The sequence below is a fragment of the Leucopleurus acutus genome (genome assembly GCF_964270905.1).
Source record: "Leucopleurus acutus genome assembly, chromosome: 12".
In the NCBI taxonomy this organism is placed as follows: domain Eukaryota; kingdom Metazoa; phylum Chordata; class Mammalia; order Artiodactyla; family Delphinidae; genus Leucopleurus; species Leucopleurus acutus.
In genome coordinates this window covers 51683593-51955368 of record NC_139154.1, presented here as the reverse complement: position 1 = coordinate 51955368, position 271776 = coordinate 51683593, and the positions used below count along the sequence as shown (strand labels likewise).

Here is a 271776-nt window from a genome sequence, read left to right as displayed (position 1 = left end):
AGGTTGTCAGTGAGGGCTTTTCTGGACCACAGACCAAGCAACTCTGGAGACCATACTGACCAGCAGTTGTTCCAGAAGCTCTGTTGGATAATTTAGATGTGACCTAGAGCTGACCTGACGCTAGGAGTGAGAAGGCCTGACCAGTGCACAGCCATGGCAAGGAAGCGGTTACTCTCTGTTAGACCCATGTCCTCACAGTGGTGCTCCATGCTGATTGGCTCAGCTGGTTTGCACGTGGTGCTGATGAGGCCCTGGCATGGTGAGGCCAGCTGGGCAGTGGGACTGCATCCCCTCCACCTGTCCAGCCAGCCAGCCGTTCAAACATTCACCCATCAATCAGAAGACATGTGTCAACCTCCTATAATGGGTTGGGCACCGTGCTAGGCACTGGGGACACAGAGTCATAGTTTACTGGAGTGACAGCTGACGGACAGATGGTCTGAGGCACGCTGTGTTGGGAATGCACAGAGTGCTGGGGAAACACAGAAGCAGGTGCCCAGGCCAACCTGAGAGAGTCGGCGGGAAGCTTCCTGGGGGGTGATGCGTGGCCGTCTTATAGGATAGAGGCACTAGATAAGACAGTAAAGGGAGAACGGTGAGGTTCCAGATAGACGGTCCTGCGCGTGGAGAAAAAGTACACAGAAGCAGGGAAGGGAACGGTGTGTTTGGGAAACAACCATGGTTCCGAGGGGCGGAGCTTAGCTCTGTCGTGAGGGAGCCGGTGAGCGAGTTCGCACAGGCAGGCAGGGGCCCAGCAAGTTCTGTCATGGCATCGGGACCCTCTCCTGAGGGGCTGAGGCAGCAGCCATGGCCTTCAAGCTTGGTCATGAGACGTTCAAGCCCTTCCTCTCCACCACTGTCAGCAGGGTGCAGGCAAGGACCTCAGAGTCCTAAGAACTGAGTTCAAATCACTGCTTAGCTCACGGGTTACTTCGGAACTTCGCCTTTTTGAATCTCTACAGCCACGTCGATAAGACGGCGAGAAACATGCTAACCTCACAGGGTGAGTTTCACGAGACAAGATCTGAGCGTGTCTGGCATTGGGCAACGCACTTCAGAAAGTGTGAGCTCAGCCTGATCTTTCAGGTTGGGGGCGGAGCACCTTCCTTCCCACATCTGTGGCATGTGCTGCGGATGAGCAGACACTAGATGGCGCCCTGTCCCCACTCAAGGGCTCCTTCCTGGGTGCTGGACTGCAGATGACAACTTCAGCCCCCGACCTGGGAAACCCCAGTTGATTTAGAGTCCTGACAGCCTGACTCAGAGCAAAAGGCCCCCTTCAGCCCCACATGGACTCACTCCCCTTTGCTTGCCTCCTTTTTCTGCTCAGGTTTTAATTGACGTACTGTACTTCATTTTACACAGCTCATTCGTTTCTGAAAAAGAGCAAACTATGCTTTTAAGCCCTTGTTTCAAATGCATCTCTTTGATGATGTACTCAGTCCACTCACCCTTAGAACCCAGCGCCTGGCTTAGTGCCGAACCCACGTTTGGTATTAATTGAATGAATGAATGCTTTTTGAAGTAATAGGTGAATCTTGTCATTTAAAAAGTCAGCATCTAATTGAGTTTCTAGGGGAAAATATTTAGTACATAATGTTTGCTTGGGGACAAACGACTTTCCTCTAAAAGGGTCCCCCTGATGTTGCATAAGGTATAGTTTCGCTCTGATGCCGAGCACTGTGGCTTTTCAAACCACCTTTGAGAAGCTCATCAGGCTCTCTCTGAAGACATTCTTCATATCTTGACATTCCGGGGACTTGGGCATCATTTCCTCTCACACATTCAGAATTCGTCCTTCCAGAGGGATTAACCAGTTGAGGAAAGTTCCAGAGACTTTTGCTTTCAGGGTGGCAGTGGCAGCTCTGTGAGTAGTGGGAGGCGGCCGGTCCTGGGCCTGAAGGCCGGTTGTTAAGTCCTCATCTCCGTCCTAAGCCTCGACAGCTTCTCCGGCTTGCAGAAGGAAATGAGGCCAGAACAGGCAGGGTGGGGTGGTGACAAGAGCAGGCCTCACCTGGGCAGGGAGTCTGGGTGGTTTTTGTTCTGAAGAGCAATCCATGGGGCCTTAGATGAGTTCTCTAACTTCTCAATTCAACTGTTTACAAAAGCTATGTGTGCACTTGGAGGAGGTTGGACTGTATAACTTCTAAATCTGCCTCTGGCTGGAGATAAATTTGCCGAGAGTACAGGCTGGGCTTGAAAAGAGACGCCTGCTGGAGTCCAGCTCCACCATTCACTAGTGTAAGTTACCTGTGGCCAGTTGCCAATGTGTCTGTGGTCCAGAGGATGGTGGGGATCACGTGTGATCACGTAGGTAAGCTGCTTAGCACTGAGCCAGGCCTCTGCTATGGTTTACTGTGGACCCACAGGAGGGGCTGACTCCACTCTACAGTGGCCCCCCCAGGATGCCCCCCAGGGGAGAAGCTAAGTGGTTTCTGAACCAGGGCAAACCAGAGGCCATAAGGCTCTGATGCCTGAAACCCAAGCTTCAGTTCTGCTTGGAAAACATCAATTTCGGGGCTTTCGTACAGAGGGTTTGCTTGCCAGATTCATTTTCCTTTTGGCCGAATGAAAGGATCAAAATGATCTTTGTCTTTGTTTTGACTTTCCATTGGCCTCACATCAAGTCTCCCCCAAGAGGGAATGTCACCAAGCTTGACATTCCACTCACCCAGCTGGTGGCCTGATTTGCTCATCGGCAGTAATGACAGACGCAGCCCAGCTAAGGCTGCACAGCGGCAGCAGTGGCCTTACTCAGGCAGAGCGGGTGGACAGGTTGCAGGGCCCCAGGCTGGCGCTTCTGCTCTCTCACCCTCAGTACTGCACACACTTAGAGAAGGAGGCCGGTTCAGGCCGCACAGCAAGGCTGGGCTGCGTGCTAACCCTCTCTCCCATTTTGCACGGTCTGGGGTTCCCTGGGTGCAGCTTGAATAGTTGACTCACACAGAACATTCTTTTCCTGGTCTTTGGCTTCCTTGAGAAGGGAGGAATCTGAGATTATTAGAGTGCCTTGGCCGTGGCTTTAATGATGGGAGGGCCGTGGAGTTCTCAGGAGGCAGGCACTCTTCCCCTAAAACTGCCCCTGCCTCTGGGTGGGGGAGGAGCTTCTGGAGGGGGGGAGCTGCAGGGAGGTCTCCTGGGGACTCTGGTGGCTGTGAAGGTGCAGTACGGTTTGCAGGCACTGCCTGGAAAGGGGCCTGGGAGATTGCTGCTCAGGGCTGCTCATTGCTGCCTGAGTGCATGTGCGTCCGACACCCAGGCTCCCAGAACTGATGGTATCTTCAGATCAGGCTATGCCAGGCTATGCCAGGAGGCTCAGGAGCTGAGAGGAGAGGTCTGAATTCTGCAAGTCATACTGTGAAAGTTGGGGTCCTTAACGGAGTGAGAATGATCCAGGGGTGGGCTGGTGAAATGGGCAACACATTCGACCAGGAGCCAGATGACATGAGCTTACGTCCCCTCTTCCACCAACTGGATGTGAGGTTGTGTGGCCTTAGGAATTTCATTTAACCTCTCTGAGTATCAGTGTAGTCATGTTCCGATTTGGGATGCTGACTCCTGCCTCCCAGGCTGGTGGCAAACATTAAATAAGATTGTGAGCACGAGAGAGCTTTGCAAATCGTAAAGGAGGGTTCATAGTTGGGGGTTACTATTCTGGTGGATAGACCTGGAGTCTTATGCATTTGCCGGATTATTTGAGAATATTTGATTCTGCTCTAGAAAATACGAGAAACCAACAAATAAGGAGGATAGATAAAACTTAAGTGTAGAAGCCCATGGCTTGAGAGGCAAGTCAGACATAGATAAAGAGAGCGGATCACCGCGTGCATTTAGGAAGGGATGGAGGAGCTGAGCAGGCTCTGAATATTCATGCTTTGCACTAAATATACATGAGGCACCTGAAGCATCAAATATTCAGGATACGTCAAACATGCACGAGACCCACGAGGCACTCGATCTTCAATCAGCCGCCCATTAGTGACGCCCACCTGCCCATTCTAACCCCTAGAAATGCAGACAAGCACCATGGCTTTCAGCTAACTGGCGAGCTGCAGCTGTACCCTGCCATCCCTGCCAGGGGCTCACTGATAGAGCACCTGTGTGGTTGGGCCCAGAGCCTTCAGTCTTTTGCTCAAAGCCTCAACTCTGGTGCTTGTGAGCACACCGTCAGCAGGAAGGGCTGATGTGGCAGAGGGACAGGACACCCGAGCATTCTGTAGCCCAGGATTCAGTGGTGTGGGCCTTCCATAATATCCTAAGTGTGTTCACGACCCCGTCTCTCCCTGCCTTGCTGTTCCCTGTTTTCAATCGATCCAATCAACCACGTGAGCTGAGGCTCCTGCTTTTTGGTCCGCAAGCCCTTCTGTTTGGTGACTTGCTGGTAGAGGAGTCGGAAGACACCCGTGCAGCAAGGTAATTTCCCCCATGACACCTGGGACCAGAATGGGGAGCTTGGGGCTGGGGGCAGGACGACTGCATGCTTCCAGCTCTGTAGCTTGGCTGCTGAGGTACGGGTGCTGTGTCTACACGCATGGTGGGTGGAGCGGACCCCTCGGTACACCCCTCCCCAGCAGCCCTCGTCAGGTGGGTCAGCTCCCATGCAGAGGGCTGAGCAATGCCTAAGACCACACATTGTGGAGAGGTTCCCAGCGACCCTGCCGCTCTCTCCCCTTGTCCTAAAAGGACAGAAAGTCAAGTGATTTCAGCAACCACCTGACAGAATCTCATGCTCTCCTCACTGGCCTGACCGGTGTTCCAACTTTCTCACCGTCACCTTCCCATAGCCTCTTCTGAAAGTCATCCACGAGACACCACGTGTCTGAGCGCAAAGAAACCTGGGTCAGAGTCCCGCCTCTGTTACGTACTAGCTGTGGCATGTAATCGAGTCACCTAAACTCTGGGCCTTGGTTTCTTCATTTGTAAAATGATGCCTGACCAGGCACTTGTAACAGCTGATGTCTGTTCAGTAACCCCAAGCACAGAGAAGGCAGGTAGTTCATTTTATTTTACTTTACTTACTCTATTTGGTTTTATTTTATTATTTAGATTTTTTTTTTTTTAAACAGACATATAGGTGCTGGCCTAGATCCTAACACATGGAGATGAAAATTCAGCTCCAGTTCTTCAGGAGGTTGCAGTCTGCTTGGAGGAAAATACAAGAAAGTAGCCCAGTGTAGGGGCAAAAGCACACCTGGGGAGCTCAGACTGACTTGGGGAGTCTTGGAAGAGTTCCTGGAGGACGTGCTACTTAGTTTGAATGCTCAGAGACGGATCCAGGGACAGAAGGGTGAGCTCGGTAGAAGGAAGGGCGTGGGAAAGGACAGAGTATTGAAACGTGGATTCATCAGGAGACGGATGAGTGCTATAATGACAAGTGGTTGCAGCAGGATAGAGGGTGATTTGGAGAGAGATTGTTCCAACAGCTTAGCAGTGGACAGATTGGCAGGAGTAGAAATGGGAAGGAGTTCAGAGATTGTAAATGACCTACCCGAGGTCCACAGGAAGTGGTAGGTCCTCATGACTCAACTCTTTCCGGACCTCCCGCTCAGGTTTCTTAGAATCCCGGAAGGGCCTGATAGGTGCCTTTTCCTCCAAGTTGCTGTCAACCCACACCCTGGTGGCTGCAGATCAAGCCACTCTGGAAGGGAGGGGAGGGGAGGAGGCTGCCCCGTGCAACCTCACGTCATCAGAGACCCAGACAAAGGCCAGGCTGAGCGTGTGACGGGGACAGGCAGGTGTGTAGAGGCAGCTTCCCCAGAGCCTCAGGCTGCCCCAGCCGTCCTTCCTTGGGAGGGTCCTGCAGGAGGTAAAGGAAGAGAGGGAAGGAAGAGGAGGCTTCACGGGTGACTTCAGAGCTGCTGCTCACTCCTCAGTGTTGCCTCAGCCCTCTCCACGAGAAGGCATTTTGTTTCAGAAGCAGACGGGGCATCACTGAACAAGGCAGGTCCCCTCCTAACTCCCACCCCTCTGACTCACACTATGCAAGACGAGCCCTCTGGGCAGCGGTTTTAAAAACCCCTTTTTATTACCGTGGAAACTTACTGAACATTCAGGGGGCTGTTGGACCGGGGGCTTCCTTTCTAGGGGATGTGGAGGAAACCATCTTATTGTATGGGTATCAATCTCGTTCATGTCAGGAGAGAGAAACCACACAGTAAGGTGAACAGGGGTCTTTTACATGAAGACTTTTTAACTATAACGGGGGATTGGAGTAACGAGAGACGGGGTCGTAGAAAGTAACGAGAGGGCTAAATAATGCCACAAAAGCAGATAGAAGGGCCCCTGCTACCCCTAGGCCTGAGATAAGAAATAACTCCCTTCCCCCACCCAGAGCTGATCCAGGCCTTGGTGGGGAGGGCACGCTGTGGTCCCTGCACGGCCGAGAAGCCACTGGGGTGCAGGCAAAGGGGCAGACTTGCTGCAGAGCTCAGCTCTGGAACGTGCTCAAGTTCTGCCCTCCAGAACCTGCTGGAAATCTGCCCTCCAGGGTGCTAAGGAAAGCTGTTCATGGGACGGTGTCTCACCAGGGGCACTTTTCATGTGTACTTCCCTCACGCAAAATACTGAAAAGGTATGAGATCAAGGGCCGAGATTTAATCAAATTAATCATTTTTACTGCTTTATCAGAGACATTCTTAAATGAAATTGGCTGTTACCCCCTGTTCTCCTGCAAATGTGCGGTGGTGTAGAACATGATGGCAGGTACGGTTGGGGAGGAGTGGGCTGAATATAAGGCGCCAGCTGTTTACCTGCCACTGCTTCTGCATCGCCGCTGTGAATGTCAGCACAAGAAAGGACGAGAACAGTTTCGTACTATTATTCAAATAGTTTTGGCCCTGCAGGGCCCCTGAAAGGATTCTGAAACCACGGGGGTCCACCGACTACCCTTGGAGAACTGCTGAGTTGCTGGCTTGGCCAAGCCCCTAGACTAGGACATAGGGGTAGAATTTAAAAATTGGGCTCCTGGCCTCAAACCCTGTACCATTTCCACCAAAACTGTCGGGGTTCCCAGTAAACAGCCCACCTCTTCTTTGTCCAGATTCTTAATAAGTTGAAAAATAAAATAAAACTAGGGTCCAAATGTCATCTTTTATTACAAATGGAGACCAGGTTGAAGGATGTAGCATCAGGTCCGTCAACCAAGTGGGCTTGATAATACCAAACCCAATCAGCCACATAGCACTGGCCTGGAAATAGACCGTGCGCGTGTGTGTGTGTGTGTATGTGTGTGTGTGTGTGTGTGTGTGTGTGTAGGGCTGGGGAAGGCGTGGGGAGCATTGCCCAGAGAGACAGAGCCGAGCACAGGTGGTCTGCAGCCCCTCGCCCCCGGGGAGGTAGAGGGCAGGGCTGAGCTGAACATGGTCAGTTACTCCTAAGACAGAGGAGTCTTCGGCCTTCATAAGACAGGGAAGAAACCCAGCCTTAGAACAGGAGTCTCAGATGCTTCCGACCCTCGCATTCTACATTCGAGAAGTTTTCCCTCCACCCCATGTCTGTATCCTACCAGCCAAAGGCAGTCTCTGAGTAGCCAATTCCCAAGGTTTCTTGTCATTTCTCAGAGATGTTCAGCACCCCTCCTTAATGCCTTTGTAACTTTCTGTATCCTAGATCAAACGTAATCAGATGCTCTTTCAGACAAATAAAGCATGTTGGAAGTCCCCTTATTAAGAGGCAGTGAGGTTGAGGAAGAGAAGAGACCAGCTTCTGGCTGGGCCTCTGAGGGTCTGTATGGTGGTGGGACTTTCGCAGTTCAAGACGCAGCTGGTCAGATAACCCGGGTCAGGGCACCCGGAGGTGATCTGGGCAACTGGGTCCCCATCACCATGCTCATGTGCTTGTAATGTATCCTGGGAACTCATCCATCTGAAGGAGGCCCCTTTAGGGTGACCAGATGCTTGTGTCCGTCCTCCAAGAGGCACTACATCTGGGAACCTGGAAAAGCAAACAAATCATTAGATGGCTAAATAGACAAAGCCCAGGAAGTGAGATGAGTCTGGGCCGCTGCAGCACAGGCCTTTCTAGTGATTAAATATTTGCGCTGCCAGATGCGCGCTCCTGTTTTCCCCCTGGTCAGCGCTCCGCAATGGCGGACAGCTCTGCCTTCCGGCTGCGCCCTGATCAGCTGTCAGTTACTTCCATCCATCTGCTTGAGCTTGTGTGACATCATCTTCATCTGAACACATTTAGCGTTTGTAGCAGGCCGAAATAAGTTTACAGATCATCTTCTGTTGATTGCGTTTTTGAGTGGCTGCTTCTCTGGGTGTCCGAAGAGGGCCAGTAATTCACCAGTGTGCACTCTCCCAGTTGCTCCCACAGCCCAATTTACTTCGGGGAAGATTTCCTTTTCGACCGACACTTGATCCGCCATCAGGAGTGTGGATTCCCATTAGGTCTGATCAAAGAGATCCTCTGTGATTTGCCCTGCCCTTGAAAAGCCACCTGTGTTGGTTTATTTCACTAATAGATGCTGCCTTTAATGTTGCTGGCAGCCTGTGGGAGCTTAGATGAATATCCTTTAAGCCAAAAACAATAGAAAGTGTGCAGGGGCCTTAAGCAAGACCAACCTTTGAGTTAAGAGTTTGGGATTTTGAAATGGAAAGCTTTTCCACCCCTCACAAAGAGTTTTTTTTTTTATTTAAAGGCAAGTAAACAATTAGATGTTGTTAATATGCATTTTGAAGTTAATTTTTTAGAAGAAACAACACCTTAAAGATAAACCCCATGTCTTTAACTTCAAGTGTGAATTTCTCCCTCAGAACCCCACATTTATGAAGTTTCATTTGGGGAGTATCTGTTCCCCGCAACTTGGTCTCCAAATGGTTTGTAAGAGCTCTCACTATTAAAGCCCATTCATAAGGGAAGTTGTCTTTAAAGGAGTTCAGTTTTGCTTCAAAACTGAGTTTCTTGATCGTTTACTTGGTTTAAAAGAGTGTACTCTGGGGTTTGGGTAATTGACATGCTTTAGAGGACCTGGTTAACCTCCTCAGTGTGTCTTACCAGTGGGACCTCAGGTCAGATCTCCTGGAGAGTTTTAATCACACAGCTTCCAGGGGCCCGTAGATCACCCTTTTCATCTGAACATACAGCACTTTCAGGGCATGACACGTTCTCCCAGCTCACAGATGATTTTCTGTTGGTTGAACTGTAGAGTGGCTGCTTCTCTGGGTGTGCAGGGCGGCTCCTTCATTCACCACTTAAATCTGAAACTCTGCGGCCAAGACATGAAAATCCAGGTTTTCACAAAACCCGCATTTTCAGAAAAAAATCACTGAAACGATTCTGACATATGCAAAGATCTGATGTGTTTCAGAACCTACTAACTTCACTTTGCCAGGTTTCATTTGTTCCATGCCACTCCAAGACGGGCTCTGGAGATAGGCTTCCAGTTCATACCCGACTCATGCCAGGTACCCACCAGCATTGGCAGCACCGACCTCTCGGCATAGAGGAAAATGCTGGGCTGTTTGTACATTTCTTCATCCTTCCTTCTGTGCCGCTCTCTCAGATCTGCACTTTCTCCAGAGCTCCCCACGTAAAGGGATCTGAAGATGCTGAATCTGACCTGTTGGCAGTGTGTACCTTGCTGAGAATAGGATGAAGCGAGCATTTGGCTTCCTGGTGCTGGCATCCACATTTTAATTTTAGGGTCTTCATCTGCTTTGGTAGATAAATCACAAACATTTCCATGAATAAGCACGTCTGTTATGCAAATTGTTTTCCGTCTGCTGGTCTGTTGAGAATAATGTTCCATAATTACAACAGCTATTTACTTATGGGCAAATCAGCTTTCTTAACCACCTTCTCCATTTGACAGAGGCCTCCAACTGCTGCAGGAGCCCTCGTGTCTGGAAGGGCTGGAGGACTCTGTCTTTATGGGCCTGTGGTCTGAGTTGGCAGGTCCTGGGACAGAAAAGGATCCAAATACCGTACGTTACTCATTTGTACATTTATTCCATGAGAGTTTATTGAGCACCTACATCATGCCAAAAACTGTGCAAGGCTGGGTATTCAGAGATGAATAGACCCAGTCTAGTTATCCATAATTCACAGTCTAGTTAAGGAGAATTAAATTCAGCATGGTGTTCTAATGAGGGGTAAGTGTAAGGGTTCACGTAAGTCCAAGGAGGGTCCATAGTCCAGGATCAGGAAAAGCTTCCAGGCAGAGGTGACATCTTCCCACTATGCTCCAGCCATGCTGGTCTTTCCTGCAGTTGCAGATTCCTCCCCACTCCAAGTAGTTTCACTCTCTGCTCCCTCAGGATTGAATGTTGTTCCCTCTCCTTTTGACTATCTCCCCCCATACATCTTCAGGTCTTGGCATAAATACCACTTTCTCAGGGAGGTTTCCCCGACCTCACTCCCCACAAATCTACATGATGATTCCTCTGTTATTTTTCTGATGATTCCTCTGTTATTTTTCTTTCCTACCGCCCCATTCCTTTACAACACAAACGTATTTGTATCTATGTGGATCTTTAAATAACTGTTTATTGTTCCATGTAAGCTCCTTTTCCTTCACTGTGGATACAGTAGTGTCTGCCACACAGAAGACACTCAATAAATACTGGTGGGACACACGAATGAAACTACCCAACAAAGGCAAGTCAAGCAGCCTCTGGATCTCAGTTTCTTCATCTGAAAAATGGGATTTATGTGCCTGCTTCACAGGATTTTTGGAGTGTGATTACCTGAGCAATGTCCCCCAGAGATTTTCACATCCTAATCCTTGGCACCTGTGACTATGTGACCTTATATGGCAAAAGGGACTTTGCAGATGTGATCAAATTAAGGATCTTGAGATGGGGAGATTATCTTGGATTATCCAGATGGGTCTGATGTAATTACAGGGGTCCTTATAAGAGGGAGGCAGGAGATCAGAGGGACAGAAGGTGATGTGGTAATAAAAGCAGAGAGAGACCTGAAGATGTTATGTGGTTGACCTTGAAGGTGCAGGAAGGGGCCACAGACCAAGGACTGCAAGTTGCAAGAGGGAAGAAACAGATTCTTCCCTGAGCCTTCACAAGGGACACCCCCCCTCCCCCCACTGACACCTTGATTTAGCCCGGCAAGACTCATTTTGAACTTCTGACTTCCAGAGCTGTAAGAGAAAAAAATGTCATTTTAAGCCTCTAAACGTGTAGTAATTTTGTTACAGCATCCATAGAAAACTAATACATGTAGGGATCCAATAAGATCTTGTGTGGGATGACTCTTGGAGAAACACAAAGCCGGGAGTCATTATTAGTTTATGACAAGTCACCCCTTGTTTATTGCATTTCTGTGCAGTGCTATGTAAGTTCCAGCTCTCATAATGAGGCGAGATGCTCAAATAATAGCCCTACACCCCAAGAAAGCGTACTTTTTCATCATTTATAATTGCCATAGAGCTTGAAAATCTTCCAGGTCTTATAGTTCTTAATTATGCTCTCATGCGTATGTATCAATTACCCACATGCTCCTACCTAGCTTGTTACTGCAAAGATATTTTAAACTATATATATTTGGAACAGTTTCCTCTGCATGCATCTCCCTCTGAAAATATCCTATGAAATATTTCACCTCCACTGCAATAATCCGCTCCAGTTGGGACATGCTTGCCAATCTTCTCCTGCATGATGAAATTAAACGTCCATTGTTGTCTGCTGCAGGCTCAGTCCTACTTATTCTACCTGGCAGTTCTCTCCTCTTAACTCCCAGTGGTGTCATTGTAGATTTGGTTCTCTGGGTTTGTGTCTACTTTGCTGAGTATGGTCTGCAATCTGGGAAGGATCAGGGAGTGCCTGACCCAGGAGGTTATATTGAAATGGCGGTGGAGGGGGAAGAAAGAGTGTTGATATTTTTGCTTGCTGTTTCTCCCTGTTCGAAGTGGCTCTGCACGGTCTATACTTCTGGACCACTGAGTTCCCACTGAATCTCAGTGCTAAGGGGAAGCAGTTTTATCTGCAAATCAATGACTTTGCCAAGTGATGGCATGGGAGTCCTCAAGTGGCCCTTCTGGTGATTTTCGGTCCCACCTGACTCAGTTTTTCAATTTGTAAGTCTATTTTCTTCTTTTCTGATTCCCCCCATTGCTTCTGTTCCTTCTCTCCCTGACTGCTCCCCCTGTCCTGGAGATGCCCATGGGAACGATACCTGCTTGTCTCTGTTGGGAGAAGCACAGTAGATCTTCATTGGACATTTTCATCAAATGGACTAATGTCATTCTGTTGGTGAGCTGAAAGGTGGTGGTCTGCCTCAATTTTTTGACTGTTATAGTGAACTTAAAAAAATTTCTATTGTGAAAGAGGAGATTTCACCCGTGGAACCTCTATTTTTTAAAACATATGAGTTGTATCATTAGGTAAAACCTTTAACCTCTCTGCATTTTGGTTTCTTTATCTGTAAAATGGAGATAATAATATAAACACGGTAGTGTTGTTGGGAGGATTAAATGAACTACTATGTAAAATGCTTGTCACATATGGGGCACGGTCACTTGGAAAATACTTATTCTGTCCTCTGCCCCCAACTCCATTCTCATGCTTGAAATGCCTACACACTCCCTGGTGAATCTGCTTTAAAGGAAGATTCTGGGGTCTTAGTTCAGAAAGTCAGATTCAGTCAGTCTTGGGAGAAGTCTGGGAATGTGCACTTGGCGCAAGCTGCCCAGGTGACATTGATACGGGTGATATTCAGACTCTACTTTTAGAGACTGTTCCATGGGCTGTGAATATGGTGAGCTTGGGCCAAAAGCATCTTCAGGGCAGCGCCTGTGTGACGTCAATTTGTGTATAATCACAGTGCCTGTCACAGAGGAGACACCCGATACACATTGGCCAATGTTAAATGAATACCTCTGTGCACTTTCCATATTACTTGATTTATTTTTTCCGGCTTTACTCCTCACTGGGTAATTAGAAGGCTATGTATAAAGTACACTAGTGTGACGACCCATCCTCTGAACCCTGAAATATATTCCTAGGGGACATCTGGAGTCCCCATTCTCCTCCATTCCTGCATGTCCAAATTTACCCATCTTTCAATAAGCCCCAGTTCAGAGCCACATTCCCTATGACGTCTTTCCTGGTTAGAGTTAACATTACCTTCCTCTTCAACCAGTTTCTCTCTGTCATGTAAAATAGATTAACTCATACAGGTTAAGTATGTGCATTAGCTCTCTCAGCAAATTACATGCTCTTGGTGGTTTTCCCCATAATGTCTCTCAAATCCATCTCCTACTGCCATTTGGGCCACAGTTGGCCCAGTCCCAGCTCCATCATCTTGCTTGTATTTATGACATTAGCTTCTTCTTTGACTGGGTCAGGTGACTGTGAGTTCTGTATCTTTTCGATAAACTCTCCTTCAAGTAGGCTAGCTTGAGTGAGCCTCAAGCTCTCCGTTCTTTATCTTCAAAAGAAATGTGAGAAGCAGTCAGTGACTGGGCATGTAATGGAGCAAACAGTTTAAACCTGAATTTGAGATGAACCTCGGCGGACTCACCTTTCCTAAAGACTGGAGCCATAAACATAGCTTCAGAAGAAACAAACTGGGGATATCAGGCTTGTCTATAACTAAGCTGAAAGCTGGTACTTGTGTTTATTTATACAGTTAGTGTTCTCTGTTACTCACACTTGGGTGAGGGAGACTTTCCTGATTGGACATCTGACCTAGCATGAGTTGGGCTCATGGCCTGCTCTGGGGGAACTGCCAAGACTGAGGTTCAATGTGGAAAGTCTTCTTTGCTGCCTCGAGAGACGGTAGTGAAAACGACAGGTACAGAAGAAATCAATCTAGCCCCCCCTGCTTCCGGTCCAGTGGCAGCCTAGCCTGGCAAAGGGCTGATAGCCTTTTCTCTGCTCTTCTAGATTATTTCTAAGGTGCTAGCACCACGCTGATGCTCTTGTACAATCACACTGGCTGTTATTCCCCTTAGATGGTGTCTCAGCCACCAGCTCTAAATGCCTTCAGATGTTCAAGGCAGCAGACCCAGCACTGTCTTCGTTGGCCGAGGTGCTGTCAGCTAGTCAGCAAGAGCTTACAGTGTGTCCCCTCGGTGCCCATCTCTGCACCAGGTGCTCTGTGCACTTGACTTACGTGTGTGAAGAAAATAGTTAATTTCCTGCTGGACATGCTGCTCCGGAAGGGTTCTGACGCTTTGGCGAGCATTGCCAGGGCAACCAGACCAGGAATCTGTTAATTAATTGATACTGCAGTGATCGTGCTCCACTCTAGATAAAGTGAAGAGGAAGCTGGTTGAGATGCTTTTCTTCCCTGTGAGGGGTGGGTGAGAAACAAGGAGTTTCACAGTACAGGTTTTGTCGCATTTTAAAGCTAACTGGGACAAGACGGGGAGAGAACTGGTATGGGGGGGAGTTATGGATGAAAAGAGCTCAGCCCATAACCATGTGGATGAGCAGCAGAAAAATGGTTGAAGGGTTTCTTAGGAGAGATGGAACCCACAGCATGAAAGATCTATCGAGGGAGAAGCTTAATTCCGAGTTGGGGTTCGGGTTTCATGTAAAGTTTAGCCTTCCGATCAGGCCACCTGAGAAGATTCACTTAGGAGGGCTTTTGTAGGAACAGTTGGGAATTCATGAAGAAGGACACATCCATGTGAGTTTTATTTAATTTTGCGTGCATATATGTAGTCACGAAAACCAATGACTGGTTGTCCAAGGCTGTGCCCATGATGGTTTTTGACATAGGGATGCAAATCCTTTCTGGCCACAGTCCTGGCTGCCTTTTGGTGCTTTGAACCCCATTCTGCAAGCAAAGGTCTTTGGAATTAGGGTGGACTCCAAAGGAACTCATTTGTAGGTTGGACAGAGCCAATTAGATTCTTTTTATCTTCAAGAATCTCACTAAGAAACTAAATTAGTTGATAACTAGGAGCTTAAGTGAGGAGGGGGTGGTCACAGAGATCTGTGCTAGGTAGCCATGTCTTCCATGAGCACTCAGATGCAGAGAACAACACTGGTGGGGGCAAGGAGGATTCTTTCTTTCTTTCTTTCTTTCTTTCTTTCTTTCTTTCTTTCTTTCTTTCTTTCTTTCTCTCGCTTTCTTGCTTTTCTTCCTTCCTTTCTTTCTCTCTTTTTCTCACTTTCCTTCTTTCTTTCTTGCTTTTTTCCATCCTTTCTTTCTTTCTCTATCTCTTTCTCTTTCTTCCTTCCTTCCTTCCTTCCTTCTTTCTTTCTTTCTTTCTCTTGCTTTCTTGCTTTTCTTTCTTCCTTCCTTCCTTCCTTTCTCTCTCTTTCTTTCTTTCTCTCTCTTTCTTTCCTTCTTTCTTTCTTTCTTTCTTGATTTCTTTCTTGCTTTTCTTTCTTTCTTCCATCCTTTCTTTCTTTCTCTCTTTCTCTTCCTTCCTTCCTTCTTTCTTTCTTTCTTTCTTTCTTTCTTTCTTTCCTTCTTTCCTTCTTTCCTTCTTTCCTTCCTTCCTTTCTTTCTTTCTTTCTTTCTTTCTTTCTTTCTTTCTTTCTTTCTTTCTTTCTTTCCTTCTTTCCTTCTTTCCTTCCTTCCTTCTTTCTTTCTTTCCTCATTCAAAGGTATTCACTGAGCACCTGCCATGCACCATACCCTCTTCTGGACACAAGTGATACAACAGTGCCTAAAACACAGCCCCTTTCCTCATAGAGTCTACTTTCTGGTGAGGCAAAGGAGAGACGTAGAATAATTAAACACACGCTATGCGCTCAGACAGTCATAAGTGCTGTGAAGGAAAAGAAAGCCACTGGGGCCATGGAGATTGATGGGGTTGAGAGGCTGCTGCTTTAGATAAGAGGCACAGGGAAGGTGAAACAAGGGAACAATCCCTGTAGCTATCTAGGAGGAAAGAATGAAGGGGGTGGCTGAGAGGATTAGGGACAAGGCTTCATGTGGTCATAGAGAAATGCAGAGAAGAATTCTTTAGAGATCTGGCTGTCCTTACTGTCCTTGGGTTCTGTGAGATACCCTGCTATACATCTAATGAATTACCCCTTTTTGCTTAAGCCAGTTTGAGTGCCTTTCGTTTTCTTGTAGTTAACAGATTTCAAAATCATCTACAAATCCACAAGGTGAGTCTAAAGCAGTTACAAGCTGCCTAGAATTTCTGTCAAGGCTCCCTAGTCAGAGCACATGGCTCTTTATCTCCACCTGGTGCCAATATTCTGAAGGTGCAGGAGCCTTAACAAAGGAGCGAAAACCAGTCTGTGAGCACAATGGATGACAAGAGATAATAAATGTAACTGTTTCTTATCCCCAGTTTTAGCAAATTTTAAAAATGGAAGAAATTATATTCTTGAAAACATTAAAAGCGTATTTATTCATGTCAAGATTATCCCGTTTCATCTGTAGGATTCCGGGAAACTTGGAGATATTAGTCGTGATTTCTTTGAACTGAGGGCAAGAGCTGGTCCCATCTTGGAGTCACAGGTCATACAGATCACTCTCGATGGCGCTGAATGATTCTGCGTGTGAACCTGGGGCACAGTTTATTCCTGGCCTTTTGCTTTCACTCTAGCTAGAGAACCAACCAGTAAGCTGGGATCTCTCTAGAACTGTGTGGATCCCCAAGATGCACATGTAATCAAATGTCAAAAAGGAATATAGGGGCTTCCCTGGTGGCGCAGTGGTTGAGAGTCTGCCTGCTGATGCATGGGACACGGGTTTGTGCCCCGGTCCGGGAAGATTCCACATGCCGCGGAGCGGCTGGGCCTGTGAGCCATGGCTGCTGAGCCTGCGCGTCCGGAGCCTGTGCTCCGCAGCGGGAGAGGCCACAACAGTGAGAGGCGCGTGTAACGCAAAAAAAAAAAAAAAAAAGGAATATAAGTAACACTGTAGCTTGAGGCTCTGGCTGCTCTTGGACTTGTGTTTAAGGAAATAGTATTTGCTGAGTACTCTGATGCCAGACACTGAACGTATAGTATCTTCTTCTATCCCTAAGGAATTAACCCTGTTGTAAAGATGGGGAAACAACTGCAGAGAGTAAGCACCTTGCTGGATCAGTCAAATTCTGGGTTGCAAGCTCCAGAGGATTGCTCTGGCTGGTAAAGCAGAAACAGGATACTAAAAGGATTTGGGGAAGCTCACAGAGAACCAGGGCCAAGCTTCCAGAGGTATGCCTACAGTTGCACTGCAGAACTGGTCTGATGAGCAGACCACGGCCACTCTTACAGAGGACTAGATGCCAGGACACGCACCACTGCCATTTTTGTGCAGGTACTCGGCTAGACTGCTTCTGCTATTTTTGCAAGCCCCATTCCTCTTTTGTGCCAGAAATTCAGCTTTTCAGCTGTCATGACTCCCACTGCCCTCTGTCCCTTCTTTCTTGTCTCGTCAGCTTCCATGTAAAAATTTGGCCAAGTGGTCTGATCAGGAGAGCATAAATGTGGGCTGCAGCTGCAAGGGAGGCTAGGAAAGGAAGTGCTGGTGTTTTTCAACTCCTCTGAAAGGCTGCTTCCACTCCTTATCAGGGAGGGAATTCCCCCCAAATGGAAAGGGGTTCAGATGGGGGCAGCCAAACACCGTCACATGCCCTCCAGAGTTGCCAATATGACATGACCAGTGAGGGCTGGGGTTGGCGTCTCTTTCCAGAGCCCACTACTTCACAGTCCTTCTTTCTGTCCATCATATGGAAGGAGGTGCTTGCTTTAAAAAAGTTCATCAAACAAATATAGTGTTGAGTATTTTCATCATGTCACAAAGTGGTGGAGGAGGGGTGCCAAGGTCAAAAGACACAGTCCTTGCCCTCAAGGTGATAGCTTATCGAGCCATCATCACATGATCATGGGTGGCAGTGATGGATGACTAGTATATTGATTACCTTCTGTACCAGGCGCTTTGTATCTGTTGTTTCTAAATCCTGACAACAACCCTGCAAGGAGATATTCATAATGTCACTTTTTTTCCAGATGGTAACACTGGTGCTCAGAAAGGCTATATAACATGCCCACATGACACAATTAAGAAGCAGCAGATCCCAGACTACAACCAGAGGTCTGTGTGACCAACTCCAACCTGGGGACAACTGGGGGACAGAGGGATTCAGTGGCTTGACAAAAGTCTGCAGCTGATGGCAAAGGTAGGCTTAGAACCGAGGCCTCTGACTCCGGTGTCTGCGTGCTTAGCTGCTAAACCAAGCTGGCTTGACAGCAGCTGTGCTCACATCACACCAGGTGTAGGCTGACCCGACCCTCTTTGCCTTCATTGTTCTGAATGCCTTTTATTCAGTCTTGAGGTTTTAAAACTTGTCCTTTCTAGTCCCATGGTTTTGAGGGATGCTGTCCACCTCAGGTGATTCCAGGAGGTAGGGTTGTGTCACTAAAACCAGATCACCCAGAGACCCTCTGAGGACCAGGGCATCGGCCAGCTGAGCGTGCAGGTCACTTCCCCGTCTGACTTTCAGGACCGGCTGCTTTTTTAAAAACAAAGAATTGCTGCAGTAAAGCAAACTGTTAACATGTACACACAAATGGTGAAGCTTAAATATTGAAGTCATAGCAAACAAATGGCAATTCAGTATCCAGGGCTGGTGGACAGAATGCTTAAGACGGGATAGCACCAGATCAGACTCCCATGGTGGACAGGGCGTCTTCAGAGGTGAGGGGCCCTGGGATGGGCTGCTGGTGGTGATTAACTCCCTAATGAGGAAAACGGACTTTTGAAGGAGGAGCATGCGCAGAGCCTTGGTGGGGGATGACGTGAGTGACATTATGAGGACACGCCTCCCAACTGGACAGGTCTGGCAGCACTGAGGGTAAAGAGCAGAGGATACTCCGAGAGAGGTCATGAGAGGCTGAGGGAAAGAGACAGAATTAGAGGAACTGGTTCTTTACATCTTTCTCTCCCACCTCCCACCACTGATCCAGCTTTCGCCACGGTTACGCAGCCTTAGCTTTCATCTTGTTCTTTAATGCGCCCATGCTCTGTATGTAAGTGCTTAGACATTATCACTGTTGTTGTCTGAGCACCACCAGACCATTTCTATTCAGTTCCTGTAAATATGAGCCCATACCATCTCCTCCCACTTCAACTCTCACACACACACACACACACACGCACACACACACACACACACACACACACACTCACACCCGTGAAAACCTCAGAGCCTTTTGCTGCACCCTGGGGATTCCTTTGTCTTTGAGAGACCAAAGAGAAAAACCCATCAGCTGTCAAAGATTTTAATTATTTATTTTTAATTACATAAGCAATGCATGAATATGTCTGGTTGTAAAAAATTCACACAATCCATATAAAATTAAAGTCTCCTCCAAGTGACGAATTTTAAATTGTTCTGGTCCTTACCTGTCAGACCATAGGTCTGCGTGGAACAGTTCTGGGGGATGTGGGTGAACCGGGCAGGGGTTTAAGGCAGCTGGAGCCTTCGTTATACAGGGAAGGGTAGGGAAGCCGGGGTCACTTGTTAATGAAACAGGAGTGGTCTCTAGTGGAACCTATCCTTTCTGTTTAGAAGCTGTGGACTTTGCCAGGAATGTGTTCTTAGAGTTTCACAGTTTTCTTTTCAAGGAGTGAGGAAGAGGGGACATGGGCTCCTGCACCTCTGTAGAGATTCACCCTTTTCTCTAACATGTGCTGCTTTAAGGCAACCAGCATCAGAGGCAAATGTTTGGCACCCTGGCCCACTGGCTTCTCTCCAGAGGGCCACCTTCCCGGTTCAGGCAGAAGAAAGAGAATCATCCTCACACATCCCCTGTCCCATGTGACTTAGTGAAGGAATTTCTCAATATTGGTTCACATCCTCCTTGAGTTTAAGGGACCTGGACATGCTTGGCCATAGCAAGCAGGAAGACTATTGTCAAATATATCTCTTCTCATCAACATTTTATCAGTGGGTATTTCCCTATGACTCAATAAAACCCTGTACACATTGGCTGCAGAACCAAATGGAGATGAGTGAAGGATTTAGGAGGAGGAATAAGAAATGCATTGAATCCAAGAGAGACTGAAGTGGAAAGGATCTTAGAGACAATCAACTGAGTCCCTCACTTTACAGGTGAAGACATCGAAGACCAGAGAAATTTGGTCTAATGCTTCAAGTCCCATAGGCAGGGTTAGAAGCAGAGGGAGAGCCAGGATTCCCAGTTCCAGACTCAAGGCAGTGCTTTGTCCCTTACCCCAGATTTGGAATTCAAGCTGCCACTGAGATTTACCTACAGGACCTGGGCAGTGACAATTCTTGGTCCCAGTTGCCTCATGCTCCTATCTACCTTAGAGTAGCACTGCTAAGAGCATCACATGAAATAATGACTGTTAAGTGCCATGCAAATCGCCAAGCAATTTTCAGGTACAAAGAGTGAACTGCATTTCAGTTATTGGCAAGACAAACATTCTTAATTAGTCAGTCAACGAACATCACCTAGCTGAATAAACATTTTTGGGAATCTGGCCAGCAAGGTTTGCTTTTTAGTTTTGTTCTGTGTTTTAAAGTTCCCTAGAAACTTGGTTATAGACTGCGTGTTGTATGATCTTAGGAAGTTATTTTTAATTCAGTTAGGTGTGATCACGGTGTCGTGGTTATGCCTAGGATGCCATTAATTTCGGGGACTTTGTGATGAAGTGTTTCTGGGTTATTGTTTAGGTGTTCGTATCATGTCTGTAATTTACTTTTTAATGGTTCAGCAATTATAGATGCATGCTTGTGTGTGTACACACATATATGGCAAAATGTTAATTTTTGAATCTTGGTGGGAGGTATCTTATACGCCTGGCTGTTGAGTAGACTATCATCCTAACTTCCTGTGTGTTTAAAAATGTTTATAGTAAAATGACTAGTAAAACAAGTTTTCCAGGTGATCCTGATTCTCTCTAATGGTTTGAGCCCACTGACGTGGAGCTGTGAGCCACTGACCAATGACAATGTGTGAGTGAAAAAATCTTTTAAATTCCCTGCTTGGTGTCTTGTCAGAATTGGAATCACTTTTCCTCAGCAGTACTGGTGAGGTTCTATTTCCCGCTGCTCTGTTTTGCTTGTCTGAGTCATCTATAAGACCAAAGTATTGAAATAATAAACCATCTTCAACATTTCCAGGAAGACCTAAGAGGTGATACTGACTCAATTTGAAGATACTGACTAGTCCAGTGGTTCCCAAACTTAGGTGCCTAGAAACATCACCCACAGAATTTCAGCAGGCTTAGGACAAGACACAGGCATCTGATTTAACAGATATAATTCTAATGTACATCAGAGGTAATTCTAATGCACATCTAGGTTTGAGACCCATATTTTAGACCACAATGACCACAAAGCCAAGGTCATAGGTTTGATTCTCAACTGAAGAGCTATTTAACTTTGCAGAAAGAAAAGTTCTGTTCCTTAAAGATATCCTGCACACCTTACTCTGTTCTGTCATTTTAAAATAGGGGTCCTGGTGGAAAAAAAATGAAAAAAGGGAACCAGGACAAAGAAAGTGAATGGATCAGAGCAATTTACTATTGCAAACCCATATACGATTTTTTTTCCCTTCTCATGAAAACCTGCTACATTCTATTGTAGAGGTGACTGCATTTTGTTGATGGGTGAAAAGAGGCCTTTGTTCGTCGTTCTCTGACTGCCAAGTGTATTTCTACCTCAGGAATTTTGGATGAAAAGGTAAAAATGTCTTGTTAGTATCAGTGAATTATGATCCAAATGAATCATGCTTTTAATGAAAAACACTTGCTGCACCCTTACCCGGAATGCCTGAAAGGAGAAACTGAACCTTGGGAAACAGAAAAGTGAACACTCCCCCCTCACCCAACTACCTTTATTACGAACATGTTCTGGGACTTCCTACACCCCCATAAAGGAAGCCAGGAGCTGCCCTTTGGTGCCGCCCTGGTTTCTTGCAGCAAGAACCAGCAGCGCCCTTCATCAACACGTCACAAAGCAGCTTCCCGTGTTCTTATGTAATACGTTTCTGCAGCTTAAACCTTGAATTAACCAGAGATGTCATCAAGAAAAGTTTGCCAAGGAAGAGGATGCCCGGTTTAATTAAAAAGATCTTTAATAGTTATTAAGGAAATCAATTTGGAATTCAGGCCTGAGAGCAGTGTTGAGGGAAGAAATCACTGAGAGGAACTTCGCCTTCTCTCTGGGTAATGGATTTCAACCCTTTGATCTGCATTGCTTCAAACCCCTGGGACAGTGGTGCAGGGGGATGGGAATGGGATGCTTATTTATCACTCATCCCTTTTGAATCTACCTTCCAGATCCCAGAGGCAGGTCTGCCTTACATACAAAAAGCCCAAACTTTCTGGAATGCAGTTATCCTGGCAATCAAAGGAAATGGAAAACCATTATAAATTGAAAATCTGCTACCTCATAAGTATGAGCTATTTCTTTTCCCCAAGAGATGCATTATTTCTCCCAGAGGATTTGTGCTTGGCCTGTGCATCAGGTGTCTTTTTCTATTACCGCGCAAACCCTCCTTCTTCGGATCAAGCCAGAAAAAAGGAATTTGGCTCTTTGGAGCACAAGAGAAATATTATTTTCAGTTGTCTCATGAAAATGATGACACCAAGGGTGAAACAGCCAGAGGATGGGCAAAATAAATTGTCTATGGTGTAGAGGGGACTGCAAAAAGGAAAGAATTTTTATTTGAAAAGAAGACCATTCTGCCAGCAGGGGGATGATTTTAATATCATCTTCTGATGCAGCCCAGCTGAGTTCAAACGCTAAAAGAACTTTTCAAATAATCTCTGTTTAATTAATATTTGTACAGCACTTAATGAGGGAAACTGAAGACAGGTGAGCAGTATGGCTACAAAAACGACTTTCCTGTTGCAATGTGGCTCGTTCTCAGGTGGACTGAAGCACCTCTACCTGGAACTCCTATCATTACTCAATGGAAACTCAACAGAAAGGATGAACCGGATCTTTGGGCGCTCAACCTGCATCCTAATCACCAGCTTACACTTTCTTGAAGAGTTGGGAACAGGCTTGTATTTATTTATATTACTCACAGCAAATTACCCAGAATCTGTGTCTACAATGTCTCTGTTGATTGCTGATTACCTGGAAACTTCTGGGCTTGTTAGCCCCCAAAATGGCTCCGTTCCCTGTTTCACTTGGTCTATTGAACCTAGTGAGGGGTGTCACTTGGGAGAATTGGGGGTTCGGGGTAGATGCGTTATAACGCAAGCTCTACTGATGAACTTGTTGTGTTGCTGGAAATAGATCAGGTAGCTTCTCTGAGCTCTACTTTCCTCAATTACAAAATAAGAAGCATTGAACTAGATGGTCTCCAAGGCCCCTTCTGACTCTAATAGAGTCTGCTCCACTATTTCCCCTTTGTCTTGGCTGGGTATATCTGTTCTAAGTTAGTAGACTGATGGTAAACAGGAAATAGTGCTTATTGAAGCATTTGTGGCTGAAGTACCGGTTGTAAACTGGCGAGCAGGAGGCTGGATCCACTCTGCAGTCTGGATCCAGTCTGTTTAGTTTAGCCCACCTAGTTTTTCGGAGAGGGGGTGGGAATTGAATTAGTTAACAACAGTTAAAATCCAGGCGATATCACGAAGTTGGACTTGTGTTTCTTTTGAGAAGTTGGAAAACTCTGGTACCACTTCATCTTCATTGGCAATGATCTGCTTCCTTGTGAGTCCGACATGGACCCAGCCCCTTCCCGCTGTGTCCTCAACAAGAAGGTTGAATGTCAGTTTCATTGATCTCATACCATTTCACTCATTCATGGCCCACGGAGTTACGGTGGGTAGAGGAAGAGAGGGTTGGAGGGATAATTAAGAGTCTGATGTCAGGAACCTCCTGACCTTTGAAGAGACATCTGTGCCAGGAGCCTGGCTGCTTCCTGAGATGTGTGAGCTGCTAGGTGGATAAAGTTCCTTCAGTTGGGTGGATAGAATCAGACAGCCTTTGACTGATACGGGCAACACAATGATTTCCCATTTAAAGCCAGTGCTACTTGTCTACATTGTCTCTCCTTTGAACAAATGTTTTGATTATCGTTCACTCAGAATTGTGCCCCACAGGAACATTTAGGCTATCCCACACTCAGCACACCCACAGAAGAACTTGAACAGCAAAGACTCTTTTGTCACCTAAGGACATCAATCTTTTTTTAACGACATCACTGGAGTCCTCCTGTCCATTACAGTGGCCATCTAATTTATTGCCTAAAATATGAATTTCTTGAAAGTGAAAGGGGGCACTATTAATAATTATGCCAGGAAAATAGGAATAAACCAGGACTGCCCTAAGCAAACTGGGGCATGTAGTCACCCTGCTCAATGTGCAACACCCACTAATGACTTGATCACAAAATCTGCTACTGGCCATAGCAGCTTGTCCTGGGAACCAGATTTGTCCCATTTCCACCCCTGGGCATGCGTGGCTCCTCTCCTGTTGAAATTCCTGCCAGGTTGGAGAGGACTCACCCTGTTTCCATTCCTTCCAGGATTTGAGCTCTCCAGCCCCCTTCTACCTTTCACTGATGCCTCTAAACTTAAGCCTGCCAAGAAGGACTGTCTTTGATTTGTCACAGATGATGCAGGTGGTGATGAGACGTGGCTGTGTGAACTCTGGGTCCTGGGGAATGAATGATATCTGTCTTCGGATCCCTCCATTTCTTCTTCTGCCCCTGCTCCCCTCTTTCCTGCCACGTAATTCAGGTTAAAGAATTTTCCTCTCCTTTTCTTTAAGTTAATTGGGTCATCCCTTCATGCTGCTAGAACTTTACATTTTCTATGTGGGAGAGGTGGTCCATGGCTCAGGTCACTGCAGGACACCATCACTGAAGATCAAACCATTTTCACAACCAGCAAAGGCATATCATTGCAGCAATGGTGAGTTTTATACTTGGCATTTGGGTGAGGAACAAAGAAAGTTTGGGGGCACGTCAAATAATGAAAGAAAGGAGCAGGCTTTTGAAATGCAAAGATATAAATCCTTTTCCAGGAAGCAAATTATACTGTGGTACATAAGAAAAAAAAAAGGGAGGCGGGGTTGAGGGTAGTAGGATGGTGAAAGGAGGTGTTTAATGGATGGAGAAAGATCCAGAAAGGTGAGTCTCAGATCCCTTAGATAAAGCCACCCATCTACGTGGCGAAGATAAGAGGAAAAGTCGGCGGCTGGCTTTATTCTTTTGACAAAGATGCACCAGTGTGGCAGAGAGAGGAAGTAAGAAGGTTGGTAACAGCTCATTCTCATTTACCACACAGCCTAAACTATTCTATCACTCACTTTATAAAAAGGCCTCGCAGGAGACTCGGGACATACAGTTTGACAGGGTCTACAGTGGCAAGGAAAAAGGGGAGGAACACAGAGAGAAAGGGAGCTGATGTATTATTTACAGAGAACTTGAATAAAGCAGGCTGCAGGATCAGGCCCAAAGACCTGTGTCTGTACGACTGTGGAATAAAGACAGACATCTCTGAATTCCTGCTGCTGCCCCTTTTGCTGCTGGAGACCCTTTCCAGTGCTGGGCCCGTATGCATGTGTCTCAGCTCATCGCCGTGCTCCAGTCTGCCCTGCTCTCAGTTACATTTCCCTGCGGCCCAGAAGGGGTAAAGCCCTCATCGGGAAGCTGCCGGGCCTCTGTGGGTACAGTCTCATTAGGCTGGGCACAGAGGGCATCTCACTGGTGGTGGCAGGTCTAATAAGCATGCAGATGGAAGACACACATGCACACACACACTCTCACTGAAGTCATGCAGTGGGCAGAGAGCAGGGATATGGGGGATCAGATCCGAAAGGAACAAAAGGCTGCAGCCTCTGCAGTGAGCTGAGTGAGCGTGACAGGGGGACAGCTAAAGGCAACCAGAAGCAAAGTGAAAACCCACAGCAAAAGGCACCGGAGAGCATATGCACCGGACTTCACAGCTTCCTCCCATTCCTGGCTTACATTGGCTCCATGTGCCGCTTTACACAGCTTTCCGGGCCCATAATGGGTTTTATGCCACAGTTTTTATACTAACACGAATGACTCACATCTGCTCCAATACCCAATTCGCTCTCTAATGACTTTGGCTGCTAGGAGAGAACTTGCCAACGACAGGAGTGGCCAAAAAGAGTCCCAATTCAGGGACGAGGAAGGCTACAACCCCATACGTGTGAGCTGGAAGGCCTTTGAGAGGGTATGACGTTAGGAATGGGGAAACAGACCCCGAGAAATCAGGAATTTGCTCCAGACTGTAGAGACCAGAGGTCGATCCATTTTAGGGCACCAGGATAGTACTAATTCAGAATGTTCTTATTTTGCTTATTTTCCTGCCGTGTTAAATCTTTTGCTAGGAGCTTTTCCTCCCCATATAGGCTGTGATGAGAAAAAAGTAACTTGGATTAATCACCAATGATAGCTAATCCCCCACTGGGATTAACTGTGCTCTGCATTACTTAAGGTGGATATTAAAGTTTTAAATAGCCGGGGGACCCCTGAATAGGCTGGGAGAGACTTACAGGGCTGGACCCTGCATAGACACTCACCTGGCTTCCAGATGTTTGAAGTCCCAACTGAAATCAGTTTCAACCCTAATGACAGTGACTGGCTTGACAACCCAGAATCATATGCCTTTTGGCTGGGTCAGGTAATGACACTTGGCGAAACTGGATTCCCTTCACAGCTCTCATAGGCCCAGGGAATCTTCTGCACTTGAATGGAGGACAAAATAGTAATCAAGAAGCAAGCATCTTGGAAGGCAATCCCTGCTGCCCCAGGCACCACAGGCCCTGCAGGGAGCTGCCATGGGAGACCCAAGGCCTCAGTTTCCCCAGGTGCCAAACAGCACAAAGCACCTTACACCTCAGCAGCAGGTGGTGTGGTGCTGCGCCATCTCTAAAGCTCGGCGGTGGTGTTGTGTAACTGTTTGCCATCTGGTACTCAGCAGCAGCATCACAAAGCACTGAGCAGTGGACTATGGGGCTGCAGCTCCTGCCTGGAGCCGCCAGCGCCTCAGCGGCTTGCCCGGGGCTCCCCTGCACAGCCTGCTGCAGAGCACTTTGCAGGCCCCAGCCTGCAGGTCCAGGGTGAGGCTCCTGGAAGGATCCAGGAAGCTCAAGATGCTGCAGAGAGGGGTTCTCTTGCTGCTGCCCCCACCCCTCCCATGACCATGATCTACCTGGACCTTTGCCCAGCCAAAGCAGTGGCTGGGAAGCCTACCTCAACCTTTCAGAGTTCTAATAAAGGCAGATCCTAGACCATCCCCAGGGTTCTGTGGGATGGTCTGAGAGCTCAGCTGAATCTTGAGATGGGCCGGCAAGAGTGCTCAGCTTTTCTGGGCTGTTTGATTTCCACCTTTGTTCCCAACCAAAAACTTCTCATCTATAGCCTGGCCGAGAACACTCTGGGGCTACGAGAAAGGACTGCCCTGTGACTGAAAGACAAGGTACCAAACACAGGGGTTTTCAGCAGATTCCTCCATTTCTGACTCCACTTTTTGCTGACTCCATCTTACTGGAGAGTGAATTCTGGAGCCGTGCTTTACACCTGCGCTACCTCCCCATGCTGAGCTCTGTAGGGAGAGGCAGGGAGGATGATGGCTACAGTAGTAGATGCAGCTTTCACCTCCCCAGGCAACTTGATGAGCTAAGCATCCCTCCAACTCAGGCGGCAGACATCATAGGGCACTGTTCCCCAGGGAGAGCAAGGTTTCTTTCTTTCCCTCTTTGAGGGATGAGATGATCAGGTAACACCAGCACCTTGCATTTAGCTTTCACAACTATTCATTCACTTGTCAGAGGAGGTAGTATCATCCCTACATTACAGATGAGGAATCTCTAAGGCTCCGGGAAGGTAAAGGACTTCCCCAAGATTCACACAGCTAGTGTGGCTGACCCGGGCCAGGAACCCCTAGTCCAGTGATATCACCATCATTCCAGCCTAGCTGAGACCCACACGGGAATCCAATTCACACTTTGCTCTGCCTCTGGACTCAAGTAGTTTTAATCTTCAGGAGGAAGGAGGATGCACTTCCAGAAGGCATTTGGGGAAAGGGGTTTTTGAAAGATAACCCTCTGTGCTCAGTACCCCCCTGCCCCAAAACCACTTTCCAAGAACCCCATGTGGTTGACCCAGCTTTGGACTCCATCCCCCACCCCCTTTCTGCAAGCACAGAGCCCTGGTCCTTATAGGGAGAGAAAGCCCTTACGGGAGATAATTACACCTTAATTTTTAAAAGGATTTCTTTAAAGTTAAATTTAGACCAACTCAGCGTTCCATTAAGCAGAAAAAGTTGTCAGGCAGCTGCAGGCAGGCAGAGAAGCACCCGGGGGAGCTGGCTGAACTCTGCCTTGGCCCTGAGCGGCCAGGAGCGTGGCTTGCGTGTGGGGCAGTAGCCCCGCCAGCGGCCCAAGGTCTCAGCGTCAGCTCCCATAGGGCGGGAGCCCAAAGGGCGGGACCGGGCTGTGAGCGCCACGTGCAGACCCCGGCGGCGAGCCGGAAAGTCCTCCCAAGCACAGCTCCTCCTGGCGCCGGCTGGCTCTTGGATCCCGGCTCGCAGCTGGGGGTGGCGGGTCTCGGGGACGCACCTTTGCCGCCCCGCCCCATCCCAGTATGGCCCGGGAGCTGCGCCCAGGGCTCGCCGTGGGCGACCCCAGAACAGCACCCGGCGCCTCGGTGGGCGGGCGGCGGTAGCGCCCCCTCTCAGAGCCCCGTTTGCTCCTGCCCGGGCTCCCTCGGAGTCGGTCTGTCTGTCGGCCCTCCCTCCCCCTTCGCTGTTCCTCCCCCGTCGTGTTCCTCCCGGGGTGCCGGGCACAGCCTCGGATTCCTCCCTCCCCACAGCTCGAGTCAGTTTCCCTCGCGGCGGCTGCCGAGGCGGCGGCAACGGCGGCGGCGCGGGAAGCATCTCTGCGGCCACCGCGCTTCTCCGGCTGGAGCGGGCGTCCAGCTTGGCTGCCCCTCGGCCCTTCCCTGCCGCGCCTCGGGGCACCGTGTGGCCACCACCCCTGCTCTCTTCTCTCCCAAGCGGGCGGGGCGCCTGGTAGGATCCCACCGGCCCTCCACCCGGATCCCGGGGCTAGTGCTCCCGGGAGCAGGGCGCTCTGAGGACTCCTGCCCCGCCGACCCTGACCGCCAGGGGGTGCCCCACGGGCGCAGCGCCGCCGAGAGGAGAAGGCAAGAGGGACCATGCGGCGTCTGACTCGCCGCCTGGTGCTGCCGATCTTCGGGGTTCTCTGGATCACCGTGCTGCTGTTCTTCTGGGTAACCAAGAAGAAGTTGGAGGTGCCGGCGGGACCTGAAGTGCAGACCCCCAAGGTACCGGTTTGGCGGCGCGCCGGGCGCGGGGCAGTGGTTGGCAGGAGGGCGCGCAGCTCGCGCGCCGGGTTTGCGGGCTCCCGGGAAGCCAGGGCTGGGGTCTGGGTGCTGCGAGCAGGTAACCGGGCGCCGGATGCGGCTACAGCGTGATGTTTCTGGATTTCAAAAAGCTCAGGGGCATCCCCGGCCCCGCGCCGTGTGTAAGTGGGAGTGGGAGTGGGTGTGGATGGTGGGCGCGCTGGCGGGCAGAGGGGGGCTCTCAACTTGGGCAGCGCGCCGGGGTCCCTGGGCGGCGGGGGCACTACGGTCGAGCAGCCCAGGGGGTGGCCGTCCGTGGACGCCGCGAGAGACTCGCCGGTGGTGGGGTCGAGTGGCAGGGCCGGCAGGTGCTGGCGCCCGCGAGAAATCGGGCGGCCGCGCTGATCTCCTTCCTTGCCTCAGCTGCCAGGCCCGACCGGGGGAGGCCGGAGACCGAGGGTGCGCCGCGCGCGCTTGTGCGGCGCGGGAGAGCGCCCTGCAGCCTCCCGGGCGGTTGCTTCCTTTCGCCACCCCTGCTTTGTAATTTTCCTCGATCCCTCCAGCTGCATTGGAAGTTGAATTGAATGTGCCCTGAACATCACTAAAGAGCCTGTAAAAACAGACGCCTTGGTATTGGTGGGGAGTTGGGGAAATGAGAATCCAAGTGGCTTTTCCAACTCCTGCCCAGTCGGCTCATATGAGCGGAGCCGCAAGGCTCCGTCTTACCTTTATTCAGAGCCCCTATTCCTCGGTCTCCTCTTCCACAGACCTGGCTGTAGGACACAGAAGAAGGAGGCCTCAGGGGGTTTCCTGACCAGCCAGGAAACGTGTATGAACTGGGTCCAGAGAGGTCCTCCAGCGACCGCGAAAAAGCCCTTGGAGAAGATTTACGGTCCCAAGCTGGAGACAGAAAATAATGGGGGAAGGGGGAGAGAGGGGAGGCTCCCAGTAAGTACAGTGCAGAGCACCTACTAGGTGCAAGGTACATAGTGGGTGCTTCTTTATAAGTAGTTGTATGAGTTGGGTAGGATTCTCCTAATTCCGTAGATTAGGAAACCGGTTCAGTCTTTAAGTACCTTGCCTTAGGACACTACTGGTTTGAACTCAGACCTCCGATATTCAGGATCTTTCCACTATATCAAGTTGCCTTTGAGATTGCCTTTTAACTAAGTCTCTGGTCACTTATGTTTTGGAATCTTGCCAGTGCTCTGTTGAATTCCACAATCATTTATTGATGATCTGCCATGTGCCAGGCAGTGTGCTAGGTACAGTGGGTACAGAGATGCAGAACTTGTTCTCTGCAGTAGGGGGATCTGCCCAGGAATAGACCAGGACCATACAGTGTGCTGAGGGCTACAATGCCTCAGTGCACTGGGCGTCATGGGAGCCTGGGGACTTCCTGGAGGAGGAAGAGGACATAAGGGAACTGAGTTGAGAAGGATGAACAGTAGGTTTGCCAGTAGGTAGGGAGGGCCTTCCAGGTAGAGGTTAATTGCACCAAACAGGCTGAGAGGAATTACACAGCACACTGGGTGAGTTTGGTGTCAAAGCATGTGGCCAATGGCAGGGATGAGGTTGGGAAGATGTGTAACGGTCCTGTTGGGTAGGACCTTGTGGGTACCAGGGAACCTTGGAGGTGTACTAAGCAGGGGAGTGATGAGGTCAGACTGATGATTTCAAACAGCCTTCATCCCACTGCATCAATTTTCTCACTCACCTCAGACCTAAAGAGGTCTGAGGTGGGTGAGATCTGGAGAGCTCGTAGATCTGGAGAGCTTTTCGTCTTTTTCCCTGGGTGATTCTTCTCCTTGTGAGGTTAATGATGCCCGTGGGGGCATGAACTCTCTCTGTTTTGCGTTGAACCTCATTACCTTAAGCTTGCTTATTCTAGTCTACACCACGGAGCTGGGACAAGAGATCTGTTTCCTTCTTTGTGCACTTTTTCCGTCTTCTTTTCCGGCCTCTTCTCATCCTGGCGAGCGCTGAGCACACATTGATCGAATGCAGCCACAGGCCAGGCTCTGTGCTAGGTTTGGGGGCGGCTGTGATGAGTACACTGTGCCCCTGCCGTTTGGTGGGGGCGGCTCTCACAAGTTCCTGGTTGAGGCAGGATTGCAAACAAAGGAGTAGCGGCATGGTGCGGGGGCAGTGGTCTGATGTCAGAAGTCCGGACACAGTGCTGCGCGGTCACTTGCTCTTTGTCTTAGTATCTTCCTTTTCCCTCATTTTCTGTATCCTTTATAACCATGAATTCTCTAGACTTTAAAAATTTTGATAATTCTTATTATTGGTCACCCTTTTTTGTTAGTAGATTTCTTCTTCCTGTTTTTCACCTGTATTATGCCTTTTTGTGTCTACATATATGTGTTGTGTGTATTCATATATGTGTGGGTGTATTTTGTGTCTGGTGGATGAGCAGCCCTCTGTATCTTAGTGTATATGTACCTGAGGGGCGGGATGGAGAGACAAAGAGAGGTCCTTCTTAGCACTAGAACAGTTGTATTCACATGACTGATCTACTCAGGAAATTTGCATGTCAGGTCCCAAGGAGTGCGGTGGGTTTCCAAACCTGATTCCATGTCAGAACCACCTGGAGAGCTCGTTTAATTTACATGTTTTTGTGTTTATTGCAGAGATTATTATTCTGTGGATTTGGTAGAAGGTCGTAGAATCAATATTTTTACAAGGGCTCCATGTGAGTCTGAGGCAGCCTATGGATGGGAGCTAGATGAAGAATACCAAGTCTCTTGGGTTTTTTTGTAGTTCGGTGGGCCCCATGTAAATATGGCCGAATGATTTCATTCCTCTTGAGTTCCTCGTGGACCAAGCCTGTGTGAGCACGTGCATTCATGTGAAATAACAATAGCTAGCATTTGTATCGTGCTTTACAAATTCACAAACTCCATTTCACATATATTAGCTCATTTAAGCTTCACAATGACCACAAACAATAAGGCAGATCGTACTTTTATGCAGATGAGATTGAGTAATGAGGTTAAACAATTGGCCCAAGACAACAAGACTATTATTAAGTGGCAGCATCAGGACAACAATGGAATGGGATTATTCCGGCAACTGCTCACGCAAGTGCTCCTTCCATGCCATCAAGTCACATGGATGCCTGGGTCTGCGCTAGTGGGTGATGGGGTGAGGTTAGGGATGTTAATAGCTGCACGATGCCCACCTACTTTCCAAGCACTTCCATGGCTCATCCCTAGGTGCTGGCCTTTGGAGAGCTCCAGGGAGGTTGGTGTAATTTGTGGGGAAACCGTTTCAGAGGGAATCCTGCTCTGCCCTTGGGGGAGGTCATATGGGGCAGAGGAGACTCCTCTGGCTGGATAGAGTGCACCCTGGTGGGGCGGGTCTGATGGAAGGTTGTGGCATCATTGCGGGGTTGCCTCAAATGGTTGCAGCACCGTTGGTTGAGGAATCATTTGCCAGGGCGGAGATTCTTTCCTCAACAGTAGGAATTATCCAGGGACATTTGTCTATTGTAGGGAAACAGTTTTGGTTTTTGAGTGAGTTCAGTATCCTAGGTTTTCCTAGACGATGCTGCTGCACAGTCATGGGGAGAGCTCTTGCCTTGGACATGTCTGAAACCAGGGGTCCTCTGCCTAAGGCTCTTCCCAGTGTGGTGGAGGGGGTCAGTGTATTTTCTAAAGCAAGAGCACTGGGCTCCCTTCCCCTAAAAATATTTAGAGAAGTTGAAATGGTGGAGGGATTGGTCTAGAGAGGGCTATGGCGAGGGCTTCGGGGCTGGGGACTTGCCAACTTGTAGATTCCATGCAGCCCATTGCCTTCACGGGGGGCTAGACCCTTATTCCCCTTTCCTCAGTGTTAGGGAACATCCTCCTTCACCCGGCATGGGATCTCCAAAGTGGGCCTGATAATAAAATAGAACCTATGCTCCGTCACAATCCAAGTGATATGGAGAAGCCAAGCTGCACTCCAGGTTTAAGAAAATCAGTTGGATTTTTTCCCTTAGTTTCAAGAAGGGCTGTTTCTATTAATAGCTCAAATAAAGATTTAAGTTTGACTTTTCAACATTGATTTGATTTTTTATGGGGTTTCCCACCCCCAAATTCAGCAAAGCTCTAATTCCTAATTGAAAATCCTGTAACAAGCTTGACGCCTTAATTTAAACAGTATTTTAGCAATAAATCCTGTACCACTAAAAAAAAGGACCTGAAAAATGCTTCCATTTTTTCTCTCCCCTATCATTTGTTTGCTTCTTGGAGAATTATACAATAACTGGCAGAATTAAAAAAAAAAAAACCCACCAAATTTGTCTCTCATTTCCAAGAAACTAAATTTAGTCCAGGGGCTTAGGGCTTAGGAAAAGCAGAAGAATTTGAAGGCCTGAGGGTGCTTTTGGAGGAAGGTATTGGAAATGTAAAGGCTTTGAATAAAGTGCCTCAGGCCCATGTAAATGTATTTGCGCTGTACTAGAAATATAGCAAAAACTATTAGAAGAGAGCCTGTTTTCTGTAATATTTGTATATTGCAAATGCCTTATGTATATGACACTGTTATTGTATTCCCCATTTATTAGGTAATTTCTCCCACTCAAAAAAATTCATCGATTTTAGAGAGAGGCCCTAATAATCTGCTGACGCTCAGTGGGTGTATGTTAGACCGTCCAGGGAATTTTAACTCTGGCATGACCAGAAATAGCTCATTATCTGATGAACATTCATCCTTCATGAACATTCATTTCTGTGTATGCTGGTGCCTGCGCTGGACGCTGTGCTGTTTTCCCATCTAAGGCAGTTCCTGGAGAAGGTGGCGGGGATGGTGTTGCCTTGTGGGCCAGATGTGGCTGCTGTGAGGAGCTGGGAAATACGAGGCTAGAAGGTTGGAGCCTCAGGTGTTCAAGAAATAGCATGCTTTTGCTTTCTAGATACCAACAAGCTTAGAAAAACAAACCAACCCCAAAACCCTGAGCTCCCCTGTGCTTCCTCTCTTGCCCTGTTCAGTCCCATCAGGCTGAGAGGAATTTCTCCTCCTTGGGTCATTTTTGGCCTGCCCTGGGTTGCACCCTTGTCCCTGCTTGCTTTCCCAGCTGGCATTCTCCCCCAGGCCCTGTCCCAGGGACCCACAGATCTATTCGAAGGGAACCTCTTTGAGTCAGTCTGGGGAGCGCTGTCTCTCTCTCTCTCTCTCTCTCTCTCTCTCTAAACCCTTGTTCCCCTAAGTGGCCTGGTACTTTTGGAAGCAAAGACCAGGCGTCCCTGTCTCAAAATTTTCTAGAGGCACAGAATGATATCTGCTCAAATCAGGGAAGACAAAGGGGCAAAACCAGAAAAGAAAGAGAAATTAATGTCCCTGTCACAAGCTTCCCCAGCCTGTCTAGAGACTACCCTTTTCCAAGGTTGCTCATCTGTTTGTATCATTTAAAAGTGTTAATTTCCAGTCATCAGAGGTCATTTATTAACTGAACAGGGACAGAATGAGGCTGCCGTTGGCTGATACCCAAGGCCTGGGAGTTTTACAGGGACTGGTTCACATGCCATCTCGCCTGCTGCCTTTGCCTGCATCCTTTCCCACACCTCTCCCATCCCAAATTTCCCGAACAGTCTTATGCATTATCAGGCACCCAGGAGCACATTTTGAAGTTGAAGAAATGTGTTTCTGTGCCCTTGTTTAATTTCTGACGTTTACAGTTTTGTCACTCTTCCAGAGCATTTCAAAGTCCCCGATGCATTATTTTGGAAAAGAATCTGAATTAGAAAGTAGGGAAAAATCCCCAGCTCCTCTCTCTGGGAGCGTCTGTGAACCCTGTCATGACTTTTGCACATTCTACCCGAGACCAGCATTTATGGACCCACCATCTGTTTGGGGAAGGGAGTCTGACATGCAGTGCCCTCTACAGCCGGCTGCTGCCTCTTCCACTTGCCCGCAGTGACCCTGAGCTGGGTGGTCAGCCTTCCTCCTTGTCTGGACCTCAGAGACTCAGACTGTTCACCAGGGTTGAAAGATGGAGAGCCCAGCCCTCTCCTGGCAGCTCCCATGATGTCATAATCAAGTGTGGTTTCACCTTCTGGTTTTTCTTAAATACGTGGCAACCCGGGTGTCTCTTTCTGCCATTGGCAGTGCTGGGGATAACTCAGATAGTCTCTTCCGGGCTCAGTCTCCTCAACTGTGAAATGGGAGCAGCACGCTACAGCACTGCCTGTCTCCCACTTGCCCTGCCTTGCCAGCAGTCTGAGTCATTTTGGGTTAATTGTGAATAATTCTGAAGTGAGACCTCGTGGCTTTAAATAATTATACCACAGATTCTCTGTGTCTATTACTTATCTTTTAATTATTTTACCAGAAATGTTAGATTAACCAAAAGATAAGTCAGTTTCCGAGTTCTCAGATGTTGAACTGATTAAGAAAGAACCCCTTTGGGATACTGAAGAATGCGCATGCACACACGTGTACACTGGCACCCTGGGGAATTCTGCAGAAGCTCCTGAAATTTGCTGGCTCGGGTGTTTTGGTATTTCAGAATAAATGGCCTGAGATGACCTTCTGGGGCAGCAGTCTTTGCATTTGGCATCACAGGACCTAATGAACACTAGGAAGCTAATGGGGAGAGCGAGGAAGAGATCTATCTCTGTGGCGGGAGGAATGTATGTGCCACTCAGGGAGTCCTCTTTCCTCCTGTTTTTCTTTCCATCGCTTCCCTCCTCCCTTCATCATTCTTCCTCCTCCTCTTACTCACATCTCCTGGAAAGCCAGGGGGCCCCAGAGCAGAGAGGCACAGGGCACTTGGTCAGGAGCCCCGGGAAGAAGTCTGGAGGTGCAGGAACCCAGTACTTCCCTGCAAGCACTGACCAAGGTCAGGAGCAGCCTGTCTCGCTGCTGCTCTGGACACAAAGGCCGTTCTTTCCGAAGGAGGGAAGTAGCCGCTCTGGGCCATCCTGAGCCATTCTGCTCAGATGCTCTTATATCAGCATGAGCCCTCATGGCAGAAATTAAGGAGCTGTCAGACCACTATCTCCCGGACAATGCCAATTTCAAGTACAAAGTCTCTTCTGTGTACCATTTCCTGGAGACAAGATTAGGCATTTGAAAAAAATAATTAAATTCTCCTCATGTCACTTGTCTTCTTAACTGTGAGAACTACAGAGATCTTTCAAGGAAATACAGGGCGAGCAGCACACGCACATGTTCCTGCCACTGGGTCTGAGTGCCCAGACGAAGAGAATCTCCACCAGCTGCCTCTTTTCTAATGATCCCGTTGTTTAAACCCAATTTGCATCTCATTCCCAGCCAGAGAAGCGTGGGTAACATCTACAGAGCAGGTAGGACTGCCCCGTCTTGACAAGCTGTCTCCCAAGAGGCCATCGGACCCTTTCCTCTGTCCTCACTATAGCTTGGAAATAAGGATTTTTTCCCCCTAATGGTCCAGGCTGGGGATTTATGTAGCCCCTGTTGTTCCTCTGAGAACACTCTAATCGTTAATTCCCCACCCACCCCCCAGCCACAGAGAGACTGAGCCAATCAATATTTATGTTCCCATCACTCACAGCTGCAACGCACAGGCATAATGGACGCCCAAATCCTTGATGGTCATGGAGAAATTAGCGGGCGCCCATGTTTCGGGCTCATCGTTTTCTAGGATCTTGGGGAGATCGGACCATGTCGTCCATGGATTATCTGTTTCAGGCTCGTTTTCCAGGATCTTGGGGAGATCAGACCACGTGGTCCATGGATTAATTAAGCCACCCAGCTAATGGGCTGTTAATAGATGGGCAGTTGATAGCTACCAGCTGAGTGCTGAATCGACCTATGTCCTTATTATGGTGGGCTGGTGGTCTTTACTTGCAGAGGCACTGGCTCAAAGACCTGACTAATTAAAGGTGAATCAGGAACTGGAAGATAAGAGGTAGCTTCCTCCCTCCACCTCTTTGTGCCATGTTTTACAGTTTACAAAGCGTTATTATTCGCAAGTGCCTCGTTTGATCCTTCCTGCAACCCCTTGAGGTGGGTGTTATTATTATCCTCGTTTTCTGAAGTATGATGAAGCTGAGATTATAAGAGGGAGGAGACGGGCAAGCTCGCCCAGCCGTAAGTGGCCTTGAACTCACTCCTCTGACTGTAAAGCATATACTTTTTGTATCATGGCCGCACTCAACGTCTGGCTAGCTTCCTTTTCCAGGGGAAATGAAATCTATTTTATATATGTATGTGTTATGTGTATATTTTCATATGGACGAAAAGCTTGTGCTCTTGCTGAGAAATGACTCCGTACCTCTGATAAAACACCAGTGTTGCTTTTCTGCATGTAAAAGGGAACGGAGGGTTTGATTAAGGGAATTGTAGAGCCGGTCTCCAGAGGGCCAACAGGACTTTGGGTTTTCTCCCGGGACAGGCCAAGTTTAACTCACTCGCAGGCCCAGCAGAAACATTCCACAGGACACTGTTTTCTACTGTGGGAAGGTGCCGGCCTGGAATGGCAGACTCATGGTCCCGGGAGAAGTGGAGGGAGAGAGGCTTTCCCACCCCTGAGTCCTCTAGTCGGCATTGTCTCTGTCCTTGATTCTCCCTGGCTGGAGGGTTTTTACAGCAGCAAATGAGACTCTGCTGTCATTCAAGAGGCTGCTTAACTCAGAAGTCAACAGGGTTGTGCAATTAAGACAGAAACCGTTGATATGAATCCCTTTCGTGATGAATGTGGTTCTTAAACAATCAGAAGCAATTCCCCTCTAAGAGGAAAAACGTCATTTGAAAGAACCTAAGACGTACATCCTGTTTGACGTGCGAGGCAGGTGTATGGGGGAATGACTCCAAAGAAGTGTCTTTGGAAGGTACCCAGCATCACCTGAGAGCCTCCTGGCTTGAAGACAGAGGTTGCCCTGCCTGTGTCGTGCCCTTGAAGGCCCAGGGTTCAGCCTCTCGGTGGCTGCTTCGGAGGTTGGGTGTGGGTAACGTAGTTGCTGCCCGTGTATATGCTTAAACTTACGACAGCATAAAAGCAGGAGGTTGCTAATGTCTTCCTGGTATTTTGTCTGCAATTCGGGTAAGCTACCCGGAGGGCTCATGGTGGTGCTTTTGTGATGTGGCCTGAGTGACACAGTCTCTATTGTGGGCTCCTGTGCAGAAGCATGACTTCACCACTCTTGTCCATTTCTGCAGAGCGTGGGAACGTCAAAGGGGACTATATTTTTAAAGAGTGTGCATGGAGTAAGAATGAAAAGAAATGTAAACCTAGAGAACGCTGATATTTTAGCTCTCCACTCAAAAGTCCCGATGGTTTCTAATCATTTGTTTAATTCTGGATCAGGTAAACACCCTGTAATTCTCCCTGCCTCTCTTAACACTGAGATTATGGCTTCTGCTCCAGGTTTTAGCTTTTCTCTTAAAACTGAGTGTATATTTTGGAAAACGTCTTGGCAGTGTCTACTAAAGCTGAACACATGTATATACCTATGACCCTGCCATTTCACTCCTAGTGATAAATCCCAAAGAAATGCATTTCGTATTTTGACGAATGCCTCGCACTCAAATTGAAGTCGGCAGACTTTTTCTGTAAAAGGTCACGTACTCAGAATTTTTGTTTTTTTAGGTCATATGGTTTCTGTTGTAACCAACTCTGCTGTTGGGGAGTGAAGGACAATATGTAAGTGAAATTGAGCATGGCCGTGTTCCAATAAAACTTTATTTATGGACCCTGAAATTTGAATTTTGTATAGTTTTCACATCTTGTGAAATATTATTCCTCTTTTAGCATGATTTTCAAAGATTTATAAATGCAAAATCCATTCTTACTTTGCCAGGGTATCCTTAGACAGGTGGCAGGCCAGATTTGGCCCTCAGGCTGTGGAATTCCACTTACGTAAGGTACAAGAACAGAGCAAATTAATCTATGGTGTTTGAAGTCAATTTCACGGTGACCCTTGGTTGGCATCAGTGACTAGAAGGAAGCAGGGGGGCATTTGGGGCATTGGTACTGTGTCAGTTTCTTGATCCTGGGTGCTTGTAACTGGGGTGTGTTCATTGTGGGAATTCATCGAATGCCTGCTTTTTTGTGTTTGTATATGCCTCCTCTATAAGACGTTCAAAAAGAAAAAGAATGAACTGAGTGGGTGGCTTCTGACTTCAGGTGTTAGCACCTCTTTGGGGTCAGCCCATAGAAGTTTTCATTCTTTTTACAGCCACTGGCTTCTGTTTCTGAATAAGAGTCTTTGGAGAAAGGTCTTGATAGGTCTTTCCAATTTCCCAACTCTTACTCCCTTTTACATACAGGGAGACGTTTAATAACTAGTGTAGTACAGGTACCAGCCACCCAAAGTACAATACCTGTGGAGAGTTAACCCTCTAGTTGCTGAATCATAGGAAGTTGGTTGGAGGAGGGGAATCCCAGAGGAGAGCCAGGCAGCCGGAAGGCCTTCAGGGCAGTGGGAACTGCCAATAGGAATTCGGCTCCCTAAGTGATTCCGGGCTGAAATCTACCTATGTTTATAGTTAAGAGGTGGAGGCTTAGTTACAGTGAGTGGAATTATATGGCTACAAGATAGTGGCTTGTAGCAAACCACCTTCTATTCTTTTTTTTTTTTTTTTTTTCTTTGCACCCAGGACAAAAAGCAGAGAACTAATGACCCGAGCCCTTATGAGTGCCAGGTGTTTCCTGTGTCAGACATCTGTCCTTCCTAACAGCCCTGTACAATAGTAGCTTTATTTTTCAGATGAGGAACATCAAGGCTTAGGGAAGTTAAGTGACTTTCCCAAGGTCATATCGCTCATCAGCAGAGGAACTGGATTCCAATCCAGATCTGTCTGGCTCCAGAGCCCACCTTCTTCCCACGTCACCACGCTCACGCCAGGTTTCTCCTCCCTTCACAGTCACACTGAATCTGGTCTCCTGAAAGCGATGATTGAATAGAGTTTCCCCTTAGTAACCTGCCTTTATAGCCCGCTTTGGTTCTGCTTCCTGGAATTACACACATCTTACTGAGACCAGAAGCGGTTGAATGAAACAGTTTTATATCAGAAGCTATCGCTTCCAGGACAAGTCATTTTAAAGCAATAGTCAAGGAGAAAACTTTACAAAACTTTCAAAGAGAAATAGATTGTGCTTTCAGCACTGTTTGATATCCCTTGTGAACATGACAGATGACTGGGGATGTTTCTGATCCCAGGGTTAAACTTTGAAAAAGGAAATCTCCAAGCTGTCACACTCTTGACCATGTCAAGGTGCTTTCGACATGCCTCAAGACTGATGAAAGGGGGCGTGGTAAGGAGTTAATCAACAGATGCTGAAAATGCAAAGGCCATAGTGAATGGTAACCCCCCTCCATATCACCCCTCAGACAGGAATAGTCCTGTATCCGACATAATAGCACCAATTATTTGGTTGTTTGTGCTGAGGAGTTGAAAGCTATCATGTGCCGGGAAAATACTCAGCATGGAGCAGTAATTATGGATCAGCTGATAATAAAAGATGCACTGGATTGACTGCTAATTAGATTATTAGCACCAAAAACAAATACCTGCTATTAACCATAAATAAGCCACATTTGGGGACTTCCCTGGTGGCTCAGTGGTTAAGAATCCGCCTGTGAATGCAGGCGACACGGGTTCGAGCCCTACTCCGGGAAGATCCCACATGGCGCGGAGCAGCTGAGCCCATGCACCACAACTACCGAGCCTGCACTCTAGAGCCCGTGTGCCACAACTACTGAAACCCTCGCGCCTAGAGCCCGTGCTCCACAGCAAGAGAAGCCACTGCAACGAGAAGCCCGCGCACCGCAAAGAAGAGTAGCCCCTGCTCACCACAGCTAGAGAAAGCCGGCACGACACAACACAGCCAAAAATAAATAAATAAATATTAAAAAGAATAAGCCACATTTATGATATTTTCTACTTTTAAATACACATTTCTTTTTATAATGTGCAATTTCCTTTCTTCCCTTTCTGTGCCAAGACTTCTAATTCTCTCCAGTCATATTAAGCATAGCTGTTTTCTGAGCTGTAACCAAGTTGTTTTCTTGTTTCCTTCTGGTCTCAAAAAGAGTTGAGAGCTCTGACATGTACTGAGTGTCACGTGTCAAGGCCCTACGTGAGATGTGCTAGTTCTTTTCAGGGAAGAAGTCGGGGTTATTCCAGAGCAGAGTCCCGGTCTTTCCCACGGGCACGGAGTCTTTATAAGGGGTAAGGGATTGTAGAATTTTCTCTGTGAACTATATGCTGGAGTTAATTGCCAAAGAAATGACCCAGTTGCTTTTTTTGTGGCACTTTGAGCTTTGGTCCTCGCTTTCCTGATTTGAGAAGGATGGGATGGGCGTTCGGGTGCTTTGGGTGTGTGCTCTCCACCCCACCCCAGCAAGCAGGCCATCTTCCTACAAGTGGGTCGACTGTGTATCCCCAGTAGAATGAGATTCCAGCTGTCTTCTGCCCAGGGTGGCTGTGAGTTCTGTGGGTAGGACCGTCTGAAAGAACCCTCGGGAGCTCCCTGGGTTGTCTGCGAGGAAAAGCAGCAGTAGGAGTCAGGAGGCGGCTCTGGCAATGTGCTCATAAGTGGTGCAAGTGACTGTCAGGTGTCCTGCAGGAAGTGCTAGCAATGGAGCTTTTCGTGGCCACCATCACAGGCTAGGGGGCTTCCATGGGGAGAGGGGTGTGTGGCTGCCTTTCAGGAGAAATGCTAGGTGTTCTCTCTGTGTTAAGTTATTCATTCTTTACAAGGCCTACCACAAGGTAGGCAGGCTGAGATTTACCTGGTACTTCCCAGTACAGTCATACTGGGTGTTTAAGGCTGTCACCTTTCTGATTAAACAGTGTCTGAGCCATACGGGTTGTTAAATGTTCTCTTATGAACATTATCTTTGGGTGATGTATTGATTACCCTTATTTTACCAGTGAAGAACTTGAGGTTCATAAACATCCAGTGAAACTTGCCCAAGTCAACAGAGCTAGTAAGCGGCGGAGCTAAGACAGGTCTGGGTGATGCCGAGGTGCCAGTGGGGCAGTCGGCAACTGAGAAAGACAGTGAGCTCCTTGAAGGAGTTTCTCCCTTTGAGCGCCCATCCAGCATGGGGAGACAGGCTTATCGAACAGGTGGAGACAGAGTGGGCCAGTTGCCCTGCACCAGGCCACTGGGTCAGGCTCATCCGTTCATTCAGCAAACCTACGTGGGCATTGCTGGGTGCGAAGCGCTGTGCAGGATGCAGGAGACGGCCGAGGCTGGTTCTGCCCTTCTTGCCCAGGGCGAATTCTTAGGGAGTAGTGGAGTGTGGCGCAGTGGCCCCCGGCTGGCGCCTGGCGACTTCTGTCTCTAGAACTCTGTCTCCCTCTTGGACTTTCAGGTGTGTTGTTTATTCCTGGAAAGATAGAACTGTGTCGCTGGGATGGCTGTTAAATGGTGAAATGGGCTGCAAAATGGCTAGAAGTCTTTTTTGTCCTTTAAGTCAAAAGGGGATGTGAGGCCAAGGGGATGGAGAGAAACTTCACATGCGTTCATGGGATAAATGTTTGAGACTATTGCTTTCAGATATTCTAGGTGCTGTTCTGCAAGGTTGATTTCTTCCCCTGATCATGTCACTCTTCTGTTAGCTCAAAAAACTGGGCTTGAAGTTTAATCTCCTCCTTAAAGCTCTTCCACTAAAACAGGAACCTGTTATTCCACAGGGCCTCTTATTAGAAGAAGAAGGATTTAGGACGGCCTTTTAAAGGCTGTTCAGTGAGTTTTGAGGAAGTACATTTGCCAGCATCCACTTGTCCCCAAAGTATCTGCTGTTTGAAAAGCACAGCACTAGCGGAAGGATCACGGGAAAGGAAAACCAACTTCAGGATAGAAAAGTAGGCTGAGCACCCCACTTTACTTAGTTGATGCCTATCGTGGCTTTTATACTGTGTTGGACACTCTAGACCAGGATCGGCCCATGGGCCAAATTCAGAACCCCAAATTCAGTCCTCCTCTGCTTATCCTGTGAGCTAAGAATGGTTTTTAAAAATATTTTTAATGGTTGGAAACAAAACGAGGAAGAAAAATATTTTGTGACATGTGAAAATTATCTGAAATTCAAATTTCAGTGTCCATAAATAAATAAATTTCAGTGTCCATAAATAAAGTTTTATGGGAACCATCACACTCGGTATGTATTGTCTGTGGCTGCTTTCACACTGCCGTGGGTGGCAGAGTTGAATAGCTGTGATGGAGACTAGGTGGCCCGCAAAGCTGACATTTTTACTGTCTTTATAGGAGAAGTTTGCTAACCCTGGCCTTAGACCTTTGCTCCTCAAAGTGTGGTTCTTGGGCCAGGGGTGGAAGTTCGCTAGTCATGTGGATTCTCAGGCCACTCCACAGCTACTGATTCAAAATCTGCATCTTAATAAGACCCCCAGGTGGTTCTTGTGCAATTAACATTTGAGAAGCGCTGCATCAGATAGCAACTAACTCTTGCTCACGAAAAGCCAGTATGAATCATACTTCATGAACTGGGGTCTAGAGTTGGTGCCACATTTCCCTATGTATTGAATTCAGTTTGGTTCAGAGCTCCCATTCCCCTGGGCTGGAGTGGGGAATTCCTCTCCTACTCACAGCTTCACAAGGATCCTCATTGCCTGGTGATGTGGGAAGAGCCTAGAACCTTGTGAGCATCATGGTCATGTCTGTAACATCATTGACTAAGCTCTCATCCTTCTGTTGCTCTCGGGCTAGTGGGTTCCTTGTGATGCTGGGAGCCCAGAGCCCAGGGCCCAGCCTCCCTAGGGGCACCACACAGCCATGCCTCTGGGACCCTGCTGCCCCCTGGGGCACCCACCACTTTCAGGACTGGTTACCTTCATTGTCTTTCCAAGCTGGAGGAATTCCTTTTTTCCATCACCTTCTGGGCTACTTATTCTTTCAACACAGCTTTTATGTACCACTTACCTGGGAGTGAGGGAGTTTCCTGTCCAGGTTGTATGCTGAGGTTAGGGGCTGGGACAAGGCTGGGGTGGGAGTGAGTGGGTGGAATGAAAACAAATACAAATGAACATCCCGGTACATTATCCTACCATGCCTGTAGTGTGTTAGGGTGCAGTCTGGGGACATGAGCAGTGCCATGTACTAGCAAATCTAGGATATCTTCCTGTAGAACAGGAAGTAAATTCTGTAGGAATTTAGAGAAAGGGCAATTTTGTGGTTGGCAGGGGTGGGGAAGGTCTTCCTGAGGCGGTGGTACTCGGCACGAATGACCAGAGGTCCATGCAGACCAGGAGCAGCCCAGACAGTGGAAGAGTTTGAAAATAAAGCCATTTGCTTATGTTTGTTTTCAGAATCGAATGTGTCTGAAAGTAAATGGATCTCTTCAGTTGGGAATATTATGGTCTACTCACTGTGGACTTTGTTCAGGAAATATTTTTGGTTTAAGGATTTTAACTGCTCACAGTTCGCTAATTGTTCTTAAAGGGGAAATTCAGGGAAACTTCAGTGTGGCATTCCCTTTCTCTTACTCCCTGGCCTAAATGAGAGTTGCTGTTTATGTTCTCTGTTTCTCACCAAGGCTGGTTCTGGCTTTTCTTGACCACCTATTTTCATCTTTAGTTCATGTAGCTGCTCTTAGAGAAATGCCCCGTGGTGAAGTCATCTTTTCTACCTACATCCTCTTCAATGAGGTCTTGGCAGGGCTGTGACCAGCAGTCATGTAGAATAGTCATGTCTTCTGAGTCCAGAAGACCTGAGTCTGTATGCATTCGTTCAAGGAATGAAGGAGTGAAGATATCCTGCCTGGTGTTACCAGGAGGGTGGATGGGGATCAGGGCCTGGGAGATTTCTTTCTTCTTATATATGCCAGGTAGACCAAAGGCTGATGGCTGGCTGGCGTTCCCTGAGATGTGCGACTGATCCACCATGCCTCTCTCCAAATTATCTTCTTGGGAAGCTAGACTAGGAAAGTACCTGACCCAGTGGGCATGGAAATATATTCATGATGTACGAAGTTAAAAATAACTTGTGGGGCTTCCCTGGTGGCGCAGTGGTTGAGAGTCCGCCTGCCGATGCAGGGGACGCGGGTTCGTGCCCCGGTCCGGGAAGATCCCACATGCCGCGGAGCGGCTAGGCCCGTGAGCCATGGCCCCTGAGCCTGCGTGTCCGGAGCCTGTGCTCCGCAATGGGAGAGGCCACAACAGTGAGAGGCCCGCGTACCGCAAAAAAAAAAAAAAAAATTAGTTAATGAATGTTCTGTCTTATTAAAAAGATCTTCCTAACTACTAGGTTGTATATAGAACATCCTAAATTTCCTCTTCTATATGAATTTCAAAAAACTTTTAAATCTTAAGTTCATCTGGATTTTATTTTTATTTCTAGTCTGAGGTAGAGATTTAACTCCATTTTCTTCCAAATGGATAGTTATTTGTGTCAATATCATTAATTAAACAAGCCATCATTCCCTCCACTAACTGAAATACCACCTTTGTCATATATTTATTTCCCCTAAACAATGGGTTTTAGTTCTGGGAACTCCACTCTGCTCTTTTGATCTGTTTATCTCTTACTATATCAATATCATACTTTTTACCAGAATTTTCTTATTAAACCTAGGGGTTACTTGTTAATTAGTCCATTAGATTTTCCAGGTATAAAATCATATCATTATCAAAATGAGTTAAATTTCTCTCTCCTTTCTGAAGATTATTGATTGATTATTTCATTATCTGGTTTTGTCACCTTCATGAGAACATTCAAAATGAAATAACATGGCAATACAAGACTCTTTTCTTGCTTTTGATGCAAATGGCTGTAGTATTTCACTATTTACTAGTTCACATTTATGAAATATTCTTTACCATATTGTAGTGGTTTCCTTTCCTGTTTTGCTTCAAGTTTTTATTAGAAATAATTTTGTATTTTTAATTAATTTTGATTGAGTCATATAATGTTTCTGTTTGACTGATGCAGTGAAATATTTTGACTTCCTTATTTTGAACCATCCTTGCTTTCCTGGGATAAACCCTCTAGAGTTATAGTTTATTTTTATTTTTACTACTGGATTTTGTTTGTTGGCATTTGTTTGGAATTTTAACAGCTATATTCATGAATTAGCTTAATTTATAGATTTTTTTTTTTTTGGTACTCTATCAAGGTTTAGATTTAAGAATATACTGCTTCCATAAAATGAATTAGGGAGATTTGTGTTTCTTTTTAATGTAAAATAGTTAAAATAATAGTTTAAATAACTTTGACATATCTGTCCTTTAATGGGCACATAAAAACTCAGCTCTGAAACTATACTGATTTCTTCGATGGTAGCCCTTGACTCCCTTGAACACCTATTTTTAATTTTCAGTCCAGCCTGAAAATGGTCATTTTTGAATAGGAATATTCAGCCTATCATAATTAGTGAAATAATTGATATATTGAATATTTACTATTTATTTTTCTTTCCCCTTTTTATTATTGTCACTAGTTTGGCCAGTCATTATTTCAACTTCTGTTTCCTTTTTAAATGCAGATATCTTACTATACCGTCAACACTGACAGTTACCTTTCTTTTCAGGACATTCAAATAGATATTTGTATAAAAACAAGATATGGATGAGTTTTCCCCACAAAGATGTTTTATTCACTTATTTTCAGTCTAATACACTGAGCCTTTTAGGAGTACTTTTACTTCCTTACTCTTTCTTACACTGAAATCTGCCAGACCTTTAGAAGGCTTTTACTCCCAACCTCCACCCCCACTAATTTCTAGGTTTTGCTAAGATAATTTAACACTTCTAGAGCTAAATGGCAAGTTTTGCTTTGCAGAGTGCCACTTCTTTTTCAAGTATTCTTCTTTGTCCCTTTTGTTACATGTTTCCAGCACTTTATACTATCTATTTAGATTCAGCTGTGCAAATTGCATGGTTCATCACTCACCACTGTTTTCATCTCATTCATCCTGAGATTTCTGTTTGAATTCATTCATTTTTTGACCTGAGTATTTTCCTTAGAGGGGGTATGTGGGTTATATTTTCTATGAACCCTTGCATATCCACAAATATTCTACAAATCAGACAGGTGGATAACCGCTGGCTTCGATGACTGGCGGTCTGTGGCTGGTTTCCTGCTGTCTTCTAGACTCCCGTTTTGCAGATGGCAGGGAAACTTGATAGCTAACTGCTTTTCATTTGTAAGTCACTTGTTCTTTCTGTCTGGCAGCCTGTGAGATTTCCTCCTTATCTCTGGAACTTAGGAACGTGCTTTGGGGTATGTCCTTTCCCATGACTCCTGCAAGAAGCTCAGTTCCATCTGCAGACTTCAAGGGAAGCCCTATACTTTCATTTGTTTAATTCTTGTCTGTTCTTTATTTGTTCATTTTTGTCCTCCTGGGATTACTCTTACGCACAAATTAGGTCTTCCGAATAGATCTGTTATCCAAATATCTTTTTTGCCCCGATTGCTATTTCTTTGTATTTTTGCTCTTCTTGTGATATCTTTTTTCCATTTGTTCTTCTGAGCCACTGATTCAGGTTGGTACAGTGACCGTCCATTTACTCAGCTCATCTGATGAGCTTTTTAGTTTGAAAATCATGATTTTTAGTTCCAGAAAGTCGTCTTTGTTTGGTGTTGTAGTTGAGCATCATTAAGTACTGTTATTGTGTTGCTTGTGTTGTCCTTTGCCTCCTCCAGCAGCTCCCACTTCTAAGTGATTTGCTCCTTCATCTCTCTGCCTCCTGGTCCCCTCTATGGGGAATGTTTGTCTACCGGATGAGCCTCAGGACCAGCTGCCTTCAGGTAAGAGCAGCGGAGAGTGGTGACGGTATTACAGTCTTTGCTCCTGTACTTTGGTGTGGTTCCACCTGGCAGGTAGTCAGTTCCCTGAGACACAAGAAGGAACCCCTGAGCTACCCTGGCTTCAGGCTAGAGGGGACTCGGCAGGCCTGTTCAGCTTCCAGTCCTTCCTGTGGGCTACAGAGCAGGAAGTCCTCTCTGAACACTCTCGCCAGCTGAGCTGCATTCCTCCCGGGGTCCATCCCACTCTGGGCCAGGCTGCCCACAGGATTTGGGAGCTCTGAGCTTGCCTCTCTGCTGCTCCTCTCCAGGCTCTCTTTCAGCCCTGCATCAGCTTTCTCCACCCAGCTCTGCAAGACCTGAGGTCTCTCTCATCACAGACTCCAGACCACACCCGTGTGCTGGCCTCAGCGGCTGCCAGGCTCACAACAGCAACCTGCAGTTAGTTAGATTGACATTGAGTGAAACAACACCAACTGTCAGCAGGGGCACGTTCAAGACCGTTGTCCAAAATTCCTTCATCAACTCCTGAATTTTCAGAAACTTCTCAGCAGATTCTGTTTGAAATTTAGTTTTCTTTGTAAAGCAATTCAGTTCTAGGAGGAAGATGAGAAGATAGAGTCTTTGCATCGACTTTTGTATCTTGTCACCTTCTAGGAGAGGGGGTTTTGCTTTAGTGTTGAAAGAATTTCTTTGCATTGAGAAGTGTTACTGTGATTTTATAGTAGCTGCATATAATAATACCGCTGTGTTAGCCTAATTTATCTAGACCAAAATTACTTCCTTATGGGATCATTTAGGGGCTGGTAGGTTTAGTCCATCACAAAGTAAGAGCTCCAGAAGCATATGGAGATGGGGTTCTCTAACCAGAGGAAAGAAGACTTGGTATAGCCTGAGGATCAAAGGGGAGAATTTGGGGGTGGCAGGAAGGAGAAGGTTTGAAGTAGAATTAGGGACAGACTCAGTGGTGTTGTGGACCATGAGAGTGACACGGGATCTTGTTCCACAGAGTGGACAGGTGGACAGGTGGTCCACAGGTGGACCCTGGGTTGCTGGGAAATTCATTGCCAAGATGTTATCAGATGTCCTTTCAAGTGCAGAGAACTGGAATATGACCTAGGTCGTGAATGTTGGCCATTTTGCGTTGAAGACTGTGGCCTGTCCCAAAAACTAGCTCATGAAGAATTCAAGAGATCCTCGTGTTTTTCAGAATTTATTAAATACCGGTTTCTTACAAAACATTGTGCCTGGTGCCGTCCCACACATCTCGTTTACTCTCCATCCAATGTTCTGTGTTAGGCAGCCTCTTCCCCAGTTTACATAAAGAGCAGGAATGAGAAGCTAAGTGACTTGTTCAAGGTCACAGGTCAATAAATGCCCACCGGGCTTCTCTGGTGGCGCAGTGGTTGAGAGTCCGCCTGCCGATGCAGGGGACACGGGTTCGTGCCCCGGTCCGGGAGGATCCCACATGCCGTGGAGCGGCTGGGCCCGTGAGCCATGGCTGCTGAGCCTGCGTGTCCGGAGCCTGTGCTCCGCAATGGGAGAGGCCACAACAGTGAGAGGCCCGCGTAACGCAAAAAAAAAAAAGAAAAAAAAAAAAGAAAAAAACGCCCACCGTGATTTATTAGCTGAGTCGGAGGCCTGACTCCCATGTGATAGTGTGGCTGAAATGCATAGGTTTTTGCCCAGAATTTGCTCAAACAGTGATCAGAGTAAGAAAGCAACCTCGGTACGTTTGCTCCCCTGCACCCTGGAGCCGGTTCGCCGGGAGGAATGTTTCAAGGACCTTCTGCTGAATGGGCAGAATGTGACCACTGGCCGTCTCCAAGGACAGCCTTTTACAGAATTGGACTGAAATAGGAGCTCAGGTCCTCTGAGGAATAAGGAGGGATACAAAGAAGAAAAGAGAAGAAGCAAATACACAGAGCTACAGAGAGAAGGCGCCCAGCCCTGTCGGTGGAGGCAACAGCCGTGTGAGAGGCTGTGCTCTTGGTACCGGTGCTTCTGGCGGCCTGTTTAAAAAATAAACGGTAAATAAGGCATGAGAGAGAAGCAAAATAGATACAAAGGAGGAGAGGGTCGAGCTGAAGCTCATCTTGCATAGACAAGTGAAGAAAGCCAGATAAGGCCCTTTGAAAAAAAGTCTTAAGCAAACATCTATTTACCTGCATCATCTCACCTCATTTTAAAAGGGAACAAAAACTCTTAGGGTGCAGCTCAGGAGTCTCCAGAGGGGTGGGATTTGCGTAGTCCTTGATAGTTTGTTATAGTTTATTGTTGGTTTGATGGGTTGTGGTTTGAAGTCCTGGGTGAAAGCCACACAGGGGGTGGACAGGAACGCTGTCCCAGTCAAACCAGCCTGGGAACCAGCAGAGAGGGGCTTTCCTGTCGTCGATTTAGTGAACAGATTAAATTCTACACGTGTTTAGGATGAATATCTGTTGTGCGTCCAGGGATGAACTCAGCCTTGTGGGAATAAAAGTGTAAGCCCAGGTCGTTTTGCCCCGGAGACATGTGAAGCCTTTCAGGGTAGCTGCCCTGGGAGGCCTCCATCCTGGTGTCCTTGGGGCTTGCGCCTGCAGAATCCCGGGCAGCTCAGCGATGGCATTTCCCCGTCTGCAGCCTGGATGGTTCCCTGGGGCTTCGGAGCGGAAGCAGGGGGACAGCATATACTTTCTGCCTCAGCCCAGCTTGCACCTTTGAGGCTCTGGGGTGCTCACTGGTTTCAGTTCTCTGGCTCTGCTGGGAGACTCTAGGGAGAGGGTCGGCTTGTCTAGCTCTGTCTTACAAATGGGCTACACACATGAGGGAGGACTAAAGTCCTTGACCCCAAGTCATCCAGGGCTTTGGAGTTACAGTCCAAGTTCCCTTAATCCACATGAGTCAGGCTGAGTCATATCTTTGAAAATCTGACTTGCAGATTTTTTTCCCTCATGAATCTAGTGCCTATGTGAGAGTTGATATAAGTCTTGCAGAGTCAGTTTTTCCCATTCAGAGAAAAAGACCAGTCAGCTTGACATCAATCCCTCCCAATTTTTGAACAGGTGGTTTTCTGAGCACTTAAGAAAAAAATGTGGTGGTCGCCAGGGCTAACATGGCTTCCCCTCAGGACAAAGCACGTCTTCTTTCCCATGGTCGTCTACTGGGAGGCCAGGGGAAGGACACAGCAAGCGGTGGCTAACATCTAGCGCATGTGCTGTCACTCCTTCCCCAGCACTCAGGCCAAGGGAGACAGCGCTAACTGTCCCCTCTGCCAGCATATGGCCACAGTTTTCATGGAAGCCGGAACCAGGCTTGGTAGCTCCTGTTCTGCCTTTATTTTGCTCATTAAAGATTGCCTTCTGGGTAAGAAACAGGGTTCTTTCTTTTTTGTGACTTTTTAAATCCTTGGCCTGTTCAATTTCCAAGATGCCTATTGTGTGGACGATGTGTCCTTTGGAGTCACTACAGGTAGGCCACCTTTGACTTGATTAGCCAACAAAGGGAGTGTCTAGAAATGGGGGCCAGGAGGAGGGATCTGTGTGCTTCTTGCATTTACAGAGACTAAAGAGATTGAGGAGGGAAGACAGGGAGAAAGAAGGATTGAGTTGGCTATTCAGACACCTGAGATATTGTTTCAAAGAAAGGCAGTGCAGAAATTAAACCATTTTTTTTCAAAAGAGATGGGGCTCAAAGACAAGGAAAGAATGGATTTGTTTTTAACGATTTCAAGTAGAACTGAGGCTGTTCCTGTGATTGTTGGAAATAAAATTGGTTAGAAAATGATGTCAGCAGAGAGTGGGTACTGTGAACCAGGAAAATAAATGAGCTCTGAAACCACCTTCTATTTTATAAATATTGTTTCTGGAGCTGAGAAAATTGAGACAGATTATTCCTTTTTCTCGCTCCCAAGCTATGGGTGGAAGAAGCCCCGAGTATCCCATTTGGACCTTGTGAGGAGCGTCCCATCTTGTCCTGGCGCGCTAAGTAGCTTTGTCTGCATTTAGACACACTCCATTTCGCTCTCAAGGACCGCTATCGGCAGTAGCCAATTACAAACACACCTCATAACACATTATTGAGACACACTGCAAGCAAATAAGCTGGAGAGATGTTTAATGATTGTATCGCATCGTGTCCATTCCAATCTGTCCGCACTGCCGGAGGACGGAGGGGCCGTGCCTGGGTGCAAGCGTCTCTGTGAATTTGTGCGTCTGTGTATTTCATTTTCACTGTGTCCTAATTGGACATAATTTGAGCCAAACCAGTTTACACTGTCAAGGAGGGAGAAAGGGCATCATTTCACATTCTGACAGGCTCTTTTTAAGCCTGAGATTCCTTGTCTTTGGTTTTCTAAAAGTATCAGCGCTGTTAGCAGCCTGGATTCATCTGAGAACAAGAGATGATGCATTTTCCGACTCCATGGGTGGTTTTCTTCTGTTATCCGTCTCTTGTGGAGAGGCAAAAGTTGGGCATTTTAGAGAAATGTTACTTAGACAGTCACTTCCTCCGCTCTTTCATTTGCGGGTTTGGTTTTGCGGTAAGAGTTTGGTGAGTTTTATTTTCTCTGCCGTTTGCCATTGCTGTTGGTTTTGAAGTAATGACTGCGTTTTGCCACAGTAACAGCAAGCATTCCAGGCCTGGGAGAAGTGGTGGCTGATTCACAAAGTGTGAGGCCTTCTCTTACGGTGTGGGGTTAGGGGTATCAGAGCTGAGAGTGAGGTAACAGCCAGGCTCCGGGGGATAAACCGGAATCCTGACGTGCTGACGCAGGGAGCCTTTGAGTTTATCACACCCACTTGCTCTCCTTACATCTGAGGATGCTGAGACTTGGGAGAAGGTACCCTCTCAAGAGTACTCAGCTGGTTGGTGGTGGAACTTATCTGGAACCTGGCCTCTTGGCGCCTAACCCAAGCTCTTTGCATTCTGCTTGTTCCAAGCTGACTGTGTCGGCCTCCATCAAATGCAGGGCTCCGGGGGGAGTTGGGGGCTGCTGGCAGGATGCTGGGGGCCTGCCGGAACCTCCAGCCATGAAAAGCACCCCAGAGCATGCAGACGATGAACACTTGTATGCTTCTCATTCCTCAAGGAGACTCTTCCCATTCCACAGAGGCTTCTGAAAGAGGGCATATGACTTTAAAGGATTATCTTATCAAAGGGTTGTTTTTATCCTCCTTCTTTTGGAAAAATGGGATGCCCAATGCTCCTACCCATCTTGTCTTGCTTGAGTTTCACTCTTGTAGTTCTGAGCCTTCCTTGAAGGGGTAGCAGCAGGAAGAGAGGACAAACCTTTGTGTATGCCCGGAAATCAGCCGGGAAGGTTCTCAGCCGGATGGAAAACTAGGTCGGGTCTTCTAGAGCCTGTTTGTACAGCTGAGTGGGTGTGTCTGGCCTCCCGACTTGGAAAAATTTACTGTTCACACTTCATTCATAATGTTCCCTAGTCCTTGGCAAGTGAATTGCTTTTGAAGAATTTATGTTCCCATCTGCCACTTCAATTACTAAGGGTGAACATTTGTGACTGATATGGTGACGGCAGAGTCCTGGGTGATTTGACATTGCCCATCTGCAGCCTGAAACCTTGGGGTTCACATGGGGTCATGGGTTTGGTATTTCCCAACTCACACCGCCTGTCTTTGGGAGCCTGTGTTTGCTCACAGCCAGGTGGATGGTGCCAAGTAGTGGCACATTCCTACTGCTACTTTTGCAGCCAGCAAGAGGAATGAGACAGGGCAGCCAGCAAGTTGGTATTTTGAAGAATCTGCTACGTCTGTGGGTGTGAGTGTGGGTGGTGTTGGGGAGGGGGTGAGAGTCTGCAGTCTAGTCTTAAAGAACCAGCTGTTTCCTGGCTGGTGGTCTACAGAAGAGCTGGTGCTAAAGGAGAAGTAGAATGGGAGGTAAAGTGATCAGCACCACGGAAAGCACCCTCCCGAATAGCAGGGAGACTTGCGTTCTGTCTGCGCTTCCCATACTCTGCTTTGATCATCTTCAGAAGGAGCTCGAGAAGGACAGCAGTTCCTTCTGCCCATTCTGCTCTTGGGGAGACTGAGGCTCACGGGGTGACTGGTTGGAGATGTTGTGGTAACCCAGTAGAACAGGCAAACAGAACTTCCAGCGTGCTATGGTTGTTTGTGCAAGACAACCTCTTGCTTTCTGTCCTTGGATATTATACAAAAGCAACAAGGGGAATAATAATAATTTAAAAATGCAAAATGTCATTTTCAGTGGAATTAGAGAATAGATACAATCTGTGGAATCTGAAGTATGTGCAAGGGCTACCTGAGCAGCTGGGCTTGGGAGAGGCCACTGGCAGATGTGAAGAGGTTTAGAAGAGCAGCAGGAGAGCCTCGGGGCAGCAGATGGCAGAGAGTGTGTCCTGGAGGTGCAAGGGCATCCTGAAGATGTATCGCTTCTTTTCAAACACTGGGCAGGGACTGGCATGAGCCAAACAGAAGGAAGGTGCCTCCCGGGCCTGTTTTGCTTTAGAGAAGCAGAGGAGGTGTGTTGATACAAAGTATCCCCCAGAGAGACCTATTTGCAGGAAGTAATTTCTGTTGCAGCAGAAAAACAGTCATCCCTCCCTTCATCCCTTCCTTCCTTCCTGCCTACATTTTTCTTGAGGTCTAACATACATGCAGTAAAGTATATAACTATTTTTTAGCTTGACAAGCTTTTATATATGTTCACACTTGTGTAACCACCACCCAGTTCAAGATCTAGGGCATTTTCAGCACCCAAGAAGTCTCCTTGTGCCTCCTTCCAGTCATTACCCCTCCCACAAAGAGCTTTTTTTTTTTTTTAATAGTGAAATGCTACCCTGGTCCTTCCTTCTATCCCACAGGGACTTCCTGCAAAAAGCTGGTCCAAGAAAATCCACTCGTACAATGATAAGTAATGAAAGAGAAATGAAAAATTGAGGATATTGGTAGAATGGAAGCAAAGATATTACAGTGAAAAAAGGTCAATAGTAGCCACAAAAAGTACCCCAAATAAGGAACATTTCCATGTAAATGTAGGGAGGAGATGAAAATTTCAATCAGGTATTTCACAGCGTATTTAAAGAACCCAATGAAGTAATCATTTCTATGAAGAAAAACTACAAAGCAGAAACAAGAATTCTGGAAAGGATGACAGGATGGCAAGAGGTGGTGAAACGCAAGCTGTCAGAACCCAAGGAGAAAATAAGGAGGGAAAAGGCAAATCTATCTCAGAAATGAAGATAAAGTTGGAAGGCTCTCAAGGGAAAATAGACACTGGAAAATGCAGTGTGGAACATAGACAGTAGAAATGAGTACAGTGAATAAATGCAATTGTAATAAGAGAAGTGTTCATGAAGATGGGAGAGAAAATGATAGATATAGAAGACATGCAGTGGAAATCCAAAGAAAGCATCCTTTTAGTCCCTGAAGGAAAACACAAAACCATTGAATGGAACAAACGTTTAAAATATAAATTAAGAAAGCTTTCATGATATAAAAGAGGAGTTAATATCTAAATGTTGAAAGAACACAAATTTGGGCTTTGGGGAAAATTACCCAGAACAGTTAACACCAGGATATAGCCTTGGAACGTTTTAGGCATTAAGGGAAGGGAATAACTCCCTTCTTTTCTACTTTCTCTCCTCCCTCCTTCCTTCCCTTTCCTCTCCTCCCCTCCCCAGCAGAGTATAGAGTAGGTGTGGAGGTGGCAGGCACAGAAGTTAATTTATTGAGCAAGTAAAGATATATAGAGAGGATAACAGGACCCATGGTTTTCACTGTTTGAGAAGAGATTTATAAACATGTAAAGAGGAAGGGCTTGAAAGAACGTGGCGTGCTGGATTGGAATTAGAAATATCCATGTGTATAGGTATATACATCCTAACTCATTCTGCTGAGATGGTCTGGAGGCAGTGGAACTGTAGCAGCCGTGGGTGTACACTGAATACTCAGAGGCTGTTTTCTAAATACTGTCCTTCCACTAGGAGTTACTGGGGCTCCTCAGAGAAATGGCTGACTTAAGGGATGGGGCAGAGAAAGTGTAAAATGAAACTGAAATATTTTATTTTGCAGAAAGTCAGGAAAAGATTGGAACCTGTCAGGACACAGAAACCAGCTTGGAGTATCCATGGGCCAAAGGACAGTATAAGCATCAAAGTAAATAAGTATCAGATTACAACCATTGTATAAAATAGGAATCCATGTTAGAGATGAATGAATGAATAAATCAATCAATAAATATATAGATAAACAGATAAGTGGGGGAAAAGGGGAAACGTTTCCTTATGGTAGAATGCCAACTGAGAAATGTAGAAGGAATAACGGAAATAGATATTCATCACTTGGCAACAATCATGATGGTAGTTGATACAGGCAGGAGTTGTCAATGGATGCTAAGTCTTGTGGGTGGAGGTTTCATAAGGATCTAATGTTATTGGCACAATACGGAATAGCTTCCCACAAAATTGTAATCAAATACAATGGAAACATGGTGAATTGCCAGTGGTGAAACCTGGCAGACACCGCCTTGGCCAGGTAATCAAAATTAACATGAATAGTGGTGGAGTGTGTTGACCTAGGGTACCCTAGATGTGATGCACTGAGAATACAGCATCATTTCTATTGTATTCCTACCAAGAGTGCATGGCCTTTGTCTGGTCATGGGGAAGCATCGGATGTACCCAGGCCCTACAGAATGAAAGGCCTGTAACTGAGACTTTTAAGGACTTGAGAAACAGAGAAAGGCTGAGGGACTTTTCCAGATTGGAGGAAACTGATGAGACATGACAACTAAATGGAACACGTGTTGGTGGATAGGATCCTATACCGGGAAGGGAAAGGAGACATCGTTAGGACAGTTGGAGATATTTGATTAGGCCTGTGGATCAGGCTGTGCTGTATCAGTGTTGATTTTTTGACCAGAAGGGTTTGCATGGTGGTTCTGCTTAGAAGGGTCCTTATCTTTGGGAGGCATACACTGGAGTATTTAGAGATGATAGACATCATGTCACAAGAAAAATCTCTCGCTTTCTCTCCACAAATGGGAAAAATACAGTAAAATGCTCTCATCTAGGGAATTTGTGTGGAGGGGAGTGTAAGAGTTTATACTGTTCTTGCAACCTTTTTTTTTAAGGTTTGAAATTACTTCAGAATTAACAAAGGGATCATGAAAAAGACAGTTTAAAGGAAGGAAGGAAGGAGGGAAGAAGGGAAGAAAGAAAAGAAAGGCAGACAGGCAGGAAAGAAAGACAAGAAAAAAGCAAAGAAAGACAGGAAAAGGAATTCATTGGGAATCTGGGCAAAGAAATCAAGTCACTTATGAGGAGAAAAATATCAGGTTGGCCCCAGTTTCCTCTGCAGAAACATTAAACGCCTGGAAGTCAGTGAAACGTCTACAAGATAAGCAAGGGAAAAAAATGTGAGCCAAAATTCCCATCCATCCTAGTCATCTTTTAAGTATAAAGACAGTTTTGAGCATGCGATAACTCAGGGAATATTGTTCCCATGAGCGCTTCCTGAGCAAACTAGTAGAGGATGAACTTCAGTCAACAAAGGGAAGAGTGAGGATGAGCGCCGAGTAGCTCCAACTGTCAATCTACACTAAAGCTAAAACAAATATAAGGATTAGAGCAACAGAGGAGAGTGTAAATGTTCTGTGCCCTGATGATGTAGAAATAACACAACCAACAAATATTGGAAGGGGAAGGGGGAAAAAGTAAGTTGTCTGAATGCCTCACTCGATAATAGCAGGGAGTCAAAAGATGTAATTTAGAGCTGACAAATGAAGTAATATAAGCGTAATTATATTTAACAATAAATGGTAAACATTATGAAAGATGATATTATTGATTAAAATCAGGTGATGGAAGAGAGATGCAGCCTAGCCAGAGTAAATGGTGCCAAGGGGCTCTGTAATGTGTTTGTCATCTCCCTCCCTGCATGCAGCTGCCACTGTGTTAAATTTCTATGCGTTTTTGTAACTGGTGTCCAGGGATGTAAGTCTCTTTCTCTCCCTACCCTGACCATGCCTTTGCTATGCCTCTGTGGGAAGGGACGTGAAGGGGAAGAGGAGGAGATATACCAATTTTATCTTTGCTTGTAGTATAAGACTCATAAATCACGTCTAAAGACATAGATTAAGATTAGTATATAATGTTTTAGTTATGAAATGTAACCACTAGAATGAAAGCATGAGCCTTCCCAGAAGAATCCCACAGCATAAACAATCACAGAAAGACTAAAAATAATGCCAAGAATTCAGGAAACATGATATAAAATGAGAACGAGGAGCAAGCCCATTTGTCATACTGCTAAATATAAATGAGTTTAACTCACCTTTTAAAAAGATTTTCGGATAGGATTATAAATCACAACCCAGTTCTATGTTGTTTAGAGAGACACCCTTAAGGAAAGTGAAATGGCAAGGTTGAAACTACAGGAAGAATGAGTAAAGGAACACCAGGAAAATGCTTTAAAAGGTTAATAAAAAAGTAAATATAGAAATAAAGTAATAATCACAGGCTTGCATCAGAAAAAGTAGAATTCAGGTTAAAATGCATTAAATGAGATAAAGGAACTTCATGATGCTAAAGTATGCATTTCACAATGAAAACAACAGCAATATTGAGAAAACAGAAATTTCAGGAGATTCAAGGAGAAATACAGCAAAGCACACTAGTAACAGATCACTTTAATTTGCATGTTTCGGTCTCCAGATAACTGGACAAGAATAAAAATCAATATTGAAGACCTAATTAGCATAAGTAATAAAGCAGATCTGATTGATAAATAGCAAACCCTACAGACTAAATAAATGAAGAGAATGCATCTTTCAAGGGCCCACAAAACATTCACAAGTATTGACCATCTATTAGGGGCTAAAGATAACCTCAGTAAATCCCCCAAATTAGAAAAAAAAGATACAAGCAGTATTCTCTAATTACAGTACAATTAAGCTAGAAAGTAATACTAAATCAGAAAATCAAAAGACCATTCCACTAAAAGTAAAATCAAATCAAAACAAAATAAAAAGACCCCTTTAATGCATAGCTCAAAGAGGAAACTAGAAACTGAAAATTCAGATTTTCTGGAAAACAGCAATTGATAAAAACACTAAAAATCAGGACAGATGTGATGAAGCTAAAGCAGTACTCAGAGGGAAAATGATGACCTTAAATATTTACACAGAAGAATGAAAACACATGAATTAGTCATCTAAGTCAAGGAGTTACAACAGAATGAAAAGATTATAGCAGAGGGAAAGCAGAAGGAAGAAGTAGATAAAAGTAAAAATTAATGAGTTAGCGAAACAGTTGAAATAAATTTCAAAGCTGGTTTTGGGGAAAAACAACAATGAAATAGATAAACTACTAGTTAACCTAATCAGCAGAATGTGGGAGCAATTGCAGATACATAAAATAAGAAATGATATGTGGGAAATAATGACAAAAACAGGAAGTTAAAGGAATCACAGGGGACTACTTCGCTCAGATTTATGCAGATATATTTGAAAGTCTGAATGAACTAGATTATTTTCCAAGAAAATAAAATTTACTAAACTGACCTCAGAAGAGAATCCAGAATTTCCAAGGCAGAACACAAAAAAACAAACAAAAAATCCTTTTCAAACAGGTATACTCCACCCCAGAATAAGAAAAAAACAGTCCAGATGGTTTTACAGAGAAAACTTTATCAACCTTCCAAGGAACAGGCAATTCCAATACATTCCAGAGCATAGACAAACAAGAGAAATAGTCACCAAAATCTGACAAAGAAGGCACAAATAGAAAGCCAAAGACTAATCTCACTTATTATATCAATTCAAAAATCCTAGGAAAAATGGCAAAACAATTTCAGTAATACATTTGAAAACTAATAAATCATAATCAAGAGGGTTTTAATCCTGGAATGCAGATACAGTTTGACACTAGTGAACATTAGCAGAAAAGTGATATGGTTATCTTCATAGATGTCGAAAAGGCCTTTGAGAAAGTTCAATCATCATGTTTTATTAAAAAAAAAATACATACAAAAGCAGGAGCAACTAGGTACTTTCTTTTCTTTTTCTAACATCTTTTTTTTTTTTTTTTTTTTTTTTTTTGCGGTACGCGGGTCTCACTGTTGTGGCCTCTCCCATTGCGGAGCACAGGCTCCGGACGCGCAGGCTCAGCGGCCATGGCTCACGGGCCCAGCCGCTCCGCGGCATGTGGGATCTTCCCGGACCGGGGCACGGACCCGCTTCCCCCTCATCGGCAGGCGGACTCTCAACCACTGCGCCACCAGGGAAGCCCTTACTAACATCTTTATTGGAATATAACTGCTTTACAATGGTGTGTTAGTTTCTGCTTTATAACAAAGTGAATCAGCTATACATATACATATATCCCCATATCTCTTCCCTCTTGCGTCTCCCTTCCAGCCTCCCTATCCCATCCCTCTAGGTGGTCACAAAGCGCTGAGCTGATCTCCCTGTGCTATACAGCTGCTTCCCACTAGCTATCTATTTTACATTTGGTAGTGTATATATGTCCATGCCACTCTCTCACTTTGTCCCAGCTTACCCTTCCTCCTCCCCATGGCCTCAAGTCCATTCTCTACGTCTGCGTCTTTATTCCTGTCAGCTAGGTACTTTCTTAACATGCTAAAAATACATCTATCTCGGACTAAAAGCCCACATCATTCTTAATGGGGAAACACTAAAGGAATTCTCACTAAAGTAAAGAATAAGGATCTATACTATTAGTACTATTATTCATCATTGTGCTGGTGATACTTTCCATTGCAGCTAGACAAGAGAAAACAATTAGAAGAGAGAAATGGGGAGAAGGCAATAGTCACTGTGTGAGATTATTATGGCTGCATGAATGGAGAACATATGAGAAATCACCGTAAAACTTTCAGACAATAAAAGAATCCCGTGAAGTAACAATGTACAAAAATTAGTAAACAGAAATCAATACCTTTTGTATATACAGACATCAAACAGAATGTACATTGGAAAAGCCCTCAGTTACAATAACAACAAAAAATGTAAAACAGTAATAAACTTAGCAAAAAGATATATAGGGTGTATAAGAGGATTTAAAAACACTACTAAAGGATACAAAAGGAGCCTTGAACAAAGGGAGAGATATATCATGTTCAATGGAAAGACAATAGATGTTATTCTCTTTATAAATTTAATACAATCTAAATACAATCTATAAATTTAATACAATCTAATTAGGTAAGCTTAAAGTTCATATAAAAAAATAAATAAGAATAGTCAGGAAAATTCTGAAAAAGAAAAACAATGTGGGAAGACTGGCCCTCCCAGTTATTAGAACTTACTATAGTGCCTCATTTATTGAAAGAATGTTGGAGGCACATGCACAAATAGTTAAAAGAAGCAGAATGGATAGTTTAGAAATAGACCCAAATACATGTGATCATTTAGTATTTGTTAGAGGTGGCATCTCAAGTCATGGGAGGAAAAGCTTATAAGTTTAAAAAATCCCTGTGGGAGAAAAATAAAATTGCATTTATACCTCATACCATATATATGCCAGGATAAAATTCAAAACAAAACTAAGATTTAAATGTAAAAATAAAACTATAAAGGTACCAAAAGAAAACAGAGAGAAGGCAATTCTAAGCAAGATTTAAATCCAGAAGCTGTAAAAGAAAAATCTGATATATTTGACCAGATAAAAATTGAAAGAAAAAAAAACCCAACAAAATCACCTGAATAGTAAAAAATATTCTGTATAAAGCAAACCTAGAAGACAAATGACAAAGGACTAATCACTTTAATAGATAAAGAGCTCCAAAGAGTCAATAAGAATTTCAGTCCTATAGAAAAAATAGGCAAAGATATAACCAGAGAAGTCATAGAAAAAGAAATATGAATGGCCCTAAATGTGTTGAAAGATATGCTCAAACTTACCTCGGAAAAAGCCAAATTAAAACTACATATAAATACCATATTTCACCTATCAGAGTGCCAAATGAAGAAAAAAATTCTGAACAGAGTGTATACAATACTCACTTTTGTATAAAAGGTGGTGGAGTGGGGGTGAGGCAGAATTAGAATGTATATTTCACATTTGCTTCTATAGGCATGGGAAATTCTGGAAGGAAACATAACAAGCTAACAATGGTTTGCCTTTAGGGGTGCTGATGTGAACTCGGGATGGGCAGGGGTGGAAGGGAAACTTTCCATTGTGTGCCTTTTTTTTTTTCAACCATGTAAATGCATCCGTTTTTAAAAGGGATTATTATACTAGCAGGATTCTGACATATTCACTGATATATTTATATCACAAAATGATGCACACCCCCTTATCCCTCACCTACAGAACAGGATACAAATGCTTCTACTCTAACTGAATGTAATTTACCCAAACCTTTCCCCCTTTAATAAGCTGTGAAGGGTAAAGGCAGAGCTCCTCAGAGTCCACTGTGAGTTTTTCAGGTAAAATCAGCATCATCTCGAATCACTGACTTTTATGAGGCAGTGGAATGTCTGTTTGCAGAATGCAGTGCATTTGCTGAGTGTGCGGTTTGCATCTCCCCTGACGCTTTGGTATGGATCTGGATCAAGTGTTAGATGCTTGTTTTGTAGCTTTTCAATAGAGATGTATGAGGGTAACTGATACCAGCTTGCGATTACTCAGTTCCCAGCTCTAATGTAAGTCTGAACAATTCTGACCATGTAGAGCCTAGGACATGAAACAGAGGGCATGGAATGGATCACTGAGATTCACTCGTGAAATTGCCCCATTTTATTGGTGAGCAAACACTCCAGTCCAGGTGGAAGGTGCTGAGCTAGAGCAAGAGCCTTGAGGTTCTGGGCTGGAACCTGCCAACTCTGGATTCTTTCCCATCTTCCCATTTCCCATGATCACAAAGGTCTTAGAGTGGTCAGTACAGTGTGACTCTATGGACAGTATGAAGGAGGCTTAGTATTAGGATGTGAATGTCCTATGTTAGGATGCTTGCATGTGGACAACAGGAAACAGAAGAATTAAGCTAACATAACCGAAAAGTCCAGATAATAGTAATCTCTCTGTAACAAACCCCTGTTTTATTTTCCCATAGCGCAAAGCACTCTCAAAAAGATCTTGTTGAATTTTTTTTTTCTCATTTGTTTATTTTTTAGCTCTGTGACCAAAGAGGTCTCATCTGGCTTGTCTACTCTTGTATCTCTGATGCCCAGAACACTTACTAGGTGCTCAATAAATACTTGTGGGAGGAGTTAGTTCTCTGCCCTTGGAGTGGAGGATGGAGGATAGAGCAAGCGCATGGTCTAAGAGTGGGGAGAGGAATTGTCCCCCAAAGACATTGAGAGGTGACAATGGATGCACAAGGCCAAAGGACAACTAATGTCCACTGCACCTCAAAGATTTTCAGATAATCTTCTTTAGCTCTCTTCTCCTTCCTTGTTTCTTAGAAAATGTCTTCAGGTTCATGTTTTCCCTTCTGCTGCATTTGACTCAGGAGGACGGGGAGAAGCTTCCGTAATTGTGGTTGGTTATTGTGTCTCACACAAGCAGGAGGCACCTCTCACACCACCTGGCACCACACAGAGTACCTGAGACTCCCCCGCAGTCCTTCCCCAGCTGGAGGATCCTGACTACTTCTCCTTGATTAGAACCAGGACTGACCTGATGGTGTGTAGTCGCGTAGCAAGAAAGGAAGAATATGGTTTTAGGAAGATACTTTCAATGGGAAACAGCCAGACAGAGGACGAAATGCAAAGTGAGAGACCCAGGGTTCTGAGTTATATTCAGAGGCCAGTGTCTGCTATTGCCACACCTCTCCACTGAGGTCAAGTTGTGCTTTGGCCGAATGGTGGTGCTGGTGATGCTGGTGGTGATGGTGGTAGTGGTGGTTACCATCTTCCCTGTGTGTACATTTCCATGGTATTCAGAACAGGTTTTCACGCAGGGCATGTGTTATTAGAAAACTCTAATTTGAGACCACAAGTGTTATCATTTGTTAGTTGTGTGATCTTAGGCAAATCATTTAACTTCTTACTCTCAGATTATACTTCTACAAAGCGTGGATGATGGCAATATATTCCCTATGTATCTTCCAATTGATGCGAGGATTAAATGAGACAAAGCATAGGCAAGTGCTTTGAAAACGAATGCACGCGACAGAAGCTAATCTTTTAATGACCTTATTTTATCCCCATAAAGTTACGTATCTTAAAGATCTGAGACTAAAGTCCTTGATTTTAGAGGAGAAAACCAAAGTGACAAGAGGTTTGGCCAGGGTCATGTGCCTTAGCTAGTAGAGGAAACCGTTTCCCACTGTGGTAGGAAAAATAATGCCCCCTACTCCCCCAAGATGTCCTAGCTCCTAGAAACTGTACATTAGCTTACATGGCAAAGGGGAGTTACATTGCTAATCAGTTGACTTTAAAATAAGGAGAGTAGCCTGGCTGACCCAGGTGAGTCTAATGTAAATATGAGTGTCCTTAAAAGGGAAGAAGGAGGCAAAAGAGGTCAGAGGGATGGATGTGAGAAGGACCCCACCCACCGTTGCTGGCCATGAAGATAGAGGACAGAGCCGAGAAATACAGGTGGTCTCTAGAAGCTGGAAAAGGGAAGGGAACCCATTCTCCCCTAGAGCCTCCGGAAGGACCATACCCTTGCAGACACCTTGATTTTTCGCTCACTGAGACTCGTGTTGGATTTCTAACCTGGAGAACTGAAGGAGAATAAATGTACATTGTTTGAGCCCCTAGTTTATGGTAATTTGTTACAGCAGCCACAGACGAGGAATACAGGTACCATGCCTCACATAAGTAGGCAGAGAAAGGTAGAGGGTCTTAGTTTCTAAGTCATAAGTGTCAGCTACTTTGGGAACTTCTTCTAGAGAAAGGAGTTGTGTTGAAAATATTCAATAACTACTATGGAGATAGCCTGGAAAAGATTAGGATATTAAATAGCTGGTCGTGGAAATAAATTTTCATCTCTTTCTAGCTAGCCTGCATTCCCTCCACGGAGGGTCAAGAGCTGTAAAATTTTTCAGTGACCTGCTGTAATCATGACTTGTCCTGCTGAGTAGGCAGGTTGACCTTCTCAGGACCAAAGAACATCTTAGTGGAAAGTAAAAAGTAGGACTGTTTCTTGTATAAATGGAAGTGGAGACTTTGGCGTAGGCACTTTTTTTTAGGAAGATTTCCCCTGTGTCCAGTCAGCTTAATGCAGGGCCCGTGCTATGTCAGATACTCAGCGTGCAATTCTCTTGTCGGGGTTCATGCACATTTGTCAGCACATCTGGAACAAGGGTGAAATTCATAGACGCTGAATGCTGGATGGGATCCCAGTGCTTAACCTACCTCGTTTTGTGTTGATGGCATTAAGCTATTGCAGTGACAAATCTCGACCAAGATGAAGTCATCTCTGGTTGTCTTCTCTGGGTTCTGCCATCTTTCTGTCTTTTTCCACTCCCACTGATGTTTCCATGAGTATTCTGCTGTCCATATCTCTTTAACTCAGCACGCTATTTGCACTCTCAGTGACTCAGCCTGAATACGCCCATTGATTCCACTCAAGACTTGATGTTTACCTAGTGGTTCTTTTGTATCACTGCCTGGCCTATTTCTCATTTTGATCTTCATACTCCTCCCCTGTGGCTCTGACCTGGCTTCTGGTCTCGTATGCTCATTGGTCAGATGAGCTATTAAGGCCATAGAGGAGAAATGACCCGCATGGGGCCCCCTATCATTGGGGCAACAATGGGGCCAGAGCCCGGTTTCCTTTACTGCATTCCATGCCCCTCACCCAGCACACTCCCTACAGTGAGTCTCGGTGGAGGACCAGACACAGCCTGTGCCTTCCAGTCTCAAGACCAGCCTCATGTTCTTTGGGAAAATTCCTTAATCGTAAACTTCCATTCTCCATGTGCAAAATGGAGAGAGCAGAGAAGCTGAGAGACACCTGGGGAGTGGCAAAGTCTGGGATGTACAATAAAAATGGATCAAGGGAGACCCAAGGACATACTATTGCCAGAGCAAAAAGAGTGATCAAGGGGATCTGGCCACATGTTGCCTGTGGCCAATTTCCGTGGCTCTCCCACAAATAGCTTTGGCCTCCAAATGGGCCAGGTCAAAGCCTGCAGCTGGGGTACATTTTATTGCACCATAAACTAATGTGAATGACCTGGATGCAATGGGTTTCCAGCCAATCAACATGCTTGGGAAGGGCTTCTCAAGTCCAGCTCAGCGTAGTTCAGTCTAGGTCTTGGAATAACCTGGCAGCCTTACTGTTCTGCTCTTGGGTGTTTTTCTTTATAGGAGGTTGCAAGTCTGTAAAAGTGTATTTCAGCCCATTTGCATTCAACACCTGCTGGATACTACAGAAATAAATTGATGTATACATGATAGATAATAAGAAATGTAGCACTTGTCATTTGTTAACAGTGCTATTCATTATTCTTTGCAGCAGCGTGGTGTGATAGATTCACGTTATCTTTTTCCTAAAGAGGAGAGAGGATGCCTGGTGTGTGGGAATCAATGTACCATGTCTGTGGTCCCTGCTCAGGATGTGCAGCCCCAGACTCCCCAGGCACTGCTTCTAGAAGTGGCACGGCCTCTCCTGTTGTACAGTCTTCTAAAAGATGAACAGATGCTGGTCATTGATCACTACATTTTATGCTCACAATACTGTATACTCACTACTCTGAGTACATGTAGTGGTGGGGAACTCATCGCTTGAGTTGGCACAGACAGCCAGGATGCTTCTTTATGTTGAGCTGAAGTGGGTCTTCAGTCCTAAGTTTACTCCTTGCAGCCACAGAGAAGGACCCTTATCTTCCTTCTTCCTAACAGCTCTTTGGATAATTGAAGGTACCCGCTTAATTATCTCTCTAACCATTCTTCCTGTGACACGTGTCTGGGTCCCAGAGCATTCCTGGTTGCCTAACTGAATGTGATCCATTTTGTCTATACCTCTATTAAAGTACGATTCCCAGAATCAAATCCTGACTCATTCTAGATCTTTTCCTGGGAGTAGCCTTGGAGCAAGTAGGAAGATGGTCTATATCAGGAGTTGGCAAACTTTTCCGCTGAAGAACCACTTAGTAAATAATTTGGCTTTACGGGCCATATGGTCTCTGTTGCAGCTACTCAGCTCTGCTGGTGTAGCATGAAGGCAGCCACAGACAATATGTAAACAAGAGAGCATGGCTGTGTTTCAATAAATCTTTATTTATGGACACTGTAATTTGAATTTCGTATAACTTCCATGTGTCACAAAATGCTCTTCTTCTGACTTGTTTTTCCAACTATTTAAAAATGTAAAAACTGTTCTTAGCTCACCTGTCATACAAAAATAGGTGGTGGGTCAGATTTGGGCAGTGGGCTATAGCTTGCTGACCTCTGGTCTATATTCTCTATTTAAGAGCCCTGAGCTCCTTCCTCCGACCAAAAAAAAAAAAAAAAAAAAAAATACAACTCCTTTCGTCCATGCCTGAAATACCCCCGCTGATGAAGGAGGGAAACATTGACCTCCATGCAAGAGGGAAGGGATGTCAGAGGGTCTGCTTAAAAGTGAAAATATTTTGGGGTGAGGGAATCCAGGCTTTACAACTTTAGTATGAATTAGTACTAATGACTTACCTTGTAAAACACTTGCCATTTTACAAACATGCACTATTTAACTCTGTCATCACAGAACCTGTGAGGTACATATTAAAATATCTACCTTCACAGAAGAAAAAGTGCCTTAAAGATGAAGTGACTGCCTCGGGCTTCATGGTTCAGGCAGAGCTGAGGCTTATCCCAGGCAAGTTGAATTCTCTGCTCCCTCTGTTGTTTGAATATAATAAAATACAACATTTATTCAGTGCCCACTTGTGTCTGGCGCATTGCTAGAGAAGGAAGGACAGGTAGATAAGACACAGCCTCAGACCCAGAGAGCTCAGAGCCTCGTAGGGGAGATACCTAATGTCATTGTCGTTGCTTGGCTAGAAGGTGAGAGTAGGGTACTCCCGGAAGCTCAGAAGAGGGGACCCTCACCCAGCCCAGCTGTGGACTGGAGGGCTTCTTGAGGGACACTTTGCTCCAACAGAGAAGGAGGGGTGGGCTGGCTTGATGATTCTGGTGTCTGAAAATGATGGGAACTTGGGAGGGTGGATTGGAGCCCTCAAGGGGATGGAAGGTGAGCACCCGCACCTGCTTCACGAGTTTGCCTGTGGCAGCCCTGTTGCCAAGCAAGTGTTCTTTGGACCAGTCCTGTTATTCCCACACATAACTGGTGGGTGTTGAAGATGGCAGTGCAGGACCTTCGGAAACTGTCAGGTACCTTGAACCTAGACTTCAAGTATACTCTGCTACCCTGGCTCAGGCTGGGAAGGCCCTTGAGAGCGAACTTCCTCTAATCTCTTTCAGGTATAAATAAGATCTGCGTAGTTGGGATGGAGGGAGCAGGCCTGCTGCTTATTATTTCTGGGACCCCTTGCATGAAATACACGCTCCTGAGCATCACCTGTCAGATCTACCTTTTGTTTCATTAAAAATAAAACAGAAAGCCCTCTAAGCAATGGCATTAAAGAACATCTGGAAAATAACCCTTCTGCTTTCCCAGGGAAGATGTCAGTACGTCCGAGGCAGGACTGATGAAGGCATTTTGGAAGCAGTCAAGAAAAAAAAAAGAAAAAACAGATCAGGCTTCAGGGAAGTCGGCATAAGAAGTGAGAAAAAAAATAACCCCAAACCAGAAAATGTGTCTGTCTCCAGAAAACAGTAGTTCTGGTGGCTAACTCTTAACAGCTGGTCTTGCCTGGTTTGTTTTGGTCCAAGTCAGCTATTCTAGAAGATGAAACAGTGACAGACAAATACTTTTTCTTCTTAAGCCAGTTAACAAGTAATTATTAAGCCTCCTCAGCATGACCATCATTATGTCATTGGTATTTTGGGGGACTCAAAAGAAGCAGACCGCCTGGCCCGCGTGTCTTATCAAGCTGAAGTCCAGCAGAGGGAAGAGGTGGCATTAGTCTTGAAGCAAACAATGAGAAGGCTAATCAGTATTGGACTGGGGTTGAGACTGCAGATATGGTAGGAGAAGTGAGGGGTCATGGTAAGCTAGAGTAGTTAGCAAAAGCTTTCAAGGAGAGAGTGGGGCTTATTAGAATTTAAATCAGTGGAGAAGATTAGACATTTAAGCAAAGGCAAAGAGCAGGCAGCAGAGCATCCCGTCACCACAACCAAGGACACTTCCTACAAATGACCTTGCAGCATTAGTGCTTGAGAAGTTTGAGTCCATCCAACCTGAGCTCCTCATCTTTCTTCGACCAGATTTTTAAACTTTCTGGCATCTGTACCCACCTTTTCCTCTCTTATTACAATGGATACACCACCCTCCTCTTACCGAAGACCAGCCCCTCCACTTGTCCTCAGGATCTCATTCCTTCTCACTCTTCTCATAGATGTTACCCTTCCAAAGCTATCTCACATTTCCCAGGCATCAAAATCGTTTTTCATGTCAGTAGATCATTTTCCTATTAGTATACAAATACACTCTAGTATCACCTATCTTAAAAATAAAGATATCTGACTACATGTTCTCCCTTGTATCAGTCAGCCATATCCATAAAAATGCTGCATAACAAATAACCACAGCATCTCAGGGGCATTCATACAACAAGCATTTGTTTTTTGCTCATAGGCCTTCAGGTTGGCTAGGAGTCCACAGATCTAAGCTGGGCTCCAAATTGTGGGTTGTGTCCTAATGTGTTCCACATGTCACTCATCCTCCTTCATCCAGAGGCTACCCAAGGTATGTTCTTCTCATGGAGAAAGGCAGGAGCTGCAGAGAGCAGGCCCAATCAGGCAAGTGCATTTCAAGCCCTTGTTCAGGGCATATCTGCCCATCTCATATGCCAGATCATGTCAGAGGTCCAAGCCCAATATCAGTGGGGTGGGAAACACACTCCTCTCCTGTGGATGGAGGGAGAGGGAGTGCATGCTTGCTGAGCAATATTCCACCATATTCTTTCATCTTCCACACCTTTGTTCTGTTTCTCTTGATGGCCAGACCCCTGGAAGAGGTTGCCTACACACCGTGTCCCCAGTTCCTCACCTCCTGTTCTGTTTCCGTCTCCTCCAATGGCTACTGCCACAACCACTCCACTTAGGCCCCTCTGATCAAGGTCACCAACATCATCCACATTGTCAAAGCCAGTGGATATGTTTCCATTCTCATCTTACGTTCTCCATGTCTCAGTAGCATTCCACCCAGGTGGGCACTCCCTCCTTCTGGAATTCCTTTCTCTTTGGGATTTCACACCCTCACCAGGTCCTGGTTTTCCTCTCTTTCCATGACTGTCCCTCCTCATCTCTTTCTTCTCCTCCTCTCCCCCAGCTCAGTGGTGGTATTTCTCAGGACTTGGTCTAGAGCCCCTCTTCTCTACTTTCTCTAAACTCCATCACTGTTCACAGAGTTTGAGGTGCCTTCTCTGCACTGATGACTCCTGAATGTATGTGTCTAGCTCAGGGATCTGAGTGTTCACCTCCTGTCTATTCAGCTGCCTTGACGGTGCCGTTTGGTTGCCATGCATAACCCTTGAAGTCAGTACATCCAAATGGAATTATTTGTCTCTTCAATGTCTCTTCAGTAATTTGCCCCTTCAATGTCCCCACCCGCAGCCATAAAGATCTTAAACAGACCACATTGGCACCTGCCTCAGAGCCTTTGGAAAGGCTGTTTCTTCTTCCTGGAATGCCTTCTGCCCCTCTTCTCCCCAACCCACCCCTTCCCATGGCTGGTGTCTTGCCATCGTCCAGGTCATATGGTCAAATGTTACTACCCTGGAGAAGCCTTCCTTAACCTTTCTCTCTAAAGGAGGCCACTGTCCTCAGACTACCTCATTTTTTATGTCTGTCCTATGTTTCCTACCAGTTACCACAATTAGTCATTCTTTCATTTGTTCTCTTGGATTTTTTTCTGTTTCCCTAACTAGAATGTAAACTTACTGGCAGGCACTCAGTAAATATTTGTTGAATTAATGACCTTGAAAGGCCCTTGGAGATTATCTAGTCCTCTCTTTGCCAACCTACAGGCTGTGGACCCGTGGGGGACTGTGGAATCATTACCCTGGGTCCAAGAAGCCATAGTGTACCAGTACTAACAGATCTCACTCATCTATGTACTACTAGTTTTCAAATGATGGTATTGTAATGAATAAGATACAGATTCATTTGAAAGTATTACTACATTCATAGGGTCTTTTTATCTCATCTTCTAACATAATTCATAGACCTCTGTCCTTATCGTTGTAAACACGGCTCCAGAGGGATGAAGTTACTGTCTCAAGGTCACATTCTGCAACAGTAGAAAGGCCTGGAGGGAGATGGAAAGTAAAGGTCAGGGGCCTAGGGAGCCATCACTTATAGCTTGGTGATTGAGAGCATGGCTGTGGGCACATGCTTTGGAGGCACCCAGTTCAGCAGGGTGGGCCTGTGGCTGTGGCCTGAGCTGACTGGTGGGGCTAAAAGGCAGTGACTCGGAGGGTAGTGGCAGGTGAAAGGGTTAAGAGATGGCAACTCTGTGTGCCTGAAAATCACGGATTAGCCTGGAATAGTGTGACCCCAATCCAGAGATCTTGGGACGTAGTGAAGGCCTGATGGCCGGGGTGGGAGGTGACAGAGCGAGTGTTACACATGGGCAGGAACTGAGCATTTCAATTAGAGAAGCATCAGAAAGGCACAGGAGAGATGAGGGGTCACAGCAATGCACGGAAAGGAAATGGAGTGCCTTCTAATGAGCCCATTAGAGGGGGGCAGGGGAGTGATGACAGGGAGCCGGAGGAAGTGTGATGGAGGTGGCGGAAGTCAGGCTGGGACTTGGGGACACCAGTTCCCGGGCCAGGGGCTGCAGAGGCTGACTCCCTTGCCTCGCCCAGCGCGCCTCGCACCCCATCTCCCCGCCACCTTCCTGTGATTAAGGCTCCCTTGTCCCTGGGCTCGGGGTTGAGCTCTGCGGCTGCGCTTGGGGGCATCTTTTTGAGGCTCTGAAGGTCATGCTTGAGCACTGGCTCCGCCCTCTCTCTGGAAGCCCTTCTCGTCGTCCTGATCCTGGCTTGCCTTTCTGGATGCCTGGAAGACCAGGAGTGAGGAACGAAGGCTTTGAATCGGGCTCCTAGTCAGACAGGTCAGTCTGGCGTGGTTAAATGCCGTTAATGGGGGAGTCCTATCGCTTCTGTTCGGCTGGTGGGCCTGGCACCCTGGCGGGTTGGCAAATGTTGCTCAAAATAACGTTCCCCATGTATGGAGGGCTACACTGCACCCCATGCGATGCTAAGCATGTCACACATGCTATTTTTAATAGTCACACCAGCTATGGGTGATCCAGGTTATAGATGAAGAGACTGAGGTTCAGGGAGGCTAAGTGACTTGCTTAAGGCTGCCTAGTTACCAAGGAGCAGAGCCATTATTCCAGCCCTACTGTGTGGGGTGTACGAACCCATGCTGCTTCTCCTTCACTGGCCCACTGCCACAGTGTCTCCAAGGAGGACGCCCCATGCCAATCCCATCCCCAGGACCCAGGCAGGCTGAGCATCAGGTCAGGGTGTCAAAGCCCTTAATAAACGTGGAGGAGCTGGATACATCAACCACGGGGCCTCAAACGCCACACCAGACGGCTGGTCCGAAGAAGTCTGTTCCTCTGGCACCAGGTTCCTGGTTCCTTGCATCAGCCACCATCGGTTCGGTGCACGTTCCTGATCTCCGTCCCAACCCACATCTTGAAGGTTCCAGAATCAACTGCTTCTGCTTTAGCCAACACACCAAACTCCTAAGTAGCTTCGTTGCATCAACAGCTCACTTCTCTTAGCCTGAGTCTACCTCCCTGAGATTGTTTCCTCATCAAAAAAACAAACAAAAGAAATGGGCATAATAATGCTTATTGTAGAGTCTTGTGCTGAGGAGTAGCTGAGGACAAAGTCTGAGCAAGTGCCTGCACGGTGGCTGCCCCCAGTGCCTGTCCAGCGTGTGTTGGCCGAGGCTGAATTTGGAGGGTGATAGGCAGGTTCGCTTTCTCCCCCACTTGCTGTATATCAGCCGTCTCTAGAAATCGTGTTCCTAAGTCCATCCCAACAACCTCAGGGAGCTGAGGTGTCCCTTGTAGCTTCCCCCACCAACAGCCTCTCACCAGGCATCCCCGGGGCCCTCCTTGCTTCCACTGTTCTGAGATTCGCCAGCAGCAGGAGAGGAAGTAGGGACTCGAAGTTGTGTAACTGCCCTCTTGTTGGGTTACACGTGGGGTCTGGTGACGGGTTATGGGGAAGGCCTTGGGCCTCAGCCCCTGACCCGGGAGACCAGGGCCTGCCCACTGAACCAGGGCTCCCTGATAGTAATTCCCAGCTGAGAGTCTAGGCCTTTCTGCAGAGACACAGCCAAGGAGGCAGCAGATGGGAACCCTGGCCCCATCACTTCACTTACTCAGATGCTTTGCACGTGGCTGAGTGCCCACCACCTGCCAGGCTCCTGCAGTGAGTGAGGCTCTGGGTAGGCACCTGATGAAGGGCGGGGAGACCAGCTGAAACTCAGTGAGCCCAGGCACAGCCAGACCCCGCTTCCTACCATCCCCTCCCAACCCCTTGTTCTGTTTTCTTTAACTGGAACCGACGGGAGGAAATGATTAGGCTGGGCAGCTCGTTAACGATCATCGATTCACTACGTTCACTTCACCAGGCACTGTGACGGGAAATGCCAGACCATGATCCTCAAACAAGAAAACTCAGCTTTTCCCCCAGGAAGGCATGGTTCCTGGCTCCCTGACTGTAATGGCCTCGGATGCCCGCAGCTAAAGGCACTTAAGCCCACCTGCAGCTTCCAACCCAGCCCAGGCTCTGTGATCATTTGGGGCACAGCACAGGGAGACAAGGCATCCCAGTTTGCTGGTTTAGCACTGGATGAACCACGTCTTGGGAACCCGGCCCTGGATAGTTGGTTATGCTAGCAGGGAACATTTCATCCTCCTCCTTGTCGGTAATAACTCATATCAAGTACTTCCCATGTACCAGTGCCACACATTGTACATCTTTAGGAAGTTGGTAATCCCCTTCAGGAAGCTGAGACAGAGGTTACAGTTAATTTACCTGATCAGCTTCTGCACGATTCTGTTTCCCCGAACCCCTAACTCATGTTCTTAGCAGCAGGTCAGCTTCCTGCAGGGGCTACTCTAATCCTCTGTTTCCCCCCAAGCTCCTGCCTTGTCCTGGTCTCTGGCTCTCAACCTCTCTTATGGCTGAGATCCGCTGAGCACTCCAGTACCCTGGGACCAAGGTCAGCCTTATTCCTGACCTCCATCCTGGAAGTCTACAAGAGCCTGGGGTGTGGCACTTGAACTTCTATTGCTGAGGCTTGGCCTTTACACCTGCACTTGGATCCTGTGTGGCTGCCTGCTCACTGCTTAGTAATTATAGCTGCTGCTTGGTCAGCCTTCCTGGAATTATCTGCAACTGGTCTGGGCTTGCAGAAGGCTGTGCTCTTGCCCTGTTGGCACGACGTGGGGAGCACAGCCCTTTTCATATCAGTCTGAACATCCTATAACTAGAGAGTCAAATAGACCACTGGAAATAATATCATGCACTCCAAAGGCACGTATAAATGACTTTTGGAAAGGGTGGGCTCGATTAAAATCAGATTGATTCAAATCATGATTTGAATCACTAGTCAGGAAGAGTCGATTAAATCAATATTTTCCCTTCAAAAATGCATTCACTTTTGATACAATTTTAATGCACAGCCTTCACATCTCTGACAGAGATAGATGTGGTTTTCATTTTTAGAAGTTACATACCATGCATTTTTAAGCTGTGATTTATTTTGACATTTCGTTGAATCAATTTTGCAGCCACGTCTGTCTTGAGTGATGACTTGGTTATTTTATTTACCAAAGCTAATCAAACAAATGTGTATAATTTTCCCAACAAAATAAGCATGTGTACTTTTGAACGTTTAACTGTTTTTCTCTGTAAATGTAAAAATGTGTCTTTGCTGAGATGAAATTAGACTGTTTCGGGCAGATCCAACCCAAAACGCTTATTATAGTTTGGAGTTAACTCAGTCTTTACCTTTCCTTTCTGCTTGCATACATATTAGGAAAGAAAGGGTAGGCTTTTCTCCTTTTGTAGTTCCCAAATGGTTTTAAAATTTAGACTGAATTAGTCTTCTTTGGGAGACACTCTTGTATGTGCAGAGAAGAAATAGCTGTGATCACACAAACTCGATATTCATCCTCATCGTTGCTGAGAATCCAGTGCTTGACTTCTGCCAGCCTTTGGTGTGACCTTCCTGAAGCTCTGTCAGCGTCTTTCATGATTAATTGAGCTTTACCCTATCTGAAACAAATTGTCTTCATGGGGATCAGTGGATTTTATTTTAAGAAAGTATTTTCACAACAACAAAACCTTTTAAGACACACCTTTGGAATCAGATATAGTCTTAATAGGGCTGTTGATGGAAGGGCTTCTCTTTCCTTCTATCAGCCTTAGAAGGTTTGGGACGGACCCCCATAGAGCAGTAGAGGCCCTGGAAACTTACTTGGGTTTATCTTTTCTGACCCTATTTCTGGCTTCAATTCGTGACACCATCTCTTAGAACACGGCTGTGTGAATTCTGTGCCTGCTGGGAAATCAAGTGCCTGCCAATGGATGAATGGATAAAGAAAATGTGGCTTATATATACAATGGAATGTTATTCAGCCATAGAAAAGATGGAAATCCTGTCATTTGTGACAACATGGATGAACCTGGAGGTCATTATGCTAAGTGAAATAAGCCAGACACAGAGAGAGCAATACTGCATGATCTCATCTATATGTGGAATCTAAAATAGTCACTCATAGGAGCAGAAAGTAGAATGGTGGTTACCAGGGGCTGGGGGGAAGGGGAAATGGGGAGATGTTGGTCAAAGAGTTCATGAAGGATGAAGAAATTCTAGAGATTCAATATACAGGATGATGACTCTAGTTGATAATACTGTATTATATACTTGGAATTTGCTAAGAGAATAAACTTAATTGTTCTCAATGCCCACCCCCCCAAAAAAGGTATCTATGTGAGGTAATGGGTATGTTAAAAAAGAAAGAAGAGACCTGCAAAGAAAGAAAGAACCTACATCTTTCTGCAAGAGATGCCCTCTAGTTTTGTTTTTCTAGGACTTGGAACATAAATACATTTGTTTCATCCTGTTCATATAGTTCTAATTGAATAGAATCATAACATTTCAGGATTAGAAAGAAAATAGCCATTTCCTAGTCCATCCTCAAAGTAACTAACATAAAAATTAGGTGACTTGCACAGGTCACAAGCCTGGGACAAGAAACCATGTCCTCTGGGTCTCCCAGAACATGGTGTTTCCTGTAATAAATCATGCCTGGATTTGAGTAATTTCTCCTCTAAGTCTTCCTCTTCTGGAAAGTAATGATTTTTTTTTAAAAACTATTTTCCATATACAAACATCTAACTTTTCTTCATTTATAGCTGTTCTTTGCTGGACTTTCATAGAACTGCACTTAGAGTCTAAGTATAGAATGGGTGGTTTTCTGGTAAGGATGCCAGATTTAGCAAATAAAGACAGAGGATGCCCAGTTAAATTTGAAGTTCAGATAAACAATACTTTTTTAGTGTAAGTATATCCCAGAAATTGCATGGTGTGTACTTATACTAAAAACTTAACTGGGCTTCCTGTATTTTAACTGGAAATCCTATTCTCCCTATTATTCAGGGTAATGTGTTTTATTTGGTTACCCATGCTCTTTCTAAGGTGTCAAGTAACATATCTAATCCATCTTACAGGTGGCCAGACATGCTTGAGTTATATTTTCACTGCGTACTCTGCTCTTCTGTTTTGTTTCATTAAAAAAAAAATCATTTTGTGTATAGAAAAGCAACAGATTTCTATCTATGAATCTTGTATTTTGCAACTTTATTGAATTCGTTTATTCTAATTTTCTTTTGGTGGAGACTTTAGGGTTTTCTATATATAGTATCATGTCCTCTGCAAATAGGGACCATTTTACTTCTCCAACTTGGATTCCCTTTATTTCTTTTTCTTGTCTGATTGCTGTGGCTAGGACTTCTAATACTGTGTTAAATAGAAATGGCAAGAGTAGGCATCTTTGTCTTGTTCCTGATTTTAGAGGAAAAGCTTTCAGCTTTTCACCATTGAGTATGATGTTAGCTGTGGGTTTGTTATAAATTGCCTTTATTATATTGAGATCTGTTCCCTCTATACCAACGTTTTGAGAGTTTTTATCATGAATGGGTGTTGAATTTCATCAAATGCTCTAATACTGAAGTAACAGAAAGAGAAAGCAAGAAAACAACCCCATTTACAATCACTTCAAAAAGAATAAAATACCTTAAAATAAATTTAGCCAAGGAGCTGAAAGACCTAAACTCTGAAAACTATAAGACATTGATGAAGGACACCGACAAAAAAAATTCATTTTAATCAGCTCTGATTTTGCCCCATGCACCATTTTCATTAACGTGCACCACTGCATCCTTTCAAGAAGGGATCCTGATGCTTGCAGAACTCACATCTGCTTAAGCCAACCTGTGTGGCACCAGGTCACAGGAGACTGGCCAAGTCCAGGTGCTGGAGGCTGGAGCGGTGCCCTGAGTTCCCAGCCTGGTATTTCTGGGAAGCACCAGGAGGGCCTGGCATCAGAGTGGCCACCAGATGGAGTAGCTGTGATGGGGGCTGAGTGACATGAACCTCACTGTGCCGAGGATGGGAGATCTAGACCCTGCCTGATTAAGGAAGCCTGTGGAAAGCTCGTGCTGACACAGCCAATTTGCTTGTTGATGGGAGCCTCACACAGAAGCCAGTTATCCCTAGATGCGTGGCTTTCTAATTGCAGTAGTAGCTCTTATTGGCCATCATCTTCCCTCTGGACATGGAGCCTAAGCTGTGGCTCTTGATTCAGACAAACTGGTTTCCCAAAGGTGTGGTCACCTGAGCCACCTTTCCATTTCTTATTTCTTTATGTTTTCGTGAATTGCAAGCGGTCTGCAGCTGAGGTCTGGGCCCACCCATCTCTGAACCCAGCCGCAGCCCCCCAGCATAGCTCCTCTACTCTCCCTCCAAGGCCCTGAGATGGGCTTGCACAGCAGCAGACCTGGGTACACAGCTTCCTGCTCCAGCAGACCTGAAGTGCCCGAGTTTGCAGCCCTGTACTCTGATCTATGAACCAACCCTGCTTTGCTCTGCTCTCTGGCACCCGAGTTCTCCCAGGTCTGTGTCTCGTCCCATGCCTTGATCTCAAGTGCCTGTGCCCATCCCTGTTGCTCATCTTGGTGGCCTCACCATGCTGTCCAGCTTCTGAACCTTTGCCATGTGTGAGCGCTGTCCTGAGTGGGCAACGTGGCCCCCAGGAGCCTGGGCGGGCCTGAGAGCTCCCTGGTTCTGGCACTGCTGCAGGGCTGGCCCCAAGACAGCTCACTTCAGCCAAGCTCAGTGCGGGGTAAGTGGGCTGATTTGTGGGACTTCCAGAGAGTGGGAGGAGAAAGCTTTAGTAGGCCAAATCCTCCCAGGATTGCTTTGATGAGAAATTCCGATGGAGACCCTTTCTTCTAAAGTCATTTAGTTGGCTTTAACTCTGGATGCAATTTTCTGGTAACCTTTAAAACAATAGGGTTTTCTTATCAATCTGTGTTCTGTTAATTAGGGAAGGGCTGATGAAGACAGGAATGGGGGGCAAACCTGGTGAACTTATGTATCTAATGATAGCAAACCTAATTACCATTTTCAAAGCCTGGCTGAAACTGTAAAGTTTTGGAGTAGGATCATTACCATTCAAGTTTTCTCCTCCTAACGAGCCTGAACTTTCTCCGCCATAGCTGAGCCTGATACTTTTTAATGGTTGCCCCTATTGACTAATGAACATAATTGGTCCTGGCCTTTTCTTCCAGCCTCCTCTTTTCAGACTCAGCACAGTCTCCGCTGGAGCCAGTCTTTTCTCAAGATTACCTGTATCCCTTCACTTTTGCTCATGTGTTGTCACCTCTGGCATGACGTAGCAATGTCCTCAACTCCCGACTTGAGCCTCGTGGCCTGCCCTGGTCTCTCCTGTACCCAGGGTGGTACCAGACAACTCCATCTGTGACCTGGTACAAATTTCTCTGTGGACACAACACGATGAATCTTGGTCAGGTTCCTCGGCCCATCCACCATAGCCTTTCAGCATAGACTGGCACTGAAATGCAACGCATATGCAATGGCAAATAGGCAGTGCTGTGGCTGCCCTGCTCATTAGGGGATGAAACCCAAAGGTGATGAAATAGAGTGAGAAATGTGTGTATTTTGCTGGTACTCAGGGAGAAGTCGATTTCATTAAAGACAGATGAAGAGGTAAATAGAGATTTCTGGGAATTGTGCAAGGCGACTTCTGGGCACTTTCAGTGTCACTATTGGATGATATAACTGTTTATTATTTTAAATTTTATTTTACAACTTAGGTTTTCATTTGCCTTCATGAAGGAACTCTTAGGCTTATCAAACAAGATTAGTGAGCATCTTCGGAGATTTGTAACAGGAATGGAAACAGGGAAAGCAATATTTAGAGAAAACGGGAAAGTATTTTCCGAGATAATTGAAGGGAAAGAAAGACAGATGTTAAGTAGGGAAACAAATTAAAATGGAGAGAAGAAAACTGCCTGAGATGGCAGGAGCTGAGTTGTGGTTGGTGAAAGATGGACGTGTGTACTGGACTTCATAGCCTCCTTGAGGAATACAGGTCAGACCTTAAGCTTGTAATTAAGACGAGGCCCTTTATATTCAGACAGTGCTGGAGTACTCACTTTCATGGCCATAGGGCATGCCGCTTAGCCGACATTCTATGTACCCTGTTTTACTTGCTGTAAAATGGGTCTAATAATGCCCATCTCTTATCATTGTAAGAATCAAACAAGCTGATATCTGTAATGGCTTAGCACAGTATCTGGCATCTTTGATCAACAATTAGAGAAGCTGCAATTATTATAAAGATTGTTACTATAATAGTACAAATAACGGAATTTAGTGCTGACGTCACAAGGGATAGGTGGCACTGTGCAGAATTCAGCACTTGTATAGGACACTTGAAAGCGGAGCCTGTGTAAGTTTGGCTGGGACTTATGACCATCTAGCTACCTTAGGTGACCTTCCATCCTGGTTCACCTTGGCCAGTTCCATTTATACCTTTTGTCCTAGTGCAATTATTAGCAGTGTCTCCTTTCGTTCTTAAGAGCATTCTGGTGTGGATGACAAATCATATAGTTTTCCTACATCTGGTTCTTACTGTCTAAATCAGTAAGACAGTATTAGTCATTGTTTCCTATTTTCTCAAAAAGATTATGAGTTTCTTGAGGCCACTCTCTATATGTGTAAATCTGAGTATGTATTCACACACGTGCTCACACACACAGACAATTTAGTACTTCTTTTGTATTTGCATCAGTGCTTCCACAGTGCTCATCACATAGAGATGCGGTGCTCATCTCTCCAGGACCCTCCCCTCCCACTGTTGCTGCTCCATGAGCCCCTCCCTCACTGCTCAGAGGGAGTCATTAGAGGACAGTGGGCTAAGAGAAGTGGAGCCATCGTGTTCATAGGAGCAGCGCTGGTTCTAAAGTGGAGCTGTGGGCCGGCAATGAGTTTGCATCCTAAACATCTCCTGGGCCAGTCATTGAATTTCTTTGCGTCTCCGTTTGCTCAGATAGAAGAGTAACAAAATAGACCTGGAAGTCTTGTTAGGAGGATTGTACTGCATGGTGCCTGACCGTAGTGGGTGCTCAATAAATGGGAGCCTTGCACAGGACGGCCCTCTAAATATACGTGGGCAGCATCGTGTCCCTGCCCGCCCCTACCCACTCTTTCCTTCAGTTCTCCCAGCTGTTTTTTTTTGTTTTTTGTTTTTGTTTTTTTGTGGGCCTCTCACCATTGCGGCCTCTCCCGCTGCAGCCTCTCCTGCTGTGGAGCTCAGGCTCCGGACGCGCAGGCTCAGCGGCCATGGCTCAGCGGGCCCGGCCGCTCCGCGGCATGTGGGATCCTCCCGGACCGGGGCACGAACCCGTGTCCCCTGCATTAGCAGGCGGACTCTCAACCACTGCGCCACAAGGGAAGCCCCTCCCAGCTGTTCTTTATGCACTGTGGTTTCAGGTCCGTTGGTGACCTGGGTATGCCTGAGTGAAGACAGCTTCTGGCCAGGGGGATGGATAGGTCTGTTCACGTGGCTGTCGGAGTTGTGTGCAGGGTGCTTTACAAAGGGTTCTTTCCCTGACTCACAAATACATGTGTAGAACCTGCAAGAGGCTCAGAGCCCAGTGTCAGGGGAGAGGTCTTCCTACCATGTGTACTTCCTGTCTGCCTTGAAGTTAAATCATGTTATTCAAATGGGATATTTGAGATTCAATAATCAATTCAGCAGTGAAAGGCAGAGGAGCAGCCTGCCAGTTCTGGCGGAGTAAATCATCCCGTAAGCACATGAGGAGCAGCAGCCCCTAATAGCTCTTGTAAACATGCTGTCACTCTCGGGGTTGGGCACCGTCCAGCCAGACCTCTCTCTGATGTTTGTCTCTATTTCTTGGAAGCGCTGCGAGAGCCAGCTGTGACACACATTGTGTATCAGTCAAGAAACAGTGTTCCAACCCGTGTCTCTATGACCCAGAGATTGTTTCTGATTGTTTGCAGATCAATTAGGAGGCCTTTTTGGAGCAGCTTCTGGGTGGCGGGGAGGGTGGAAGCTCAAGGATGTTTGAGCCAGATCTGCGTGTGAAAGATGTGTGGGGACAGTGGAACCCCATTCTGAGCCACACTCTGCAAATGTGCTTCCACTCATGTTCACGGCAACTGTCCCTTGTCAACTTCATTTTACATGTGAGGAAGCTAAGACTGGGGAGGTCAAATGACTGCTCCAAGGTCACCAGCTGAGAGTTGGATCCCGAGCTGACTCTGCAGGCTGTTCTCTGCTCAGTTATGATCAGCCGAAAATGTCCATTAGACCTGAGTTGTCTCCTGCAGTGACCTCTGGCCTCCTTTATCTACTTCCCCTGCACCTTGGTGTCATTCCTCACCCACATTTGCCTCTTTCAGGTCCCCAGCTCACAGGCAGCTATCTGCAGTGGAAACCCCAATTGATTATTAAGCAGGCCACGCCTGCTTCTCCTCCCCTCCCCCACGCCTCTGCCCAGCACAAGGTGGAGATCATGCCTTCCATCCTGTCCTCCCAGCCTGAAGTGCTCCTCTCTCCCCCGGTTCGCCTGTTCTTCCACGTGTCTCTGTCACCTCCCTTTCTGCCCCTCCTGATTCCCTCTTCTCCCACACAGAGTGAACCCCATGCGCAGACCCTAGGAGACATCTCCTCTGCTCGGGTTGCTCAGCCCCTCCGGTCGGGATGTCTGGTCAGGGTAGCCCCCGGAGCACTGCCGGCTTCCTGGGCCTGAGGCTCCTGCAGCTGCACACGGGCTCTGTGCTTGATTTCAAGTCTGCTCTTGAAATTCTTAATGATTTTTGAACAAGGAAGCTCTACTTTTCTTTGCACTGGGACCCACCAGTTATATAGCCAGTCCTCTCTCAGAGCCCAGAAGCCCACCTAGAGGTCTGAAGGAAGGGAGAGACACCAGAATTCAGAGGAGGGGAGAGGTGAGAGCCAGGGAGGCCCAGACACACCAGGTCAGGTGCGGAGAAGGAGGGCCCGGGAGCAACTTGGAAGCCGTGGGGCAAGTTCCCGGGACCAGGTGAGCCAGGTAATTCAGTGGGACAGGAGAGGCGGCTAGGGACATGCAGAGTCAGAAGCTACAGGGCCTTGACCCCTGCGCCTGTGGGCAGGGAAAGGAGCTGGAACAGCTGTGATGAGGGAGAAGATATCACTTGACACCAGTTTCTGAATGAAACTTCTCCATCCACCCTTGGTGTTAGATCCAAGTGGCTGTCCTTGAAGCCACTGGCTCTCCGTTACGCTCCGCTGTCCTCTGGACATTGTTCAAGAAACAGCTGCGAAAGCACCAGTCCGGACAGTACTCAGACGCATGATGGGCATCCTTGGTTGACCCTGGTTCTACTTTTCTCCAAGTCCGAGGAGGGCCCTGGTATCTCTCCGCCAATAAAGATGGCCCTTACTGCTCCTGCAAGCCTGTGCGCAGCCCCGAGTAGGGCCCGCCTCTCTCCATCCTGCAGACGTCCAACCCACACTTGCAAATCTGCATTTTTGCAATTGGGCAAATGATCTCAGAGTATTCCACCAACTCAGAGATTTGGGCATTTGTTACACACTGGAATTTGGATGCACCTGAAAAGAATTCAGACTCCAGCGTGTAGGATTTCAAATTAAAATTAGAAGTTGTTTCACAGCATTGCTTGGGCTGCACCCGCTCGTGGCTGTCAGCCACCTACCCTCGGGCGCACTGATAAATTGCTGCTGAGCGTTTTTCGGGCTGGTAGAAAATGGATGCATCAGTGGGCTTCCGGAGCCTAAATGCAGGCTTGTGTATTGTGTAAGTTCAGTGTGAAATGGCAGGTGGAAGAAGATGGCCTTTGAGTCAGGGCCCCGCCAGGAGCACAGAAGCACTTCTGTGCCTGAGGACAGGACCTGTTGGGCAAGGCCTGTGTGATGCCGCCATTTCCAAGTTCCTTCTGTCTTCAGAGGGACATTAGGACCTAAAGGGTCCCCGTTATTGCCCTCAAACTGATGTCCTAGGTTTGTTTCTGGGCTCCTTTTGGGATGGTGGACAAGCGCTGGCTGAATTTCTGACTGGTACTTGGTGAGTGGCTGGACATGTGGGACAGTCCCTGATTAACGTGGGAAGGACGCTTGAATGCACGATTGCGTTGATTTTCCTGGGTTAATCACTCAGGTGGTTCGTCTCTTTCCTCCCAGAGGCTCTTGGAGGATGCTTTACGGAACTCAGAGGAGAGGTGTAGGTGGATGGAGGAAAGAGTGCGGCTTTGCTCTTGGTTGGGTGATTAAGCCGTCGTCCTTTCCTTCACTTGGGTCTGGGTCAGTGTTGACGGATCTCTCTCCTCCCTGTCACAGAGCGGGCTTCTCACGGAGCAAGGCCGTTCATCACCCCATCGGGATGGGGAGACAAATGACAGCAGTAACGTAAACTGAGGAGGATTAAATAAAACCAAGGAGCTATCACACACAACAGTGGACGGTCATTTCAAAGGAAATGCATCTTGTTGTTGCCCGAGGCCTCTCGGGAAGAAAACGACACCTTCCTATGGCGAGTTTGGTTTTTATTGCCGGGGGGGGGGGGGGGGGGGGGGGGGGGGGGGGTCAGCTTCCAGGAAGCTCCGCCCCTCTCCTGCCGCGAGCTCTCCCAGGCTCAGGGGGAAGAAGGAAGGCTCTGGAGATACACCACCTGGGTTCACACTCAGGGTCTGCCTGTCCTCGGGCGAGATATCACATTTAACCTCTCGGAGAGTCCATTTCCTCATTTGTAGAGTGCGGGTAATAAAATCATTTCCTTTATAGGGCAATCGTGCAGGATAAATGAGAGGATACCAGCAGAGTGCTTAGGACGTAACTAGGATGCAATCAGTGATAAGTATGACAATTATAGGTCAGATGCCGGCTGTCTAACCTGTCCATAGACTCTAATAAATATAAATATACTCTAATAAAACACAGACCCTCTCGCCTTCCTGATGTGGCCAGGGGATAAATAACCATGAGAATGTTTAATGCTGTTTCTGAGATACTGACTTTCTCCCTGTCCCTCCCCAGAAAGGAAGATAAAGGGGATGACCCAGAATCTTATTTTCTTTTGATAAATGGAATGGAATATTTATAAATGGAATATTTCCTACCGTCTCAGTAAACAAAGGATGTCACAGCCATCACAATTGCAGCCCTCCAGCGTGAGCCGGTGAGCCCAGAGGAAACTCAGGGCTGAATAGAATACCTGCCATCTAGCAGCCAACAGACTGCAGCCACTCCCTGCGGTGGATACTGGCCCCAGATAGCGGAGGTGCCTATCAGAGGAATGATTTCCTTTGAGCTCCAGTGAGCCCCAGACTCTTGCATCTTCCCATACATAGAAAAGTGCTAAATTCCTTAACTTGAGATATCTGGTTTTCTTTCATTAACAATAATCTTTTGATGTTCAGATTACTTGCCCTTTGTTACAAAACCTCTATATAACTTGGGTCTCCTGCCTCGCCTCCCAGGAGCAGTTTCTCAGAGTTATCTGAAACACTGTCTCCCAGGCTGCAGTCCTCATTTAGCCCCAAGTAAAACTTAACTCGCATCTCTCAAATTGTGCATTTTTTTTTTAAGTCAACACTTTAATACCTTTACTGAGGTATAGTTTACATACCATAAAACCCACCCATAGAGAGTATACAGTTGAGTGTTACAGTGTACTCACAGGGCATACAACCAGCACCGCAATATAATTTTAGAGCATCTTCATTGCCCGCACCCAGCCCCTGACGACCACTAGTCTACTTTCTGTCTCTATGGATTTGCCTGTTCCGGACAGTTGATACAAATGAACTCATACAATACGTGGTTCTTTGTGACTGGCTTCGTTCACTTAGCATGTGTTCAGGTTTCATCCATGTTGTAGCATAAATATACTTCATTATTTTATTTTCTAACATCTTTATTGCAGTATAATTGCTTTACAATGGAGTGTTAGTTTCTGCTGTATGACAAAGTGAATGAGATATATATATATATATATATCCCCATATCCCCTCCCTATTGCGTCTCCCTCTCACCCTCCCTATCCCACCCCTCTAGGTGGTCACAAAGCACTGAGCTGACCTGTCCGTGCTATGCGGCTGCTTCCCACTAGCTATTTTACATTTGGTAGTGTATATATGTCAATGCCACTCTCTCACCTTGTCACAGCTTACCCTTTCCCCTCTGCGTGTCCTCAAGTCCATACTCTACATCTGCATCTTTATTCCTGTCCTGCCCCTAGGTTCATCAGAACCTTTTTTTTTTTTTTTTTTGGATTCCAAATATATGTGTTAGCATACGGCATTTGTTTTTCTCTTTCTGACTTACTTCACTCTGTATGACAGACTCTAGGTCCATCCACATCACTACAAATAACTCAATTTCGTTTCTTTTTATGGGTGAGTAATATTCCATTGTATATATGTGCCACATCTTCTATGTCCATTCATCTGTCGATGGACACTTCAGTTGCTTCCATGTCTATTGTATATAGAACTTCAATGAACATTGTGGTACATGACTCTTTTTGAATTATGTTTTTTTCAGAGTATATGCCCAGTAGTGGGATTGCTGGATTGTATGGTAGTTCTATTTTTAGTTTTTTAAGGAATCTCCATACTGTTCTCCATAGTGGCTGTATCAATTTACATTCCCACCAACAGTGAAAGAGGGTTTCCTTTTCTACACACCCTCTCCAGCATTTATTGTTTGTAGATTTTTTCATGATGGCCATTCTGACTGGTATGAGGTGATACCTCACTATTGTTTTGATTTGCATTTCTCTTGATTAGCAATGTTGAGCATCCTTTCATGTGTTTGTTGGCAATCTGTATATCTTTGGAGAAATGTCTTTTTAGGTCTTATGCCCATTTTTGGATTGGGTTGTTTGTTTTTTTGTTATTGAGCTGCATGAGCTGCTTGTAAATTTTGGAGATTAATCCTTTGTCAGTTGCTTCATTTGCAAATATTTTCTCCCATTCTGAGGGTTGTCTTTAAGTCTTGTTTATGGTTTCCTTTGTTATGCAAAAACTTTTAAGTTTTCCTAAGTTCCATTTGTTTATTTTTGTTTTTATTTCCATTTCTCTAGGAGGCGAATTAAAAAGGATCTTGCTGTGATTTATGTCATAGAGTGTTCTGCCTATGTTTTCCTCTAAGAGTTTTATAGTGTCTGGACTTACATTTAGGTCTTTAATCTATTTTGAATTTATTTTTGTGTATGGTGTTAGGAAGTGTTCTAATTTCATTCTTTTACATGTAGCTGTCCAGTTTTCCCAGCACCACTTATTGAAGAGACTGTCTTTTCTCCATTGTATATTCTTGCCTCCTTTATCAAAGATAAGGTGACCATATGTGAGTGGGTTTATCTCTGGGCTTTCTATCCTGTTCCATTGATCTATATTTCTGTTTTTGTGCCAGTACAGTACTGTCTTGATTACTGTAGCTTTGTAGTATAGTCTGAAGTCCGGGAGCCTGATTCCTCTAGCTCCGTTTTTCTTTCTCAAGATTGCTTTGGCTATTCGGGGTCTTTTGTGTTTCCATACAAATTGTGAGATTTTTTGTTCTAGTTCTGTGAAAAATGCCAGTGGTGGTTCGATAGGGATTGCATTGAATCTGTAGATTGCCTTGGGTAGTAGAGTCATTTTCACAATGTTGATTCTTCCAATCCAAGAACATGGTATATCTCTCCATCTATTTGTATTATCTTTAATTTCCTTCATCAGTGTCTTATAATTTTCTGCATACAGGTCTTTTGTCTCCTTAGGTAAGTTTATTCCTAGATATTTTATTCTTTTTGTTGCAGTGCTAAATGGGAGTGTTTCCTTAATTTCTCTTTCAGATTTTTCATCATTAGTGTATAGGAATGCAAGAGATTTCTGTGCATTAATTTTGTATCCTGCTACTTTACCAAATTCATTGATTAGCTCTAGTAGTTTTCTGGTAGCATCTTTAGGATTCTCTATGTATAGTATCATGTCGTCTGCAAACAGTGACAGCTTTACTTCTTCTTTTCCAATTTGGATTCCTTTTATTTCTTTTTCTTCTCTGATTGCTGTAGTAAAAAACTTCCAAAACTATGTTGAATAATAGTGGTGAGAGTGGGCAACCTTGTCTTGTTTCTGATCTTAGAGGAAATGGTTTCAGTTTTTCACCATTGAGAACAATGTTGGCTGTGGGTTTGTCATATACGGCCTTTATAATGTTGAGGTAAGTTCCCTCTATGCCTACTTTCTGGAGGGTTCTTATCATAAATGGGTGTTGAATTTTGTCAAAAGCTTTCTCTGCATCTATTGAGATGATCATATGGTTTTTCTCCTTCAGTTGGTGTGTCACATTGATTGATTTGCATATATTGAAAAATCCTTGCATTTCTGGGGTAAACCCCACTTGATCATGGTGATGATCTGTTTAATGTGCTGCTGGTTTCTGTTTACTAGTATTTTGTTGAGGATTTTTGCATCTGTGTTCATCAGTGATATTGGCCTGTAGTTTTCTTTTTTTGTGACATCTTTTTCTGTTATTGGTATCAGGGTGATGATGGCCTCGTAGAATGAGTTTGGGAGTGTTCCTCCCTCTGCTATATTTTGGAAGAGTTTGAGAAGAATAGGTGTTAGCTCTTCTCTAAATGTTTGATAGAATTCGCCTGTGAAGCCATCTGGTCCTGGGCTTTTATTTGTTGGAAAATTTCTAATCACAGTTTCAATTTCAGTGCTTGTGATCGGTCTACTTATATTTTCTATTTTTCTGTTTCAGTCTTGGAAGGTTGTGCTTATCTAAGAATTTGTCCATGTCTTCCAGGTTGTCCATTTTATTGGCATATAGTTGCTTGTAGTAATCTTTTATGATCCTTTGTATTTCTACAGTGTCAGTTGTTACTTCTCCTTTTTCATTTCCAACTCTGTTGGTTTGAGTCTTCTCCCTTTTTTTAGTGATGAGTCTGGCTAATGGTTTATCAATTTTGTTTATCGTCTCAAAGAACCAGCTTTTAGTTTTATTGATCTTTGCTATCGTTTCCTTCATTTCTTTTATATTTATTTCTGATCTGATTTTTATGATTTCTTTCCTTCTGCTAACTTTGGGGTTTTTTTTGTTCTTCTTTCTCTAATTGCTTTAAGTGTAAGGTTAGGTTGTTTACTTGAGATTTTTCTTGTTTCTTGAGGTAGGATTGAAACCTCAAGAAGGTAAGATCTTCTTACCTTACAATGAGGTAAGATCTTCCTTCTTAGAACTGCTTTTGCTGCATCCCATAGGTTTTGAGTTGTCATGTTTACATTGTTATTTGTTTCTAGGTATTTTTTGATTTCCTCTTTGATTTCTTCAGTGATTTCTTGGTTATTTACTAGTGTATTGTTTAGCCTCCATGTGTTTGTATTTTTTACAGTTTTTTGCCTGTAATTGATATCTGGTCTCATGGAGTCATCGTTGGAAAAGAACTTGTTACGATTTCAATTTTCTTAAATTTACCAAGGCCTTATTTGTGACCCCAGATATGATCTATCTTGGAGAATGTTCCATGAGCACTTGAGAAGAAAGTGTATTCTGTTGTTTTTGGATGGAATGTCCTATAAATATCAATTAAGTCCATCTTATTTAATGTGTCATTTAAAGTTTGTGTTTCCTCATTTATTTTTATTTTGGATGATCAGTCCATTGGTGAAAGTGGGGTGTTAAATTCCCCTACTATTATTGTGTTACTGTCGATTTCCCCTTTTATGGCTGTTAGCATTTGCCTTATGTATTGAGGTGCTCCTATGTTGGGTGCATATATATTTATAATTGTTATATCTTCTTCCTGGATTGATCCCTTGATCATTATGTAGTGTCCTTCTTTGTCTCTTGTAATAGTCTTTATTTTAAAGTCTATTTTGTTTGATATGAGAATTGCTACTCCAGCTTTCTTTTGATTTCCATTTGCATGAAATATCTTTTTCCATCCCCTGACTTTCAGTCTGTATGTGTCCCTAGGTCTGAAGTGGGTTTCTTGTAGACAGCATATATACAGGTCTTGTTTTTGTATCCATTCAGGCAGTCTGTGTCTTTTGGTTGGAGCATTTAATCCATTTACCTTTAAGGTAATTATCGATATGTATGTTCCTTTTACCATTTTCTTAATTGTTTTGGGTTTGTTATTGTATGTCTTTTCCTTCTCTTGTGTTTCCTGCCTAGAGAAGTTCCTTTAGCATTTGTTGTAAAGCTGCTTTGGTGGTGCTGAATTTTCTTAGCCTTTGCTTCTCTGTAAAGGTTTTAATTTCTCCATTGAATCTAAATGAGATCCTTGCTGGGTAGAGTAATCTTGGATGTAGGGTTTTCCCTTTCATCACTTCAAATATGTCCTGTCACTCCCTTCTGGCTTGCAGAGTTTCTGCTGAAAGATCCTCTGTTAACCCTATGGGGATTCCCTTGTGTGTTATTTGTTGCTTTTCCCTTGCTGCTTTTAATATTTTTTCTTTGTATTTAATTTTTGACAGTTTGATTAATATGTGTCTTGGCATGTTTCTCCTTGGATTTTTCCTGTATGGGACTCTCTGCACTTCCTGGACTTGACTATTTCCTTACCCATATTAGGGAAGTTTTCAACTACAATCTCTTCACATATTTTCTCAGTGCCTTGCTTTTTCTCTTCTTCTTCTGGGACCCCTATAATTCAAATGTTGGTGTATTTAGTGTTGTCCCAGAGGTCCCTGAGACCGTCCTCAATTCTTTTCATTCGTTTTTCTTTATTCTGCTCTATGGTAGTAATTTCCGCTATTTTATCTTCCAGGTCACTTATCCGTTCTTCTGCCTCAGTTATTCTGCTATTGATTCCTTCTAGAGAATTTTTAATTTCATGTATTGTGTTGTTCATCATTGTTTGTTTGCTCTTTATGTTCTTCTAGGTCCTTGTTAAATGTTTCTTTTGTTTTCTCCACTCTATTTCTACGATTTTGGATCATCTTTACTATCATTACTCTGAATTCTTTTTCAGGTACACTGCCTATTTCCTCTTCATTTGCTTGGTCTGGTGGGTGTTTACGTTGCTCCTTCATCTGCTGCGTATTTCTCTGTCTTGTCATTTTGCTTAACTTACTGTGTTTGGGGTCTCCTTTTTGCAGGCTGCAGGTTCGTAGTTCCCATTGTTTTTGGTGTCTGTCCCCAGTGGCTAAGGTTGGTTCAGTGGGTTGTGTAGGCTTCCTGGTGTAGGGGACTAGTGCCTGTGTTCCGGTGGATGAGGCTGGATCTTATCTTTCTGGTGGGCAGGACCGTGTCCAGAGGTGTCTTCTGGGGTGTCTGTGGACTTAGTATGATTTTAGGCAACCTCTCTGCTAATGGGTGGGGTTGTGTTCCTGTCTTGCTAGTTGTTTGGCATGGGACTTGCCAAACACTGGAGCTTGCTGGTCGTTGAGTGGAGCTGGGTCTTAGTGTTGAGACAGAGATCTCTGGGAGAGCTCTCACCAACTGATATTACATGGGGCCGGGTGGTCTCTGGTGGTCCAGTGTGCTGAACTCGGCTCTCCCACCTCAGGGGCTCAGGCCTGACACCTCGCTGGAGCACCAAGACCCTGTCAGTCACATGGCTCAGAAGAAAAGGGAGAAAAAAAAGAAAGAAAAAATAAAATTAAAAAGTTATTAAGATAAAAATTTTTTTAATTAATAAAATAAAATTTAATAAGTAATTAAAAAAAAGAAGAGAGCAACCAAACCAATAAACTAATCCACCAGTGTTAACAAGCACTAAGAACTATACTAAGATAAACATAAAACCAGAAACAAATTAGATGCAGAAAGCAAACGCCGAGTCTAAAGTTGCTCCCAAAGTCCTCCGCCTCAATTCTGGGATGATTCGTTGTCTATTCAGCTATTGCACAGATGCAGGGTACACCAAGTTGATTGTGGAGATTTAATCCACTGCTCCTGAGGCTGTTGGGAGAAATTTCCCTTTCTCTTCTTTGTTCGCACAGCTCCTGGGGTTCCGCCTTGGATTTGGCCCCGCCTCTGTGTGTAGGTCGCCCTCTGGCATCTGTTCTTCACCCAGACAGGAGGGGGTTAAAGTAGCAGCTGATTAGTGGGCTGTGGCTCAGACCGGGGGGAGGGAGGGTTGCAGAATGCGGAGCGAGCCTGCAGCGGCAGAGGCCGGCATGATGTTGCGCCAGCCTGAGGCGCGGCATTTGTTCTCCGGGGGAAGTTGTCCCTGGATCACGGGACCCTGGCAGTGGCGGGCTGCACAGGCTCCTGGGAGGGGAGGTGTGGATAGAGACCTGTGCTCGCACACAGGCTTCTTGGTGGCTGCAGCAGCAGCCTTAGTGTCTCATGCCCATCTCTGTTGTCCATGCTGATAGCCGTGGGTTGCGCCTGTCTAGCACTCATTTAGGTGGTGCTCTGAATCCCCTCTCTTCGCGCACTCCAAAACAATGGTCTCTTGCCTCTTATGCAGTTCCAGACTTTTTCCTGGACTCCTTCCCTGCTAGCTGTGGCACACTAGCCCCCTTCAGGCTATGTTCATGCCGCCAACCCCAGTCCTCTGCCTGGGATCTGAACTCCGAAGCCCGAGCCTCAGCTCCCAGCCCCCACCCACCCCAGTGGGTGAGCAGACAAGCCTCTCGGGCTGGTGAATGCTGGTCAGCACCTATCCTGTGTGCAGGAATCTGTCTGCTTTGCCCTCTGCACCCCTGTTGCTGCGCTCTCCTCCGTGGCTCTGAAGCTCCACCCGCCGCCCACCCCCCCCCCCCCCCGTCTCCACCAGCGAAGGGGCTTCCTAGTGTGTGGAAGCTTTTCCTCCTTCACAGCTCCCTCCCAGAGGGGCAGGTCCTGTCCCTATTCTTTTGTCTCTGTTTTTTCTTTTTTCTTTTGCCCTACCCAGGTACGTGGGGACTTTCTTGCCTTTTGGGAAGTCTGAGGTCTTCTGCCAGTGTTCAGTAGGTGTTCTGTAGGAGTTGTTCCACACGTAGATGTATTTTTGATGTATTTGTGTGAAGGAAGGTGATATCTACGTCTTACTCCTCCACCATCTTGAAGGTCCTCCCCTACCTCATTCCTTTTAATTGGGAAATAATATTCCCTTGTATTGATGTACCTCATTTTATTCACCCATTCCTCAGTTGGTGGGCATTTGGGTTGTTTCCACTGTATTGTGAATAACCCAGCATCATCTTAAACACCCAGGGGCTCCACTGCTGTCCTGGGATGCCAGGGGCCAGTAGTGAGTGACCATATACCACTTCCAAGGTGGCCCAGCCTCTAATTTGGATCCTCTGGGGTTGAGAGGGGAATGGGGTTAGCTGTGTACCTTTTGTTACTCTTTAAAGTGAGTGTCCAGGGACTTTCCTGGTGGCCCATTGGGTCAGACTCTCTGCTCCCAATGCAGGGGGCCTGGGTTCGATCCCTGATCGGGGAACTAGCTCCCACATGCATGCCACAACTAAGAGTTCGCATGCCGCAACTAAGATGTCCTCATGCCACAACTAAGAAGTCTGCATGCCACAACTAAGAGCCTGCAGGCCGCAACTAAAAGATCTCGCATGCTGCAACTAAAGATCTCACGTGCTGCAACTAAGACCTAGTGCAGCCAAAATAAATAAATAAATAAGTTTAAAAAAAATAAATAAAATAAAAATAGAGAAATAAAGTGAATGTCCTATTAGTTAGGGGCCTTTCTGGGCTTGCAGCCCTTTGTCCTCCTTTGGAATCAGCCAGAATCTGGGTACCTGCAGGGCTGAGCCCCACAGTCCTGACCAGAGGCTCCAGTTTGGGGAATGACTTGGAGCCCCTTTCTGGCAGAGCTGGCAGCAGGGTGGGGAGTGGAGGCTCCTGAACTTTGTTGCTGGCGCAGATGGGGAGAATCCACACCCACAGGAAGGCAGAGCAGACTCGAGCTCAAGGTGCTGCGTCCCCAGCCTTTCTGCCTGCATCTCCCCCAGATCATGGCTCATGGGAACAGTACCTCTGTGTGTGTTCAGACTGTCTGGATGTGGCTCAGGCACAGGGGCACATTGAGCGTGTCACTGTGCACCTCAGAGCTCCAGTCCTTGTCTGAAAAATGGGGTGAGTCATGCCCACTTCCTAAAATGTTAATGAAAATTCATCGAGCTGATGGGAATGGGAGCACAGCGCTGCATCTGTAGTGGAGGGTCATTTTTTTATTATTTTTTTTTATTTTTTAACATCTTTATTGGAATATGATTGCTTTACAATGGTGTGTTAGTTTCTGCCTTATAACAAAGTGAATCAGTTATCCATATACATATGTTCCCACATCTCTTCCCTCTTGTGTCTCCCTCCCACCCTCCCTATCCTATCCCTCTAGGTGGTCACAAAGCACTGAGCTGATCTCCCTGTGCTATGCAGCTGCTTCCCACTAGCTATCTATTTTACGTTTGGTAGTGTATATATGTCCATGCCACTCTCTCACTCTGTCACAGCTTACCCTTCCCCCTCCCCATATCCTCAAGTCCATGCTCTAGTAGGTCTGTGTCTTTAATGGAGGGTCATTTTTATTGCACAAGTAGGCTCTACTCCTATGTCCTCCCTTTGCGACAGGCAGGGGATCGGCTCCCCTGCCTTTGAAGCTGGGTAAATGGAGGCATGGAAGCCAACCTCAGTCTTAGCACCACTAGGCGCAGAGCCGGGAACCCTGCCCAGTTTCACAGTAGATCCAGTCACCTGTGGACGCCCCACTTTCCTGAGTAAATGTGTCTGCCTGTCACAAAACCGGCTGGAGGAGGGCCCTTGGGGAGAAGCTCGGTATTCTGTAAGTCCTCAGGATGCGGTGGAGACAGCCCAGCCTCCACAATTCTGCATGTCTGTGCTCGTCGGGATGCGGGCTCTGCCCCTTCTCCTCGGCCCCAGGGGGGATGCTGCTTCTGTCTCTGGACTCCCAGTGTGGCTGCAAGGCTGCGCCCCCAACACTCTTCCTCTCCTCAGGTCGGATCATCAGGGCTGGAGGGGGTCTTCCCGCTAGCTTCCCCTGCTCTCGGCCATGTGACCAATGCAGGGACCATGGCCAGGGAGGCCTGGTGACTGGGTGAGACGACAGGGCACGTCTGCTCGCCCTGGACCGGAAGAAGGAAGAGTCCGAGCGGCTGAAGTAGTCCCCGAGGAAAGGATGATGCCTCGACTGCTGGGGGCAGGAGGAGGATCCCTGGCTGAGCGGCCGGGGGGCCCCATCCGGCTGCATCACTGGTGTTGCTGGGGGGTGGGCACCCCCTGCTTGAGAGGTTCGGGCCGGTGTCGAGCATCGTCACACGTGGGTGAGGTAGGCCTGGGGCCAGTGCCTTCTCGGCCCGAGTGGGCATGGAATTGGGTTTTCCACCTCCGGAGCGGCTTCCCACTGACTTGATTTCTCTTTTCTGTGTGTGGAAAGGGGCCCGGCCTGGGGGGCCGGCATGGAGAGGCGCCATTGGTGCAGCGGCGGGGCGGCGCCCTGCCCACCTGCCGAGCAGCCCCGCAGGTCGCCCCGCACTCCGACTCTGCAGAAACCAATATTGCAGCTGATTTTATCTTTCCGCCGGGATGGTAGGGATGACAGCGTTTTGGCTGAGATGTAGTTCCTGTCCAGCCCGTGTCAGCATTTCTGAGGGGAAGAGCTCTAATTAAAGGCTTCCCTGCAGGGCCGCCTCCCTGCTCGCTCAGCCCGAGTGACGTAAATAAGACCCTTGTTTCTCTTGCACCAGCAAACCCTGGAGGGTGGCTGGACGCCACATCCCCCATCCCCATTCCCTGGCGGCCCCTAGGAGTCCTGGGCAGAGCCGGTGAATAACTGCCGCTGTCCAAGCCACAGCCCTGCTCTTCTAGCTTCTGACAGGCTCCTGGGTACTTTATAGCAGGGGAGGGTGTTATGCATTCTTCCATCTCCTTCTGACGGTGCTGCTGTGGCCCCTGGGGTGGCCTAAAAACGGCTCAGCTGAGGAGTCAGCTGATGAGAAGCATCTTACAGTGGGCACAGAGTGGAACCTCCGGATTGATGGGAAGCAGGGAATGGGGTCCTGGGAAGGGGGCATCTGCCACGTGATGTGCTGCTTTGGGCAAGGCACCTTGAAGCTATGATGTCATCTCTCTCATGTAGCAACCCTGCGAGCAAGCTAAGGAAAGGGAGCCTCAGAGAAGTTGAGCCACTTGCCCGAGGTCACACAGCTAGGGAAAGGCTGGGGCAGAGATTTGAATCCTGAGCTGAAGGCCTGTGCTCTGGTCATTGTGCTCTGCTGCCTTTTTGGGCAGTTTGTGGGGCTATATGGCATGAATGTGTCAGAGCTGCAACTCAAACCCAGGTCCACCTCATGCCCTCCACCCTGCTGTTCTACTTCCCCTGGGCACCGAGGCCAGATTTGCTGGACACCTAGGATTTGTTGGGCACCTGAGGAGGACATGTAGGATGGTTGATTGTGGTCTTTCTCAAAGCAGGAGGTCCCCAGCGCAATTTGAATGTGAGTCCTTTCACAGTGTTTCAATTCACACATCACTTTTTAAATCCAACATGGTGAGCAGGACCTGTAAATCTGAGACTCAGGAGGGGCCGCTGCCAAGTTGACAGGTCTGGAAAGTGCACAGCAGCATTGGTCCATCCCAGTCCTTCCTCCTGGCCCCTTATCGGTTCTGCCTAACCCCACCCAGCACCCTGCTGATTGGTGCTGCCTCGTGCACAGTAGGAGCATAAAAACAGATTTGTACCCACTTGAGTTCCAGTCTCTGTTCCCACTTAGAATCAAGGGTGTGCAGCAGGTTCTGTGGAGGAGAGAGCCACTCTCCACCAGTCTAGATGTGACATCTGTTCTGTGTTCTGGTGCACCTGGCCGCGAACCTTGCCATTTCTCCTCTCTTGCCATCTGTAAAAGAGGACTCTGCCCAGTAGGGATGAAATGAGAATGAAATCCTCATCTCGGAAGTCCCCTCCTGTAGAATTGTCTTTTCACATCTTTTCCATCCAGGAAGAGTATTCTCAAGTACTCCCCGGGAGGAATTCAGTTCATTTTCAAGATTTTATTGAAACAGTTTGGTTCAGGCACTGCATGAAATACGAGAGTAGGAATAAATTAAAACTCTGATCTTGTCTTTGAGGACTGTTCGGTGTGGGTGGGGCCAGTAGGCACCTGGGGACAGATGACAGGATTATAAGATGTAGTGATGAGTAGTCAGAAAAGAGGCAGGTTTAGAGTCAGTTGCAAGACTTTATTCTGAAAGGGCCAGGGAACTGGGCTGAAAGGATGAGGGATAAAGGGAAGAACATTCCAGGTGTAGCAGGAGTGAACCTTTCATGTATTGAGATGCTAGCGGTCTCAAGGTGGCACAGTAGTCTGGGTAAGTGGGGATAGTCATTGGAGGTGAGACTGTCCAGAGATTTTGGGTGCCTAGTGGGAAGGTTTGAAGAGTTTGTTTCTAGGAGGGGAAATTTATGGTCATTACTCAGTTCGGGGAAAACTACCCTGATGACATTTTAGAGGATGTGTATTGGAGTAAGGAGAAAGGGGGACTCAGTTGTCCTAGGGAGGGGGGATGGGAGCCCAGACTGAGATGGGAGGATTTCATTTCAAATGGAAGTAAGGAAGGAGGTGGATGCCGGACATATTTGGAAGTAGAATTAATAAACCCCTCCATGGATGTGAGGGTTGAGAAAGAGAAATTAAGGAAGAGGCCAAATGTTTGGTTTGAGAAACTGAATGGAGAAAGGAACTTGCAGCTGATTTTGGAGCTGGGTAGAGAAAGAGCACGCTGGGAGGTGGAGATAAGGCTGGAGTCACGTTGGGTTTGCAGGGTCTGCGGGATGTCCAAGCGGGATGCCTGGTAGGGAGTCTGCAGCTCAGGAGAGAGACGTGGTGGAGTTTGGGGCCCTTGGCATTTGGGTGATGGTGGACCGCCTGGGTGTGGATGGCCATCGGGGGTCACTTGAGGGCTGGGAAGAGAAACACCAACACTTAAGAAGGAAATGGAAAGGAAGATGAGAAGAAATGAAGGAGGAAGAGCCAGGGGAAGGCGTGCCTTCTCCTAAAAGCCTGCTGGGAAGAAAGCCTGGGATTCCTGCAGCCTGTTCCTCGGAGATCCATCCTGTGGCCGCAGAAGCCCATTGTCCCGCTGTGTCCTGTGGCTTCCCTATGAAAGTCCTGGCTCAGGGGAGTGCAGTCCAGACATGGGGCAGAGCCACATGGTTCTGCAGTACTGGCTGTCTTCTGGGCCGCACTGGCTTCCCTTGGAGAGAGGTGCCTTGCTGGGCCCAAACACCGAGACTCATTGGGGGAACTCTTTAGCTCAAACGTATTGCCGGCGTCGGGGTGCGCGCAGATGGGCCCCGGGGCCATGCTGACAGCCGCTGGCCCGCTAAAGATGCAGCGAGAATAGGGGAGGCACGGCTCTGAGGAGCTGCCGTGAACAGCGTTTAATAGCCGGACTGTAGTTCATGGTTAGCAAATGTTTTATGAACAGATTCCTCGTGCTCTGTGAATTTATTTATAAATGATTCAATTTATTCGGAATGGATTTGCTTTCCTATTAAGCTCAGGAGTGTATAATCAGCTCCTTTTCTCCACTGAAGGGCTTTCTCCCTGGCAGGAGTGGAGCCTGTTTAGCACTGGCCCTATTCAAGTTCAGTAGGAGGCCCTGGGTGGTAGGCGTGTGTGTCTGGGGGTGTCGTGTGGATTGTTGGCAAAGCAGAGGCTCGAGAGACTGGTCTACGGTGGGCGGAGAGAGGCCGTCTGGAACAGCTGTGTGATCATAATAGCATCTTCCCAGTCTGACAGAAAAAATCCCTGACCTGGGCTCTCCCTGCTTCCAGTCCCGGCTGCAACGCTGGTTTCCTTATCACTCTTGGTCGAGCCATTTAGCCTTTCTGCCTCTGCTCTCTTCATGTGTGAAGTACAGCTCGTAACACCTCTCGTCCTCTCGGGTACGTTGTAGGGATTAATGACCGGAAGCATCTCAAGGGTTGGGGAGGGGAGAGGGCTGGTGGTGGTGTCCATGCTGAGTGTTCAAGGAGTGTTGGGAATTCTTGCTGAAAGCGAGGGGAAATATAATTTGGCATCGCCAATACATCATTAAATTGAATTTCTGATAGGATTTATTTAGGCCAAGTCACATTTTAGGAGAGATACAGAAAGCACTGGATTGTGTCTGTTCAGACGAGAAGTGGGCTGTGATGTCTGCTTTTCATCCAAAGAAAACTACCCCTGTTGTTTCCTTAGTGCTGGACGGGCGAGGAAGAGGGCAGAGCTGCCAGGCAGGCTCACTTGCCCTTAAAATAAAGGTTAGTATAATTTTGTCCCTTGGGAAATAAAGAGAGAAGACTTTCAACTCTGGAACTTTTACTTAAACATAAGATGCTTCTTTTATCGCTCTGCTTTTTCCTGACATCATTTTCACTAAATTACACAATTAAACCGTAAACGCTCAATGACTTGTAGACGGACGACTGTATCTCTTCCATACCATTTCTGTTTCTCAGTGCAAGAGCCTGTCTTTCCGGTCCAAAGATTTACTGAAGGGTGAGAGTTTTGTTGAGTCATTTGTATTTGCTGTCTTAGCTCTTCCTGCTGGGAAAGAAATTGAGACATTGGTTAGAAGATTTAAGAACTAGGTCTGGTTTTGGTCCTCAGGAGATGTGTGACTTTGGACAAGTGTCCCCTATCTCTGAACTCTGTCTCACCGCAAAAATAAGTAGGGTAGTAAGGTCCACTTCATGATAGTGTGAAGATCAAACGAGCATCACCTGTGAAAGCTCTGTGCACCTGCCAGGTGTGGGGATTTATTGCCGAAGTGGGAAGAGGGAAAATGAAATCCACAGGGAATCACCCCCTAAGCCAGACGGCTCCCCTGGGCCCAGCCTGACCTCCTTCTCCTGCGGGGAATGGCCCCCTGGCTGCTGTGTGCTTCTGAGGGGCAAGAGGCGTCTGAGCCCCATGTGCCCCCAAAAGACCTCCCCTAGAGTGATTCTGGCCATTCCGGACAGGAGATATACTAGGTCTGTCTACCCAGAACAAGCTGCAGGGCAACCTGTCCTCGGAGCTCTTTGCCGGCTCTAAAATGAAGGGGACTCGTCAAGGGCTTCCCCGGCCAGGCGCCCGACTAGACCTGCTGCTCACACCGTTCCGCTTAATCCCCACAGCCCGCCTATGGAGGTGGGGGCTGCGGTTCCCCTTCCAGAGATTAAGAAGCTCAGATTGGTTGGGTGCTTTGTTCAAGGTCCCGTAGCAGGGCAGGGTTGTATCAGGAGGGCTCAGGCAAGAAACGGCTGGCACACACAGTGTGGCTCAGGGGACCTTAGTAAAGAGGCTGGTTAAAGATCTGCGGGCAGGTGAGAGTATCTTTCCCAGAAGCCCCCAGCAAATGTCCCCTCACATCTCATTGGCCAGAAAATGTCACATGGCCTATATCTAAACCAATCGTATACGTGTGTGTATATATATATTTTATATCCTCTTGATAACATGGGTTTGATTTTTCCTAATATTCATTTATAAATTCCAAAAGGAAAACATTTTGTTGGGAACAATATGGGAAATTTGAATATAAGCTGGGTACTCAGTAGTATTAGGAATTATTTTCAATTTTGTTAGGTGCACTTAATGACATTGTGGTTATTAGGGAAAATGTCCTTGTAGTTAAGCGACGCACATTAAAATATTTACAGGTAAAATATGAAGATCTGTAATTTACTTTATAATACTTCAGAATAAGAAAAGACAAAACATGCCAAAATGTTAAGATTTATTAAATCTGAGTAATGGGTATGTGGGTGTTCATTATCCTGTGATCTCTACTTTTCTGTATATTTGAAATTGTTCATAAAAGAAAGTTTTGTTGTTTTTTTTTTTGCGGTACGCGGGCCTCTCACTTTTGTGGCCTCTCCCGTTGCGGAGCACAAGGCTCCGGACGTGCAGGCTCAGTGGCCATGGCTCACGGGCCCAGCTGCTCCGCGGCATGTGGGATCTTCCCGGACCGGGGCACGAACTCGTGTCCCCTGCATCAGCAGGCAGACTCTCAACCACTGCGCCACCAGGGAAGCCCATAAAAGAAAGTTTTTAAAAAGTTAATTAAACCATGTAAAAATGGCAAAATAAAGCAAACAAAAAACCCCCCCGAAACAAACAAACAAAGATCTATGGGCAGGGGTAAGGGAGCCAGCAGGAGATAGAGAACCCCCCCAGGGACCAGCACCCACAGGGAGCAGTTACTCGCTAGGGCTGGAGGGGCAGGAGAGGGATGGTGTTACAGGAGCAGGGGGCCACCTTGGTGCCCAGGTAGAGGACGGCTCTGCAGTGGTCAGCTCCCGGGGTGCACAGCAGGGGCAAGTTCAGAGATAATATACCTGGGGGCAATTGGAGAATAACAGGATGCAAACCTGATTCTCTGGCATCAAAATCAGGACTCGTTACCATATCACTGAGCTGAGCTAGTGTTGCACACATGCTCTCAGGTGGCGTGTAGTTGTCATGTGATGACAAAAAAGTGAAGCTCCTGGTGATTGTTCTTCCTGGGGATTGTAAAGAGGGCCATTGCCTGTCCTTTGCTACTGGAGCCAGGCCCAGTGCCTCAGCGCCTACTGGGCTTCTTAGCTTGGCCCTAGCTTTATACTTACACAATGCAGCTGCTACAGGTGTTTTGAATTTTTTTTCCATCTTGTTACTACCTTGAAATTACAGCAGTTCTTAGACCACTGCTAGATCCCGTTGAATGCATTAATAAAGAAACACATATACGATACATCAAGTTAAAATTTTTTTTTGAAAAACCATACTTGGTTATAATTTGTAACACTATGCATTTAATTTTATGCGTTTATAAGCATTATTCTGAGAAGGGCTTCCCCACAGCATGTACGCTACAAAAGATTCAGAACCCCTGGACTGGGTGGTCTTGACCTTGCATATGTTGTTGCAACCATAGCTATTGCAGCTGGATTGTGGCAGGTGATGCCTTGAAGGTCTGGGTCGTAGGGCCCGGCCAGTGGCTCCCCAGGTCCCAAGGTTGAGACCCTTGGACCGAGCTTCAGGAGTGTCCCTGGGATGGTTCTGGCTCCTTCTGCCTCTGGATTCACTGACCTAAACACTGATCCTTTCTCAGGATCACACTTCTGAGATAAGTGTCCCGAGAAGGGAGACTGGCGACAGATAAGCCTGAACCTACCGAGTGGACAAGGGTAAACCAGCTGGTCACCTTCACCTCGGAGTTTCCTCAATGTGTGATCTGCTCATCCCCTTTCTACCTCAGGATCACTTGGGAAGCTTATTAAAATGTAGATTCCCACTCCAGACCCACTGAATCAGAATTTGGGGAGCAGGACCTGGGAATATGCATTTTGTGGGTTTCTTGGGTGACTTGGGGGCACGCTGATATTTGGATGCAGAACCACTGCTTTCGATTGCCTGTGCCCTGGAGCTGCTAATTGGACCTGAGGTTTAAGATTTGCAATGGGTGTTCAAGAACACATCTAATTTCTAAACCAAGTTCCACTCCAGTTGGAGAAAATTGTGCATGGAGGAGAATCATGGCTTCTTGCACTCTGCCGGTCTATCTGGCTCTTGTCCAGCGTAACTAGAGGTCTTCTCGTCAGGCTCTGTGCTGTCCTCTCTGGCTCGACCACTTTTCATGAGAGAAATAAGGCAGCCAGGGGCTGTACTAGCAGGGTCTCGTCCTCTCTGCTCTGGAAGCCTGGAGAAGTAACGTATCCACTGGATAAGTCCTTCAAGTCCTTCAAGTCCCCATAGCCAGGGGCTGGCCAGTGGGGAGCCTGTGCCTTTTGCAGTGAGCTGCTCAAAGCTTCTCATTACAACAGGGGGCCCAGCTCTCTATGGGTGGGTGGCACAGACAGTCGAGTGGCCGCGGCACGCCAGGGCTCAGAAAGCAGGTGATGGCCTAATGGCCCCTTTGGCCTCCAGCAGCTGGAGTCTCAGCTGACCTGGGCTGTTCTCTTTTGACCCTGAAGTTTTGCATTGCAATGGCCAGTCAGTTGATCAAGTGCAATGACAAGGCAGTGGTTTATCCAGCACCTTTAATCCCAGCATTTAAAGAGCTGTTCAAAGGTCAGCTTCCAAGGAGTAAGTGCCCATGTCAGTTATGCTTTTTAAAATAGTAGGGTAAATGAAAACAGTTGGCTGGCACCTTGCTAATGCACGCACACTTTCCAGATTTTCCTTAGCCCTTCAGAAGATGGCCAGTGTTATATGGATGATCCATGTGACAGCAGCAAGCCTGAAGATTCACAGTATCTGTGCTGCAGATAATTTCAACTTTCATTTAAATTACTTTTTTTTTCCAGAACATGATTTCTTTTATGTGCAGTATTTTCATGGCCAAGTCTCATCCTCCTTTGCTCTGACAGTTTAGTGGGCAGACCTCTGGCCCAGGTTTCTTGCATGTGGCTCTCAATATGGCTTGGGCCTCAGTCTTGCCATCCAGAAAATGGGCAGCTATTCCCAGTCTCTCCTCTACCGGGAAAACCCTTTAGTACTTTTAAATCTTGCTCCATGGTTTCCTGTCTTGAAAGTTGTTATCCACTAAATAAAGAGCTTGGATGTTATGATGCTTTTGTTTTCCTACTTTTAAGATATAAATATATTTACTAATTAGAATTTCTGATTAGCAAGGGAGCCAGGAATACTGAGTTGATATCCTTGTAGTCAAAGGCAAAGAAATGTGACATCCTGTTTCTCCTGTGGGGCTTTATCGAGGATAAGGAAACCGATAAAACCTGTTAGGCCTTGGAATATATGGAACTAGCTCACAGGAGCCCGGGAGGTTGGGAACCACTGGGTGGTGGTTCTTCCTGTTCTTTTTTTTTTTTTTTTTTTTAATATCTTTATTGGAGTATAATTGCTTTACAATGGTGTGATAGTTTCTGCTTTATAACAAAGTGAATCAGTTATACGTATACATATGTTCCCATATCTCTTCTCTCTTGCGTCTCCCTCCCTCCCACCCTCCCTATCCCACCCATCCAGGCGGTCACAAAGCACCGAGCTGATCTCCCTGTGCTATGCGGCTGCTTCCCACTAGCTATCTACCTTACGTTGGGTAGTGTATATCTGTCCACGCCTCTCTCTCGCTTTGTCACAGCTCACCCTTCCCCCTCCCCATATCCTCAAGTCCGTTCTCCAGTAGGTCTGTGTCTTTATTCCTGTCTTACCCCTAGGTTCTTCATGACATTTTTTTTTCTTAAATTCCATATATATGTGTTAGCCTACGGTATTTGTCTTTCTCTTTCTGACTTACTTCACTCGGTATGGTTCTTTTATTGGTTCCTTCATTTGTGCAGTAAACTTCAGTGGAGGGAGCACTTGCTGGGTGCTGGAGGTGTAGTGTCAAAGGACACAGGCAAGGATGCAGGAGGACAGATGAACAAAGAAGGAGAGGCCAGGCTGTGAGAAATGCCATAATAATGACAAAATAGGAGGCTAGGAGGGAGAGTGATGGGGGCCGCTTTAGATCAGGCAGTTGGGGTAAGTCTCTCAGGGGAGGGGACATTTAAGGTGAGACAAGAAGGAGCCAGCCACGCCAAGGTTATCTTTGGCCACATTGACAGAGTGGCCCAAGTCAGTCTACACATCAGTCTTATTGCCAACCATCTTTCAAAACAAATCAGGACAGCCATTAAGTAGACAGCTCACCCCAGGGGCTCAAAGCACTTGTCACATTTCTGTGAAATGGTCTGATTCCTTTTCTCCCTCCTTGAATAATGTGTCATCTCCTTGAAGGCAGGACCCTGACTTGCTCTTCCCTGTATCCACAGAGTCTGATGCTGTGCCTGACTCAGGGCAGGCCTGCAGTAAATTCAGTGGGTGGAGGAAGGAAGGAAGGAAAGGAGGGAGGACGGAGGTGGGGAGGAGGAAGGAAGGCACAGTGTTGATTTTCACTCTCCTCGGGCTTTGTGGTGCGGGGTTCTTGCCAGGCAGTGACAGAGGCTCAAAGGTGGGCGAGAACTGGTAAGTGAAGTCAGCAAGGGTCTTCCCAGTCTTGATCTGATTTGCTGGTCCCTTGAACAGTGTGGTCTGAAGACTGCACGCAAAGGAAAGGTTTAGTAAAATATTAATGCCCTGCTATGCCTCTTATTAAGAAGGCATGGGTGCCAGGAGAGCTAAGAAGCCAGTCTATTCAGAAGTCTAATTGTTTGGACTTTGAGCTGCCTGGAAGCAGCCATGTCTATAGGGAAGGCTAGAAATGGGAGCAGAGGACTGCTTCTTAGCAGCAGGGGACAGACCTGGACTTCAGGCTGCAAGTGGAATAGGGACCTCGGGGGAAGCCATGGGATGTCTGGGTGGCATGGTTCCTAGTGCATTTTTGTGGGTCTTATTATATTTTTTTTTACTTTTTGAATTTTATTTTATTTATTTTTTTATACAGCAGGTCCTTATTAGTCATCAACTTTATACATATCAGTGTATACATGTCAATCCCAATCACTCAATTCATCATACCACCCCCCCACCACTTCCCCCCCTTGGTGTTCATGCATTTGTTCTCTACATCTGTGTCTCAATTTCTGCCCTGCAAACAGGTTCATCTGTACCATTTTCTAGGTTCCACGTATATTCGTTAATATACGATATTTCTTTTTCTCTTTCTGACTTACTTCACTCTGTATGACAGTCTCTAGATTCATCCACGTCTCTACAAATGACCCAATTTCGTTCCTTTTTATGGCTGAGTAATATTCTATTGTATATACGTACTACATCTTCTTTACGCATTCATCTGTCGATGGGCATTTAGGTTGCCTCCATGACCTGGCTATTGTAAATAGTGCTGCAATGAACACTGGGGTGCATGTGTCTTTTTGAATTATGGTTTTCTCTGGGTATATGCCCAGTAGTGGGATTGCTGGATCATATGGTAATTCAATTTTTAGTTTTTTAAGGAACCTCCATACTGTTCTCCATAGTGGCTGTATCAATTTACATTCCCACCACCAGTGCAAGAGGGTTCCCTTTTCTCCACACCCTCTCCAGCATTTGTTGTTTGTAGATTTTCTGATGATGCCCATTCTAACTGGTGTGAGGTGATACCTCACTGTAGTTTTGATTTGCATTTCTCTAATAATTAGTGATGTTGAACAGCTTTTCATGTGCCTCTTGGCCATCTGTATGTCTTCTTAGGAGAAATGTCTATTTAGGTCTTCTGCCCAGTTTTGGATTGGGTTGTTTGGTTTTTTTAACATTGAGCTCCATGAGCTGTTTTTATATTTTGTAGATTAATCCTTTGTCTGTTGATTCGTTTGCAAATATTTTCTCCCATTCTGAGGGTTGTCTTTTCGTCTTGTTTATGGTTTCCTTTGCTGTGCAAAAGCTTTGAAGTTTCATTAGGTCCCATTTTTTAATTTTTGTTTTTATTTCCATTATTGTAGGAGGTGGATCAAAAAAGATCTTGCTGTGATTTATGTCAAAGTGTGTTCTTCCTACGTTTTCCTCTAAGAGGTTTATAGTGTCTGGCCTTACATTTAGGTCTCTAATCCATTTTGAGTTTATTTTTGTGTATGGTGTTAGGGAGTGTTCTAATTTCACTCTTTTACATGTAGCTGTCCAGTTTTCCCAGCACCACGTATTGAAGAGACTGTCTTTTCTCCATTGTATATCCTTGCCTCCTTTGTCATAGATTAGTTGACCATAGGTGTGTGGGTTTATCTCTGGACTTTCTAGCTTTTCCATTGATATATGTTTCTGTTTTTGTGCCAGTACCATATTGTCTTGCTTACTGTAGCTTTGTAGTATAGTCTGAAGTCAGGGAGTCTGATTTGTCCAGCTCTTTCCCTCAAGACTGCTTTGGCTATTCGGGGTCTTTTGTGTCTCCATACAGATTTTAAGATTTTTTGTTCTGCTTCTGTAAAAAATGCCACTGGTAGTTTGATAGGGATTGCACTGAATCTGTAGATTGCTTTGGTAGCATAGTCATTTTCACAATGTTGATTTTTCCAATCCAAGAGCATGGTGTATCTCTCCATCTGTTGGTGTCATCTTTAAGTGCTTTCATCAGTGTCCTATAGTTTTCTGCATGCAGGTCTTTTGTCTCTGTGGGTCTTACTACTGTCAAAGGAGGCACCACACTTGGTTAAGATCCGATCCATGGTCATCAGAGCTGGAGGTGGGTAGGAAGGTGTGGCAGGATAGGTGGGGAAAACAGGCTGAGAAGAGTCCCACTCACCTGCATGGGGAGCTCACCTAGCCGCAGGTGCCAGTGGGCAAGTGTACACCTGCGTCTAGGTGAGCTCCCCGAGTGTTCAGGGGCTACAGCTGTCTTCAGTCAGGGAGGATGGGGAGTACCCAAGAGGAAGTGGCCAACTGTCCTGACAGTCAGGGCTCTCTGCCCATTATACTAGGGTTTAGGCACTGGACCCAAGGTTGGGCAAAGGGCCTGTGTTATCAGGCGGGTCCCCAGGCCTCAAAGAGTTGCCAGGAGGAACCTCAGCACAGGCCCAAGAAGTGGATCGCAAGACTAGGGCCTGGGGCCAAGGAAGGGTCTTTTGGGAGCAGCGGGGCTCTGCTTTGCTGTGTCTGCAGCTGCTTAAACCCCTCCTGTCTCAGCTGAGGGTTGGGCCTGGGCTGAATGAAGGGGCCCAGCTGTGAGGAGATGGGACGAGAGGCCTGGAGGCTGGGGACCAGCAGGGCCTGATGCTGTAGCCCTCCCGGCTCTGCCCCGCTGGAAGTAGGGTGCCAGATAAGATACAAGATGCCCAGTTATATGGAATTTCAGAGAAACAACAAATAATTTTTCATTATAAGTATATCCCCAATATCACATGATGTGTATTTGTAGTTGATCAGAAATTCAACTTTAAACGGGCAGCTTGTATTTTTATTTGCTAAATCTAGCAACCCTGATTTGAAGGCAAAAGGCAGAAGCTCCCAAAGAAACCACTGATTTCTGCTGCGTCTGCTGCCTGGCGTGTCCTCTGCAGTCGAGGCTGGTGGAGCTGGTGTTCCTTTCCCACCTCCCTGAGCACGTGGGCCTCTGGGTCAGCAGCTGGGCTGAGGGAAGCAGCCAGAGTGGCCCGGGCTGACACAGAGGGAAGGGGTCTCTTGGCAGAGGGGAGGAGGATGTCCTGCCGTCTCCCAGCCTGCTGCTCTTTGCTCCCCTCCTTGAAAAAGTGTCTGAAGTGAAAATGCCCAACTTCCTGCTCTGACATTGGACCTTGAGTGTGTCCTCTAGTGCAGTGTGGGGTTCTGGGGCTGTCACCCAGATCTGCGGACTCGCAGAACCTCCGTGGATCCTACTGGTTTTCTTGACGCTGAGAACCCCGGGCAGGACAGCCTGGAAGGACAAGCAGCCTGTCTCAGTGGGTTGGTTCCGCTGGGTGCTGTGGGTATCTCCTTGGCAGGTGGCACGTTTGTTCTCCCCAGGGAAGTTCTGTCAGCCCAGGCACACATGACTGCGGAGAGTTCAGTGATGTGCTGTTATTTTCGAGTTGAAAATGAGACGTGGCGGGAGGGGGATGTCCACTAAGCTATTTCTGAAATGTTTGTCACTTCCTGTCACTTTTGAGTACAGGGAAAGGCATCCTCTTAAGACGATCAATACAAACTCTTTATTTCAGTGACTGAACGATGAAGCTGGGGAGCACCAGTGATGGGGCATCACTGTCTCTAAACCCACAGAGGGACGTCAACGGGATAGTGAAGAGAGCAGGTGCCTCTGACCCAGCCCAGGGTCTTCTGGATCCTCTGTTTCCCTCGAATTAGTGAGGGTTCTCCAGAGAAGCAGAGCCAGTCTGTGTGTCTGTTTCTACATATGCATATTTGTCTTGTACATCTACATCTATCCATCCATCCATCCATTTATCTATATATCTAGAGAGATTCATTTTAAGGCATTGGCTCACATGATGGGGGGCTGGCAAGTCTGAAATCTGTAGGTCTTGGATAATCAGATCAGAGCTTATGGTGCAGTCTTGAGCTCGAAATCCATAGGCAAGCCAGGCAGGATGGAAACTCCGGCTAGGTTTCCATGTTGCAGTCTTGAGAATTCCTTCTTTTCCAGGAAAATCTCACTCTTTGCTCTTAAGGCCTTCAACTGATTAAATGAGGCCCACCCACACTACACATGGTCATTTGCTTGACTTTGAGTCTACTGGATTAGATGGTAATCTGCACTCAAAGTCTACTGATTTAAATGTTAGTCATATCTGAAAAAAATACCTTCACAGCAACATCTAGGCTGGTGTTGACCAAACAACTGGGCCCCATAGCCTCACCCAGCTGGCACATGGCCCTAACCATCACAGTGGGGTTGTCCTCAGACTTGCTGAGTGTGCAGAGCTGGCTGGAGACCCAGGTGGAGTGTCAGCCACTTTAATGCGGCTATTTCTCTCCAGTAAGGGGATATTCCCTTGGCTTTTCTACACGAGGTTCACAAAGGCCAGAGTGTCCATCTTGATTCCCCTGCCCGTCTTACTACACCAGATCTCTTATTGCTTAGGGGAGATGAGTCTTTGTTCTCTTAAGGCCTTAACTGATTGGACGAGGCCCACCACTTATGGAGGGCCATCTACTTGACTCAGAGTCTGTTGATTGTAAATATTAAACACATCTAAAAAAAATACCTGCACAGCAATATCTAGACCAGTATTCGACCAACCGGGCACCATAGCCTAACCCACATAAAATTGTTATGCTTTTCCTCTGGCCTATCCTGAGAGTCGGAAGACTCTGCCCTTGCCTTGGATAAGAAGAGAGCCAAGGAAAGGTGTGGTCACCTGTGTGCAGAGCAGAAACTTGGCACAGCGGGAGGGAGCCAGGAGCTCAGGAGAGCAGGAAGAGGGAGGGTGCACATCACAGTGGGCATATCCACCTGATCCATGCCCCTGCCCTGGAGGAGGTTTGGTGGGCCTCTAGGCAGAGGCCAGGAGAGACTGGCATAAGACAGGAAATCGCTGCCAGCTGTCCCCTCCCTGGTCAGGGATGTTACACTCCCTCCGTGGGCCTGTGAGATTTCCAAACATGCCCAGCTGTCTAGAGGGTCTCACATACCCCACCGGAGGCAAGTTCCAGAGGATTCCCACAATGGCTGCCCCACGCGAGCCCAGAGTATTCTGCATGGCATGAAGCTTTCTGCCCAGTTCATTTCACTGCCTCTGTCCAGTAGACTTTTCTGACAATAAAGATGGTATTTTGGTAGCGTCTTCCTGCCTCATCCCTTTTCTTCCTTCTCTGTAGGAAGGCTTCCCCCTCTGCTTCCCCCTTTGCCCTTCTTCTCTTTAGTTATAACCTGCCTGTGACCTGCAGGCTCTCGCTGGGGTGAGGTCACACACAGGGAAGGTCCCTGTCAGTGTGGGGCTGCCCCCAAACTCCACCACCCATGATGGAGAACAGTCACCTCCAAGAAGGCAGCACATTCACTTTTTCAATAAATTAAACTTTTAGTTTAGAATAATTTTTAATTCATAGAAAAGTTGCAGAGATAGTAGAGCATTCGTGCAGTCCCTCACCCAGATCCCCCAAATGTTATCCTCTTACATCACATGGAACGTTTGTCACCATGAAGAAACCGACACAGGTGCATTACGATTAGCTCCGGACCTTGGGTTTCACTAGCTGTGCTGTTCCAGGAGCCAGTCCAGGACGTCACGTGGTGCTTAGTGCTACTCCTCCTTCCAGGATCTGTCGGCCCCTTGCGCTTTCTTACACAAGAAAGAGACCCTCTAGACACACCCTTCCTAGTTCTCCCCTCCCCCCCTCCCGAGAGGCGATGTCTGTTGATCATTGCCTCCCCCCCTCCGGAGAGGCGATGTCTGTTGATCATTGCGCAGAGGCCTAACCTGGAGCTTTCTTTCCTCTTTCACGCTGGGAGGAAGGAAGCCACCCTGGCCGCTTGGTAAATATTTTACAACGTCTAATGGAATCAAGTTGTTTACTCTGCAGGAAATAGAAAGGCATTCATTAAAGACAGTAACAAGCTGGCTGGTTGCTGACCCTTCCCGTTTAATAGCGAGAGACCTGGGAGCTTGAATGATTTCTACTTAAGAAGCTTTAGTGCTGGCCTGCAACTAGAACATCCCAGAAGTGATTGGCTTCTGCTGCTTCTTGGGGCAGGGCTCTCAGGGCCAGGATCCCTGCAGCCTCAGACCCACTAGGGACCTTGCTGGGCTCCTACTCAATTCTGTCCCCATAATGTCTCCCCTGCCCCCCAAACCTCACTTCCCCCAAATTCTCCCCTTGGCTTCTTCCTCCTCAGCTTGATTCTCCCAGCCCATACCCTTTGGGGGTGTCCTGTGGGGCTGTGGACCACATCCTGAGCCTGTCATGTCTGTGCCCTACTGGGACCCCGATGAGCTGTGCCCATCAACACAGCCCCTTGCCCGTGGGACCTGGCTTTCTTGTCTGGCATGAGAAGGACGGTGCTTAACATGCAGCCCAGAGACAGAGTGGAAAGGACTGCTCCTCCTATCTGGGTCTGGGAACTCCCACGTCACCCGATGCTACGTTATTTCCCGCTCCTGCCCCACCGCCCCCTCCTCATGTCCCACCTCTGCTTTTCTGGACTTTGCCCCCCAAGAGTTTCATTTCACAGAAGAGTGAAACAAAAATATTTATTATTTAAACCAGGGCATATAAAGGAAGGCTGTAGTAAATTGTTCTGATGCTGTTTACAAGCGTGAAGTCACTAGGGAACCAGTGAAGGAGGTCTGAGCAGAATCTTGAATGAAAGGGAAACAGATCTTACAGACCCTTAGGTTTGCAATTTTGTCCCCTTCCAGCTCGTCACTCTAGGGAGAGATCTGGCCTCCCCGCTTTGCCCTGTGGCTTCCTTGCCCTCTTCTTAGCCTGCTTCCCACCCCTACCCCTCACCCCCTCATCCCATCATTCGTCCCCCTGCCCCATGTACACCCAGTTCTCCGTGACCAGAGGAAGTGAGCTGCCGCCTAGCCTCGGCGCCACAGCGCGGCCCCGGCCTGCTTTCCCCGGGGGCCCTGGGAGCCGTGCAGCGGAGCCCTCCCGGCTCTGGCTAGGAGCACTGAGGAGCCTCTGATTGGACTTTGGAGATTTACCAGGAGCCTGGGTCATCTTTCTCAGTTGTCTTGAGTGATAATCGTTCCTGCTTTGAGTGTTTAACAAGTGCAAGTTTGCATGTGATACCTGAGAACAAGCGGAAGACACAGACCCGAACCCTGAGAAGCGAGCCAGTTGATGACTGTTACAGTGCAGAGAGCTAGTTGCATAAAGTACACATCGTGAGAAGCTGCGGGATCTCCAAGGATGGTACAGGATATTTGTCACGGCCTGGGGTCCTCCCTCCTCATTTGTAAGGGAAGGCTGGCTGGGCAGGGTCGGGGGAAGGGAGGGAAAGGAAGGAAGAGACGTCTGTGGGCTGGAGGGAGCATCTATCCAATGAAGAGGTCCTGGTGGGCATGAGGGGGTCAGGGGAAGGGCCCCAAATCCCGGTGAGTGGTAGGGAGGCAAGTTCAGTCCTCATCACAAGGGCAGAGGGGCTTCTCTGGGGTCTGGGGGAGAGAGCTGACCTGGCCCAAGGTCAAGAGAGTGATGACAGCGGCATGAAGTGAAGGAGTCAGCGCAGAGCTCTCGGTACATCGAGGGGCAGAGGATGAGACTGTGTCTCACGGTGAGGGCTCAGCATGGGGGAACGATGGCAGAGCTCCGTGGAAGGATGCAGCCCTGGGTACGGGGAGGCGGGGGAGGCAGGCTTCAGGGTGGGGAGGCTGTCCCAGGGCCTGGTCGTCTCTGGCACTCTGTCTCCCTCTCTTTCATATTTGTTCCTAAGAACCTGGCCATTCATTGCTTTAGCCTCCAGAGGCTGGCGGGTGGTGAGTTTTGGAAATGGGTGCAGGCAGGATGAGGTCCTCCCCAGCCTGGAGCTTCCAGGCCAGGCCTTGCAATCCAGCTACCATGAGGGCTATAAACTAACAAAGTAGAGCCCTCTCTTCTCTCTGCCGTTCTGCCTCATCAGGGTCCTCGTGGGGGAGAAGGACGTCGCTGGTTCGAGGCACATTTGGGCATTCCTGTATCCCTTAGCCAAAAGCCATAGAGCCAGCAGGGCCCCAAGCCTGAAGTTCTTAATAGAAAGCAGGAAAAAAAAAAAAGACCAGTTCATGTTTCCTACAACCCCCCTCCTGCCTGGGGTGGGCAGCACATACACCCAGGGGTCTCTTTTGGGGGTGATGAGGTTATCCCTGACTCTGAACATCCCCCGCTGGGCCCTTGCATGTGGATTCATGGCCCTCACATCTGGGCCGTTGCTCCCGGAGAGCTGGGAGCTGACTCTCCGGCGTTTGGAGGCATCTCACATGCTCGACAGCTTTGGATTAAAATGTTCTAAATCCCCCTATTATGGACCGTAAGCTGGGCCCCAAGGGACTGGTGCTTGGCCGTAAGCCAGGGCTCCCCCGAACAGGTTGGACACTGGCACTGAAAATGAGCCTGGAGGTGAAGGTGGGTGGGTCCTCTTTCTGGTCCTGGCTGCTAAGAAGACTCCATCCCAGCTTTGTCCGCTGCCAACAAGGGCAGGAGCCTCATCTGCCGAGACGGTTGACATGCAGATTCCAGGGCCTCATTGCCAAGTTCATGATTCAGTATGTCTGGGGTATGGTCCTGGGATCTGCATTTTGACAGAGATCTCTTGGGTAGTCCTGACGTGTAGCCAGATGTGGGAACCCTCGCTTGGGTCCACCCTCCTAGAAAGAAGCCCTTCAAGGTCACTAGCCTAGGCCGTCGTAGATCTGGATGTGGAAGGGAGACTGGGGAACAGCCTGGGGCCTCCCTCCCCTTTGACTTTAGTTACCCAAAAGGGATGAAATGTTACCTGTAGTGCCCATCAGACCTCAGAAGACAGAATCCTTGAGAAGACCTGATTCTGAAGCTATTCAGAGCCAAGGGAGTGGCTACAAACGGGAGCCCGGGCCACCAGGACACCCTGTCTTATAGTGAAGGCGTGAGGTAAAGAGCAGTGTAAGGAGGATGAGGGACTCTTCCCAGCAGCGGGGGAGGCAGGGGCAAGGTGGGGCCCTCCTCCCTGCTCCTCTCAGCCTCCTGCTGGGCAGGCCCTGCTCTGTTTTCTCCTGGAGGAATACTCTGCCCCCGGTGGTGGCTGGCACTGTGCTCCCTCTGTTCCTTGGGGTTCCGCTGGGGAGGGTGATCTCTGCTGTGAGATTTAGCACCACGTGAGGAGGCAGAAGGCCTGGATGGAGTCTGTTTCCAGCCACACCACTTCCTAGCATCTGTGCCCAGGCAAGGGGTCCAACCTCCCTGAATCTCAGTTTCTCCATTTGTGGAAGGGGATGTTGATTTCTGTCTGGCCTCCCATATGGAAACATTCCAAAGACCACATGAGTTGAGAGGTGGCAGAATACCTTGAAATTTCTGAAACAAAGTCCATGAACTTGATACGTGGGACTAAACGAGTGAGCTGGGCAGTGAGGAATGGCGGGAGCTGCGGGGAACCGGACAACAGAATTAGATTCAATCAGAAAAAGTCAATACCATGGGCTCTGAATAACTCATAGATAAGGCCCAAATTTGGCTTGCAGGCCAACAATTAACCTCTACTGTAAAGTGTCATTCAGAAGCCAGGTAGCCCTCATAGATTTCCGTACCACAGCCATCAACTATGATGTAGCAGCGTTGCAAACAATGCCCTACAAAGTATTTTATGCCTGGGCGTGTGTGTGTGTGTGTGTGTGTGTGTGTGTGTGTGTGTGTGTGTAGGGCCTCTAAGAGATGGGCTCTGGCGTCAGCCTGCTTAGATTCAAACCTGGTCTCTGGTGCTTGGACACGTTATTTCAATTTCCCATACTCTCGATTATTTTCTTCACGTGTAAAATGTGGGTAATGATAGCACGTACGTCACTGGAATCCTGTGCAGATTAAATGAGGTAATCCATGAAAAGCTTAGCCCGATGACTGCTCATAACTTGCTCAGTAAAAGTTCGACCTGATGTTTATTGTTGTGTTGTTATTATTTTTCTCTGCTTTGTTGCACAAAGGATTGGAGGGGCGTATGCTGCAGGAACACAGTGAAAATAAGGGATGGCGGTAAAAAAGAGTTGGAACTTAAGAGCAAAGATGACCACAAAGGTCTCATGTTGTCCTTTGGCAAGTTTGTATTTTACTTTGAGCTTCCTGTTAACTACAGGGACCAGGGAGAAATGGCCAGTTTCAAGCTTCTTATCAAAAGGGAGGAGGGATCTTGGAAGCTCCTCCTGGATCCATGCTTATCTTTTGTTCAAGAAAAGAAGTGGAGAAAGCTTTCATCCTCAGTTGAAATGACTGTGAATATGCCTGGATAACTGTTTCCTCACTGGCAGGTCTGAGCCCAGAGTGACACCTTGGTTGTTTTTAAACCTCGGTGGTCCCCGGATACTGGGACATGGAAATGGCCCCCTCATGGCTAGTGCCTCAAAGCTCAAGATTTGGGCCACTTTTCTCATCTTCCTGAATGCGCCAGAACATGGGCGCTGCTCAGCTATTTCAGTAGATCATCTCTGCCTGTACCTTGTGTCTAACCCTCTCCTTCAGCAAACTGGTCATTCTTCTCAGTGGCTCTGACATCTGCCTTCCCACCTCCCATCTTGAAGCCCTTTCTGAAGGTTTTCTGGGTGGTGATTTCCTATGAGCATATTGGCTTGAATTTCCAAATACCTTTGCTAGATCTGACACCCCATACTTCTGACTACCCAAATGCTCCTGGGATAGAGTGTAGCCAGTATGTGATTTCTAGAAGAATCCTTTCTGGTTTGTGCACTGTTCATATGGAGCACTGAAGTACAAGTTTCTAGAGTGCACAGACCACACATCTGTTTATCTGGCTCTGATTTACATTCTGTGCACAGACGGATACTTAAATCAATGTCCTGATGAAGATGGTGGTAGTGTCAGTAAATGATAATAACTGGGACAGCAAAAGGGGAAAACATTACCTGATTTGAACACAAACCTTGAGTTTTCGGAGGAAAGCAAGCTCGACGCAACGCATTTATTTTCAGAGGGAATGTGCTGACTTTGCAAGCCATCGCTGGACGGAATGAGCAGTGCGTTATTTTACTGCTGAGCCCTTCCAAATGTTTTTAGGAACTCTGATGTGTCAGGACAAAAGGCCTTCTTTTTACAACAATGGGTGGCTTTAGAAGACTTACTAGGGGACATGAAGAAACAATGGTGTGAAAAAATTGATCTTTGAATGACTGAAGGGTCTTGTGATAAGTTGCTGGTCCTCTGCTGTGCCGTTACAGGGTCCAGTATGTGAAGTGGGCAGTCAGGAGACTTGACAGCATTCCCAGAGGGCGGGTCCTTCTGGTACTGCTTTCTGGGGTACAGGGAGGCATCCAGTAGGCTGCCAGGCCCTCTCCCCGATCATCCTTTACCCTTGCCCGCCCCGCTACTGATTTCACCACTGTTGTACCTGCAATTCCAAGGGACTTCTTATAGATGTTGATGTTGTATTGCGTTATAATTCTTTGTTTACATGCTGATCTCTCTGGACTGTGGGGAGGGACCAGTGTGGTGTGATGTCTTATTAATCTTCATATGCACAAGACCTAGCATGTAGTAGGCCCTCAATATGTATTTGCTGAATAAATTAAATAGTTTTGGAAACACACACACACACGCACACACAAAACCTGGTCCATCCCTTTCTGGTAAGGTGGAGGACCCCAGAGAATTTTAATAGCTTGTCCAGAGCCCCAGAGCTAGAATGTGGCCTGTATGGGGACTGGATCTTCTGCTTTCTGTCTCCAAGTACAAGTGTTTTTGGCTGGAGTTATCAAGTTGTGGTTTTTTTTCCCCCCTCTTGTTTGATTACATTGTTTTTTTCTTCTTACACATTCGTTCATTGACTCATTCTTACTTTTTTTATTGAACAGCTACAGTGGGCTAGGTACAAACCAAACCAGATGAAGAATGCTTACGCTGCTCTGTTATGACCCAGATGGGCGGGATGGGGCGTGGATAGGAGGGAGGTCCAAGAAGGAGAGGATACGTGTGCACATACAGCTGATTCACTTCATTGTACAGCAGAAACTAACACACCATCGTAAAACAGTTATACTCCAATTAGAAAGAAAAGAAGGCTCATGGAGCTTCTGTTTTATCAGGGGAAGATAGCCAATAAATAATAGGCATAATTAATAAGGAAGGTATATCATATGTCAGAAGGAAATAAGTGCTGTGTAAAAAAGAAGCAAGTGAGCAAGGAGGGGAATTGGAAATATTGAGGTGGGGCTGGCCGTAGGTTACAGCATTTCATGGGATGAGAGTGAGAAAGTGAGGTTTGAGCGAGGACTTGTAGGAGGAGAGGGATTTTGTCTACCGGTATCTGGGGGAGTGTGTTTCTGGCAGAGAAAAGAACTAAAGCAAAGGCTCCGAGGTAAGAGTGCACTTGGAGTGTCTGAAGCCAGGGGCCAGCAGAGTGGAGTGGGCTGGGTGAGCGGAGGGGGAGACGTAGGAGGTGAGGCGAGGCAGGTAACCAGAGCCATATCGAGTAGTCTTGTAAGCCGTAAATAGGACTTTGGCTTAGATTTGGAAGGATATGAGAGACATTGGAGGGTTTTGAGGAAAGGAATGACACGATCTGACTTGTTTTTAAAAAGAACTAGCTGTCAGGTTGAAAATAGACATTAGGAGAGCAAGTGGTGAGACCTATTAGGAGGCTATTGACATAATCCAGGCCAAAGATGCTTGTGGCTTGGACCAAGATGGTAGCAGCAGTAGAGGTGGAGAGAAGAGGCAGATAGGGAGAGCCAAGAGGGTCTCCTGATGGATTGCATACAGGGTAACCCAGGGTTTTCACCTCAGCAGACGGAGGGATGGATTTGCCATCCACAGTCATGGAGAAAAGCTCTGGGCGGAGCTGGATGCCCCATCGCCCCACCCGCCCCACTGGTTCCATTCCTGGGAAAGAAGAGGAGTGGGGAGAATATGGAATGAGATGAGAGTCCCCACTTCTGTTTTGAACCCACAATCTTTTTCTTCGCTAATTCAAATGCTTACCCTTTCAGTATCCCCTTTAAGATTCATCTCCTCCTTCATGACATCTACCTTGATTAATTTTACCTGGCTGAAGTCTCCCAGTTCATTTCGTATTCATACAGAGATATACTTTACTTAACATAATCGATGAGTTTTTGAAAAGAGAGGTATAAGTCACCTTTTAAAAAAATATTAAAGCCTATTTTATATTCTCCAGGGGAGCAAACTATTCAAAGTACCTCATTATTAATGCTTTTGTAAGGCTAAGAGTCCTTTTGTTAGATGACTATGGAGCTCCAGTAATTTATCAGTTTTGAAAGATCAGATTATAGATGTGTAAAACTGCGTGCACACTTATATGTCTCCGTACGTGAGGCACCTGCTGGGCATCTCATCACAGGGCCACTGGGACCTCAGGCTTAGTGCGTTCTCACCTGAGCGCATCATTTTCCTCCTCATCCCTCGTCCTGCTGAACTCCCTGTTCCACCCAGGCCTGAAACCTCAGAATCATCTCTTGATGTTTGTCCTCATCCGTCTTTCTGTCCCTGCCACACCCAGCTCGTCACTTCACACCTGTGAACTTCCTTGCATCTCCCGCATTCTTTCCCTGACCCTCTGCCTCTATTATAGTTCAGGTGCATGGACTTCTTAACTCTTCTCCCTGTAATGATTCTAGCCCTGTTCTCTAATGCATCATTCTCCATTCAGCTATGCGAGCAAACTGTCAAAAGTATCGTTCTTATCGTGACACTTCTTTGCTCAAAGATCTGTAATCTCCCCATCACCTTGCCTCTAGCTTGCAACTAAACCCCTGAGCATGGTGTCCAAGCCCCTGTCTGTACCAGCCTCCATGCACCTCTCTGGCCTTCTCAGCACCTGTAATCCCTTCGTCCTCATGCGTCATGAGGGGCATCTGTGATGAGACATGCCTGCGGTCCTTAGCATGACCAGGTGTGGGCCCCACCTTCATCACCCCTGGCCTGCAGTGCCCCTTAAGCCGCCTTATTCTGCTCAAATCCTTTCCATTTTCAAAGACGTCCCAAGCACCCCTTCCTATTGGAAGATGTCTGTTCTTCAGACAGAAATGACCTCTCCTTCCACAGCACTTTATGCAAATTATTTTCATAGGCCGTATCCTTCTAGCGTGTTCTTATTCTGCTTCTCATATCTCCCTCACCAATCTGTATGACTGCTGGGTGCCGTCTTCATCCTCACCTTTCCTTTCATGTCTCATGTGAAGTGAGCGCTTAAGAAAAATGTGCTGTATGGCTGTACAGCTGTCCTTTTTCTTATTCATGTTTTATTGTTGACATGTGCTGCCCACATTTAATTGTAAAAAGCTTTGTGAAGTCGCGAACTGCCTTTAGTTTTTTACCTCCATCCTTACCGTACTGTCGCCACAGATGGTGTTTATTGTGCTAAGCGCTGAGTTCTTCATTAGCCCTCATGTTTCAAGGTTTTACGACCCTAATGGTAGAAACACAGCAAACTGGGAATTCATCCCAGGCACTCTGGCCTCTGGTTTGTTTATTCATTCATTCACTTATTTATATCCCATGTGGCGGGTATGAATTTCAGGCTACAACTGTAAGGTGCCAGAAATGTCACATTTCTTTGTTTCTCTAAATCAACTTTAATCAGTGCCAAGCTTCCACCTGCTGAGCTAGCTGGAAATTCAGTCTGTCTTTTGAGAGCCTCCCTCCCCCACTTACTCCTTGAGGATTGTACAGAAGCCTCAGCGTTCTCACTAGTTCTGAAGAGCTGAGGAAGGACCCTTTGTTGGGGCTGCATACTGGTCACATCATAACTCATGTGATCTGCAGGCCAGTGGCTCCTCTGCTTCTGTGTTAAGAGAGCTGGAGGGCCCAGGCTGGGAGCATCAGGTCCTTTCTGAGATTCTCCCATGGTCCCCGGGCACTGCAAGGAGAAGGGTGCTAGCCTCTACTACTCAAGATGCCTCCGGAAACCACGCGCCATCACTTCAGGGGACATTCTCAAAACCTCCAGGACCAGATGAGGGAGGGAAAATACCTCTTGTTCTTTTTAGCCTATTTCAATATTGCCCAAAGAAATCAATATCAGAATGACTTTTCTGTCATACATGCATATTAATAATCTGATTTATGCTCAGCACACGTTATAAATTTGTGACGGTATAGAAATAGAAATAAAGAAATTGGACCAGGGAAAGAACCCAAAGTCCCAGTAGCTATAATTGCTACAGTTAAGCTTTGTATTTGGTTGTCAAAACGAAAAGGGAGATGAGGTTTCATAACTCTATTATCAGAAAGGGAGAAACAATCAGTTTCTCAAGAGAGACAAATATTTTTCTATTACTTGGTTCTAAAATAAATTTCTCTTGTGAAGCTTTATAGAGGGCGTATCAAGTTAAGCCTTCTGAGATATTGCATGCAGGTCTCTGTTCCTGTAGCTTGTGCCTCTTGTTAACTATGTGTGAGGATAAGAGTGCCTGGGGCCCTGCACATGGGAGCATTGAGCACAGATACTGGTTCCTTCTTTTGCTACCTATATCTCCTGCTCAGACTTCTAAAGATGGCCAGATTATTTTTGATATCACCACTGCACCATAGTCTAAACGGAACAAAGACTGAAATAATCATCTACTAGAGATCATAACCTAAGTGGCAAAAAAGTATGGCCAGTCTGGGCAGGTAGGTTCTGCTCCTGTTATTGCCTTTGCCTGGTGATGGCCCTCGGCCATTTTTTTTTCCTGCTGAAGTCTTTTTGAGCTTTGGAGCTGGGACTCTGTCTTCATCATTGAATCACTAATGCTTCGCATGGTGCCAGGTGTTTAACAGGTGCTGACTAAATCATTCTTCAGTTAATATGCTTGTTTTTTCCCTCTATTTCATATCTGTAATATCATCTTTTAAGTTACCCTCCTGGGTTTCAGGAATAATGTGGAGGTAAATAAGAAAAGAGTTCCTCCAAGGTGGACTTTTCTCTGCCTCATACATGATAGGACTAAGGAAATATATCTGAGGATCTATCGGTGATTTAAGGGACATGTGAGAATTAAAGGAAAGGATGAGAATATTGCTTCATTAAATAGAGAATATTAGTAAAGAGATAGAAAAAATATATATATATGTATGAGAACCAAATAGACATTCTGGAGTTGAAAAGTATAATAACTGAAGTGAAAAGTTCACTAGAGAGACTCAACAGTATATTTGGGTTGGCAGAAGAAGGAATCAGTGAACTTAAAAATGGGTCAATTGAGAGCATACAGTCTGAGGAACAGGATGAAAAAAGAACGAAGAAGAATATAGACAAAGTCTGAGACCTGTGGCACGCCATGGAGCACACCAGCATACGGGTACTAGGACCCCTGAAGGAGAGAAGAGAAAGTGGCATAAAGAATATTTGAAGACATGATGTCCAAAAACTCCCCAAATTTATGAAATGCGTTAATCTACGCATCCAAGAAACTCAATGAATTCTAAGTAGAATAACTCAAAGAAATCCACACCTAGATACATCACACACTGTCAGAAGTCAAAGACAGAGAATCTTTAAAGCAGCAGGAGAGATTTGTCACGTACAAGGGATGTCAATAATATTAACAGCTGACTTCTCATCAGAGAGCTTGGAGGCCAGATGTCAGTGGTCTGGAATATTCAAAATGCTGATGGAGAAAGACTGTCAGCCAAACATTTTATATTCAGTAAAAACTATCCTTCAGAAGTGAAGGAGGAATTAAGACGTTCTCAGATAAACAAAACTAAGGGAATATGTCGTTAGAAGACCTGCTCTACAAGAAATACTAAAGAGAGTCTTTCAGGCTAAAAAACACTAGATGTAACTCAAATCCACACAAAGAAATAAAGAGCAGTAGTAAAAGTTGCTGCAGCATAAATGTATTTTTTTATTTATTACTCTTTTCTGTTCCTATCTGATTTAAAAGACAAATACACAAAGCAACAATTATAAAACTTTGTTGATAGGCTTATAATGCACAAAGATGTAATTTGTTTGGCAGTAATATCATGAAGTAGGGGGAAAGAATGGAGCTATATTGGAGCAAAGTTTTTATATACTGTTGAAAATAAGTTGATATTAATCTGAACTAGATTGCTGTAAATTAAGATGTTAATTGTAATTTCCAGGGAACTCACTAAGAAGAAAAAAAAAAGACGACAAAGAAGAAACAGTGGGGCATAAAAATGGTACACACCAGAAAACATCCACATAACGTGAAAGAAAGCAATAATGGAGAAATAAAGGAAAAAAGACACAAGGCATATAGAAAACAAATAGCAAAACGGCAGACATAAATCCTACCTTATCGCTAATTACATTATATTCAAATAGACTCAACACTTCAATCAAAAGGCAGAGTTTGGCAAGGTGGATTTTAAAAAAATGTAATCCAACTATACGCGTCTACAAGAGCTATGTTTTCGATTCAAAGACACAAATTGGTTGGAGGTAAAAGGGTAAAGATATAACGTGCAAACAGTAACCAAGAGGAGCTATACTAATATCAGACATAATGGACTTTAAAACCAAACTTTTGCCAGAGACCAAGAACATTTTATAATGATAAAAGGGCCAGTTGATCAGGGAGACATAACAAATATAAGCATAATCACCTAACAGCAGGACCCCAAAATACATGAAACAAAAATGAACAGAATTGAAGGAAAAAACAGACAATTTGACAGTAATAGCTAGAGATTTCAATACCCCACTTTCAACAAGGGAGAGAAAACTCAGCAGATGACCAACAAGGGAAAAATGGCTTGGGCACTAGAAACCAAGTAGACTTAACAGATATCCGTAGAATACTCCATCCAACAGCAACAGAATAGACATTCTTCTCAAGTGCACATGGGACATTCTCCAGGATAAACCATATATCAGGCCATGCAACAACTCAATGAATTTAAAAGGATTGAAATCATACAAAATATTTCTCCAACCACAGTGGAGTGAAATTGGAAGGCAATTACAGAGGAAATTTGGGAAATGAACAAATATGTGGAAATTAAACAACATACTTCTAAATAACCAATGGATTAAAGAAGAAATCATAGGGAAACTAGAAAATACTTTTAAGAAGCATGAAAACGAAAACACAACATTACCAAAACCTACGGGATGCTGATACATCAGTGCTTAGAGGGAAATTGATGGCTGTAAATGCCTATATTTATAAAGAAGAAAGATCTCAAATCAATAACCCACACTTCCACCTTGAGAAATTAGAAAAAGCAGATCAAAGAGATGGAAGGAAATTAATAAATATTAGAGCAGAAATAAGTCAAGTAGAGAATAGGAAAACAATCAGAGGACTAGAAAAAGATCAAAAGTCAGTGACTGGAGTAAGCCCCAAAGAGCTCAAGGGAACGTCCCAGGCAAGGCTAACATGGATGGGTGCCGTTTTGTGAGGGGTCCTGGTGCTGGATTAAGCACCCTGTTTTGAAGTGTGGGCTGAGAGGAGTCCTTGAAACTTTCTCCTGGAAGAGTAGCAAAATGAAATAAGTATTCTAAAGGATTGTCTGGAGGCAGCGTTCATTATCTGGGAGCAGTGTTCAGTGCATTATAAAGGCTAAGGAATGAAATCAGTAAGGTGAAGCTAGAGGCCGCTGCAGTAATCCAGGCATCTAGGGACAGAAGTCCAGAGCTGAGTCATGGCAGTGGAAGGACAGATTCAGTATAAAAGGGGTCAGGAAGGAAGGAGACTTCACAGGATTCGATGGCTGTCTGGATCTTTGATCTGAGAAGTAAGTAGGAAAGATCTAAGAAGTAAGAAAACTCAGAAAACTGAGTTTAGTCTTGGCTCCATCATTTACTTGCTATTTGATTTTAGGCAATTCTTCTGAGCCCCCAGGTCCCTCATCTATGAAATGAGGCTAGCAATGCTTGTCTGGCCTATATTCCTGAGTTTTCAGTATGATTGAAATGGAATAATGGGCGTAAAAGAGGTATAAAAGCCACTTGTGAACGTTCAAACTCTTGACAAGTAGGAGGGTTTGTTTGCTGTTACCATGAGTTTCGTTTTTGTCACGTGTGTTCAATAGTGAGACCATCCAAGTGGAAATGTTGAGTGGATGGTTGGAAACGTGGGAGGGAATTCTGGAGAGAAGTTAGTGCCAGAACCAACATTTGTCCTCACCTGCCTGTCCCAGAGGGAGGAGTAGAGAGAGGAGTGGGGTGGGACGGGCAGGGACTCAGCCAGCAGAGAAATGGAACCCATTAGGGGCAGAGGCAGGCCAGGGTGGAAATGAAGCGGGAACTCACTCAGGCACAGGGTTTCCCAGAGCTGTAGCTCTGAGATGTGAGAGGGAGAAGCTAACAGGTCTGGGAATGACGGGGTATCTGAACTACACACGGGAGTTTCCGTAGAAAGTGATAGGATCAAAGGCAGCATTATCTGAATTTAGCCTGAGAATCAAGAGTAAGGAGAGGTGGGTCACAGGATAGAGTGTTCATTTAAATGACTGGCTTTGGAAGAGAGAATCGGGACCGTCTCAGAGTCTTGCATTGAGACGTCGTCGTTCTTTATTTTGAAATAGAAACTCTGTTGTGGTTCTGCTGTGTGAAGTGTCAGGGTCATGAGGGAGGCCACCAGGGAGGACAGGTGCATGGGGTTTTGCAAGTGGGAGCCCTGCCACACGTCACAGAGAGGTGGGGACCCCAGTCCACAGGAGCAGGAGGGAAACGCTTGGTAAATCAGAGATACCCCAGAGCCTCGGGGGCTCAGTCGCCTGAGCATCTGGAGAAGCATCCCCCCACCAAGGCAGCAGGGCTCAGTTTGGATACCTAATTCTTTTACCTCCATCTGTCCCCTCCCCTGCAGCCAATCCGTTCCCTAACCCAAGGATGCTCACCATCACAGTATAGCCGTAAACTTGGGCTTGGTGTGACTCAGGGTCCCTCCCAGCTCAGGGCTGCTTTGGGAGCTGACCAATCCAGAGGTGCCCTTAGGGTGAGGGACGCAGCCTTTTCTGGCTCCTTCTCTCCCAGAGCCCAGCAGAGCCCAGCTGTTTTTCCAGCGTGGAGCAAAGTGCAGCCCGAGGCAGGGCTTCCGGGCTGCCGAGTGCAGGAGGCACCTTCTGCTCTTCACAGCAGATCAGTGGGAGGTTGCTATGACCTTAATGGCTCAGCAGTGCTGCTGGGCTGTGGTGAGCCGGGGCTCCCTGGGCCGGAAAGAGAGAATTGGAGGGTAGAGGTGGAGGATGCAGCGAGGAATATTCTCAGCAGCTCCCCCTGGCGGAAGATAGCAGAAGCAAGTCGTGCACTCGCTTGCACTGACCTCTGAGCTGCTTCTGTTCTTTCACAGCCCCAAGATGCTTCTTAATACGCTGGACCTCGGCAGGCACCAGAAAAGTAAAGGCAGCAAAAGTTGAGCCCAGCTACCCTGAACTGCCGACTTTATCTGTTTCTTGCAGCCTGGAAGTGAAAATTGCTTTGCCTTTGGTTGCTGTTCAAGGCATCCTGGAGCCCTGCACTGTGGTCTCCCTGCCCAATCCCCACACCCCGACTTTCTCTTCCCCAACCCAGGCTCAGGCAGGGATGAAAGTTCTGGGATGTCGGTGGCTGGAGGTATCTTGAGTGGGTGAGTCGTCAACCGGCCATTCCCCACCAGTTCCCCAGGGACCGTGGGCACAGAAGACTTTCTAAGAAAAATCACTCTTGTCATAAGTTAGGGCTTTGGGTCTGAGCCCCTGATTGGTCCCCCACCTTGGGGAGCTGGTCTCATCACCACGGGACCTGAAGGATTCCTTTGTATTCATGAGTCTGGCCCCTGGGTATTCCTCCCCGGATCCCACCATGGCTTCAGCATGGCTTTCCTGAAGGATGAAGACACGTCCTTCCGAAGGAAGGAAGGTCCCCCGGCAGATAGTATGGCAGCTCCAAGGAGTTCCTCCAAGGAGGCACAGGGAGCAGGGCACCGCTCGGCAATGCCAGAGCCAGCGGCTCCGAACAGGAGGACACTTACTGGAGAGAGAACATGTTACCCAGGGTGTGTCCACCGCCTGCGCTGCCCCTCCTCGGGGGCGGGGAGGGCAAGGGGAGCCACTGTCCCTCCTTGGAGGTCGGGATGTGTAGCCAAGATCCTGCACCCAAAGCCACATTTCCGCGTGGGGTTCAAAGCGTGGCAGGACATTTGAAGACTTCCTTTTCATCCTCACGATCTTATCTGGATGCATCCGGATACTGAGAGGTGTGCCAACAAGCTGGGGCTGTTCGGGACCGAAGAAGACACAGGTGTGCGCTCCAGCTGTTCCCTGCCTGGAAGGCACACGTGTCACAGCCACGTCCGTTTGTATGACGCGCTCTCGCAGGGTGCCGTCGGAGAGCGGGCGCACTGTGGCTGCCCCGGGCAGCCAAGGACTCGCTCTTCTCAGAAGGACGGTGGGGCGTGTATCCATCAGGATATGGGCTAAGCTGCTGTAACAAAGCCACCACATATTATCGTGCTTCCATAGACGCTGCTTCTTTCCTCTCTGAACAGACCAGAGGTGGTCCAGGGTGGGCCGTGCTCTGCAGCATGAACTCACGTAGAGAGCCCAGCTGTCTTCTTGCTTCTCCACGCCTTAACGTGCTGTCCTTGTCCCCATTCCTGAGACTGGCCGCCGCCATCACGTGCAAGTCCCAGCACAGGGGAAGGGGGAAGGAGAGGAGCGGGCACAGCCCATTTCCTTTATAAACGTTGTCACCTGGACGTTGTACCCATGATATCCCCTCACCTTCCATTCGTTATGTGGTTCCGTCTGCCGCAAGGCAGGCTGGGAAGTACAGATGCTAGCTGGGTGGGCGTGCCCAGCTGGAGCTCAGGGGTTCTGTTACCAAACGGATGGAGCGGAGAGAGATTCAAGGAGACAGAGATTAGTCTTTGCCCAGATGGCTTCACCGCGAGGGGACGCAGGCGCTGCTGCCGCCCCGTGTGAGACTGATCGGCTCTGTGGAGGGCCAGGTGGTTGGATGCTGGTGGCGATGATGAGGCATTTGGGGGTGATGGTGGTGGAGGCATCTGTGACCGTGAATGTGGGGCGCAAGGGGCAGAATATGCGTGCATAGACAGGCTGGCTCTTCCTGACTTTGGCTCTTTGTGTAAGAGTCACAGAGCTTGTCTGACCCTTCGTTTTGCAAATGACAAAACAGATCCAGAGAGCTGAAGTGACTTGCTCAAGGTCCCACCACTCGGGAGTTGCTGAAAAGAAACTCAGAGCCGAGTCTCTGCTCTACCCTCTATGCGCTCTAGAATTTTCTTGGGTGGGGCGGTTTGAGACATGGGAGCACACGGAGTGCCCAGGAGGCCTGAGGGCTGTAAGAGCGTATGAGACCTGCTACAGATGGCCTTGTTCCTGGCCCTCCACCTGCATGCTAGAAAGCAGTGCTTTCGTTTTGTGTTTTGTTAACATGGCCAGTCCCTCAACTGTAAGCTCCTCTCAGCCGTTGCTGCTTAGCGCGTGAGCCGGCCTCTCCCTCCCCTCACCTTCCCGTCCCCGCTAGATACCGTGGCGATGACATACCACCTTGGCAGAGTCGGAGAATTTGTCATTTTTACATCTCCACATCCTAGTGTCTTCTGCTCCCAGTGACAAATAAATCCCTGGGCTGATGGCTGGCCCCGGCCATTCATTAAGCAAATAAAGCCCCAGGGTTGGAGCCAGAGGCTCGTAAATAATTCCTGGTGTTTTTCCCCGTCGCCTGCTGCCTCCCAAGCTCTGCATATTTATAATACAGGAGCAGTGTTTCCGGCATAGCCTATTATGTGTGGGAGACGTGGGGGAGAAGGACAGACAGCGGAGGCTCTAACCTGGATGGAGAAGGCCCAGTCACTGCGCCTGGCTGCGGGCAGTGGCCCCTCACCCTGAGTGCTGACATCGTCACCCAGCTGGGCTGAATGAGGGGCTCTGTCGTGTTGGGCCCAGTCGAGGTGGTGGGGAGGAAGGAGACCTGGGCCGAGTGGCAGCTTCAGCCCGTTCTGTCCTGGGGGTAGCACCCTCACAGAGACCAAGCACCCTCACTTCTGTTTCCCCGGGCAGCCTCATGGGTGAGGGGCTCAGACTTCCGCAATGGGGAGCAAGGAGGAAGACGAGAGAGAGTTCATGCCGGTAACAGCGAGAACAAGGAGAATAATTAACACTGAAGAAGGGGATAGAGTTCACAGGCACCTTCATGTGAGTCACGTGCTCGCTATATACACTCTTGAGCAATGGACTCAGCAAACCTCTGTTACCTGAGGAGGATGTCACCATGCAGCACCCTGCCCCCGGCACGTGCACACACACACACACACGTGCACACATGCACACCATGGCCCCCTTAGCATGTCATAACCCCCAGGCAGCATTTGTTGCCTAAAGCCTTCCAGAGGTAAAAACGATTATTTATAGAGGTGTACGGTGTACACGGGTGCACGATGGTGGATGTAAATTTCATTTAGCTTCCACCACAAAGGTTGGGCACATGAAATCGTGGCGAGAAACAGAAGCAGAGATAATGGGCAATAGATACTCTATACCAGTCCCGAAAGGAAGGCTTGGGGTACACTATTGACCCACTGGTGTCCAGGTTTCTTCCTACAGTGGCCAAGGCCAGCTGGTCTCACCCAGGACCCCTTTTGTCTGGGGTCTGTGTGAACTGGCCTGGGACCCCTGAATTTGTAGGTTCGTCCTCTGACCGGGCCCTGTGACACCTCAGAGAGGAAAATGCTGAGAGCAGAGGCCATCTTTTACCCTCAGTGAGAGCATGTGGTTGGCCCATGTAGTGTGAGGTAGACAAGAGTGTTTGTTTAATGTGGAGCATGATGCATCAGAGAATTGTAGTTTTTTAAAGGCACGGGCTGGAATGAGAAAGCATTGCAAGCAGAAAGGGAGAGTTTCGTTCATAAAATGTTAGCTTTCATTGTGCTTGCAGGTGTGTGTGCTGTGTAGATGTACTGGCCACAGTGTGAAATGTATTTCTTACCCGGGGTTGAACTCAGAAAGGTGGGCAGCATGGGGAAGGCTGGAGAGGAAAGGGCTCTGGACTTGAAGTTGAAGGTCCTGGGTTCAGTTCCCAGCCATGCCCTTGAGTTCTTCTGCACGTATTCACACACCCTGACTCAGGCCAGTCCCCTTTCTTTGTACATGACAGCAATGAGCAGTCCCAGTGGCATGGTGGGATGGTCCAGCCGGAAGGCACCTTGGAGATAAGCCAGGTCTCCGTGGCAACTCAAGGCCAGGGATGGGGAAAGGCTGTGCGCGGTCACAGGGCACGTCAGTGGCCAAGGCAGGATGGAAGCCCTTGCGATTCTTGCTGCACCCTCCCTCCTGGGGAGCAGAAGGCATGAGGGCCTCAGGCATCTCCTTAGAAGCAAACGTCTCCACGGAGTGACCAGGATGACCTGGCGTCACCCCATTCTAGGCCTCGTTCCTCTCTGAGCCAGGGCAGGGTGGCCACTTACACCATCGCAGTCCAAAGTCCAGTCTCTGTCTGGGAAGAGAAGACAAAATATTCTGCATCCAATTAAAAGCAACAGGAGGGTGTAAGGGAGAGAGAAAGCAATTCTCCTTCTTCGAAGCCAGCCAGGGCATCCTCGTGCCAAGACTACGAACGATAATACCAACAGCCACAATTGTGGGAAGGAAGAAGCTTCTACAAGGCCTCAGGGACCTGACTAAGTGAGGAGAGAAGAAGGGGAATCAAGATGGACACTCTGACCTTTGCACACCTGCAGAAAAGCCAGTGACCCAGCCCCTCACTGGAGAGAACCGTCCTCCTGGAAGTGCCCTCGGGTCTCTGGCCGGCTTTGCACACCCGACACGTCTGAGGCCAAGCCCACTGTGATGGTTAATGCCAGGTGTCCGCTGGGCGAGGCTAGGGGGTCCAGTTGTTCGGTCAGCAGCAGTCTAGATGTTGCTGTGAAGGTGTTTTAAGCATGTGATAAACATTTAAATCAGTAGACTTGGAGTCAAGCCACTGACCCCTCATAATGTGGGTGGGCCTCATCCAGTCACTTGGAAACTTCAAGAGCAAGCAGTGAGGTTTCCTGGAGAAGAAGGGATTCTCCTCGAGACTCTAGCGTGGAAACCCTGCCGGGGTTTCCAGGCTTTGGACTGCAGACCGCAGCATCAAACTCTTGCTGAAGCCAATTCCTTAGAATCTCTCCCTCTCTCTCCTACTGGTTAAGTTCCTCTGGAGAACCCTGACGAATACACTCACCAGCTCATCTCCAGGCTTGCAGAGCTGACCTCATCTCTGGTCTCCTCTTCCCTCCACCCACATCCAGTGGGCCAACAAGGCTGTGAGTGTTTTCTCACTACCGTAGGACCGTCATTTTCTACTGCCCGTCTCACGTCCAGCCCTGTCTTATCATTCTCTGGTCGGTCCTGTCTAGCCTCACACCTGGACAATTGCAGTTGCCTCTTCAGCTGGCTCGCACTCTTCCTCTCTCTCTCTCCGTCCATATCTCCCTGTATCTATCGTCTATGTCCCCTCCCCCTCCATTTGTCCATATTAGAGAGAGTCAGTGGTGGGAGGGTGCCTTGCAGATCATGAAATCCAACCCCTGCTCATTGGTTCTGGAATCAGACCCCCTGCATTGGGATCTAGGCTTGTCAACTTCCTGGCACTACTATAAATCTTTCTGCCTCAGTTTTCCCATCTCTGAAGTAGGTATAATAATAGCATGTACATCTTAAGAGTTATGAGAAGAATTATGTGAGTGAGATGATCCACATAAAGTATTTAACCCAATATAAATGTGCAAATCAACGTTAGCTAGTTTCATTATTACCGCAGGAAACAAACGTTGGCCCAAATGGATGAAGTGACTGGCCTGATGAAGAGTGTCTGCGGGGTAGCTGAGCCACCCGTCAAGTATTTTGACTTCCAGTCTAGGGCTCTTTCTCTCCTGTCCCAACAGCCCACCATCACTGCCAGGAAGACTGTGTGGGATCTCTCTCCTCAGAAGTTTTCAGTGGCTCCCCATTGCTTCTCCAAATAAAATGCGTACTTTTGGACCTGGCATTCCTTCAGCGAATATTTCTTGAGTAGGACCATGTGCCAGGCTCTGGATTGGGTGTTAGGGATACCCAATGGAGTTCCTGCCTTCACGGGGCTTACATTCTGGTGAGAGGAGAGAGAAGGCAAATAGATGTGTAATCTCTATGGTGCTAATGAATGCTAAGAAGAAAAGTAAAACAGAGTAAGGGAAAGGGTGGTCCAGATACGTCCTCTGAAGAGCTGAGGTGAGATTTAAGCAGGAGGGAGGGAGTCATACAGATATTCTGGGGAAGGGCATTCCAGATTGAAGAAATAGCAGGTGCAAAGGCCCTGAGGTGGGAGCTTGGCAGGCGTGGTGGAGGAACAACCCGGAGCCCAGTATGACTAGGATGGGGTGCCTGGGGGGGAGCAGCAGGAGATGAGAACGTGTTGGGTCTTTGGGCCACGGTAAGGCCTTTGTTCCTGAAGAACTTGTGCAGCCAGCAGGTAGTTTGGGGAAGAGCTGTGCCATGATTTGACTTACATGTTTAAAGGATAACTATTGTCGGTTTCTGTGTGGAGAATAACCTCTAGGGAGAAAGGGGAGAAACTGGGAGGCCAGTTAAGAGTACAGATGAGAGGTGACATTGGCTCGGGTTCTGGTGATAGTGGGTGGGCATGCTGAGAGGTCACGTGGGATGTATTTCACCTTTGCTGACAGTGAGAGGAGTCAAGAGTGACACACACACTGAAGGTTGGAAGGAGGCATTTGCCTCGTACTGAGATGGGGAAGGCTTCGAAGAGCAGGTTCAAAGAGGAAATCAGGTTTGGGGTTGGGGACGTATGTTCAGGATATATTTTAGACCTCAAAGTGGAGATTTGGGGTAAGCAGTTGGAAACGAAGAGGGAAGAGGTTGGAGGTAAAGATATAGGTTTAGGAGTCATCTCTGTGTTGAAATCCTGGGGCTTGACGAGATCACGTAGGGAGTGTGTGTGGATGCAGAAGAGAGGATGACAGAGTACAGAATCTCGGGCCAGGGGAGGAAGAGGCTGAGAAGGGGTGTCCAGAGAGGTGGGAGGAACACCAGGAGAGAGTGGGGTCCCAGAGGGGAAGGAGGAAGGCACCCCAGTAGGAGGGCTGGGGTTACTGAGCAGTTATGCTGCAGGATGAAGCATGCTGAGAGTTAAGACTTGTCTATCGGATTTAGCCCTGTGGAAGGATGACCTTCCTATGGGCCGTTCGTAAATCATGGATGACCTCCATGAGGGCCATTTCAGAGGACAGTAGGGCTAAGAGCCTGATGGGGTGGGGTTCAAGAGAGAAGAGGAGGAGACGGTGAAGATGGGATTCTTTTTCCATAAAGGGAAGCCGAGAAAGGGGCTGATAGCTGGAGAGGGATCTGGGGGTCAAGGGAGGGTTTTTAAAGATGGGAAATATGGTACTAGATCTGTGTGCTAGTGAGACTGATCCAGCAGAGAGGGGAGCTGTGATGATGTAAGACTGAGAGAGTGCAATTGCGGGAAGGAATTCCTTGAGTAGGCAAGAGGGGAGGCAAGCAGCGTTCCCACCAGACCCGTCCTGGAAGTGGTCCCTCTAGGCCATCTGTGCTCTCTGCCTGGGCTGTCCGAGTGCTTTTATCATCAGTGCGGACTTCTTCATTAAGCAGACGGAGTGCGTGCTCAGGGAAGCAGCATAGCAGGGCCACCTGTGGGTGGGGAGTGAGAGAGGGAATTCAGCTCCCACCAACTTGCCCAGAATTTCGGTGTTGGAAGAGCTACAAAGAACCTCTGTCCATTTCAGTATACTTGTAAATATACCTGTAAGCTTTACTGTGGCATATTGTTTTTATTTAGAATTATATATTGGGAGGCATCATGATTTCTTCTGGTCTTAGGACCCCCTAAAGATCCTAATTGGGCTGCCCTCGCCCCACCCCCTTTCTCCCCCAGGAGGCTGTGAGTGCCTGGAGGATGCATTGCATCCCACCTGTCTTGGGGACTCTGCAGCATCTCCTAAGCTCCTAAATATACATTTCCTACGTGTGAAGACACGGTTTTGCAGAAGTGTTACATGGAAACTGGAGGCCCCGTGTGGGATGATTTTCTGACTTTGAGGAGGGTAGAGTCGTGGTGGTCTTATTACAGAACCGGGAGAGAGCAGGACCGTAGGGCTGAGGCTAGGGTCCAATCCATAGACTCAACCCAAGGGGGCGCTGACCCAAGCCAGGTGTTATGATGGGCCCCGCATCCCAGCATCCGCCACCCAGGGGCCCCCTGGGGGGCTTCGTGGCCATATTTTGAGTGTGCCAGTGTCCATACTAAAAGAGAAGGCAGGCATTGACTTGCCTGCTCATCCTCATTTCTCCTGAGAACATCAAGTGGTTGTCAAAGAACAGCTCTCCCTTCTCCCCTCCCTTCCTCTCCTTTCTCACCCACACCTCCCATCCATCCATACACGTATTTGCAAAACACAAGCAGGGTCTCTGAACGTATTCTAGCCCATGAAGACTAGGCTGGAAAGGTATATTTCAGAGCCAGAGAGGAAGAAAGACTCTCTCTTCCATCTAATTCCTTACCGATGCATCTGCCTTCCACGCCTCCACTGCACACACAGCTTGTCTCATTTTTACTGATTAAGACAACACCCCGTAGAGTAGATGTTACATCCCCATTTTATAGATGAGAGAAACCGATGCGTAGAGAAGCGAGGAAACCCTTGCGGGGCACGCAGCCAGGACAGGACAGAGCACACGTTCATCTCCAGTCTCCTGGCTCCCAGGATCCAGCAGAGTTCTCTTTCTACCACGCCAGGGGTTGGCACACTTTTTCTCTAAAGGGCCCGATAGCATATATTTTAAGCTCTGTGGGCCACATGGTCTCAGCTCTGCTGCTTAGTGAGAAGGTAGCACAGTGTGTAAAGGAGTGGGCGTGGCCGTGTTTCCCTAAAACATTTTTATCAGAGCAGGTGGTGGGCTGGATTCGGTGCACAGGTCTGAGAGAGAGTTCCCCAGACCTCCTCCAAAGCTGCCTCTTCCCTTCACGCCCTTTAGTGACCACAGCTTCACAAAGCCCTTGGAGGGTCCCTTCCTTGCCGGCAAACTGGCCCATCCGTAAAACGCCTGCTGGCTTTTCCAGCTCTCCCGTGCATCTCTCTTGGCTCCAGGATGGGCATTTCCACTCCTGCCTTCCCTCCAGGCCCATTGGCAGGTGATTAAGAGCCCAGCTCTACATTTCTGACAGCAGTGGCTGGCAGAAGGGACCGCGTGGCTGAGATAAGCGAGCGTGTGCTGGGGAAGGGGGCTGGCCACGTGGGATGAGGGTTTCATTCCTGCAGAGGAGTAATAAGCATGTAATTGGCTTTTCGGAATCATGCAGGCTGCTGGAAAGCCTGTCTCTCCTACACACCATGCTCTCTTCTGAGCCGCCAGGGCTGGTTCACCCAGAGCGGGGATGAGCTGGATGAATCCTGCATCAGCAGGTGGGGGCCACCTTGTCCTCAGTGATCACTGTGAGCTGTACGATGCTTGGGAGCTGAGAGTCAGGTTAGGACAAGACAGAAGGTAAGTTGTTCCCACTAGCAACCCCCCTCTCCAGGGGGTGCAGGAGAAGTGGGTCTGGGAGGACCATTCCTAGACCCAGCATGACTGTTGAGGAGAAGAGAATTAAATAGCTTCCCCAGGGTGCTGGGTCCCCATCCTTTCATGACCCCGAGGCCACCTTGAACTCCAGGCGCAGGTGGGAACTGCCCATCCCCCAGCTCCGTGCTGCCCGGAGAGGGTGCTCTGACAACGTTTGATGGTGGGTAGGGCAGGCGCTGCTGGAGGTCCCCCGCTTCTCTCTAAGCCTCTCTGTTCTCTGGGGTGTCACTGACCCACATGAAGGTATTAACAGCTGCAGCCATGTATTTGATGGACTCGTTTTACAAAAATCAGCTTTCACTGTAGGTTGACTTTAGTGCAATCCCCCTTTAACGAACACAATAAAAATGTACAGTCTATAGAGCGAGTCTGCGTTCACGTCCCGGATAATGGTCCAGCACTGCTTTGCGTGTTATAGCAACGAAACATGTCTAACGTGTTTGTTCCCCAATCCCTGATCAGTTAGCGCTGGTCCATCCAGCAGAGATGCTGTTCATAGGGTAGACTGTTTGAGAGCCTCTCACTCCTATTCTAGTACAATTCTATACTTAGATTCGGGCACGATAATCATCTCTTATATTTGTAGAGAGCTGTTATGTTGTCAAGGCGCGTTTACGTGCATCTTTTTACTTCATTCCCACAGTGACCCTGTGACCTAGGCAGCTCAGGTTGATTCAAATGATTCCCATTTGACAGAAGGGCTAATGGAGGCTCCAAGCTTGGACTTCTAAGGTCACACAGGGACTAAGTGCTGGCCCCTGGAAAGGAGGCAAAGCTGCTTAATGTCGAGGAGAAACCCTTGCCCCCCCAGGTCAGCCCTGTCATAACCTTCATGACCTTTTGTTGTGGCCTGCAGGCTCCCGACGCACGTTGTGTGGTCGCGTGGTGCACCCCTGTGGCCTGCTGCCTGGCCCAGGCCCTGCAGGACACAGACAGATTGTCAACGAGTGCTCATTAAATGGGTGAATGAATGAGGGACCCTGGGCCTCTCCCAAACGACAAGCCAGGTGTCAGACACTGGGCTCTGTAATTCCAGAAGGAAGAGTTCTTTACAAATGAAAATTAGAGCAACACCCACTCAAAGTAAGCTCTGATGTCAACAGGTTCTCAGCCCAAGTCTGATTCTAAATTAAGACTGCACTGATTCATGTTGACCTGGAGTTGGAGGGCCCAGTGGAGTCATAGAGCCTCCATCCTTTCCGAGAAGGTCCCGGCCCTCAGGGCTTCCATCCCTCCCACCCTGGAGGCACATGGGGTGGTGACTGAGGACAGCCTGCATTTGCGGCCTGACTGCCCTCTACCAGCCTGCGGCCTTGGGGACATGACAATCTTTCCTACCTCATGGCGTTGTTCTGAGGATTGTATGAGATGATGTCCGATAAAGCGTTAAGTGTAGTGCCCACAGACACCTAACTCGCCCATCACCGGCCCCTGTGCCACTGGCATTTGTGGGGCCCAGGGTCACTGTTTGTTCACCATTTAATGACCACTCGCTTAGAATCTGTCTGCCCTTCCTGGGCCTGGGCCAGGCAGATGGCCGCGGGGGTCCACCACGCAACCGCGAGCCTGCAGGCTGCAGTGACAGGCCAGGAGTCCTGAGGGCTACGTGCTGAGTAAAATTGTGCGTTTTATTGTCACCACCCCTGGCCTCATGCTCTCACATCCCTAAGAACCTGCACAAATTTTCTTACTCCTCACTCTGTCCATCCCTAGAAGCCCTCACTGTTCCAGATATCATTTGCTTCAAATACAAGGAAGGAAGGGAGCGAGGGAGGGAGGGAGGGAGGGAGGAAGGAAGGAAGGAAGGAAGGAAGGAAGGAAGGAAGGAAGAAGAAAACAGATCACCCCTCTAGACTCTTCAGCAAAAATGAACAATAAGTGGCCATTATTCCTCTCAAGTGCTTCGAAGCTGAGGCTGCCTGGCCCGGAGGCCTTGCTGCCCTGCTGGAGTGAAATCCCAGAGGGCTGGCCTCGCCCTCTTGTTCTCCAAGCCTTTGTCCCTTTCACACATCTCCAGACCCCTTTCTTCTCAGGAAAATTGCCTCTCCCTGAGCTGGGAGGCTGCTGAATTGTTGGCTCTGACCTGAGTCAGGAGGAGCAGAGAGCTGTCCCCAGGGCCCAGGGCCTGAGGGAGGGTAATTTCACCCTGGTCGCTATAACTACAGACTCCCTTGTTACTCACACAGACGTCTTACCCTTGTTTAACAACATATTAAACCATTAGTCTCTGTGCCAGTGGGTTCAGTGAGTTCACAGTGGCAGAAGCTGCTCGTTAAATCCCCTTTTCCCTGCTTAATCTCTTTTAAATTGGTTGCCTTTTAATTTCATCAAGTGCCCTCTTTCTTCACCGGGTGCAGCAGCCCCGGCATACTGCTGGGTGAGAGGGGCTGCTGCGGGGCTTTCTGGGTCTTCCGCGGGTGGTCTCTGTGGACTGCAAGGTCACGGGGCAGAGGCTCACCGGAACGCTCTCCCTGAAGAATGGGCCCCGCTCCGGGCGCTGTGAAAGAGTTACGGGTTTTACTCTCCTCTCACTCATCTCTGAGTCAGTACCTGGGGCGGAAGATTCCAGTCTTTAAATCTTTTGCTCCATCAGTCTGTCCAAGAACCTGGGTTCCCTGTAGGTTAAAATAAATAGTCTGTTTTCTTAGGAGAAAATTTAAGTATTCGTAAAAATGGACAGTGTGCTCTGTATACGTATTACTTGCAGTAAATTCAAACGTCATTAAAGTTGTAATTGAAGAGAACTCGTATCGCTAGGAGCCTGTCAGTCAGTGGTCGCACCGTGTACAGTTGTGGCTGAGCACCGGTGTGCCGAGAGGTGCTCCAGGAAGCCCGCTGAGCGCCGAGCCCCTCCTTTCCCTATCACGCAGCAACTCCACGCCCTCACCTCACCTCAGTCACTCTTCTTGTTAGGTTAGGTAGCTGTGTTCAGTGCCTGCTGTCTACTGATAAGAGGAACCAAATCTGAAGAGGTGGCAGCCATAGCTTTAAGTTTAAGGGGACTCTGTCCACTTAGGTGGGACTGGGGGGTGGAAGGGAGAGGTGACACTTCCCTTTCTGTTTCACAGAGACCTTTAACCGTGGAGAAAAGCACAAATTCCCTAAGTGTGGGAGTGGTGAATGGGCCCACTCCTACTTCTACTCCTTGGTTCCCAGATCCAGCTGTGAATTCCGCGTGTTGACTATAGAGCCATATCCTGGTCATGGGTGTACGGCAGCACCCTGAGGGCTGATGTCCTGTCCTCTCAGGGCGTCATCGCCAAGCTGGTGCCTCAGCTCCACTCTAATAGGCTTGTGTCTTGTAGATGGCATAGTATGTTTTAGGGTCAGTGGATCTGTAGTCTCGTACGTATTGCTTTTCCTCTTTGACATAAAGTAAGTCCCTTGGTACAGGGTGATGCCATTAGGGGGAATCCTCTGCTCATAGGTCAGGCTTTGTGTGAGCCCTCAGCAGTGGTACTAGTCAAGGCTCTGCAGACAGGAAATTCAAGCACACACCTGGAATGTTCATCTGGGAATGATGAATCTCTCGCTGCCTTTTCCATTATGGAAGGGTCCAGTGTTCACCCTTGAACAACACTGGGGGTGACCTGAGTATAACTTACAGTTGGCCCTTTGTATCCACAATTCCTCTGCATCCAAAGATTCAACGAACAGACCATGTAGTAGTGTTTTATTTACTATGGGAAAACATCTGTATATGAGTGGACCTGTGCAGTTCAAACGCACGTTTTTCAAGGGTCAACTGTAATTAACTTGCACCCAGTGGCTGGTTGGTCTCCAGCAACCAGTGGATGGTGCTGTATCGGACTCAGCACTGGCCTCTGTTGTCGGCGGGTTGGCCCCGTGGCTGTGGCAGTGGCTGGATCAGACGTAATGAGAGGGAGCCCAAGCCGCTAAGCCCACACATACCCTCTCCCTTTGCCTCCATGACTGCTACTTCATTCCTGAGCCCGTTGTGAAAGCGCTAGGGTGGCTAAGGACAGAGGCTGGCTGCCTGTTCTGCCGTGGATGTGTCGCCATGGATGTTCTTGGTGGGCACAAACACGTGACACGTACTTCCTCACACGTGCCAGCATCCATGAGGCCATCACGTGCATGAGCCCAGATCTCCTTGTCTCCAGCCTTAACCTTGCTCCTTCCAGGCCCTTGGCCAGCCAGCTCAGCCATTCACCACTGCTCACTAGACCATGGGTGTCCTTTCCTTGGGCCACTCCACACAAGGAGCATGACTGACAGCCTTGTCTGAAGCTTTACCCACTGCGAGGATTTTCCCTCAGCACCTTTCCAAGGCCACAATGGGGTGTAGCTAATGCAACCACAGTCTATTTGTGGTTTGCACCCATCTGTAGATCCAACTAACCCATGAACAAAACTCAGACTTTCCCCTTTATCTGTCAGGGGAAACCCCGACCCCTTCCCCATGAGGCCGAATTGGTGAGCTGAGTGAGCAGTGTGGGTGCAATCGTTCTAAGTGACGAGGAGGAGAAGGGGTCTGGGCCACCTGGTTTTTTTTCTTTTTTTTTTTTTTGTGGTACGTGGGCTTCTCACTGTTGTGGCCTCTCCTGTTGCGGAGCACAGGCTCCGGACGTGCAGGCTCAGCGGCCATGGCTCACGGGCCCAGCCGCTCCGCGGCATGTGGGATCCTCCCGGACCGGGGCACGAACCCGCGTCCCCTGCATCGGCAGGCGGACTCCCAACCGCTGCGCCACCAGGGAAGCCCTGGGCCACCTGTTTTTGAAGCCTTCTTTCTGGACGTGCTTAAGCCCAATTGTGGACGTTCCTTTCCATTTTATGATGGCTTCTCCAAGGCCTACTCAACCTTATGACTTGGTAGGTCCGACACTGTCCAGTTCATTGTGAGTAGTTTGGGCTCTGTTGCTTCATGTTCCATGGGTAGATTTTTTTTATGCTCTTCTTTTACTTGATAACCCAGGGTTAGGGGGGTGTGTGTGTGTGCATGTGTGTGTTTTAATATTCTGTTTCTACCAGGGCCCAGAAGCACGTCCTGGCATATACTTCCTTGCCTCAATGGCATCTATAACCTTGCCACATAGCCCTGTGGTTCTATGCTGCAGCTCCTCTTTTGGGTCTTTCCAGAAGCTACGTACAGCGTTTTTCTCTACCATAGATACCTCTGGTACCATGGGCTCTGCCGAGTTGTATGCCCTAAGTGTCAGAGCTGCTTGACCTGTAGCCTTGACCTTCCGTGGAGCCCATTTTTGTTCTGGGTCTCTTAAAACTAGCAGACTTTGAAGTTATCTGATAAATGGGTAGGAACAGTATTCCCAAGTGTGGAATATGCTGACTGCAAAACCTGAAGAGACCTAGCGCGTGCTATGCTTCTCTTTCAGTGGAGAAGGTGCAAGGTGCAATCCCATGCCTTTTGCTTTGGAGGGGATGTCCCAACAGTCCCCAGATCCTGGGATCCCTAAAACTTCAGCCATAGGTCAAGCCCTTGCATCTTCATAGGGTGCATCTCCCATCTTCTGCAGCACGTGTGTCTTACCTAGACTTCAAAGGTCCTTGCTAGTTCCACTCATCTAGCTTGATTAACATGATGCCATCCATATAATGGACGAATGTGATGTTCTAAGGTATGTCCAGATAGTCCGGGGCCCTTTGGATGACACTGTGACAGAGAATTAACATAGCCCTGGAGCTAGCCTATGAATGTATATTGTCTATTTCATATGAATTTCAGTGAATTTCTGATCTTCCTTCCTGATGGGTATTGAAAGAAAAGCATTCAGGAGGTCAGTAGCTATGACCCAAGGCTGTGTCATTCTGTTCTAGCAGATATACCGCAAATGACCCAGCAGCTTTACTCGTGCCCACCACCTGGTTAGGTTTGTAGTAGTTTATTATCATCTGCCATAATCCGTCCGGTCTTTGCCTTGGCCAGGATGGTGATTTAAATGAGCATTGATAGACATCGCTGCCTTGGCATTTTTAAAGCTTTGTGGGTGGCACTAATTCTCCAGGGAGAATGGGATTTCGGGGTCTTCCACGTGTCCTTTCCTATCACTGCGGCTCCTATACTACAGGTCAGAGAATCAACGTGGTATTTCTGCTAACTAAATTTGTCCTTTCCAGTTTTATATTGAAGAACCAGGGAAATGACCACCAGGTAGGTCTGTGGATCCAGTCAGCCCACTGTGAGACTAATTTGGGCCAGGCCCGCATTTCTTAGCTGACCTCTCTTTGCCCGCAGTCCAGCAGGGGGACTTTGATGGCATATTGGGTCACAAGGTGTCAGTAACAAATTAGACCCTGTGATTGATAGTCCTCAAGAGACCTGGCTATGGTTACCTTTTTGAAAGAGGACCGACTTTTTTCTTCACCAGATTCCACAGCGGCCACCTGATTCCACAGTTTTTATAGGTGCGATTTCCCTCAGACTCCTTCAACACCAGTAGCATTGCACCAGCCAGGGCACACGCTTTGACCTGTATCCTGGCTGGTCCATCACCAGGCTGTTAGAAATAGCCACTGCCACAGCTTCTTCCACCCACAGCCAGTGTTGGGGTCCTATGGCCATCCAGCCAGCATGTTATCCACCTCCATAGCGGCTGATCCTGGACGCAGAGCCTGAGGCAGGGATCCCTGTGGAAGTGGTTTACTTGGGACACGCCTCCAAGAGGAGGGACCTCAGGGAAGCAGGACCACTGGAGACTTGCTTTAGCCTGGTCCTGCTGGGAGCCCTGGATTAGGACCTGCTTCAGAGTTGGTCCGACTTTCATGCAGGAGGGCTGGCCTTGGGTCCCCTGTGCCAGTTAGTCACTGGCTTCTCGGGGACTCCCAAGAGGGGACCCTGCCAGACTCCTACTCACTGGGGTGAATTCTCTGGAAAAGGAGACAGCTCTGAGTCATTAGCTCATCAGCAGCGAGGAGTCAGTGGAGGGAAGAGTGTCCTGAGCCCAGGAAAAGGCTCAGGGTGGGACAGTAATAGCATCTCTGGCACCTTGGATCCTCTCTACGGACCTGCTGTTCTAATCTCGTTTTACCAATAAGGAGACTGAGGCACAAAGTGGTTAGGTAATATTTCAAGGGTCACCTAACAAGTAAGAATCCAAGCTGGGCTTTGAACCCACATTCTCTGACTTTGGGACCTCTATACATCATGGTCATGCTTCATTGCTTTCCAGGCTACCAGACCAAGGCCTGCATCGCGCGCGCGCGCACACACACACACACACACACACACACACACACACGCACACACACACACACACGCACACACACACACACTGCTGCCCTAGTCTGGGCACAGCAGGAGCAGGACTGGCTGGCATTGGTGGAATGGACTTAAGTAAGGGGTTAGGAGCACAATTAGTACCTCAGTGGTCCATGGATTTGGACAGATGCATCCTTTTTTTTTAAACAACTTTTTATTTTAAAATGATTTTAGACTTGTAGAAAAGTTGCAAAAATACTATGGAGAATCCTATATCCTTCACCCAGCTTCTCCTAATATTAACATCTTATATAACCATAGTATTATATAATTATCAAAACCAGGAAATTAACACTGGAATGATATCCTTAACTAAACTAAAGACCTACCATGAACTAAACTACAGTTTAAAGCTTCCCCAGTTTTTCCACTAACGTCCTTTGTCTCTTCCGGCATCCAATTCCAGATCCCACATTGCCTTTGATTGTTCTGTCTCCTTAGTCTCCTTTAATCTGTGACAGTTTCTCTCTTTCCGTGTCTCCAGTGCCCTTGACACTTTGAAGAGTACCAGTGAGTCTCTCGATTGGGTTTGTCTGATGTTTTCTCCCGACCAGATGGAGGTTCTGTGCTTTGGGTGAGGATGCTGCAGAGGCCACATTGAGCCCTTCTCGGCACATCACTTCAGGGGATACATGCTGTCGATGTGTCTTATGAATGTGGTGTTAACCTCGATCCCTTGGCTAAGGTGGTGTCTGTCCAGCTTCTCCATTGTAAAATGCCATTTTTTCCTCTTTGTAATTAATAAAACATCTTAGAGGGATATACTTCGAGGCTCTGCAAGTATCCCGATTTGACTCTGGTTTTAGGATCGATGGATGCAGTTTTTATTGCCGTTTTCTGGACTCCCTTAATGAGGTGGAGTTGGCTTCTTTCAGCAGTTCCCTTATCAGGAGTGTGGTCCTGGGGCTCCGAGCAGGTTGAAGGCAGCTACCTCCAGCTCTCTCTGCAGGCAGCGAGCTGACGCTCCTTTATGGCTATCGGATCGGTGCTTCAGTCTTTCCTGCTTCCTTTCCTCCTCCTGGTCCCCTCCCCTGCTCACTTCAGTCTCCTGTTCCTGGCCTTGCTCCCTCCTTCCTCTGGCTTGCTTGTTGAGTCAGTTGAGGCCACAGGGACATCATATGGGGCATGCAGCCTGCCCAGAACTCTGCACTCTGCACTTACAGTCAACCAGAGAACTTCCAGATCGACTCCCACCCTCTTCCTTCACAGATGAGGAAAGACACAGACAGGTTGAGAGGAATACGTGGGTGCCAGTGCCGGGTCTAGAACTCGGCTTCCTGACCTCCGTGCGCTCTGTTCCCCAGGGTGCCCCATCCCTCAGGGCTGGTCCTGCAGTGGTCGCCCGGGACGGCCAGGAGAAGGTGGCGGCTGGCTGGCAAGCTGGAACCACACTGCCCCTCAGCCTGCTGTCACCTGCCGGGAAGTCTGGCTTCCCGTTCTGGCTTCTCTTCCTCAGTCCTGAGAAAGGGGGCTGTTCTCTGCCTGGTTGGAAACTGGGGGCCCCATACCTCTCTGTGGAGACGCTTCTCCCTGTTTTGGAGCACTGGGACAGGGACCTTTGTGAAAGCCCAGCATCTCCCATGAGTATCCAGACCCAGAGCAGTGGTTCATCCTCTTGCCTCTTTGCGGGGAGCGTTGAGGTGGAGGTGCTCACTTTCATTCCCATTTTCACACTCATCTTCGGTCTCCTTCACCTCTTAGTGAACAGTTATTATGTGCAAGTCACTGCTTTATATATATATTTTCATTTACTCCTTAAACCCTATGAGATGGGCATGAGTCTCCCCATTTGACAGGTGAAGGAACTGAGGCTCAAACAGGTTAAGTAGCTTCCTCCAAATCACACAAATAGTGAGTGGTAGAGCTGGCATCAGGACCCAGGTCTTGAGAAAACTTAGGTCTGTTTTAGTTCCTTATCAGCAGCTTTTATGATAGCTTACAGAGATAAAAGCCTGAAGCCATTATCCACATTATTATTATTTTCAGATTGTCAGAGTCGGTAACATTTTCACAGCATTATATGACTATTGCCATAGCTGTTTCGTTTTAATTCCATAATTAAATAGATTCATTGTGCCCCTTGTTCTTATACTCCATTCCTGGGCTTTTCTCTTTTTTTTTTTGTGGTACGCGGGCCTCTCACTGCTGTGGCCTCTCCCGTTGCGGAGCACAGGCTCTGGACGCGCAGGCTCACCGGCCATGGCTCACGGGCCCAGCCGCTCCACGGCACGTGGAATCTTCCCGGACCGGGGCACGAACCCGTGTCCCTTACATCGGCAGGCGGACTCTCAACCACTGCGCCACCAGGGAAGCCCGGGCTTTTCATTTTGAACCATCTCTTCATTGGCTGGATGTTATCATTTAGTAGATTCTTCAAAATGGGCTCAGAGGTGCTGTGATCCCCAAGGTCTTTGACAGTGGGAACGTCAGTCTCTCGCCTTCCACGCTTGAACAGGTTAAGATGCTCTCGGGTCATACCTGGAGTTAGCCTTTGTGGCTATTCCTTCACTGGCATCTGTGGATGAATGTTGCTCTGGGGAAGTTTGAAGTCAGCAAACGTTCTTCCTTTTGTAGATGAGAAGCTGTCTTGTTTGTTCTGCCTGGATGCTTGATGATTTCTGTCTGTCGTCCAAGTTCGATACCTAAATCAGGAACCATCTCTGGGTCAGTTGTTTTGTATCAGTTTTTTGTGGAACGTGGCATGCTCTTTTGCTGTACAGATTCCATTTTTTATTCATTTCAGGGGCTTGTATTTTTAAAGGCTGAATACCTTTTTGTGCGTTTCACCTGTGTCTCGCCTTCAGGTTCGCTGGTTTTCTGATGTCGGGTCACCTTTGCTGTTTCTGCATGGTTTTTCCTCTCCTCTAGTTGCTTCAATAAATTGAGCTTTTCTCCTTTGCAGTCACAGTGACTCACCCAAGGACCCACTGCTACTGGGTGGCAGACGGGGATGGAACCCTTTAGTTTGTCAGAAATTAGATTTTCTGCTTCATCTGCTACTTGGAATTTCTACATTTATTTACTGGTTCTGCAAAAGCATTTAGTGGTTCTCGATTTTATAATCCTTCATTTTGTTTCTTTGTTTTATCATCTGATCTTCTAGCTCTTGTTTTATTAAATTCATGTTCTTAAGTTGTTCTATGGTACAAAGCGTGTTTGGGTAATTTCTTTCTGCTCCTTAGGTTATATTTTCTTTCGGACTGGGGTTTTTGGTTTATGTGTATGTGCAGTGGGATTTTTAATTTTTTTCATGCTATGCTCCATTTCTTTGTTCGTTTTTGTTCATCTCCTCCCACCCCCCGTATTCCCCAGTGACATTTGCATCATTGCCATGCAGTATGTTTTCAATTTGCCTTTCCTACTGACCCTGACTTAGGGTGAGTCAGTTCTTGACCCCTTTCCCAGCATGTCTGGGCTTGTTCATTTTCTCCACCAGGAGTAGTTTGAGGGCTGGGGGTTCTGTGTTCCGTCCACTTTTCTGCAGCCTGAGAGCCTTGGCTGGGGTGAGAACGGAAGTGGAGAGCTGGCCCGAGGCTGGGAGTAGTCTTCATTAGGACGCCCAGCCTCTCTCCCAGATGCCAGGAGTCAGAGGGAAAATCCTTGCTCCTACCTCTATGCAGTTTGGGAGAAGAAGGCCCAATACATAGGTAATTATAATAAGTGCCATGATGTAAGAGGAGGGGCCCCTTTCAGATGGCAGGGACCAGATTTTCTCAACTTACTTTCAGTACTAGTGGTGGCAGTTTAAGGTAAGGATACCAGTTTTGTGGGGACTGGAATTAAGGACTTGCAGGCCATGGTAAGGACCTTGGCCTTTATTCTGTCGATAGGATCCAACTATATATTTCAGAAAAGTCACTCCAGCAGCAGCATGAAAATTAAATATGGATCTGAAGACTTAACATCCCCAAAGCATATCTGTTGGTCAGCTCCGCGAAGAGGCCAAGAAAATAACCTTTTGTACTTGGAGCTGGGGCAGCATGGAGTAGAGACTTTCCTGAGACAGGCTGACATCCCTCCACCCGTCTTTATACGTTCCCCACTTCAGACACCCTCAGCTTTGGGGCAGCAGCTGAAGACACCCCGCTTCTCTTCCCAGGGCTCTTCCCTCGTGGACCTCTGGGGGTGTTTTCTAGAGCTGTCCAGAGGACAGCCAGGCCCAGGGGCTGCACATCGGGATAATAGATCTCAAGGTTGTTGTGTTGTCCCAGCACAGCACAGAGCAGGGCCCGATTATGCGGTCCCTCTGTGTAGCAGTCCTCATTACTGTGCTCAGCATGGGATGGGCAGAGGCTGGCAGAGCTGGGGAACCGGCTCTGGGCCCCTAAAGTATAACTTAGAGGTGGGGGGGAGGAAGACATCATTGATTTCTTCCCTGCCAGGTCTGCCTGCGTGAGCTCATCTCTTCAGGGAGGCACCCATACCGCTACAGCGGACTTGAGAGCCGGGTGCCTCCTAGGGTTCCATGGTGGCACTGGGTCCTTGATGCTGTAAGCAGAAATTGGTATCTGTGTCTACACAGACATTTCTGTGGGGAGAAGGGCTTCCATCGTGTTGAAAAGGGGGCCATCTGTCCTCAAAATAGTTGAGAATGCCTGCTCTAAGTCCTACATTTGACAAGTGGGGAGACTAGCCAGAGACCCAGTGAGTAGAAGTGATTTACCCAAGGACACAAGGTAGTGGCAGAGGCAGATCTAAAAGCCTGATCTCCTGGCTCCTTCCGGGAATCCTCGCTGCATCTCCGGTGGGATCACTTCCTGCCCCGTGGACACCCGATGCTGTCTTCACTTTACCAACAAATGAAGTTGTAGCTACTGTTGACTGAGTGCTTAGCGTGTGCACGGCACAGTGCTCAGTGCTTCATTTAGTCTGTTTGTTCACAAAACAGAATCATGATTTTACAGAATAGGCAGCTGAAGCTCACTCAGAGAGGTTAATTACTTACCCAAGATAGATAGTAACTGGAGGACAGAGATGGTACACGCAGCTCTTTTGGGGCATCCATTCTACCCACCCCCACCTCCCATCTGTTTGTACTCCTGTCTCAGTGTGGCCCAGGCCAGGACTTCCCCCTCCCTGCAGTGTTCTCTGACGGGCCCGGCCCTGGCTGTTTCTTCCTTTCTCTGGATAGGCAGGACCACTGTAAGTTCTTCGTTGGCAGGTGGTCTGGGTTCAACTCTCAGTCCTGCTACCTCCCTGATGGCTTCCCTTGAGCATATATACTTCTCCTCTGTAGCTCTGCTTATATATGACGTGGGAATAATAATACCCAGATCTTGGGGATTTTAAGAGGATTAAATGAGATAATTGACATCCATCGAGTCATTTATTCAACAAATATTGGAGAATCTACCATGAGCCATGCAATATGCCAACAGTGGTGAGCAAAACGGACCAGCTCCTGCTCTCAAGAAGGGTGTGGCCAAGTTGCAGAGGCACACATGAAATATACACTTAGACCAATGTACCTGATACAGGCTGTGATTTCCCAGTTCTGTAAAAGAGACGTGTAAGTTCCTAGGAGAGTATAGGAGGGACTTTATGCAGCCTCAAGATGCATGGAGGCCCTCTTTACAGATGTAACACTTAGTTTGAGAGCCAATGGATGAAGAGGAGTGATCAGGTGAAGAATATTCCAGGTAGAAAGCACGGCAGGCATGGAGGCCTGAGATGGTGTATTCATTTGTAAGAACTGCCATAACAAAATACCACAGACTGGGTGGCTTAAACTATAGAAGTTTATTTTCTTAAAGTTCTGGAGGCCTAAAGTCTGAGGTCAAGGTGTTGACAGTGCTGGTTTTTCCTGGGGCCTCGCTCCTTGGCTTGCAGATGGCCGCCTTCTCATCATGGTCTTTTCTTGGTAGGAGGGCACCCCTGGTGTCTCTACCTCTTTTTATAAGGACACCAGTCATATGGGATTAGGGCTCCACTCTGATGACCTCTTTTTAACCTAATCACCTCTTTGAAAGCCCTGTCTCCAAATGCGGTCACATGGATCAGGGCGCACCCCAATAACCTCATTTAACCATAACTACCTCGCTAAAGGCCCCATCTGCAAACACAGTTACACTCTTGAGGTATTGGAGACGTCAACAGATGAATTTTGGGAGACCAGAATTCAGATGGGAAAGAGCATGACTTGTTCTACAAGCTGAAGGCAGGCCAGTGTGACTGGAGCGTAGTAAACAAAGAGGGGAAGGGAGAGGGGAGTGAGGCTGCAGAATTTGTGGAGCCACGTCAGGCAGGGCTCGGAGGGCCATGGTACAGAGTGCGGATGGTATTCTGAGTGCAGCGGGGAGCCACTGGAGGGGTTTTGAGTCCGAATGGGAGAGAGAGGATCAGGTGTCATTTTAAGAAGGTAGCTCTTGAAAATGGATTGTTGGGGCCCAAAGTAGAAATACGGAGTTGGGGCCTATTGCAGTCAGTATTTCAGAAAGGAGTCAGTGGTGGTGGGTGTGGTTGTAGAGATGGGGATGGTCGTGGGGAAGGATGGAGACAGTGGTGGAGGTTGCATGCATAGGACATGGTGGTGGGTGGGGTACAAGCGATCGGAGTGAAGATGAGGGTGAGAGAGGAGGAATGTGAAGGATGACTCAGATTCCCGGTTCAGCAGCTGCACGGCTGCTGGTGCTGTTTCCTCACAGGGGACAGACTGGAGGAGGTGCCGGTTGTGATGGGAGGATCACGAGTTCCACATGGGACCTACTCAGCGTGAGATGCTTGTGAGACACCCGGGTGGGCATGGCAAGTAGGCATCTATTTAATCTAGACGTGAGCTCAGAAGAGATCTGGGCTGGAAAGATATCGTGGGAAATATCCACCTGTAGAAGGCTTTGAAGACACAGGAATGGAAGCAGTCACCTGTGATGAGCATATAATGAGGGGGGGGGGGATTAAATCCACAGGCAATTCCAAGATTTAGAAGCCAGGGAGGAGGAGAGGCCAGCAAAAGAGGTGGGGAAGAGGGCAGAGGATGAGGAAAAGCCCAAGAAAGAGGGCTCCTGGGAGCCAAGAGACAAGAGCACCTGAAGGGGGGTGTCCCCGGTGGGATAGATGCTGCTGAGGGACCAAGGAAGAGGCACGTGCCGAATCCTCGCTCAATGCTGGGCAGCCAGCGGGCTCCCAATCGACGTGGGATCCTTTTCCTCGCCACTCTCTCCGTCTTAATTTGTTCCTGTATTTCTGAATATTTATTGCCTTTTCCCTCAGATGACAGTAGGAACCCAAGAAATAATGAATAAATGAATGAAGATGTGAATGACAAGGGCAGCTGTGACGGGTGGTCTCCGGGCTGAGGTGCAACTCCCCTCATCTCCTCTCCTGCAGCCCTGGGCATTGATTCTGTCCCAAGGCTAGGCTGGCTGCAAGATTCCTGGGCCCTGATGGCTCCTGTCTAGCACAGGGCCCTCTGGGGAGCCACTTCGCATGCTCATCAGGCATCCTGGCCTGAGCAGGACCGAGACAGTCCCCTTGGCTGCTGGGGCCGGGAGCCGCCTCCCTCAGCAGGTCGCTGGAGTCCCTGTCGCCTTCCCCCCACCCGCCCGGCGGTGTCGACTGCACTGTAATCACACAAGTATGATGCCATTAAAATGTCACATTTGGAGAAATCCATATAAACAAAGCATTAACAACTGCTTGAAAATAGTAGTCTTTACCGCTAATGACCTACTTTGTCTATCCACCCACCGTACCCTCCTGCCACCCCCAGGGCTGCCGCTTTCCCCAGCCTCGCTTTCAGAGGCAGACCAGAAGGTACAGTTGTGTCTGCTGCCTGGAAAGCCTTAATGTTTAATGTGCTGGGAGAGGCTCTTTGATGCGTGTGTCCCAAGTTGGCCAGGCCGGGGGGAGCCCGGCACTGAGCCACTTACCAGATGAGACAAGAGGATGCCACGCTGGCCTACCACCCCGCTGCCCTCCGCACTGCCCCCGGCAGACCTAAGATCCTGATGGGAAGAACCCATGGAGAGAATCTGGTCCTTGGGAAACTGAAGAAAGAGGATGGTGTTGAAAAACTTGAGGGTCGGATTCATGCCATTGGCTTTGACTCCCTCCTCTCGGGAAGAGATTGAACCTGAGACGTAGTGTAAGGCCTTGCAGGAGGAAAGGGTCCTGCCCGGCGGCTGTGGACCAGAGTGAGTCCAAGCTAAGAAGGTAGGTGGGTGGAGAGGCACGGGGTGAGAGGGCTTTGATAGTTTCTACCTCATTCCCAGGACAGTGCTCTGGAAAAGTGGAGATACTGAATTTTCTTTGTCACCAGAGCCTAATTTTAGTGCACTAAGGAAATGGATTACTTAAAGGAATCTTGTAGTGAGTGCTCTTAGGCAGTAGGACAGAAACCAAAACAGCTCTGGCCAAGTGATTAATCTCTTCCCGATGTATCTCAATTGCAAAACCGGATCCCCAGAGAGTCCCGTCTGTGGTTAAAGTCAGAGTAAGCTTTATTCTGAAGAAGCGACAGAGAAGACCACTGTGGGTTAAAAGATGTTGAATTAGAGGATTGGCGATGTTTTAGTTTTGTTTTTATTGAAGTGTAGTTGATTTACAATGTTGTGTTAGTTACTGCTGTACAGGAAAGTGATTCAGTTATACATATACATATATATACATTCTTATATATATTTTTTTTTCCATTGTGGTTTATCATAGGATATTGAATCTCTGTGTTATACAGTAGGACCTTGCTGTTTATCCATTTCATATACAATAGCTTACATCCGCTAACCCCAGCCTCCCACTCCATCCCTCCCCAACCCCGTCCCCCTTGGCAACCACCAGTCTGTTCTCTATGTCCATGAGTCTGTTTCTGTTTCGTAGATAGGTTCATTTGTGTCAAAACTCTAACTCAAAAAGATACAGGCACCCCCTATGTTCATAGCAGCACTATTCACAGTCGCCGAGACATGGAAACAACCTAAATGTCCATTGACAGAGGAATGGGTAAAGAAGATGTGGTACACATATACAATGGAATACCACTCAGCCATAAGAGAGAACAAAATAATGCCATTTGCACCAACATGGATGCAACTGGAGATTATCATGCTAAGTGAAGTAAGTCAGAAAGAGAAAGGCAGATACCATATGACAGCACTTATATGTGGAGTCTAAAATATGACACAGATGAGGGTAGAAGGTGTTTTAAATGTCACTCCAGCACTTGACATCCCTCACACAGTTCAGGATTAACCTGCAGAAGGGATCATGCCACAGGTGCTTTAACGAATGGAGCAGAATGGTTGGTGACGAGCACGTCATTTGGGGAGAAATTACTGGTGCTTCCTAAGGTGAGAGAGATGCCCCTGTGGGTCTTGTTTGCAAAAGCAAGTGCTTTATAAATCTCTTCTTTATAGTTCATGCAAGATGCCATAGACGAGATTCCTGCCAGGCTGTAAAGATGGTCAGTATTTAGGACAGGCTCGTAAGATTTCTCCCAGTTTTTCCACCCACTGCCATTATCACTTGCTATGTTGCCCGCAGCACTAAATTTGCCCTTCGCAGAGGTGGGCATCCTGCCCCCACCCAGATTCAGCAGCCGTGATGTCTGCTGGGTCTGCTTTTGACATAATAGAGCCCCTTTCACTGAAAGCCAGCCAGCAGCCCCCATGGAGTCCTGGGAGATAAAGCCCTTTCAGAGTTATTCACTCCAACCCCACACCTGCATATTCAGCAGCTGACCTAGTTTTGAGGGAGCTGGAGGGTATCTGGATGTCACCTTATTTACAGAGCGGATAGAAAACGCGCTGAGCTCTGGGCCCTGCCTGCACACAGTATCTGGGGAGATCTAGCCGGCACCTCGGAGGCAGGCGAAGAGAGGAACAAATTCTCCTCCGCCAAGAGCTAGAGGCTTCTTGCTAATGTCACGTTTGGGGAATGAATGATAGGGCTTAGGGGACATGACTCTGAAACTCCTTCTAGCCAGAAAATCCAGTTTAGCACCTTTTGACCTATGGATTACGGGAGGTGTTTCCAGGATAGCCTCGGCGGAAAGCGTATGACGGGGCTTCTGGCGGGCACCTCCTCCCCCCTCCTTCCTCCATCCTTCTCTAGGCAGGAGCTGGGTTTGGAAGCCTCTTTCCACGAATGACCCTCTGCCATTGTAGGTCCCGGTAAAGGATATGACGGAGCCCACCTGCCTGGGTTTAGTCCCAGCATCTGCACTTACTAGGAGTGTGACCTTGGCTGATCTCTTTAGTTCCTCAAGCCTCCGTTTCACCTTCAGTAAAATAGGGTTCATAATAGCACCTGCTTCAGGTTTGTTCCGAGTATTCAATGAGTGGCATCTTTAGGACAGAGCCTGGCACGCAGTAAATGCTACAAAACAATTAGTTGTGATTGCTGTTCTGAGTGACTGTGTCCAGTGTGCGAACTGATCACCTTTTCAAGTCGGTCCTCTTCCCTGGCTTCTCACAGCCATCTCCATCTTGATTACTCCACGGTCGCCTTTGCCCAAGAAGAACCCAGAGGGAGATTTGGGGAAGCTGCAAACCTTGCCGAACATATTCCTTGTGAGGATAGCTGTAGGACTGGCCATTCCGGCCCTTGGAAGCCAAGTCCCAGGACGCCTGGAGAAGACCCTCTGGGGCTAATGTGTCAGAGGAGGAAAGGGGCCAGCAGTCGAGCAGGGAGCAGGCTCCTTGGCCTGATGGGAGCCTTAGGGTCTCAAGCAGGTTCAGGTTTCTGACCCTACCCCTGAGATCCCCAGGTCTCCCCCCAGAATCACCCAGCACAGCCTCTGTGCCTGCCCCAGACCCCACCTTCACACACATAAAAAAGGGAGTTAGCACAGAGGCCACACAGAGCTCAGTTTCCAGCCTTCCAAGCTGGCAGTGACCTTATGTATTACTTTTTTAATAAGTAGTTTTCTGGTTGTGTCGTTTGCACGGCATTGTGCTCAAACCCATATCTGAGGGGGGGGGTTTTGGGTGGATGAGCCCTCCAGAGCCCCAGGCGACATCAGCATTCATCATGGCCTGTCTCTTTCATCACAGCCGGACAGGAAGCAGGTGTACCCAGTCACCTGAGGATGCAGTCACAGGTCACATTTCTGCCACAGGGAAGGAAGAAGCTAAACGTAGCTTAGCCGACTGTAAATCGTAAAATTGTAAACTCTTCTCCCCATTAGCATTCAGTCCCCGAAAGGAATAATAGTAACCACAGCAATGTTGACAATAATAATGTGTTACATTTGCATTATGTTTTGCAGAGCAATTTTCGGGTCTTATCTCATTTCTGAGACTTAATCCAGGAAGGTAAAATTGTGTGGGGTAAAGATTCATATTGCCCTTGGGGTAGAGGAAGAAACCGACCACAGGAGGTTGAAAGGGCACGCTGAGCAGAGCCAGGCTCAGGACCGGCTTTCCTGACTCCTGTTTTCTTTTAGCATCTATGGGACCGTCGACAGGAATTACAGGATCTTCTCTGATGACGTGCATCCCCTTCTCTGCCCATCTCCACCTTCCCACACATCAGCACTCTTGCTGCTGCATGTCTGTCAGGGCGAAACTGAGTTGAAATGTACAAGGGGCCCCTTGAAAGAGAAGAGAAGTCACAAAAGCTTGATGCCTATAGCATGAGCACTTTTCCCTTCATTCTTCCCTCCTTTCCTTTACCCTCTTCCTTTTGCCCCATTACTGTCTCTGGGTCACAGTTTGGAAGCCTGCAGTCTCACCCCATGGGTGTATTTTGTTTCACCCAAAGGGGAGGTTTAAGGCGGTGTCACTAGGCAGGTACTGTTTGGCACCTGTAAGGTCTTCGCTCAATTTCTCTTCTCGGTGACCCTGAAGGCATGTTCATTTGTGACCCCTGCTGCACACCTTGGTTCAGTCGGGCCCCTTGAAAATTGCTTGCCTCCGTAGCTATTCCTTGAGGCTAACGAGATGACTGATGATGCCTTAAGATATTTCCTGGCCCTGTACAGGTGAAGAGGGAGACCTCTTCTGTCACTGGGAAATTCAAGTCTCGTTTTTAGTGTTTTGTTTTTTTCCTGCTTCTAGTGAGTGAGACTCTTACCAGCCGCTCTGGCCACACTGTTGGGCCATCCCAGGAGGAATGCCCTCCTCTTCCCTTGCAACCCTGCCCTGAGAGATGGCTGCAGTGTCACCCTGGCAGACCTCAGCCTTTGGAGGTGACCCTGTGCCCAAGACGACTCAGCTGTCCACACCAGAAACAATGAGTTTCAGTTCTGTTGAGCTGGAGGCTTCCCTTTCTGAGCCCACTTCCGGTCCCCTCTCCCTAGGTCCAGGCCCTCTCCTTGGGCCCTCCCGGGCACAGGTTCTGTCTCTTCATGCCTGGTGTCCTCCAGCGCCAGCCTCCTGGTTACAGGCACAAACACCCTCCTTGTGCCACCATGCAGTCCACCAAATCCTCTTCCTCCTGGGCCCCGTTCGGTTACTTGGCTCCCAACCCCACTTGATCTCTTGCTCTCTGGGTTCCAGAGCTGAAAGGGACAGAGGCTTCTCATGTTCCCATGGTCTGTTTACTGCTCCATCTTTGAACACAAAGAAGATGCAGAAATCGATGATGCGGGTGGGGCCGGCTCTCTCTTAATCCTCATGCCCACCAGCAACTGGGAGGTGTTCTTCAAGCAAACAAGTGATGTGAGATGCCCATCTCCATAAAGGAGCCCTGGCTTTGGTCTTTGGTGGTGGAATGTATAGGGCGTTGGGTAGGAAGGGAGCAGACGTGTAGCATTAGGGCTCACTCACCCTGGCACGTGCAGGGGGACCAGACCTTCTTGCCCAGTCACGCTGATTTTTACTTTCCTGGCGTCTCCCTCTCATGCTAATTAGCAAGCAAATTAATCTCCATATAAGGCCCACATTGCATGAGGCTCTTTTTCTTCCCCTATTCCGGAAACAAGAGCTGGGCTTCTGTCCATCCTGTTAATCACATTATATTTCACAGTTGGAGTTTTCAGGCAATTATAATAATTATCAGAACTTTTCTTCTTCCAGAAAGCTCGAAGCATCCCCCAAAGCTGTATTTGCATGTGATGTGCAATTGGAAAATAGGTGGTCAGTGTGTGTATTGGGCAATGACGGGGAGGAGGGGACTAGGTGGTGGTGTCTCTTGTCCGAGACCAAATGAGACTAAAGCCAGCAGTAGAGTCATTGTGGTATCCAGACTGTCAAGACCCCCCAGTGGCTCAGAGAAGCCACAGCAGACCCAGTATCTAGGCACCTGGCTCTTGAGGGAGGGGGGGTGAGAAGGAACGTGGGGAAGAAAGACAGAAGGAGGTGGAGTAGAAAAGTAAACTTATCCTTGATGAGTTATCTGCTACCTCATTTGGCCTGAGAAATAGCCCTTTCCTCCTCTATTATATGCCCATTCCATCTATCAAATTCTTTAAAAGTGACTTTCATATAATTAATACTAGCCATTAAACGACAACATTGAAGGAGCAATTGCCTAATTCTGAGGAAAATTTAAATTTATTACCAGCACCCGAGATAAAATGAATCCTAAAGAGAAGAAGAGAAGACCGTGCAGAAGATAAATAGAAAGCCAAGTGGGATATTGACTTGATCCTTCTCCAGTGCAGGGTAATTTGGCTTCTAAAGTGAGTTAGATCATAATAAATTAAATTTAGATTTCTGCACATCAGTTAAATAACTCCCCAGACAGAATTCCAGTGAGAGGAAGAGGTGATAATACATGGTGGAAAGATTAAAATGGAGATCTTATCTAATCGTCCATGATTGATGTGCTGTCCCTGGATGAGGGAGAAGGAGTTTGCAGCCCTTTCCTTTGTCATGAGCCCAGATGGGTGAGTGAGTGAAGGGCTGGCTTGCCCCTCCTTCTTTGTTTGAGTTGGTCCTGCAGACTGTGGGGAGTGTGTTACCGGCAGTCACTCCTCTCCCAGACCATTCCTACCAGGTAGGACTTACAGAGCTGTACTGGTGTGATGAGGGATTCTGCTGTCCTCTCTTGACTGGCCCTTGGAAAAACAAGGTCACTTCCCAGATGAATGCACATTAGAACAGTACAGAGGTGGGCAGATCCTCCTGCATTTTTGTGACTGCCTAGCAGGGTGAACAAAGTGGCCCCGTGGATTAGTGAAACATCTGGTGATGGGGAAAGAACACTGGTTTTGAGGTCAGAAGTCCTGGGTTAGAGTCTCAGTCGTCTCCAGCAAGCGCTTATGCTTTCTTAAGCCTCAGTTTTCCAATCTGCAAAATGGGAACCACCTAACTGGCCTGCCACCTGCATGGGGTTAATACAAATGAGATACTCCAGTGAAAATGTTTTGAAGACTGTAAACATTTCTGTTTGTCTTTCAATCATTATTATACTTTTTTTGTTTCTAAAGATTCTGTTTGGTTCTTTTACAAAGAACTTTTGTTCTTTCCTAATTTTTTATTCCACATTTCAACCTACACATGCTTTATATTGTATCTGTAATTTCTGTGTCTGGATTACTTGGAGGATCAGAGTACGTTGTTTATAGTTTCCACTCACTCTCCCTTATAGTGGACTTGTTCCCTCTGTGTCTGGTCATTTTTTATTGTGATTCCGTCTTTTGGTGAGCTACATGGGAATCCTGGGAGCCTACCTTAGAGATGCTTTCCTCCAGATAGTATTTATATTTGTCTCTGCTGGGAGCCAGGTTGCTGCTGATCTGGGACCATTTAGTCCCACTCCTCGACCTTAATTATGGAAGATTCAGGTTCAGTTACCCCACCTTTTAGGAGCCTGGCTTTATTTTCTCAATGACCTTTACCCTCGGGGCAGCCTCACATCTTTACTTACCATTCAACTATCCCAGCTCTGGCTTTAGGCCCTGTATTTTCCCTGGCCTCACCTCTCCTCTTGTGGTGAAGATTTTCGTTCTAGAAAGCCCAGTAATGCATTAAAAACCACATTTGTGCCACTTCCCTGGTGGTCCAGTGGTTAAGACTCTGTGCTTCCAATGCAGGGGGCACAGGTTTGATCCCTGGTCCGGGAATTAAGATCCCGCATGCTGTGGGGCGTGGCCCCAAAATAGAAATAATAAAATAAAACAAAACAAAATATACCTTCAAAAAACCCCCACCACATTTGTTGTTATTTATGCAGAATCTAGCTGTAGTTCAGCATGAAGGTCCTGGCGAGTATCTGGTCTGCCGTGGTGCTACAAGAAGACGGCTCCAGTGGGTAGAAGGCCGGGGCACTCGGGGTGGTGCTGGGAAGCCACAGGCTGCGGTCCTGGAAGCAGCCTGGATGCGTGGAGATGTGGACGCCAGGCTGCACAGCTAGCATAGAAACTGGGTCTACAGGCCTTGAGGCACACTTCTCAGTTGTGTGAACTTGGGCAAATAATTAATCCTGCCCGTGCCTCAGTTTCCTCACTTGGAGATACAATTTTCTGTTGTATATTGGGATTGTAAGGGTTAGACATCATTTGGGTTACCCCTCCCTCACTACTACCCTCTGAGGTTCTGACAGGGGAGCTGGGGTGGGTAGTTTGGTGTGCCCAGTAGGTGGTGGACCTTGTCAAAGACACAACAAAGCAGCTTCCGTCTAGGAAGCCTGCATATAAAAGTTAGATTGTATTATGGGCAATGTCTCCCTTCTCGTTCTGCACATACGGAAGGGTTTCCAGGGTGTTTGAATTCCTTGATGAACCCCACCCAACTTCACTTACTCCTGTTCTCTTGATCCTTTGGTAGATCTTTTGCACTTCTCTGTGTCATTTTTTCTGAGTTGCAAGTCTTATATTATGGGGGGTTGGAAGACCTGGGGAACACATAGTTGACATTAAATATCTAAAGGGTATGAAAAAGAAAGGTCAGATTTGCATTAAATATCCCTGGGGATAAAACCAGGCCCCAAAGGGAGATACCACCAGGAGACAAATCCTGGTTCAAAATTAGAAGAAAACTTCTAGAAGTTACAGTCCTTTGAAGCTTGGAGTGGGCTTCTTGGGACCGTTCTGTCCCTGACTTGTGGGATGTCCACCGGTGGAATGTTACGTTAGAGTTTAAAACATTGGGTGGATAGATGAATTATATCGTCTTTAAAGTATCAGTTATATCATTTTTTTCAATTATGACTTTCTGTGTGTGTTAGTCTCTCACATTCCCATCTTCCTGCAGGAATCTGCCTGCAGAGTTCCCCCTTTCTTGCCCTAGACTGGCAGGATGAAGCCCACTGCTGAGAGGAGAATGACTGCCCACAATGGGGAGTGAAGGGCGGGCGGGAGGATGGTGAGAGGGGGTACAGACATCCTTGCGTGGAGGAAGATCTCTAAGCAAAGAAAGATCTGGACCTCAAAAAACGGTGGGAAACACATAGATAATCTTCGAAGGTAACCCAAGGAAATGGCAGTGAGGAGGTACTAAGGTTGAGTCCCCTAATGGTTGAGCGCATGGGAGCTGGAGCTAGGCTGCCTGGGCTCAAATCCTGGCTCTGACGCTACCTGTGTGACATTGGGCAAGTTACTCAATCTCTCTGTGCCTCGGTTTCCCCAGTTATAAGATGGGAATGGTACTACTGATACCTATTATAGTGAGGATTAAATGTAAATATTTAGGACACGTGATAAGAGCCCCCCAAGGTGTTAGCTGTTTATTATAGGGTGAGTCTGAGACATTCTCTTAAGGATCAGGTGCAGTTCAGAGTAAGATGGAAGCCTTAGCAAGGGCGAGAGATTTTCTCATTTGAAAGTGAAAAAGAAGAGACTTAGATCAATAAGAGAAAACTAGTAATACCAAGCTGGGGAAAGAAGGGAGGGAGACAAAAGCATTAGTGGAAAATAGAGGCATCTTCAAAACCTAACAGAAGGGAAGGCTACACCCATGTTTCTTGAGCCAAATGATCAGCTTGAAACCAGAGTGAGAGAAGACAGGCCAGGGGAGGATGGAGGAAAGGGGATTCATGATTTCTCGTGGAAGTGTGGTGAGAGGAAAGAAGTGAAGCGACTTAACAGAGGTGCTTTCGAGCTTCCATTTTTGCTGCCAAGTTATTTAAGCACTGGTCTTGGCCAGGGGGTTGGCTGACTTAATCAGATAGTTTCTACTTAAAAGATGGTCTTCGTTTTTGTCTGTGGCCTCATACTCCTCTTTTGAAACACACACACTCGAGATTGAATAAATTCCGGTCAGAAAGTCAAGTGGTAGCAGCTTGGGGGGCCACGTGGCAGTGGGCGCAGCTCTGGGGTGGGCCCTTGGGGGGGGCTCCTTGGCGTGTGTTCTTGTTTTGGAAAAGCATTTCACCTCCTGTGCTAGGAAGGCCTGTGAAGGTGAAAGCGCCTGTTCAGAAACTCTCTCGATGTTCACATGAGCCAGGAAGCGAGGAATCCGATGCATGGGTACAGCGTACATGCCCTGGGCCCTTAGAGGCCGGATGTGGGGACTTGCGAATTGAAGAGCTTGGAAACCAGCTCCAAATCAGGACTGGAAGTATCTGGCAAAGTCGCTGCCCCTTTAGAAATTCTGGGAGGACCGCGGTCAACTCTCTTCTGGGGGCAAGCAGGGCAGGAGTGTCTGGCCCTTCCTGCGGGCATGTCCCCCACTCCACTCCTCCAGGGGGGTCTTTGTCTGCCCATTCATCCTCGGCAGAGAGGACGCCCCTTGTTCTGTCCATGATAAACAGAACAGACCATGGCGCTGGGAGGCCCTAGGGAGATTCAGTTGGGGGTCCCTTCACTTACTAGCCGTCGTGCATGGGCAAGCCACCTTACCTCTCTAAGTCGACCCCTCCCTGTCCAAATGGGGGTTGTGTGAGGATTCTGTGACAATACCTGCAAACTGCTTCATAAAATAGAGGTTGCTATTCAAATGGTAGTGTTGTCTTAAACACAGTCTCACCATTATCTAATACATCCAGACATCATTATAGAAACACCAAGCTCCCAGTACAGGGAGATCCCCCCAGTGGATCCAGTGCAGCCAAGTGGGAACCAGCTCCGCACCCGTGACCGTCTGAGGGCGTGGTCCCCTCCAAGGATGCCCTTGACGGACTGCTCAGACAGTTTCTCTTGCCGGCCTGGCTGCTGATCTGGCTCTAGGCTTTCTGGAAGCCAGCTGAGTGCTCACGGCACCATCTCCAAAGATGCCAGGGATGCTTAGCTGCCCTTAGGGTGGCGATTACCAGGCTGAGCAAACCACCCAAACTTGTGGCCCCTTGGCCCTGAGCCTGGTCTGGTATTAATAGAAAGTAGGGATTGGGATGAGACTTAGAGGTTGGTCGAGATCCCTCACTCCAGCCCCTGTGCCTCCCCACGGTGCCTGTCCCACCACCTGCTTCTCCAGCTGATGGATGGACCTGCACACCTGGGCCCCATCAGGCCTCCCTTCCCACCGGGTTAAAGTGCTGAGGTTGCCTCCCAAATGGTCTCCTCGAGGAGCTTTCTCCCCTCCACTCCATCCTGCACATGCAGCCAGAGATACTCTCCCCTGACCTGCTTCATACGGGACCAGCCACATTCTGGAATTTTCTTTCACTCTTGCTCTCTTTGCAGTCCACACTCTGACCTCCCCATTCTGACCTAGCCATTCCCTGAAAAGATGCTCCTCCCCTGAGCCATTCTGCCTTTTATCTGGATTTTCACTGCACACGTACTTCCCTTCCCCATATCCCCTTAAGCAAAGCAAAATCCCTGCTCATCCTTCAAGTCCTAACTCATTTGCTGCTGCTTCTGGGAAGCCGTTCCCATGTCCCTCGCTCCTCTGTTATAGGTGTCTTCATGCAGGTGTCTCTACAATGTTGCGCCCGCTGGAGGGCAGGGGCCTTCCATCTCCGCATCTCCCCTCCCCAGCACACAGCACTGTAGGGGCTCACAACTTATTTTGAGATTTGCAGTGAATTCAGTGGGGCATGAGCCAGTTGGAGATGGTTCAGGGTGCCGTGGCCCTTCCCGCAAGAATGGGATGTCAGGGTGGCCCTGAGGTCATGTTCCAAGCACAGGTGACATCTTGCAGGCTGTGACATGACACAGCCCAGGCTGGGGGTTTCATACCATCCCCACACAAATACCCCCATGTAGCAGCAGTATCACAGGACATTAATAAAATCAATTATTGGATAAAAATCACTGGTTTCCAGTGCTTCATTTTGTGCTATTAGCAGGAGAATGCTGTTTCAAAAGGAGATAACAGAGAGGGAGAGCGAAAGGGAAAGATCAATTATCAGATAAGATGCAGTGGTGCCTGAGATGAATGTGTATGTGGGCGAGCGGCCCCCCTTACCTGCCAAATGTGGGCCGAGCGCTTGCACTGCTGTCAGCAGCACCTGCCCTGGGCCTTCCTGTTTAGATGCCCTGAGTGCAGAAGAGCATCCTAGTCAATGATGGGATGGGCGGTACCCGGGCAGCTTCAGATACTTGCACAGCGAGGAGGGTCAGTAACACATGAATGAACATCTCACCCTCAATGCCAGCCCCAGGGCTCCAGCCCTTGTGGTCCAGGTCGGAGCCTGGTCAATAGGTTCTTCGTGGCACAGGACCCTTTTGGCTTTGATGCACCTGAAAGGTCTGAGCTTTGTTGATACAGACCGGCTCTCCCCTAGCGGGGTCAGCAGTAGTACCCACTGGGCAGTGGCTATCAAGGGAAGCATCCACTGTGCTGAGGCCCTGAAGCCCATACCTCCTGCTGGCTGTGTGGAGTCTCTGTTGGCTGCAGAGCTGGGGTGGGCAGAGCAGAGGCGGCAGCCTGGGCTCGGGGCAGGAGCCGTCGCCTCCCTGTGTGAATCCCCTCACCTCCTCTGCACTGGAGGGTCCAGGAGACAGAGCTCTGCTTTGGGCTCTGCCACCAGCCACCCGGGCGACCTCAGACAAGCCAGTAACCTTTCTGAAGGCTTGTCTTCCCTACTCTTCAGAGGGTCTTGGGGAGGGTGAAACGGTATCGTGAATGCAGAAACCGCCTTATACATTCTAAAGCACTGTCTTCTCTCGTGGTGAGGGTTATTACTTGCTCCCCCGTGGACGCTCCTTAAAAATAAGCCCAGATTCCTGGGTTGGAGGAAGAAAGGGACACGCAGGCATCCGTCTGGTGGGCAGCACACCATTATAGATGGATTGCTTACTTCTCATCGCCACCTTCCTTTGGCAGAGGAAGGAATGACAGTCACTGTGTACCACCTGCTATGCGCCAGCCACTGTGCCAGCACTTTTCACCGAGTGTCTCAAATTACCCTGGAGAAGTGGCCCCTGGGGTTAGTATTGTAGAATCCAGGTCCCAGCCCTGCAGCATCCTAATTGTGAGATCTGGAGCCAGCTACCTGGGCTATAGAGCCTGCTTCCTTGTCCGTGCAGTGGGAATACGAACGACCTCCATCTCCTAAAACTGCTCTGAGAACTACACGAGATAATGAGAGTGTAGGTCCTAGCACAGTGCCTGGTATGTGAGCACAGCACTCGTTAAATGGTAGCTGTCATTGTCATCGTCATTCTGTTGTTATTATTATCGCTCATGGTTTTATTAACGTCCTACCTCTGCCCCTATCTTTGAGCTAAACCTCGCCAGCACAAGCCTGGTCTTGGCGGCTGGGCACTGACAGCCAGAGGGGGGCTGAGGGGACCGGGAGCCGTCCTCACAGACTTCCTGTTCATGTCACACAGATTCCGGATGCTGACTGGGATGACCTATGGGACCAGTTTGATGAGCGGCGGTACCTGAATGCCAAGAAGTGGCGCGTCGGTGATGACCCCTATAAGCTGTATGCTTTCAACCAGCGGGAGAGCGAGCGGATTGCCAGCAGCCGGGTGGTCCCAGACACTCGCCTTTTCAGGTACTTTTCCCGACCCCTCCCCACAGTCACGTCAGGTCCACAGCAGGCCAGCTTTGTGCAGCGCCCAGTGCCAGGAATCGGGGCAGGGAAACCGTTTGTTGCCAGGTGGACACGAGGGGCTCTGTGATGTTGCAGTTTGCCCCGTCTGTGCTTCTTGCTGCCGTGAGCCGTCCCAAAGCACCCCGTGGAGAGGGAGGAGGCCTCCACCTGCACCCTGCCGCCCTCACCCGGGGCTCACCCTAGGCCTACCCGCCAGGAAGTCACGGAACACTCAACACCCTACAGCCAGAACCTTTCTCCCCTGGCAGATTCCCATGGCCTGGCCTGGCTTTCACACTGGGGGAGGGCAGGCCTCTGGGCAGTCAGGCTGGTGGTCTCTGCTGTCGCTGGGAGGTCCCCCTGGCTTCTCTTCTCACGTGCCAAGATGTCCGGCCGTCAGAGGTCCTACAGCCTGACCTCTTGGCACGTGAGAAGAGAAGCCAGAGGGGCCTCTACACTTGCCATTGGGTCCGCTGTCTGCTTCGGAGCAGCCCTTTCACACAGCCTCTGTCCTGCTATCCCCTTGGTCAGGCCCCCTTCAGATGGGTTGCAGAGATCAGGCCTGGGGCAATGTGGAAAGCTTTGTTTCCCAGCAAAAAGAGGCTTTGTGAAGGCGCTTCGCCTCTCAAGCCTTCCTAGAGTCAGCCAGCCCTTTGCTTCCTGGGGAGGCCTGAGGAAGCAGGTCAGTCTCACCCAGTGCCTCCCCTCCTGACCTCCAAGCTGGGAGGCCCAGCTGTGCCAAAGACCCATGAGGGCGTGTTTCCTGTCTGCTGCGGGAAATTGACTTGGCACCCAAGGTAGCAGACCGGCAGGCTTGGGGTAGAGGGGCTTGAAGGCAACGTCAAATGAGAGACTGTAGGCTTGCTGTTAGCTTCTTAGCTTTCTGTGTCTGTTTGGGCCTCTGGGTACCGAATTGTGGACACTGGGGTTTAGAAGCAGGACAGTAAAAATTCTCATGACAAACGAGGCTGGTCGATCAGGTGGTACGTAAGTTGGCGGTATGGGAAGGCTGGTGGACTCAGTCTTCCCGACTAGGCTGCACAACTCAGAACCTTGACTTATACAGTTTATTTCCGTGGAGGGGTTTGACCAGTCCTGGTTAATCACCATCACGCCTAAGAGGAGCCGGAGTCCTGGTTTCCCCCATGAATAAAGCCAGGGGACTGAACTGGATGAGATCTATGCCTTCTCACTCTGAGAGTCTGTGAACTCAACCCTCCCCTCGAGGTACCCAGGACATGCTTCCTTAGCAGTGGGGCCTGGCAGTCCCCTTTACCCAGGACACTCGCTGCTGCTTGCCTGAAAGCTTCAAGTCAGAGTCTTGTACTATTCCTATTAAAATTCCCCAGCACTTACCCTGGTCCTTGGACATAATAGAATTTTATTTAAATATTAGATTATTTTATTTCACGGGGCGGAGAGTATGTATAGGAGAACAGGGAAGAGAGAGCAGGCAGAAGGCTGAGAAGCTCCACTGGGTCTCCAGCATCCAGATGCTGAGGCCCTGTAGAGGGACACAGGGGCACCTCCTCACCAGGAAAGGGGCTGGTGTATCTGGGTGACAGCTGTCGGAACTGCCTCTGAATGCTCCCACCTGCAGGGAGGAGGCGTCGGGGAATTCACTGGGCAGGCAGATTTGCGGGGATACCTGACCAGGACTAAAATCTGCGTTCACCCTGTTTTATGATCTGAGAGGCAGAAATGAAAGCATTTTACAGGGATGGACATAGTGGTAGTTGTGGGTGAAGAACTCATCCTGTCCCCAAGGATCTGAGTTCCCCAGGTCCAGTTCCAGGCTCCCTACCTGACCCAGTGTGTTTCTTCCGTGAAGTAAGTGTGATCTTCTGGGATTGCAGCAAGAAGGGAAGAGAAGATTTAGACAGAATGCAGACACCCTTTGGAAGACAACGAGGCAAAGTGTATCAGCCACATGTCTGCCTCGGGACAGTGACCTTGCTCTGTGGGAGCTCGGATTGTGTTACTCAGAGCAGTTCAGATTTATGGATCCTAATCTGAAAGAGCAGGAAGGGGAGACGACAGGGCATTGGGAATGAGGGCAAGCACATGGGACCAGGCAGCCATGGCACGTGGTCCCGCCTGCTGTGCGCAAAACCCTAAGCAAGCCCTGACAGAAGCCGCCCACTGATCAGCTCTCTGCAGGCTGAGTTTGGTACGGGACTGACCCTGTGCCTGTATCACCCTCGTGGTGATGGGAGTTCCGGAGACTGCAAAGCCCAATGTTCTCCTCTCAAGTGGGCCCCCACTGAGTGGTGACTTTCTGTCTCCAGGACCTCCCATTTCCAACCCTTACCTCCCAGGGAGTCCGTGTCCTTGAGGTTGAAGTCACCAGCTAAGTCCCTTCATCCTTCTGTGATTCTGGCCTCTCTGCTGTATCCTGTCTTCATCCTCTTCCAACCCTGGGGCTTGCCTGCTTGGGCCCATTCTCGGGCCCTGCCTGTCCCAGCTCTGACCAGCTGTGGCTGCTGGTGACCTGCGTCCACCTGACCAGGGATTCTCAGTGGTGACTGACATTTGGGGCTGGGTAACTGTATGTAAGGGGGGGGCTGTCCTGTACTTTAGATGTTTAGCAGCATCTCTGGCCTCTACCCACGAGATGCCAGTAGCACCTCCCCGAGTTGTGACAACCAAATATGTCTCCAGACGTTGCCAAACGTTCCCTGGGAGCGAAACTGCAATGAGAACACCTGCCATAAAGCCAGCCCTGCTTGTTACCTGAGTTCTCAAGAATGAAACATAAATATGCCTTCTCAGCCCCAGCAACAGGATGAGGCCATATCTTCCCCCTAAGTCAGAGTCAAGCAGAAGGCAGTACAGCCCAGGGGTTAATGATATAGAGTCTGGGATCAGATCACCCTGTTTCCTGGATTGCCTGTGCTGCTGACTAGCTGAGCAAACTCATCATTACCTGGCTTCCCTGGTCCACACTTTCCTCTTTTGAAAAGTAGGGATAAAAATAACAATGATACCTATCTAATGCGCTTTTCATAAGGATCAAATAATCTATATGTAAAGTTACTTACATACTCCTTAGCAAGTAGTAAAAAAAAATTTTCATTGTTGTTATTGTTGCACGGTAATAATATGGGCAGGTTGGCACTGCAGGGCCAGGAATGGAAGGGAAGTGTCGGGGCGGGGGGGGTCTCCTGAGAAAACTGAAGATACTCAGGCAAGAGAGGCAACCAAACGCCGAGTGTCAGGAAGGAGCATTAGGGAGATCACTTAAGCTGTCAGGAGGGGTGGGGGTCAGGGAGGAACAGAGGAGGGCCTCAAGGGTGAGTTCAAAGCTGGAGAAATGGGCGTGGAGTGTTGGTCACGAGTGGGGGTCCCAGCTGTTCTCAATCCAGCATCTCATAAGAACCACTTGGGGAACTTAAGAAAGGCTGATACCCAGCCTCCAACCAGCTGAAGTGTCTCTTTTCTGAGTTCCCCAAGTGATTCTAGGGAGCAGCCAGGGTTGAGAAACGCCGTTCCAGGTACGTGTTTCTCAAACTTAAATCACTTGAGGTTCTCGTCAAACTGATCCAGCAGGTCTGGGGTGGGGCCTGAGAGTCTGCATTCCTATCAAGCCCCCAGGTTCTGCCGATGGACGGTCCATTGATCACACTTCGAATAGCAAAGGCTTAGAACGATGGTTCTCAAAGTGTGGTTTCCCAGACCAGGAGACGAACAACACCGGCATCACCTGGAGACTTAGAACTGCAGTTTCTAAGCTTCCCCCCAGAACTGCTGAGTGAGGCACTCTGGGGTGGAGCCTGGCAATCTGTCTCAACAAGCACCACCAGTGATTTTGATGCCTGCTCAAATTTGCGAACCACAGAGCATCAGCTGGCACCGCGGCTTCCTTTTGTGGGTCAGATGAAGTCCATGGGTGGGTTGGTCCAGCTGAAAGGCCCAGGGTTGGAGTAGAAAGTAGGCCCTGGTATAAAGATGCCTTCCTGCCTACAGGCTGCAGCCCTGTCCCTCTGTCCAGGTGATGGGGCTCTGTCTCAGGCCCTGTAGAGACCTCTGGCTTCTCTGCCCCTTCCTCTTCTCAGTTTCTTCAACCACAGGGTGTATATGCTGCCATCCTCTTGGCAATTGGCATCACCTTTACCAAGAAGCTCCTACTGTGGCCATTGGCCCACCCTGGACTCCTGGTTCCTTTGTGGGACCCGACCCCATGGACACGGCTTCCCTCTCCCTGTCCATGTTCCCATGATGCCTTGCAGCTAAGGTTCTACTAGTTAGGACACCAGTTGCCCTCTAGGGGGGAGAAATCTTTGATGTGCGATAGGAATTCAATAAATGTTAGTTGAGCAAATGAAAGGGAGAGTGAGCCTGGAAAGACAACTGATAACTCTTTTCCTATCTGCCTGATGGGTAAATAGGACAAGAGGAGCTAGAGGAAGCCCCCTTCTCCGTATCCTCCCATCCTCATGGGCTTCAGATAAGGGACCAGGAGAAGAACCTCTGTTAAAGGAAAAAGGCCTTTTTCCCTTAAAGAGTTCTCATTACTGAGAAGAGAAGAGTGAAGAAACAGCATGTGAGAGGGGTCTGAGCTTATTAAATTTGCTTCAGATTTTCCTACCACAGTAATTGCATTGTGATTTATAGGATGCGTTTGAGCAACGCCTGAAACAGAGCTGTTAGCTGAGCATCAGAGCAGGCACTGCTGAGAGAGCGTGCACTGGGCAGAATGGCTTAGGAATCCAAAGGTACCCAGGTGGGGTGAGGAGGGGAGAAAGGAGGAAGGCTGTGGAGGTTTTCACCAACCACCCACTGTGCTGATTGAAAAGCGAGTGCATTGGTGGCGTGGAACGCTGACAAACAAGTCATGGCGGGGTGTCACGTGATAGAAGAAGCCCCAGAGGGGCCAGGGGCTTGATCCCCTGTGTGAAACGGGATAGAGTCACCATCTTTCTCTTGGTCCTTTACCCCGTGGAGTCCACGGTATTTTGTGGGAGGCAGCAAGGTTTACCTGGAGCCTGGGATGACTGAAGTGAGGAGTAGCAGATAAGACTGGGGGGCAGGCTTTGAACTCTCCATTCCAGGGTTTATGGGGGCCGTGGGGCCCATGGGGTCAGCAGTGAGGAGAGTTTAGAAATGAGTTCCTACAGTTTCCAGTGGGTCTACTCATTCACCCTTCAGGGTCAACAGCCTTCCCCTGCCCGCCCTACCCCTTATGTAACATTTGACATTTTCACAATCTTGAGATGGAAACCTGCTGTCTTGGGGCTTCAGACATGTCTTTGCTACAGCTTGGTCTCCCCACCCCTGATTCAGGCCCAGTGAGAGCAGTGGGGACAAGGTGACCAGCAATGGCCTTCTGCCCATCCCTGCCCTGTCTCGGCTTGTTTTCTCATCTGTAGTTGGACTAGATAACCTCAAAGCTTTCGCATTCCCTGAATGCCACACAATTGTAGACGGGTTCATTCTTCCGTGGTTGGCCTTCTCTTCCTGATGTAAACATACGTTCCGCTCTCCCAGCCGCCTCGGCCTCGTGTGAATACAACACGGGGTGCTTCAGGGGCTTCCCAGGTGGCGCAGTGGCTGAGAGTCCGCCTGCTGATGCAGGGGACACGGGTTCGTGCCCCGGTCCGGGAAGATCCCACATGCCGCGGAGCGGCTGGGCCCGTGAGCCATGGCCGCTGAGCCTGCACATCCGGAGCCTGTGCTCCGCAACAGGAGAGGCCACAACAGTGAGAGGCCCGCGTACCGCAAAAAAAAAAGACTCTGTCAACACGGGGTGCTTCATCGGGGCATCCTAGTCCCGCATTTTCCCCCTAAGGCCCGTTGTTCTGTTAACTCGGATGAGAGCCTTCATTTCCAGGGCACTACCTAAGTCCTGTGGGGCCGCAAGGATGAATGGATGTGGCTGCCTGTGTTGGGGGCTGGAGGTGGGGTACCATAAATATTTCAGTGTGAGGAAGAGACAGCGTCTAGCTGGGGTGAGGCTGAGCACATTTCCCAGGGGGGTTCTGCTGTTTATCAAGCATTGTCTGGTCCAACAAACAGTCCTCATTTTCCAGTCCTGCCGCCCCCACCCGTCACCACATTCTGGTGACAACAGCTGGATTTGCTGTCATCCAAGTAGCACATAAAACGTCTGGCAGACAGGAAGCCATGAAGTGGAGGCACACCCCTCGTGAAGGGGGGAAATAATTTTGATGAGGCACGTGTATACTTTCGCTGTTGCCTAGCGATGCTTATTATGGGGTCGCTTTGATTGCAGGGGAGCAGGTGGCAGGGTGGATGCGCCCGTGAGCTGAGAGCTGAGAGGAGTGAGAGCTGGGAAGCCTCATTAGGTCACCTCCCCCGGCCATGCTGGGTTTGACTGTTCCCCTCGGCGGCATATCCTCCTGGGTTCTGTCCAGTGCGGTGCTAAATCATTCCAACAGTGGGATGCCCATCGCTTGCCTGGAGGGAAAATTCCACACTTCGATACATCTCACCGGGAAGACGTTTTTCCTTTGCTTCTTTTCATCCTGGGAAACGAAGGGGCCGTGGCCCAGTCTAGGATTGCATTTATCCTTCCTTGAATTTACTCAGTTGGAGTGGCTGCCGAAGATCATCATCGTTTCTATCCTTGTCCTCGTCACTTAGCAGTAATAGGGTCAGGATCTTTGTGGCTGGAATGGCTAAGCGTAACAAATGTTCATATTCCCTCAGAGTCAAGGCAGTTCCACTAGCTCAGCATAGACTTGGTGATTCCAGATCAAGGTGGAGGGGAGGGGAGGGGAAACCCATCGCAGACAGTTAGCTTTGCAAACAAGCTCTCCCATCTGCTGCATTCCGGTCTCTGTGCGCCATTTTTCAATACAGGAGTTTGCAAGCCCGTTGACAGTGGTCCTGAGAGTGCTTCACTCCAGAGCATCTGAGAGTTTCAGGGAGCTTTGGAAGGGAATAGCGGGAAGAGTTTCCCAACAGCCTGGAATCTCTCAGCGGGAGAACTGTGTCTGCTGCCCTGGGTACCCCTGATTGCAGGACCACTTACAGGCCCTGGGAAGGGGTTCTCTCCAGGGTGCGGAGGAAGAAAGACCACAAAGGCTGAGAGAGCAGGGCGTCTCTGGGCCAGGATTCCTTCCACTCAGGTCCCCTGTTCCTTGTGTGCTGCCCCTGCAGGTCCCTCCCTCAACCCCCGGCCTGCGCTATGAGATTCGGACAGATTTCCCAAAAGGGCAACTCTTCAGCCTTTGAAAGGGGGCCAGTCAAGAAAAGCTACTGATGAGAACTCATCTGGACAAACCGCCTTAGCTAATGTTTTCTCACACCTTGTTTCCTAGTTAATTCCCACCAACTTGACTTCCCACCACTGTGCATCTCACTCATTCCCTCATTTCCCCATTCATCCACTCAGCACATTTACTGAACACTAACCGCATGCCGAGCTCCGTGCTAGGAACCGGTCTCCGCTCCCAGGAGCTCATGGTCTAGTGGGAGAAGTGCACAGCAACGGGTTCCTGATGCTCAAATGTGGATTGCCCTGAAGCCATGTCCTTATTTCTGGAGTTAAGGCACAGCCTTCCCGCCCTTAATTTCCAAGCGCCCATTTCCTGCCCTGTCTCTGGTTGGGTGTAGCTATTTCTGTCTTGACCATGGAACAGAACACAGGAGTTAGGAGCTTTCCCATAGGAAAAAGACAAAATAGCATTAGGCTGGCATAAGGAGGAGAAGGAGTTTACACGTGAATGGGAAGCAGAGGTTTTTTGAAGGAGGCAGCATCTGGACCGCAAGAACTAGGGGAGACAGGTAGGATTTTTGCAGGTGGGAGGCATTCCAAGTTGAGGGAACAGTGTACCAAAGGCAAGGAGATGGAAGAGCCACAGTGTTTTGTGGGAGTCAGTCCAGTTTCCTTGGAGGGTGGGATAATGGAGGGGATGAGTGGGGGAGGATAATTCTGGAAGGGATACTTCGGGTCATATTGGGGCAAAGCCTTGGATTTGGGGTGAGGACCTTACAGTTAATTCAGTAAACACTGGAATGCTTTCACTTTCACACTTGACCTGGCCCCTCATCAGAGCAACCCTGAGAGGTGCCCTAGACAGCACATCTTGGGGCAGCACCATATTTTGGGAGCTCCTGCCTGGAGGAGGGGACCAAGCCCAGCCTGAACCTGGAGCCGGCCCAAGGCGGTGGAGCGTAATGTGGGATCTTGGCTCTGAGGCTCTGGCATCCTCAGGGTGGGAGTGTTGTGTCTTACACCTGGGAGTTTACTCAGAGGTGAGGTGGGAGAGATGAGAAACCAGAACTGGTCCGGCAGGAAAAGGAGCTGGTAGGGACCTGGAAAAGGGGGTTTGTTCTTGACCCCCAAACTAACTGCTGGCCTTCAGGATTGAGTACCAGTACTGGCTGCGGAGATTTGGGCAGAACAGCAAGACTAGCAGATTAACCACATACCTAGGTATGGAAATCCAGGCTCAGATAGGTTAAGGGACTTTTCCAAGGTTGCACAGCTAGTCAATGCTTGGGTAAAACTCAAAATCAAGCTTTTAGATTCTAGGTGAGCGTGTGTATGTGTGTGTGTGTGTGTGTGTGTGTGTGTGTGTGTGTGTGTGTATACATATACACACATATATATAATTCCGTCACAAACATAAAACCCCTATTATGGCCAGGTTCACTGAGTGAGTGAGTGTGTGTGTGTGTGTGTGTGTGTGTGTGTGTGTGTTTGACTTGTGCTTGTAGGAACAAGCAGAAGAGATGATGCATGAGGATTCTGGGCTTCAGATAAGATAGTTTGATATTTTTATTTTAGTTTTGCTTAGAGACACAGAAGTAACATATTTCAGTTGGTTAATGGAGTCAGTAGTTTCTTCTGGTGTTCTGTCACTGAGGCCAAATTCTAATGGGCAGGTACCCCACGAAGAATGCTGTGTGGCTTTGAAAGGTACTAAATGGCCTTGCTTCTGGGGGCAGATTTCCCTTCCTCCTCCTTGGGTTTGTCCCCTTTATTACATGATGCCTGAGGAAAGAGGCAATGGAAAGAGATGTAGAAAGAGATGGAGAGGTATATTCAGTGCCCAGAATAGGAAACTGGTTTGGAATTAATATTTGCCATGAAAAAAAAACAGCCCCCAATACTTATTACTTATACATACTGCATAATTAGGCTGTTAGGGACGTATCAGTAAATGAGCAGTCCTGACGCTTGCTCTCATGGAACTGAGATTCCCCAAGTGAGCAAATCCCCCACTGGATGATTGGGAACTACCTTAGTGCCCCTACAGGCCACCAGTCCCTCCTCACCTGTGGGCCACTCCCCGTGGGAACAATGTTCCCTTACTCTGGCCTTGAAACTAAGTCCTGGTGCCCAGGGCCAGTAACACCAAGGGGAAGGTGGTATCATTTCTCTCTCCTCTAAATTATCCTTTTCTTAAAAATTTGGTTTGGGGTGTGTACTTTTAAAGGTCAGAGGCAGAAGGCTGAGGGGACCTCGGATTCATGCTCTGTGTTCTGGGGTGTTCTCTCTAGCACTATGAAGGGCACCAGGATGGTTGGAGTTCTGAGAAGGGGACAAGGCACTGATGAGTTTGCTACGTATTTCATTACAGTCCTTGCCTATTTCATGGGCTGTATTTTGAATCCTTCCAGTTCCGTGGCTTTTGAAATATTCCTGCAAGACCAAAATATACCCACGGATGAGGATCTCTCTTTGTCTTAAGTAAACTTTCTATCAAAGTATCACATACATATAGGAAAGTTCACACTTTGTACATGTACAGCTTGATGAACTTTTCCTAAGAGAAGTTACCCACGTTCCTATATCAAGCACCTCGGTCAGGGACAAGACCCTCAGTTTGCCAGAAGCCACCTTTGTTCCCCACTCTGCTCCCCACCATAAGTAACACTGTCTAGACTTCAAATGCCATAGACTAGCATTGCTTGTTCTTGAGCTGTTTATAAAGAGAATTACACAGTGTGTACTTTGTGTGTCTGCCTTCCCTCAAAGGTATGTGTATGTTTAATCCACTTGGAGTTTATTTTGGTATAGGGTGTTAGGGAGTGTTCTAATTTCATTCTTTCACATGTAGCTGTCCAGGTTTTCCAGCACCCCTTATTGAAGAGGCTGTCTTTTCTCCATTAGAGGAAAACATAGGAAAAACACTCTTTGACATAAACCACAGCAAGATCTTTTTTGACCCACCTCCTAGAGTAATGGAAATAAAAACAAAAATAAACCAATGGGACTTAATTAAACTTAAAAGCTTTTGCACAGCAAAGGAAACCACAAACAAGACGAAAAGACAACCCTCAGCATGGGAGAAAATATTTGCAAATGAAACGACAGACAAGGGATTAATCTCCAAAATATACAAACAGCTCATGGAGCTCAATAGCAAAAAAAATAAACAGTCCAGTTAAAAAATGGGCAGAAGACCTAGGAGGACATACAGATGGCCAAGAGGCACGTGAAAAGATGCTCAGCATCACTAATTATTAGAGAAATGCGAATCAAAACTACAATGAGGTATCACTCACGCTGGTCAGAATAGCCATTATTAAAAAATCTAGAAACAATAAATGCTGGGAAGGGTGTGGTGAAAGGGAACCCTCCTGCACTGTTGGTAGGAATGTAAATTGATACAGCCACTATGGAGAACAGTATGGAGCTTCCTTAAAAAACTAAAAATAGACCTACCATAGGACCCAGCAATCCCACTACTGGGCGTATACCCTGAGAAAACCGTAATTCAAAAAGAGTCATGTACCACAATGTTCATTGCAGCTCTATTTACAATAGCCAGGACATGGAAGCAACCTAAGTGTCCATCAACAGATGAATGGATAAAGAAGATGTGGCACATATATACAATGGAATATTACTCAGCCATAAAAAGAAATGAAATTGAGTTATTTGTAGTGAGGTGGATGGACCTAGAGTCTGTCATACAGAGTGAAGTAAGTCAGAAAGAGAAAAAAAATACCATATGCTAACGTGTATATATGGAATCTTAAGAAAAAAAAAAAAAAGGTACTGATGAACCTAGTTGCAGGGCAGGAATAAAGAGGTAGACATAGAGGGGCTTCCCTGGTGGCGCAGTGGTTGAGAATCTGCCTGCTAATGCAGGGGACACGGGTTCGAGCCCTGGTCTGGGAGGATCCCACATGCCACGGAGCGACTGGGCCCGTGAGCCACAACTACTGAGCCTGCACCTCTGGAGCCTGTGCTCCGCAACAAGAGAGGCCGCGATAATGAGAGGCCCATGCACAGTGATGAAGAGTGGCCCCCGCTTGCCACAACTGGAGAAAGCCCTCGCACAGAAATGAAGACCCAACACAGCAAAAATAAATAAAATTAATAAACTCCTACCCCCAACATTTAAAAAAAAAAAAAAAGAGGTAGACATAGAGAATAGACTTGAGGACTTGGGGTGGAAGGGGAAAGCTGGGGCAAAGTGAGAGTAGCATCGACATACATACACTACTGAATGTAAAATGGTTGGTAGGAAGCAGCAGCATAGCACAGGGAGCTCAGCTCGGTGCTTTACGATGACCTAGAGGGGTGGGATAGGGAGGATGGGAGGGAGGCTCAAGAGGGAGGGGATATGGGGACATGTGTATGTATATGGCTGGTTCGCTTTGTTGTGCAACAGAAACTAACAGTATTGTGAAGCAATTATACTCCAATAAAAATCTATTAAAAAAAATAAGTGTGTGAAATCCAGCCACATTTTGCAAGACAGTTTGTTCATTCTCATTGCTGTATAGTATTCCTTTGGAGGAATATATTACAATTTGTATATCTGTTCCACTTTTAATGCTCATTTGGGGTTTTTCCAGTGTGAGTTTCTTCTGAATAGAGCTCCTATGAGTAACCTTGTATTTGTCTTCTGGCGAACAGGCGTATGCGTTTCTGTAGGGTGTATCCCTGGCAGCTTTTTTGTTGTTGTTGTTGTTGCGGTACGCGGGCCTCTCACTGTTGTGGCCTCTCCCGTTGCGGAGCACAGGCTCCGGACGCGCAGGCTCAGCAGCCATGGCTCACGGGTCCACCCGCTGCACGGCACGTGGGATCTTCCCGGACCGGGGCACAAACCCGTGTCCCCTGCATCGGCAGGCGGGCTCCCAACCACTGCGCCACCAGGGAAGCCCACCCCTGGCAGCTTTTTAAGATTTTGTCAAACATCTAAGGACGCGGTTAGACCGTTTCCACCCCCACCAGCAGGGTGAGAGTTCCGGTGGCCCCATGTCTTTGTTGGCCGTCGCTCGCTATAATCAGTCTCTTTCATTTTAGCCTTTCCAGAGGCTGAGTAGGGCTGTCTCACTGTGGTTTTCTCCACGAATCAGTGAAGTGGAACGCCTTTTCCTAAGTGTATCGGCCACTTGAATCCTTGATCAAGAGTCTTGCCCCTTCCCTGTTCATCTTTCTGTGCTCTTTGCCCAAGAACCAAGCATGAAGCCTGGCTTTGAGTCTGTCCTCAATTATCTCCTCCTCTTCTGATTAGTTCCTGGCATTTTGTCCCACATCTTGGCAGCATGATAAAATGAGAGGGGAAGAGCTGAATGGAGCATGAGAAGATCTGGGTCCTAAGATGCTCCCCAGCTCTTCCGCTCTCTGGGTGACATTTCTTCACCTTTATGAAGAGAGAAGTAGCTCAGAGATTGTTATTAAGGTCACTTCTAGCTCTGCTGCTGGTGGAAAATACTCTGCCAGTAAGAATGTGCAGGAAGTGACTTAGGGACTGACTCAGATTGGAGTCTATTTCCAGACGCAGGGTTCCTTCTAGCTCAGCAGCAATGGCCCGCCCCCAAGACGCCGGTTTAATCGTTCTGCTCACGCACTCCCCTTCCCGACAGGACTCGAGGGCCCCGCAGAACCAGTGGAGCTGTCCTTTTTTATTGCTGCCGCGGCCGTTTCCTTGTATGGTTCCCCTGCCCCCTCATGCCTTCCCCTCAGTGGAGGTCACCAGACTCCCTCCCAGCTGGAGATCCAAATGTAAGCTGATGTGACACAATCTTTGCACTTATCCGAAGGTCTCAGGATCTATTAAACACGACGACAACAAAACCATCTACCCCTGGAATTGACACGTGGGCGGCAGCTTGGCTGCAAACTGGTGACCTGCCCACGTTTTTCAGTCTAGTACAGGGAGTTGGGACATACGGACTTTTCCCTTTAAAGCCCAGGATGCTGTCGTGTTCGGTTACCATTATCCCCCAACCCCTAGTGCACTTGGCGTGGTGTGACGCCCCTAACACCAGAGAGAAACAGGGCTGGTAGCCCTGGCTTGACGAGGCCCAAGGAGTCTCAAGGCACCTTTGGCAATTCCTGAGTGAAAGGCTGAACCTTGTGGTAAGTGCCTAGAATGAGAATAATCACACCTTATATTTACGGGAGACTTTCCAAAGCACTCTCACATCCCTTACCCGTGATGTCCTCAGTAGCCCTATGGGTGAAGGGGCCATTGTCATTTCACAGCAGAGGAAACAGAGGCCCAGGCAAGGCAGCTGGTTGGCTAAGTGGCAGAGTAGGTCTTCTCGCCATGTGAGCCCTGAGAGAAGTCATCTCTGCCACTTACCAGCTGGTCCTTGGGCAAGTTACTCAACTCCCGGGCCTCAGTTTCCTCATCTTTAAAATGGGAATAATAACGGTACCCAGGATTGCTGTGAGGGTGAGCAGATCCATAATCCATGCTGAGCCCAGTCTTTAACCCCTAGTAAGCCCTCGGTGACTGTTTGTTAGCTGTGGTCGTGAGCAGTCCAGCATTAGCCCTCAGGCCCTGGGGACTTTTCACCGCTCTGCAGCTGTGGGTAAAAGCAGGTCCAAGAGGCGGGCAGGGAGGGTGACCCAAACCAGGACAAAGGGGTGATGTGAGTAAGCTTGGAGAGGTCCTGGCCTGGTGCCTTGTCCCACACCTCTGAGTTGGCGTGCGCTCCAAGAGCAAGGCGGGCAGGGGTGGAAGTTGTGCAGAGACCATCCTGCCTCATCCTTGGCTCTCAGCACCGAACACTTCACGTGCCTGAATGTCAGACTTACTTTGGAAACTAGAACACAAAATAAGCCATGAGGCAACTGCAGTGCCGCGTCTGGTGAAATTTGCATTTTTCAGATACCGGGGATAGATGCCAAGGCCAGCAGAGGGAGTGATTTAAGGGCTGGGGTCCAGGAAGTACAAAATGTGTTTGACAAGAGATGAAAAGAGCAGAGAGGAGATGACAGCTGTGGGTGGGAGAAGCTGTGGGAAGGAAGCTGCCCATGCAGCTGTGGTGACAGACAGTGGGTTGCAGCGACGTGAGCCCCGGGGACCAAGGACAGCGGGAAAACTCACTGAATGTGTGACGTGACAGAAGAAGGGCTCTGCTGGGGGACCCGGGGAGTCACGTGGCAGCCGGGCTTCCATCTGGACTGACAAGTGGCACGATCAGCAAAGGCCCCTTGTGGGGTCCTTAGTGTCCTGGATGTAGGAAGAGGAGCCACTTACATTGGACTGAAGCATATCGTATCTGACAGCTCTCACGTCTGCCCTCACCTCACCCTCCCAGTGACCCTGCAGCCAGACCACGCATCGTTATCTCTGTCCCCTGTTTTCCTACTTCTCCCTGTCACTCCTTGATACATCATATAGACACATCATTTTTTCCTTACTCCAGGCCGTGCCGAGCCAGCCTGTCGAGACATCAAGTACCCAGTCTGCTCTCATGTCTCCATCCCAGGGCAAGCCCACTCTTCACCCTGTGACCCAAACCAGACCCTCGGCGTCCCCTCCTCTCTCACCCTCACTTTGTTGGGTCTGCCTCCTCCTACATAGCTCCTGGTCCCTGCCCTTGCTCCCTGCTGACAGCTCTCCCCTCTGCCTGGGTGACCGCAGCAGCCCTCAGCCGCCCTCCCACTGGGCTCTGGCCCGCCACCGGTCCACCCTCCACACCTCCTCCATGGAGAGCATCCCAAATGCCGATGCATCGCTCCCCATCCAAACCCTGCAGAGCTGCCAGCCCACCGCAGCCAAGCCAGGCTTGCAGCTGCCTGACTGTGCACAAGGGTTCATTCATGCCTTCTCACCTTCGCTGCTCTCTCCCCTTTCAGGAATGCGGGGTCCCCACTCCAGGAAGACATTTTGCCCCCTCAGGCTAAGTAGGGCAGCGCCTCCTACTCGCTCACCTCTGAGCAGCACCCGTTACCCCGAGTTTCAAGCTTTCCCTCTCCCCTCCTTGAGCCACAGGGGCAGGGATGCTGACTTCCATTTGCACCTCCCTCCAGAGCTCCACACAGTGCCTGGCACTCAGACGCTTCATCAGTATCAGCAGATGACTGATGGATTCAAAGAGCACCCCACTGGATTCATTCTCAGACAATCTACTGAAAACATCAGGGTTTGCAAGTGCAGGCGTGGGAATGAATCCTCAGAACAGAGGGAGAAGAATCACGGGAAATTTAAAACGACCTTCACTCAACAAAGAATTCTCTGTGTTACCACATAAAATCAGCCAACATTTATTGATCAAACTAGTCCCCTGACACGTGGTAGGCACCTTACATATGTTCTCTCAGTTAAGCCTCATGACAACTTTGCTGTGATCCTGGGTTTAGAGGTGAGGAAAGTGACTGCAGTCGGTTGAGTAACTGGCCCACGGGAACATTAAACAGGAGAAACATGGCCGCTGCCCACGGAGAAGATAGCACAGCCATGCAGGAGGGGCAGGGAGTCCAGGGAGCCCATGAGAAGTGCAATGGAGGGGCTGACCTGGGCTAAGCATTGCACAAAAGTTACACTGAGGCAGCCCTGGAAAGGACGGTGGCTGGATGGGGAGGGGTGTGGAGGTCGTGGCTCAGGCATGGCCAAGGAGGCATGGGCTGGTTAGCAGGGCTAGAAGGTTCAGGCAAGAGAACCGTGGGGCAGAGCTGAAGGGTTAACACGATGGTGGGGGACTTGGGATGTGGCCAAGGTTTAGCTTAGGTAACTACGGAAGGTAGGGAGAGTTACGTGTGTGAAGCAGGGTGTTAGGAAGATTAATGTGGAAGGTGGGGGGAGGAATGAGATGAGGAGTAGTCAGAAGGCCATTGTAGTCCCACAGATCAAGGGGGTGGGCCAGGCTTGGGCAGATGGAAGTGAGAGTAAAAAGAGGGGATGGAGGCAGAATTTGGTACAGGACTGACTCGGGGATGGGCCGAGAGTCTAGAAGGGTACAGGCGGGCATGGGAGGTCTTCCACAGGGGCCCACCGTTATGAGTCCCCTAGAGCAGAAGAGACATTGGATGCTTGGCCCTCAACCAGACCATTCTGGCGCTCAGTGTGCTGGGTCTGACCACATGCCTGGAGTCACTAGGCTACAGGTCTTATCTCAGCTGCTTCAGTTTGAGGAACATTTCCCCCTTCAGGTAAAGGAAGGGAATGACTCTTCTCTGATCCTTTAGCTGCAAAGTCTGAGAAGTATCAGGACACAGTTCAGGGAAGATCAAGGGGAGACATCCTTCCTTAGCAGGCGAGGGACACCCAGACTTGTGATTTTCCATCTTTCCAGAACCTTCCAGCGTGCAGACTTCAAGAGCAAAAACAGAGAGAAAGGTCAACATGAAACAGAGTTTTGCAAACGAGTGTGTTGACTGACCATCAAGGGTCATTCTAGTGGAGTGTGAGAGCTGAGTTGGGAACCAGACCGTCTGGTGTGACATCGAGACTCTGCTGCTTAGTGACTGTGACCTCACGGTCGTCTCCACGACGAGCGAGGAGGTCTCAGTGCACCTACCTCAGGGAATGATTGTGCAGATTTATAGCTCTTGGAAGAATACCTGAGACATAGGGTTCAATAAATGTTATCTATTATTACTATTGTGTAATGTGATTCAAGCAGGACTAAAATAAGACTTGGAGGAGCCCTAGTCTCAGACGCTGAGGAATCTTTTTCAGGAAACATTTCAAAAATAAGCCTTGGCCCACCTCCACACTTCCTGGTCCTGGCTAGACTCTGCATTTGCCTTTTGAGAACATTCTCCCCTGCACACACACATGCACACACACGGGCACACACACGGGCACACAGCTGCCATCAGGGTAGTGCTTGGTACCAACTAACCCAGGTCCTGGCAGCATCCCAAGAGAAGCCTCTTTGCAGCTTCCTGAGAGCAGCTGATCTTTCTGGAGAAAAGGCGCTGCTACTTCCCTGTGGTTTCCACCAAACCTCAGTGTTCCACTCACTTCAAAGGGGCTGAGTTGTCTGGAAAAACACAGTGGTGCAGAACGGAGCCATGGTCATTTCTAGGAGGTCTAAATGTGGCCAGAGGCGTCTGCATTCGCCAGGTTAGTTGTGCGTTCCGAGCCCAGATTGCGCGTGGCGGCTTGGACAACAGAAGTGCGTGAGGAGATACACTGGGGCTAGAGACTGGAAAAATCATACCACGTCATAGCATCAGCAGCACCAAGAACAGAGCTGGAGCTGCTGCTTCCAGAGCAAAGCGTGGAGATGTCTTGTCTTCTGCGTTTAGTATCCGTGCCGTCTGTGGAGGGTGGACATAGGTGCATCATAATTTAGTGGGACAAACCCTTGAACTGTACTTTCAGATGCCATTTGGTGAATTAGTGCAGATCTGATCTGTGGAGTTGGGGAAAAGGGGAGATGCTGAGGGAGATTTTCTTAAAGTTTAATTTTATGATTTATAACGCTTTTAATGATTCTGAGGTTGTGGCCTTTTTGATTGTTTAAACACCCTTTTATGAAATAACAATGATGCTAGATGATGAGAGTTTTAAAATATAATTTTGCTGCAAAAGAAAATGTTGCAAACCTCGTAATCTTCTCTATATTTTTTTAAAATTTTATTTTACTCATATGAAAGAACCCAATATCTAGAAACTATTGTCTGACACTAATGTTGAAATTTTAAATTAGATTATATATAAGCTAGGTTCAGTAATGACCTAGGACAACGATGTCTAATAGAAATAGATGTAAGCCATGCATGTAATTTAAATTTTTCTAATAGTCACATTTTAAAAAGTAAAATTTTTTTAAAGACTTTTTTTATGTGGACCATTTTTTAAAGTCTTTATTGAATTTGTTACCATATTGCTTCTGTTTTTATGGCTTTTTTGGTTTTCTGACCACGAGGTATGTGGAATACTAGCTCCCCAACCAGGGATCGAACCCATACCCCCTGCATTGGAAGGTGAAGTCTTAACCACTGGATCTCCAGAGAAGTCCCTAAAAATTAAAATTTTTTAAGTGAAATCAGTTTTAATAATATGTATTATTTGACCCAATACACCCCAAATTATCATTTTGACATAAAATGAGGTAAAAAAATTACTGATGAGGTAGCTTGCGTTTTTTATCAGTCTGAAATCTTGTGTGTATTTCACACTTCCAGCATATCTCTATTCTGATACATCTCAAATGCTCAGAAGCCACAGGTGGCTCGTGGCTACCATATGGACAGCACAGGTCTGGGAGAAAAGGGCATCTGAGTCATAGTCTGGCAGTCCTATCAGCTAGGATTCAGTCTCTCCCCTCCCACGTGAGGAAGCATTGTTCATCGCTGGGACTTCAGTGAACAAGGGGAACATCCCAGCTTTTTAAACATAGCTGAGTTTTCAGTGCAACAGAGAATACATCAGACCTGTCCACAGGCACCAGATGACTGTCCCAGAAGTTCTCCCAGGACAGCCTGAGCCCAAGTCTCCCCATTCTCCCCACATGGTACCATTCTCAGTTTGGGTGACTTGTTTGGACTCCTCTGTGTGACTGACCTTGGCACGTCACTCAGCTTACAGCTCTGCAGCTTCCATGCGCTGGTGCCACCTGTCACTTGGCAAGGGACGTTTTCTCCTCTGGCTTTGCCCCCATGGAAGCCTCACCTGCTTCCTCCCCCATTCACTTATCCACTCATTATTCAGATGTTTATCGTACCTATACTATGTTTAGTCGCTGTGCCAGGGACTGAGGTTATAACTACGAATAAGTCCTGGCCTTCATTGCAGCTAAGAGTCAGCAGAAGAGATGGAGAGTTCCCAATGCTTGGTAATAAACCACAGTGATGGGGCGAGTGCAGGGTCCTAGGGGAGTGCAGTAGAAAAGACTTGGAGATCAAGAAATGCTTCCGAGGGGAAGTACCTTCCAAGCCAGGATTAGAAGAGGAAAAAATAGCCAGGCCTTGGAAGAGAGGAGAATGCCTTTCAGACACGTGGGAGGGAGGGCAGCGCCTGCTGAGGTCCAGAGGGGAAAGAGCAGGTGAGGCAGAACGTGGCTGGAAGTTGGAGGATGTGAAGAGAGGAGTCACAGGTGAAGCCGGATCACCGAGGATGGTAAGCGGTGATTAGGGGGTTCAACTTTATTTTGTGAGCAGTTGGGCAGTGTTGAAACATGTTAAAAATTTGCAGTTTGGAATGATCATTCTAGCTGCAGCATGCAGGAGAGATTGGAAGGGGATAAAGCCAGCTAGGAAGCGGCTGCAGTAATCCAGCAAAGACATGATGGGAATAGAGAGAAACAGCCAGATTGAGAGATACGTAAGAAGGATTGATAGGACTAGGTTTAGGGAGGCTGGTGTCAGGGACGGAGAGGCAGGATTCGAGAATACCTCTTGGGTTTGGGCACATGGTAGACGGTGAGCTGGGGAACACGGAAGGGTCGGCAGGCTTGGGCGAGGTATGAGAGGCAGAGGGTGGCTGAAGAGGTCGTCTCGTGGGGACATCCAAGAGAAGATGCTCATCAGATTAAGGTTAGGGTTGGGATCGTCAGCAAACAGATGGGAAATTGAAGGCTTGGAAACAAGTAAAATAATCTAGAGGGAAGGAAGATTGAGGAGAGAATGGCTTAGGAGAGAATTTTCGAAGGGAGCACCAGAATTTCAGAGGAGGGAAAGAAAAGGAAAACCAAGAAACAGCCTAAGAAGAGGAGAACCATGCTAGGGTGATTCTGCCAAAGCCAACGGCAAAGATCCAAACATTGAGTGAGATGTATGACCCTCAATATTAACTACTACGGAGATGACAAGCAAGGAGAAGACTGAAAATTTTCCATTAGATTTAGCAACATAGAGAAGTAATGGGGACCTTGGTGGGAATATTTTGAGGGCGTAAAAGGGCACTGGAAAGCAGAGGTGGCCAGCAACCCTATGTGGACTGGGGCCTGGGGCTTCTCTAAACCGTCTGACAGGGCCCCCCAAGCCTGAGTGCTTTAAGGAAGTAGCAAGTTCAATAGCCAGGAACCAGGAGATCTTAGCTTGGCCACTGCCAAGCAGGGTGAACGTGGCAGGTCCATTTGCTTACTGTTCTGGGCCTCAGTTTGCACATCTTTAAAAAAGGAGGGAGCTGGAAGCAATGCTTTTAAAACCTGTGTGTTACAAAATTCGGTTTTTGGTAGGATGTTAAGTGGTAGGCTTGATACAATATATATATCCTGTGAATATGTGAGTTCCCATGATATGTGAAGGATTTTAGGGCAGGGTTTGAGGTCAAAGCTTGGTAAACAGGATGCTAGCGCAAGTCTCAGAACCTTTAACATGTTAGTGTGCATGGGTGGATCACCAAAAAGTTCATCTAGTAGTTTTCCGGTATTTCTCATGTGCCAAACTTACTTGACTCTTGTAGACTTTATTCAGAGCGTGCGTAGGCTTCTCCTGGAGATGCAGTCCAGCAGCTCACAATGTAGGGACTGACCAACCAGAGGAGCTCTGTGGTCCATTCCAGTCCAGTATTGCAGCAGCCCAGGAGTTTGTATGGAGCCAGAGACGGACAGGTCTTCCAGCTACTCTGGGCTGCGAAAGAGCGGCAGAGACTGAGCCTTTGGCGGCCTCCAGACAACATGGCCCCTTACATCCTAGTGTACCGCTCTCCAGTTAGCTTTGCAGCATGTGAGCAAAGAACCCTTGGGGCATTGGTACATCGCCAGGAAGATGAGCTTGCGGAGCCTGCAATTAATAATGATGGTGGAAGTGCCCTAGAATTGTCAAGATGTAGGTTGTCTTAGAAATGTGACGCTACTGGAAGTAGGTGGCTAAGAAATCCAGAGGGTTCTCCGAGGAGCAAGAAGTGAACTGCAGACCCCGAGCTGGCCTGACAGATAGATTCAACCAAGAACATGGTGATGGTTGGTACAGGGAATGCATTTGTTGGCCTAAATAGGCCCAGCCTGAGACCAAGGGCTGTGCCAAATGGCCTCGTGTTCATGGAGTGGAGGGATGTCTGTGTTACCATCTAGGTCAGCCTTTCTTTACTGGACTTCTTCAAGTGAGTCAAGCCTTAGAGCCCTATGACATCCATTATATGAGATGAACTAACTTCTCCTCTGTGCATGTGGAAGGGTACTAGTTATGCACCATCCACGGGAGAAGTGAGAAGAGTCTCTCAACAATTTTCTATGTGTTTGATTATATTAAGAAGCCCTAAGGGAGCTGAATCTTTAACGACTGGAACAAACCCCAAAGGTACCCCTGAAGAACTTCCCTCTGTACGTTGTGGCCATAGGAATCCTGTACCTAGCAACATCTTGATGCCAACAGAGCATGAATGAGGTGGGAGCTCTGGAGCTCTGCGCTGGGAGAATCGTGATGCCTTTGCATAGCTCTTCCACCAAGTACCCAAGAGAATTTACCTTTGACCCCAGGGCAGTGAGAAATCCTGGTGGACTCGGGTTTTCAGGAGCTAAGGGTACCTGTATTCATTGTCTGTTGCTGCATAACAAATTACCATGAAACTTAGTGGCTTAAAATAATGTTTATCATCTCACAGTTTCTGTGGGTCAGGAATTCAGGCAAGGCCAAGATGGGTCCTTCCCTTCAGGGTCTCTCACAGGCAGTGTTCAAGGTGTCAGCTGGGGTTGCAGGCATCTCAGGGCACGTCTCAGGGGGGACTCTCTTCCAAGTTCACTGACATGGTTGTTGGCAGGATTCGGTCCCTCACAGGCTATGGACCAGAGGCCGCTTTCAGTGCTTTGCCATGTGGGGCTTCCCATCATGGCAGCTTGCTTCAGCAAAACATACAAGCGAAAAAGATGGAAGTCACTGTCTTTTGTGACCTAATCACAAAAGTGACATCCCATCACTTTAGCTGTAGTCTGTTCCTTAGAAGCAAGACACCAGGTTTAGTCCACACTCAAGGCTAAGAGATTACACAAGGAGGTAGGTGCTGGGGGCCTTCATCTGCCCACCAAGAGCTCAACCAAGTTCCTAAGCAGTTCAATTCCCTGCCCTGGCCCACTTATCCCCTTCCCAGGATACTAGAATTTAATAACATGCTCAGCAGGGACTTCCCTGACAGTCCAGTGGTTAAGACTTCACCTTCCAGTGCAGGGGGCGCGGGTTCGATCCCTGATCGGGGAGCTAAGATCCCACGTGCCTTGCGGCCAAAAAACCAAAACATAAAACAGAAGCAGTAGTGTAACAAATTCAATAAAGACGTTAAAAAAATGGTCCACATCAAAAAACAATCTTTAAAAAAAAAGTAACATGCTCAGCAATTCAAAATGTGGCCGTGTCATGGAATAGCAGATCTCACTGTTATCTTAAGTGTCTTTTATGAGACGCAGGATTTCCATAACGCTAAGTGAGGGTGACTTGAGGCAAGAAGTAGGAGCAGTATATGTTTATGTGGATGAACCAATTAATCTGCATGTGAAATCCCAGTGAAGTTGACGCGAACTAAAAATTTCATGCCTTACAGTGTATAGTGTTGCCCATGAAATGAGATTAAAAGGAATTTCTGGTTTTACAGCTGTCATACTTTTTATACTGCTCGTGTTTTTCTCCTCTAAAGAGTCAAGTTTGAACCTAGAGGTCAATTACAGATTTGGCGTTTTATAGTTTTCGGTCATCTTCCTTTTCCGCATAGCTGAGAGCAGGCTTCCTTGCACAGAACTGAGCTGGGAAATGTATTAGGTATTCTCGGTCCCTGTCCTGAGGGAGCTGACACTCTGGAAAGGTCACTGGGCCAAGAGCTTTTCCCCTCTCGTCCTTTCTTCCTCACACACGTCAGCTTTGGGGGGGTGTTGGTGGCAGGAAAATGGGGAGGAGACGTGGTCTCCCTGGGACCTCTTCTGGGCTATAGTGGAGGACACAGGGGGACAGAGACGGAAGCGGGGACCAAGGAAAGGCTGTGCCACCCACCTGCAGGGAATCCAGGTGGTCACTGCCTTGGGGACAGTGTTCTCCCAGGAAACTAGCCCTACGTACCCCCGCTTCACAGCTTATGCCTGTTTCCCTTGGCCTTTGCAGCTGTAGAGTTCAGGCAAATGGCACACGTGGAGAAGATAACCCCTTCGTTTTCTATGTCTGGTCTGGCCTCTGGAGCGGGCTCTGGACCTGCGGGAATCGGAGGGACAAACTGTAGCTTTCTGCTTAAAAATAGGTTCACACGCCTCCCAGGGCCTCGTTGAAATCACCCTGTGCCCACCCTTTCAGGCTCCATCTGGGCGTAAGTGGGAGCCCCTGTTAGGATGTTCCTGTGGCGGCTCAGCCAGCAGTGTCCCAGTCTTGCTGTCACTACCCCGGAACGGCAGGCAGCCGGTCCCTCCCTGCTGGGTTCTAGAGCTCGGTAGAAGCTGCTCCTTGGGGGTGGTGATCGAGTGTGAGCCCAGGGGTCCACATGGTGTGCAGGGCCCATAATACACCTAGGGGACAGACGGCAGCTAGGGATACCCTGATGCCTGGAATGGTGCTGGCACGGAGAGGTGGTGGCTTGGTGACAAGGATATGCAGCAGGCCTGGGCTCACTAGCTGCAGTGAGTTACTTAACCTCCCTGCGCCTCAGTCTCCTCCTGAGTGAATCCATTAAACAGTGCACCCTCCCACAGGGCTATCTGTGAACCTTAAATATGCGAGGTGCTCAGGACAGCGCCTGGCAGCAGGGGTCACTAAGTAGTTGTTTAAAAACAATAAATGCTGGAGAGGGTGTGGAGAAAAGGGAACCCTCTTGCACTGTTGGTGGGAATGTAAATTGATACAGCCACTATGGAGAACAGTATGGAGGTTCCTTAAAAAACTAAAAATAGAATTACCATACGACCCAGCAATCCCCCTACTGGGCATATACCCTGAGAAAACCATAATTCAATAAGAGTCATGTACCGCCATGTTCACTGCAGCTCTATTTACAATAGCCAGGACATGGAAGCAACCTAAGTGTCCATCGACAGATGAATGGATAAAGAAGATGTGGCACATATATACAATGGAATATTACTCAGCCATAAAAAGAAACGAAATTGAGTTATTTGTAGTGAGGTGGATGGACCTAGAGTCTGTCATACAGAGTGAAGTAAGTCAGAAAGAGAAAAACAAATACCATATGCTAACACATATATAAGGAATCTAAGGAAAAAAAAAACAGTCATGAAGAACCTAGGGGCAAGACGGGAATAAAGACACAGACTTACTAGAGAATGGACTTGAGGATATGGAGAGGGGGAAGGGTAAGCTGTGACAAAGTGAGAGAGTGGCATGGACATATATACACTACCAAACGTAAAATAGATGGCTAGTGGGAAGCAGCCGCATAGCACAGGGAGATCAGCTCGGTGCTTTGTGACCACCTAGAGGGGTGGGATAGGGAGGGTGGGATAGGGAGGGTGGGATAGGGAGGGTGGGAGGGAGGGAGACGCAAGAGGGAAGAGATATGGGAACATATGTATATGTATAGCTGATTCACTTTGTTATAAAGCGGAAACTAACACACCACTGTAAAGCAATTATACTCCAATAACGATGTTAAAAAAAAAAAAAAACCTTCCCTGAGGTGGATAATTTCATCAAGGAAGTCACTGCCCAGCTCCCAGGTGGCAAAGGGTTGGCCCAGTGTGTCCCACCCCAGGCCTGGTTTCCACTGTGTCATGCTGCATATTTGTGTGACCTTTCCCCTTTCTCTAACTGCCCTCAGCCTCGCCTCTGGGGTGCCAGACCCCCGCTTCGAGAGTTTGCCTCCTAGACACAGAGCCATTGTCAGTTCTGGACATTTTAGTGATAATAATTATTATGCTGTACTCTCTGCTGCAAAGTTACTGGGTCTGCCTCTCCATCACTCCCTCCTGTTTTCACACTCGAGAATAAAATCCCAAATGTTTCTAATTTTTTTTTTTTGCGGTACGCGGGCCTCTCACTGTTGTGGCCTCTCCCGTTGTGGAGCACAGGCCCCGGACGCGCAGGCTCAGCGGCCATGGCTCACGGGCCCAGCCGCTCCGCGGCATGTGGGATCTTCCCGGACTGGGGCACGAACCCGCGTCCCCTGCATCGGCAGGCAGACTCTCAACCACTGAGCCACCAGGGAAACCCCCAGATGTTTCTGATTTATGACCTCATCTTTTCTCCCTGCTGCCCAGTGCTAAAATGGGGATGGTGATCATCATAACACTCTGTTTACGGGCTGCTGCCAGTTTAATGAGCTTGTGCAATAAAATAAAAGGCATGTGCACAGCATTGCAGTTCTGTGATAACTGACAGCCATCCTCACTTGGGGTGTTTCTAAATCCCCGCTTGGCACCTGTTCAGGTGCAGGGATGAGGCGGGATAGGCAGCAGAGCAGCGATTGGCTGGTGGAGAGATGGAAAGAGATGGAAGAGGAAGCTCTGACCCCGTGCCAGGGGTTAGCATCTCAGAACACCTCTCTGGAAGCGTCCTCAGCCAGTAAATGACACTGAACACTCAGGAAATGGATGGTTAGGAAACACTGTGAGACCCACCTGAACTTGGAGAAATTAAGTCAGTTGAATCTTTCTTTAAAAAATGAAAAGTCAAAAAGGAAACTACAGGTGGAGAATCAGCTCAGAGGAGCGCGCGTTATGCAGGAGCTGCTGTGGCGATCAGGACAGCAACCCAGGGCTGGCATCTGTCTCTGCACACAGCGGTGGTCCCGCCCTTCCTCCTGGTTGCACCCTCACACCCATCTTTCCTGCTCGCTAGCTCTTCTCTCCAGTAAAACCCCTGAATCTCTAATAAATTATAAACATGTTTCTCGTCCATCTGCCGGCGCCAGATCTCAGTGTTGGCAGCTTTTTCCATTTCCCTGGTGCCCCTGATAGATCTTACCGTTTGATGAATCTTTTAGATCCTCTCACAGGAAGCCCACGCACATTCTGAGTCCCCACCGTGGCCTGTTTTAAGGATTTTTCCTGGCCCCTTGGCCTTGTTGCTGCCAGTGCCCAGGGCTCGCGTCCAAGCGGGACTGCAGCCCCCCTGGGCCTTGAAGGGCAGGTGGCTCATGCGCAGGGCTTGGGGAGGTGGGCCCTGTCCCCTCGGGCTCCTGTGCCTTAACCAGGTTGAGTTCACAGTGGATGCTAGGGACAGCTACCACATTAGAAGTCACGGAACCTGGACGCAGCTCATCTCGGCCGCTCACCAGGTGTGTGAGCTTGGGTGAGATCCTGAGCCGCAGTTGCTCTCATCTGTGGAGTAGAGGTTCTCAGAGGCTGCTGTGAGGGTCCGAGGAGACGGAGGATGAGTCCAGGTACCATGAGCTGAGAGCAGGGGCAGGAGGAAGACAGTGCTGAGTGCTGGGAGCCGGGAGCCGGGATGCCCGTTCCTCAGAGCTGTGATGCACCGCCTCCTGCTGGCCTGCCCTCCCTTGGGCCTGTGCACACAGGAGGCGCTTATGGGATTTCTGCCCAGCCTCGAGGAAGAGCCCCTGTCCTTTATCCTGCAGGAGCAGGAGGCTGGAGGGGGCAGAGCCTCGGGAGCAAAGCAGCCCAGGCTCCAATGGACGCCTGTTGGGCCGAGTTCTGCCCACTTTAGGAGGTTGGACTGGGTCCTCTCCAAGCCCCTTCCTGCCTTGGCTGAGCTCTGAGTTTGTAGTTCTTGTCCAAAAGCACTGAACATTGCCTGGAGGCAATATTATTATTACACTAATATTTACCACAATGCAATAATATTACTCACCACCATTTACTCAGCAGCTATGAAACACCACGCGTTTTGCCTGTATTCTCTGCAATCTCCACAAACAAGCCTGAAAGGGAGGTATTTGTCCTCAGTTTACAGGTGACGACACTGAGGCTCAGAGAAGGTAAAGGGCGTGCCCAGGGGCACACAGCCAGTTTTCAGCAGATCCAGGATTCACACTGACGACACAGCCCAGGTTCCTTTCTCTGACACTGATGTTCTCTTTGCTCTCTTTACCGCCTCTTGCCTCCCAGTGCCCCTTACCCGCTGTCAGACAGGGCAGAACCACTCACTAAGGACGCCTTTCCAGCCTGTGCAAGAGCTGGCTCCACCCAGCGGGAGGAGGAGTCTGCAGATTTAAACGTGATGTTAAAAATAAGGATAGGGCTTCCCCGGTGGCGCAGTGGTTGAGAGTCCGCCTGCCGATGCAGGGGACGCGGGTTCGTGCCCCAGTCCAGGAAGATCCCACATGCCGCGGAGCAGCTAGGCCCTTGAGCCATGGCCGCTGAGCCTGCGCGTCCGGAGCCTGTGCTCCGCAACGGGAGAGGCCACAGCGGTGAGAGGCTTGCGTACCGCAAAAAGAAAAATAATAATAATAGTAATGATAGTCACTATTTGTCAAGCATCTATCATTACCTAACATACTAATAATTTAGGGGGAAAAATCTGCAAGTTAAAAGTTGTTGTCTCCACTCTCCAGGTGAAGATACTGAGTCTTAGAAAAGTAAATGTGGATGTCCAGCCACACGGTTGAGCCTCAGCTGCAGAATGGCCGTCACAGCCTTTTGTTCAAGTCAACCATGCTTATTGCACGTCAGCTACGATCAAAGCTTCTGATTACTGATGCTCTGGGAACGTTTAGCAAGAGAGCCTTGGGCCCGAGCTCTGTTTTACAGATGAGCAGACAGCAGCCTGCAGAGGTGGCTGGTTTACCCACCGTCTCGCAGCTGGTCAGTGGTATCCAGACCCCTGGGCCAGTATTCTGCCAACTGCCTCACTGGGCATCCGGCCTGCAGGTCCAGAACCATGCTGTGATGGGGATGCTGTACCCTGTTTGTGTCCATCTATCCCTGTCTCACCCTGTGAGATCCAGCACCTCCTCCTCCATGAAGCCTTCTTCACACTCACCCCACCCCTGCCCCATCCCCGGGCAGAGGTCCGCTTCCCTCTGCTCTCCCAGCACCACATGCATGCTGCTGCGTCACTGTGCGACTATACACCTGCCTCCCAGCTGATGCCTCCAAGGCAGGAAAAGGAGCCCCGTCCCCAAAAGCTCTCTAAGCGGGTAACTCCCAGTACCTCCTGCACCAACTTGGCCCCGAATAGCTTACCTCATAAAAGCTGGGATTTGGGATCCCATCACCACCCAGGGTGTGGAATGGGACGCCGTCTCCAGCGCAGTGCCCAGGCCTGACCCTCAGCGCAGCCCTGGCAGCACGGTCTTCTCAGTCATCGTGCTCGTCTGTCTTCTCCCGTCTCTGATGGAGGCAGGGAGGTTCTGCTAAGCTCTCTGTTTATCACCTTCCTATAAGGAGACAGATGATTATCCTTCCACTCCCTGACATCCCTCTCCTTCCTCTTGGTGCTGACAGTGCTCACTGCCGCCTACCCCTCTGCCTGGGTCCCTCCCAGCCCCTCCTTGCCCGCCATGGACCCTGCAGCACACCAGTCGAGGGACCCCCCCCCCCGCCCCAAGTCCACCTCTGCCAGCCCCCTGCCCTCCTCCCTCCCCACTGCTCCCAGCTTAGACTCAGGTCTGAATCCAAAGGTAGGCAAGTCCAAGGCCTCTTCTCACTAGGGGCCATTTCAAGGCATTTTCCTCCTCTTTTATAATGGTTATTTAATGAACAACAAATCACCCCCAAACTTTAGTGGCTTAAAACGACAGGAATCATTGATTGTCCTTATGGTCTCTGTGAGGTAGGAATTCAGAGCATCTTGGCTGGGCGGTTCAGGCTTGGAGCTGCTAGAGCTGCCATCATCTGAAGGCTTGACTAGAGCTGGTGGACTCACTTCCAGGGGAGCTCGTTCCTGTGTCTGGCAAGTTGGTGCCGGCTGTGGGCAGGAGACCTCAGTTCCAACACACGTCAGCGTCACTCCACAGGGCTGCTTGAGTGTCCTCACAGCATGGCAGCTGGCTTCCCTCCAAGTGGCCAAGGCAGAGTCTTCAGTGCTTTTATGATTTAGCCTTAGAAGTCACACACTGTCACTTCCATCATTTTCTATTAGTCCTATAAGCTAGCCCTGATTCAGTGAGGGACAGAACTATATACCTCCCCTTTTAAAAGCATAAAAGGCTAAGTCATCAGCTGACCTAGGAATGCATTTCCTGAATTTCTTTCTCTCTTTCTCCATGAATGGGCATCTGATATACTTATCTCTTGTTCTAGGGACATGGAGATAGACAAGGGTCCTTTCCTAGAGGAACTCATAGTCAATTGGGGGAGATAGTCCATCTTGAGAAGTGCCAGGAGAGAGATATGTACAAAATTATGGGAGCACAAAGCACAGGTCATTACCTATCTGGGGAGTATGGAACGCCTTTGCAGACAAGAGATATTTGCTCTGGGTCTTGAAGGATGAGTAGGAGTTCAACAGGTGGAGAAAAGAGAAAGGACACTGCTCCATGCAGAGGTAATAGTGAGAGCAGTGGCAGAAAGTTATGGCAGCATATGAAGTTGCAATTGTGGAAGGTCTTGAAGGCTGTGATAGGGAGTTTGGACTTTCTATATCAGGAGCCACTGAAGGCTTCAGGCCAGAGGAACACCTGGGCAGAGCTTTGTGGTAGACTGGACATGACTGGCAGGGGCAGAGGGTGGAGGCAAGATGACTGGTCAGGAGACTGCTGCAGGAATCCCCCAGAGGAGTAAGACTCTCTGAGCTGGGCCCATGGGGACTAGAAAGGAGAGGTGGGTTCAGCGGGTGGGGATTAATTAGTAGGTGGAGCTGACGTGATGTGGTGAGAGGTTGTCTCTGTGGGGGGAGCACAGGCAGGTCTGAAGGTCATGACCAGCCTTTCCACTGTCTCTTCCCCTGGGGCCTTCCTTTCCCAATTCTTGGCTCCTTGTGGCTGACCCATCCCAGTCTGTGCTCAGGTCCTGAGCACAACAGCCCTGCCTTGTCTGTGTAAGTCCTCTTATTTAGGGTTTGCTCTGGTAGGAAAAAGTGTTCAGAATTATTAGGGAGGCCAAACGGACGCCATGCCCATGGGCCTAGGATTGAGGTTCTTAAGTGTTTCAGGCCACAGACCTCTTTGAGAATCTACTGAAAGCTATGAACCATCTTCCCAGGGAAGAGAATAGAAACACATTTGTGTATACAAGTTTGCAAACAATGTCAGAGGGCTCACAGCCCCCTTGAAGTCCATCCTTGGGTCTCTGGATCCCAAGTTAAAAGCCCCAAGAAAGCCCCAAGAAAGCCCCAAGCCTAGGAAGAAATTAGAAAATGAGGAGAGGAAATGTTTGACTCACCAAACATCTGTTATTTACTTCCTCGTTTAATACCCCTGGAACAGCGAGAATCAGGAGGCAGCATTTACCCAGGATCGCTCCTGGTGGCCCCAGCCTCACTTGGTGGGTTTATTTCCATTATTATAGTAATTTTCAGGCTGCGGGCTACAATTTTTACTTGCAGTGAGGTATTAACTTGGTATTACCCCGCATGTAATTGTCATACAAAATGTTCCTGGACATGGGGAAGTGAATGCTCTTTCAAGACGGGGTTTTCCTACGAATGCTGGGTTTTAGGGCTCTGCCTCTTTAAATGTGCCAGATTTCGGTGTGTGTGGCCGGAAGTCAGGGGTCAGCGTGGTGTGGTGGGCTGGAGCTGCTGGCCCAGAACACAGGGAGGCCTTGGCAGGCTGGGAGAGACACAGGCTGGGCAGCAGAGCCCAAAGCTCGGGGGTGGGCTTATGTGGCTACCAGGAACTATGTGCTGTAACCCAGGCACGCGGCAAATCCCACATTTATGTTCTGTACGTCGACTTAATTCGACTCCAAGCCCAAGTTTCCCCGAGGTGGTGGGAGATTCAGCTCTACTCATTCTCGGAGCTTCCTGGGCTCCCCCGTAGGGCCAGGTGGGGCCCTGGGGTCTTACACAGCGCTGTGCAGCTGGAGGGGGCCCCACCAGACACCAGGCATCTGTCCACGCCAGTGATGCCCTTGGTTCCAGCCCTTGAGATCTGCTTTGTCTCTAAAGGTCTTCTTGTCCCGCTGCCTTGCCTTCCCCAGATGCACCCTGCTGGGGTACTGCACGGACCTCCCTCCCACCAGCATCATCATCACCTTCCACAACGAGGCCCGCTCCACCCTGCTCAGAACCATCCGCAGGTAAGAGCTTTCCCGTGTGTCAGCCTTCCAGGCTGGCACTTGGCGAGGGCATGTCTGCCCACGTGGGGAGGGGGACCAGTTCAAGTGTTTCTAAGTACCTGCCAGGCACTGTTCAGGACACTCCACATGTATCCGCTAGTAGTCACTCCTCACGCTCCTATGAGGGCGGCTATTATCCCATTATACAGGAGGAAAGATAGAGGCCTGAGGCATCGGGTTACTTATAGAAGGTCACTGGAAGTCATAGAGGACTTGGTCCCAGAGCACTTGCCCTTAACCACTGCGTAGACTGCCTCTAGAACATGAGTTCTCATTTTCACAGATGATGAGGAAGCTGGGGCTCTGAGAGGCTGAGTACATCCTCCACCCCCAGCATCAGTCTGGGATTAGAACTGGGGTCTGCCAAAAGCATCCAAGAGAGACTCCTTGCCTTCCAGGCTGACCTCTTCTTCTCCTTGGAGGAGTCTTCTGATGCCACGCACCTCCATCCCCCTCAACACATGCTCACGCGCATGCACGCACACACACACACACACACACACACCCATCAGGGCCTTCTTCTGGGCTGCTTCTCTGCACATCTCTACTCTAGCACTTAATGCATTTTTCCCAGATGTAATCCTCAATGAACTCCTGACGGGTAAGGCCTGTATCTTATTCATGTCTTACCTAACCTCCCTGTGGCATGATAATTAGTCCTACGGCATAGAGCTGCTTTGGTTAATTCAGGTAAAGGACTGAGACTGTGCTGGCACAGAGCAGCCATCCCTGTATCTGCATAGCTAGTGAGCTCTGAAAAGAAAAGAGGCTCTGGGGTACCTAAAAAGGCACCACACTTGGAGTCTGAAGACCTGGGTCAAGTCCCCACCCTACCACTTCCTTGCCTTCTGACCTTGGATAGGTCATTAGCCACATCTGGAAAGATGGTGATAGAAAGGTCTTTCATGTTTCAAGTTCTATCACATTTCCCACAAGAAGACATTACCCTGGGACATTTGGGGGCCATTATAATGTGGGGACCCCAGGTCCCCCATGCTTTCCTTACACTACGTTTATGTTCTCAGGGGCACTTCAGCTGCTGCCCTCAGACTCACCCCTCTCAGCTCTGACACTTATTTCTCGTTCTCTTCCTGCTGCTTCTCCGTCTCTTTATAACAGTGATGATGGTACTTTATGATAATAATACTAACATGTTAAACGTATGCTGAGCTTTATGGTCCACAGAACATTTTTTTTTTTTTTTTTTTTGCGGTACGCGGGCCTCTCACTGTTGTGGCCTCTCCTGTTGCGGAGCACAGGCTCCGGACGCGCAGGCTCAGGGGCCATGGCTCACGGGCCCAGCCGCTCCGCGGCATGTGGGATCTTCCAGGACCGGGGCACGAACCCGTGTCCCCTGCATCGGCAGGCGGACTCCCAACCACTGCACCACCAGGGAAGCCCCACAGAACACATTTTATCTCTCACTTCAGTTGGAGCCCCATCGAACCTTGTGAAGTCCAGGTGCACGTAGTGAACGGAGGCCAAGTCCACAGAGCTGGGAAGCACAGGAGCCAGGATTCGGGTGTCTGACTTCCTGGGTGGAAGTGGGGAGCAGTAGGGGTGCAGCCCCAGCGCCTCTGTCTGCCAGCCTGACGGAGGGCTTCCCCCGAGGCCCTGGTGCCCTGCACTCTGCAGGGGACTTGGGGCCCATCAACACCATGCTCTTCAGAAGGCGCCGTGAAGTACCAGACTGTACCGCCAATTCTGCTGGGCGCTTTGCTGAGAGAGCTCAGGACCTCTTTCCTGCCTCTCAGGAACTTCAGTGTGAGCCAGGCCCCTGGCTCAGACCCAAGTGTGATGCATGAAAACATCAGAATTAGGGCCCGAGAGCCAGGTATGACCAGACGGGCATTAACATCATTAGCAGGCAGGGCGGAAGTGAATTTTAGGGTTGGAGGCAAGCAGATTACTTCTAGGAAATTCCGTGGCCAGGTGTCCTTTGCCTTGGGAATCCGTACCTCCCTTTTACTCCCTATCCTGTTGCACAAATAAATCGCTAGCCACTGAGAGAGAATTGAATGAAGATTACTTCCTATCTCACTTTTGTTGATGCAAGGATCTTTTCTAAGGCATCTTTTCATCTTTAACTTTCTAGAATTCTCATGGCTTTGCTGCCAGGCTCTGGCAAGGGAAGGATGCTCGAGGAACTGGGAAGGACCGAGTTGCCCTCTCGTCCCTGCCATGCAGCGCCTGGCCAGGCCTTGGTCCCTCTGCCCATCCCTGCCCAAGCTCCTGCGTTAGCCGGGGATGGGGGGTGGGGGAAGGCACACATGGGGGCGCTCAGAGCCAGGCAGAGGCACGATGTAGTGGGTGATGGGGGGAGGGAGAGAGAGTCACAGCCTTGATGAGTTCGGGGACTTTTCTCACTTAAGGACTGAGAAAAGCCCTGAAGAATGGTTTATCTTGACTGGTGTTGCCACAAGACCCCGTGCATATGTGAGACCCAGGGCCGCCCCCTTCTCCTGGAGCATCCTCCGGCCCCCTGCCTCCCAGGGGGGCTCCGGACCATGCTGACTGGCCAGTTTGTATCTTGAATCTCCTTGCTGTGGCTTTTGGTAATAGCCTAGATTTAGAGGAGAAGTCTCTCAGATTGAGGTGGTTAAGAGATTGGACCCTGGGGCCAGATTTGCCCACTCTGCCCTTACCAGCTGTGTGACCTTGGGCACCTCCTTCACCTCTCTGCCTCAGTTTCCTTTTCTGCCAAACAAGGAATACTGGTTATAACTGCCTCACCTGATTGTGGAGAGGAGTGAATGACTTCAGGTAGGTGAAGGCCTTGGAACAGTGCCCGGCACAGTGAGGCTGGGTAGGCAGCAGGGTTCTGAGGCTGTGGCTCTCAAGCTTGAGCAGACATCAGAATCCCCTGGAGGGCTCGTTAAAACGTGGTTTCTTGAGCCCCATCCCCACGTATTCCAGCTCAGTAGGTCTAGAGTGGGGCCCAAGACTTTGCATTTCTAACAGGTCCCCAGGTGATACTGATGCTGCTGGTTCTGGGATCACGCGTTGAGAACCGGTATCGCCATCATTGTCAGTCCTCAGATTCCGGGAGCAGCTGCTGGGCACCAGGCAGGGTGCTAAGCTCCTTTTCTGTGGCTGAGGCAGTGTGCTGACAGTTCAGTACTTCCTGAAGCTCTCCGGTTAGTGAATGGCAGATCCACAGACACAGCACTCGAACCCAAGTCGGTCTGACTCCAGAACGACTACACTCAACTGTCAACCGGCCCCAGGTCTTCATTCAACTGGTAGTTATGGAACGTCTGATAAACGCTGCCTGCCTGTAGCCCCGTGCAGTTCTCAAAGCAATTTCAAATACATTTCCTCATTTCACACACACAATAGCCTGTGAAGTAGGTCAAGTATTAACATCACCTGCCTTTGCAAGGAAGCTGTAATTACAGATGGAGATGAAGGCTGGGACCCTCCCGGTGTCTTGCTCAGGATCGCATAGTAGTGGATGGTAGAGGCTGCCTGGCCTCCCACGCTGCTGTACCTGCCATCTCTCAGGGGGTTCCGGGGGGCCCCATGGTTAGGGTGCAGGTGGGCAGAAGGTGTAGACACTGCCGGCAGCCGCCCTCTGGCAGAGAGCGAGCTGTGGATAGGAGACTCAGGATAATTCCCAGGACAAGTGTGACCCCCGATGCGCCCATGAGGCGAGCACTCACTCCCCTGCGAGGCTGTGAAAAGAAAGGGCTCAGAACAGTGCAGTGGGGGTGAAGCAAGGAAAAAGTCGGGCCCTGGAGGAAAGGGAGGGTCGGCTTGGCTGTAGAGGGACTGGTGAGCTGTCCTGGCGGAGAACTGGTGAGACCAAAGGAGGGAGATGGAAGCCACCAGGGTCCAGGGGATGAGGGTGGGGTGTGCAGAAGAGAGGACCCAGGGGGACCATCTGGGCCGAGCCAGGTCCCCTGGGCTGGACTTGACCTGTCTCCTTCTCCAGCCACCCCAGGCACCCAGAGCTCCTGCCCATCTCAGGCCCTCCCAGCCCCGAGTCACTTTTTCGGTGCCCCTACCATCACTCCAATTGCTCTGTTTAGAGGAGCAAAAACCAGCCAGGTGTCACTAGGAAATGGTGTAATTAGCACTTACCGCTGACGATTTCATTCTTTTTTTTTTTTTCTTTTCTTTTTTAAACCCTGGACATTTTTCATTCGCTCATCATCTCTCAGTTCAACGAGCACAGAGCTGCACGCGATTTACCTTTTGATGTTCACAGAAGACAACTCTTGAATTTCAAAGAGCCGGCAGGGATTTGGGGAGATCGCGTGCAGAAGCTACAGCCGTAATCAAACCTCATTAGAGGGTATTCTTCCAGCAACTTTTCCCTCTCTCTCAGCCTCGCTCTCCCCATCCCACTCTGATTAGAGGGCTGGTTGTTGGGTTTGGTGTGTTTCCTTTCGGATGATTGTGGCGAGGGTTCCCTCCCAGCACCTCCTGCCTGCCCTGTCCCCACCTCCCAACAGCGGGCTCAGGGCTTGGGGTTGGGGTTCCTCTCTCCCCCTCACACTAGTTGCCATGGTGAGAACTACGGTTTCATGAATAAAGGTAGCTCCAGGCGAAGTTCTCCTCCTGGAAGGTCTCTGCATCCTGCTTAGAAAGGACAGCTCACCAGAAACAGGGCTCCGGTGCACACACGCCTCCGCCAGCGCCCATCTGAACCCCGTCCTCAATACACGCAGGGTGCTGGCTGCCCCACGGTGGGTGGTGTGGCCCGGGAATGTTTCTGCGGAACCGTGCAGTTTGGCACGTTCAGGAGAAGCAGGATCCAGCCATCTCAGGCCTGAAACCCAGAATGAACCCAGAAACCTAACCTTGCCCTGTGGGTACAGATCCACAGCACAGGAGAGGAAATGAAGTCAATTCAAAAGTCACCACTGATGCACAGAACAGTAATAATTGCTACACTTTTTATCACTGTTACCAGCAGACACTGTGCTAAATGTTTTAGAAACAGTCTCCTTTAATTCTCCCAACAGCCCTGTGAGTGATAGGTACTATTATTATCCCTGTTATACAGATGGGAATACTTTACTGCACAGAGCAGTAAAGTAACCTGCCCAAGGTTACACAGCCTGTAGTAAGTAGCTCCTAGAGCACAAGCTTCTCACAGAGCTCACATCTCCTTTGATCCTCATCATACACCCAGCGCCCAGCACATAGTAGGTGTGCACTAAATGGAGTGAATGGTCATGGGCCAAGGCACAGCTGGACTCTGGCAGTACAGACAGTAGCTTGACAAGGCCCCTGCCGCCGGGGAGGTGGCCATTTTGATGGGCCGACAAAACCAGCCCTTGGAGTCAGGCTGGCGTGAGAGCCGCAGGAAGCTTCAGATACAAACAGCTGAGGGACCCCAGAGGAGGAAGCAGTTCATTCTCACCAAGTGGCTTGGAAAGGCGCTAGAGAGGAAGTGACATTTGAATGGATCCTTGTGGCACAGGAGGGGCATTTCACGCTGTGGCAGCGGTAGGAGAACGGCCCTCGGTTGTAACAAGCAGGATGTCTCCAGATAAAGGCACTGGGCACGAGGAGGCTGGAAAGAGGGCTGGCTCCAGGTCGGGAAAAGCCGTGAAGAGCGTGCTGAGGGTTTGGGGTGTAGATTGTGGGGAGCCTTTTGTCAACCTGTGCACTTGCATTAGTGAGGAAAGTCACACGATCGGAGGTCAGATCTATGCTTCAGAAAGCCCACTCTGGAGGTCACGGGAGGATGGCCTGACAGGTCGGGCTACTGAAAAAAAACAGGCAGAAGAGGTTGGATCAGGTTGGAGGTATAAGAGGTGAAGGTGATCTGAGTGATACTTTTCAAGGAAAGCCAGCACATCTTGGTCCCTGGTGTGATGCAGGATTTCGGGGAGAGGGAGGGTCGTTGAGGGTGGCACTGGATCTCTGGGTGCTAGGTGGGTGGTGGTGACATTCACTAAGACACAGCAGAGGTGTGTCCCAGTGGCTCACAGTGAGCTGTGTGACTGGACAAAGTTTTTCGGTTGTTCTGAGTTTTATTCTTCAAATGCACTGGTGTCTATTTAAAGCTCAGGTCCAGGGCTTCCCAGGTGGCGCCGCGGTTGGGAGTCCGCCTGCCGATGCAGGGGACGCGGGTTCGTGCCCCGGTCCGGGAAGATCCCACGTGCCGCGGAGCGGCTGGGCCCGTGAGCCATGGCCGCTGAGCCTGCGCGTCCGGAGCCTGTGCTCCGCAACGGGAGAGGCCACAACAGTGAGAGGCCCGCGTACCGCAAAAAAAAATAAAGCTCAGGTTGATACATGTATTTGCCGCTGGAAGTCATGACGATCTTTCCTCTTTCAATCTCACAGCATATTAAACCGCACCCCTATGAATCTCCTCAAGGAAATCATATTAGTCGACGACTTCAGCAATGACCGTAAGTACCATCGCTCTCCTGTGCTGTGGACACAAATGTCTGTTCCCAGCCCCTGTGTAACCAGCAGAGGTGAGCCCACTGCTTCCCTGGGGGTGGAAGAAGCCTGGGTTTATAGTAGGTTGGAAGACACTGAGTGTCCAGGCGGGGCTCAAGGAGTACATAAACCTTACATTTGAGAAACAATGGCTTGGGTTCTCTGCCATGAGTCTTTGAGGATCTAACCAGATCAATTCAGTAGATTCTTGATGGGTTTGGTGTGTGTATGCATGTGTGTCACTGCCCCCAACCTACGTTCCTGGACTTGAAGAGACCCCGTACCTTCAAAGAGACCCCAAGCCCTGAAGCAGGGCCCATGACTAGAGATTCCTCACTCATATACTCTGATAATCCATCAGCCTGAGCTGAGGCCACCTACCCTCTTCCTTTCATTCCCACGGCAGGACTCATGGGGAGGGGGGTTCAGTTTTGGGGACATCCCATCACTTGGCCATGACACAGTGAGCAGCTGCCTTCCAACCTTCCAACCACTGGTCATTACCATCCCCTAGTCCTCCTGTCCAAGAACCTGGGTCCCACCCAAATTCACAGTCCAAGTCCACTTTCCCCGAGAAAAGCACGAGGGAGGTTTCAGACACCGGTGTGTTCAGTTTGACGATCAGGTACGATCATCGCAGAAGCACTGTTACACTTCAAGTACGGATATTGCTGGCTCCTCTTCCGAGAGCTGTCATCCCAGCCCCAGTACTGCTGCAGGCAGTCAGCCACATGCATGCAGGACCGCTTCTTCCCAGTGACAAACCAGGGGAAGCAGGTGATGGCCGCTGGGGACAGCTCCGAGTCCCAGAGGAGTGGAGTCTCTCCCCACCAGCCCTGATGCCTGAAGCTGGGTGTCGGAGCCACTACCACACTGGGGTCTGCTGTAGGAAGGCTGGAAACCCACACCTCTGACACAGCCTCAGAACCTTGGAAGTCATGCACAAATGGGTTGTGCACCAGATCCAGGGTAATCAGATCGGACTTGAGTTCTGAAACTCAGTGATCTGATCTCCCTTCCCTAGTGAGAAAGGGGTTGGAGCTGGGGAGACACTCGTCCTGCTGGGAGGTAGCTGGCACTGAGGCTGGAGACGGGAATGCTGTTGGATTCACTTAGAAGCAGAATAGCTTAGTGGTTAGAGCATGGCCTCTGGAGCCAACTGCCTGGCTTCAAATCCGAGACCTGTCACTGACTCACTTACTAGCTGTGTGCCTTGGGCAAATTATTGACCTCTATGCACGTCAGTTTCCTTGCCTATAAAATGGGGATAACAATGATATATATGGCTTACTTACATAAGGATGAACGTGTTAACGTATTTGAAGTGCTTAGAACAGCGCCTGGCTCCGAGGAAGCTCCTCTGAGTCTTTGTGGTCACTCTGTAGAGTCCAGACCCAATCAGAGAGGCTGAGGTTGGCCAACCAGTGAAGCAAAATCAAAACTTACGCTGTGGGGTTCAGAGCCAAGGAGTGCTGGGGCAGGCCGGCATGCCAGGGCGACCCAGGGTGAATGCCTAGGATGGGTCTCTTGCCTGTCCCAGCACATTTCCCTGCATGGTGGAGAGCTGAACCAGCTCTGGGTGATGGGATACACCGGATGGATCCCCTAACAAATAGGGTCTCCTGTATTGAGTCCATGAACTGAAAGGAAACTCCAAAATTTGTCTCATCCATTCTCCGGCCTCCCAGTGGCTTTTTATCAGGCCCCATGTAAGTGAATAGGACTCTGATCATGCTTTGAATGATCTATAAAAAAGCAGAAATGTCCCCAGGTGACCATGCCAAGATTTCCCATCTGGCAGTGTTCCAGCGAGTACGCAGGTGCCACTGTGTGACTGACCTGCTCCAAAGTGGCCCCCTTGCGGCCACTTTGCACAGACTGGGCCACGTTGTATTTTGCTAACTGTGGTCAGTCAGCCCCATCCAAAGCCCACAAACACCCTGGCTTCAAGGCAGGGCACCGCGGTTGGGGGTGGGGACGGCAGGCAGGGCTGCCACTCACCTCCACCCCCAGGCGCTCAATCCACGTGACCTCTTGTCTTTGCAGCCGAGGACTGCAGACAGCTCATCAAGCTACCCAAGGTGAAATGCTTACGCAATAACGAGAGGCAAGGTGGGTCTGTGCTGCTGGGCGGGGCCGGGGTGGGGGTGGGGGTGGGATGCGTTTGGGCGCGTGTTCTGTGTGGTCCCAGACAATGGAGCGACGCTGGCGCCCACTCGGCCGATTGTCCCTCCTGCAGGTCTGGTGCGGTCCCGGATCCGGGGTGCCGATGTTGCCCAGGGCACCACCCTGACTTTTCTCGACAGCCACTGTGAGGTGAACAGGGACTGGCTCCAGCCCCTGCTGCACAGGGTCAAAGAGGTGAGCGAGGTGGGTTCCGTGCCCCCCACTTCCGTAAGCTCAGGATTTCACATGTGTCCTCAATCCCTTGGGGAGTGGGTGGGACAGATTGCTGTCCCCATTTTATAGATGAAGAGAATGGGGGAGAATGGCCTTCCCCGGGGTCGCCCAGCAGGCAGCGGTGGAACAAAGCCCAGGACCTCTTCTTTGCATCACACTGTCACCCACAGCAGGCCTGCAGGCGGGGCTGCCGATGGCTGGTACATGACACACGCAGCTTCCTGGCCAAGAGAACTGCCCAGAGCGATTTCTCCCAGACATTAGAAAGTTCCAGAAAGGGAGTGCTGATGAGTGTCATTTGTGAAAAGGAGGCAGTGGAATTAACCAGGCCTCATAATGCAAATCCTGAGGCTTCTGACTTATCTCCAGCCATGTGTCACCCTCATCCAAAGGCCAAGGTGGGAGCCGGGGGTGGATGCTAAGAGACCTGAATTCCTTGCCTCTGTCTGCCCTTAAATTACCCTAGAATTCTGTCTACTTTCTCTCTCTGGGTCTCAGTTATTTCTCTTGAAATTAAAAAAAATTTTTTTTTTAATTTTCCCATCATTATTTTATATTCCCAAAAATCCATCCACCCCTCCCCTGCCTTGATCTGCAGAAAGCACTGCATGCTTAGATGCCAGTGTCTGTGACTAGCACTTATGCTGTTCATTTCCTCCCTGAGTTACTGTCTCCTGCAGCTGCTCTGTGAAGTCGGGTATTTTTAACATACCCATTTCACAGGTGAGGATCACAGGGAGAATCATATAATTGGGGCTGATATTTCCTACCCGGTACCACCAACACCAGGGGCCTCATTGTTGCCTCAACAGCATCTCCCCTGTGCTGTGGTTATTTCCTTCTCGCTCTTGAAGGTGCTCCTTGACTCCTATTGCAAAATGACGGTTTTCAGAGGATGAAGGAATTGAGATGTGTGAACCGCTCAGAGTACTGAGAAATCCTTACCAACTTTGTTCATCCATTGAGAGAACCTCGGTGGGTGTACAGAGTTCCCACACCTGGGCCTAGATGTTAAAACCCATCCCGTGACCACTTTCTCTGAGATCGGGAGGGCTCGTATAAGTGTGTGACATAACCAGGTGAAGAGATCTGGATGGAAACATAGTCGGTTATGAGCAAACCATTCTGTGGAGGGGCTTGGCCCGGCGCTGGAGGCCCTTCCACGTCCTCCCCTCCCTTTGTGCGCCATCTACGAATGCAGCGAGGCCCCCAAGCCTAACACTCTTACAAAGCTAGACTACTCCTCCTCCCTGCCCGTGCCCGACACGCCCACTGCTTCATCTCCCTCTAAGCCCTTCCTGTCCCTGGATGCCCTTCCCCTCCTCTCCACAACCCCCTTGCTCTCCAGGGCCTCACCCATATCTCCCCTCCTCCAGGAAGTCTTTCCTGACTGCGTGGCCAGCTGGGATCACTCCCAGCAAGAATTGCCCACTTAGCCCTACAACTTCCTTTTCTGGGTTTAGTTCTCTGTCTCCCTTAACAGATGACAAACCCAGGGCGGCACCAATCACCTCACTGTGGTCACAGAGTCAGGTGCTCAGTGTTTGGAAATGATAATAATAATACGAAACTAGATGCAACGGGAGGTGATAAGGTTGGAATAGGAGGAAAACGGGCTCGCTTCGTGCCTCTAAGTTAACTACCAGACATTTATCGAACACCTATTTTGGGCAGAGTTTCGAGGGAGAGTTGGGATGGACCATGGAAAAGGAATCCACACCCTGCTTTCTTCCCCAACCCGGAAACTTTTTTTTTTTAACATCTTTATTGGAGTATAATTGCTTTACAATGGTGTGTTAGTTTCTGCTTTATAACAAAGTGAATCAGTTATACATATACATATATCCCCACATCTCTTCCCTCTTGTGTCTCCCTCCCTCCCACCCTCCCTATCCCACCCCTCTAGGTGGTCACAAAGCACCGAGCTGATCTCCCTGTGCTATGCGGCTGCTTTCCACTAGCTATCTCTTTTACATTTGGTAGTGTAGATATGTCCATGCCACTCTCTCACTTTGTCCCAGCTTACCCTTTCCCCTCCCCGTGTCCTCAAGTCCACTCTTAGTAAACCCGGAAACTCTTCAAACCGTGTTGTTTAGGGTTTTCATGGAGGTTTCTTTACATAGGCATGGTTGATGAAATCATTGGCCATTGGTGGTTGAGCTCAATCTCCAGCGTCTCTCCTCTCCTTGGAGGTGGGGGGAAAATGGGGAAGGGAATGTGAGGGGGTTGGGCGTGGGGCTGCAATTTCCAGCCCTTTAATCACATGGTTCCTCTGGGAACCAGCCCCCCCTCCTCCAAGAGTCCCCTCATTAGTATACACTCAGAAAGAGTGAAAACGGCTTATTATGAGAACAAAAGATACTCCTGTCACCCCCAATCAGTCAGGAAATTCCAAGAGTTTTAGGAGGAACAGAGGCTAAATTCAGATTTCTTTTCTTATCACAGTGTCACAGTATACACCACATTTTGTTTATCTACTCACCCACTGATGGACATTGGGGTTGTTTCTGCCTTTTTAACCATTGTGAATAATGCTGCTACAAACATTTGTATACAGGTTTTCCTCTGAGTACCTGCTTTCAATTCTTTGGGGTACATACCAAGGAGTGGAATTGCTGGGTTGTGTGGTAATTCGGTGTTTGACCTATAAGGACCTCCAGGCTGATGTGTCCCTGCAGGATGCTTTCCTCGGGCAGCCTTAATGAACCTGGAGGCCCTTTCCTTCCCCGTGGCGCTGAGTCCATCTCTGAAGGCCTCTTTGAAAAAATGCTCTCTTGTGTATCCCTGCACAGCAGTCCTCCTCTAGGAGTCATGCGGCCCCAAGAGTGGGCTCAGCCCCCCAGGCCAAGCTCCCAGTGCCCACCACTGTCTGACCTAAAGCTTTCATGGCAGAGGGTTGCTCAGACAAACCCCAGACTGTGGTCCCACCCTCACCTGCAGAGGTTTTCACCAGACCCCGACTCTTGATAACGAGATGGTTCTGCTGAGACATCCCCTTCAGGATGGGGAGTGTGGGCGTGTGTCAGCCTCTGTTTCCACGTGTCTCGTATGTGTCTCATCTCAGAGTAAAACGTGATTTGATCTTGTGAGTGGAAGTGGAAATTTTAAGCTGTAATTGGAGTTTGGGATTTTCAAAAATAGAAATAGATAAGGAAGAGGTTGGGCTTGAGCTGTCAGAAGCTGTCCTCAGCTGGTGTTTTCCACATGGAAAATCTCTTTGATTTCCCTTCCTTCCCTTCAATTACATGATGATACTTGAAACAAGCACCAAGTTGTTAGGGTTTTTTAAACAGAGGCTTCTTCCCTGCCACCCTTATCTACATATTCCTTTAGCAGGAAGAAGAGATTTTAAGAAATTTCAATCCCTGTAGCATTTGGCAAATTGATACAAATAATGGCTTACATATGCTTCAGAGCCCTTTCACATGCTTCCTTTCTTGTTCCTTCCAAAAGCCCTGTTAGGAAGGCAGGATAGTTTTGCAAATTATAATTTGCCTTTACTTCATAGATGAAGAAACAGAGTTCCTCAGAGTGTGCTGATTTGCTTAAGGTCAAACGTATTCTAGGGCTTCCCTGGTGGCGCAGTGGTTGAGAGTCCGCCTGCCGATGCAGGGGACACGGGTTCACGCCCCGGTCCGGGAAGATCCCACATGCCGCGGAGCGGCTGGGCCCGTGAGCTATGGCCGCTGAGCCTGCGCGTCCGGAGCCTGTGCTCTGCAACGGGAGAGGCCATAACAGTGAGAGGCCCGCATACCGCAAAAAAACAAAAACAAACAACAAAAAAAACCTATTCTAGATGTCAGAACCAGAATGGGAACCCAGGTCCCTGACCCCCCTCTCGCTCCCCCATCCCTCCCTCCAGGCTAGCAGACACCCCACACTGTACTCCTCTGCTCTCCTGTCCACCACCTTCCCTAGACAGCAAGAGCTTATTCATCTTTGTACCATCCACAGTCCCTAAACCGTAGTAGGTGCTCAGTGATGCTGGTGGATGTAATGAGTGAATGGTCGTCTCTAGAAGTTCTTTGGTTGCCCGTTTACAATGTGGTTTTAATTATATGAGATGGTGGAGAAAGAAGAGAGGTATGACTGGAGGGGTGATTGATGGCCATTGGCTCCCAGTGGGGCTTGGGCTTGGATTTGTATCGGAGGGGGGAGGGCGTGTTGTTCTGGATCTGCCGGGGATTTCACCAGCTGCCGTTGGAGCTTACCTGTGGACCTAGCCTTAAAGATAAAGCCACGGGAGCACACAGGTGGGGACCTGCAGTGGATCTGGGCATCTTTAGGGAGAGTCCATCCATCCCTGAGCCTGTGTGAGGAGAGGCCATCCTGCTCAGCTGTAATTGATCTACCTGCTTGGCCTCTAGCCATTGACAGTGTCCTCAGAGAGAGTTCATAGCTGCCCTCTTTTAGCCAATGCCAGCTGAACACCTGCTGCCCAGCCGGCTCTGGCCTGGGGCTGAGGGATACAGAAGTGGAGCAGATATGACCGCCAGGGTCACTCAGGGAGGTTTGTGTCCTGTCTTCGAGGGGTCATGTCTAACAGCTTCTGCAGCCCCCTCGTAAGGTTGGCTCCACATAGCACTTAGCCCCAAACGTCCCTCTCTGCCTGTCTGGCCTCCATGACTCTGAGCCAAGCAGCTGTCACAACCGTGTTGTGGAAGGACAGAAACCCTCAGAGCTTACAGAAGAGTACCCCAGAGTCTGTCACAGCCCTGGAGGCAGAGCCCATGGGGTGGCTTCTGGGGAAGCCTGTGGCCAAGGTAAGCAACCAGCATTTTATTTTGCCTTGCAGTTTACAAATATTGAGGAAAGATTAAAAATAAACAGTATTGCAGTTTGGGGTCCCCAAGACCACCCTCAGCTTCAGTAATTCACTAGAAGGACTGAGAACTTAGCAAAGACGCTACACACGTGGTTACTGTTTATTACCGCAAAGGGATGTGGATTAAAAGCAGCAGCGGGAAGAGGTGCATGGGGGGAGTTCCAGGCACGATCGTGCAGTTGTCCCCTCCCAGTGCTGGTGTGCGGGCAGCCCTTGCTTCCCCCAGCCAGGATGTGTGGCAACATGCACGGAGCATTGCCAAACAGGGGAGCCCACCCCAGCCTAGGTGTCCAGGGTTTTTATTGGAGGCCAGTCACAGAGACGTGGCTAATCACCGCCATGGTTTCCATGCCCCTCCAGGGGTCAGGTTGAGTTGGCACCCCGTGACCCAAGGCCGTCACCACAAACCTCATCGTTAGCATAGACTATCTGATGTAACCCCAGGGTCCCAGGTGAACAGACACTTTTATAGGCAGAACATGCCAAGGGCTTAGAAGTTGCCTCTCAGGAGCTGAGCAAGGGCTAAACGCATCTTTAGGTTAATCCTTTATGGCACAAGGGTTTTTACCTAAAGACTCAGTGAAGCTGTAGAGGCCCAAACTCAGCAGACAAAGGCAAAAAGAGGACTTTGTCAGACCCACAGAAGAAGATCAGTCTCTGAACTTCTGAGAACATTTCAGAGTTCAAGTCAGGAGAATATCTTTGGGGTGTGTCTCTGTGGAGATATTGGTGAGGGTGGTGGATGGCTGTGTGTGCGTGCAGTGTGTATATACACACGGACGCATGGTGACAGGGGCCCCAGAGCACTGTAGCAGCTGGGCAGGTGCTGTACAGGAAGCATCTGTGCACATCCCAGAGGGGGAAGCAATGCATTGAAAATGAGCATTTCCTTTCGCGGGAGCCAGTTGGCTTCAGAGGCACCTTGTCACTGTTGAGATGAGCTGTGTGTGGAGGCCAAGGGCCAAATTAAGTCTGTGAATGTCAAGGCGGGTGCTCGGTGAATCTGAGCTTAAAATTAGAAGACGGCCTTATTTATGGGAGAGATTGAATCAGGAAATTAAATGACTGCAAGAGAAACAGAAGTTCCTGCCCATGCTGACCGGGGGTGGTAGGTGCGAAGGATTGGAAAAGTGGTCCTGCCTTGTAGGCCCAGGCCTGTTGTCTCCTCCCAGCTGCTGGATTCCCATTCAGCCAGTGAGGCTCCTGGTCACAGCTCAGTTATCCTGCCCATGGGAGCCCAGTTTCCCCTCCTGCATACCAGTACGGGAGTGTTCATCCAGAATTAAGGAACATTTTAAAAACATACGCAGTGCCTTGATGGCCCCCAAGAACTGGTGAATTTGTCTTGCAGATATTGAAACTAGCCCCTGGATGACGTTGATGCTTATCAGCGGGGTAGCCTGGGGGAAGTAGCAAGCAATGAGGCCGGAAAGCTAGAAACAGGCCTGTTTTTGATGGTCTTGGATGCCAGGCTAAGGAGTTTGAACCTTATCTTCAAGGCAATTCAAGTTTTTAGCTGTTGAGCTACAGAGTGAGATTTGCAAGACAACTCTGTCAGCCACCTGTAGAACGAAAGGGAAAGGGGTGAGGTGAGGGTGGGGAGAGGAGCTGGGAGTCCACTGCCACGTTCGCCGGGCTCGAGGGGGTAAGGGAGAGTCGGCATCCATTCAGAAAAGCAGTTTTAGAGTTACAGTCGGCAGGATCCGTCCGGTTGATGGGCAGAGGTGTAGCTTCTTAAGGTAGCGCTGGGGAGGAAGGGGGGATATGTTGACAGAAATAGGGAACCAAGGGAAGGAGCGTGTGTGGGGAGAGGATGGTGAAGGCACCGCTGAAAGGCCGTGTGCGTCCACATGGAGGGGCCATCCACCCGAGCCTGGAAGTGAGGAGCAAAGTCAGGGCTGGAGGTGCAGGCTTGATTACCACAGGTGACAGCTCAAGTTTGGAATCTCTGGAGATGCTACGCATCAACTTGCCCGTGAACCATAGGCATAGAAGGTAAGTGTTGGGAAATTCCCACTGTGGAGGTGTGGCTTTGCTTCTTGGAGCTGCAGGCTTGAGGCCACCTTGCTGGCTGACTGTGTCCTCTGCCTCCTGAGAGCCCCATGGCACTGAAGGACTTCAGGGGTCCCCTTCTTCCTGACGTCCCTTTTCTCAGTGTGCAGCACGCCCCAGCCAGCCTCCCCGTGTCTCCGCCCTGACTACATGGCCACGAGAAGGCGCCCAGGAGTAAAGGAAAGGCTCGTAGCATTGTAGGCATCATACCTGGAGAGGTCGCAGTGTCTGTTGGCCCATTTTATAGATGAGAACATTGAGATCCAGAGAGGAAAGTTCTCAGTCAAGGCCCTGAACCCAGTCTCCGGCCCTCCCAGGGCGAGGCCCTACCAAGCCCTGGCCTGGCTCTCTTATGCCGCCATCTGAGCGTGCAGGCCTTCTTTTTACAGGACTACACGCGGGTGGTGTGCCCCGTGATCGATATCATCCACCTGGACACCTTCAACTACATCGAGTCGGCCACGGAACTTAGAGGGGGTGAGTGGGGCTAGCACCCTTGCCCAGTGAGGACTTTCTTTTTCTCCTAGTCGTTGCTGCCAAGGGGGAAAGTGAGAAAAATCACCTAGCCCTGCATCCTGTAATGTCAGTAGCCCCAGGGTGGCCCTCACCATGGGGACTGTGAATGGAAGGGCCGGGGGGGTGGCAGGTCACTCCTAGCCCCCTGAGCTCTAGCTCCAACACGGGGTCACTCCAGGGCCTGAGGATTCGAGGGAAGCAAGGGCCCCCCTCCAATGTGGGGCCTGAATTGTTCCAGCATCTCAGTATTGGGTGCCTCCCTCTCTTCAAGGCCCACCACAGTTCTGCCCAGGGCTGAGTGCTGGGCTCCTCAAGAGGGGTTTGGGGTGATTCAGCCCCTCACAGACCTCCTGCTTACACGCCCCCACTCCCGAGGCTCTTGGCCAAGGGCCACACTCCATAACTGTCCATAGTGTCCCCTTAGGTCCCACTCTGGGGCTCTGTCAACTCCCACTCTTTATCCTGTGCCCTTTGTTCCCTAAGTCCACCCAGCAGAGAAGCCTCAGAGAGGCAGTAGGGCGTAGAGAAAGAAGGAAGCCGGAAGGGAAATCAGGCAGCTATGTTGCCGACCAGCTTGGGTGAGACCTGTTATCCCTGCGACCACCTGGGAAACTGGGTACGTTCTTGAGCTTCTAGTAAAGGGACAGAATGAACAAGGTCTGCAGGTGCATCAGAGAGACCAAGTCAGCCATGTGGATGCTGTGTTTCAGGGTTTGACTGGAGCCTCCACTTCCAGTGGGAGCAGCTCACACCAGAGCAGAAGGCTCGGCGCCTGGACCCCACTGAGCCCATTAGGTGAGTCAGGGCAAGGGTTAGGGGTGGGCAGATTCATAACCACTTGGCCCTTCCCACTGTCACGCGGTATAGGGAAGCAGTCCGTGTGAGATGCTCACACGATTGGGCAGAAACCAAGAGGACCCTTTGCCAGGCCAGCACCGCCTTTGCCCTTATTTTAGGAGGTTTCCGTCCTCGTGGAGACTTCTGCTGAAGGGATGAAGGGATGGGGGCCGGTGGAGACCTGTGCTGAGGACTTGCCCAGCGCTGTCCACCCACGCACATGCCATGTCAATATTTACACTTCCAGCTAAACGTTGGAGGGTCCCAGATGGTCCCGTTTGAGCCTCTGACAAGAGAAAAGATGGTTCCTTAGCCCTCAGGTGCTGGATGTCAGGATTCAGCCCAGGTAGGTCGAGTCAGCCATTGCTGTAAGTGGACGCTGCTGTCAAGGCATGGCCACTGCTATGAACACACACGACTGCCGCGTCCCACGTGAGAACACGACAGGCGCGTCAGCTCTGGGCTGCCTCTGCGGTGCTGCAGATGGCTTTGTCCTCATCTGCATTCTCACTTCCAGACCCCATTGTGACCCATAGCACAGTGGCCAGGTGGCCGCCTGGGGTTCAGGCCCATCTGAGGGCTCGGCGTAGAGTAGAGCACAGGGGTCCACCCAGCGGTGTCTGCATCGTGTGTGTGGCTTCAGTGTTCCCAAGACTGGAGGGTGCACGTGTCCCAGGCCTGTTGCGAACCTCCAATCTAAAACTTTCCTGCCTCCAGGGGAACGTCAGGAGGCCAGCAAGTGCTTCACGATGTGGAGAGAAGACCACGGGACGGGGATTGCTCCTGCCGGGGTTGCAGGGATGCTCTGGGCTCTTCAGGGGCACCTCTGCAACGCGGGGCCTGCCACAGAGTAAATGTTTGATCATTTTCATTGAACTAACTTAAGTCAAACTGAGACTCAAAGGGCTGTGAAGAACTGAGTGGTGACACTCAGACAAACGGTGGGAATTGGGAGAACTTTGCAATGGGACCTCTGTCGCATCTTCCGGCCAATCCCTCCTCCCTCCTCCAGCTTTCATGATCTGGCGTGATGCCGAGAGGGAGGTTGGAGCCACGTGGCACGCCAGATAGTGCCATTTGCTCCTAAAGGGAGAGCAGAACCTTCTCACCATCCTCAGGACCACGCAGCACACACCAGTGCCATGGTTACTTGCTGCCGGAAGTGTCTGATGTGGCAAGTGGACCAGGACAAAGTCAAGGTCAAGGCGGTGATGGTGCCGCTGCCTCTGGGTTTCCCTTCTCTGTCCCAGGGGTAGGGTTTTCGGGGCAGGTTCTCTTCTTGTGGGAACATCTCTGCTCCTCAGAGGACAAGTGTTTCCCAGAGGATAGTAGGGTGTCGTGGCATCGGGAGACCGAGCTTCTGACCTGCTCCCCGTCAGCTAACTGTCTGACGTAGAAGAAAACGCCCTTCACCCTCTGGACCCACGGAATGAGGGGCGGGGTCCCGGAGGGCTTGCCAGCACCCCAGCCGAGCTGTTGATTCTCGCAGACATGCGTCCTTGTGCTTATCGGGTTGCTTGGCTGGACTCTGCAGCCCTTTCCTTTCCAAGTGGCTTCTCCGGAATCTCTTTCAGTGGTCAAGGGGAGGGGAGCTTGGGAGAGGACCCCAAGGAAAGAGAATGAAGATGAGGGTGTGTTTGTTTACTAGGGCTGCTGCAGCAGAGTACCACAGGCTGTGTGGCTTAAACCACAGAAACATACCGTCTTGAGCTCTGGAGGCTGGAAGTCCAAGACGGAGGTGTTGGCATTTAGCCGTCCTGGCATTTAGCAGTAACCCTGTGCATCGTCCTCTGCCCCAGTTTTCTCCTGTCCCTGTCTCCAGGATGCGTTATGGCTTTCTTCTTCAGTCATTAAGAGTTATTTCCTGGAAATTTATGGCTGTTGGCCTGACCCACAGCATCTGTTCTCCTAAACTGGGCAGTGTAGAGAAATCTATCAGAAAAGTCCGTGTCCTGCCGTGTGGGGGCAGGGTTGCTTCCTTCTGAGGGCTGTGCCGGACCTTCTCCTGGGCTTGCAGAGGACCGTCTTCTCTCTGTGTCTCCTCACATTGTCTTCTCTTTGTGCGTGTCTGTCTCTGCAACTACATGTCCCCTTTTATAAGACACCAGTCCTATTGGATTAGGACCCACCCTAATAACCTCATTTTAACTCGATCACCTCTGTAAAGACCTTCTTTTTAAATAAGGTCACATTCTGAGGTACTCAGGGTTAGGACCTCAACATGTTTCTCGGGGGATAAAACTCAATCTGTAGCAGAAGGAAAGAGAGGAAAAAAAAGAAGAGAGTCCAGTCTCAAGAAATGGATGTGCTGTTTACAGCTGCTGCCGCAGCCCGTCTTCTCTGCCTGGTCAGTGGCCCATGGTCCCCGCTCCCTGTACTGGAGCTCCCAGGAGAGCCCCGCTGGGCAGGACCTGTGGCAGAAGCCAGGGGGAGGCTCCCCGGGCCCTCCGAACAGCCAGGGTTCTGAGCAAATCCCGACTGCCCCTCAGGAGGTGTGCAGACGAGCATATTAGCTTGTCTGCAGGGTCAGGAGATTTACAGTCGAAGGGAAAAGCCCTGGAGCATGTTCCCGTTTGAGGTAAGTGGACAGTATGGCCTCAAGATCAGGACCACCAGGACAGAGAACACGGCAGCAGCCCCCCTCCCGCGACTGACCCTCCTTCTTTTCCTTCCAAATGCACAGGACTCCAATCATAGCTGGAGGGCTCTTCGTGATGGACAAATCCTGGTTCGACTACCTGGGGAAATATGACATGGACATGGACATCTGGGGCGGGGAGAACTTCGGTGAGTCACTGTCTTCGCATCCAGGGGCTAGGGTGCGGGTCTCCGTGTCATTGGACCATGTGTGCCTGGGATGAGGGCCAGGGAGATGGGGAGCAGGTCACTCCTTTGGGGGAACACCACGTGGGGTGCCAGAAGAGTGGCTGCTGGGAGGGCGGAGGGAAGGAGGGGGATTATCCATGGGGCCACATGGATGCTGCGGACCAGGGAAACACACCCGGATGGACCATGAGGGGGAAGTTGAGATGCGAAAGCTGGAAAGACCAAAGGAGGAGCCCCGAGTCTGAGGGCCAGAGGCAGGCTTGAGCTGGGAGTACTGAACATGGGGATTTGGAGTTGGAAGGAGACTGGGAATAAAAAGCATGAGGAGGAGGCTGGACAGCAACGCCATTAACATCTGGGTCACATCTGTTGGCTGGTCTAGGCGTACAGCACTCGGCACTGGGTTAGTGAGGAGGGTCTGGGGGAACGCTGCAGAAGCCCTCATCTTTCCGCGCAGAGAAAGCAGTGGGGGAGGGGGGAGGGGCTGGGTCACGTGTTCCAGAACTGTAAACACATGGCCAGGTGTGGCCACAGTGGTGTAGGGCTGCCATGTGCAGATCCAGGAGAAAGTAGTCGGAGACCCGTCCCGTCTAGATGATGGCAATGACTGACCCTCCAGTTTCCTCGTGTGTTAAAAGTGTAACAGGGATGCTTTGGGGGTTGCTGTGGAAATCCATTCAGGTAAGTCTGTAAAACCTCTGGGCACCATGTGGACACAATACATGTTAGTTACCATTTCTTCCCTCCAGCAGGTGAGACCTAAGAGGTGACCAGCCTGTAAGCTACACAAGGCAGGGATTTGGTCTGTTTGTTCGCGGCTATCTCCCTTGCCCAGTATGGTGCCTGCCACGAAGGAGGCTTCGGAACTATTTGTTGAATAAACCACAGGAGAACCGTTGTAAAGCAATTATACTCCAATAAAGATGTTAAAAAAAATAAAAACATAAACTGCAAGAGAGGAAGAAGAGTCCAGGGGTGTCAGGGCCCCTTCCCCTTTCTGGGTGCCGGGGAGCGTGTTTGGCACGGGCTCCCCGAGCGGTGGCGCAGGCCAGGAGGAGGATCCATGGGGCTCTTCCTGGCGTTTAGCGGTAATCCTGTGCATCGTCCTCTGCCCCTGTTTTCTCCTGTCTCTGTCTCCAGGATGCGTTATGGCTTTCTTCCTCAGTCATTAAGAGTTATTTCCTGGAAATTTATGGCTGTTGGCCTGACCCACAGCATCTGTTCTCCTAAACTGGGCAGTGTAGAGAAATCTATCAGAAAAGTCCGTGTCCTGCCATGTGGGGGCCAGGTTGGAAGCTCGGCAAACAAAGCAGAAAATCCCAGTTCCCACAAACCAAACCAAATCCCCTGACTAGGACTCAGTCCTCGGATGCCACGGGGGTCTTTGGGGTGGGGTTTGAGGGGGGATCTGCCTGCACCAGCCCGGGAGAACTTGGAGCCGGGTACACCCTTGGCGTTCTCAATGGGGACAAGGTCTCTGTCCTTCTGGGCAGAGCCCATCAGATGTCCTCCCGTTCCCAGTACCTCTCGTGATTCTTCCTGATGTGCTCTGGCCTTTATCCCTGTACATTGAATCCTTTCTGCAGCCCTTTTGATAGACAGCAGTCATCCAGTCTCTGCTCGAATGCTACTGATGATGATGTGTTTGCTGCTTCACAGTATGGTAAGTTCTGTTGTTGAGAATTTTTGTGTTGAGTTGTTAGGAAATTCTTCTAAGTCGAAGCCCAGCTTCCATCAGTCAGGCCTTGTTCTGCCCCCTTGACCCACACAAAGTACGTGTGGTCCTTCCTTTCCATGGCAGCCACGTGTGGATGCAGGCAGCGTGTTACTTTCAATGATGTCACATTCTGGTCCAACCTACCAGTACCTTCTCTTTATAGCAACGTTGACACACATCTGCTCACATCCAGGGTGATCTCCTCTTGTTGGTTTCCCAGTGGTTTGACATCACCAAGTGCTGACTGGACCAGGGAAGTAGGGCGGGGCTTCGGGAGAGGTGTGGGAGAGACATTTTACAATCCATCACAAAAGTTTTTAAATCACAAAGAAAGCACTGCAGACAGCTAACACAGGAAACACTGTTTTCTCCAATTCCAACATTCCATTATACTATAGCCAACTCCCAGCAGCTTTTTTTTTTTTTTTTTTTTTTTTTTTTTTTGCGGTACGCGGGTCTCTCACTGTCGTGGCCTCTCTCGTTGCGGAGCACAGGCTCCGGATGTGCAGGCTCCGGATTCGCAGGCTCAGCGGCCATGGTTCACTGGCCCAGCTGCTCCGCGGCATGTGGGATCTTCCCGGACCGGGGCACGAACCCGTGTCCCCTGCATCGGCAGGCGGACTCTCAACCACTGCGCCACCAGGGGAGCCCAGCTCCCAGCACTTTAAAAGTCATTTCTGGATTTTTTTTTTTTTTAGCATTTTACATGCCAGAACACGCAGTGCTTTTTTTTTTAATTGAAGTATAGTTGATTTACAATGCTGTGTTAGTTTCAGGTGTACGGCAAAGTGGTTCAGTTATACATATACATACATATTCTTTTTCAGATTCTTTTCCATTATAGGTTATTACAGGGTATTGAATATAGTTCCCTGTGTTATACAGTAGGTCCTTGTTGGTTATCTGTTTCATATATAGTAGTGTGTAGATGTTAATCCCAAACTCCTAATTTATCCCTCCCCCACCCTCCGCTTTCCTCTTTGGGAACCATAAGTTTGTTTTCTATGTCAGTGAATCAATTTCTGTTTCGTAAATAAGTTCATTTATATATGTTTTTTAGATTCCACAAATAAGTGATATCATATGATATTTGTCTTTCTCTGTCTGACTTACTTCACCTAGTATGATAATCTCTAGGTCCATCCATGTTGCTGCAAATGGCATTATTTCATTCTTTTTTATGGCTGAGTAATATTGCATTGTATATATGTACCACATCTTTATCCATTCATCTGTTGATGGACATTTAGGTTGTTTCCATGTCTTGGATATTGTAAATAGTGCTGCTATGAACATTGGGGTGCATGTATCTTTTTGAATTAGAGTTTTCATCTTCTTCAGTTACATGCCCAGGAGTGGGATTGCTGGGTCGTGTGGTAGTTCTGTTTTTAGTTTCTTAAGAAGCCTCCATACTGTTCTCCACAGTAGCTGCACCAACTTACAATCCCACCAACAGTGTAGGAGGTTCCCTTTCTCCACACCCTCTCCAGCATTTGTTATTTGTAGACTTTTTGATGATGGCCATTCTGACCAGTGTGAGGTGGTACTTCATTGTAGTTTTGATTTGCATTTCTCTAATAATCAGTGATGTTGAGCATTTTTTCATGTGCCTGTTGGCCATCTGTATGTCTTCTTTGGAGAAATGTCTATTTAGGTCTTCTGCCCCTTTTTTGATTGAGTTGTTTGGGGTTTTTTTTTTTTTTTTTTGCGGTATGTGGGCCTGTCACTGTTGTGGCCTCTCTCACTGTTGTGGCCTCTCCCGTTTGCGGAGCACAGGCTCCGGACGCGCAGGCTCAGCGGCCATGGCTCACGGGCCCAGCCGCTCCGCGGCACGTGGGATCCTCCCGGACCGGGGCACAAACCCGTGTCCCCTGCATCGGCAGGCGGACTCTCAACCACTGCGCCACCAGGGAAGCCCGGGATTTTTTTGATATTGAGCTGTACGAGCTTTTTGTATATTTTGGAAATTAAGCCCTTGTCAGTCGCATCGTTTGCAAATATTTCTCCCAGTCCATAGGTTGTCTTTTCATCTTATTATGGTTTCCTTTGCTGTGCAAAAGCTTCTAAGTCTGATTAGGTCCCATTTGTCCACCTGCAAAGGACAGATGGTGAGGAGGGGAAAAGGGATCTGCATGTCAGAGTAAAAACTCCAAGCTCCAGTGTATGGCAAGAGGGTCCCTTGCTTCCAAGTCCTGAAGATCCTCTCCCCTCAGCATCACTCATGTCCATCCCCCTCTTACTCTCCTAAATGATTCTCCACCTCCAGTCTGCTCCCCTCAAAGCCATCCCCACACACTCCCGCCAAAGTGCTCTTGGAAATGCCAATCTCTCCCACCCTCTCGGGTTTGGCACCCCCTGTGGCCCCTTCTTGTCCTAAAGACAATGCCCACACCATTCCTTGACCTTGCCCACCTCCCCAGCCTTCAGTCCAGAGGCACTGACAGACCCTCCTGCACTGCCCGGACATGCCCAGCCATCTACAGAGATCCAGCCTCCACCCCCGACCAAGTGCCAAATGGCCACAGATCACAGCTCTGGGGCTGCCTGGCCTCCCCCAGGACTAGGACACCCTCCCTACCCACCCTCTGCCCACTCCCCGCAGCACCCTGCTCTCCTCTCCACTGGTACTGGGCCCTCTCGCGTATTTGTCCGTTTTTTCTTCTGTGCCTTCCACCTACAAGAACATTCATCTCACTTCTCGACCTCGATGACTGGAGCGGTGGAAACTGCTCGCTGAATGTGTGTTCAAAGCAGGAGGTTGACCAGGAAGGGGGTTCAGGGTGGGAAGGACCACATGTACACAGCTCTGAGGCTCCATTTAAAATCAGTCTCCGTGCATTAAACAGAGCCTGTGGGGAATAACAATGGCAGGTAAAGATCTTTCCCAAGACATGGGCTTTCTGCGTGTTCCAGACGTAGTTGCCTTTGTTGCATCGACTTGATTTCACGGCACAGAAGTCCATGAGATCACTGGACAAGGCTCTGGCCAGGGTGACCGGGACCATCCTCTGTGGCACGCTGCCTGGCCTGCCCATCTCACTTTCATCTGCTGGGAGCGGCCCCAAGCGGCCACTTGAAAGGCAACCCCAGCTATGCACTCGAGCAGCCCGACCCTGGTGCAGTCATTCCCACAAAGCGTTTCTAAGAGGAGCTGAAGTGTTGAAAGTTACATCTGCAGTTCAGCATAGGAACAGGCTTTAGGGAAATATGGCTTTTAGCCTTTTATTTTTCAGAAGTCGTTTTGCATTAAAATTGGATGTTTAAACTCCAATTTTCATAACACAGGATACATGGGAAATATCTAATACATCTACTCACTTCAGCTTTTGGTCTTTAGAGGTGAAAGGAACCTGTTGCCCAGTAAAAGTGTGCGCGCGCGCGCGTGTGTGTGTGTGTGTGTATAAGTGGTGGGGTAGGAGGTGTGCCTTTCCAAAATGGAGGCCTTGGCACATATATGAAGGGAGAGTATGGGATTTCTGGATTTAAAATGGGGGGTTTCTAAAGCGTCCCAGATACTAAAGACAGCGCTGAGGAGAGAGATGAGGGCCCCAGAGAGGAGCTGCCACCGCCAGCTCCCCCATCCCCAGAACAGCCAAGGACATCAGGCTGTGTCAGGTTGGGCAGGCACACTCCTGTGTGTCAGCATGGGCTGTGGAATCAGGCCTACGTTTGAATCCCGCAGACATCACCAGTTCTGTGTCCTTGGGAAAGTTGCTTTACCTCACTGTTTCTAAGTCTTTAAAGTGGAGACAGTGACCCCCATGGTAGGGGAAGGGCCTCCGCCAAAATACATCCCCGCCCTAATCCCCGTTTTAGAGAAAAAATTATTCTGACCCTTGTTAAAATGGTAAGAAAGACTTTATTCAGGACTCTCACAATGGGTGTCAAGGCTATCGCAATGGCAGGGCTGGGGGGTATGGGGCTCAGCTCCAAATACAACAAAAGCAGGTGGGGATTTGGATGCAAGGAGCAGGGCGGGGGGCGGTGAATGGAAATTACTAAGAGGCAACATCAAAAGTGGGGGGGATAATATTCTTGAAGTGACAACATTATGAAGGAAATAGTAATGGTTAACATGGGTTAAAGGTGAGGTTGGCGGTAGAGGAGAGAGGTGGTGTGATTAAAAGGGCAGCATGAGAGATCTTTGTGGTAATGAAACTCTTCTGTGTCTTTACTGGTGAATACATGGACATATGCATGTGATAAAATTGCATGAGGTAAATACACACATGCACACACACAAATTCATATACATGAAACTTGGAAACCTGAATATGATTGATGGATTGTATCAATGTGAATATCTTTCTTAAATTCATGTACTATAAATTTGAAAGATGGTGCCATTAGGGAAAACCATGAAGGGTGCACAGCATCTCTATTTTATTTCCTATAATTGTTTGTGAATGTACAATTATCTCAACATTAAAAGTTTAATTTAAAAACAAAGTGGGGGGAATTCTGCTACACTGACCTAAGGTTTCTTTATTTTTCCCTCATCTTTATTGGAGTATAATTGCTTTACAATGGTGTGTTAGTTTCTGCTTTATAACAAAGTGAATCAGTTATACATATACATATGTTCCCATATCTCTTCCCTCTTGCGTCTCCCTCCCTCCCACCCTCCCTATCCCACCCCTTCAGGCGGTCACAAAGCACCGAGCTGATCTCCCTGTGCTATGCGGCTGCTTCCTACTAGCTATCTGTTTTACGTTTGGTAGTGTATATATGTCCATGCCTCTCTCTCACTTTGTCATAGCTTACCCTTCCCCCTCCCCGTATCCTCAAGTCCGTTCTCCAGTATGTCTGTGTCTTTATTCCTGTCTTACCCCTAGGTTCTTCATGACATTTTCTTTTCTTAAATTCCATATATATGTGTTAGCATACGGTATTTGTCTTTCTCTTTCTGACTTACTTCACTCTGTATGACAGACACCATCACCCTGATACCAAAACCAGACAAGGATGTCACAAAGAAAGAAAATTACAGGCCAATATCATTGATGAACATAGGTGTAAAATCCTCAGTAAAATACTAGCAAACAGAATCCAACAGCAAATTTAAGAGGATCATACACCATGATCAAGTGGGATTTATCCCAGGAATGCAAGGATTCTTCAACATACGCAAATCAATCAATGTGATACACCACATTAACAAATTAAGGAATAAAAACCATATGGTCATCTCAATAGATGCAGAGAAAGCTTTCGACAAAATTCAACGCCCATTTATGATAAAAACCCTCCAGAAAGTAGGCATAGAGGGAACTTTTCTCAACATAATAAAGGCCATATATGACAAACCCACAGCCAACATCGTCCTCAATGGTGAAAAACTGAAAGCATTTCCACTAAGATCAGAAAGAAGACAAGGTTACCCACTCTCACCACTCTTACTCAACATAGTTTTGGAAGTTTTAGCCACAGCAATCAGAGAAGAAAAGGAAATAAAAGGAATCCAAATCAGAAAAGAAGAAGTAAAGCTGTCACTGTTTGCAGATGACATGATACTATACATAGAGAATCCTAAAGATGCTACCAGAAAACTGCTAGAGCTAATCAATGAATTTGGTAAAGTAGCAGGTTACAAAATTGATGCACAGAAATCTCTGGCATTCCTATACACTAATGATGAAAAATCTGAAAGAGAAATCAAGAAAACACTCCCCTTTACCATTGCAACAAAAAGATAAAATATCTAGGAATAAACCTACCTAAGGAGACAAAAGACCTGTATGCAGAAAATTATAAGACACTGATGAAAGCAATTAAAGATGATACAAATAGATGGAGAGATATACCATGTTCTTGAATTGGAAGAATCAACATTGTGAAAATGACTCTACTACCCAAAGCAATCTACAGATTCAGTGCAATCCCTATCAAACTACCACTGGCATTTTTCACAGAACTAGAACAAAAAATTTGAGAATTTCTATGGAGACCTAAGGTTTCTTACCAGGGTAGTCAGATATGGGGGCCGGGGCAGGCTGGGGGCATGGATTCTCTAAACCGGCTTAGCAGGATTCTTGCTAAAACGGGATGCAGGCCTGACGAGGGTAAGGAACAACAGTTCATGCCTAGTCAGAGAGAGGGCGAGCCTGAGTAAAGTTTGGTCACGGAGAGCATCTCCTCACCTAGAACCTGTCAGGAGGTTACCTTACACGGCAAAAGGGAGTTTGCAGATGTGATTAAGGCTCCTGAATCTGAAGCTGGGAGAGTGGCCTGGAGTGTCCAGGTGGGCCCAGTCCAATCACTTGGGCCCTTTGCAGCAGAGAACTTTCTCTGGCTGGAGTCAGAAGAGATGGAGAGAAGCAGTCAGAGAGGTTCACAGCCTGGGAGGAACTAGCCTGGCTGCCACTGGTGTGACGGGGGAGGGGCAGCGTGGATGTAGCAGGGGCCCCTGACCTACAGCCAGTGAGGAGAAGGGAACCGCAGCCCTGCGACCGCGAGGAACCAGCTTCTGCAAACAACCTGAATCAACTCGAAAGCTTCAGAGCCCCCAGAAAGGAACCTAATCCTGCTGACATGTTGATCGCGGCCTGGAGAGACCCTCAGCAGAGGGCCCAACCAAACCCACGCTGGGTTGGTGTGGTAATTTGTTATGGCAGCAGTAGAAACACGCTCCCAGGGCCACTGTGAAGACGAATGAGGCCCCGAGCAGTGGCCTTGCCTCGCCTTCGGGCTGCAGGCGAGCAGGTTTGTCAGACGAGCACTGTGTCACACCCGCGGGAACAGTGGGTCCCTCTCGCTTTCTTTTTTGGCCTCACCTTTTCCAGGTTCAGGGGCTCAAGATGAGAAAAGTGGCCTCCTCTGAGAAGAGCAACCCAGTCTGATGTAAAGTCATCCTCGCCCGACCCAGGTGGGGCTGCTTGCTATGCCCCAGGCCCAGGTGCGGTCCCTCAAGGCCACGCTTCTCCAGAGCGACTGTGGAGAGGTAAAGGGTGCCGCCATGACATTCGCAGCCGGACAGCCCGTGGTGACCAGGGTGGGCCTGTGGTTACTGCTTGTTCAGAAGTCAGGGACCTGGATGCAACCTTGATTGTCCCAGATGGTGTGAAGCATAATTTTGCTCATAGGTTCAAGGTTATCCTTTGTGGCCCAAATAAGATTGCCTCTACTCGAGTCCGTGTACTCATTAAAAAATAATAACAGAGCTTTCTAGCTCAGGTGACCCTGAGAACGTAAAGATTCTTGAAAGGAAAGGTCCCTGTCACCACATTTGTCTGTGTGGACGGATGAGTGTCTCTTACTGACCATCACTGTCCCCTGCAATCCCTTTGTCCTCACTAGATTTCAACCCGGCCAGAGGGAGAGTGGCTAATGCTGTGTAGACAATAAATGTGTCTGTATACAGTCCATGAGGTTCCATTTAAAACAGGCCCACTGCCTTCAGGGAAGCCCGTGTCTAATGTTCCCTTTGCCTTTGTGTAGAAACCGGGCTATCAGAGGAGATTTCAACTTGACCTATATGGCCAAGGAGTGGTATAGCAATAGCTGTGATTCGGTTCCTGGGGAGGAAGCTGTCCCCTTTCCCCTGGATTCCTGTCCACCATCACGGCTCGTCAGGTAGACGCTGGCTCTGGTTAAGGGTTGGGGGCTTATGAGCGCTGGTAAAACTGCTGATGAGTTGATGAGGAAATGGAAGGAAAGAGCTGAGAACAGAGGCTGGGGAGGGTAGTTTATTCCCAAATATTAATCTGAAGTTTAAAAGAAGAAGGCAACAGCGCCCCCAATGAGGATGGAATAATTACACATCTCCCTGCCTGGAATTCAGAGCAGATTTGGGGCTGCGTGACATCCATCACCAGGGAGATTATGCGGGTGCTGACTCAGTGAGAACTCCCCACAAACTCCCTACATCATCTTTTGACTCCTTCACTTAAGAAAGTGATGACTTTGCAGGAACTGAAGACATGGCAAGTGGAGGGTCTGGGCTCTACGTGGAAGGCCCACTGCTTTACACCTCGGTCTACGGCCCCACTGCTTGGACCTCGGGATCACAAGCCTTTCCCAGAGGCTTCAGCCCAAATCTGTGACTCACCGGACCTGGCCTGCAGTCCTGGGAGGATACACATTGTTATCCTTTAGTCAGTGGTGTAGTTAAGGGTGGGACAACTATATGTCCTAGGTTTTAAATACTCCACACTATGGTACCTGAAGGTCATTACACTGATCTGAACACTCCAAGCTTCATCACCCAGACTGCCTCGACTCTGGCCGAGGCACAGCAAGGCATGTGTCTCAGGTCATCTTGGATACGACAGTCGGGACTCCAGAGGAGAGAAGCTCTTACTGCATCTCAGGCTGCAGCCTCTGCGGGCAACATCTGCTGGCCGGAAGCAGAGCTGAGACAGGCAGGTGTCAGGACTGGATGAAGGAGTGGATAAGGCAGCTGGTTATAGATTGGTCTCTCTGGTTCGTCTGCGAGTGCCCTGAAGCCAGGAGCTTCGTGTCCACAGCCGCATTGGCTGATGGTGCGTGTCCACACTGAGTGAGATGGGGTCAGGGCAAGGGCAGCAGTTTTGGAGCTGGGGAGATGGGCTTCCGAGGCCAGCTACCCGCTGTCAGTTGTCCTATCAGGACTGCTTCTGCATCGTCAAAAACATCCCGAACCGCGTGTGGGGTTGTTAGGATGACTAAGAAGTTACTGCCTGAGGGAGGACCAAAGCCCAGCCCAGGAAAAAATGAAAGAGTCCTTTCCTCCCCTGCAGAACTGAGATGCTCTGATGTGTTAAAGCAGCACAGACACAGGAAAACGAGGAGGAAGGATGGTTTTAGAGGTGGAGGAGAGGAGGCAGCCTGCAGAGGGCTATTAGAGGATGCTGATGGGGTAGAAGACGTGCTGCATCTGAGGGCATCCAGTGCACCTCGACAGAGTGTCAGGCAGCCATGGAGGTCAGTGCTGGAGCCCGGAGTAGAGCTGGGCTGGTGGGCTAGGGGTGAGTCCTCAGCGTCAAGCGAATGTTGGGGTCAGATGAGGAAGCAGTGTCAGCAAGGCACTCAGAGATAGCGCCTTGGGGTGGAGAATGCCAGAAGCCCAAAAGGAAGGTGGAGAGGAGAACGGTACTTTCTGAGGTGGGGTCTGTGCATGATGGTGGCAGAGGAGGGGGGGGGCAATAGATTCAGAGAAAAGCAGAATGCTGGGTGAAGGAAGCACAGGGAGAGGAACGGGTTTCAGGGGCGGGAAGGGTGGGTGGCACTGAGGCACAGGTTGGAGAGATTTGCTTTGCAAATGAGGAGGGACGTATGTCTCATTTGAATACATGTAAGGAAGAGACCATAGCTGAAATGTATGCATATTTTTGGAAGAAAGCCGGCACAGAATTGGTAGGTTATATCCAGTAAGCAAGGCCTCCATCTCTGGTTTTGAGGTCCTGGAGAGGAGCTGATTATTGGAGCCCAGTAGACCTTAGCCCTGGCGGCTAAATTCACACATGTCCCATCACAGTTCCCTGCACCGAGCCCTCCGCCCCTTCGTGCATCACTGCAGGGTGGAGAGCTGGATGTTGGCCGTCAGCTAAGCTCGCTCATCATCCCCCGCCAACGCCAGGCTGGTGCCCCCGATTCCAACCAGGCAAACGCCAGGGCGCCGTGTATCATGGATTTCTATGGAGTCAAAATCTCAGGTGTTAAGTACCACAGATTTCAACTGCCTCCTGTGGCAGAAGCAGGAAGCTGTGAATCATCTAGGAAGTTGGAAGTGGGCACAGGTGGGCGATGCCGTTGGCGTCCACGTCTTAAAGAGACGGCCTGCAGAGGAATGTCTTGTAACTGCTACTGAGCTTTCCAGCACACTTAAGAGTTTTCACAGTTATTCTTGAAATTCCATTTCATTTGATGGCAACGGCAATCCTGTGGAGTACTTTTATGATCTTCATTTTACGTGTGAGGAAACCTGGCCTCAGCGAGGTCAAGCAGGTTTCCCAGGGACACGGCTAGTGGGTTACTGCAGACCTGGGGCCACGACCCCAAAGCCAAGTTCTTCCTGTCTCTCCCCGACCCTGTGTTCTTGCCATCATTTGACAGCACTCTTGAGACGTCCGTTCTTCATCCTAGTGTCCACGTTGCCCCCACTCTGAGGGCAATCTGAGCTTGCTGGAAGTGAGCTGTAGCCTGTCTGGGAGGGCACCTGGGCAGGGGGCGACAGCTGTCAAGGCAGCCTGGCCTGCAACTCTTCCAGGGACACGGGGCAGGAGGCAGGAGGGGACAGGTAAAGGGTGACTGAGGACAGGCGGGTATGAGAGCAGGTGAAGATCAGGATGAAGAATCTGTGTCCAGGCACTTGAAGAAACCCAGGGAAGTGGGGCCCAAGGTGCTGGAGGGTGCAGGGCACGTCGTACATGGTGGGACAGCACTGGAATACCTGCGTCCTCATTTCCTGCTCATGGACACCCGGGCCGCTTCCAGGGGCAGTTGCCCATGGGCACGGGATTTTCCTGAGCCATCCTGTCCTCCTCTTGCTTGAGCTTGACGGCAGAAGCACGGGCCAGGCAAGCATTTCAGATGGGCAGCCAGTGGCTGCAGCGAGGAGGCTGCCCTGGGTGCAGTGCGTAAGGGGCTGCACCATCTGTAGAGGAGTTAACAGCGATAATAAAACCCCTCACAGTGTTCAGCAATTCCAAACCAGGGCAGTGATGAGAGATACTCCCCCACCACCCCTCAATTCCGCTGCTCCAAGCCTGCAGGAAGCAGCCCCGAGGGAGAAATGCACCCGCCAGCCTAGTCCCAACGCCTCTGCTAACTCCACCCCTCCCTGTTCCCGGAGGTCCCTGCAGCAGCAGCCAACGGGGAAAAAGGGGTTTGTGTGCAAATCCCCACCCAGGGGAGCATCTCTAACAAGAGCTTCGAGGCTTCCAGCACTTTCTATGGCTGCTCCCAGCTCTCGACTACAGCTCAGACTTCCTCCTCCAGGCTAAGATTCAGGGGCCCTTGCAGTGGGTAGAATTGCCGTCTCAGTGTCGGGAGGCTCTGTCCTGGACACCTTGTCCAGGTGCCCCCTGGGAACTGGTCCTCTCTGTCGCCTCCAGGCCATGTGGCTTGCTAGCCTGTCAGAGTGGCAAACACACTTACTCCATGACAGCCCCTTCCATCTGGACCTTGACCATCAGAAAATTCTCCCATAGTCTCCAGTGGAAATTCTTTCTCCTCGGTCCTGGCTCTAACCCTCTGGGATCCTATGAGCTCGTCTAATCCATCTTCCACGTGCTCAAAAGCAGCTCTCCCACAGCCCCCAGGCTTCTCTTTCCAGTCTAAAGCATCACAGCAGTGGCCCCTGCCGTGCGGGCCCCTGAGTGTGTTCCAGAGGCCTCCATGAGGGCAGGGAACAGGAGTTGATTTTTGTGTGCTCCTCCCTGCCGCCCACTGTTTCCCTGTTAACTCAAACCACCCTCCCAGGTGTGAGTTGTTACCAATCCTTGTTGTGGGCCGGGAAGCCGAGGTTGCTGGGCCAGTGGAGCACACTGGTAACCGCCGCACCCGAGGCTGGGTGCGGCCGGCCCTCCCCGCTCCCTGGGATTCCCTGGCGCCTGGAGTCTCAACGCTGCCATCCTGTGCCCCTCCGTCCAGGAGGCAGAGCAGTGATGGGGGGCATGGCTGTCTTGCAGAAATCTCCTTCAGGGTGTGGATGTGCGGGGGCAGCCTAGAGATCGTCCCCTGCAGCCGAGTGGGCCACGTCTTCCGGAAGAAGCACCCGTATGTTTTCCCAGATGGAAATGCCAACACGTATATAAAGTAAGTGTGTGCTGCAGTGGCCGAGGGCTTTTGTGGTGATGGGTTGCTGCTGCCCTGGGTTCTCTGGGAGGTCGCCTGCGTGTTCTGGATGGGCAGGGGCTGTGGGTCCTGCTCGCTGGGCTGCTGCCTGAGCAGGAGAGGTCAGGCCTGCCCGTCCAGCTTCAGGCTGGAAGCCCCAAGGCTGTTCTCCACTGTTGGCTTCCAAGGCCCCACATGTAGCCTTGGGGGCTTCAAGTCACTGGGCAGCGTCATCCTGCAGGGCTCAGGGCCCTGGGTGTTTTGGGTTGTTTGGGGTGGGGGAAGGGTGACCGTTTTGCCCCTGAGTTCTAGAAGATCCGCTGCTCCCACCTTCAAGCTGGGTCACCAGGGGAAAGGCCCTTGGGAAGATTCGGGAACGGGGAGACACAAGTAGGTACAACCCACCTGACTGCTCCAGGGCCTCGAGGGTGCACAGAAGCAGCCAGGCTGGCACAGGCCCTGCGGCCCTGGGCTCCTTTCCTGGGACTTGCCATCTCCTGCCTGGGGACAGGACGAAGATCCTGGGGTCTCAGTGACCCAGCGGTGCCCACTTGCCTATTCCTGCTCCCTCCCTCCTTCCATACGCCCTTCTGCTTTCCGTGATTTTTTTCTTCAACCTTTCTCCTTTTCTTTAAAAATAATTCCTTAATCTCTTTCTCCTTTTCTTCTTCTGGTCCTCCAGCTTCGTCTCCCCTTGTCTCTTGTCACCTGACAGCTCACTCCCCATTTATTTCCACTTTGCCCTTTTTTTCTCTCACTTGGTCCATTTGGGGGAAGCGCCTCTTTTGGTGTTTTGGTGTTTTGCTTCCCCTGCGGTGTTCTTCTCCTCGTCTGGGTTCTCCCGTCCTCGGTTTCTCACACGTATGGACAGCTGTGGGTGTGGACAGGTGTGGCGGCGTGATGGGCTTGAACAGGGAGAGAGTTGACCCCATGCTGGGCAGGGCAGGGCAGGGCAGTGAGAACCCAGTCAGCAGGGACAGGAGCAAAGGCAGGGCTGCCTGGGCTCCGGGCTTTTACAGGGAAAGGTGATCTGGGGGCGCCTGGCACAGGAAAGCGGTGGGGCCAGCCTGGGAGTGAGGGGGCAGAGCCTTGGGCTCCAGAATGTTCCTCGTGTTTGAGACTGGGCCCTGGCCAGCGGGCATCCTGCGTGCCACCAGCGGGTCAGTGGAGGGGAGGGAAATGTGGGGCAGTGTCTCCTCGGCAGCTTCCAGTTTGCCGGTGGTTAGGCCAGTGAAGGGAGGCGGCAAGGCTCTGTTAGCTGTCTTCCGAGCACCAAGAGCTGGGCTGCGTGTGCATGACTCCTTCCAGGCTCACGGGCTGGAAGGGCGTGCCACGCTCCGCTGTTGAATGCCTCTGTTCCACACAGCGGCAGAAATCTGGAGGGGCGTGGCCTTTCTGCTGAGACCCCGAGTCCACGCCCTCGGGGAGCAGGTGCTGCTTCAGCCCTGCTCCTGGCTTCAGATTGTTTTCCCACATCCTCTCTTCCTGGTACCCCTGCCTCCTGGACAGCTGAGCAATGACATCCTCCGTGTGGGTCTCTGTCTCTTTTTCTGTGACCTTGGAGGTCAAACTCAGAGCGAATAGCCGATTTTTTAAAAGCTTCCGAGTCCTGGCAAACGTTTGACCGAGATGGCCTGATTGCTTAATTCTTTACACCTGCACCAAGCTAATCACGTGGCCTGTGGGAGCCCGTGTGTGGCTGGCCCCTTGGAGAGCACGTGACCTGTGGGAGCCCGTGCGTGACTGCTGGCCCCTTGGAGAGCTGGGCCCCGGGCCGAAGGGGAGAGCTCTGGAGCCGGTGCCCGCGGACGGCCAGAGGTGAGATGGTCGGCCCTTCTCCTCTTGTACTGGCACCGAAGGGATGTACCAGATTCTCCTGGCTCTTTTCTCCCTGACTTTTTTCTTTTCTGAGGGCGACAGAAGCTCAGTTTCTGGTGTCATTTCTCTGGCCTGTGCCTTTTGGGAAAAGAGTATGTAGTGACTACTAAAACCCTGTGTCTCGGGGTAGAGGTCCCTTTGGAGATTGGTGGAGGTGGCTGGGCTCAGCGCTGTGGGCAGAGTAGTGTTACTGGACCATGGTGGGCCCCACGGGGGTGACGCTGCCGGCTTGCCGCTTGTGTATATTTTACCCGGACACGTCCCAGGTCCTCTCTGACCCTCCCCGACACCCCCTGTCTCCTCAGGAACACCAAGCGGACAGCTGAGGTGTGGATGGATGAATACAAGCAGTACTATTACGCTTCCCGGCCGTTCGCCCTGGAGAGACCCTTTGGAAAGTAAGTGTCCCTCCTGCTTTATTTGTGCAAAGCGCCTAGAGCCCCAGCTCGCAGGCCTGTGTGCTCAGCTGGTCTCCCGAGCCCCCAGGCCCCTCCAGGGCCCAGGCTGGGGCTCCTCTCCCTTCATGCGCCTCCTTGCTCCTGCCCAGTTCTGGCTGCAGGGCCTCGGACAGCTCTTGTGGGATGACCACCGGGCAGCCTGGGCCATCTACTCAGTGGCAGAGCTGTGCCTTGTGCAGTGGACTGGTGTTTATAGCTTTTTATAGAAAGGTGGGGTGCTGGGCTAAGCAGCCCTGGTCCCTCCAGGTCGGAGTTCCTTCCTTCTCATCCTCAGCTGCCCAAGCCTCAATCTTCTGCCTTCCTAGGAGGAACGGTACCATGCGATCTCCTCTAGAGCCGGGCTCCAGCTTCACGGGGGTCGAAGAGGACAGAGAGAGAAATTAAGGGCCACATACCATTACATGAGATAGCCCATTAGTCCTCCGCAAACTGAGAAATGGGTATAATTACCCCTGTTTTACAGATGAGGAGACTGGGTCCTCTACAGGTTCAGGTTCCTGCCCTGGATCACACCATTACAGGAGGGGGAGAAGGCTCAGATCACACCTGTCAGATTCCAAAACTCTGTGATGTTGCATTCCCCAACCCAGGGTTGATTTGAGTAGAGAAAAATGGCAACTTCATTGATGTTATCATTCGTCTTTTGCGGGGGGCAGCCGGTGGCTTTTGTCATCTAATGTCCCTCAGTCATTCTAAGGCTGTTGACAGATGGGATTTTTGCAGCCTACTCTCCACAGGTCGAGCCCATCACTGCCCGGGAGGATTAAATCAGAGGCTGCTGAAGTGATTTGTATTTCTGAAACCATAAACCCAAACTGTCTCCACTTCTCCTACTCAGAGCCTCCCAAGGCGTTTATTCTGAGTCCTCAGCCAACTTCCGGTCTTTTGGCCACGTGGGTCCACCCCTCCTTTCTTCATTGCCCTCCCCTCTCCAACTTGGGTTCCACCTTCTTGCTTAAAGAGAATGCTTAAAAGATGTTGTCCTCAGATCTCTCGCTCTGTTGGGCATCTATCAACCCTCCCTGGTGAAGTTCTCTTAACCCTGGATGAACCCGACTTTGTGCCGTTTCCTCCCCGGTTCATAGGCTGCTGAACGGTTCTGGGCCTATCAGGTGGTGCTGCTACCACTCCGTTGGCCGTCAGGCGCAGGGAGGCCCTTGGTGGACCTCTTGAGCCTGCCACCTTGCCTGGCCAGGGTTCTCCCTCAATCTCCATTTGTACCTTTTCCACTCTCCCCAGCTGCTGAGTCCACCCCACTCCTTTCACTCACAGAAGATGACACCTCTGTTCTGTAGATGAAATAGCACCAACTTCCCAAGACAGACGAACCTGTATCTGCACCATCCTTCTGTCTCTTTCATCTTGAAGGTGTGCCTCCTGTTCTCCGGACACCCTCTTCTCCCCTGCATTCATTCATAAATGATCATTAATCGAGGTCCCACTGCCTGGATTCATCTCCTCCTGCCTGTCGGCTTCTCGCACTTTAATGTGCACACAGATCTCCCGGAGATCTTGTTAAAGTGTGGATTTTGGTTCGGTAGGTCTGCAGGTCTGTAAGCCCCACGTGGTGCCGGGCTGCTGGTCTGAGGTCCTCCGCTGAAGGAACGAGGTTTCAGGGCGATGGTTGCCAAACTGTCTGTACATCGCAGTCACCTGGGGAGCTTCAGAAACTCTGCTGCCTCTACTCCACCCCCAGAGAGTGGATTTCCCCTGGGCTGTGGCCTGGGCTGTAGAATTTGTAAAAGAACCATCCCCCCACCATCAGGTGATTCTGATGCACAGACAGTGTGGGAGCCCCCGTTCTAGGGGACTTTGCCCTCTTTCACTCTCCCTGATCACCCATCTCTCTTCTCTATTGCATGGTCCCCGTTGGCATTTAAATTTATTCAGTATCTTGCATAGTTTTTAAAAACAAAAAAGGAAGAGAAGGAAAGAAAACAAACTATAAGAACTCTCCCTCAGGGGCTTCCCTGGTGGCACAGTGGTTGAGAGTCCGCCTGCCGATGCAGGGGACGCGGGTTCGTGCCCGGGTCCGGGAAGATCCCATGTGCCGCGGAGCGGCTGGGCCCGTGAGCCATGGCCGCTGAGCCTGCGCGTCCGGAGCCTGTGCTCCCGCTACAACAGTGAGAGGCCCGCGTACCGCAAAAAAAAAAAAAAAAAAAAAAAAGAACTCTCCCTCAGTCCGGCTTTGCTCATCACCTACACCCAGTCTTCTGCTCCTTCAGAGCCAAGCTTCATGAAAGAGCTGCCTGCATCGCTGTGTGCTGCTCCCCTCCCCCTTCTCCTGACTGTGACCTGAGGCCGTGCCCCTATCCCCTGCGATCACTCCCACCTGGCCCACCCATGACTCCCTGGGACCCCTTACCTTTCTCTATGTTACCCCATTGGTATGAGACTTCTCCCACCCAGCCCCCTTCAGGCACACTTCTGATCTCGGTTTCCAGACCTGCAGTCTTGGCTCTTGTCCTGCGGTGTAGGCTGCACCTCTCAGCCCCCTTTGCAGGCTCAGGCTCCTCTCCCCACCCTTATATGTTGGTGTTCCCCGAGGATCTGTCATAAGCCCTCTTACTCCACATTTTCCCTGGCATCAGCCACCACTGTGCTGCCGATACTCGTGTTTCCATCTCTGTCTTGCACCTTTCCTCTGAGCTCCATCCCTTATGTCCGAGTAGCAACTGGACATCTCTGCCTGGATGCCTCCCAGGCTCCTCCAACTCGACAAGTCCTAACTGAACCCATCCTCTTCACTCCTAAACTTGCTCCTTACCCCAGATTCCCCATCTCAGTGAACGCTCTTCCTTGCATCCTGTGGCCAGACCAGAAATCTGAGTGTCAACCTTGACTTTTCCCTCCCCCTCTCCTCCCACACCTAGACAATCACCAAGTCCCAGAGATCCTGCCTCACTCATGCACTGAACATCTGGGTTCTTGCAAATCCTGAACATTTAGCCCTTTTCAAACAATGTCATTCCTGTCCTCATGTTGCTTAGAGTCGGGTGAGGAGTGGTGGTTAGTGCTGTTTAAGAAGTTCCAGTGCCGTGAGGGCGCCCGGTCCAGTCTTTGGGGTGGAAGGAGGCAAGGCTGGAGAGAGCGAGGCCAGTTCTGTGTGGTCACCCAGGAGAGACAAGGTGTACATGGAACTCGGGTGGGTGCTGGTGGTGCAGTGGAGAGAATTAAACCTGTCCCTTCTCTCCGTTCGCACCCCACTTCCCTGCCAGCATTCATGAGCAGCACCTGGGTTTCTTCAGCTGCCTCCTAACTGCTCTCCCAGCTTTGCACATCGGATGCATTCACCACCAGTAAGATGCTCTTAAAGGGCTAACAGCGCCACATCGTTCTCTGCTTAGAACCCATCCATGGCATCCCATTGCCCTGAAAATGAAGTCCAAGCTCCTCCACCGTATTTCACAGGACCTTTTATGGTCTGCATCTTCATCTCTCCTCCCACCCACCTGCCCTCTCCCATTCCTCCACATACATCCGTTCACACACACACACATTCTAACCTGCACCACTGTTCCTACCAACAGACCCCTTTCCTCTCCATGTGCACTAATCTCTCTTTGCTATTCCCCTGGCACTACCAGGGGCCCCCACCTCACCCACTTTCTGGTTTGTCTGGACAACGTCCACTTTCCTTCCAGATACCAGCTTCCACATTACCACTCGACCACCACTGACCCGACAAGCATGGGGCCACCTCTGAGGTGCTCCCACCCCACATCCACGTCGGGCTGTGAGCACCCGGTTCGTTACCTGTCTCTCTCTTGCTCGGAAGTTCACCATCACGTCCCACGTTGGGCACAATGCCTGGCGCATACTAGGTACTCAGGAAATACGTGATGAACAAATACATGACCAAAGCCCAGAACCAGCTAACGAAGAGGATTCTTTGAGGCTGGGCTGGTTGAGGCAGGGCGTCGGGGGGATGGCAGTTCAACAGCAGAATCCAAAGAGAGATTTGTGAGTAGACCCAGAGCCCCGGCGGTGAATTAACAACACACTGAATGTTCTCATAGCCTCGTTTTTAATGAAAAGTAAAAACACCCCCAAATTCTGTTTCCAAGTAAAGCACAAATCTTTGGTGTCATGACCGCTTCACTGTGAGATATTGCTAAGGTTTCCATAGCTCTGTCTGGAGCTCTCAAAATCTCTCGGTTATTTTCTCCGGCACCCTCCAGGGAGACGTGGGTGCAGAGCATGGACACGGTTTGTGCTGTACGCCTCCCAGCCTGGAGGGCTGGTACCTCCTGGGTCCATGTTGCTGGTACCCATCTCTGACACAGCTGTATTTTGTCTCTGTGTCTGCCCTCCCCCTTCGCCCCCAGTATTGAGAGCAGATTGAACCTGAGGAAGAACCTGCAGTGCCGGAGCTTCAAGTGGTACCTGGAGAACGTCTATCCGGAACTCAGGTATCCGCCCTGTGGTTTGAGCCTTTGCTAGCTGCAGGGAGAGACCCTCTGCTGACTCAGTCTGGAGAAGGGACCCCCTGTGGCCATCTGGATGAGGGCTTTTAAGTATATGGAGGTCTAAGGCCAGTTGGCTCCGCTTATCCCTGAAACCAGAAAGAGAATTCTGTTAATCAGTAGCATGAGGGATTGAGGTTAGCTGTAGCAGTATTTCTCAGCTGCTCAGATCAGAACTCTGGGGTGTGACCTCAGGGCATGGACTCACTGATTCCATTCCAGGCTGCAGTGTCCTGGGTTGTTCCCTGCTGCCTTGCTGCTAGCGGCCCCTCCCCCATCCCCAGGCCCCGAGCAGTGCAAGTCATTGTAACACAGCCGGGGCGAAATGCCCCTGCCATTCTCCAAACACTGCCCGACCTCTCCAACTGCTGCTGTTACTACTAATCCAAAGAGTAGTGGTTTCTCATCCCTCCCGTGGCTTTCCTCTAGAGTACCCAAGGACTCCTCCATCCAGAAGGGCAGCATCCGACAGAGGCAGAAGTGCCTAGAGTCTCAAAAGCAGAAAGACCAAGAGATCTCCAACCTCAAGTTAAGCCCCTGTGTCAAGATTGAAGACAAGGATGCAAAGTCCCAGGTAAAGTAACTGGCTAGGGATACTTGAACATATGAATGGACTTGGCCTCTATTTCCTGCTTCTACATGAATCAGGTGTCTAGTTATACCCGGAGCTTAACAGCAGAGCAAGAGAAGCACTATCCCCCTCACTCTGGGACTGGGTTCACTCCGCTTGGTTTCCAAATGCACAGACTTTCTCTGAAAGACGCCTCACCGGGCAACTTAGCGCCTATAAGAATTACCCGTTAAATTAGCAGGAGTTTAATGAGGATGTCATTGGTGTCCAAGCTGCTGGCAGTAAATGTGGGCTGATCAGGCAGGGTGGGCAGCACAGCTACCTCAAAAATATGAGATGCAGACAGAAAAGCATCCTGCTGGGTGATACTGTCTCCAGGTAAAATGCCTGCTGTGTGAGTCTCCCCGCTGATTTAACTCTGACTTCCAGACAGTCACGACAGATGTGGTACAGCCTTCCCCATCATCCACCGCCCCCATCTCTGGGCAGGGCCGTCGATCATCCCCTTTCTGCCTCAGCAGGCTTGTGGCTCCACCTCTGCTGTCTCCTGCTTCCCCCAGGTCTGGAGGGACCATCGTCGCCCCTTCTTGGAAAGGTTTCCTTGTGCCTTAGCTGTTTCATCAACACTGTGGGTCAGTGTACTCCCCTCTGATGATAAAACTCTTTTAAAGAGTCACTGACAAATTCACAGCCTGTCTCAGCCTCTGTAGCACTTGCCCTGCTGGATGCATGAAAACACATCCATCTTATAGCTTCCCTCCTGGCTCTGGAGACACCGCATGATACCGATTGTCCTGCAATCCTGTTCTTTCCACCCACTTTTGTTTGTTTTTTTTTTTTTTTTGGCTGGCTCCTCTCCCCACTCTCATACACTTATGGTGAGTAATCACCCAAGTTCTCAGTTCACTGTTCTTTTCTCTATAACTAGTTCCTTGGAGATTTTATCCATGCTTCCAGCTTTGGCAACCTCCTCTGTTTTATTTTTTTTTGTTTTTACATCTTTATTGGTGTATAATTGCTTTACAATGGTGTGTTAGTTTCTGTTTTATAACAAAGTGAATCAGTTATACATATACATATGTTCCCATATCTCTTCCCTCGTGCGTCTCCCTCCCTCCGACCCTCCCTATCCCACCCCTCTAGGTGGTCACAAAGCACCGAGCTGATCTCCCTGTGCTATGCGGCTGCTTCCCACTAGCTAGCTATTTTACGTTTGGTAGTGTATATATGTCCATGCCTCTCTCTCACTTTGTCACAGCTCACCCTTCCCCCTCCCCATATCCTCAAGTCCATTCTCTAGTAGGTCTGTGTCTTTATTCCTGTCTTACCCCTAGGTTCTTCATGACATTTTTTTTTTTTAGATTCCATATATATGTGTTAGCTTACGGTATTTGTCTTTCTCTTTCTGACTTACTTCACTCTGTATGACAGACTCTAGGTCCATCCACCCCACTACAAATAACTTAATTTCGTTTCTTTTTATGGCTGAGTAATATTCCATTGTATATATGTGCCACATCTTCTTTATCCATTCATCCGATGATGGACACTTAGGTTGTTTCCATCTCCGAGCTATTGTAAATAGAGCTGCAGTGAACATTTTGATACATGACTCTTTTTGAATTATGGTTTTCTCAGGGTATATGCCCACTAGTGGGATTGCTGGGTCATATGGTAGTTCTATTTTTAGTTTTTTAAGGAACCTCCATGCTGTTCTCTATAGTGGCTGTACCAATTCACATTCCCACCAGCAGTGCAAGAGTGTTTCCTTTTCTCCACACCCTCTCCAGCATTTATTGTTTCTAGATTTTTTTATGATGGCCATTCTGACTGCTGTGAGATGATAGCTCATTGTAATTTTGATTTGCATTTCTCTAATGATTAATGATGTTGAGCGTTCTTTCATGTGTTTGTTGGCAGTCTGTATATCTTCTTTGGAGAAATGTCTATTTAGGTCTGCCCATTTTTGGATTGGGTTGTTTGTTTTTTTGTTATTGAGCTGCATGAGCTGCTTGTAAATTTTAGAGAGTAATCCTTTGTCAGTTGCTTCATTTGCAAATATTTTCTCCCATTCTGAGGGTTGTTTTTTGGTCTTGTTTATGGTTGCAAATATTTTCTCCCATTCTGAGGGTTGTCTTTTGGTCTTGTTTATGGTTTCCGTTGCTGTGCAAAAGCTTTGAAGTTTCATTAGGTCCCATTTGTTTATTTTTGTTTTTATTTCCATTTCGCTAGGAGGTGGGTCAAAAAGGATCTTGCTGTGATTTATGTCATAGAGTGTTCTGCCTATGTTTTCCTCTAAGAGTTTGATAGTTTCTGGCCTTACATTTAGGTCTTTAATCCATTTTGAGCTTATTTTTGTGTATGGTGTTAGGGAGTGTTCTAATCTCATACTTATACATGTACCTGTCCAGTTTTCCCAGCACCACTTATTGAAGAGGCTGTCCTTTCTCCACTGTACATTCCTGCCTCCTTTATCAAACATAAGGTGACCATATGTGTGTGGGTTTATCTCTGGGTTTTCCTGTTCCATTGATCTACATTTCTGTTTTTGTCCCTTTACCATACTGTCTTGATTACTGTAGCTTTGTAGTATAGTCTGAAGTCCAGAAGCCTGATTCCTCCAGCTCCGTTTTTCATTCTCAAGCTTGCTCTGGCTATTTGGGGTCTTTTGAGTTTCCATACAAATTGTGAAATTTTTTGTTCTAGTTCTGTGAAAAATGCCAGTGGTAGTTTGATAGGGATTGCATTGAATCTGTAGATTGCTTTGGGTAGTAGAGTCATTTTCACAATGTTGATTCTTCCAATCCAAGAACATGGTATATCTCTCCATCTATTTGTATCATCTTTAATTTCTTTCATCAGTGTCTTATAATTTTCTGCATACAGGTCTTTTGTCTCCTTAGGTAGGTTTATTCCTAGATATTTTATTCTTTTTGTTGCAGTGGTGAATGGGAGTGTTTTCTTGATTTCACTTTCAGATTTTTCATCATTAGTGTATAGGAATGCCAGAGATTTCTGTGCATTAATTTTGTATCCTGCTACTTTACCAAATTCATTGATTAGCTCTAGTAGTTTTCTGGTAGCATCTTTAGGATTCTCTATGTATAGTATCATGTCAACTGCAAACAGTGACAGCTTTACTTCTTTTCCAATTTTGATTCCTTTTATTTCCTTTTCTTCTCTGATTGCTGTGGCTAACTTCCAAAACTGTGTTGAATAAGAGTGGTGAGAGTGGGCAACCTTGTCTTGTTTCTGATCTTAGCGGAAATGCTTTCAGTTTTTCACCATTGAGGATGGTGTTGGCTGTGGGTTTGTCATATATGGCCTTTATTATGTTGAGGAAAATTCCCTCTATGCCTACTTTCTGGAGGGTTTTTATCATAAATGGGTGTTGAATTTTGTCGAAAGCTTTCTCTGCATCTATTGAGATGACCATATGATTTTTCTCCTTCAATTTGTTAATATGGTGTATCACATTGATTGATTTGCGTATATTGATGAAATCTTGCATTCCTGGAATAAACCCCACTTAATCACGTTGTATGATCCTTTTAATGTGCTGTGGGATTCTGTTTGCTAGTATTTTGTTGAGGATTTTTGCATCTGTGTTCATCAGTGATATTGGCCTGTAGTTTTCTTTCTTGTGACATCCTTGTCTGGTTTTTGTATCAGGGTGATGGTGGCCTTGTAGAATGAGTTTGGGAGTGTTCCTCCCTCTGCTATATTTTGGAAGAGTTTGAGAAGGATAGGTGTTAGCTCTTCTCTAAATGTTTGATAGAATTCAGCTGTGAAGCCATCTGGTCCTGGGCTTTTGTTTGTTGGAAGATTTTTAATCACAGTTTCCATTTCAGTGCTTGTCATTGGTCTGTTCATATTTTCTATTTCTTCCTGATTCAGTCTTGGCAGGTTGTGCATTTCTAAGAATTTGTCCGTTTATTCCAGGTTGTCCGTTTTATTGGCATAGAGTTGCTTGTCATAATCTCTCATGATCTTTTGTATTTCTGCAGTGTCAGTTGTTACTTCTCCTTTTTCATTTCTAATTCTATTGATTTGAGTCTTCTCCCTTTTTTTCTTGATGAGTCTGGCTAATGGTTTATCAATTTTGTTTATCTTCTCAAAGAACCAGCTTTTAGTTTTATTGATCTTTTCTATCATTTCCTTCATTTCTTTTATATTTATTTCTGATCTGATCTTTATGATTTCTTTCCTTCGCTAACTTTGGTGTTTTTTTTGTTCTTCTTTCTCTAATTGCTTTAGGTGCAAGGTTAGGTTGTTTATTCGAGATGTTTCCTGTTTCTTAAGGTAGGATTGTATTGCTATAAACTTCCCTCTTAGAACTGCTTTTGCTGCATCCCATAGGTTTTGGGTAGTTGTGTCTCCTTTGTCATTTGTTTCTAGGTATTTTTTTTATTTCCTCTTTGATTTCTTCAGTGATCACTTCGTTATTAAGTAGTGTATTGTTTAGCCTCCACGTGTTTGTATTTTTTACAGATCTTTTCCTGTAATTGATATCTAGTCTCATAGTGTTGTGGTCGGAAAAGATACTTGATACAATTTCAATGTTCTTAAATTTACCAAGGCTTGATTTGTGACCCAAGACATGATCTATCCTGGAGAATGTTCCATGAGCACTAGAGAAAAATATGTATTCTGTTGTGTTTGGATGGAATGTCCTATAAATATCAATTAAGTCCATCTTGTTTAATGTATCATTTAAAGCTTGTGTTTCCTTATTTATTTTCATTTTGGATGATCTGTCCATTTGTGAAAGTGGGGTGTTAAAGTCCCCTAATATGAATGTGTTGCTGTATATTTCCCCTTTTATGGCTGTTAGTATTTGCCTTATGTATTGAGGTGCTCCTATGTTGGGTGTATAAATATTTACAATTGTTATATGTTCTTCTTGGATCGATCCCTTCATCATTATGTAGTGTCCTTCTTTGTCTCTTCTAATAGTCTTTATTTTCAAGTCTATTTTATCTGATATGAGAATTGCTACTCCAGCTTTCTTTTGGTTTCCATTTGCATGGAATATCTTTTTCCATCCCCTCACTTTCAGTCTGTATGTGTCTATAGGTCTGAAGTGGGTCTCTTGTAGACAGCATATATATGGGTCTTGTTTTTGTATCCATTCAGCCAATATGTCTTTTGGTGGGAGCATTTAGTCCATTTACATTTAAGGTAATTATCGATATGTATGTTCCTATTCCCATTTTCTTAATTGTTTTGGGTTCGTTATTGTAGGTCTTTTCCTTCTCTCGTGTTTCTTGCCTAGAGAAGTTCCTTTAGCAGTTGTTGTAAAGCTGGTTTGGTAGTGCTGAACTCTGTCAGCTTTTGCTTGTCTATAAAGGTTTTAATTTCTCCATCAAATCTGAATGAGATCCTTGCTGGGTAGAGTAATCTTGGTTGCAGGTTTTTCTCCTTCATCACTTTAAATATGTCCTGCCAGTCCCTTCTGGCTTGCAGAGTTTCTGCTGAAAGATCAGCTGTTAACCTTATGGGGATTCCCTTGTGTGTTATTTGTTGTTTTTCCCTTGCTGCTTTTAATATGTTTTCTTTGTATTTAATTTTTGACAGTTTGATTAATATGTGTCTGGCGTATTTCTCCTTGGATTTATCCTGTATGGGCCTCTCTGTGCTTCCTGGACTTGATTAACTATTTCCTTTCCGATATTAGGGAAGTTTTCAACTATAATCTCTTCAAATATTTTCTCAGTCCCCTTCTTTTTCTCTTCTTCTTCTGGAACTCCTATAATTCAGATGTTGGTGCATTTAATGTTGTCCCAGAGGTCTCTGAGACTGTCCTCAGTTCTTTTCATTCTTTTTTCTTTATTCTGCTCTGCAGTAGTTATTTCCACTATTTTATCTTCCAGGTCACTTATCCGTTCTTCTGCCTCAGTTACTCTGCTGTTGATCCCTTCTAAAGTATTTTTAATTTCATTGTGTTGTTCATCGTTGCTTGTTTCATCTTTAGTTCTTCTAGGTCCTTGTTAAATGTTTCTTGCACTTTTTCTATTCTATTTCCAAGATGTTGGATCATCTTTACTATCATTTTCTGAATTCTTTTTCAGGTAGACTGCCTATTTCCTCTTCATTTGTTAGGTCTGGTGCATTTTTATCTTGCTCCTTCATCTGCTGTGTGTTTTTCTGTCTTCTCATTTTGCTTATCTTACTGTGTTTAGGGTCTCCTTTTTGCAGGCTGCAGATTCATAGTTCCTGTTGTTTTTGGTGTCTGTCCCCAGAGGCTATGGTTGGTTTAGTGGATTGTGTAGGCTTCCTGGTGGAGGGGACTAGTGCCTGTGTTCTGGAGGATGAGGGTGGATCTTGTCTTTCTGGTGGGCAGGTCCACGTCTGGTGGTGTGTTTTGGGGTCTCTGTGGACTTACTATGATTTTAGGCAGCCTCTCTGCTAATGTGTTCCTGTCTTGCTAGTTGTTTGGCATAGGGTGTCCAGCACTGTAGCTTGCTGGTCGTTGAGTGAAGCTGGGTGTTGGTGTTGAGATGGAGACCTCTGGGAGATTTTTGCCTTTGATATTACGTGGAGCTGTGAGGTCTCTTGTGGACCAGTGTCCTGAAGTTGGCTCTCCCACCTCAGAGGCACAGCACTGACTCCTGGCTGCAGCACCAAGAGCCTTTCATCCACACAGGTCAGAATAAAAGGGAGAAAAAGTAGAAAGAAAGAAATAGGATAAAAGAAAATAAAATAAGATAAAATACAGTAAAGTTATTAAAATAAAAAATAATTATTAAGAAAAAAAATTTTTTTGAAAAGTAAAAAAAAAACCGGATGGGTAGAACCCTAGGACAAATGGTGAAAGCAAAGCTATACAGACAAAATCTCACACAGAAGCATACACATACACACAAAAAGAGGAAAAGGGGAAAAAATAATAAATCTTGCTCTCAAAGTCCACCTCCTCAATTTCGGATGATTCGTTGTCTATTCAGTTAGTCCACAGATGCAGGGTACATCAAGTTGATTGTGGAGATTTAATCCGCTGCTTCTGAGGCTGCTGGGAGAGATTTCCCTTTCTACTCTTTGTTCGCACGGCTCCCAGGGGCTCAGCTTTGGATTTGGCCCCACCTCTGCGTGTAGGTCGCCGGAGGGCATCTGTTCTTCGCTCAGACAGGATGGGGTTAAAGGAGCCGCTGATTTGGGGGCTCTGGCTCACTCAGGCCGGGGGGACGGAGGGGTACGGATGCAGGGCGAGCCTGCGGCGGCGGAGGCCAGCATGACATTGCACTAGCCTGAGGCACGCTGTGCGTTCTCCCGGGGAAGTTGTCTCTGGATCCCGGGACCCTGGCAGTGGCGGGCTGCACAGGCTCCCCGGAAGCGGGGTGTGGATAGTGACCTGTGCTCGCACACAGGCTTCTTGGTGGTGGCAGCAGCAGCCTTCGCGTCTCATGCCTGTCTCTGGGGTCCGCGCTTTTAGCTGCGGCTCGCGGCCGTCTCTGGAGCTCCTTTAAGCAGCGCTCTTAATCCCCTCTCCTCGCGCACCAGAAAACAAAGAGGTAAGAAAAAGTCTCTTGCCTCTTAGGCAGGTCCAGACTTTTCCCCAGACTCCCTCCCGGCCAGCTGTGGCGCACTAACCCCCTGCAGGCTGTGTTCACGCCGCCAACCCCAGTTCTGTCCCTGCCTCCGACCAAAGCCCGAGCCTCAGCTCCCAGCCCCACCTGCCCTGGTGGGTGAGCAGACAAGCCTCTCGGGCTGGTGAGTGCCGGTTGGCCCTGATCCTCTGTGCGGGAGTCTCTCCGCTTTGTCCTCTGCACCCCTGTTGCTGTGCTCTCCTCCGCGGCCCCGAAGCTCCCCCACTCCGCCACCTGCAGTCTCCGCCCGCAAAGGGGCTTCTAGTGTGTGGAAACCTTTCCTCCTTCACGGTTCCCTCCCCCTGGTGCAGGTCCCGTCCCTATTCTTTTGTCTCTGTTTAGTCTGTTTTCTTTTGCCCTACCCAGGTACTTGGGGACTTTCTTGCCTTTTGGGAGGTGTGAGGTCTTCTGCCAGCATTCAGTAGGTGTTCTGTAGGAGTTGTTCCACATGTAGATGTATTTCTGATGTTATCTGTGGGGAGAAAGGTGATCTCCGCGTCTTACTCTTCCGCCATCTTCCCCCTCTCCTCCTCTGTTTTCTTGATTCACAAATTCTGTATCTTCATCCATCCATGAATTCATTCATTTATTCATTCATTCAACTCTATAAACATCTGTGTCCTCTGTTGACTGTGGAGATGCACAGGTGAAGGGCTAGGTTGCAGGCCACCATGGCCCCTCAAGGGATCTAATGCAAAAAGAAGCAAGTCAGCAGCCATTTTGATATAATCTCTGTCCTGGAGAGAGTTTGGTCCTCAGTGCTATAGAAGTGCAGAGAGATGATATCCAACTTCTACACAAGGATTGGGGAAGTCTTCCCAGAGGATCTGAAAATGAGCTGTATCCTGAGAGATGAGTAGAAATAGGCCAGGTCACGAAGGGAAGAAAGGGCAGGTGGGCAAATCCAGCATGTACCAAGGGCCGGGGCTGGGAGCCAGGATGCCTTTGAAAGGCTGCAGGGAGATTGTGGTCAGAGGAGTAGAATGGTGAGGGAGCAGCAAAGGTAAGACTGGAGAGGAGGGAAGAGGCGTGTCATGGCCCCTTTTCCCAGCTGAGGAGACTGACTTTTATCCTCAGGGGTAGGAGGCTGTGAGAGCCCAGGAGGTGGCTCCAGGATGGCGGGTTTACACTCAGACATCCCTGCCGGACTCTCTCTCTCAAACACAGGGTGATCTAGTGAGTCCACAACCACAGCAAACGCCTCGGAAACTCAAGCCAACAGATGGCTCCTAGCACCTGTCAGGCTCCCCGGCCACCTCATCCTGCCACTAATTCTCTCCTGTCCGTTTTCCGTGGCTCCTCTTTCTCCCACATCCCCCATTCCTGCAAATCCCGTCCCTTCTCCCCTCAGAATAGCTGCTCATGGCCCCAACATTCGCTTCTTCATGCCAGATCAGTGGCCCTCAGCCTCAGCACTCTTGACGTTTGGGGCTGGGTCACTCTGTGGTAGGGCCCATCCTGTGTACTGTAGGCCGTCTAGCAGCATCCCTGGTGTCTGCCCACCAGGTGCCAGGAGCACCCCATACATACCAGTCATTGCCAGTCAAAGCTGTCTCCAGGCTTTACCAAATGCCCCTGGGGGACAGAACCACCCTGCTTGGGAACCACTGTGTTAGATGCTGGCCACAGCCTCCAGTAACATGTGCTCACCAAACCATTGTTCCCCATCCCCATGCAGCCTTCGATGGCTCCCCATTGTCCGCCACAGAAACCCACACTCTCAGCCTGGCATTTGAGGCATCGCACCACCAGCCTCCAGCTTGCTGAGATGTTTTCCAAAAATAATCTCCGCTCCAGCAAGACACGGAAGGGGGCTGCCTGAGTCAGACAGGAAAAGGGGAAGGAGACAGAGGTGTCGGTTTCACTCTAGGTGTGGCAGCCTGGTTGAGAATGATACCACTTGTCAGTGGCATTTTGTAGAATGTGTGAGTAGATAACACACATCCCTGTCTTCTGAATCCATGTGTGGGCCCTGCTCATGGGGATCGCAAACAGCCAAAACGTTATCATCCCCCTTTCCCTGAGACAGAAGTTTGCCGCATCTGTTTCTAGCAAAGTAGGGGGTTTTCTGGTACTTAATGTCTTTGGCTGCCTAAGGAAGGTGGCGGGGGGAGCCATGGGATCTCTGGGGCTCAGGGAGGGGCCACCCAATAGCCTGGCCCAGGGAGAAGCTGCCAGGCCTTTATTTGACTAGAGGAGAGTGGTACCTGTTCTGGCTGACGTCCCAGCGGAGTGCGAAAGGGGACAGGAGAAAGCTGTTGCTGTGGGAAACTAAGGTTTAGCAGAGTAACAGGGTTCAAGTGAGCGAAGAGTTCTTTTGTAGAAAATCGTGCCAAGCTGTCACTCCTCTGTGCTTTGGAGAGAACAGTTGGGTGTGTGTGGCAGCAGTGCGAATTCAGGATATGGGAAGAACACAGGAGACAGGACGATGTTCAGTTCCCTTCAACAGATGACACCCACCGAGTGTGCACGGTGCCCTGGGCACCAGGCTGCATGCTGGGGTGCCGGGTGGGATTACGCCGGGTCAGACACAGCCCTCTCCTAGCGGGACACGCGGCCAACAGCAGGCCTGGGCTGCCTGTCCAAGTATTCTGAAGGTGTTGAACCCACTGATAGAAATCCGCATAGCAATTTCAGCTAGACTCGTCCCCCAAGTGTGGGCGTGTGGGCATGTGCATGTGTTTCTGGGCGTGTGCACGTGTGTGCGTGGAGTATATACCCTTGCAGGACTGACTTACACTACGTTTCTCATGCTTTCGGTGTCTGCTGCTCTTTCCTACGTAAACTACCCGTCCCGTCGTCCTCCTTCCCAGCGCCTCCTGCTAAGGTGATAACCCTCCTTTGCCTCTTCTCCCCCTTGCATCTCTCAGCCTGTCCTGCCTCTTGGCCTGTCCAGAGAAGTTGCATCTGCCCCTCAGACCCCTTCCTGTGCCTCGTTCACCTTCTCTCCTGCCCCTACCTCTCTGTCTCTGAGAGGCCACGTCAAGCCGATTAAGTAGGTGTTACTATTATCCTCGTTTTGCAGATGATGAACGTGAGACCTGGAGAAAATTCTCCAAGGTCATACACTAGTAAGTGAGGATTTGGAAGTAAGGCAGGATTTGGAAACCTGGCTCCATAGCTCTGCTCGAGCTACTGCTGCCGCTGGGGTCATGGCTCGTTCCGGGCCCTTTGATTCAGTTTAATCTCGGGAGACCCCTCCTCCAGGTCGTAAGTATTAAAACGATAGATCAGCTCCTCCTTGACAGGAGATAGCTGGCAGGAGCTTCCTCCTCTCGGCCACTTCCCAGTGGCAGCTCCTGTGAGAAGGGAAACCAAGGTCACACCCCGTGTCGGGGGCCGGGGAGGGGGCAGACCAGAGAGTAGGCCCCTCCCCTGACACTGATGGGAACCGGGCAAGAGTATGAACGGAGGCCCACCCGCCGCGGACGCCACACCAGGCCAGGGGACACGCGTGGCACTGGCTTCCAGCCTGGGCTGCCCCCCTTTACTTCCCACCCCACCTCTGTCCCCCACTGTGAACTCCCAGCCTGCATCTCCCTGCTTGGTCACTCCCCTCTCAAGGGTCCCCCTAGGGCCTGGGTGTGTGGACCTGGGACACAGTCCATCCTCTGGAACGGACCCAGGGGAGAGAGATCCACACAAGTCCCGAAATCAGGCTCAGGTTATTTGGGTGGTAGATTCCAGCGTCTTCAACACGTGGGGTGAAAGAGCTGCAGAGGATGGGGCTCGGGGGCCCTGAGCTCTGCTTCCAGCTGGCCACTGACTCTCCAGGTGGCGTGTCCCCGTGCACGTGGCTGTCCTCATTGTTGAAAGGAGACCGTCCAACCATGGCTGTCCTCTGGCCCCAATGCTGGCTCACGACCCTGCTCCACCGCAGCCCCATCCACCCCTCACCCTCCCTCCCTTCCCTTTCTTTGGCTGGTTTGTCAACCTTGGGAACAAAATATCTAACCTGAGTGTGTATTCAAGATGGCAGCAACCTGATGCCGTGGGTAGAAAGAGAAATACGTCATCAGTTTGTAAATGTGTGAAGTCGCAGAAGCCTTCTGGGTAGTAAGTTTCCTCTCAATTTTATTGGATTCCCTAGAAAAATATTTGTGAAAGATAGAAAGAAGACAGATGCACCAATCTCACTGTATCCCCATTTAAAGAAAGGGAAAAAACATAAATGAAAAACTTTTTAGTGTGTCCTCCCACCTGGATCCCCGGCAGTTCAGCCTACTGGCTTGTGAAGGATGCGTGCAGGCCACTAGGTAGCCTGGGTGGGTGAGATGAAGATCAAAGCTCTTCCCCCAAACCCGGACTCACATTGGCACCTCTCGGTGAGTCTGCCAGTGGGACAGGTTGCCAGCGGTCACCTTCCCTGCCTGATACCACCCTTCCTCCCCGGCTTTCTCAGCACACCCTTAGGAATGGCCCCATCACGACTGCCTCTCCAGCATCTGTCCTGGGAGGCAAGGCAAAGGCAGTTTTCCAAAGGAGGATCTGCAGGCCGTCTCTCCTCCTGTTGGCAATCCTCCACTATCTCAGCCAACGGGCGGAGAGTAACTGAGCACTTGCTCCCTGTTCAGCACCATACTGGGCACGTATATGTGTCACCCTCCGAGTACGGGGCTGCTGTAATCTGCATTTCAGAGCTGAGGGGACTGAGGCGCAGGGTTAAGTAACTCACCCAAGTTTATGGGGTTAAAAAACAAGCGAGCCAGGGTCTTAGCCCCGGCAGTCACTCCAGAGTCCAACAGCCTGGCCTAACACAATATGTACTGGGTGTATTCTTACAACTTGGGAGGAAAGGACTCGATGGACTGGAAACAAAGATCCCCAAAGTGAGTCTAGTCCCAGTTGAAGGAGAGGAGCGTGTCTCAGAGCCGCCCCTGGTCAGAGCCGCCCCCACCAGGGCACGGCTGAGCTCTGTCCCTGCGGGTGATGAAGGTCCCCCGCACAGCCAGTCAGTGCATCTGGGGGATCCCGCAGCCATACAGGCGCATCAAGAGGTCGGCTGAACTAAAGGTTCGCTTGGACCCACTCATTCATTCCCAGCATCTTGTCTGAAGCAGGCTTCAGGGCGTGTTCGATGGACGAGGGCAATGCCCAGTGTGGCCTTCGAGGTTTGAGGCCAGCCCGTGGCCCTGGACGCGCTTGGCTCAGATCCCGTCTCACCAGGGAGGTCCCGCATTCACAGTCAGCCCCAGGGTCTGCCCCTGGCATTGCCCAGAGCAACCACTGACCTCAGTCCGCCTTCCATCCAATCGTACCTACTTCCCAGGGTGGCTGTGAGGGTCACGTAGACAACGGAAGGTGAACAATCAAGAACAGAAGCGTCCCTCGGCACCGAGTTATTTTGGCCGTCTAACCACAGCACAGCCAGCAGGGCTGCCTCCCATCCACTGTTTCTTCTCCGTTGTTTACTCTTCCCCACACGGGAGAATTTTTGAACAGGGAACTCACCACCAGCAGAAAATGATGTATGCTTCTGCCCTAAGGAAAACACAGCCCCCTAACGTCTGTCCACATGGCAATGTTTCTCTGTCCTCATCCAACCACTCCTTCCCATGTGTTGGGAAAATGATGGTTCACGGAGACTCTCCTCCAGGGGCTGGGCAGTGGGCTGAGTGCTCCACGAACATCTGCTTGTTTCAGCTTCACAATAACCCCCACTTCACAGATAGGGGTTTCACAGCAGGCTTAGAGGAGGTGACCAAGGCTACCCAGGTCATATGCTAGTAGCACCAGAGCAAGGTTCAGACACGGCCCTGCCGCCTCCAGATACCAAGCTCTTAAGACTAGGCTAGGTAATGAGAATTTATTGCTCAGTGCTCTGTGGTGACCTAAATGGGAAGCAAACCCAAAAAAGAGGGGATATGTGTTTACAGATAGCTGATTCACTTTGCTGTACAGCAGAAACTAACACAACATTGTAAAGCAACTATATCCAACAAAAACTAAAAAAAAAAAAAAAAGGCTAGGCTAGGGTTTCTCAACCTCAGCACAGTTGGCATTAGTACCGGGTAATTCTTTGTTGCAGGGACTGTCTGTGCGTTGTAGAATGTTTAGCAACATCCCTGACCACACCCACTAGGTGTCAGTAACAGCCCCGACCTAGTCATAATAGTCAAACAATGCCTCCAGACACTGCCAGCTGTCCCCTGGGTAGGTGGCTAGGGGCAAAAGCACCCCAGCTGGAAAGCAGTGCCCTTGCCTACTGGCGGTGGCTCTCGACCATTCTAAGATCAGCCCCTGGGCTTGGGCCCCAGCTTAGCTTCATGCCTGCTCCCTTCAGAACTTTACTCCTTCAGGTATCTCCTCTGAAGAAAATCTTTCCTCTCTGCTTCTCCAGCCAGTGCAGGACAGTAAGCCCCAGGCTAGCTGCCGTGGCCAGGTGAGCATTTACTAGCGAGAAGTCTCCTCCCCCAGTGACGGGTCACTCCTGTCTCCCACCCACACTGGCAGCTCCAGAGACTTCCTCCGAGCACAGAAGGCCTTCAGGCTGTCCGGCCTGGACCATCCCCTCCCCAGCATCAGTTCCCCTCTTCCAGGGCAGCAGCAAAGAGGCTGGAGGGCCAGGAATGGACTGCCTCCTCCTCGACCCCTTACCAGCCCGTCCCAGAGGGGCGAGGCATCCCACACCACCTCCAGGATGGCCTCTGGGTTAGCTTCCATGGATATGGCCGTGTCTGTGTGCATTGGGTTGAAGGCTGTGACTTTGCCAGTCCCCGAAATGGAGCCGTCAGTGCTCACCGATCGAGGCCAGGCCAGCCTGAGCAACCACTGCCGCCTTCTTGAATTCATTTCTGACTCTGAGATTCATTTAATAAACCTATTCATCACCGACCGTTCTGCAAAGCCTGACAGGCCGCAGAATAGGAATCGGAAAACCTCTCGTTGCTTCCTTCCCCACCTGCTCCCATGTTCTGCTTCCCCCTTAACTCTCTTCTCTTGCATATGTGTGGCCACAGAGCTGCGTCCCTCTGGGGAATTGCGAGGCTGAATTATTTCGATGCCAGTAAAGCACCAGCTAATGGAAAGTCCACATAGTATGAGGGCTTCAATACCTGTCCGTGCCTGTGCACGTTCTCCCCCCGGGTGTCTCGAGGTGGTTTCCTCAGAGCCCCCAGGGTACCATATACATTCCTTCCCGGAAGGCATTTGTGGATGGGGTGTCTCAGAGTTAAAAGGACCACCACTCCCCACCCTACCCCATGCCATCCTCAGCACTTCTGGTTTTTGAAGCCCCTAAGGGTATTCAAAAAGAAGTGCCCAGGGCTTCCCTGGTGGCGCAGTGGTTGAGAGTCCGCCTGCCGATGCAGCGGACGCCGGTTCGTGCCCCGGTCCGGGAAGATCCCACATGCTGCGGAGCGGCTGGGCCCGTGAGCCATGGCCGCTGAGCCTGCGCGTCCCGAGCCTGTGCTCCGCAACGGGAGAGGCCACAACAGTGAGAGGCCCGCGTACAGCCAAAAAAAAAAAAAAAAGTGCCAAAATGGTGGTATATTTTAAGTTTTTATATTTAATCAATTAATGCTTTTAACATAAAAAACACAAAGCTAGTGTATTGTAGTGGTCGTAAGATAATTACGGGGTTTATTTTTAAGATGCTAATTCACGGTTCACTGCAAGCTGTGTGGTCAGGTAGTGGGACGGAGTGATGAGCCTCATCTTCTTTCCATGTCGGTGACTGTGTGTTTATCCTCATTTCCAGGCAATGCAGAAGTCTAACATTGAGGCCAGTGGTACGGTGGGCCTGGGCAAATGGCCCCCTGGCAGCCCTGCCCTTGTACCTGGGCCCTGCTCTCCCCCCGCACCACAGGCCAAGGAATTCTCAGGGCTCACGCCTAGGACCTGTGTCCACCTTCTACATTACACTCCCCAAATGTGTAGGACCCCAGAATCCACCACCCTAATGACCCGAGCCTGATTTCGGGACTTGTGTGGATCTCTCTCCCCTGGGTCCGTTCCAGAGGATGGACTGTGTCCCAGGTCCACACACCCAGGCCCTAGGGGGACCCTTGAGAGGGGAGTGACCAAACAGGGAGATGCAGGCTGTGAGTTCACAGTAGGGGACAGAGGTGGGGTGGGAAGTAAAGGGGGGCAGCCCAGGCTGGAAGCCAGCGCCACGCGTGTCCCCTGGCCTGGTGTGGCGTCCGCGGCGGGTGGGCCTCCATTCATACTCTTGCCCCGTTCCCATCAGTGTCAGGGGAGGGGCCTACTCTCTGGTCTGCCCCCTCCCCGGCCCCCGACACGGGGTGTGACCTTGGTTTCCCTTCTCACAGGGGCTGCCACTGGGAAGTGGCCGAGAGGAGGAAGCTCCTGCCAGCTATCTCCTGTCAAGGAGGAGCTGATCTATCGTTTTAATATTTACGACCTGGAGGAGGGGTCTCCCGAGATTAAACTGAATCAAAGGGCCCGGGACGAGCCATGACCCCAGCGGCAGCAGTAGCTCAAATAGAGCTGTTGGGGAGAGTGGGTGTAGGGGTTACTTTGTGTACCTGACTTAGGATGACCTCTCTGAGCCTTACCTTCCTCATCTGTAAAAGGGGAATAATGACAACACCCACCTAATTGGAGTCTTGTGATTAAGTTAACATGTGTAAAGCTCCCAGAACAGTGCCTGGCACATAGTAGGTGCTCAAGAAATGTGAGCCTCTATTAGCCATCTTGTCATGGTTCCGACGTTACCTCCATGTATACAGGCGTCTTCCCCTTGCAGCTTACCCTGGAGGAAGGCAAATGGTTTGCGTAGCATGGTGATGTTCACAAGGCCAGAAGAGTACATTTCCTAACGTTTTATTATTTAAAAAAAAAAAAAAACTGAATAGATACAGAAATCGAACTCAGTGGAAGAGTTTGAAGAACCCCCGTGTACCCATCCCCAGGCTTCAGGAATTCTCAACTCACAGCCAGTCTTTGTTCGTCTCTATTTCCATCTACTCCCCAGGGAGTACTTTCTGGTCTAGGTCGTCTCTCGACACCAAGTGGCCTGGTGCAGGGACAGAAGGTCCACTGGACGGTAAGGGTGTCGTGGAAGAGGAGAGGTACGGCCCTTAAAGGGGTCCTCTCTGCAGCTCCCCTCGGGGCATCCGATTCACAAGTCTTCGTTGCCCCGTGATAAGACAAAGGACAGATGTTATCCCTGTTTTACAACCTAGGAAAAACCTCTTGCAGGTTCACGTTTGACAACTATTATGCCAGCATTTCCGCCCCTGATCGAAGAGCTGGGCGGTGGCCCGGGCTGCTTCAGCAGTTGGCTGCTCTCTGGTCTCTGGCGCTTGAAGGAAACATTCCTCCTTCCTCGTAATGAACCTCACCGAATGCCCCGTTCCCTTCGCCTCCGTCAGAACTCTGCATGTCCATCCGATTCCTTAGCCGCTCCCCATGCAGGAGGTCCGGGGCCAAGTGCTCTGTCCTCCTGGAGTGCTGGCGTGCATGCGCCCTCTTGGAATGATTTTATTTCTCACAACTTCCTTCTCTCCTTCCTTCTCCTCTCCCACCCCCTCCTCATTCCCTTTGCCCCTCCATCTGCCTCTTGTCACAATTCTCACGTTCTCAGGGCGCCAATTTGGACTCCTTTTCAAAGAAGGGACATTCTAAAGACCGCTGGGAGGATGGGGGGTGTGACCTGCCGGGTAGCTGCGTGAAATGTCAAGTGTGGGGAACAGACACCAATCCAAACGGAGAAACTGGAGACCGTGCAGTTCGGCCGGGGTGTTCTTCAGTCTCCTGCCCAAAGCCCAGAATTGGTCCTTGCCTCTCAGAGGCAGCCTGCATGCCCCAGGCCAGTCCCCCTCTTGGGAGAGGGGCGGGGACTTCACCGAGGGTGTGACCCAAGAATCTCTGGCTCTTGAGTAGCATTTTCCCAGGTCACCTGTTGACAGTCGATTCCCGCTAGGACCGCCCCCCCGCCCCGCCCAGTGCTTCGTACCAAGCTGTGCTAATTGTCACACGTAGGCACAGCAGTATCCCAACAGGGGTGGCTTCCAAGCATCCTGAGGTGACCCTTTCTGGCCTCTTCCCCTCCAGATCTGGGCCTTCACGTACACCCAGCAGATCCTCCAGGAGGAGCTGTGCCTGTCAGTCATCACCTTGTTCCCTGGCGCCCCGGTGGTTCTTGTCCTTTGCAAGAATGGAGATGACAGACAGGTAAGTGCTCAGCGCGTCTGCCCTGGGACGTGGCCGCCGGTGTAGGTCTAAGTCTCGTGTGCAGGAAAAGAGAGAAGCTTCAGAGGAGGAAGGGTTGATAAGGAAGAGGTCCTCTGGTTAGGAGAGGGAGGGAGGGGCCTCTGATACCATCCGTGGTGCCCACAGCAGCGATCCGCTGCCGTGTGAAAGCCTGTTGACCGCGCTATACCTCAGCTTGCGTGTGTATCTTGTACTGCCCTGTCTTGCTCCGACGCCCACCCAGGATCCCAGAGCAGGAGCATACTGGGACAGAGCCTGCGGGGCCACAAGGATGAACAAGACTCGAACCTCTGCCTTCGGGGGCCTTGGCCTCTGGCAGGATGTCCAGCAAAGTTCATAGCACTCTGGATGTACCTTGTGCCTAGTTTCTCTGGCGGCACAGTGTTGGCTCCACTCAGTTTCCTGCCAACTGGGTCCCGGTGTTAGAGAGACTGAGATTCAAGTATCCATTTTCATGGCTCACTGGCTGTGTGACCCTTGGCAGGTTACTGGACCTCTCTGAGCTTCAGTTTCCTCCTCTATGAAATGAGGTTGATGATGCCCATCACACAGGGTAGCTGTTTAGAGCAGTTCACTGAGATGGTCCATGATACCTGGTCAGTGGTAGCTCCCCAATACGTGTCCCTCCCCTCCCTCCTTGTCCAGTGAGGTGAAGTCTGGGGAGCAGCAGCACGAGACCCCCTCTCTACTTGGGCCCCTCGTGTGCTGAAGCACTTTGGAGGAGCAGAGGTTTGGCTTCAGGTGCTGCCCAGGAGCCCCTCCCCGCTGCTGCCTCGCCATCCCCCCTCCTCATTCTCACCCACTTCTTCATGACGGTGCAGATACCGAGCGTGGATCATTTCTTTGGCTGCTCCTGTGGCTAACTCGCTTCACATTTTCTGGCCTATGGCTTGGAAAGTTACTGCCTTCTAATGAGTTTTCCTAGCAAACATATTGATTTCGCCTTTACTTTTTTTAATCCGATAAAAAAAAAAAAGAAAACCAACAACAATACCTGGCAAGGCAATTAGTTGCAGTTTTCTTCCTCCATGAGACCATGAAGTCAAGTCTCTGGATGACCCTAGCCATGTGGTGTCAACATTTCTGATTACGCTGGAACTCCCAATACTATTGCTAGGACCCAGGACCTTAGCCAGAGAATTCTGGTTCATCCTCTCCCCTCTCCATCTTCCCAGCAATGGACCAAGACTGGTTCCCGCATCGAGCATGTGGCATCCCACCTCTGCCTAGACACAGACATGTTTGGCGATGGCACTGAGAACGGCAGGGAGATCGTTGTCAATCCGTGTGAGTCCTCACTTCTGAGCCAGCACTGGGACCTGGTGAGCTCTTGAAGATCCGTGTCGGAACCGGCGGGGGCCGTGGGGTGGTGCTTCCCCGGATGAGAATCGGACTGGAAACCAGGCTGCAGGCAGCCCCGAACTACTGCAGAAGCCCTGAATGGGGAGGCGAAGGCAGAGCCCCCCCCCGCCAGGACAGGAACGGCTGTCAGGGAGGATGCAGGAAGAGACTGCAAGCCAAGAGCAACTCAGAGACAGACAGATCCCCGTGTTCTCAAGGCCGTTAAGTTCCAGTCCTGGCTGGGTCTGCCCCTGCACGGTACCTGGAGGCAGAGATCTGATGGGAAGTGTTGATGTGGTTCCCTGTCTTAACGAAAGAGGCCAGAGAGAGCAGCCTTCGTCGTCACTAGGCCAGGACTCGACTGAGAGACGAAGGGCGTGAGAGACGAAGGGCGGAGGTGCTTTTCAAAACAAATAAAGGAACCGTGGAAGTTCTGTCTGTGTCTCTCCTCCTTTGTTTCCACTTAGGTTAGCTCAGAGCTAGGCTGAGTTCTCCTTTGAGTCGGGGTGGGCAGGTGGTGGGGCCTTGTTGGGGGTGGAAGAAGAGGACGGAGAGATGGGAAACCTGCCCTCTGATCCTGAGCTGCCGCTGGCAGGCAGTGCCACCTGGAGAAGACACGTACCTTCTCTGGCCCTTCATCTCCTGTTACATCAAGTGGGGGAGGCAAAGGACAGCAGCGTTTCCTACCTAGGGATACACAGTCTGTCTCATCTGGGGAAACTGCATCAATTCAGCAGCCCTAGGGTCTACCTGTGGGGATCCCACTGCAGTAGGTCCAGGGCAGGGTCCAGGCTCCTCCCTGGTTGGAATCACTGCTCTAGGCGTCTCTGTGGGCCCTGATGGCTTTATAGTCTGTGGCCATCGGTGTGGGAGTTTCTTCCTCTAACAAATCCCCAGTGTGTTCTGGGAATTGGGTATGGTGGTTGTGCATTCTTAGTAACTAGGCTTTAAGAAAAGAACCGACCCATGTTGTTTAAAAGTTCCCGGAATTGCCTGTACGTTCTCGGCCGAGGTAAGTTCACCACGTGCTAATTAGTAATGATTTTAGCTATCTATCGCCGAGAAACAAATGACCCCAAAACTTAGCAGCTGAAAGCAACACACATCTCTGGCCGCACAGTTTCTATGGGGCGTAGCCTCCCTGGGTCCCCGCTTCAGGGTGACGTAAAAGGTTGCAGTCAAGGTGTGGCAGTGGTTGTGGGTAGGATGTGGCCCTTCGCCGTTGGCCAGAAGCTGCCCTCAGTTCCTTGCCATGTCGGCCTCTCTAACCCAGCCATCAGCCAAGCAAGCCAGGAAGGCAAGAGCACCAGCAAGACACAAGTCACAGTCCTTTCCAACCTCGTCTCACCAGTTACTGCCCATCGCTTTTGCCACATTCTGTTTGAGAGAAGTGAGCCGCTAGGCCCAGCCACACTCAAGGGGAGAGGATTACACAGGAGAGCTGGTACCAGGAGGTGGGGGTCATTTGGATCCACTTTGGAATCCATCTCCCATCTTATACCCCAAACGGGTGTCTGTCTCCCCTTCATCCAGAAAGCCTTGCGTGATGGCTGTTGTTCAAGCTCATCATTAAAAAATCCATGACTGTGGACTACTGCAGACGTGGAGAGTGAAGGGCTGTGTGCAGATCCAGCATGTCCTCGGCTGGGTTTGTTTATGCAATCCTCCTGTTGCCTTCTTTAGTTACGATTTGCCTGTTCTGTGGGGCTGGCTCACGCCCCACTGTGGAAAGGCGAGGAGGCCATGTGATAAAGACACCTATAGAAGAAGATGTTCTGTTGGCTGTTCAAGCTACAGGGCCACCGGGTTTAAACCAGTTTTGCAGAGAAGAAAGAACAGACAGTTTCACCAGCACCCTCTCCCCTAAATAGGGGAAACAGATTCTGCACTGAAATAACTAAAGGAGCTGGTATTGTCCCCATCCGTGTCCTTGTCTCCCTCTGTGGCTGTGCCTGTCTGGGAGTTCCCCGGTGGCAGGAAAGCTGGCTCGTGACTTACTTTGGCCCCAGCGCTGAGTCAGGCACATCAAGCTCTCAGTGAATATTTTCCTCCAGGTGTGATTGGAAACACGACTCCTTGTCCAAGAGGAAGGGACATTACTCCTTTTACTCCCCCTGTAAAGTCACAGAGTGTAGGTGGCCATAGGTCTCTGTTGAATACCCATGGAAATGGGGAAACAGGAACGGAGGCCTCTGCCCCAGAGGGACAAACATTTTATTTTTTAATCTCAGCTGCTTAGATGTGGCAGAAAAGCTAAGGCTCGGGGCTCCCACTGACCTTCCTCTTACTAGTGAAAGAAGCTGGGACAGTAACAAAGACTCCGTGAAGGACGTGGGGGGGTAGTTTGCTAATGGAGACACCAAAGGTTCACATTTGAGCTGCAGGGTATGCATCTTACGACCTCCTTAGTGGAAAGCAGAACTTAAAAACTGATGCCAGGGCTTCCCTGGTGGCGCAGTGGTTGAGAGCCCGCCTGCCGATGCAGGGGACACGGGTTCGTGCCCCAGTCCGGGAAGATCCCACATGCCGCAGAGCAGCTGGGCCCGTGAGCCACGGCCGCTGAGCCTGCACGTCCGGAGCCTGTGCTCCACAATGGGAGAGACCACAGCAGTGAGAGGCCTGCATACCGCAAAAAAGAAAAAAAAAAAAAAAAAAGCCAATACGGATTTGTATACTGTGTAATGTGTTATGTGTAACTGTGTAAGGTTATCCAGATACCCTCTCTTCAGTAAGTGGATGGTGATGGAGCCAAAGCAAGAGTAATTTGTGATTTAAAAGCAAGAATAGCAGCAGTTCCAAAGCTCCACCGATTCAAGGCAAAGCTGATGATACCTGGGTGGGACGGCAGCCTGCCCCCGTCTGAGATTCCTGTGTCCTGCAATTATGCAGTGGAGCAAGGGTGGCCAAGCTTTGCCGGGCAGTAAGGTCTTTGAGTGGGTGCTGAATTAGAGTCCTTGGTCAACTCCGATCGTTCCGTTTGAATGCCAGAGTTCAGGAACCTGGAACGCCTCACTGTGTAGACCAGCAGTATTGTGGGTGAAAGTGAAAGTTTGTCAATGCCATCAGCATATGAAAGCAGAAAAGGACCGACTCTCTTCATATCTTATGGGCTAGCAAGATAGAGACCCCAAACCCAGCTTGGGGAGTCACCACTCTGGAGCAGTCTCATCACACTGCCGGGCGAGAAGGTGGCCAGGTGTGGCAGAAACGCCTCACCAGTGGTTGCCTCTGGCTAGCGCGAACAGACATGAGCGATGTGGGCTCCTAGGTATCTAAATGGTGTGGTGTGTGAATTAAACGAAAGGGAATTTGTACATGCGTTGTATACATTTATGAACTGGAAAGAAGAGAGACGGGCTTCAGGCACTCTCCAGTGACTGGATTAGAGTGGGAGGGATGACGGTGTTGAGTGGACGGGCAGAAACGGGAGTTTTTCAGTAGTTCTGGAGTCAGCGTAGGTGGCCACGCTGGGTGCCACATTGAAGCTGAGACTCACTCTCTCGGCAGTTTCTTTTCTTATGTACTGTGTAATTTCTCTGTGTGAGCTCATCTTCAGCAGGAGTTATTGCCTCTGGGCTGTGGAAGCATGCCTCAGGGAAGGTTCAAGTTTGCCTCTGTTGGGTTCCATTGAGTTCAAACCAGTGTGTACACTGATTTTTCCAATTGTAGTTTCCACACTGTGAAAGTTCAGTGAATTTGGACCCCACATCTGTGCTTGGCACCCTCTTGGATTTTGATCCTTTGCAGATTATCTTTCCTCTACCCAGATTGTTGTCCTGCTGCCATGCCAGCTGGTAGGTGGGGTTTGTTTAGCCCTTCTGAGCACCCACTTAAGTGTAGGGTCCCATTTCTGGCCCCAGCCACTCATGAAGCTGTGGTCTTCATATCTGCCTCCACTGGGGTGTTGAAACCCCAATCCTGATTGCACAGATATCTGGCCTCCACTCCCTTTCAGCTCTCATTCACCATGCTGGCTTTGAATTCCCACTCATTTTTGGAATCTGGAATTTCTCTTTCCTTCCTTTCAAATGCAGCTGTGATTTCAAATTGTTTTATTGAATTTTATCCAATATTTATAGGTGTTTGTGGAAGGGGGCTTTCCTGTGTCAGCTCAGACCAAAATTCCCTAGTGCTATAATTAGCTGTCACCACTGTCTTTCCCACTGGTTCTGGGACCATGTCTTAGCGTAGACCCTCAATAAATTTCTGTGAGTGAGTGAGAGAATAAGCCCATGATTCTTCAGTACTACTTCCTAATTACCTCCTGGCTATAGCCACCAGACATTAGAGTTTTAAAAAGATAGCAAAGGCAGAAATGGAGGACCGAAGAAGACGAATTTATAACAATGAAACCTCGTTATAATACACAAAGCTTTAGGGATCATGCATATTTTATCTCATAATGACGGAGATTAATACTGAAAGCACTAACTAGAAAGAACTATCAGTAATGGAAATCTTTAATACTACAATAGAGCCTGGCAAGGGAGAGTCTGTTCTCATAAACTCCGGGGGATGGAGATGGGAGGGTAAGTGGGAAGCTCTCACATCTCCCCTGCAAGTATCTCAGGCATATTCGCCGGCATCTGGTGATCTGAGTCCTGGCCAGCCTTCAAGGAGAGGCTCACCTTCTACCTGTGCTCCATCATACTTTACCTGCAGCGCAGTTACGCCTCCTCCGTTCCCCAACCCCACACACTGTGCTCCTGGGGAGACAGTGCCCTGACCTGTCGGGTCCCTTGGCACGTGACAGCACCTGGGGCAGCATCTGGCACGCAGAGGAGCACAGCGAAGGGTTGCATGAGAGGTCTGGCAGCCGTGCACAGGTGGTGGCCTCTGGCGCATCACCCACGGTAGGCGGGAGCCTCTTCACCCCAGCATGCAGAGCCAACCTCTCGAGCTCCCTGGGGGTCTAAGGTCTCAGGCAGCCCAATTCGGATTAGCAAAATCCAAAGCTCCCAGCGCTTTTCCATTTGCCATGGAGCCGACTAATTTAATGAAGCCGTCACAGAGCAGACCTCAGGGCTTATTGGAAAAGGACTCGAGCACGACATTATTTCACAGCAGTAGATTGCATCATTTTCATTTCACAGCTTTCCAATGGGAAATAATAAAACAAAATTACAAACATAATGAAGAAAGAAAGGAGGGGAAAAAAAAAACCTTGGGTGAGAGATGCATCCTCTGTGCCATGAAAGGGCTGGTTACCTTATTCACTGGAGCCAGTAGATACTACCTGGCTTCGCTCGCAGGAAGGAGCGCAGCCCAGGATGCCTCCACCTGCTGCTGAAGCTAACAGGCTGCAATAACTCACCGCCCAGCACGGCAAGGAGCCCTGAGCACCCCTGCAAAAGGCTCACTGGATGGCCTTCTGAGAAATTCCAGCTTCCAAGAGCTCAGCCCTCCCTGGGCTGGCCACAGCGCTGGGGCAAAGGGCTGCCATTGGTGATGGCCGGGCAAGGTCTTGGGGTGTTAGTGTGCACTGCACCTCCGTTCCCTCCAGAAGACACAGTGGCTTCACCAGGGGGCCTTCATTCATCCCCAGGTTGGAGGAAAGAATAGGTCCCTTCCTCCATATGAGCTGAAAGCCAGGGGCTAAAAGGAGTCAACAGAGAGACAAAGCTCTTTCCAAAGCTGTTCTCATTTACAGCACTGAGGTGTAAGATCAGGGGGCGCAGCCAGCTCAGCTGGGCCTTTTATTCCATTCTGCAGACCTGTCCAGAGCTTGAGGCGATGCCCCAGGCCTCTCCCCACAGCCAGGAGACTGAACTCCATTCCACCCAGGCCCAAATTCCTGCCTTGCCTCATACTGAAAATAACTTTCTCCTCGGTTAGTGGAGGGGTTTGGGGCCATGAGGAACGAGCTCCCTCCTCTTTCCCCTCCCCTTCTTTCCCCTCCCCCTCCTCATTCTTGACCACTCACCTGCGCCTTCATCTTCCTCCCTTCTTGCTCCTGCAGTGATGCGTCCCCCTCTGCTACCCCCTCCCCATTAACTGAACAGGGTCCCGGTTTCTCCTACCCTGACATAAAGAAAAAAGCCTTCCCTTGAACCTGGTCTCCCCTTTTTCTTTGGCCAACACGCTCCTCTAAAGCACAGCAGCTGGTCCCATGGACTTAGATCCTGGCTCTTCCAGTTCCTAGCTGTGTGACTAGGGGCAAATTACTTAACTTCTCTGAACTCAATTTTCTCCTCTCTAAATGGGGCTAATAATTGTACCTATCTCATATGTTTATTGTGAGATTAAATGAAATGACTCATGTGATGTTCTCAGCACAGTGCCAGGCACGTATTATGTCTAAAAATGTTGGTCATTGTTATAGGTTTATTGTGAGAATTACACATCAGTTTCCAGAGCAGAGGGCAGGACCTGGGAGTGGGGAGGGCTGAGCCTCGATCCTCAATCCTCAGCAGTCACTTAGAGGTCAGGCTGGGGCCTGAGACTCTGTGGGGTTGCCAGGAGAACCCCCGGCAGCCCTGCTCTTTGATTCTGAATTGGTGGTGGGCCAGGAGGGGAGGAAGAAAAGAGCTACAGTGAGGGCAGCGAGGGAATGGCAGTGCCCCTCGCTGGCCTTGGCCCTTTGTTGCCTGCAATTCACCATTTGCCTTTCCTGGTGCTGCCTCAGCCTGTGTGTTCATTGCTCGTGGGTTCACACTGATGGCTCTGTCACCTGTGTGCTAGGCCCTGTGTGTGCCATGATCCGTGCAGAGCCCCGTGGGAGGCCACGTCGTGCACAGCGCCAGTGGTGTCATAGACAAGGACAGAGGACAGGCATGCGAGTAAGGCCTGGCAGAGAAGTCCAGCCCGGCCCCGCACCCCCAGAACCCCCTCCACACTCGCACGGTGGTCACACCGCACCCCAACAGCCAGGAGACGTCTCCAGCTCTGCTTCCGACCCTCTGTTTGGCTCTTCAGTCTAACCTAAGAGTTCAGCTCTCACACCTGAACTCTGCCTCTGTTCCCTCATCAGCCTGGCCCCTGCGTGAGTTTTCAGTTTTGGTGTTACCCCCAGATGCTATTGGACACCGGGTCTGGCTCGGGTGCCGGCGCTCAGTGCCCCAGGCTTCCGCCTGCCTTCCGGTGGGGTCCCCTGCTCCGGGAGTAGAGTCTGATCTATCTCACCAAACCGGCTTTACAGGACACTTGGTCCTGAGCAGACGAATAGGACGTTAAGGGCCCAAAGAAGTGCAGACAGAATGTTGCACCAGAAAAAGAGATTCCAGTAAAGAACTGTGAGGTCCAAAGGAAGAAAAGACCCCATGTGAGATGAACTTGAAACATACCTGAGACTTCAAAAAGGTGGACACAGAGACACATGCTAGGGGATAAGAACAGCCTGAACAAAGGCACAGAAGCAGGAAAGGATGGACCTTTTTCAGAGAATGTGGAGCAGCTCAGCTAGCTGCAGGTGTAGAAGACATGGAAGAGAGCGGAGGGCAGGGGGGTGTCAGGCAAGGCAAGAGAGGGGGCCTCGAATGCCAGGCAGAAGATGCTGAACTTAATTGGGTAAGTACTTCTGAGCTACTGAAGGTGTTGGAGCAAGGGAATAACGCTGGCCGGGGCGGAAGAGGAGGAAGACGGATGGGACGGCAGAGAGTAAGGTGGTTTGGAGGTGAGATTCCGTGAAGAGGGACCTGATGGAGACCCCAGAAGTAGTATGAGTGCCGCGCTATGTCACCATCAGTCAGAGGGGAAAACAGACCAGTTATGGGAGATCCTGGAGGCGGACGTGGGAGGGGAGGAAGAGGAGATGAAGCAAAGCAAGATAAGGGCCTTAACGTCAGACGGATTCTGCGCTGCCGGCCGAGCAAGTGCCTTCGTGGGCCTACATTTAACTGAGTATCTGATAACCAGGCTTAATTATTTAATTATAATACATTTCCGACACACAGAAGAAGACTGGTAGCATAGCAACTGCTTACACAGTGCTTCCTCTGTGCTTGGCATTGTTCTAAGAGCTTTAAAGAATTTAACTTAGTCAATCCTCTTCAAATAGTAGCGATATAATATAATAACAGCTATTACTATCTCCATCTTACAAGTGAGTAGCTTGAGAGCCAGGAAGGTTAAGAAGTTGTAGAAGTGAGATTCAAGTTCAAGAAGTCCACTCCAGAGCGCTGGGTTCCTAACCACTAGGCTCTGCTGCTTCTCACTCGGAGGACAGAATGACAGATACTCGTGTCCTCAAATTAAGTAGTTCTACATCTTTAACAAGGGTGAGCCGTGTTGAGCCTCCATTCATCCACCCATCAGTCGTCCTGCGTGAGGTAGGAAGGGTGAAGGCAATTAGCATTTCGGGAGCTATGGTTATGTGCCAACTGTGTGTTTATGGGCTCTGCAGTCACTGCTTTGTGGAATGCTGACAGCATCCCATGAGGTAGCTTATCCTTCGGGTTTTACAGATGAGGAACTTGAGTCTCAGAGAAATGAAATAACCCGTCAAGGTTACCCAGCTGATATGTGGCAGAGCCATCTGCCTCTCCTTGGTGACCATGCTGCCCCAGGAGCATGGGGATTCAGCCCCCAAAAGCATATGGGAATCACTAAGCAATAAATATTTACTGGGCACCTGTCATATGACAGGCACTATGCCAGGAGCTGGCCACTGACCGTGCCCTCAAGGAAAACGGAGGAGAGAACCGGGTTCTATTTTAGAGAGAGTGGGGGCTGTGGGGTGGGGGGTGAAGAGCAGAGGGGGTGAGGGGTGCTCAGCATGACCACAGCTGTAAGAGGTCACTTGAATGCAAGGGGCACAGAGGAGGGATGGGCAGGCTTCGCAGAGGATGGGATGGCTGAGTGGTAAGGCTGATGGGACTAGAGGAAGAGAAGGCGGGATTCCAGACGTGGGAACCCAAGTTTGCGTCTCCACACTGTCTTAGAGCCCCTGGCTCAACCCTGGCGATAATGTAAGGGTGGCATTTTCTTTATGCACTTGCGACGATTCATCGAGAGGTTGGAGGAAGGCTGAGCCATCTCCTAGGAACCCCTTTCTGGGCCAGAAGGATGCGGAGGCTGGCTGTCCCCTCTGTATCCCCGTGGTAACCTGTGTCCCCATGGGAGGCTCTGTCTCCGGGTCCTCCTGTGGGAACAGCACCCTCTGCACAGCTAACGGAGCACTTACTCTGTGACCTGTACCTCCTCTGTTCATGTGTCTGTCCGCCCACCCTCATTTGTTTGGACGCACCTCACAGGAGGGGACCCACCTGCATTTGGTAGCGTCTGGCCCTCAGAGGGTGCATGTTGAACTGAACCACCCTGCATGGACCGAACCAGATTTTCCACGTGAACTGCTCCCTGCTTTGGTCCCATATCCAACCAGCCAGGCCAGGGTCATAGACATATTTCTGTCCAGAACAGGCCCTTGCAACTTAAGCAGCACAGACAGGCCATAGTTCATTCTAACTGCCAAGAGTTCTTTCTGTTGGGTCATAAAAGTGATGAAAACCTCTCAAACCTGACCTCTGCTGATGGATAGTCAGGTGCCTCTGCCCTGCGGCCCTGGGGACTGACAGCACAAACTTAGCAGGGACTTTGCAATATTCAGAACTGCCTTAGGGAGCTCCCGTTGTCCTCGGGGGCTACTCAGCCGTCCTGAGCAGGACCGGCCCTTCCGAGGATGGCAGGGCAGTAGAACAAGGGCCCAGAGGGGTGACCGCTGACCGCCCTCCCCTGCCGCAGTTGGGTTTGGGACGTCCAGACTCAGTCAGCTTCAGGGTAACAGCCAACCTGGGGTGAAGTGGTACCTGGGGAGGGGAACCTGTAGGAAGACAAGGCGGGTACCAGCAGTCGTGTTCCATAGTTCAGATTCTAGAACCAGAAGCTCCCGTGCGGAAGCATCTGCTGGGTATCCAGCACGGCCCAACGTGAATTCTCCAGTATGAAACAAAGTCATTCCGGGGAAAACAGGCTCGATTACCTCTGCCTCTGCTCCACCCAATCTCTCTAATTGTAACAGCACGCCTGCATTGCCTTGGATTCTGTATTCCTATGGTAGAATGAAATGAAAGAAAAATCTAGAATAGTGAGCACAGACAGAAGTTTGAAAGAGCATTTCTAGTCCAGCTCCAGCTTCTTGGCAGACCTGTCCCCAATCATAGCAGCCATCTGCTTCTATTTTTAAGTGCCTTTAGAAATCACTCTGAATTTGCTCAAATCAGATCGATACTTAGCAACGCCTACTCTGTGTAAGCCGTCAGGGTCTACTGAGGCTACAGTGAAATGAAGTGCCCTTGCCCCACCCGTAACTGCCCTGTGAGGAGGGTAGTGTTTGCCTCATCTGCAGAGTAGGAAGCTGTGTTTCAGAGCAGTGCAGTAACTTCTCCGAGGACACACAGCAAGTAAGGGGGCGCGGGGGACAGGCAGGGCTGGAATCCACTTCTTTCAGCTCCAGATCCCAGGCTCCTGTCCTCTTTCCTTTTCTTTCAAGAAAGTCTAACTTTAAGAATCTAATCAAGAAAAACATGAAACTGATACTGTATATAGTGTAACTAAGGAGTTCAAAATGTAACACATTTTAAAAATTGTCTTTTTTGTTCACGGTGAGAAAAGCTGAGGTTTGATGACTAGTTTGGTTGAAAAAAGTTCCAGCCCACTAAAAGGCTGTGGCAGCTGTCTATGTCATTTTTTAAAACTCAAATTTGTATTTGTTAATTATTTTTATAAAAGTAATACTTGTTTGAAGTAATATTTACATACAGAAATCCCCCATTCCACACATGCTCCCTCTCCCCAGAGAGAACACCCCTCACATTTCCAGGGCTTCCCCCTAGCATTTACATCTGTCCTTTAAAATCATACTGCTGTTTCTTGAAATATCAACTTTAGACATTATCTCTTCACTTTGGGCCATGGTAGATAAGGATTTCCTTTTTTCATACCATAGGCCACATTTCTCTCCTTTTATCCCTGTGACATATTTATAAAATAATTTTTGGCAAAAATCAATAATCAGCACTGATACACTGAGTCAAATGGTGAAATACAACCAAACCTCTTTTCTCGTATCATCTTTTTCCTAGAATTAATAATTGCTTCCTTTTTTTCAATTTACCTGGTTTTCTGTGAATCTTTCACACTTCTCTCCAAATTTTTCTGTGTCATAATAATACTTTCCATAATTTCAAACAAGTCCTCATTTCCTTTTTTGTTGTGTTTTATTTTGTTTTCCTTGAGTCCTCACACAAGAGGCTCTGTTTTCAAATGTCCCTATGTCCCAACGTTATTGGTCGTTTTCAGTGCATGCTGCATAGCAGACATGCTGGGAACTTTTTCTTCCAGTCTCTAATTTTGGTTCCCCTCTTCCCTGGATCAGATATCTTCTTATTTCTTGATTTACTTTTTTTTTTTTTTTTTTTTTGGTGAACAACATCTTAGAGTGCATTCCTAAGAATGAGCACACTGTATTTTTTGAACTTGAATTTGTACAAGCAAAATTTTTGAATTGCGAACATGTCTTTATTCTACTCCACATTTGTTTTCTACTCTGGTTGCATAAGAAATCCTAAGGTGGGGAATTCCCTGGTGGCGCAGTGGTTAAGAATCTGCCTGCCAAGGCAGGGGACACGGGTTCGAGCCCTGGTCAGGGAGGATCCCACGTGCCACAGAGCGACGAAGCCCGTGCACCACAACTACTGAGCCTGCGCTCTAGAGCCTGTGAGCCACAACTACTGAGCCCACACGCCGCAACTACTGAAGCCCGCACACCTAGAGCCTGTGCTCTGCAACAAGATAAGCCACCATAACAAGAAGCCTGTGCGCTGCAACGAAGAGTAGCCCCCGCTCACCGCAACTAGAGAAAGCCCATGCACAGCAATGAAGACCCAATGCAGCCAAAAATAAGTAAATAAAATTGTTTTAAAAAGGAATGAGAAAAAAAAAGAATGAGAGACTAAAACAGCTGGAATTTCTGTGTGTCTGGCCAGGGCATGCCACCTGGTGGGCTGAGCCATAGGGTGATCGAGCGTGATTGGCCTTTTCGTCGTTGGGGTGGGAGCTCCCAGCTGTCAAAATCAGTAGGTGTTTGCTCTTGGCTCTTCTAGTTTCTCCAGAAAACTCTTGGTTTCCTACCTGGGAGATTTATGCCAGGATTGGCTTTCTGGAAATAAAGCAAGGGAAGAGAGCTGAGGCTGCCACGCTTCACCAAGCATGTTTTTACGAGGGAGAAGAAATAAATACATCTGGTTGACCAATGCACTTGACCCCATCATCCTCATGGTGGTCCTGCCCTCATCCCCGGCCTCTGAGTGGGTGGGCCTTAGCTTAGAGCCTGAGACTCCTCTTCTCTTGTAGAGGAAATTACCTACAAATTGATCCAGTCAACAGGATATGTGATTCAAATACTCCCTGATTCCTACTGTGCTCTCTCGTGCAGACGCTGTCATTCTTTATGGGTCTGTCTGAAGGGGGACATCTGATGTAGGACATCCTACAGAGAGAGCCTGGGGTCCAGGTGGTGATGTTTCCTCATGGAGCTTCCTTCAGAAAATGACTGCTTTCCTATTTCTCTTTATGTCATTTGATCCTGGTTTCTTGGGACCCTTCTTTTTTAAAACTTTTCTTCACAGAGTGTTTGTAAGCTCATCACACTCATTTTCTGAGCATCTGGTTCATGTGCCTTGAAGCAGGAGCCTCTTGGTAAACCTTCTTTAAGTCTTTGAGTTTCACGGTCACAGCTGTGAGAAGGCCTTCTTTAGTCATCACTAGGTAAGCTCGTTCAGTCACAGAGCAGGAAAGCCCATCGTCTCTTCCGACAGTGCGTCTGATTTACTCTATCAGAATCTCACTGGCTTTAGAGCCTGGGAATCTGTATTTTGAGAAAATCACCTAAGTGATTCTGGTCACCTCCTAGTTGACAGGGGTCTGCCACACCCTTGCCTTTCATGCCTAATGCCTGAATTTGGAGCTCTGATGTCCTGGACCACATGTCCCTGGGTCAGACTACCTGCCCACTCCAGCCTCTGCCCACCCACTGCCCTGGTTGGACAGGGCCTAAACCCCGGACCTTAAACTTTGCATCTTCACTCAGCTATGGTCCTCCTCTCTGTCCTCACACTGGCCTCCTGGACTCAGGAGGGCTTCCTTGCCCTTGCCAGAACTCATGTCCTCCCTGCCCCATCACCTGCCACCACCACGCCCCCCGCCACACACACACAACCAAGTCTGATATCTTGCCTCATTCTGCCCTGACCCATCCAGATCTGCCTGTGCTGTGAGTCCCATAACTAGAAAGGATGCTACTGGGTGTTATGATGTTTGGTCTAGTGAGCGATGCAGACAAAGGACACTGAGAAGGAAGTGATGACCTCGGGCTGGCATCTCAGGGAGGTGTCGCACTGAAATGGGATTTCAGCTGGACTTTTAGTGGAAGAGTATTTTTGCGTATTCATAGAGGAGGGTGAAGTGAAGTCTAGGAAATACTTACCAAATGCCTCCTACTAATATTCATATATATTATCATTGAATCCCTACTCTAGGATAAGCACTGCATATGTGTGTGTATATAAATATTATATATATATCATTTGAGACTTTCAACAACCCTCAAGGGAAGCATGGTTATCCCCATTTTAGAGATGTGGAAAATGAGGCACAGAGGAGAACTGTTCTCTCAAGGCCTCAAGAATACTAAATGCTAAGAGGAAGGCTGGCAGGCCAGTCTGCTGACTGCTTTCTTTTCTCCTTGCGGTTTGCTCCTGCTGCTTGCCTGTAATTAAAGAAAGCAGCTCTCCCCTCTGGGAGCAGCAGCCTCCTCTCTTTCTTCCCAGGGAGACATCTGCAAATGAAACTCAAATCAAATCACACTGTGTCTCCCCACCAGCATGTAGATCGCCAGGTTCCTCCCCCACAGGCGTCCATTATTGTGGTAGGTGAAGTGTGGCCAACCGTGATCTTGGTAATTCGGCGGCCGTGAGAGTTGTCTGCAAGGTGGGGTGGCACGGCCAGGCTGCAAGCCTGTTCTCCTCCGCACGCTTCTTTTTCATTCCCCATAGCTTTCTGAGACATTTACTCAGAGACTAAAAGCACTCATGGTTCAGTGCAGCCCCAGATCTGAATTACTTTGTAAAACTTGTTAAGTGCTTTTAGAGTTAGTCAAGCAAGAAAATATTTGACTTTTGTTCTAACGAAAGCAATTTCTAACATTTGAAATATAGAAAACAGCCCCACTTTTGCACTTCAGACACCAATATTTGCCTGCACGCGTGGCCCTGTAAGTACACAATCCATGAAAATCTAACTTTACCAAAAAGTTAAACTAGAGGAGATTATTCATGTGTTTACCAGGATGCCTTTGTACAGGAATTCCAATAACTCGAAAACCTGAATTCTAGGTCAGGCCCTACCACTTACTGGCATAGCCTCTCTGCACCTCAGTGTTCATCTCTGTAAAATGGAGAGATGTCAGACTAAGCTGTCCCATGAGGCTGTCATGAGAATCTAGTGGGCTATAGATTGTAAACCAAGATGTGCTTTAGAAAGATGAGTCCCCTTTGATGAGAGGAGTAGAGGGCTGGAGTGAGGGGAGAAGGCAATCCTGTCGGAGGTGGGGGGGGTACCCCAGGTTGTTAGGAGACCAGCCTTCCACCTGGATTAGCTTGTGAACAGGCTCCCCTCAGTTGCCACTGCAGGATATGAGCCGTTCCAAGTCCCATTATCCTCATCATCGCCCCACAGCCCTGCTATTCACTTAAACACCGCAACTCCTGAGTACATTTCAATTTCTGATCATTAGTTACAAGATTGTCTTGTTAATTCTGATTCAGCAGATTTTGCTGAGACAGCTCTCTTTTTTCGCTTTTATTTTGGTCGTGCTGCACACAGCCTATTCAGACAGACAATAAATCTGGTGGCTAACCTCCCTCTCGAGGATGAATCATCCGAAACTCTGCAAAGGACACACCACAGGGGTGGCAACAGGGAGGGGGCCTCCTTGCAGGCTGCTTTATAGGTGACTCTGGGGGACCTTTGCGATTCTGGCCCTGGGACACAAACCTGCCGGTGGTGATTACATCAGATATATACAAGATTACCTCAGAGCTCAATAGCAGGCAGATGGGGGGTGGGGGGGAATAGAACAACCAAGGACAACTCGGCAACATCTGTTCCTGCTTTGTGCCACTTTTATTAGATCACAGGTACCATGCCACTGAATTTGCTGTCGATTTATCTAACCTAGAGGTACCAACAGAATTTTGCAACCAGCAAGATTGGTTTGGGGTCCTGCACCTCTCCCTCCTTTCCTTCCCTCCTTGTGTCTAGTTGCTCGCCCTGGCCATTGGCATGAGTAGGTTAATTGTCTTCCTTGGTCTGGTAGGTAACCCCTTCCAACCTTAGACCTAGGAAAAGGATGAGCTCACTCAAACTAAAATGTTGTTCTGGTCAGTTGTAATACTCTTCCCAGGGGACCGGTGGTCTTTTCAGAAATTCTTAAGAAGAATCGACACCCATGGGGGATTTACAATATGCTGGACACTCTTCTTAACCCTTTTTATGTATTAACTCATGTAACTGCTACATCAACCCTGTGAGGTAGATGTAATCCATATCCCCATTTTGTAGATGAGGGAACTGAGGCACAAAACTGGCAAACAGCTCTCTCTGTAGTCACCCGTGTAGTAAGTGGCAGGGCTGGAATTTGGTCCCCAGTTCCAGAGTCCATGCCCTTAGCAATTGCACTCTGTTAATGCAACTTGATTTTGTCACGAGATATTGCGGGAGTAGCTTGATGCAATCTCAGGATAGCTCAGTCTCAGGGGAGAGAGCAGCCTGGGTTAGACCAATGACAGGGATGGACTAGAGCTGGAGGAACAGACCTAGCTGGTCAGCTGAGACGAAGTCCTGTCTGATGGAATCCAATCAAAGGCAAGAGTAACGGTCCAGGCAAGCAGTGCACCTCATGGAAGCTGACATAGGATGGAGGAGTGTCCCAGACCAACAGATAATTCAGGCAAGAAACACTCAGCAGGGCAGGCATCAGGGGTAACTGCCAGCAGGCTGTGGGACCCGGGTTGGACCCCAAGCTGAGGTGGGCTCGGGAGCAGGAATTAAGAGTTAGGAATCCCTACCTGGCATCATATACAAAAATTAACTCACATGAATCAATGACCTAAATATAAGAGCTAAAACCATAAAACTCTCAGAAGAAAACATAGGGGTAAATTTCTGTGACCTCAGATTTGGTAGTGATTTCTTGAATATGACACCAAAAGCACAGGCAACACAAGAAAAAAGTGGATAAATTATACTTCAACAGAATTAAAAACTTTTGTACATCAAAGGACATTATCAAGCAAGTGAGAAGACAGCCTAGAGAATGGGAGAAAATATTTGAAAATCAGATATCTAATAAGGGTCTAGTATCTGGAATATATAAAGAACTCTTAAAACTCAACAGTAAAAGACAAACAACCTAACTAAAAAATGAATGAAGGAATAAAATAGACATTTCTCCAAAGGAGACATACAAATGACCACCAAACACATGAAAAGATGCTCAACGTCATTAGTCATTAGAAAAATGCAAATGAAAACCACAATGAGACACCACTTAATACCCACTAGGATGGCTATAATAATAACAATACAAAAAAAAACCAAAAACAAGAATACAAGTGTGGACAAGGATGTGGAGAAATTAAACACTTGTACATTGTGTTATATACATATAGCACACGGGAAATGTAAATGGTTTGGCCACTATGGAAAACAGGTCGATGGTTCCTGAAAAAGTTAAGCACAGAGTTTATCACATGCACCAGCCATTTTACTCCTAAATATATACCTAAAAGAAATGAAAACAGCTACTCAAACAAATCCATGCACATGCATATTCAGAGCGGCACTATTCACAATAGCCCAAAGTGGAAACAATACAAATGCTCGCCACATGTAGAATGGATAAACAAATTGTGGTGTCTACATACAATGGGCTATGATTCCGACATAAGAAGAATGAAGTACTAATACGTGCTACAGTGTGGATGAACCTCGAAAATATTACGGTAACTGAAAGAAGCCAGACACAGAAGGTCCCATATTGTGTGATTCCATTTATATGCAATATCGAGAATAGGTAAATCCGTAGAGACAGCAGATTGGCGCTTTCCAGGGACTGGGGGGGAGAAGAAACTGAAATGTAACTGCTTCATGGGTGTGGGGTTGTTGTTTTTGTTTGTTTGGAGTGATGAAAATGTTTTGGAACAAGATAGTAGTGGTTACGCAACATTACGGATGTATGAATGTACAATGCCGTGGAACTGGTCACTTTAAAATGGTGAATTTTATGTCATGTGAAGTTAACCTCAATTAAAAACAATAAGTCAGGAGCTTAGAACAACGTTGGTGCCAGGCAGGGACCAAGGCAGGTTCCCGGGTACTTGAACAGGGGTATCAATGATGTGGACCAAGTCTTCAGTACAAGACAGTAGGCCAGTTATTAGCCAGGGGGTCAGGTGCGAAGCCTCAGCATGTAGGGCCAGGGCTCCCCAAGCAGGTGTAGCCCTGGAAGACGGTCAGAGCAGAGCCAGCAGGGGAGATGGACTGTGTTTAACTGGGCACAGAGGAACCTGGGATCCTCTTTCCGGGTGGGAAGTTATTAGCAAGGAGAGGCAGAAGCAAGAAACCATGGGACACAGGTCAGCTCCTGTGGTTCAGCTGTTTCTGGCCCCCCTCCCTCCACGTGTGTGAGGCTGGAGCTTTAGACGAATGCATTTGGCCCGTAATGGATCCCAATCACAAAGGAACGGGCAGGAGGGGGTGGAGACGGAGGGAACGTTCTGTTGTTGTTCAGAAAATGAACAAGACAGCTGGAGGTACAGCTTTTGTTACAGGCTGCCATCTCTGATTCATGTGTCTTTATAAATCTGACTGCACTTTGAGGGAGCCGGGAAGAGTGATCATTACCTTGTGCCCTGCACCCACCAGCATGGGGTTTATTAGAAGCCAGCTGTTAGCAGTGTCGGGGGAGCGCGTCATGACGCAGAACAGGCCGAGGTCGGCGTGGAGAAATGCTGCCCTCAGTCAGATGCCCAAAGCAGTGGGTTCAGAAAGCCTGAGGCCCAGTGCAGAACCTCTGGGGCTCTCCCAGGAACCCCCAGCTGCAACATGAAATATGCATGGAGGCCTCAGCCCAGACCGAGCAGAGCCAAGCTTTGGGGGCCTTGAGCTGAGGTCTTCCAACCTGCTTCTGTGCCATCAGCCGGGAGTAGCAGGAAAGGAAAGGGATTTGTGAAAAGGAGAAAGAGGCCTTTGATGCCTCCACCCCCATTGCCCACCCTCCCCCTCTTCTTTCCTGGGCTTCTCCTTCTCATTTCCCCTTAGGCTGCCTTTTGCCCACAAAGCTCTCCAAACTTGTCAATGTCTTCGCTACCCAAACTCTAAGGCCAAGCTGAATGGCTGCTGTTCCAGGGGTGAGACTCCTGCCACTTCTTCCTGTGTCGGCTTCAGCTCCCTCCATGTTGGGCCCTACCTCCAGCCCCACCTGTTGTCACCTTACCCCACCAGGAAGGCCACTTTACATAGTCTCCATTCCAAGGTTTTTCTTGATTGCCCACCCAGATATGCCCTCCTTACCTAAACAAACTAGGACCTGTTTGTGCCTCTCTTGATGGTGTATCCTATTCTGTCTCAAATCATGGTTATTTCTGGACTTGTCTTAACGCGCCTTACTAGGCTGTATGGGTTTACCTCTGAACTGTCTCACGCCAGTGCAGGGTGTTTGTACATGTAAAACACTGTGTGTTTGTTGAGTGAATGAATGAATCAATGAGCGAATGAACTTTTCCAACCTGAATGATGTGGAAGCGTCTCCAGGACACTGCTTAGCCATCCAGGAATCCCTGTGCCACCCACTGTGACTTCTCATGCAGAAAGCCCGTCTGTGGCGTCTTGTTAAG

General features: G+C 48.8%; 1 protein-coding gene across 2 annotated transcripts; it reads left to right on the top strand.

Annotated features, from left to right (window-relative positions):
- Positions 1–29036: 29036 nt before the first annotated feature.
- GALNT14 (polypeptide N-acetylgalactosaminyltransferase 14) lies at positions 29037–253237 on the top strand (the record flags this gene model as incomplete). Of its 2 annotated transcripts, XM_082852067.1 has the most annotated exons (15): positions 29037–29165; positions 161709–161878; positions 192944–193042; positions 199382–199449; positions 201530–201595; positions 201723–201844; positions 209150–209237; positions 209987–210071; positions 212797–212900; positions 226266–226392; positions 228594–228686; positions 233075–233158; positions 233642–233786; positions 251387–251506; positions 252721–253237. In XM_082852067.1, the coding sequence occupies 15 exons, from the start codon at positions 29037–29039 to the stop codon at positions 252877–252879; spliced, it is 1659 nt and encodes a 552-aa protein (XP_082708193.1). In that variant the 3' UTR covers positions 252880–253237. The 2 variants fall into 2 exon arrangements, with proteins under 2 accessions (XP_082708193.1, XP_082708194.1); XM_082852068.1 differs by lacking the exons at positions 233075–233158; positions 233642–233786.
- Between the last annotated feature and the right edge of the window lie 18539 nt (positions 253238–271776).